This window comes from Scyliorhinus canicula, chromosome 2, assembly GCF_902713615.1.
Source record: "Scyliorhinus canicula chromosome 2, sScyCan1.1, whole genome shotgun sequence".
In the NCBI taxonomy this organism is placed as follows: domain Eukaryota; kingdom Metazoa; phylum Chordata; class Chondrichthyes; order Carcharhiniformes; family Scyliorhinidae; genus Scyliorhinus; species Scyliorhinus canicula.
Window position 1 is genome coordinate 51,442,381 of NC_052147.1, and position 239,897 is coordinate 51,682,277.

Below are 239,897 nucleotides of genomic sequence, written 5' to 3' on the forward strand. Positions count from 1 at the left end.
GTTTGGCATACTGTGAGAAAAGATATGCAAACCAATAGTCCAGTCATTTTGTGATTAATTTAAAAAGAATATTTGTTAACTTATAAAAGAAAAAACACATGACGAGAAGGACTATAATACACAATAATAGTAGTTAACTGCACTGATGGCTGTGCATTACATGAAGTTACCCCTTTGTTCCCAACTACCTATGTTTCCTGAACTCTGAGGCACCCCTTGTTGCCAAACAACATCCAATATTAGATAACTCTACGATCTAAATTCAGCAGAAAATCACCACAACGAGGTTATTTGTACACGTTCGGTTTCAACTAAGGTGTAATATTCTTGGTTCAAGCTTTGGATTTTAACCAGCCATCCTTTTAGCAATGGGAGACTGTTTTCTGCAGCTGGGTATGACAGTTATTGTGCTCTGGATATATCCCCGATTTTTAGCATGTAAGTTCCAATCCCCTTATCTCTCCACTTTGAAGTCACCTCTTCTACTCATTGTTCTCCACTAGTCAAATAAGTCAACACTTGCTTTTCTCAATGGTATTCTAATTCACATATCAAAACCCCCTTCAGGCAGCTGCCCTTATTACTTCCCCTCTTGTTTTACCCTAATTTGATTTTTAATCTTAATTTTCCCCAATTCTTTACACAAATGTAGGCGTGGAGGTTGGTGTACACATCGCACAGCCTGCATAATTCCTCCAACTATCCAAATGAAAATTGTTACAATCCCAGCTCCTGTGGATCAGTCGAATTCCAGAGTGAAACCAAGCTTGATTTTTTCCTTTTAAGAAACCATGAAGGAAAATTACTGAACAAATTTACAGGAGTCGGCTAATGATGAACCTTTAACACAAAGAATATAGGGCGTGATTTTCCGTTTCTGAGACTAAGTGTTGAAGCTAATGCAGAACCCGTTGACTTTCACAACAGCAAACCTGGCACCACACTTGGACAGATTCTGCAACTGTTAAGGGGCTAGCACTGGCACGGCGTGAAACACAATTGTTTCCAATGAAAAACTGTGCTGGATTTGCTGGGTCCCAACTGACACTCGGGAGGCTGACAAGCTGCAGCCGCACTGTATACAGACTCACCCCAGCCAACAACATGTCACTGGTTGTGCTGGAGTGTGCCCATACAGCTGATGAGTCGGCTAGGGCCAGAGGGCACCCAGAGGGGGTGGCGGGGAACACCTACACAACCTATAGCACTAAATTCACAGTGGGAAGTCAGCAGCATGCGCAGCTGCATGGCTGCCTTGCAGACTGCGGCAATGTTGCTCCATGTCCGTCCACCCTGACCCCACATTCCATCTCTTGGCCACCCCCGCTACTCCCCCCAGCCCTGGCAGAAGGCTCCCCCCGCCAGCGAGCAGCACAACTGTCAGCAAACTATGGCGATGTTGGACACATTCCATACTCCCTCTCTCTCCCTCAGCAGGCTGATTTCACGATTTTTAAAAGCACACATGAACCCGTTCCTTCGGGAACTCGGCCCATCGGAGGAGGAGAATTGCAAAGTCCCCGGAGAATACCAGGTCGTGCCCGCTCATGAAATGCAAACAGTGTTTGCTATACGTGCGTTCCGGAACGCATTGGCACCGCTGTTAAGGTGACGGAGCATCTGGATTTTCCGCCAAATCGCCGCCCGCCACGATTTCGGCATGAGAACTGATTCTCCCCCAATCGCGAAATGCATTGGCCAAAGGAGAATACCGCCCATAATATTTATTTTTCTTAAAACTAAAGAGAACCACATCAAACAAAAGTTTATAAAAAATCTTAACACAAACACAAGAGGACGATTCAAATTTCCACTATTCCTTTATACAAGCAATTTATTTTTTTACAGCCACATAACCCAGTAAAGAGTTATCACTAGCTTTACACAAAGACTTTTCTCACTATATCAAATATGTAGTGGACAACTTAGGGGTTAACAGACTGAGAGTAAATCTGCTTGCATTGAGTTGGAGGTAGGTGCCCACATGTGGCCTAAGTTACATTGTCCCATTCAGACTGAAACTCGTTAATGGGAATAAACACGATACCCGTGTTAAGCTGGGGTAAATGCATTGCCCTGTGGGACACTGCTCTGGCAAGCCATTAGCCCATTACAGAGTCTGATGGTCTCTTTTGTCTGTAAATTGGAGATTAGTTGCATGTTCATGTTCAGTCCCTGTTCTTTTGTATAAACCGCAGTGGACAATCTAAAGCCCAGATAGTAATGATGAGTTCAACTCTGGAACAGAACCATTGTTTGAGGGGCTGGGTGGAGTTCAGAGAGAAAAAGAACCTTGTTCGATCAGGTGACGGCAGAAGGAATTGGAAAGCCACCAGAACAGGTCATGAAAAGCTGCCACGGAGGCAGGATTTTGGAAAGGAGTCGGAAGGAGCTGCAGTAACAGCAAGAATATGTTCTGTAAATGCAAGAATCATTTTTCCTACCTGCATAGGTGGAATTGAGAGCTGTATATTCATTTTACATGCCGTTTAATGGGAAATCATGTGATCAGGTTGAACGATACATGTCAGTTGTTCTTGTTAGGTTTGAAGTTTAACATTTTAAATATTGTTTTTCTTTTGTTTTAGTAAAGTTCTGTTTGTAAAAATAACCAAGCCCTATTTATCATGCAATTACTTCTGGAGTGAATCAATCTTTCTGCATTGTCTTAAAAATTTAAACAACGTTGCGTGCTGGTCCAGTATCTGAGCCACTGTTGGGATCTGACCCAGCATCCTTAACACTGAGCACATCCTCTCTCAACTCCTGTTTTTTCTATGTCTGTCTCACTGGGTCATTATTGCTAGGCAACAATATTTGTACTTTGTGTTTTTTCCAGAATCACTGAACTTTCAGTCCCTCTTAACCCATCTCTTGAATCTCAGGGATTGTAAGACCTCATTTTAAAAGTGTGTATATAAACAAAACCGAAAACCCTGAAATATTTCAGTCACAAGTCTACCCAGACCCCCAGATGTTCATCAACAAAACCTAAATGAAACTGCAACCATTTTTACCTTTCTTAACAAACATATATATATGTATATATATTCAACTTAAAATTATGCATTGTTCATAGCAAGATACAAAGTTGGAAATCCAATTGGGTTGTGAAATCATTCTGCCACTCACCCATGAATTCTTAATGCCCATTTCCATCATGAAGACATCTATGCCAGGAGCATTAAATCATAAAATTGAATGCACACGTAGGTGCAGAGAAGTGGAAGATAATTTTGATAATACAGTGGCTTGCATTTTGCAGTTAATGGCAAAAGAACATAGTCGCTATTCATTATGTTTACTCAGAACATACAGCTGTGGTTGCTAACGCGTTTTCACTGCTCTGGTAAGAAAATATCCAATTCAAGCCCAAACATTTTAGCGGATGATGGAGTTTGAGATTTGTTTTTATCATGTGGCATGTAACAAGTAGGAGAATAGCACCCAACGTCTCAATTGTTTTCTTTACTGTGGCTGTCCCAGTCAACCAACGACTTTTGGATGCATGTTCAGCCTGTGCAAAGCAGACCAACTGAGGTTGGCTCTCGTTCCAACGTCAAGCTCGCAGCGTACTAATGAGTTATTCAAGAACACTAACCTTTTTCCATCTGGTTTAGATGGCATCAGGTTTGTTTTTACTAATGTTGTTATTTTTTGAGATTATATCTTCATCTTTCTGGGTCAGACTCTTCTGGTCCTTGGTAGCAATGAGATCGATGAAGAATTGTTCATCCAGAGGCATCTGCACAACCACGTTGACTGATCTTATTTGGTCCACAGTAGGATTCGAAAACACTTGCGCAAAATGACCAACACAGCCAGACCTGGAACACACTTCTCCAAAGGCCGGATATTGCTGTGGGCCATGTCAGTTGCCACATTTCTGACACAAGCTGGCAGCTCCTGACGACCACTTAAAATGGCCGCCCGCACTGAGACCACATTTCTTATTGACCTGCGTCACAGTGCTAATGGCGCTGCCGTTTTCCTCCATGTTGGCGCCAAAATGATTCGAGCTGAGTGAGCTAATTTGTTTGCTAACTCACTTGCATTGCAAATCTTTATTGCTTGTTCCAATATCAAATCTTCTTCCTGCAGCAATGTTCCATGGTGCTTGTCACTTCATGGATTCGCGGATTATTGAAGATTTCAGACTACTGAAATTGCAGGATTGGGCCTTCAGCCACAAATCAGTGACAAAACTGTCGAACGATTTGCCTGAGGTTTGGGTACGCATAAGAAAAATGCATCTTTCAAATGTTAAAATTTTTTCCGGAGAGCAATGTCAATCAAAGTACCCAATGACTTCATTGTATCTCATGCTCTCCTCTTCGCAATCAACAGCAAAAGTATAGGGCGCGATTCTCCACTGCCCACGACGGGTTGGAGAATAGCGGGAGGGCATCCCCGACATTTTTCACGTCCTCCCGCTATTCTCCCCCCCTCCCCCACACGGCCGCCCCACAACACGAATCGCAGCTCGCCGTTTTTTACGGCGAACAGCGATTCTCCTCAGGCCGAGTTCCCAGGCCTTTATGGCCGTTTTTACGGCAGCAAACACACCTGCTTGCTGCCGTCTTAAAAACGGCCGCAACATGCCTGTTTTGGGCATCCAGGGCCCCGATTGGCACGGCAGTACCACGGCCATGCCAAGGGGGGCATGGGCCCGTGATCGGTGGGCACCGATCACGGGCAGTGCTTCTGTAACGGACGCACTCTTTCTCCCTCCGCCACCCCGCAGGATCAGTCCGCGGGGCGGCCGAGGGAGATGACAGCCCCGCGCATGTGCGGGTTGGCGCCATCTAATCCGCGCATGCACGGCTGACGTCATCGCGCGCATCAGCCGGCGTGACGCTTGGCACGTGGACTTAGCGACGGTCGCTAAGCCCACAATGCCGTGCTTCATGGGGCCACACTGCTAGCCCCGCCCGGGGGGGAGAATCGGGTCCCGGGAGGGGGCGCGGAGGCTGCCGTGAAACACGGCCAGTTTCACGGCAGCCTTTACGACTCGCCGCATTTGCAGAGAATCGCGCCCTATATGTTTCAATTGCTTGTGGATCTGCCACCGTGAGCAGCAACACAATTTGCCTTTCATCAGGCTGTGCTTGCAGGGAAAGGGCTGGGAAATAGAGTTTAAAGTGCTGTTTGAAAAAATCCTAGTTTTTGTCTCCGCTACCCGATACATGAAGCTGGTGGTGTGCCTTTAAACCTTCCATCTCGAACTTCAGTGTCTTTTATTGTGTTGAGTCACCAAAGGTCGTAGTTCACCAGGTCGGTCGAAGAATACTTTCTTTTTCTCACTCTTCGGCCGATTCAACTTTGACTTTTTTGTTGTTACTGTGAAATCTTCAGTACACCTGGTACCATGTTGTGTTATGTCTTGGCTATGCAATGAATCTACAGAACTTCTGATGACTTAACTAGAATGATGATTTATTGATGTACACATGGTAAAGTAACAATCAGAATGCTATACAGACCAAGGTACTAACTGAGTCTCCTAGACTCTTCTGGAACTACCCTTACGTACGACTGTCCTGACAACCATCTCCTGATAGCCGGATGTCACATGACTGATGTCTGATGCCACCTGCTGGTTGGAGGTTGCACTGCTGAGCACATGTAATATTATACACAGGCATATCACCACAGAAGTGGTTGAGGCCAATAGAATAGTTGCTTTAAAACAGAAGCTGGTTAATTACACGAGAGAACACGAAAACCCCAGGAAATGCTGAAAGGCTAAAATGAGGTTGATGGAAGGGGAGGAGGAAACTTGTGTGGAGTGCAGACACCAGAGACTAACTGGGTAGAACAGATTGTTTTTGTGCTGTATAGTCCACATAACTGAAGAAAGTGAAGCTGAATCTTGCTTTATTGGTAGGTTGATGGCGTCTGTCAGCACTGAAGTCAGGGATAATGAATGGACCTGAGCGCATGGATTGGGAGGAGTGGGGGTTGTGGCAGGAGAGGGGGTGGTGTTGGGGATGGGAATGGATCCCATCTTTAAGGCCAATAATTTGTCACTTTCCAAGAGATGTTGGCAAGCGTTCAACTTAGTGCTTTGTGCTTGGTTCCTGAACTTGGGTCTGTGCCTATTTCCATTTCTCTGTCTCACTGTTACAGGAAAATAGAAACATGCTAATTACTATGTAAAAAAACCCTCAGCTTTTAATTAAGCCTTTAAACATTTTTTATTAAAACAAATCAAATAAGGACAAATGCTCTCTGCTTGTGTCTGACAGTTTTGAGTGTTTAGAATGGTTAGGCATTATCAACAGGCAGCAATTAACAGCAATAAATCAAGGTTATTTAAATTCATTGTCAATTGTTGCATTATACAACAGGAGAAAACTCTGTGGTTGTGAAATTAATCCTCAGTGTGTTCACTAGCTGGAAAATAGGACAAAGTTAGTGCAGATGGTGTGAGCAAACACGGAATAATTATTAAGGTAATAACAGAAAATGCTGGGCTGAGTGAAGGTCTTCTGCAAATCGGTCTGCATTTAGTTTCCCAAATGTAGAGGAGATCCCATTGGGAACTGCAAACATAAAAGACCAAATTGAAGGAGGTGCAAGTGAAAAACTGCTCATGCTGAAAGTAGTGTTTGGGGCCTTGATTGGCGAGGAGGAGAGCAGTTCAGGGGGCAGGCATTGCACCTTCTGTGATTGCAAAGGAAGGTACTGTGGCAAGGGTTGAGGAGCTGGGAGTGATGGAAGATTGGAACAGGGTGTCACGGGGAGAGCAGCCCCTGCCAAATGCTAACAGAGGCGGTGAGGGAAGATGTGCTGGAGTGGGCAGAAGAACAAAAATAAGAAACAGGAGCAGAAGGGGGCCATTCGGCCGCTCGAGCCTGTTCCTCCATTCAACTAGATTATGGTTGATCTGTTGGCGTTGAGTTCTACATTCCCATCTACCCCCCAGAACCTTTGATTCTCTTGCCCAACAAAAATCTATCTAAAAGCATGATACTGTGGATGCTGAAATCTGAAGTAAAACCAGAAAATTCTGGAAAAGCTCAGCAGGTCTGGCAGCATCTATAGGGAGAGAAAACAGAGTCAACAGGCAGGATTCTCTGGGATCTCCGCGGCGTGTTTCTCGGTGGCGGGAGGCAGCCTGCCATTGGCCGATGGTGGTCCCATCGCTGTCAATGGGATTTCCCAATGATCCACCCCACGCCACCAGGAAACCCTGTGGTGGGGGTGCCCCATCGGCAGGACTGGAAGACCCACCCATGAATTAAAATAGACTCTATCAGTTCCCCCTTTGATTCTTCTAAACCGAATAGAATGAATCATAATTAAAGTAAAACAAAAGGAAAATAAAATAAATAAAGGCTAAGAGGAACACAACCCCCAAATGAATAAAACTAGACTCTATCACCACTATAGAGATGACCATATTGGGAGCAGCCAATACAACAGATCAAATTGAAGGAGGTACAAGTGGAACATTGTTTCACCTGAAAGGAGTGCTTGGGTCCTTGAATGGTGAGGGGGTAAGGGGGCACGTGTTGCATTTTCTGCGGTTGCAAAGGAAGATGTCGTGGGAAGGGGATGAGGTGTTGGGTGCAACGGAGGAGTGGACCAGGGTGTCACAGAGAGAACGGTCCCTGCGGAATGCGGGTGGGGAGGTTGTGAGGGGATGATGCGTTGCGTGGTAGCATTGTGCTGGAATTGGCAGAAAGGACGGATTATGATCCTTTGAATGTGGAAGCTAGTGGGGTGGATAGAGAGGACAAGGGGGGGCCTACCATGGTTCTGGGAGGCAGAGAAATGGGTGACAGCAGATATATGGGAAATGGGCCAAACCTGGTTGAGTGCACTGTCAACCTCAGATGGAGGAATCCCCAGTTAAGGAAAAGGGCAGACATGTCCAAAGCACAAATTTCAACGTTTGCATGGTTAGAATAGATGCGACGGAGGTGGATAAACTGGGAAGGGAGCAGGGTGTGTGTAGTTTTTTTTTTAAATTTAGAGTACCCAATTATTTTTCCAATTAAGGGACAATTTAGCGTGGCCAATCCGCCTAACCTACACATCTTTTGGGTTGTGGGGGTGAAACCCACGCAGACACGGGGAGAATGTGCAAACTCCACACGGACAGTGACCCAGAGTCGGGATCGAACCTGGGACCTCAGCGCCGTGAGGCAGCTGTGCTAACCACTAGGCCACCGTGCTGCCCTGGGTGTGTGTAGTTGAGGTGGCTATGGGAGTTGGTGGGCTTGGAATGAATACTGATCGTCAGTTTATCAACAGAAATAGAAACAGCGAGGTTAAGGAAGAGCAGTGTCAGGGATGGACCATCTGAAAGTGAGAGAGGGGTGGAAATTGGAAGCAAAATCAATAAATTTTTCCAGGTCCAGGCGAGAGCATGAAGAAGCACCACACAGTCATCAATTTAGCATCTATAATTATTAAGGTATTAGAAATGGTAAATCGATTCTCTTATAAATAGGGAACAGAGTGTGACCTAGTGAAATGAAAATAAAAATGAATGCAACGTTGAAAAACATAAATAAAAACAGTTATCTGAAAATGGATAATAGGTTTGTGTTTCAGGTACGATAATCAGAACAATCATGGTCACTTGCTTTCATGCTTGTTCAACAGCTCCCTCTCATGGTCTAGCTGTTTGCTTATATCAATTCAATTTACATTTTACATAGAATAAAATGACATAGATTTAGCAAAACACAAACTGGCCATTCAGCTCAAATGGTATTTATTTTCCACATAAGCATATATAGCAAAATTATGATCAGGACAACAAGTTTATGATGTTTAAATATATCAAATTCCATTTCTGCCACATGGGATTCCTGTGATTTTTACCAGTATATTTGGAATTCTCTATCAGACCATAAGACATAGGAACAGACGTAGGCCAAGTAGAAGTAGAACCAAGAAGTAGGCCATTCAGCTCATTGAGTCTGCTAGTTTATAATGACTAAAGTCAGTGATGAAGGAAATCAAGCAACTCCTGTGGTATTGTGTGAAGCAAATAATGGCATGATGGGAAAACTAGTCAAGTCTTCTTGGTACAATTGAATTTAACCTAAGACACAGATACAAAATACACAGAGACAGCATGTCCTGGGAACTGGGTGACTCTGAGAGTCTAGATAAGGCTTGAACCTAGAAGTAGAACGGGGCCTCACGGTAGCATGGTGGTTAGCATCAATGCTTCACAGCTCCAGTGGTCCCAGGTTCGATTCCCGGCTGGGTCACTGTCTGTGTGGAGTCTGCACGTCCTCCCCGTTTGTGCGTGGGTTTCCTCCGGGTGCTCCGGTTTCCTCCCACAGTCCAAAGATGTGCGGGTTAGGTGGATTGGCCATGATAAATTGCCCGTAGTGTAAGGTTAATGGGGGGATTGTTGGGTTACCGGGTATATGGGTTACGTGGGTTTAAGTAGGGTGATCATTGCTCGGCACAACATCGAGGGCCGAAGGGCCTGTTCTGTGCTGTACTGTTCTATGTTCTATGTTCTAGTCTTAATACATAACAAGCTGAACAACTGTCTCTTCCTGTATGTAAACAACTTCTTCCCTTTCTTAAAACAAAGACAAGATAATGATATGAAACTCAAGTCCCCTAAAGGTCAGCAAGGTGACGCCATTGTAACGATTATTACTTATGTTTTACTTTCAATCAAATTCCTGACCAAGCTGTATTCATGTTATCTTGATCCTATAATGTATAAGAATCGCCTTCTTTTCCTGTAATATCGCAGACTTGGGAAGGACTCAGCAGTTTGTAATTGACTGCTTTCCGACTCCAAGTATCAGCCATTTACTGCTAGCAGTCAGTTCTGATTCGGAAATAAAGTTCAGTTTTGCTTACCTAATGAATCATGTTTGTATTTCTCTATCACAGTCAAGACACGGGGAAAATATAAAATACAACACTCCTATGAACTGAAGTTCATCCAATACTCTTCTACTTGTGTCCTAACTTGCCCCATGTTCCACTAGCTCACCAAACCCATGCTCACTGATCTACATTGGTTCATGGTGCAACAAGACCTCCATTTTATAATTCCCATCCTTCTATTCATGGCCCTTCATGGCCTCATCTTTTCCTTACTCCGTAGTCTCCTCCAGCCATGCAACCCTTCAAGATCCTCCAATTCAAGGCCTCATTTACATTGCAATTTTCAGCAAGGAAGGGAATAATTATCGGTGAATGGACTCGCAACCGTGTTACCTGTGGCTCATCTCACCGCTGACTTATGTGATTCAAGATCCAAGCCCAAGGCTTGGAGTCCAAAATCAAGATTGGCACTCCAGTATAGTGCTGAGGGAGTACTGCACTGTCAGAGGTGCCGGGCGGAATTCTCCGCTCCCCACGTGGCGTGGGAGAATCGTGGGAGGGCCTCCCGACATTTTGAAATCGCTGCTCGCCATTTTTCACGTGTGTATCATCTACAAGATGCACTGCAGGAACTCGCCTAGGCTTGGGAAGGGTGCTCTTTCCAAGAGCCGGTGCAGACTCGATGGGCCGAATGGCCTCCTTCTGCACTGTAAAGTATATGAAATCTATGAAACTCGACCCGCAGGATGCAGAGGCGAAGGAAATTTTTTCCTACTGGCTGAGATGTTTTAAGGCCTACCTGGCAGAAGCCAGCACCGCTGGAACAACGGAGGAACAAAAACTCAGCCTACGGCACGCAAGGGTACGCCACAGAATCTCCACACAGCTAAATCCGGCCGGTTCTTACACCGCACGCTGGCGATATTGGACAAAATGTACGTTAGGCCCATTAACGAGGTTTATGCACGCCAAGTGTTTACGACTCGCCGTCAGCAGCCTACAGAAACGCTAGCCGAGTTTGTACGGGAACTGAACAATCTTTCTAATGACTGTAATTATCAAGCCGTTACCGCGGCTGAGCATAGGGAGCTTACTGTGCGGGACGTTTTCGTAGCGGGCTTTAGATCTAATTATGTGCACCAAAGACTGCTAGAAAAAGGGGCCCAGGACTTAGATACTACTGTGGAGGCTGCTACCACTATGGAAGTCTCCTTCCGCAGCCTCACGTTTCCCGCGGACCCCTCATCGTGGACCCCCGACCAACAATCCCTCCAGGCCTGTGCCGCACGGCCCCCCAGCTACCGAGCTGCCAAAGTCAGTTACTCTGCTGCCCCAGCCAGCTACTCAGCTGCCCCAGCCTGCAATTTCTGTGGCCAAAGCCAGCACCCGCGGCAGCACTGCCCAGCCCGATCCGCGACCTGCAGCAGCTGCGGGAAGAAAGGCCACTATGCCAGAGTGTGCCTCGCGAAAAGGGCCCCAGTTTTGTAACTCCCCAGTAGAGAGAACAAATCGCTCCCAACACCAGCGGGCCCGCGGGGCCCGAAACGCTGCGGCCTACGCCCCGACTCCGCCCCCTCCCGCCACGTGCGATCCATGGGGGCCACCATCTTGGCAAACCCCCACCATGCGGCCGGCCACGTGCGACTCATGGGGGCCGCCATCTTCCTCGCCGCTCACCACATGCGATCCACGGGCCCCATTTGCATCGGCATGCTCAGAAAGCTCATCTGAAGACTATGACTTCCCTGGGCACTCATCACGCGGCCCGCAACTCAGCGCAGCGATCCTGCATCAAGCTCGCCAGAATGTACCAGCATCTACTTGACCGGACGCCCACTCGGAAGACTACGACCTTCCCGGGCACTCATCACGCGGCCCGCAACTCAACGCGGTCACCCTAGATCAATCCCGCCCCAAGCACCTACGAAGTTCGATGGCGGAGGTCCAGATCAACGGGTACAGCACGCCATGCCTCTTTGACTCCGGCAGCACCGAGAGCTTTATACACCCAGAGCTGGTAAGACGCTGTTCGCTTCCTATTTTTCCTGTGAGCCAAACTATCGTCCTCGCTTCGGGCTCCCACTCAGTCCAAATCCAAGGACGCACCGTCACTACGCTCACAATTTGAGGCGCTAGTTATTCAAAATTTAAACTTTATGTCCTGCCTGACCTCTGTGCGCCCCTCTTATTAGGCCTGGATTTCCAGTGCAACCTCAAGAGCCTCACCCTCAGCTTCGGCGGGCCCCTGCCCCCACTCACTATCTGCAGCCTAGGCCACGCTGCGCATCTCCAACCCCCCCCCCCCCCCCCCCCCACTCCTCTCTTCGCCAATCTCACTCCAGATTGCAAACCAGTAGCTACTCACAGCAGGCGATACAGCCTACAGGATAGGGTCTTTATCCGATCGGAGGTCTGACGGCTGCTCAGTGAGGGGATCATAGAGGCCAGTAATAGTCCCTGGAGAGCTCAGGTGGTGGTCGTCAAGACCGGGAAAAAATTTTGCATGGTCGTCGACTATAGCCAGACCATAAATCGCTTTACGCTCCTAGACGTGTATCCCCTCCCCAGAATTGCAGACATGGTTAACCAGATCGTCCAATATCGGCTATTTTCCACGGTGGATCTGAAGTCTGTATACCACCAGCTCCCAATCCGCCCGGAGGACCGCCACTACACGGCGTTCGAGGCCAATGGCCGCCTCTTCCATTTCCTCCAGGTTCCCTTCAGCATCACTAACGGGGTTTCGGTGTTCCAACAAGCAATGGACCGAATGGTAGACCAGTACGGGCTGCGGGCCACGTTTCCGTACCTGGACAATGCTACCATCTGCGGCTATGACCAGCAGGACCACGACGCCAACCTCCACTGTTTTCTCCAGACGGCACAGAAATTAAACCTCACTTATAACAAGGAGAAATGCGTTTTCTGCACAAACAGACTGGCCATCCTCGGCTACGTCATGGAGAACGGAGTCCTGGGCCCAGACCTGGACCGCATGCGCCCCCTCTTAGAACTCCCCCTCCTTCATTGCCCCAAGGCCCTCAAATGGTGCTTGGGGTTCTTTTCATACTACGCCCAGTGGGTCCCTCAATACGCGGACAAAGCCCGCCCACTCTTTAAGGCCACACGATTTCCCCTGTCTGCTGAGGCGCGCCAGGCCTTCAGCTACATCAAGGAGGACATCGCCAAAGCAGCCATGTGGGCGGTGGATGAATCCACTCCCTTTCAGGTTGAGAGCGACGCCTCAGAGGTAGCTGTGGCAGCCACTTTAAATCAGGCAGGGAGACCCGTTGCATTTTTCTCCCGTACCCTATCCGCTTCAGAACTCCGACACTCCTCTGTCGAGAAGGAAGCACAAGCCATCGTGGAGGCTGTTCGTCACTGGAGGCACTACCTCGCAGGTAGGAGGTTCACCCTCATCACCGACCAATGATCGGTTGCCTTTATATTTGACAACTCGCAAAGGGGCAAAATAAAAAATGATAAAATCCTTTGGTGGAGGATCAAACTCTCCACCTATAGTTACGATATTAAATATCAACCGGGGAAGCTCAACGAACCCGCGGGACATGCGCCAGCGTGCAAATCAGCCGCCTGAAAGCCATCCACGTTGACCTCTGCCACCCAGGGGTCACCCGCCTCGCCAACTACATCAGAGCCCGAAACCTGCCTTTCTCCAACGAGGAGGTAAAAGCGGTCACCAGGGACTGCCCGATCTGTGCGGAGTGCAAACCGCACATCTATAGACCAGACAGGGCCCACCTGGTCAAGGCTTTTAGGCCCTTTGAACACCTTGCGATCGATTTCAAAGGGCCACTCCCCTCCACTAACAAGAACATTTATTTCCTCAAAATCATCGATGAGTTCTCCCGATTCCCTTTTGCCATTCCGTGCCCCGACATGACCTCCCACACATTCATTAGGGCACTGCATAGTGTCTTCACCCTGTTCGGTTTCCCCAGCTACGTGCACAACGACCGGGGTTCGTCCTTTATGAGCGACGAGCTGCATCAGTACCTGCTCGACAAGGGCATCGCCTCGAGCAGGACTACCAGCTACAACCCCAAGGGGAACGGGCTGGTGGGGAGGGAGAACGCAACGGTCTGGAAGACCGTCCTACTGACCCTCCGGTCTAGAAAACTCCAAGTCTCCCAATGGCAAGAAGTCCTCCCAGACGTGCTCCACGCAATTCGATCCCTTCTCTGTACAGCGACAAATCAAACCCCTCACAAGCGGCTCTTTATTTTTTCTAGGGGCACTACCACGGGGGTCTCACTTCCGGCATGGCTGAGGACACCAGGCCCGGTCCTCCTGAGGAAACACGTCAGGGGGCACAAAACTGACCCCCTTGTCGAAAAGGTGCGCCTCCTCCATGCCAACCTCCAGTACGCATTCGTGGAGTACCCGGACAGTCGCCAGGACACAGTATCCCTTCAGGACCTGGCACCCGCTGGATCCAGCCCCACCCCCACTGAGGAACCCCTTACCCCGTTCCCTATGCTGCCGCCCCCTTGCGCCCCCGATTCCGCAAGCTCGCCCCACCTGCTCCACGCGCCAGCACCAGCCCGCCCCCAGCGCCCCCAGTCTCCGGTCGAGCCAGAGGTGTATGAAGTTTGGACAAGACCCGCCCCGGAGTCTGCCATCGTACCCCAGCTCTCAACACCCACCCAGCCACTGCAAGAGGCTGCAACCCCGGTGCTCCGCAGATCGAAACGAACAATTCGTCCACCAGACAGACTAACTCTGTGAGCCACCACCCCCGCCGGACTTGATTTTTTTCACAGGGGGTGAATATGGTGAATGAGATTCACACGGCATTATAGTTACCAATGTCACTCTGTTCCAAGTATATACATGTATCAATATTGTAAGTGCAGTTGCACTACCTGACCACCAGGGGGAGTAGCTCTGGGAGTACTCGAGAGTTTGTACTGGGCTCCCCCTTGGCTCCGACCAGAACTCCTCCCCCTGGAGCTGCTGTATAAAGATCCATGCCACAGAGACAGCCAACGAGTTCACCGAAAGTTCAACGGCTAACAGGCTGGCTCTGTTGTAAGTATATTAAAACCGCTATTCTAATCCTACAAGCACGTATCCGTAGAATTAATGGTTCCATCAGAAGTGTTCAGGAGTGAGGGGACCACTGAAAATATCCCCTGGATATAAAATGAGGAACGTCCCAGAAATGCACTGTTGGCTTCCAATGGAATCCCATTGGGTGGTCAAAGATTTTGACTGTCTTTGTTTCCAGTGAGGGACTGACTTCAGGTGGGCACTGGAACCGGTGGTGCTGAGGTTAGTGAATGAATGCGGAGAATAAACGTGAGCATTTACTGTATCAGGGTCATGGTGCCAAAGAGTGTGGTTACGATGTTGTTTTTAAATTGCCTGTGGCGTAGCACCAGAGGATGTGATACTGTTGGGAGTGGGGCGGGCAAACTACATGAATAAATGTGACAATCACATGCCAAGATCTGTATCAAAACTGCTGAGGAAGATGACGGCTTCACTCTTTCCTGTGGCTATAATGAGCAACGTGTTGTAATTCCACCATCTAGGAAAAAAATAAGGGTAATAGATTGCACAGCAATCATGTTTTAAATGACATTCTCAATCAACTAAATAACCTCAGCACCACCAGTTGCAAAGCAATCTATTTGAAGAAATGCTGTTTTGAATAAAAAGGAAGTGTAAACTTCAGGCTGCTCAGAGAATTACTGTTGCTTGGTAAGTGAGTTCTACTTTGAATACTACATTAATTTTAAAAATTCATTTGCCTCATGGTTCAGTGTCAATTCTTGCACTAAGTTTAGGATTAGTGTTGTGCTTAACAGTAAGTATAACTTTACAACCAAGTTATTTTCATTCTGGACAATGTTGTTGGATCTGATTACAGTGCAATTTTAATGGCCAGGATACAATTGTTCGGAATAGATAATATTTAGTACTCTACAGTTTTGCTGTGGCACATCATTTGATTCAGTCTAGATTCGTTATTCAATTATTAAAAATCAGTCGTGGAAAAAGTAACCTCTGTAATATTCAAAGCAAATTGAAATATTTCCACTGAGCGATTTCAAACCAACGGCAGCAATCTGAACAGTTAATCCAGCACTAGTGTCAGCTACTCCACATATTTTCCATGTAAATATCAACCTAGCTCCATCAGTAAGACACTTAGCTCAGGGAGCTGTGAATACCAGCTTGAGGATATCATCCTCCACTTTTTGGAGGCAATAATCTCGGGCGACACATCAGTGCAGCATTGGAGTGCTGAACTGTCAGAGGCACAATCTTTTGAGTGGCATGCTAGAACCAAGTCTCAGCTTACTCAGCAGAAAATAAAATAAAAATCTCATGACACTATTTGAACAGTAACCATCCTGTTGTCTTGCTCAAAATTCCTGTCTCAATGAATTACTTTCACCTCACCACCCCCCCCCCCCCCCCCCCTCCTCCCCTGTCGCTACCCTAACACATAACAATTAACTAAATAATTTTGCTTGCTGTTTGTGAAAATTGCCTGACACATTTGCGAGCACAACAGCAGTAACATTTCAAAAGTAGTTTGTTTCCTGGGAAATGGTTTGATATCCTGGGAAGTGGCATCAAGGGCTATAAAGATCTAATTTCATCAACATTGAAGCCTGTTTATTCTACTGATAAATCTCACAATCCTAACCACTGAACATGAAATGGATATATTTACTTGTTAATTTTCATCAAATAAGTTTAATCCTACGTGCCACAAATCTGTTTTATAAACTAATGGGAAACGGCACTAAACGTGCTTCTTGCTTGAAAAGTTTCATCCGTTATCACATTCAATGATAAGACAAGAATAACTTTGAGTCTGCAACCTCTGAATCCTGAGTACAATTCATACACCATAGCAGGCAACTAATGCAATCCAAATATTATTTATGATACAGAATTTATCTTCTTTTGACCGGAAACCCTGATACAAAGAATCCGCAAAAGACTGGGGGTGAAATTCTCCCATCCCTCCCACCGTAGGTTTGGTAGCGGGTGGGAGCTAAGAAAGCAGGAGCCAAAAAGTCATAAACACGCCGACGTCAAATCATGTTGCAATTCTCCCCATGGCAAGTTAAGGGTGGGTCAGTTTTCCCGCTGGCTGGTGCCGTCAACGCCATTTCCATTCAGTTGCATCTCATGAATGCTCATTAAAACAGCTGCCCACCGGCATCCCATCAGGCTTTCACCCTTGAGTCACGTCAGCAGGAAATCACGTTGGTGTCAAACCCGATACCTGAAGAGTGGTGTGCAGACAGCAGTCCTCAATTCACCAGAGACTTTGAGGTGAATAACCTTTTTGCCATGGTGCTGCGATGCTGCAGATGCTCTGTTCACCACACTGCCAGGACAGGTCGGTAGCTGCCTCCATCTCTATGCTGAGATATCTTCATGGACAACACTGTGCTGCTAGACCCATTGACCCTCCTGCATCACCGAGTCAGTGCAGTGCCTGGGGTTGGGAAGTGCAGGGGTCCCCTTCTCCCCCCCCCCCCCCCCCCCCCCCCCGTGCCACAACCAGTGTCTCTGACCAGCCCTGTCCTATGGGGCTCATGCAGCCACCTCAACAAAGGCTGGAAGGTCATCCAATGGCGGGGAATGACCTGATGGAAACAGAGACGGGCAATGTGGCAGGAGGGCCGTACGAGGAGGAGGGTGGGGGAAGGGGGCGGGCTAATGATGGCAGGCAGTGGTGTAAGGAGGTGGCTGAAGAAGATAAACAATGGAAGGTAGAGGGAAGATAGAGGGGTAGGAAGCTGGACTTCTACAAGGCTGCATGGAAAGTTCAAACGAGGGGGGGTCAAAAAGATACCACATCATTTACTGGAATGGGTAGAGGTCCAAGTGGGTCATGGGCGTCTCAGAGGTGATGGGCTCAGGGGAAGGGTGGTTGAATCAAGGAGCAGGCCTTCTTCTTGAGGCTGCTAGCCTTTTCCCTCTGGGTTGATGACATTTTGTATGGTCTAGTGAAGACTGAGGAGCTGGAGAGAGTGATATGGGTGTGCTGGAGAGAGTGATATGGGTGTGCTGGAGAGAGTGATATGGGTGTGCTGGAGAGAGTGATATGGGTGTGCTGGAGAGAGTGATATGGGTGTGCTGGACTGGTGTTTAAGGAACCCGCTGGGACCTTCCAACCCATCGGCTGAGAGTTGACGGACAGATTAGCTGCTGACACACCAGGAAAGTCACCTGTGCATAATTGATGAGCTGCCAAGTGCAGAATCGGGCAGGGGATCCCGGTACTCCGGTGGGCGGGACAGCCTCCGCCAGAGTCACCCACCGCCGCACTTAGACTCAAAATGGGAGAATTCTGCCTTACATCTCAGCCTGAAATTCCTCAGGATGCAATTCTGGTGGCTGCAGCAGAACCAATGCTGACTCTGTTAGTATTTGCTGGGTCGGCAGAACGGTATAGAATCAGCATGGGTACAAGTGCGAGTGTTGAATTTCCATGAAAACATTGGCATTTTCCGACCAAGCATGGGGGAATGAAAGGGTGCCAGTCCAAAAACCAGCCCTGGTCAGCATTTCCCCCAGGTCAAAAGAGCTGATCTGCAAAAAGTAAATCATCTCTTTAGGGTCCAGACTACTTGCCTAGCTTTGACTCCAGCAATGGGCCCACATGTATGCTTTCCAGCAGACACTTGGTGCACGCCTTCTAGTCTTACACAATGGCCACGATTCAGCAGACTGAGTTAAAGCCTGCTGAACGGTGCATTTAGCGGGGCATTTCTCAGCTGCTGCAGCGCTGTGAAACATTCTGCTACCCAACAGCACTTTGCCATTTTATTGGGTCTCAGGGAGTTACTCCCCGCCAAGGTCACAGATCAGAATGCCATATTGTCTGGCAGCCCCGATCTCTTCCCCCCTTTCAGGACTGCCTGGTGTTTCTGAGCCCCTTCCCCCCTCACCCCCCCCCCCCCAACCTTTGGCAGGCCCCCCAGATTCCCCCCTCAAACCCCCCCCCCCCCCTCCTTTTACCCGGCAGGATCCCCTGGGCCCGACCTCTGGCAATGCCAAACTGGCACCCAGGCAGCCTGCCACTTTCCATCTGGCACCCTGGGAATGTACCTGGCACATTGGGAGTCCAGTTGGCCCTTCCAGGGTGCCAGGTTGATCGTGCCAAGCTGCTCAGGTGCTAGGGGAGTGCCAGGGTGTCACCCTGCCCTGACCCCGACCACCCTGGTACCATTGGCCTGGGAGACCACCCCAGGTACCATTGGCCTAGGAGACCACCCCAGGTACCATTGGCCTAGGAGACCACCCCAGGTACCATTGGCCTGGGAGACCACCCCAGGTACCATTGGCCTGGGAGACCACCCCAGGTACCATTGGCCTAGGAGACCACCCCAGGTACCATTGGCCTAGGAGACCACCCCAGGTACCATTGGCCTAGGAGACCACCCCAGGTACCATTGGCCTAGGAGACCACCCCAGGTACCATTGGCCTAGGAGACCACCCCAGGTACCATTGGCCTAGGAGACCACCCCAGGTACCATTGGCCTAGGAGACCACCCCAGGTACCATTGGCCTGGGAGACCACCCCAGGTACCATTGGCCTGGGAGACCACCCCAGGTGCCATTGGCCTGGGAGACCACCCCAGGTGCCATTGGTCTGGGAGACCACCCCAGGTACCATTGCGACTGGTCCACATTTGTGTGAACCAGTACTAAACGGGACGCTGGCGGGGTCTGCCAGGTGCAGCCGATGAGTCCCGGGCACCGACTGAATCCAGCATCCGGGTATGAGATTATGCTCATTCAAAGATCCATATCTCACTAGGCAGAGCAAGTCGGGTGACCAGCGTGAGGTTTCACACCCAGTGAGGGGGGTCTGATTTTGAGCTTGCGCGCGTTTCACCCGTTGGGCACGGAACCTCGCGGTGGTGCAATGGGGTCGCTGAATTGCTCCCAATGTTGCTGTTTAGCTCGAGGAGGAGGAAATCTTTGCTCAGAGCTCCATTTCCTGGGTCTCTCTTCCCAATACCACCTGGAAACTCCTTGAGATGCAGGGCAACTGAATGTGATCTCACCAGCATTACCTGGACAGCAAATCCCCAAACAGATGTTGGTTTGAATTGAATTGAATTGAAATTTTATTTCAAAATGTATAAACTGAGACAACCAAATACTTCACAGAACACAGTGATTTTAAGGTTGATAGGGGGACGCTGCAGGAGTTGACAAAGTTAATAAGCGAGCACCTTATTGCATGCAGACTATGGAAAACTGCCCCTCCTCTGACTTAAACTTGGGCACCCATCTACCCCATACCACTGAGACATTTGGTGCCCAGCTGCGACTGGGGGGTTGAAGTCCAAACCTCCCCGCCTGCAGTCCTTCATTTAAGAAAAATCCTCAACACATTCAGGATACCGTCTAATTGTCCAACCCAAACCACCGAGGCAGGTGATCCATTTGATTCCCTTTTGAAGGGTAGGGAGCTGCGGAGTTACACTGGCCCCTTTATCCGCTGGGGAAGCAGCAGCTCACAGGGTAGGGAATCCTCACCCCCCCGGCCCGACCCCATCCTAGAAGCAGTGTAAGGAGCAGCTGGGTTTCCAAACCATTGGGCTGAGCAGGAGTTCCTAATTAAAGTTGGGAGCTGGTGTATCTGGGTCCTGGTCTATTTCAGAGTCGGCCGAGTGGGAGTGTTGTTGAATAACCCGCGTAATGAAGCTCCTCCTGTACATCCGTGTTGCTCTATTCGTCCCTGCTTCTGGAGAGTCCCTTCCATTAATCAAATTGAAACAGACATCAGAGGACTCAGATAACAGTGGCAGGAAACCAGCAAAATCCCCAAAGAATTTAGGGCCAGTTTCATGAGGTGCTTTTAGTTATCAAAAATAAAAGTAAGAATCAGCGCTAACACATGCTGCCACCCAGTGGTGAAAAACTCTTCTGGCTCTCCGGGCGGGATTCTCCCAGCCCACGCCGGTTCGGAGAATCGTCGGGCTGGGCACGATTCGCGTGACTTCGCCCCGACGCCGGTCTGCCGATTCTCCAGTGACCGGAGGATCGACGCCACTGCCGCCGGCACGGTCGGCATGGCGCCCGTCGGGGACCACTCTACAAGGGCCCCCCCTCCGCCAATTCTCCGCCCGGGAAAAGACCGAGTCCCGCCGGCGCCGTTCACATCTGGTCTTACCCGGTGGGATCTCGGCATCCGTCCTGTCGAGGCGGCCTGGTGGGTGGCGGGGAGGGGGGCTCCGACCCTGGCGGAGGCCTCCACCATGGCCTGGCCCGCGATCAGGGCCTACCGATTGGCGGGCCAGCCTCTTGTGGTGGGGGTCTCTTTTGTGCCGTGCCGGCCCCTGTAGCCCTACGCCATGTTGCGTCGGGTCCGGCACGGAGAAAGAAGCTACCGCGCATGCGCGCATTCATGCCGGACGCAGCACACATGCGCAGACCCGCGGCGCCCATTTGACACCGGTATCGGCAGCTGGAGCGTCGTGGGTCGCTCCAGTGCCGTGCTGGCCCCCTGTAGGGCAGAGGATCGCTACACTTAGCGGTCCGATGACACTATCGTTAAACACTCCAGTTTTTACGACGGGGTCAGCACACTGCCGTCAGATGGGAGAATCCTACCCCCCACCTTTCAACAAATTGAGATAGTTTTAGCTTAGATTTGAGCTCAGAACGATTACAAAGTTGGCAGTGCATCCATAGTGTCCACCAGTGGCCACTGTTAAGTCATGGGTTAAGAGACATTCCAATTAGTTGTCTCATTTAAGTTAAGTATCCAATAATTGACACTGATTATGTAAAGGGGCTTCAGGTGGCCTTTGTGTCAGGTGATGTGATGTCAGAGTTTTGCGCAGAGTCCGTTGAAGTAAATTAAAGGTGTTTGTGGAAAAGGAGCAGAACCTTTGACTCTTTATACAACAGCAGCTAAACGGCCACGGTAGAGAAGTCAAAATCATTTTCTGGTCCATGGTTAATTTAATCGATCTGCAAATGAGTGAAGTCGATGACGATATCTCACTGACAACAGCGATCATGTGTAAGATTCTGAAGAGAGAGAGAGGATGGAATACACTGTCTGGAATTTTCCAGCCCCCCCTCCCCGCCATGGGTTTTCCCGCTGCAAGGCCATAGGAACATAGGAATTAGGAGCAGAAGTAACCCTTTGCCCTTGCCTTTCAATCAGATCATTGATGATCTCTTCCTGGACTCAAATCCATTTCCCTACCCTTTTAACCCATAGCCATTTAACCCATTTTTTAATGTAGAAAAATATCCATCTCTTTCTTGAAACCATTTAATGACTCAGATTCCACCACACTATGGGACAGGCGAGTTCCACAAATTCGCCACCCTTCGCGAGAAGTAGTTCCTTCTCATCTCAGTTTTAAATCTACCACCTCTCAACCTATATACATGACTTCTCGTTCTAGATTGCCCCATAAAGGGGAACATTTGGTCTACATTTACTTTATCAGTCCCTTTTAGTATCTTATATAATAATCTTTATTGTCACAAGTAGGCTTACATTAACACTGCAATGAAGTTACTATGAAAAACCCCTAGTCGCCACATGCCAGTGCCTGTTCAGGTACACAGGGAGAATTCTGAATTCTCAGCTGGTACGGGAATTGAACCCATGCTGCTGGCCTTGTTCTGCATCACAAACCAGCTGTCCAACCCACTGAGCTAAACCAGCCCCTCAATCAGAGAACGTGCAGACTCCGTGCAGACAGTGAACAGCCGGGAATTGAACTTGGGACCCTGAAGCTGTGAAGCAACAGTGCTAACCGCTGTGCAACCATGCCACCCTTCAGGATGCCAGTTTAATTGTCTGACCCAAACCACCGAGACAGGTGATTCACTTGATTCCCTTTTGGAGGACAGGCAGCTGCCATGTTACACTGGTTTAGCTCACTGGGCTAAATCGCTGGCTTTTAAAGCAGACCAAGCAGGCCAGCAGCACGGTTCGATTCCCGTACCAGCCTCCCCGGACAGGCGCCGGAATGTGGCGACTAGGCGCATTTCACAGTAACTTCATTGAAGCCTACTCGTGACAATAAGCGATTTTCGTTTCATTTTCATTTCATTTATCAGCTGGGGAAGCAGCACCTCACAGGGTAGGGAGTCCTCAGCCCTGACCCGACCCCATCCTAGCAGCCGTGTAAGGAGCAGCTGGGTTTCCACTCCATTGGGCTGAGCAGAAGTTCCGAATTAAAGTTGGGAGCTGGTGTCTCTGGGTCCTAGTCTATTTCAGAGTTGGTCTAATGGGAGTGTTATAGAATAACCTGAAATTAAGCTCCCCCTGTACATCCATGTTGCTCTATACACCCCTGCTTCTGGAGAGTCTCTTTCATTAATAAAATTGCAACGGACATCAGAATAACACTGGCAGGAAACCAGCAAAATCCCCAAAGAATTTCAGGGCCAGTTTCATGAGGTGACTTTAGTTATCAAAAATAAAAATAAGAATCAGCACTAACACATGCTGCCACCCAGTGGTGAGAAATAGAATTCCCCCTCTTCGCCAAAATCCTTCACAAAGCAGATGAACCCTCCACGTTTCTCAGCAGCTTTCCTTTGTGGTCGTCGGTCGTTCATAAAGACCCACTTAATGAATAAAAAGCAAGCAACTTTACGAGCTATTTTGGAACTAAATAAAGAATATCAGCAAAGGGGAACAGGGTTGCAGTTTTATCCTCATCTCTGCTGTCTGAATTTTCACAAATTGTAAATAATAGCAAAATATTCACAGCAGCCCTGAAGTTGATTTTTCCGTTGATGTGTAATTTTAATGGGGAGCCATACTCAGCAATTTAGGAAAGATGGATAAAATTAATCACATATAAATAAACATTGGTTTTCTCAAGTTTAATCATTTAACAGAAATGTTATAAGTACATTGCAGTCTTGATTTGTATCTTAATCATTCCCATACAATAGCCTTTTGTAACTTCAAACTTGGACTTTTCAAATGCCTCTGATCTCCCCCTTACACAAATTCCAAATTTATTCTGCACTGCTTCCTGTATCCTGAGCGACATGGTCACTGTTTCCACCCTCGTCAAACTCTACTGGCTCCCCATCTTTCACCAAATTCAGATCATTTTCTATTTGAACCCAGAATGATTACAAAGTTGGCAATGCCCCCATAGTGTCCACCAGTGGCCACTGTAGAGAAGCCAAAATCATTTTCAGATCCAGGGTTAATTTAATCGATGTGCTAAATCGATGACGATGACTCATTGACAACAGCGATGATGTGTTATATTCTGAAGAGAGAGAGAGGATGTAACACACGGTCTGGAAGCAAGTACGAGGAAGATAAGGAAGATAGGTGATGCGTACTCTCCAACGCAAACCACACACAGGCTGATCAGCCTGTGGTGATGTTACACAGACCCTGGGAGTGTGGAGTAGGGTACTCGTGGGAGGGGTCGAGGAACGGGGGAATGAGCGGAATGGGGGAAGGTCGGGAAATGGGGGTGGTCGAGGGTGAGCAGATGGACAAAGTCTCGTCCGATGAAAAGCGATGAGAGCTTCCTTGGTCCTCCAGGCATGCCTGTCCTCCATCTTACTGCTCCTCCCACGACCCTCCTCAGGCTCATTCACCATCTCCTCCTGTTCTGGCTCCTTCTCGGACAAAGCTGCTTAGCCCTCCCCCTCCTCCTCCAGCATGTTACCCTGCTCCAGTGCCAGATTGTGGTGGGTACAGCAGACCACTACAAAGCAGGAGGCCCTTCAAGGGGTGTACAGTAGTGCATCACCAGAGTAGTCCAGCCATCGGAACAGAGCGATGCACCGCTCAATGACAGTATGGGTGGCAACATGGGCCTAGTCACATCGGGTCTCCGCCTCATTCTGCTGCCTTGCACTGGTGTCATCAGTCAGGATTTCAATAGGTACCCCCTTATTCCCTAAAAGCCAACCCGTCATCCTGGGGTGGTCGGCAAAGTTGCCAGGGAACTCCGAATGTCTTAAGCATAGCTGTCATGCACACTATGTGTGCATGATGGTCACACACAGGTTGAACATTCAGAAGTTGGAACCCCTTCCTGTTAATGAAGGGCACTCCCTGATGCCCCGGTGTGTGCAAGGTGACATGCGTGCCATCAATTACTCCCGGATCGGAGCCATCACGGGGATGACAGAGGATCCTGCTGCCCGGGAATCATGGTGTACTAGGTCCAGCTCAAAGTAAATATAGTCTGCTGCCCACCATACAGGACATTCATGACCTCATGGATGCACTTGTGGGCTGTAGCTTGGGAAATGCCGTACAAGTCCCCGCTTGAGCCCTGGAATTATCCGCTTGCATAAAGGTTCTGGGCTGTGGTCACCTTCACAGCCACCAGGAGCGGGTATCCTCCTCCTCCAGGGGGTTCCAAGTCCACGAGGACATGGCACACGTGCCGCAGTGTCTTTTTGTTGAGTCGGAGCTGCCTGCAGCACACGCTGTCCGTCATCTCCTCAAAAGACCAACGACGCCTGTATACATTGTGCCATCCCTGGCGACTCCCCTGCGTTCCTAGTTGGCCTGATGGGTGGCCGGGTCTTCAGGCTGTGCTGGAGCCCCCTGCACGTGGAGTGCCGCCCCCAGCCTGCGTCGATGCTGCTGCCTTCTTCGGCGTCTGGACACCTGGGCTGCCACTAGCACCGCAACGACATACTCTGCATTACCAACACCACCATCCATTTTGGTATCTGTAAGGAATTGGGGAAGCGGATAGACCGACAATCAGTTAGGACTTCCACCCCAGGACCCTCAAATCTCCCAAGCCTCCCGCACACTTACTTGTCCCGCCTTCTTTCAGATTGCCATCCACTGAGCCAGTTGTGCTGGAGAACCTCGCTCTGCACACTCACCGCCAGCCACAGCAAGAGTCCCTGGACCCCAGACCTCCATCAGGAACATTAGGGAGACCATGCTCAGGGGCCCTCCCCTGATTCACGCACTTACACTTTGGTCACAAGGATATTCCCAGTGCTGAAGCCCAGCTGCTGCCTCTATAGTGCTGATGCTCCTAGGGTACATGTAAATTGAAATGCGATGCAATAATCATCGTCTGAGACAGAGTACATGAACCCACGAGAAAGCACTTGAGATATTCTGAAGTCCATCCAATTAAACAAAAGTAACCAAATTAAGGGACAAATCAAAAGGGGCCGTTCCTGATAGAGCCTCTTCTTAAACTAAAACAAAGATCAACTGAAACTTACAAAAACTCAAACTAAAATGTGATCAAACGGGCGGGTCTATAAAGCACCCCAGACCCTGCAGTGCCGGTGGGCATGAAAGGCTGTAATGGTGTCAGTGGAACATCATATGCCCCCTCTCCAGGGATACCAGACCGTGAATGAAGCCACTGTGGTAGTATGACTAGAGGTACTACGGTACCTGGGAGTGTGAGCTACCATTGGTGGAGAAGGCTCGCTGCTCATTGGCCCAAGTGTTGGCATTTCATTGGTCGGAACGTGAGGTAGCTCTGCCCAGTGAGGCGGAGTATAAGAACCCGTGTCTTCCAGCAGCCAGCCTTCTTTCTGTACTTGAGCTTCTGGGGAAACATCTTGTTGATTAAAGCCTTCAATTTGGACTACATCCTCGTTTCAGTAGTTATTGATCGCGCATCAATTTAATCAACAAGATTTTAAAGGATGGAGCCCCACATCAAGCCGGAGTGTCTAACACAGCAGCTACATGCAAGCACTGGCTAGCTTGTTTTAATAGCTACCTCAGCACGGCAGAAAACGTACCGACGAAGGAGCAGAAGCTGCACATCCTCCACTCGTGCATCGGCACAGCCATCTACACGTTCATCAAGGACACATCCAACTACGACTCTGCCATGGAACTGCTCAATGAACACTTCATCCGGCCGGTAAATCAAGTTTACACTCGGCACTTGCTGGCTACGAGGCAGCAGATCCCTGGTGAGTCGTTAGACGATTTTTACCGTGCACTCCACGTACTGGGGAGGAACTGCGAAGGAAAGCCGTCATGTGGCTTGATGCCGAAATGCGGGATTGAACCAGGGACCTATGTCTCTCCCAAATGAGCTATTTCCACTGACATTAAACGCACCAGACCTATCAATGGAGCTAGTCCAAACTGTGAAGTGCTCTCACAACTAACAAGGCCAATTCCTTACATTTGCACATTGGGGAATTTTTGTATAGAAATCTGAACTCCACTTCAGTGACACTGGGATTATACCCTTTAGCACTGACGCTGCAGGAGTTGACAAAGTTACTGAGCAAGCACCTTATTTACATACGGCTTATGGACAACCATCGCACCTCTGACTCAAACTTGGGCACCCATCTACACCATACCACTGAGGAATTTGGTGAAGGCGCCCAGCCAAACCCCCCCCCCCCCCCCCCCCCCCCACTGCAGTCCTTCCTCCTCAGCCTCTGCTGTAATGAGGTCAAAGCATCTTTAAAAAATCCTCAACACCTTCAGGATACCAGTCTAATTGTCCAACCCAAACTGCCGAGACAGGTGATCCACTTGATTCCCTTTTGGAGGACTGTGAGCTGCCATGTTACACAGGTCCCTTTATCCACTGGGGAAGCAGCACCTCACAGGGTAGGGAATGCTCACCCCTGGCCCGACCCCATCCTAGCAGCCGTGTAAGAAGCGGGTGGGAGGTTCCACACCATTGGGCTGAGCAGAAGTTCCGAATTAAAGTGATTCTGCGTCCTGGTCTATTTCAGAGTTGGTCCAGTGGAGTTCTAGTGGGAGCGTTGTAGAATAACCCGAATAATGAAACTCCATCTGTACATCCGTGTTGCTCTATACGTCCCTGCTTCTGGAGAGTCCCTTCCATTAATCAAATTGAAACAGACATCAGAAGACTCAGATAACAGTGGCAGGAAACCAACAAAATCCCCAAAGAATTTCAGGGCCACTTTCTTTTTTTATAAATGTTTTTTATTCAGTTTTCATGTTTTATATTGAACAAATTACAAATTGTTAGAGAGAGAGAAAAAAAAAGAACACGCAAAAATTAACATATATATTTACAGGTAAGCATCTTCGTAATAATAACTGTGGCCTCCCCCCTTTAGCCGGCATACATATTTTACATTCCCCAATATGGCCGAGGCACATGTTTATTGGCATTTATTTAGTTTGGTTTTGGGCCTTAGCTAGCCATCAAACCCCCATAACGAACCCGTAGCCCCCCCCCCCCCGGCTCAGGGCCACTTTCTTGAAATAAAAATAAAAGTAAGAATCAACACTAACACCTGCTGCCACCCAGTGGTGAGAAATAGAATTCCCTCTCTTCGCCAAAATCCTTCGCAAAGCAGATGAACCCTCCACGTTTCTCAGCAGCTTTCCTTTGTGGTCGTCGGTCATTCACAAAGACCCACTTAATTCATAAAATGCAATCAATTTTTTTAACTGTCTTGGAACGAAATGAAGAATATTGGCAAAGGGGAACAAGGTTGCAGTGTTATCCCCATCTCTGCTGTCTGAATTTTCACAAATTGTAAATAACAGCAAAATATCCACAGCAGCACTGAAGTTGATTTTTCCACTGATGTGTAATTTTAATGAGGAGCCATACTCAACATTTTAGGAAATGAAGGCTATTGCAACACTTGCTCTTGGAAAGGTGGATAAAATTAATCACATACAAATTAACAGAGGGGACGGGATTCTCCATTGCTCGACGGCGATGTCGTAATCGGTGATCGGGCGGTGAATTCCTTTTTTCGGATGCTCCGCCCCCTACAAAACAGCGTCATCAAGGAATGCCCCGCACGACGTTGTGACGGCCTCAGGCCATCACCTGAAGGCCCTCCCCAGATGCTCCAGTCCCAATGGGCCGAGTTCACGATGGCGCGGATCACTTGTGCTCTCAGTCTTCGTCAACCTCGCGTGGTGGTCAGGCGAGCTGCGACCGACTGTCTACCAGGAAGCTGGTGCGCCAACTGAGACGAGCAAGGGGTGCAGTTTATGAACATGGAGATAAAGCGGGGCATATGTTAGCAGGTCAGCTCCGGAGGGAGGCAGCAGCAAGGAAAATTCCTCAGGTGAGGGATAGGGCAGGGAAGTTAGTGGTGGCTCCAGAGCTGATTAACAAGATTTCTGAGGAGTTTTGTGAGAGGTTGTACAGGTCAGAGCCACCCGGGGGAGACCGTGGGATGCAGGAATTTCTAGATGGGTTGGAGTACCCAAGGTTAGGGGAGGGGGACAGGGCTACATTAGAAGGAGCAATAGTGGAGCAGGAGATAAAGGATGCGATTGGGAGGATGCAGTCGGGGAAGGTGGCAGGGCCGGATGGGTTTCCGGTAGAATATTATAAAAGATTTAAGGATAAGCTGGCACCCCTGATGGTGGGGATGTTTGAAGAGGCGATAGGGAAGGGGGTGTTGCCACAAACCTTGGGGCAGGCATCGATTTACCTGTTGCTAAAAAAAGATAAGGATCCGACGGAGTGTGGGTCGTATAGGCCCAAATCATTTCTGAATGTGGGCGCAAAAGTGTTGGCAAAGGTATTGGCAGGTAGGCTGGAGGAGTGCCTCCCGAAGGTGATAGGTGAGGATCAGACCGGGTTCATGAGAGGGAGGCAGCTTTTTTCGAACATTAGGAGGGTTTTGAACGTCGTTATGGCACTGGCGGAAGGGAAGGAAACAGAGGTGGTTGTTGTATTGGACGCCGAGAAGGTGTTTGACTGGGTAGAATGGGGGCACTTGATGGCAGTTCTGGAGCGGTTTGGGATTGGACCAAGATTTGTGAACTGGGTAAAGCTATTATATAAGGAGCCGAAGGCGAGTGTCCGCACAAACAATATCAGCTCGAGATACTTTTCTCTCCACCGTGGGACGAGGCAGGGATGTCCTATGTCCCCCCTGCTGTTTGCACTTCGACTGAGCCGTTGGCCATCACATTAAGTAGTTCGGGAGCATGGAAAGGAATAGTGCGGGGGGGGGGATAGAGCATAGAGTGTCCTTGTATGCCGACGACTTGCTGTTACATGTGTCGGAACCAAGTGTGTCGATAGGGGGAATATTGGAGCTACTGCGAGTATTTGGGTCTTTCTCGGGGTACAAGCTGAACCAAGACAAGAGTATTTTGTGGTGTCTCGGTCGGGGTGGGGGCAGTGGTGTGGGGGGCTGCCATTCCATAGGGCAGGGACTCACTTTAGGTATCTGGGGGTGCAGGTTGCCTGGGGATGGGGGGGCGCCGTAGATACAACATTTCTAGTTTGGTGGGGAGAGTGAAAGCTGATCTGGCAAGGTGGGATGGTCTCCCTCTGTCACTGGCGTGTCGGGTACAGGCGGTTAAAATGAATGTGTTGCCGCAATTTGTTTATTTTTCAATGCCTACCGATTTTCCTCCCAAAGGCTTTTTTCAGAGAGATTGAGGGAAGGATTACCTCGTTCATATGAGGAGGGAAGGTGGCCAGAGTGAGAAAGGTGCTGCTACAGAGGGTAAGGTTTGGGTCTCCTGAACCTGATGTAGTCCTCTAGCTTTGGACAGGACCAAAATTTATGAACGTGATTAGCGGGGCCAGAGTTGACTGGGCGGCGAATGTGGAGAAGGTGTGGAGCTGGGTCAGAGGGGTTGATTCCCAGTGAGTCAGAATGGAGGAGAGTCTGTGCAGGGGGCTGGGACTGAGAGCACTAGCAACAGCGCCTCTCCTGGTAACTCCGGGGAAATAATCAGGGAGTCCGGTAATAATAGCTTCATTGAAAATCTGGAGGCAGTTTCGCCAACATTTCGGGTTGGGGGCAGGGTCAAGGGAAATGCCGATTCGGGGGAACCACAGATTTGAGCCAGGGAGGTGGGATGGAAATTTCTGGAAATGGGAAGAGAAGGGGATTAAGACGCTAAAAGATTTGTTTCTTAGGGGTCGATTTGCAGGATTGAAGGAGCTGGAAGCGAAGTATGGGCTGGAGCAGGGAGAAATGTTTAGATACATGCAGGTTCGAGATTATTTACTAGAAAGGAGATACAGAGCTTCCCGGTGGAGCCGGCCTCCACATTGCTGGAGGAGGTGCTGACGACAAGGGGACTGGAGAAGGGGGTAGTGTCAGCGGTGTATGGAGCTATTTTGGAAGAGGAGAAGGCACCGCTGGAAGGGGTCAAAGCAAAGTGGGAGGAAGAGTTGGGAGAGGTTATAGAGGAGGGAGTCTGGTGTTAGGTACTCCGGAGAATAAATGCCTCCACCTCGTGCGCGAGGTTGGGGCTGATACAGCTGAAGGTGGTGTACAGAGCACACCTCATGAGGGCGAGGATCAGCCGATTCTTTGAAGGAGTAGAAGATGTGTGTGAGCATTGTGGGGGTGGGGCCCCACTAATTACGTTTATATGATTTGGTCCTGTCCAAAGCTAGAGGATTACTGGAAGGTTTTTAACCTCCAAGGTGGTGCACATGGAACTGGTCCGGGGTCCCAGGGAGGCCATATTCAGGGTGTCGGACCAGCCAGGGCTGGAAACGGGTGCGAAGGCAGATATCATAGCCATCGCCTCGTTGATCGCCCGAAGGCGGATCCTGTTGGGATGGAGAGCGGCCTCTCCACCCTGTACCCTGGCGTGGCGGGGGGACCTTTTGGAACTCTTGACTCTTGAGAAGGTTACGTTTGAACTGAGGGGAAGGACGGAGGGGGTTCTACAAGTCATGGGCATTATTCACTATGCACTTTCAAGAACTGGATAACATCGAACATTAGTTGAGGGGATGGGTGGGAGGGTTGGGGGGAGCGATGCTGTGTGTCTTAAGGATGACTATGGGTAATCCCTGATTCCTTTTGTCATTTGTTTGTGTAAACATGCGTGCCAATGTTTGGGGGTTGGTGCAGAAGGAGGCCATTCGGCCCATCGAGTCTGCACCGGCTCTTGGAAAGAGCACCCTACCCAAGGTCCACACCTCCACCATAACCCAGTAACCCCACCCAACACTAAGGGAAATTTTGGACACTACGGGCAATTTAGCATGGCCAATCCACCTGAGCTGCACATCTTTGGACTGTGGGAGGAAACCGGAGAACCCGGAGGAAACCCACGCACACACGGGGAGGATGTGCAGACTCCGCACAGACAGTGACCCAAGCTGGAATCGAACCTGGGACCCTGGAGCTGTGAAGCGATTGTGCTATCCACAATGCTACCGTGCTGGATGGGATTCTTGTTATTGATATGGGGATTGACATATTTGTTGCTGATTATTGTTTTTGGTTGGTGGGTGTAAATTTGGAAGAAAATGTGAAAAAGGAGAATAAAAATATATATTTTTTAAAAACCTCACGTGGCGGCTGCAGACTATGTCCAGCCCCGCCACAGTCCGGGGGGGGGGGTGCCTTGCCGCTGGCTGGGGGTCTTCAGTGAGAGCTGGGGGAACTGTTGGGGGGTGGTCCGGGAGTGGCGACATGGCAGGTGGTTTCCCCGCCATGGGTTTCCCCGCGGCAGGGCCAGCATGCCATTGAAATCTCCATTCACGTTGGCGGGACTGGTAGACCCCACCCGTCGTGTAGGGTTGGAACATTTTGGCCAATGTACTCAGGAGAAACATATCTACTCTGTAACCAGTTTATATATAGTGTTAGTAAACCAGTTTAAAACAAGTACCAGTGGACGACTACAGTATGCCGAAGGAACATTAGACCACACATGCCCTTCACCAAGAACCATGCCAAGACTGCACAGAACATGGTGACAATAGGAAGCATGGCAGAGATTGGCAGAGTGCCATCAACGTAACCACAGCAAGAGAGTGATGAAGAATTTGGTTGCAGCCTGTACTCTCTGGGAAGAGGGTCAAACTGGAGAGAGGTAATGGTGTCCGTACCCAGTGAGCAGTCCATGCTCCTACCCCGCTCGTTTCAATGTCTAGACAGCTCTCAGAGAGGCCAACAGTGGGAGTTATGGAAGAGGCACTTCCTCCCATGGGCAGCACGGTAACTCATCCGCGACTGCATAGTGGTGGCCATCCATGATAAAAAGCTCTGTAAATGTCTGCGGATCAAAGACAACCTCGGTTTAGATCAAGTGTTCAATGCACATGGCAGACCGAACACAGACAAATAAACTGGGCTATCATGCGTTACAATTCCAAGGCCCTTGATGACTCCATTAACAAGTCAGTGGTCCACCAAAATGGGCAAAAGGATGAGAAACTCTGCAACCGAGGATCACACTGCCAAAGAGTCAGTAGCACGTATTTCTAGGGGTGAAAGTTAATTGATGGCCATACTTCAGATTGAGCTGAATATCCTCTTCACACTCGAGGTGTTCTTCAGAACAGAAGCTTAGGGACAATCTTCAGAGCTTCTAAACCTGCAGAAAACTGAGAAGAATACCCGTCTAGAAGAAAGCTGTTTCCAGTATTGTTGCCTATAGGACACTTGTCTACAACAAATTTGTCTTCATATCGTCTGATAGAAATTCAACCCATTGTAGAAAATGGTGTTGCCTTATATTCACACCCTAACAGATTCTTCTCATTGTCCCTGGTGGAGCAGCCTGACACCGAGAAAACTAAGCAATCTTCCCACTGCCTGTTCTTCAGAAAAATAACATTATTTCCGAAATACCATTGGGAAAGCATCTCTCTGTTTCCTGAAAGGCCGACAGAAATTTTGTTGTTTTGTTTTTCTCTTCATCATCCAGATTTGATAGAATCTCAGATCTTCAATACCTTTTTCATCCTCGATGCAGCAGTGAACGATGCGGCTGTGAGAGTCTTCGCTGGAGTTCAAGACCATTTGTCTTCTCAGATGTTTCCCCAGTGTACATTGAGGCAACAGAAGATTTCTCAGAGAGTCCTAATGTCTTCTCTTCTAGTTCGAGAGAGTCCAAATGCTAGTGCCCTTCAGTCTTCTCTCTCTTGTCAGTCTTTCATTGCAAATAACCCACTGTCCTTACAAGTCAGCAGTCCTGACCTCGACACACTGATTGCCAGCATACTGCAAAGTTGCTGTCCCACTTTCCTCACGATGATGTCCTCCGAAATGTCTCCAAGACATTGTCTCTAAGGGTCGAGAACACTGTGGGAGAATGAATCCCTCATAACACTGGCTTGGGAGGGGGAAAGAGTAGGAGTTGGGTTGAATCTGTAGCGAAAGGAGGTTACAGAATTGCAATGTAAATGTGTTGTTAAGAAGCTGGTGCAATACTTGGGGGAGGTGTGGTGCAATGGATTAAGAGAATAAATGTGCTAATGAATAAATGATGATGTCAAGCCTAAATCAGCAGTGATGTGCTGGACTGGGCGGAGGACAGAACTCACTGTGCCCAGGAGGAACAACCTGTTTAGATATAGTGGTAATAAACCAATTTAAAGCAAGCACCAGAGTAAGACTACAATGTGTCTTAGGAAGATAGGTCACACTTACCCGTAACCAAGAACCATGCCAAGAGTACACAGGACATGGTGGCAATACAAAGCACAGGGCTCATTTGAAAGGAAGTGGTGCTGCAATTTTCACTGAAGACTGAGGGGAAGAGCCAACCCTGACAGAAGGTAGGTGTTGGGGTGGTGGTTGCAGTGGGTGGGAGGTGAGAATGGAACGATGGACCATTTCAGTTCTCTGGGTGCTGAAAAAGCACTTCTGCTCCTTCAGGACCAACAGAATTCCCACTTAAAATTCCCAGGCTTTTTTTAGAATGGACTCCAGTGATGAGGCCCTCCAATGTGTGATGCAACTGGGCATAGTGTGTACAGTGTCTTGCCGTTCGAACATTGAGAATTACAACCCACAATTTGAAATGAGCATTGGTTGGCTGTCTTTGCTCCTTGTATTTTTAGTACAGCAACAATTTTACCCCAGCGTGTCTTTGCGAAAATAAATATTCCTCATATTTTTTTTAATTTAAAGTACCCAATTCTGTTTTTTTCCAATTAAGGGGCAATTTAGCGTGGCCAATCCACCTACCCTGCACATTTTTGGGTTGTGGGGGTGAGATCCACGCAAACACGGGGAGAATTTGCAAAATCCACGCGGACAGCACCCCAGAGCCGTACTGAACCCGGGTTCCGACATCGTGAGGCAGCAGAGCTAACCACCGCGCCACCGTGTCGAATTTATATTCCACAATTATAACTTGTTTTCTCAAGACTTTACATGCATTCCTCTCAATCCAAACAGCTATATCGATCTCAAATAATCTATCCAACTGGACTGAATCAGTCAGGGCACGATTCAGCAGACATATATCAAAGTCTACTTTCGGGCCTGTTTGACAGTGTGTTTCTCAGTGGCTACAGCGCCAAGGTTCACCCCCTGGCACTTTGTCAGGTTTTTTGGGCCTCCGGGTGTTCCTCCCCGTCGAGGACACACTTTAGTAGATTTCCTGCACTGGCCAGCGGGGCCAGCTTCTCGCAGGTTGGGGCGCCATTTCAACCAGCTGTCCTTACCTCTACACCCTCCCCTTTCGGACCTCCCATGCTTTCAGGAGCCCCCTTCACCCCTTCAGCTTATTGTTGCCCCTGGAACCCCCCCTCATCCACCCTCTAATGAGGAAGCCCCTCCCCAAGCCCAACTCCTGGCAGTGCCAACCTTGCATCCGTACACCTTTGCACCACCAGCCTGGCACCCTGGCAGTGCCACCTGAGCACCCTGGCAGTGCCACCTGAGCACCCTGGCAGTGCCAGGCTGGTACTGTCAGGGTGCCAGGCTGGCAGTGCTAAGACACCAGGAGACCAGGGGAGTTCCCAAGGTACTACCCTGTCCTGACCCCGAACACCTGGCAGTATCTAATGGTCTCTGGGACCGCCTGAGATGCCATCAAGCCTGGTCGTTCGTGGAAACCAGTGCGAAGCGGCGCCATAGCTGGTGACTCCCGGGCGCTGGGTGAAAGTGGCGTGCTGATATTTAAATGAGCCTGATGCTGAGCATTCTCCAGATCGCACCGGGCGGAGCGAGTCAGGTGACTCGCGACGGGCCCGGCGCCAAACCCAATTTGGGGTTCTCGCTGGATTCACCCATTGTACCCGGCTCTGCGCCGAGCCCGACACAGTGGCTCAATCGGGCCCTTAATCGATTTAAAAGCCTTTTCTCCAAGTCCCAATTCCTGAAGCCTATTTTTATAATGAGGATCCCTAAGACAGCGTGTGCTTGGCCATCGACCTCCGTATCTTCTACAGACTTCGAAACTCTCAGCCATATTTGAGCATCAAATCGAAATCAACTATAACTGTATCAAATACATATATTAATGGGCCATAACTTCCTCAAGGTGGCAATCAGCAGTGAAATGCCACTCCTTACCCACTTACCTGCACTAAATTTCTACTGTGCCAGTCTCATCTGACCTTCCTGCCTCAGACCGGGTGAGCTTTAGACTGCGCAGTGGGTGACAATGGAGGAGGAAGCACCCTCGTTGTCCGGCACTAGCTGCTGTAAAATAGGGGAGTTTAAAGGTTCCATTGAAAATAACAGGACAGGAAGAAAGTAAGTGTCTAAGATAAGTGAATGCGATATGGAGGTTGGAGATGTCGGGCATGGGGGGGGGGGTGTGGGTCAGACATCGGTAGCGGTGGGGGGGGGGGGGGGAATACTATGGGGGCAATTAATAGGGAAAGGAGATGAGAGAGTGCCCTGTGGGATTTGGAGTGTGGTGGAGCACCCCCCAAAATCTGACGCTGGGGAGCCAGGAACTTTCAATGTGTTTTTGTCTTCAAATCAATTGTTTCTAACAACACATTTTAAGACTCTATTAGCTATCACGGTCGGACTGTTTGTGATCCTCTAATGATCAATGATAATCCCAGATGTAATTTTGAATGATATGGATTGTTACAAACTCCGTGTCTGTGTGGAGTTTGCACATTCTCCCTGCGTCAGTGTGGGTCTCACCCCCACAACCCAAAAAGAAGTGCAGAGTAGGTGAATTGGCCACACTAAGTTGCCCCTTAATTGGAAAAAAAAAGAATTGGGTACTCTAAATTTATTTATTTTAAAAAACAGAGATGAACTGAAAGATAAGGGGGGCGGTTGTCCGAGTCCCGTGCCGGGCCGGAGAATCGCCGCAACCGCGCCACAACGCCGGCGCGCGATTCTCCGAGGTGCAGAGAATCAGCGCCATTTGCGCTGGCACGTTTGGCGCGGCGCCGGCCGTGGGCCGCTGGAATCGGATTCTCCGGCCCGGATGGGCCGAGCGGCCACGCTGTTACGACAGAGTCCCCCCGCCGCCGTTCATCCCTGGTCGCTGCCGGCGGGAACTCTGCAGGAATGGTCGGGGGGCGGCCTGTGGGGGAGGTGAGGGGGGCTCCTTCACTGAGGAGGGCCTCCGATGGGGTCTGGCCCGTGATCGGGGCCCACTGATCGGCTGGGCCAGCCTCCCCCCCCCCACCCCTCCCCCCCCCGGGGCCTACTTTCTGGCGCGGCCAGCCCCTGAACACCGACACCATCTTGAGTCGGTGCGCTAAAGAAGTCCCCCGCGCATGCGCAGGATGGCGCGACCTAACTGCGCATGCGCAGGTGGAGCTGGCCCAACTGCGCATGTGCGGGTTGGCGCCGCAAAAGGAGGCTGGAGCGGCGTGAACCACTCCAGCGCCGTGCTGGCCCCTGTGGGGCCAGAATCGTACGTAACCGGGCCCGGTTTGCGCCATCGTGAAACGCGACGGCGTTTACAACGGCGCAAACTCTTTGGCCCAATATTGGAGAATCGCCCCCAAGATTTCACATTTCATGACATTTACTCTGACAAGCGAACTAAAATCGACGTATATCAAGTATTATTTAACAGGAAGCAAAAACCTGAAACTAAAGTAAAAGTACTTCCACACTAACCAGCTAGTGCAATCAAAATAAGTCTTATAACACCTTCTGTTGTGCGCCGCACTTGCTGCACATACACAGCATTACAGGAACAGTTGCTCCATAAATACTCCAGTACCTTCATAAAGATTATAAACAGCATCTACTTTTATGGTTGGTGGGTGGGCTAATTGGCCTTCATGTTTCAGCTGCAACCTTGATCCAGGGCCGGTGAAATACCAGGTCTGAAATAGTTTAAAAGATGTCCGGGGATTGAGAAACAAAGGTGTGAATTTTGGGGCGCTCGGGCATGTGCACTTGGTGAGATTTTGCATCCGTAGTGGATGCAAAATTGCTGCAATCGGCCCAGGAACGTAATTTCATGCTGGCTGGTCAATTAACGGAAGCCAGTGTGAAACATGCTCAGACAAATGCACAGCGCTCCCAATAGGGGTGGAAAGAGGGTGGGCATCTAAGTATAGGATGGTGTGGGCTGGCGCTTCTAATGGGCTACCTCAAGGTGGGCAGCTGCTGTGGAGCTGTCTCCGGTAACTTTAGGTCTCTACAAGTGAAATGTGATGGAAAAATGCAACAAACTGTGTCTAGAAAGCACATTTACATGCCTGACAGAGGAATTCAGAAAACCTCAGTTGCCAAACATCTTTTAAAATGTTATGTCAGCCTTGACATGTCATCCCACCCTGGATCGAGATTGTAACTGAAACATGAAGACCATCTTCCAATTTGCCCACCTGCCAAATATAAAATTAGGTGGGCCACGCTTTTAATTGACTCTTTCATGGGGCTAATTGCTTGCTTAATTGTTAGCGGCAATGTTCCGACACCCATGTGGGCCCGCCGACTGAATTATCACACGGGTGCATAATAATAATCTTTAATAGTGTCACAAGTAGGCTTACATTAACACTGCAATGAAGTTACTGTGAAAAGCCCTAGCTGCCACACTCCGGCGCCTGTTCGGGTACACTTGAGGAAGAATTCAGAATGTCCAATTCACCCAACAAGCACATCTTTCAGGACTTGTGGGAGGAAACCGGAGCACCCGGGGGGAAACCCACACAGACACGGAGAGAACATGCAGACTTCGCACAGACAGTGACCCAAGCCAGGCATCGAACCCTGGTCTCTGGCGCTGTGAAGCAATAGTGTTAACCACTGTGCTACCTTGGTATCAGGATGCACACCCGATGTCTTCCCACATGATTTCACGTGCTCCTGGGTTGGGCATATGCCTGTCTAAATAATGTAAAATTTTACAAAGTCTTGTGAGTTCTTCCACTTCTTTTCAAATGGAAAACAAACTCTCACAAGCATCCTGCTTGGCTGTTAACTCAAAACAGTTCTTCTGCTTATTCAAAGCAGTAGGTATTTTGTCTCTCTTTCTCTCTCTCTCTGTCTCAAACAGTCCCTTTTCTGAGAGTTTCTGTATGAAGATGTGAAAACTGTCACTTGATGTTTCAAACGTTTTCTCCCCCATGGCTACCAGATTACTGAGGCATGTCTCCGAAACTGACGTGCTTTTAGAATTTTCAATTTTACCTTAAACTTAGGAGACATTTTAAAACATAACCATTTTGTAAAGTCCAGCATTGGTTTATATTGAGTTGCCAAAACTTAAATATTTAACACTGCATTTATTTACATTGATGGGGAGGGAATCAGCCAACACACACATCCAGCCCCTAAGCTCACCAAAATGGACTCAACCTATTGATTTGGTGTGAATTTCAACATGTTTGTACTGGCTCTTTTTAGTCTAAACCTATGAATAGTTTCACTAAAGTCTTCCATCAAATCATTAAGGGAGATGGTCAACAATAATTTTCCCAATGTGTTTTCTTCTTGTCCAGCCCACATACAGATTCATTGGCAACATCTGCTGCCTATGAAATCACAATCAGTTCCTCATCCAGTATAACATCCGACCATGAGCCACGTAAACGTAACGCAATGCTATATCGCAATACATTAATGATTATACATGTTTCTATTTGTTCCCACAGAAAACTATGGCTGGTAAAACTGCTGCACAGCAGAGATGGACTTTGCTGAAGGAAGCACTTCTTAAAGGGAAGGGAGAAGCAGACAACTTTGAATATGACAATCCCAAATTGTACATCCTCTTGCTAAAGAACCCCACTCTTAGAAATTACTCTGATCTGAAAAAGTACCTGATAAACAGCAGTAACACGTGGATGGTGACATTTCTGGAGCTGAGTGGCCTCGACATGATGCTGGAAGCCTTAGATAGGTTGTCGAGCCGAGGGGTGCCTAACATTTATGATGCCCTTCTACAACTCACTTGCATCAACTGTGTAAGAGCTGTGATGAATTCCCAAAATGGAATTGAACATATTGCGAATGATGAAAAACAGATTGGAAAACTACTACAGGGTACAGACAGCGAATGCAATTTGGGATTCATTTGATTATGCTGCACTCCCAGTGAGGAGTCTCGGTCAATAGTCACGCATGCTGGAGAATCAAGCGTGAAGCTCAGGCTGCCCATTTACAGCACTGCCGATATTTAAATTGACTGCATTCAGTCACTATTAAATCATGGATGTGTGGTGCTAGTGTGTTACAGTTCACTCAGGGAGTACGGGTTGCTGTGACAACATGCACTTTTACATGCATGTTGCAGTTTGGGCTATGGATAATGATAGTAGAGGGCGCGATTCTCCCAAAAGGGAACAAAATCCCCGAGACAGCATGTTTAGCCACGTGTTTCCTGGCGCGTGTGCTGTCGGGAAACACATGGCTATTCAACATGGCTCGCGTTGTATAAGGGACCTGAACGGGGAACACGTGGCTGAGGCCACATATAGCTCCGTTTTGTACAGTGGGGCGCTCCGCTCGCCGGAACTCCCCAGTGTCGCGGGAAACCGGGACGTCATTTTTAAATCATGCCCCGATCTCCGAGGCCCCAGAAATGATACCCGACCAACCCCCAGGCCAAACGCACTGTGTGAGGATCCCCGCCCCCCAACACTCACACCAGGCACCTCAGCCCGGTCACATACTCGCAAAAACTGCCAGCCTGACACCTTGGCAGTACCACCTGGTGCTGCCAGGGTGCCCAGGTGGCAACAGCAGTGCCAGAGTACCACCCTGCCCAAAGCGCATGCATCTGAGGGCCTCCTATCCCTTGGGAGACCCCCATGAGTGCGGTTCTATCTGGTCCCCGTTTGTGGGGACCGGTGCTGAATGGCGCTCACTCGAGGACTCCGAGGCGAAGGGGATGAATCCCAAAGCCGAGGTACCTTGGGAATCTGCACATTAGAGTGGGGCTAACTGTCTCGCGCTAATATGCAGATTTGCAAAAAAGTGATCCTGCCCACAATGGGTGGGATTTACATCACAACGTCTCGCGTGATCGCGTTGGATCTCACGTTGCAATCTGAGTAGGTCCTGGGAGCGGGATCTCCCGGCTTTCATCGGCCACGCTGTGCCACGGCGAACTGCTTTTCCAGCGCAATGTGGCTGTTGGATCGCGCCCAGAGGCTCTAATGTTCTTTCCATCACATGACTGACCCAAAATCTCACCTGCTCTTATCATAGGGGCTGGTTTAGCTCACTGGGCTAATTCGCTGGCTTTTAAAGCAGACCAAGCAGGCCAGCAGCTCGGTTTGATTCTCGTACCAGCCTCCCCGAACAGGCGCCGGAATGTGGCGACTAGGGGCTTTTCACAGTAATTTCATTGAAGCCTACTCGTGACAATAAGCTATTTTCATTTCATTTCATTTCATTTCATTGGTGTATGTCGGAAGATTTGCCAGTTGGCTGCATTTTCCTTAGCTCGGAGATCCCTGGGTGGGATTGAACTCAGAGCTTCTGGTTTAGAGGCAGGGATACTACCCACTGCACCAAAGGATCCCCTCCATGGATGTGTAGAAATGTATAACCATTCTGGGATTTGCTAGATTACCTGTAGGGATCACTGGGCGATTGCAGAATTGTCCCTCAAGAGATTAAATAGCTGTGCGGGACGATGCACAATGGTCCAGATTTTGCAATAAGAATGACAATGAAGCAGCTCATGTCACTATTAAAGAAGATGACAGCAATCTCCATCACATGTGCTGTTGAACAGAAATCAGGCTGTCCAATATACCCTCCTCCTTCACGGGTGCCATTACACCAGCATCTAGCTGAGAAAATGAGCACTCAAATAACATGCAGGGTGCAAAGGTACGACATTACCTACTAAACATGCCATAACAGGTTAGATAATGAATGAATTCAAGTATAAATTAATTTTTAATGGTGGATTAAAAAGGAAAAACATGGTAAAACTCAGTGAGTCTGGGAGCAACTGTGGCGAGAAAATGACTGCTGGAGATTCGAATGACTCTTCTTCGGAGTCAAAGAAGGAACCACGGTCACTTCCATTCGTGCCTGCTTGCTTTGAGAAATTGTCCTTTCCTCCCATCCTTGGCTGCACTTGCAGCCTCTCAGACCCCACCGCAGAATAGAACCATAGAATTCCTAAAGTGCAGAAAGAGGCCAGTGACCCAAGGCCGGAATTGAACCTGGATCCCTGGCACTGTGAGGCATCAGCACGAACCACTGTGCCACCTTGCCGCCCCAATCTCCAGGGAGCAGTGCTCCCAGACCTCCTCTCCATTCCTGTGGTTTCTGCTGACTCATTCAACGCAATGGTCCCTTTAACTCAAAATCCTTGATTTGACAGAATGGATGTATCATCCCACCCACATTCCCTGTTTAGCCAGGGAACCTGGAGGTGGGATGCTAATGTCATGGCTCAGTTAAAGAAAGGCAATAAAGCATTTTCAGCTGAGCCATAGGTTCCCAGCTGCCAAATATTCTCACCGTTTGATCAGACACATCTGACTAAAAAATCCAGGATCGTCTGTGAAGTGGACTTGATGGGACAAATAGCTTTTTCTAATCCATGCTTTCTCATATTCCTGATTTTGATTTGAAGGCACTTACCTGTACAGAGATCAACGGAAATGTAAGTATTGTATTTGGAATGCGCGTTCACAGGTTTGCACAGATTAACACAGCTAGATTTATACTGTGTCAAGTACAGAATTTACTAGAAAATGTTTTTTTAGACAGTAGAATATAGTTTATCTTTTCAAATAAGTACAACAAGTGGAAGTTCTGACTCTAACCGTTCGATAAATTCCGCTTCCTTACAGCACTGAACTCATCTGTGACTCTGGTAAAGAAGCAAGTGTTTGACTTGCTGGCAGCACTTTGCATGTACTCAGCAGAAGGGCACATTCGGGTTTTACAAGCGCTGCGACACTACAGGGTAAGTATATCCTGAAATTACCACAGGAAACGGAACATCAGTTGAAAGAAATGGAGAAAATTTCCAGGAGTCTGCACTCAGACGCAGTGGAATAAACAGAAGGAAAATCAGACTCCGATACATCTGATTTTCTAATATCTGCTGCGTCAAGCGACCCAGTAAACATTCCCCTTATGCGTAGAACGTGCCTGCTGCTCTTACTATTCAGCACATTGTGTTAGGACATTTGAGAAACAACTTTTGCAACATTAAATCCACTGAAGTAAATTGATATAGATACCTAAATTACATAGATTCCTAGAATCGCACCATCCAGTGTTGCTCTGTGCAAATGTCTGCATCATCAGTATTGGCTATTGTGGAGTAATTGCGATGGTAAACACTTTGTGAAATAAATCATTCTTTCCTAAAAATGCAGTTTCTGACTTTGTGATGACAAAAAGAACCAGCAGAGTTTAACATGGGATCAGAGATTCCATATCGTTTTCAATATAATTTCAGTGTGCTATCAGGGCAAGTAACTAGTTAGGCAGCAAAACTGGACAGACGTAGGGGCATCACGGTGGCGCAGTGGTCAGCACTGCTGCCTCATGGCGCCGAGAACCCGGGATCGATCCTGGTCCTGGGTGACTGCCCGTGTGGAGTTAGCACAATTTTGCTGTATCTGTGTGGGTCTTGTTGTGTTCTGTGATACGGATATTGTGATGATGAGTTTCAACAGCAACATCTGCAGCTGGAAACCGGGGGGCGGGATTCTCTCAGCCCACGCCGGGCCAGAAAATCGCCGTCGTAAACGCCATCGCGTTTCACGACAGTGTCAAGAGGCCCTCAGGAGCAGCGATTCCGAGCCCCTCAGTAGGCCAGCATGGCACTGGAGCGAACCAAGCCGCTCTAGCTGCCGATGCCAGCATCAGATGGGCGGTGCGGGTCTGCGCATGCGCACTGCAATCGGAGCCAATGCGCGCATGCACAGTGCGACCGGCATGGTTGCATGCATACGTGGTGGCTCCCTTCTCCGCCCCGGCCCCGATGCAACATGGCGTAGAGCTACAGAGGCTGGCAGGGAGCAAAAGAGGCCCCCAGCCCGAGAGGCCGGCCCGCCGATCGATAGGCCTCGATCGCAGGCCAGACCACAGTGGAGGCACCCCCCACCCCCCCCCGCCGGAGTCAGAACCCCCACTCCCCCCCCCCCCCACCAGGCCGCCCCCGGATGGATGCCCCGGCAATTCTCAGCCCAGGATGGGCCGAGCGGTCACAAAAAAAACCCGAGTCCCGCCGGCGCCGTCCACGTGTGGTCTTACCCGGCAAGACTTTGGCGTGCATCCTTCTGGGGGCGGCCTGGTGGGGGGGGGGGGGGTCCGACTCCGCGGGGAAGGGGGCCTCCCCTGTGGCCTGGCCTGCGATCGAGGCCTATCGATTGGCGGGCTGGGAGCCTCTTTTGCTCCACGCCGGCCCCTGTAGCTCTAAGCCATGTTGCATCGGGACCGGGCGGAGAAGAGAGCCACCATGCATGCACACAACCACACCGGTCGCACTGCGCATGCGTGCATTGGCGCCGGCCGCAGTGCGCATGCGCAGCCCCGCGGCGCCCATTTGAAAGTTGAAATGAAATGAAAATCGCTTATTGTCATGAGTAGGCTTCAATGAAGTCACTGTGAAAAGCCCCTAGTCGCCACATTCCGGCGCCTGTTCGGGGAGGCTGGTGCGGGAATTGAACCGCGCTGCTGGCCTGCCTTGGTCTGCTTTAAAAGCTAGCGATTTAGCCCAGTGTGCTAAACCAGCCCCGGCATCGGCAGCTGGAGCGGCTTGGGTCACTCCAGTGCCATGCTGGCCTACTGAGGGGCATGGAATCGCTGCTCCTGAGGGCCTGTTGACACCGTTGTGAAACACGACGGCATTTACGACAGCGTCAACACTTAGCCTCAGGATCATGTTTTATAGCATGTTCTCTGCCATTCTCTCAACACAGGCTTGATCTTGAGAAGCCTTTCAACCTCCCCAGCCCACCCATAGTGATGGTTTTCTAAAGAACAGGTATGACATTGCTTATGGGCAAATACCTTTTCATCATTGTGGAGTGGCAATGCAGGGTGGAGCAAAGGAAAATTAGTCAACATTTAAGGAGGATGAACCCCACCAAATATTCTTTATTGTTTATGAAGGTAGCACCCTGTCACAAGAAGACCTTCACGAAGAAATGTGCAGAAGCATGCCATAACATAGGTGGAACAATAAGGAAATAAGAATCTTACAAATGGATATAGATAGGTCAGGTGAGTGGGCCTAAAAGTGGCAGATGGAGTTTAACGTGGCAAAATGTGAGGTCATGCATTTTGGTCGGAAAAATGGGAAGGCAATTTATTATCTAAATGGGAGATACTTCGGGGTGCTCCATTGCAGAGGGATCCGGGGGTTCTCATTCATAAGTCACAGAAAACTTGCATGCAGATAGAGCAGATAATAAAGTAAGCGAATGGTGTGTTAGCATTTATAGCTAAAGAAATAGAATATAAAGGTAAGGAAGTGTTGTTGCAACTATACAAGGCATTGGTAAGACCCCACCTGGAGTATTGTGCACAGTTTTGGTCCTCTTATTTGAAGAAAGATGTAGTGACATTGGAGGCAGTTCAGAGGAGGTTCACTAGGTTGATTCCAGAGATGAGGAGTTTGCCATATGAGGAGAGATTGAACAGTTTCAACCTATACTCTCTAGAGTTTTGAAGAATGAGGGGAGATCAAATTGAGATGTGCAAGGTGATAAAAGGTAGGGATACAGTAGATGTAGAGCGGATATGTCCTCTTATTGGGCATTCTAGAATGAGAGGTCATAGTCTTAGAATAAGAGGTTGAAAATTTAAAACAGAGTTGAGGAGAAACTACTTCTCCCAAAGGGTTGTGAATCTGTGGAATTTGCTACCCCAGAGTGTGATGGATTCTGGGATAGTGAGCAAATTTAAGGAGGAGTTAGACAAGTGTTTAATTGGTAATGGGTTAAAGGGTTATGGAGAATGGGCAGAACGGTGGAGTTTTTAAAAATAAATTTACGTACCAATTTCTTTTTCTTTCCCATTAAGGGGCAATTTAGCTTGGCCATTCCGCCTACCCTGCACATCTTTGGGGTTGTGCGAGTGAGACCCATGGGGACATGGGGTCGAGGCCTGGATGAGATCAGCCATGATCGTATTGAACGATGGAGCGGGCTCGAGAGGCTAAATTGCCTACTTCAGCTCCTGGTTTATGAGTTCTAAGAAAGAACTACTCTGGCTGATTTCACCATCCAGCTCTTCGTCTGTAGCGCTGTAGGTAACAGCACCCCAAACAATGGTGTTCATAATCAATAAGGGGATTTCTTGATTAATATGAAGATCAGGGGTTACGGGGAGAAGGCAGGAGAATGGGGATGAGAATCATGGCAGCCATGATCAAATGGCGGAGCAGACTCAATTGGCCAAATGGCCGAATTCTGCTCCTATATCTTATGAACTTATCAAAGAGGCAAGAGGGGTGTCCTACCATCTGCAGTATGAGGACCTTTAGACAGCACTATGTGTCTGCACTGTTCTCTCTATGGTTATGAAGGTGACAACTATATTCAATATTGTGGTTAGTTCATGCAACCATAGGGGGTCCATGTAATTTTTCAACTGACTGAAGTAATTTAGAAGCAAGTTGGGGAACGTATCACAATTTGGCATCACAGCAAGACAGCTGCTGTCCAACTTTATGGATTTACTCACTTTCACGAGGTTTGGGATGCAATGGATTGTTTCATGAGTTCCGACAAAAAAAAGCTTTTAATTTTCACAATCGGGAGGGCTTCCACACCCTGAATGGAGTTACAGTGGGACTCTGGCTGAATGGCCAAAGGCAGTCAGCCATCGTGACTAGAGGGCTGGCAACCTCAGTAAAACAACATCTCACATCAAGAGGAGTGAGACAGGATGTGGAGGGCAAATGGTTCTGCTGTGTTTATCCAGCATTTTTTGTTTTTATTCTGGATGGTAAACATTTTGTCGACTTTATTTTTTGAAAGTAAGGTATATCCAGATCTTTCACATTTTTAACCCTAAATGCTTCATAGATATATCAGTCCTCCATCACTACCTGATGAAGCTGGTAATTTAAGAAAATGGAAATTGTCTTATGGACCTTGCGAAGTCCATTACAGTGGTGCTGCAACTTCTCTGGCGCCTAAAGACAGCAACAGGCACATCCATAATTGTTTTAGTTTTCTAAAATCTGTCACTGTACATTCAGGAAGCCAGACAAATCATAGAAAATCGAAGTACTCTCACTTAAAAATTTAACACTTCACTCTAGCACAGGTGGTACAGTAGCACAGTAGTTAGCACTGTTGCTTCGCAGCGCCAGAGACCCGGGTTCAATTCCCGTCTTGGGCCACTGTCTGTGTGGAGTCTGCATGTTCTCCCCGTGTCTGCGTGAGTTTCCTCCGGGTGCTCCGCTTTCCTCCCGAAAGACGTGCTTGTCAGGTGAATTGGACATTCTGAATTCTCCCTCGGTGTATCCGAATAGACGCCATAGTGTGGCGACTCAGGGGACTTTCACAGTAACTTCATTGCAGTGTTAATGTATGCCTACATGTGACACTAATAAAGATTATCATTTTTATATTAAAAGTATAAAACACTTGTAAAATGTGTTTTTCCCACTTAAATGTGTTCCAGATGGCAGACAAACGACCACAGTGTGAATATAATACAGCAGACAATAAATTAAGCATGCATAAAGCAGAGTTGAAACTTCAGTACCTGGTTTATCAGAAGTTAGGACTCAGGCTGAACTGTTCTTTCCAGAACAGTTTAAAATTCTTGCCACTGAATGCCATTTGCAAAAGTGCACTATCATAGGAAATATAAACTATGACAGCGTTCTGCCAAATAATTGTAACCATTATAACAAGGCAACAATTCTTATATATTTTGCTGATAATCAGGAAATAATCATTGAGCAAATAGGCTGTTTGGAGTCTATTCTGATTCATAAAATCGTAGAATCCCAACAGTGCAGAAGGAGGCCATTCGGCCCATCACGTTTTCACCGACCCTCCGAGAGGAGCACCTTACTTAGGCCCACGACCCCGCCCTATCCCTGTACCCAGTAACCCCACCTCTCCCTTTGGACACTAAGGGACATTGTAGCACGGCTAATCCACCCACCCTGTACATTTGGACTGTGGGAGGAAACTGGGGCACCCGGAGGAAACCAACGCAGACACAGGGAGAAAGTGCAAACTCCACACACAGTCACTTAAGGTCGGAATTAAATCCGGATCCCTGGTGCTGTGAGGCAGCAGTGCTAAACACTGTGCCACCGTGCCGCCCGTGGTTATGGCAAAATCCATACTTGAAAATCCCATCTGGAAACTGTGCTCCCCATCTATCACCTAATCAATCACCTAAGGGTCCCAGGTTCGATTCCCCGCTGGGTCACTGTTGGTGCGGAGTCTGCACGTTCTCCCCATGTCTGCGTGGGCTTCCTCGGGTGCTCCGGTTTCCTCCCACAGTCCAAAGATGTGCAGGTTAGGTGGATTGGCTATGCTAAATTACCCATAGTTTCCAAAAAGGTTAGGAGGGGTTCTTGGGTTACGGGGATAGGGTGGAAGCGGGGCTTCAGTGGGTCGGTACAGACTCGATGGACCAAATGGCCTCATTCTGCACTGTATGTTCAATGTTCTATGTATGTTCTATGATACTTCAATCAGTGCCTGTTCTGAATAATATCTCTACAAATTAGATAAGGCTTTTTGCCACATTAGGTGCGGAACATTACCATTAGTGGCTTCATTAGGCTGTCAGATCAAAAGCTTTTTTATTTTTAGTCCTTTAATCTGCCATACAAAAAAAAGCATTTTAGATTATTTAATTTCCCTTTGGCACATTTCAGCCAACAGAGTCAACAAAGAACCTGAATATTTGCTTGCCTAGTGAGCTACATACCCCGAGCCCGAAATCTTGCCATGATCGAACCTATCGCAAACAGAAAATTGTTACCTGGTTCCTTTTATCGGGAGGATGTGCAGACTCCGCACAGACAGTGACCCAAGCCAGAATCGAACCTGGGACCCTGGAGCTGTGAAGCAATTGTGCTATCCACAATGCTACCGTGCTGCCCATATGGAACAACATTTCCTGTAATTCTGACTACTTCCTCCAATTCAAATTGTTTTCTCACTTTCCCAGTATCTACAGCATTTTGCTTTTGCATTGTGCCTATTTCAGTGGCTTCTCTTCTTTTAATCAACAGTGTAGCCTGTGGTGAATCACAATCTATTAATTCACACTGTGTTATATTGTATGTGTTGTGTTATTGTAAGCTTGGTATACGAGCAGTTGCACGGCTCTGCCCAAAGGGGGAGATGAGAAATTTGTACTGGGCTCCACCCTTGGCTCCGCCCATGGCTCCTCCCACTAACCAGAAGTATAAAGCTTTGCAGTCGTGAGCCTGCCTGCCAGTTCATCTCATCGCAGGCAGGCTTTGTTGAAAGACTATTAAAACCACTGTTCACTTCCAACCACGTGTCTTGTGAATTGATGGTCACATCGTAGCCCAGGAGTCTATCCTTGGACCCCCTCCTCTTTATTATCCATATGCTGCCCCTTATCAAGATCATTCAGAAACAGTGGGGCCAACTTTGAAATGTATGCTGATGTCCACTCAAGTTTTACCTCTTTTAATGCCAAGCCTTTCGCTTTACCCTCCCACTGCCTATCACAAACTTTTGGATTAATTAAAATTTCTCCATACTGAATCATCCATTTTAGCTTCCTTCAGTTGCCCATATGCCTTTCATTTTTGTGAATCAGTCCCCCGGAATGCCATCTCGAGCTAAGTCTGGTAGCCTGGAACTATGACGGATTACTTGATTGGGAGAGAGCATCTTCGGGTTCATCATCAAAACTGTCTTTTCTCTGCTTTGAAACATTGCCCCGACTCTAGCTCACAAATGCAAGCCTCTAACCCAAGCTTCCATGTCCATATGAATTGACTTTTCTAACGTTCTTCAAGGCAGTCTCCAACTTCCATAAATTGTAATTCATTCAGAATGTCACTGTTTGCATCTTTATCCATTCAATGGCCCATTTACCCATTTACCCATCAGCCCTGTATTTGCTCTCTGTGCTCTCACATCTCAATTTAACGATCCTTATCTTCAACTTCAAATGCCTCCACAGGCATAATACCCTATCTCAGTGATTTAATTGAGCTTCAAATCCCTCATGTTACACTTTACGCTTCTCTGATACTAGCCTGCTTCTCGTTCCTCATGATATCAGTGGTGACCATTTTAACTACCCCACCCTCTCCTCTGGAATTCACCCAACTGCTTCAATTTCATGCTTTAAACTTTGAACTTTTGTCACTCCTTGGCCCCATCCAATAATTCCGTCTACCTCTGTTCTTCTCCCATTCAATGCCCTTTCTTTGTTCTCTGACAAAGTGTAAATTAAGGGCATGGAGATGTAATGCCAATAGTACAATCCCTAATGGCTGGCTCACTGATCAAATATTTTAGTCCTCATTAAATTACAGCATAAAATTCAAAACATGTTTACAATATTCTTGGTTAAATAACAAAATTAATTACCTTTCACTTTTAAAATATTTTTATGCTAAAATACTTCAGAGATGAGAAACAAATTGTATTTCATCCGTTCTACAAGTAGCAGTGAGGTCGACATTGGGACATTCGTGAATTAGAATTATTGTTCTTAAAGTATTACTTAAATCTATTTAATTCTTAATTGTATATAAATAAGAGAAACAGATTATTGTTTCAAATCTCTTTTTTTGACAGAATGTGGAGAAGTATCAATATGGATTTAATTTCATTATGCATGAACTCCAGTCAGATAATGTCCCTTACCTGGCGACACTACTCAGTGCTATCAATGCTGTTATTCTGGGAACTGAAAATTTGCACTCACGGGCACGTCTCAGGAATGAATTCATTGGTAATATTTTTTTTACATATTGTGCCGTTTGTATTATATTGGCTGCTTATCTATTTTAAAATAATAACTGTGTTAGTTTCAGATTGTTATGGCATCTTCCTTTATTCATTGTTGCAATACAATCGAAAACTGCTCCGGCAATGACCATAATGGGTTGAATTTAATGTAGGTGGTGGTGTCTTGCCTGCCAGCTAGAAGGCTGGCGAGAGCCCTGAGTCACCTACTTTCAGGAAGGCCTACGGAATTAATCGCCACAGTGGCTAGCACTGCTGCCTCACAGCTCAAGGGACCCGAGTTCAAATCTGACCTTGAGTGATTGTCTGTGAGGAATTTGCACTTTCTCCCTTGTCTGCGTGGGTCTCCTCCGGGTGCTCCTGTTTCCTCTCACAGTTCAATGGGGCTGGTTTAGCACAGTGGGCTAAATAGCTGGCTTGCAATGCAGAACAATGCCAGCAGCGTGGGTTCAATTCCCGTACTGGCCTCCCCGAACAGGCACCAGAATGTGGCGACCAGAGGCTTTTCACAGTAATTTCATTGAAGCCTACTTGTGACAATAAGTGATTATTTTTATTATTATTAAGATGTGCAGGGTAGGTGGATTGGCCATGCTAAAATTGCCCCTTAGTGTCCAAATGGTTAGGTGGGATTACTGGGTTACAGGGATCGGGTGGAGGCATGCGCTCAATTAGGGTGTTCTTTCCAAGGGTTGATACAGACCCGATGTGCCGAAAGGCCTCCTTCTGCACTGTAGGGATTCTATGATTCTACCAGGCACTTAACTAGGCAATGGCGGTTCTTCCCTAGGATCCAGAAACCCAGGGGCAGAGATCCGCCTACCACGAGCTGCCAGCCAATTAGAAGCTGGCAGCTCTTCATTGCTCGGCAGAGTTGTAAAGTGTGGGCATAATTCGGTAGATTTATTGAGGCATTCTTAGTCTTAGGTTGTTCAACAATAAGTATTTTGTAACTATGAGAACCTGGGGCAGCACGGTGGTGCCGAGGTCCCAACTCTGGGTCACTGTCCGTGTGGAGTTTGCACATTCTCCCCGTGTCTGCGTGGGTCTCGCCCCCACAACCCAAAGATGTGCAGGGTAGGCGGATTGGCCACGTTAAATTGCCCCTTAATTGGAAAAAATGAATTGGGTACTCTAAATTTTAGAAAAAATATGAGAACCTATATACATAGGTACAGTAAAGACCGAGCTAGGAGCTGTCTACATGTTTGTTTCTACGCACAGCTCTGTCCAACGCTACACTAGACACCTAGGTGTAGGTCATGGCCAGGATTCTCCATTCCCGCGGCCAGGTTCTGACACCGGTGTCAAAAGCGGCGGGAGCGACTCCGATGTCAAAGGGCCTTCAGGTCCAGGCATTCACCCCTTCCTAGGGGGTTAGTACGGCATCAGAGTGGTGTGCACTGCTCTGGCGCTCGAAAGCCGGTGCGCCACAGGGCAATATTGCGGAGCCAATAGGTAGGCCCCGATCACGCACCTGGCCACCGTGGAGGCCCCCCCGGGTTCGGATTCCCCTGCCCCTCCCACCAGGATGACATCCGCAGCCAGAACTCCGAGGTCCCACTGGGTAGGACCATACATAACCCACACCGGCGGGACTCGGCCGAACTCCGCGGGCACTCGGCCCGTCGAGGCGCAGAGAATCGCCGGGGTAGCCACTTTCAACGGCCCTGACCGTGCTCGCGCCATTGGCGAAGAATTGGCGGCCGGGCATCGGAGCAGCCCGGCACGATTCTTGCGTGTCCCCCCCCCCCCCTCCCCCGCCACCGATTCTCCAACCCGGCGTGGGATCGGAGAACCCCGGCCCATATGTCCTCTTACATCACAATGTGGGTGTTACTAAATGTTAACCATTTATGTGCCAGACCCTTATACCACAGGCAGCACTACCTGGAGGCGGTGACTGCTGCTGTTATGCACCCACCTCATGCCCAGGGTCACTAAAGGACAAGTGTCAGGTAAGTGATGGCAGGAGAGGGATCATGGGGTGGGACACTGGTAGCAGGTGGGGTAGGGGGAGCATCAGCAAGAAGAGGGGGATGACTCTCAGAGTGGGCACCTCCCCACCTCCCCCCCTCACGACTCCCCCCCCACTCATCCACCCCCCTCCCACCCCGCTTCCAAAGTTCCCTCAATCAGGCGTTGAGTGTCTTTGAACAGGGATTCCTGGAAGTCTGCCAGCAACTCTGACAAGGTTTGCCTTCTGGGCTTCCTGCATGACAAGGCCCCCACCTGTTGTTCAATGAACACCAGGGGATGGAATAAAGCCCGTAAGCGAGCATAATTACCCAACTAAGGACCATTTGTAAAGTCTTCAACCTGAATTTTCCCTTCACTGGTGCTATTTGAACATGTTTATATGTTAATGTTTACCAGGCAACTTAGAAGACGGCTGTGCCTCTTATCTACAAACACAATAATTAAAGGACTAATATGACATTCTCAAAATTGAGATTGATAGATTTTTATTAGATAAGGATATCAAACAGTTTGGAGAAAGGGGAGTCAATAGAGTTAAGGTACAAGTCAGCCATGATCCAGTTGAATTGCAAATGAGGTTCATGGGTCTGAATGATTTACTCCTGTTCCTATATACGTATGATCCTAGTTGTGTGCAAACCATGGAGCCTTAGCATTTTTATTACCAATGACGAGATCACAGCAATTGTTCGAACAGAAAAATAACAATTAGGCCCAATAAGCCTCCCTATCTTTCCTCTCAGCATATTCCATAATTCATTTCCCCTCTACAAATATAGCTTCTGGGCTCTTGACGCTATTAACCCTGGACAGATCTATGATCCTCTCAAGTGACGCAATACGTCTTTTGCTGGAAAAAACTATTCCATCAGACTTCCCTTATTATCTTAACTTCCTAACCTTTTGTTCCGACATCTGATATACAACGGGCACTTCTACAAATCTGATGGTCCAACAATAAAACAGAATGATCAAAAACTGATGGGCAGTGCACATCTAAATGTCGGAAATGGGACACTAACCAGGCATCCTTTCACCCGCACAGACTCAAAAAAGATCACCGCTATCACATCCCAAAGCAAATAAAAATATTTGTTCTGTGAAAATATCACACGAGATAAGTTGAAAACAGTAGATAAAAGCAAATTATTGCAGAGGCTGGAATCTGAAACGAAAACATAAAATCCTGGACACTCTAGGCAAGCCTGACAGCATCTGTGGAACGAAAACGGAGCGAACGTCTCAGGTCTGGATGACTCTTTGCCGAAGCTTTGACAGAGTGTCACCCAGACCCGAGATGTTCGTCCCCTTCTCTCTCCGCAGATGCTGTCAGACCTGCTGAGATTGTCCAGTATTTTCTGTTTTAGTTGTAATTTAATAACAGCAATTGGCCAACTAAATTGGCTATGACCACAAAAGATGCAAATGTGTTATGTTATTTGTGTTTCAAATAACTTTACAAGAATTATTCCTTTTTCTTGTAGGCCTTCACTTGCTGGATGTGCTGCCATTACTAAAGTAAGTACTATTCTCTGAAGGGTGGTGTGGTAATACCACTGTATATATATGTGTGTGCCTCTATTAGGGATGTACAATAGTACCGGCTATTACAGGTTTGTCGGTAAGCCCCTGCATAGTTTGTCAGTAAGCCCCTGCCGGCTAGCTCCGCCCACAGGAGCAGTATAAATATCCATGAGGTCTCCTGTGCTGCCATTTTACAGCTCCACTTGAGGTAATAACATCTCACGGTAATAAAGCCTCTTTTGTACCGTTTTGTGTTTCTGTGTGCAATTGTTAGCGCAACAGGTGGGTCAGTAAATTTACTGATGACACCAAGATTGGTGGAGTAGTGGATGAGGTGGAGGGCTGCTGCAGGCTGCAAAGAGACATTGATAGGATGCAGAGCTGGGCCAAAAAATGGCAGTTGGAGTTTAACCCTGATAAGTGCGAGGTGATTCATTCTGGTAGAAAAAATTTGAATGCGGATTACAGGGTCAACGGCAGGGGTCTGAGGAATATGGAGGAACAGAGAGATCTTGGGGTTCATGTCCACAGATCTCTGAAGGTTGCCACTCAAGTGAATAGAGCCGTGAAGAAGGCCTAAAGTGTGTTAGCGTTTATTAACAGGGGGCTTGATTTTAAGAGCCGCAGGGTTATGCTGCAACTGTACATGACCCTGGTTAGACCACATTTGGAGTATTGTGTGCAGTTCTGGTCACCTCACTACAGGAAGGATGTGGAAGCATTGGAAAGGGTGCAAAGGAGATTTACCAGGATGCTGCCTGATTTACAGGATAGGTCTTATGAGGAAAGGTTGAGGGAGCTAGGGTTTTTCTCTTTGGAGCGGAGGAGGATGAGAGGCGACTTAATAGAAGTTTATAAGATGATGAGGGGGATAGATAGAGTGGACGGTCAGAGACTATTTCCTCGGGTGGATGTAGCTGTTACAAGGGGGCATAACTATAAGGTTCAGGGTGGGAGATATAGGAGAGATATCCGAGGTAGGTTCTTTACTCAGAGAGTGGTTAGGGTGTGGAATGGACTGCCTGCTGTGATAGTGGAGTCGGACACTTTAGGAACTTTCAAGCGGTTATTGGATAGGCACATGGAGCACACCAGAATGACAGGGAGTGGGATAGCTTGATCTTGGTTTCGGACAATGTTCGGCACAACATCGAGGGCCGAAGGGACTGTTCTGTGCTGTACTGTTCTATGTTCTATGTTCTACTAAAAGACACTGCTTGCAAAATTCAATCCAGTGTATGCCTTTAACCAGTAAATTAGCTGCGTGCACAGCATTCACTACAAGTATCAGACAGAAATAAATGTTTTGCACTTGTGCATAAATTGTACCTTGAGATTCACAGGCTGGAAAATGTTGAATAATAAGTTATAATTGAAGCTAGTTTATTTTTCCAGTGACTTTAAAATTGTTTTCATTTGGTTTAATCCTATTTGGAATGCAACATCATTTCACCATCAAAATTATAAATAGAAGCCTGCAATTATTTATTCTGATTTCTACATCAATGTTTTGTTTTCTGGAGGTGTTGACTTCTCTAATTCAGAAAATTCTCACGAGGAATCCATTGTGAGTAGAAGGGAACGTAGAAAATCATATCAAACCAGGCAGAGTCAACATAGTTTTGTGAAAGGAAAATTGTGTTTGACAAACTTCTTAGAGTTCCTTGAGGATGTAACAAGAAGGTTGGATAAAGGGGAAGCAGTAGCAGCTGTGTATTTGGATTACAAAAAGGCATTTGATAAGGTGCCACTTAAAAAGTTACTGTTAAAAAAAGGTTACTCCTTTCCTTGGATTACCACCTCACCATGGTGGAGAACATTCCATTCATCCCAAGAACAATGCCGTTGGGAGTCTTAAGCTCCTTGCAGCATCACCTATGACGGTAAGGTGGGAGATGAGGAACCAGACAACGTGCAATCCAAAACAAGACCTCAATGGTGGATCAGGGAGATACTCGGATGATATCAAGGCCTGCTATGCTGGATGAAAGCATCAGCCGTTGGGAGATGCCCAGTCATTGATGCTCCCTTGCCACTGGAACTGGACCGACACTCTGTCAAAGACCATGTGTCTGCTGATGTACAATGACATATCCACGTTAAAAGATGTTCCACACCAAGAGGAAACCAGCACACCCCCACAAAGACAAGCCCTGCATCAATTGACAAGGGGTGACGTGGCAGGATCACCAGATCAGGAAGTCTCTAGCTTCGGACCAGCACATAGGCATTGGAGTTTGATTCAGTTGTCTTGCTCTTGGAATAGGAACAGGAGAGCGTTTCGGCAGCTTTCTTCACAACTGAAAAGTCCTCTTCAGGATCTATTCTGCTCATCCCACATGGGGAAAGGGCTATAAAAGTGCCCTTATTTTTTCCGTCCGCAACCTCCTAAAGAACAACACCCCCTCCACGATAGTCCTCAAAACCGGGTCCCCACAAGGCTGCGTACTTAGCCCCCTACTGTACTCCCTATACACACACGACTGTATGGCAACATTTGCCTCCAACTCTATCTACATGTTTGCTGATGACATGACCATAGTGGGTCAGATCTCAAACAACGGTGAGTCACAATACAGGAGGGAGATAGAGAACCTAGTGGAGTGGTGTAACGACAATAATCTCTCCCTCATGTCAGCAAAACTGACGAGCTGGTCATTGACTTCAGGAAGCAAAGTATCGTACACACCCCTGTCTGCATCAATGGTGCCGAGGTTGAGATGGTTTGAAGTTTCAAATTCCTAGGTGTGCACATCACCAACAATCTGTCCTGGTCCACCCACGTTGATGCTACGAAACAAGAAAGCACAACAGCGCCTATACTTTCTCAGGAAACTGAGGAAATTTGGCATGTCCACATTGATTCTTACCAACTTTTACAGATGCACCCTATCCGGCTGCATCCTATCTAGCTGCATCACAGCCTGGTATGGCACCTGCTCAGCCCAATGCTGTAAGAAATTACAGGGAGTTGTGAACACCGCCCAGTCCATCACACAAACCCGCCTCCCATACATTGACTCTGTCTACATCTCCCCTTGCCTTGGGAAAGTGGGCAGCATAATCAAAGACCCCTCCTACCCTGCTTATTCACTCTTCCAAATTCTTCCATCAGGCAGGAGATACAAAAGTCTGAGAATATGCACTAACAGGTTCAAAAACAGCTTCTTCCCTGCTGTTGCCAGACTCCTAAACCACCCCCTTATGGATTGATCTGATCTCTTCACACATCTTCTCAACTGAGTAGTACTGAACTCCTGCCTGCTTCATCCAATGCCTGTGTCTATGCATTTACATTGTGTATTGTTTGTTTGCCCTATTATGCATTTTTTTACAGAATTATCTGTCTGAACTGCACGCAGAAAAATACTTTTCACTGTACCTCGGTGCATGTGACAATAAACAAATCCAATCCAATCCAACCTAACTGGAAAACCTAATCCAGCAGGCTCATCTATCTGCAGTCAGAAAATCTAATTGAAGCTGGAATGTACAAGCCCTCATGGATAATGAGCAAAACAATCAACCAGATCTGAGAATTGCCCTTGCTGCTTGTGAACTAAGGTACTTCAACATTGACGTTGCTGCCCTGCAGGTGAAGGGCAGCTGTGGGAAGATGGCTTGCCATCACTAACACATTGTACAAGATTACCTGGAGGCCTCCATAATTAAAAGCACTGGCACATGATTGACTTCCTGATCGTCCAATCCCAACACCTAAACGATGCCTTCATCACTAAAGTGATGACCAGTGCAGATGACTGCTGGGCAGACCACCGGCTCATCCGCTTCTCTATGTCCTTCAAACTCCACCAGAAGCAGCGGAAGATAAACAAAAAACTTAGAAAAAAGATCAATGTCGAGAGGCTTCAAGTGTCAAGCGTGCCAGTGAACGTCCAACAATTACTTCTCCAAAATCTCGGAAGTGTCCATTCTAATGGAGCGGAGGAAAACTGGAAAGAGCTAAAGACAGCCATCATCTCAAGCTGTGAACAAATCATTGGCAACAAGACCATCAAGGAACAACCAAGACCGGTTTGACAAGAATGACCACACCGTCCAAGACCTCATTGACAAGAAGAGGAAAGCTCTCCGTGCCTGGCAAAATGGCATAAGCAGCAAGGCAAAGAGGAGAGCTCATCAATCAGCCAAGGACGAGGTACAAAGAAGAACTGGGGAAATCAAGAACCAATGGTGGATCGAGAAAGCTAAGGAGCGGTGGTAACTCCTCACTGACAAGCTTGACACCTGGGGCTTCTTCAGTGCCACCAAGATAATATACGGACCCAACACCCACGGTCTCAAACTGGTGGTGAGGAAGGACAGAACAGACACTGAGTGTCTTTAAGACAGAGATGATAGGTTCATGATTACTAAGAGGATCAGGGGTTATGGGGAGAATGCAGGAGATTGGGGATGAGAAAATATCAGCCATGATTGAATGGTGGAACAGCCCTGATGGGCCGAGTGGCCTCATTCTGCTCCTATGTCTTATGGTCTAACCCTCTTGAGAAACAGAGACAACATCAGCGTTCGATGGAGAGAACACTTCAAAGAACTCCTAAACTGGCTACAAACGTAAACGAGGATGTGTTTGAAGAAAACCCCAACACCCCAAAGGTTATCTTGTCCTCCCACCAAGTGTGTATGAAGTTGAAGCTGCTATTGAACACATGAAGAATGAAAAAGCCGCTGGAGTGGTTGGTGTTCCAGCAGAGTTTTTAAACTTGGAGGAGAAGGCATCATCCGTCATCTCCATCAGCTGCTACTGAAAATCTGGGACAAAGAAGAAATTCCTGCCGCCAACCTCAGGGATGCTGTTATCGTCACCATCTTCAAGAAAGGAGACAAAGCAGACAGACAGGACTACCGAGGAACCTCCCTACCCTCCATCGGCAGGATTATCATCGCCCGAATCCTCGCTAGCAGCCTTCTCCCAGTCGCCGAAGAAATTCTTCCGGAAAGCCAGTGTGTCTTCTGACCAAACCGTGGAACAGCGGACATGGGTCGGGATTATCTGAGCCCACAACGGGTCGGAGAATCGGCGGGGAGGCACGAGAATCCCACCACGCCACTCCGACGCCAGGACGCGATTCTCCGCGGACCAGAGAATCGCCCGCCAGCCACCAGCCGTCCACGCGGCGCCGTTCGGGGGCCGCTGAAAAGACCCCCAGTGGCGATTTTCCGGTGCTCGATGGGCCAAACACTGACGAGTCCTGCCGGCCTGGTTCTAATCTGATACCACCTGGTGGGAGCTCGGACTCGCGGCCACGGTGACGGTCCTGGGGGGGGGGGAACGGACTCTGGGGGGCGGGCCTCAGCAGTGGGCAGGCCCACGATCAGGGGCCACCAATCGGCGGGCCGATCACGATCAGAGGAGGACCTACCTTCCTCCGCGCAGCCCACCATCTCCACCAACCATGTCAACGTCACCCGCGCCGAAGTGGGAAGCCACGCGCATGCGTAGACTCGCTTGCGGAAGCCACACGCATGCGCAGACCCGCTTGCTGAAGCCGCGCGCATGCGCAGCCTGGGCAGCAGGCCCCACCAGCAGCCATAGCTGCGGGCTGCACGCCAGGGCTGTGCTAGCCCCATAGAGAACTGAGAATAACCCAGGACTTTCTCGGAAAAAGCCCGGAGTGATTCTAGCCTGTTTTCCGGATGGTGTGGGGACTCCCAAAAGTGAGAATCCCGCCCATGATTTTCACTGTTCAGCAACTTCAAGAGAAATGCCAGCAGCAACATCAACCATTCTATGTGGCCTTCATCGATCTGACCAAAGCTTTTGACTCAGTCAGTCAGGAAGTGCTGTGGAAAACCCTGTCAAAGGCTGACTATCCAGAGAAATTCATCAACATCCTCTGATGCCTCCATGACAGACTGTCAGTGAAAATTCTCACCGATGGAAATGAGTCATAAACCTTCGAGGTCAAGACTGGATTCAAGCAGGGATGTGTCATCGCCCCCACCTTTTTCTCCATCTTCATAGCCTGGTTAAGAGGAAGCTTCCCATTGCCTACAGGATAGATGAAATCATTTCAACCTCGACCACTTGAAATCCAAGAAGAGAGCGACATTGACATCGCTCGTGGAACTTCAGTATGCGGATGATATCTCCTTATCCACTCTCTCAGAAGAAAATCTCCAAGTCATGCTTGATAGCTTCGCAGAAGCATTCTAAAGAATCGGTCTCAGCCTCTACAAGACTTCAGTGTTTTACCAACCCACCCAGGGCAAGATCCGGTCTCTCCCTCCATCAAGACCATGAGAGAAACCCTACCAAATCTTTCTCCTTCATGGGCAGCCATCTCTCCTGTAAGGCTGACGTTGATGCGGAAATCCAACATCACATCAGATCTGCAAGATTAAGGACACCTAAGGACGAGAGTTTTGATGACCATGACACCAAGATCCTCTTGTACAAGGCAGTTGGCCTCCCACCACTTCTATACGGCTCAGATACTTGGATTACATGCAGACATCATCTTAAGGCCCTGTACCATCACCGCTGTCTGAGACACATTCTCTGCATCAGCTGGGAGAACAGGCATACTAACATCAATGTCCTTGAAGGAGCCAAATAAACCAACATCAAGGCTGTGATCATCCGAAACAAACTTCACTGTCCTTAGGATGTCAGATTCCCGAGTGCGAATCTTTTTTGCCCAGCTCAAGAAAGGCTTCGGAACAAGAGGAGGACAAAGGCGGCATTTCAAAGACACCCTGAAGGCTTACCTCAAGAAATGCAATATAGATGATAATGCCTGGGAGACCCTTGCACAGGAGACTTACATGGGGGAACCTCCTGATTGAAGGGACACAATTCTTCAAGGACAAGCAACGGCAAGAGGAGGCCTGGAAAAGAGGCCTAAGAAAGAACTACCAGCGATCTAGAGTCCAAGGATCAATCACACCTTCCGTAAACACCTGCCAAGTGTGCGGTCAAAGATGTGGCATTAGGATTGGGCTCATCAGCCATGCAAGGACCCACAGAGCCCATGACCAGCAACACAGAGTTTCTTAGGTGGACAATCATACTAGTTAGCGAGTGATCGCCGAAGAAGAAATGATTACTGCAGAAAATAAGAGCTCCTGTTGTAGTGGATAACATTTAAGCATGGATGGAAGACTGGTTCACCAACAGGAAACAGGCAGTCAGGATAAATGGGTCTTTTCAGGTTGGCAACTTGATAAGCCAAGTACCTCAGGGATCACCTGGGACCTCAACTACTTATAATTTATATTAGTGATTTGGATGAAAGGACCAAATATATTATAGGGAAATTTTCTGACACAAAGATAGGTAGGAAAGCAAGTTGTGAGGAGGACTCAAAGAGTCTGCAAAAGAATATAGATAGGTTAAGTGAGTGGGTAGAAATTTGGCAGATGGTGCATAATGTGGGAAAATATGAGGTGGTCCACTTTGGTAAGAAGAATAGAAAAGCAGAATATTGTTCAATAGGAGAGAGACTGCAGAATACTGCAACACATAGATATGCAGATGGCATATCATACATGAATCACAGGAAGCTAACATGCAGGGACAGCAAGCAATTATAAAGACAAATTGAATGTCGACCTCCATTGCAAGGACGATGAAATATAAAAACAAGAAAATCTTGCTACAAAAACTGGATTGGGGGAGATTTACTGCCTTGGCCACAGTATTGTCCATAGTTCAATAAATCCTTGTTCCACTACCATTGGCTTCCCCAAATGATTAAAGACCCAGGGTGGGATTCTCCGACCCCCCCCCCCAACCAACCGAGTCGGAGAATCGCCGGAGGGTGGCATGAATCCCGCCCTCCGAATTCTCCGGCGCCGGGGATTTGGCAGGGGCGGGAATCACACCACACCGGTAGGCGGCCTCTGGCAGTGGCCTCCCCGACGATTCTCCGGCCCGCGATGGGCTGAGTGGCTGCCCATTTTCGGGCGGTCCCGCCGGCGTATGTTACGACAGGTAGTTACCGGCAGGACCTGGCACCGCGGGCAGCCTCCGCGGTCCTCCGGGGGCGCGGGGGGATCTGGCCCATGGGGATGCCCCCATGGTGGCCTGGCCCACGATCGGAGCCCATCGATCCGCGGGCGGGCCTGTGCCGTGGGGCATTCTATTCCTCCGCGCCAGCCGCTGTAACAGTCCGCAATGGCCAGCGCGGAGATGAACCCGCCCTGCGCATGCGCTGGGATAATGCCAGCACGTGCTGGCGTTCCCACGCATGCGCCAACTCACGCCAGCCGGTGAGGGCCCTTTGCCACTGGTTGGCGTGGTGCCAAGCCCCTTCTGCGCCGACTGGCGCGGCGCAAACCACTCCGGCGCCGGCCTAGCCCCTGAAGGTGTGGAGGATTCCGCACCTTCGGGGCGGCCCGACACCGGAGTGGGCCACGCCACTCCTTCACACCAGAGTTGTCCGCCCCGCCGGTTTCTGAAGAATCCCGCCCCTTATGATTATACTTGATATTAAGGCTCATGCAAATATTAGGTGAGTTACATACAATTAATGTGCATATCGCAGCAAGGAGAGGTGTGGTGAGAAAATAGTCACGGTAAATCATAAAAGCTAATTATGTACATTTCCAAGAATGTACAATTTTTAATTCCATTCATCAATATGTATGCTGACCAGAGGCTCAATTGTTAAATGTATTGACCTACGTGAGGTCAACGATATAGACTAGGACAGTTATTTTCAAAATCAGGGTCGCGACCCGTGGGTGGGTCATGGCGGGTGTTGGGAGGGTTGAGGGGCCACTGGTTGCAGTGTTCCCAATCACGGGAAGAAGTGCCCAATTGCCACCACCAGCTTTAGAAATGCCGACGGCCACATCCAGCTTTCGGAATGCCAGCCATCCCGTGTATGTGTGCCCCCTCAGCAGTGAACAGCCCAGAGCGCAGCGAAGCAGACCACCCCTCCTGACATCAGCGAGCTGACACAGGAGCAGATTCTTTAAAAAAATCAATGGAGTCTTCTCTCCAGGAACGCAGGCAGAGAGTACATCACGCGCCCCATACCGTGTTCTGGGCGCGAGAGAGATTGCTCCATTTTGTAGCTTCCAGCAGTGCTGGTATGAACTCCAGGGCCTCTGGTGAACAACCCATGAAGAAGGTGAAAAACAGGAACAAAGCAGCATTAAGATGACTTCTTCAGGTATAAGTTTATTAATTGTGCCAATACAAATCAGGATGCAAAGTTCATGCGTGTAATATGTAAGGCAGTGCTGGCAAATGAATGATCAAAATCCTCAAAACTTCAAAGGCATTTGAAGACTAAGTATGGTAAGTTTGAGGACAAACCCCTTCATTTTTTTCAACGATGCAGTGAGATCTTAAATCATCAGCTGAAGTCCTTAGCAGAAATGGAACATTGAATGACAAAGCAAGTGAGATCGTAAGGACCAAGCAGGCTCACCTGTCACAGTAAAGGGAAGCGGAAATTTTAGATCTTGAAGTTTGGGCGGTTTGGGTTGCAAAGTTCGGACACTTGGAACGCGAAAGTCGGCCGACTTGGGTTGCGAAAGTCGGATGACATGGGTCACGAAATTCGGCCGACTTGTGTCCCGAAAGATGGCCAGCTGGTAAAAATGGGTCCCAGGCAAAAAAAGTTTGAAAAACACTGGACTAGGCGTCCCTCGTGCCCATTCTATGCTACTTAGCAGATCTCAGCACTGAAGCAGTAGAGATGCAATATTGATATCAGAATCAATGGGCCCAGGAGGGGGTCAAATGTTGGAAAGTGTCCATATGTGAGGGCGAGGGCAAACCTGCCTCAGCAGCGATGTGCCTCCACTGGTTGAACCACATGCTCACATTCATTGCCTATACTAACACACTAAGCATTCTCACTTAGTAAGATACCAGAGAGTTGTCGGAGTACATAGAGCCACACCTCTTCATGAATCAGCACCTTCATGAGAAAAGGATTTTTTTTTTCAAATGTGTTTAACAAGGTTGGGTGCCTTGCCCACCAGAAGCAACTATCAGGGATTGAGTTCATGTCTCATATTGACCATTAAACTTAACCTTCAGAAAATCATCTACAGCACTTACCCAGTCTCCAGCATATACCACTGCTGTGTTCGATTTCCCACTACTAGGGGTATAAAATTGGAAAATTAACCTTGTAATTTTAAAACATCATTATATTATTTGTTACTATTTATTTTCAGGGAAAAGGACGATGCAGATCTATTAATTCAGTGTTCAAAGTTTGAGGAAGCCAAGGCAGAAGATGATGAAGAGTTGACAGAAATCGATGATATGAATTGCCATGAAGAGGTTTTTGCTGCGTTGTTTAATAAAGTAAGATCATAATCTGTTGTATTACAACAGAAGCTTTACGCAAAATGTAATTGTGAACATGTGAACAGAACCGTCATTTGTTCGTGATATTATAATCGCAGCTAAATATGTGAGTTCTTAAATTATCCCGGGCTATAATTTGCAGTCAAAAAGAACTGTGAGGCTAATGATGCTGGCTTTGACAAAGAGTCACCCACACTCAAAACATTGGCTCCCTTCTCTCTCCACAGATGCTGTCAGACCTGCTGCGATTGTCCAGTATTTTCTGTTTTTGTTGTGTAATGATGCTCGCTGTAATTTATGCTCAAATGCTTTGGCAACTTCAGACAAAGGCGAATGTCCAGTTAAACTCAGAAATATGAACATACAAATTAGGATCTGAAGTAGGCTATTCAGCCTGCTGTGCCATTCAATAGGATTATCTGAGGGACCACGTGCTGTGGGTGCAGGAATAGCAGCTTTTCAGCAGGCTCTGACGCCATTCACTTTATAGTTCGTCTTTTATCCTGTTTACCCGGTACGTGCTCGCCTAATCCGAGAGTTAATAGTTGGTAGTATGTCCCCGGAGGACTTTTGGATGAGTATTGGAGAGAAAGTTCTGAAAACACGAAGAAATCCAGCGATAGAAAGGTGCAGGCAGATTTGGCAGGGGTGGAGCTGCCTTTTCAATATGGCGACTTGATCCTTGAGCAGCCTCTTGACCTGGTGCTCTCTGACGCGCTGAAAACAATGACGGAAAACATTGTCTGACTTATAGGCCAGAGACTCGGTTTGTTGATGCTCAATTTGAATGCTCATGAGGTCAGCCTGTAGGATACTTAAAAAAAAGTTTGATGGACAGCAAAAATTTTCTTTCCTCAGCTGAAGTTTGTTTGGAATCCTTGGGAAACCAGCTGTGTGGTATGTCAGAAATCCTGGAAGATTTAGAGAACCAAGAGTGGAGAACAAATGTCCAGATTGTCGCCCTGCCAGAAGGAGTGGAGGCCAAGATTCCTGTTAATTTCTTTGAGAGCTGGCTACCACGCTTTCTTAAGATGGATGTGAAGGCTGGCCATTTCAAACTAGAAATGGGCGCAACGTATCCTGCCTTTGAGGCTGAGGGACAACCAACGTCCCAGGCCTGTGATCATTCACTTCCACAATTTTAAAGATTGTCAGAGGGTCCGGGAGACAGCAAGACATGGTGATTCCTGGGACCGTGAAAGGGCAAAGATCTCCTTTTTCCAAGGCTCCTCAGCGATGACGTAGCTGAAGCGTCGAGGCTCTAATGAAGTTTGAAGGCAACTCAAGGCAGCTGGAATGAATTATGTTATGCATTACCCTGCGACCCTGAAAGTGATATCCGACAACTCCGTTCAGTCTTTTGATGATTGGACTATTGCCTTGGCCTTCGTTAGGGCAAGGGTGTGGACTGGTAATCGGCATCTCAGAAAATTTGAAATGCGGAATTTCTCCCTGTCATGGTTTGTTTGTCTGATTTGATTGTCAGATGTCTGGCTTAGTGAGAGGTATTAACATTCGAGCACTGCCTTCTTCTTGTTTTTAAATGTTCCGGGGACTTTTGTTATTCAGTGTAGCTGTGCTGTGCACTAAATAGCCGAATCTTTTTCATATTATGTCCTCTTTTTAATCATGACAGAACCAAGTGCCGCCAATGCTGGGAGGTGGGTGGAGGGTGGGTGCAGGTCTTCATGGGTGGGTTCAAAATGTGGGAGGGGCATTTGGCTCCCATTCCCTTGTTGCCATTTGTCTTCTCCGCCTTGATGAGAAGATTGTCTCCTGATGGTAATGACAGTATGACAGAATTAAGGCAGGAATGGTAGGGCAAGTCCTTTTTGCTTCTTTCTCAGTGAGCAGCAGGTGTCTTACAGTTTTGGTCAACAAGAATGTCCCCTTTATGGTGAATGTATTCACCATAATGCATGCATGATACCATAACCTGTGACCTATGACCTGGAAGTGGTGACATGAACTGCTTCCAGGTACTGTACTGTAACCCCGGTATGGCTCCGCCTCTGGCTCCGCCCACACCGGGGCCATATATAGGCCGGCCTCAGGCAATGGTGGATACTCAGCACGGTGTACTCCACGTGTACGCCAAATTTGGGGGGGTGGAGAATTGCAAAACTGGCGCCAGTCCCGATTTTGTGCGGCAACACGTATCTCCACCCCATCGACGAATGCGATTTTGGCGTCGGGGGACAGAGAATGGAGAATCCAGCCGAGGGATTTTTCTTTTTTCTCAGCCCCACATCAATGTCACACTAGAATTGACAATTTCTTTGTGACTAGGATTATCCTACATCTAGTGTCCTCTTGCTATATGGGTAGCATTGTAATTTCTGACCATGCTCCCGCCATCCTGGAATTTTTGCTTGCGGGCTCTTCCCCAGGTCTAGGCCATGGCCGTTTGACATCTCCCTGCTTAGGAATAATCCTTTATTCCATATTTTAAGAAGGATTTGGAGTTTTTACTCGGTCAGTCACTGAAGGGGATTAACGTAGCTCTGGACCGTACGGTAAATGGGCAGCATGGTAGGACTGTGGTTAGCACTGTTGCTTCACAGTGCCAGGGTCCCAGGTTCAATTTCCAGCTTAGGCAATGCGCCACCATGCTACCCCCTCCCTTCTGTATGTTGATTTAAAGTTGTTGCCTAAGGTATTGATGAGGCAATTAATAATAATATTAGGCGGTATCCTTCCGATTATTGTTTGGGTGGATCAGACTGCATTCATAAAGGGTAGGTTTTCCAGTAATAGTGTTATACGGTTATTGAATGTGATCCAGGCTTTCCAGAGCGGGTGCTCGACAGGTTGGTGATTTCCTTGGATGCGGAGAAAGCCTTTGATTGGGTGGAGTAAAATTATTGGTGTACACGCTGCGTAGATTTGGGCTGGGTGAGGAATGTGGTAAGTGGGTTAAGGTGCTGTATCATGGGCCCAGGGCGGCAATACCCATGAATGGTTTTAGGTCAGAGGACTGTGATTTGCAGAGAGGGACTAGACAGGGTTGCCCCCTGTCACCTTTGCTGTTTGCCTTGGCCTTAAAGCCCCTGCAGAGGCAATTAGGCAGGACACCATGATCTCAGGGCTGGGTTGTGGGGACGAGCAGCCTAAGATCATGCTTTCTGCGGATGATGTGCTGCTGTTTGTGCCGAAGTCGGTTGTCTCGGTTCCCACTATTATTCATGTAGTGGATAGGTTTAGCGCCTTCTCCGGTTATAAGATCAATTTTATAAAATCGGAGAGTTGAGGAGCAAACCTTCCCTCCTTGCCAATTTCCCTTTTAGGTGGTTCTCGTTAGGCTTTAAGTACCTGGGAGTTACAATTACCCCATCTTTTCGGAAGTTATATTGGGCTAACATTCTTTAGTTGATTGCTTCTATTAGGTGGAATTTGACTCGTAGGTCTTCCTTGCCGGTCTCAAGGCTGGGAAAGATTGTCTTGATTAGAAGGCACAATGGTTAGCACTGCTGCCTCACAGCGCCACAGACCTGGGTTCAATTCTGGCCATGGGTGACTGTCTGTGTGGAGTTTGCGCCTTCTCCCTGTGTCTGCGTGGGTTTCCTCCCACAGTCCAAAGATGTGCAGGTTAGCTGGGTTGGCCATGCTAACATTTCTCCTTAGTGTCTAAAAATGTGCAGGTTAGGCAGGGTTACAGTGTTATGGGGATAGGGCAGAGGACGGGCCTAGGTAGGGTTCTCTTTCAGAGGGGTTATGCAGACTCGATGGGCGAATGGTCTCCTTCTACACTGTAGGGGTTCTATGGAAAATTAATGTGTTGCCTAGATTACTATAAGAAGTCTTACACACCAGGTTAAAGTCCAACAGGTTTATTTGGAATCATTAGTTTTCGGAGCTGTCAAGTGCTAGTAAATAAGGCTTTCTGTCTGTCTAACACACCACTAACTTTATTAATTTTCATGCATATGAACCCTACTTCATTTAATCAAGTTGTCCTATCTGTTTCCTGGACATATCGATTTAGCAATTACATACCTGGAGCATAACCCATTCAATCCACGTATTTATCTCTTTAGCCCACACAATAAATTGGATTGTAATGTATCCTTGCAGCAGCTGTTAATTACTTCAATTTGTTGTGTGTACTGCTTGAGGAACCTCTTCTTTCATCAAAAAGCTCTCTTTTCCAAAATTGGTTGCTGCTTTGTGTTTGTGTAAACAGCATCATAGGTGGAAAGGCTCAACAAATAAAGAGGGAGAAAAATAATTTGAACTGAAAAGGGAAATGCTCTTTTACACTCTTTACAGGTCTTCAGGCATCCAGTAAATTCATGTTGACCTTGTCTTCAATTCTAGGTGAGCACCACAGCAGCCTCTACCCAGCTGTTGTCAATTCTCCAGGGTCTCCTGCAGCTGGAGCCATCCAACAGTGGCAGTGCGCTGCTCTGGGAAGTTCTGGAAATATTGGTGAACAGAGCCATTCTAATTGTTGACGACAGTAAGGAAAGATTATTTGATAAAATAGTTACAATTAAAACGTTGTTTCTATATATATATAATTGAATGTAAATAATTGCTTTTAGTCTTCTGGGAAAAATCAGAATGTTCCAGGGGGCTGTTTAGCACAGGGCTAAATCGCTGGCCTTGAAAGCAGACCGAGGCAGGCCAGCAGCACGGTTCGATTCCCGTATCAGCCTCCCCGAACAGGCGCTGGAATGTGGAGACTAGGGGCTTTTCACAGTAACTTCATTTGAAGCCTACTTGTGACAATAAGCGATTTTCATTTCAGTTCATTTTTTCATACTCATTGAGCAATTTCACTAGTTTACTTTCATATTTTGAAAATCATTGTAAGCTTTAACAATTATATCAGCGGATGTCTTAAATTAGTTGGATGCATGAAATTTAGGTCGAAAATGTATTTCTTCTTCCATTCAAATTAAGTTTTTACAAATTTAAAACATGTTGAACTATTAATACTTCCAATTCCTTTCTTTGCACAGGTCCAGAGAGTGATGTTGATACAATCATGAAAAGGCTCTTATCAGCTAAGCTCAAAATAAGAAGTCAGACACTGAAGGAAAAGCTGATTGTTACTCAACCTGAGGATCGTGATTGGATTGGACCTAAGTCTTCAACTGAAGAAGGTCTGAAGTGTGCTTACTCTACCAGTCCCCCTTTTGGACAACCTTCTCCACCATCTTTTCCTCCCCCTCCTCCTCCTCCTCCCCTTCCTCCACCACCTCCTCCACCTGCACCATCTGTATCCCTTCCTACAATTTCCGACAAGACCGGTACACCACCACCATCCATGCGGATGAAAAAGCTGAGTTGGCAAAAACTCCCAAAAGCAACTTCAGGTACGTATGTGATATGTCCCTTTTCAATGTGATTGTGCCTGTTGTGATTTTGATGGGGACCATTCACATTTAAAATCGAAATCCAAACAACCAGCAATTAACCCACAAAGCAATGCCACAGGGTTTCATGTTTTGAACCAAAAACAAACATCATTGTCTATCAAAATGAATTGAATGAAGTATTCATTATTAACTTTACACTGCAGCCTACAAAGACTTGCTCTATAAACTGAGTTAAACTTCCTATATCCACCACCCACAAGAGTCGCTTTATCTTACAATATCTTTTTTTTTTTAAATTTAGATTACCCAATTATTTTTTCCAATTAAGGGGCAATTTAGCATGGCCAATCCACCTACTCTGCACATTTTTGGGTTGTGGGGGCGAAACCCACGCAGACACGGGGAGAATGTGCAAACTCCACACGGACAGTGACCCAGAGCCGGGATCGAACCTGGGACCTCAGCGCCGTGAGGCGGTTGTGCTAACCACTAGGCCACCGTGCTGCCCATCATACAATATCTTTAAGGTTCCGTCACGTTTCCTGGGACCAATTCAAAATCTATATCACCATCTCCGGAATTCACTCTGATTTCTCTTCAATGTTGCAGTTATTCCCAAAGGTACAAGACTTCATGGGGGCCCTTCCATTAGCTTTTGGCTAAGTGACTCTCCATTTTCTTTACCATTCTCACAACTCTGGATTCCACAGCTCAAGCTCAGGACCCCTTGTACCTCCTGCACAGTGGCTTAAAACATTTGAAAACACCCTTGGTTTCCAATGGCCCGCTGCTATGGTTTCAAACTTCAGCTTTCCAGAACTCCAACTGCAACAAGGCTAACTGTCTTTCATTTCGGATTACTGTCGATTTCTTCCCTTAGCTGCCAGCTAAACAAATTTTCCAGGTGTCTTTCCCTTTTCCAACCTAGTCTTATACAGACTATCAGTGCCCAATCACAAGCTGCATCATGGGCAATCACTTCAGCAGTATGTCTGACTTTATCACTTGATTTCCAAGGTGCTACAAGCTACATAAGACCCGAAGCTGACAGTCTCCTTGCTGCTTTCTGTCATAATATCCACTCATGTATATCATGAGACGCAAACAGGCAGTGATTGACACACAGGATAACCAATGAACACATACGACACAGAACAACCAATCACCAGACAGGACACCACCACTATAAAGCCCACAGGGCATTAAGGCTCTCTCTCTCTCACAGGACACGGCTAGGGAGATAGTCGCAGTGCACAGGCCAATGAACATCATCACCATGTGATAGAGAGCTAGTCTGGTCAAGCCAGTATGAGGTTATCAGTTAGGTTAATAGAGTGTCAACCCACAGCAGATTATGTACAGCAATCAACAGGTTCAATAAAACAGTGTTGGACCATCTCCTGTGTCGGAAGCCTGTTTCTCGTTTTACTGCATCCAGTTACAGTCGATGTTAGACCAACACAGATAACACATCAATACCTTAACCAATCTTATCTCTTGGCTACGCCCCAAATAAATTCACAGACATAAACTCACAAAACAAAGAATCTCGCTAAGCTCCATTCCTCTCCACGGCAATGTGACACATACCCTGGCAAAAATGCAAACTAACTACCTTTTAATTCCAAAGCTTTCTTTAATTCTGGGAACCCACATGAATAACTGTAGATGTCATGGGCGGAATTCTCTGATAATGGAGCTGTGTCCCCACGCCCGCGAGAAAACAGGTGCGAATCACTCTCGACTTTCCTGGAGAAAGTGCAGAGTAAATCTCTGTTTTGCAGGGGGATTGCAGGGCCCCGGAGTAGTCCACGCAGCTCCGGCTGCCGATACAGGGCCCTGCACTTTCGGCCTCAGGTCTGCACATCTGCGCAGCCCCGATAATATAGGCCCCCCCCACACCCCCCCTGATCGCGTGCGTCCGCCGATCGGTGGCTCCCAATCGTGAGCCTGGTCATCCTGGAGGCTACCCCAGTGACGGATCCCCCGCCCACCCCAGGGGGCCGTGGACTGTGTCCACAGCCGCCACTCCGAGTGCCCGCCGGCTGGAACCATGAGTGAACCACAGTGGCGGGAAATCGGCCAGCTGCCAGCGGAGAATCGCTGCGGGAGCCTCTTTCTATGGCCCCCGACCAGCACAGTATTGACAACACGCGCATGATTGGCGGCGATTCATCGGTCCTCGGGAAGGCACCGGACGCGATCGCGATTTGGCGCCCCATTCCCCGCCTCCACGCCGAGCGCGATTGCGGCGCTGAAGCTCGGAGAATCTCGGCCCTTGGCCAGGATTTTCCAATAATGGGACTATGTCCCGAGGCCCACCAAAAACGGGCGCGAATCACTCCGTACTTTTTTCAAAAATGTCCGGAGTGATTCACCGGTTTTAAGAGGGATAGCAGGGCCCTGGCGTGCTCCTCACAGCTCTTACTGTTGAAAGAGGGTCCTGCACATCCAGCCATGGGTCTGCGCAAGCCTGCGGCGGCTGTTTTCGCGACGGCCCCCCGCACAACATGGCGGAGCCCTACAGCGACCCAGCACGGAAGAAGAGAGGCACCTCCGGAATGCGCATGCCCGCCGATCAGTTGCCCCGATCGTGGGCCTGGCCATCGTGGAGGCCCCCCCCCTTCCCCCACTAGGACTGCCACGACCAGCTGCCACCATGAGCTCCCGCTGGGTGGAACCAGATGTAAACCAGGCCGGCGGGAACGTGGCGCGAACTTGGATAGTCTCCTCGAAGAATCGGCGCAGGTGCCTCTTTCAACAGCCCCAGAACGCCGCTGCATCAACCGCGCGAGACTGGCGTGACCGTGGAGAATCGCGGAAGCGGAGTCGCACCGGATTTCCACCGTCATCGGCTATTCTCCAGCGTCGTTTCTTGGGCATGGGCGGGATTCATGCCACGCCGTTCCTGTTGCGGCCCCCAGGCAATTCTCCGGGCTCCGATGGGCTATGCAGCCGTCCGTTTTTGGCCAGTCCCGCCGTCGTGGGTTACACATGGTCCCACACAGTGGGACCTGGCAGGTAAGTCGGCGGGGGTGGTCCTCAGGGGGCACGGGGGGATCCGACCCCAGGGGGAGCCCCCATGGTGGCCTGGACCTTGATCAGATCCCACCGATCTGCAGGTGGGCCTATTCCGTGGGGGCACTTCTTCCTTCCGCGTCGGCCCCTGTAGGGCTCCGCCATGGCCGGAGCAGAGAATAGAACTCCCCGCGCATGCGCCAAAATACTCCGGCGGTTCTGCGCATGCACAAGATCACGCTGGCCCTTCGGCGCCGGCTGGAGCAGCGCCAACCCATCCGGCATCCACCTAGCCCCCGAAAGTGCGGAATTCTGTCGACGCCAGAGTGGTTGGCGCCGGTTCTCCCGCCAGTGTGGGGATTTAGTCCCCAGAAGGGAGAATCCAGCTGGCAAAGTACACAAGAGCACAATCAATAGGAGTAAAGGAGTAAAATATTCGCTCCTCAAACTTGTCCCTTCATCCTACAAGATAATGGCAGGAATTCTCTGACCGTTGGCTGGCAGTGGGATTCTCTGATTCCGCTGGAAGTGCTCCCCCGCCTGCGGTTTCCCAGCAGCATTGGGTGGTTTCAATGGGAAATCCCATTGACATGCAGCGGGAATAGAGAATCCCGCTGCCAGCGAACGGTGCGCTGCCTCCTACTGCTGGGAAACATGGGGCTGGAGGACTGGAGAATCCATTTTCATAGCTGACCACTTCCATAGCTGACCACTTCCATAGCTGACCACTTCCATAGCTTTTCTCAACCCCACCTTCTTGAATTCCCCCCAGAACCCCTGAGTCTCTTGTCAATCAAGAACCAATCTAAATCCGCCTTGAATATCTTCAATGACCCACCCACCACTGCTCTCTGGGGAAGAGTATTCTACATACTAACAATCCTCTGAAACAAAAGAAATATCCTTATCGCAGCCTTAAATGGGAGATCCTAATTTTTAAACTGTGTCCCCTAATGCCAGACTCCCCTACAAGCTGAAACATCCTCTCAGCATCCACCCGATGAAGCCTTCTCAGAATCTAATGAGCTGGATTCTCTGAGCCTCCGTGCCAAAATCACGACCAGCACGAGGGCAGAGAACGGGCATTTACGCTGAAATCTGGTCCGACGCGCTCCCGCGATTCTCTGGTCCCTGGTGAATCACCGCGAATCGCACACGTGCTGTCCACTGACAGAGGCCCCCGCCCTCGCGATTCACCAAGGGCAACCGCCCGAGTTCCCGACGGCGTGGTTCTAACCACGTTTTGCCTGTCGGGAAGGGCCGGTCGCAGCTGCCGACTCAGTCCATGGCCGCCCTGGTGGGAAGCGGGGGGGGGGGATCCTTCACCGGGGGTGGGGAGGCCTCACGGACAGCCAGGCAAGCGATCAGGTTGCACCGATCCGCGGACGCGCGCGATCTCGTGGGGAGCTACAGGATCCGCGGTGCGAGTCCACTATGTCGCACGGGGCGTCCACCGCAGGCCGCCGCCGTGTGCGTGTGCAAGTGCATGCGTATACGAGAACTCCCAACCGGAAGTACAGGGCCCCGTATCCGCAGCCAGAGCTACGAAAAGCACTCCGGGGCTCTGCAAGCGCTCTGCAGGTAGGAGAATCACTAAGGAAAGTTCAGAGTGAAACACCTGCGTTGTGACGCTGGCGTGGGGACTTAGCCCCATTATTGGAGAATCCCGCCCAATATGTTTCAATAAGATTACCTCTCATTTGTCTAAACTCCAGTGGGTACAGGCCAAACCTGTTTAACCTTCCGTCATAAGCTAACGCATTTATCCCAAGAATCAGGGGCGGGATTCTGCGGGAATCGGCGGGGCGGGTAACTCCGGCGCGAAGGAGTGGCGTGAACCACTCCGGCGTCGGGCCGGCCCAAAGGTTCGGAATCCTCTGCACCTTCAGGGGCTAGGCCGGCGCCGGAGTGGTTCCGGCCGGCGGGGAAGGGGCTTGGCGCCACGCCAACTAGCGCCAAAGGACCTCCACTGGCCAGCGCATGCGCGAGAGCGCCAGTGTCTGCTGCCGTTATCCCAGCGCATGCGCAGGGGGGTTCATCTCCGCGCCAGCCATCGCGGAGGACCACAGCAGTCAACGCGGAGGAATAGAGTGCCCGTACGGCACAGGCCCGCCGGGGATCGGTGGGCCCCGATCGCGGGCCAGGCCACCATGGGGGCAACTCCCGGGGCCAGATCCCCCCCCCCCCCCCCCCCCCCCCCGAGGACCCCGGAGGCCGCCCACGCAGCCAGGTCCCACCGACAAATACCTGCTGTAATATACGCCGGCAGCATCAGCTGAAAACGGGCGGCCACTCAGCCCATCGCGGTCCGGAGGATCGCCGGGGGGGCCGCTGCCAGTGGCCACCGACCGGCACGATTCCCACCACCACCAAATCCCCGGTGCCGGAGAATACGGCAGCCGGCGGGGGCGGGATTCACAACGCCCCCCCCCCGGCGATTCTCCGACCCGGCTTCCAATGCAATGATATATTTTCTTAAGTAAGGAGGCCAAAACTGTACAGAGTCCTCCAGATCTGCGACGGGATTCTCCGATCTCATCCATTGCCGTCCCGCTGCAAGTGAGAATGGAGAATTCCGGACACAATTCCATTCACTTTCAGCGGGACCAGAGAATCCCAGGCGTGATCAAGATCGGAAAATCTTGGCCATGGTCTCACTAAGACCCTGTACGTCTGTCACAACATTCTCTTATTTTTATACTCGATTCCCTTTACAACAAATGCTAACATTCCATTTGCCTTCCTAAAAATTAGATATATTTGCGTACTTTCTGTAATTTATATACCAGGACAGCCAGATCCCTCTGTACAACTGAGTTCTGCGCAACATTCCCATTTAAATAATATACAGCTTTTCTATTGGGTAGCGCGGTAGCACAGTGGTTAGCACTGTGGTTTCACGGCGCCAGATTCAATTCCCCGCTGGGTCACTGTCTGTGCCGAGTCTGCACGTTCTCCCGTGTCTGCGTGGGTTTCCTCCGGGTGCTCCGGTTTCCTCCCACAGTCCAAAGATGTGCAGGTTAGGTGGATTGGCCAAGATAAATTGCCCATAGTGGCCAAAAAGGTTAGGAGGGGTTATTGGGTTACGGGGATAGGGTGGAAGTAAGGGTTTAAGTGGGTCAGTGCAGACTCAATGGGCCGAATGGCCTCCTTCTGCACCGTATATTCTATGTTCTATTCTTTCTGCCAAAATGGACAAGCTCACATTTTCCCACAATATACTCCATCTGCCAATTTCTTACCCACTCATTTAACCTATCTAAATTTGAATGCATCATAATATGCTTAGTGGGTTTAACATTACTTCTTCCGCCCTCAACAAATCTTCCCACCCGCGAGACGTGACGTTACGACAGCACAAACTACCACCGCTCCTTAAAAACGGGAACTATACGCCGCAAATTCCGAGAGGGAGGAAGGAGGTGAGCACCACTGTCTTCTCCGAGCACCAGGGAGGGACAGAAGCCACTGTCTCCTCCGAGCTCCAGGGAGGGGACAGAAGCCACTGTCTGCTCCGAGCACCAGGGAGAGACAGAAGCCACTGTCTCCTCCGAGCACCAGGGAGGGGACAGAAGCCACTGTCTCCTCCGAGCACCAGGGAGGGGACAGAAGCCTCTGTCTCCTCCCAGCACCAGGGAGGGGACAGAAGCCATTGTCTCCTCCCAGCACCAGGGAGGGGACAGAAGCCTCAGTCTCCTCCCAGCACCAGGGAGGGGACAGAAGCCATTGTCTCCTCCCAGCACCAGGGAGGGGACAGAAGCCATTGTCTCCTCCCAGCACCAGGGAGGGGACAGAAGCCACTGCCTCCTCTGAGCACCAGGGAGGGACAGAAGCCATTGTCTCCTCCCAGCACCAGGGAGGGGACAGAAGCCATTGTCTCCTCCCAGCACCAGGGAGAGACAGAAGCCACTGTCTGCTCCGAGCACCAGGGAGAGACAGAAGCCACTGTCTCCTCCGAGCACCAGGGAGGGACAGAAGCCACTGTCTCCTCCCAGCACCACGAAGGGACAGAAGCCACTGTCTCCTCCCAGCACCAGGGAGGGACAGAAGCCACTGTCTCCTCCGAGCACCAGGGAGGGACAGAAGCCACTGTCTCCTCCGAGCACCAGGAAGGGACAGAAGCCACTGTCTCCTCCGAGCACCAGGGAGGGGTCAGAAGCCACTGTCTCCTCCGAGCACCAGGGAGGGGACAAAAGCCACTGTCTCCTCCGAGCACCAGGGAGAGACAGAAGCCACTGTCTCCTCCGAGCACCAGGTAGGGGACAGAAGCCACTGTCTCCTCCCAGCACCAGGGAGGGGACAGAAGCCACTGTCTCCTCCGAGCACCAGGGAGGGGACAGAAGCCACTGTCTGCTCCCAGTACCAGGGAGGGACAGAAGCCACTGTCTGCTCCGAGCACCAGGAAGGGGACAGAAGCTACTGTCCCCACCGAGCACCAGGGAGAGACAGAAGCCACTGTCTCCTCGGAGCACCAGGGAGGGGACAGAAGCCACTGTCTCCTCCGAGCACCAGGGAGGGGACAGAAGCCACTGTCTCCTCCCAGTACCAGGGAGGGGACAGAAGCCACTGTCTCCTCTGAGCACCAGGGAGGGACAGAAGCCACTGTCTCCTCCCAGCACCAGGGAGGGACAGAAGCCACTGTCTGCTCCAAGCACCAGGGAGGGACAGAAGCCACTGTCTCCTCCGAGCACCAGGGAGGGACAGAAGCCACTGTCTCCTCCGAGCTCCAGGGAGGGGACAGAAGCCACTGTCTCCTCTGAGCACTAGGGAGGGGACAGAAGCCACTGTCTCCTCCGAGCACCAGGGAGGGGCAGAAGCCACTGTCTCCTCCGAGCACCATGGAGGGACAGAAGCCACTGTCTCCTCCGAGCACCAGGGAGGGGACAGAAGCCACTGTCTCCTCTGAGCACCAGGGAGGGGACAGAAGCCACTGTCTCCTCTGAGCACCAGGGAGGGACAGAAGCCACTGTCTCCTCCGAGCACCAGGGAGGGACAGAAGCCACTGTCTCCTCCGAGCACCAGGGAGGGACTGAAGCCACTGTCTCCTCTGAGCACCAGGGAGGGACAGAAGCCACTGTCTGCTCCGAGCACCAGGGAGAGACAGAAGCCACTGTCTCCTCCGAGCACCAGGGAGAGACAGAAGCCACTGTCTCCTCTGAGCACCAGGGAGGGACAGAAGCCACTGTCTCCTCCGAGCACCAGGGAGGGACAGAAGCCACTGTCTCCTCCGAGCACCAGGGAGGGACAGAAGCCACTGTCTCCTCCGAGCACCAGGGAGGGGACAGAAGCCACTGTCTCCTCCGAGCACCAGGGAGGGACAGAAGCCACTGTCTCCTCCGAGCACCAGGGAGGGGACAGAAGCCACTGTCTCCTCCGAGCACCAGGGAGGGGACAGAAGCCACTGTCTCCTCCGAGCACCAGGGAGAGACAGAAGCCACTGTCTCCTCCGAGCACCAGGGAGGGACAGAAGCCACTGTCTCCTCCGAGCACCAGGGAGGGGACAGAAGCCATTGTCTCCTCCCAGCACCAGGGAGGGACAGAAGCCACTGTCTCCTCCGAGCACCAGGGAGAGAAAGAAGCCACTGCCTCCTCCGAGCACCAGGGAGAGACAGAAGCCACTGTCTCCTCCCAGCACCAGGGAGGGGACAGAAGCCATTGTCTCCTCCCAGCACCAGGGAGAGACAGAAGCCACTGTCTCCTCCCAGCACCAGGGAGGGACAGAAGCCACTGTCTGCTCCGAGCACCAGGGAGGGGACAGAAGCCACTGTCTGCTCCCAGCACCAGGGAGGGACAGAAGCCACTGTCTCCTCCCAGCACCAGGGAGGGGACAGAAGCCATTGTCTCCTCCCAGCACCAGGGAGAGACAGAAGCCACTGTCTCCTCCCAGCACCAGGGAGGGACAGAAGCCACTGTCTGCTCCGAGCACCAGGGAGGGGACAGAAGCCACTGTCTCCTCCGAGCACCAGGGAGTGACAGAAGCCACTGTCTCCTCCGAGCACCAGGGAGGGGACAGAAGCCACTGTCTCCTCCGAGCACCAGGGAGGGGACAGAAGCCACTGTCTCCTCCGAGCACCAGGGAGAGACAGAAGCCACTGTCTCCTCCGAGCACCAGGGAGGGACAGAAGCCACTGTCTCCTCCGAGCACCAGGGAGAGACAGAAGCCACTGTCTCCTCCGAGCACCAGGGAGGGACAGAAGCCACTGTCTCCTCCGAGCACCAGGGAGGGGACAGAAGCCATTGTCTCCTCCCAGCACCAGGGAGGGACAGAAGCCACTGTCTCCTCCGAGCACCAGGGAGAGAAAGAAGCCACTGCCTCCTCCGAGCACCAGGGAGGGACAGAAGCCACTGTCTCCTCCCAGCACCAGGGAGGGGACAGAAGCCACTGTCTCCTCCGAGCACCAGGGAGGGGACAGAAGCCACTGTCTGCTCCCAGTACCAGGGAGGGACAGAAGCCACTGTCTGCTCCGAGCACCAGGAAGGGGACAGAAGCTACTGTCCCCACCGAGCACCAGGGAGAGACAGAAGCCACTGTCTCCTCGGAGCACCAGGGAGGGGACAGAAGCCACTGTCTCCTCCGAGCACCAGGGAGGGGACAGAAGCCACTGTCTCCTCCCAGTACCAGGGAGGGGACAGAAGCCACTGTCTCCTCTGAGCACCAGGGAGGGACAGAAGCCACTGTCTCCTCCGAGCACCAGGGAGGGACAGAAGCCACTGTCTCCTCCGAGCACCAGGGAGGGGACAGAAGCCACTGTCTCCTCCCAGCACCAGGGAGGGACAGAAGCCACTGTCTGCTCCGAGCACCAGGGAGAGACAGAAGCCACTGTCTCCTCCGAGCACCAGGGAGGGACAGAAGCCACTGTCTCCTCCGAGCTCCAGGGAGGGGACAGAAGCCACTGTCTCCTCCGAGCACCAGGGAGGGACAGAAGCCACTGTCTCCTCCGAGCACCAGGGAGGGACAGAAGCCACTGTCTCCTCCGAGCACCAGGGAGGGGCAGAAGCCACTGTCTCCTCCGAGCACCATGGAGGGGACAGAAGCCACTGTCTCCTCCGAGCACCAGGGAGGGGACAGAAGCCACTGTCTCCTCTGAGCACCAGGGAGGGGACAGAAGCCACTGTCTCCTCTGAGCACCAGGGAGGGACAGAAGCCACTGTCTCCTCCGAGCACCAGGGAGGGACAGAAGCCACTGTCTCCTCCGAGCACCAGGGAGGGACAGAAGCCACTGTCTCCTCTGAGCACCAGGGAGGGACAGAAGCCACTGTCTGCTCCGAGCACCAGGGAGAGACAGAAGCCACTGTCTCCTCCGAGCACCAGGGAGAGACAGAAGCCACTGTCTCCTCTGAGCACCAGGGAGGGACAGAAGCCACTGTCTCCTCCGAGCACCAGGGAGGGACAGAAGCCACTGTCTCCTCCGAGCACCAGAGAGGGACAGAAGCCACTGTCTCCTCCGAGCACCAGGGAGGGACAGAAGCCACTGTCTCCTCCGAGCACCAGGGAGGGACAGAAGCCACTGTCTCCTCTGAGCACCAGGGAGGGACAGAAGCCACTGTCTGCTCCGAGCACCAGGGAGAGACAGAAGCCACTGTCTCCTCTGAGCACCAGGGAGGGACAGAAGCCACTGTCTCCTCCCAGCACCAGGGAGGGACAGAAGCCACTGTCTGCTCCAAGCACCAGGGAGGGACAGAAGCCACTGTCTCCTCCGAGCACCAGGGAGGGACAGAAGCCACTGTCTCCTCCGAGCTCCAGGGAGGGGGCAGAAGCCACTGTCTCCTCTGAGCACCAGGGAGGGGACAGAAGCCACTGTCTCCTCCGAGCACCAGGGAGGGGCAGAAGCCACTGTCTCCTCCGAGCTCCAGGGAGGGGACAGAAGCCACTGTCTCCTCTGAGCACCAGGGAGGGGACAGAAGCCACTGTCTCCTCCGAGCACCAGGGAGGGGCAGAAGCCACTGTCTCCTCCGAGCACCATGGAGGGACAGAAGCCACTGTCTCCTCCGAGCACCAGGGAGGGGACAGAAGCCACTGTCTCCTCTGAGCACCAGGGAGGGGACAGAAGCCACTGTCTCCTCTGAGCACCAGGGAGGGACAGAAGCCACTGTCTCCTCCGAGCACCAGGGAGGGACAGAAGCCACTGTCTCCTCCGAGCACCAGGGAGGGACAGAAGCCACTGTCTCCTCTGAGCACCAGGGAGGGGACAGAAGCCACTGTCTGCTCCGAGCACCAGGGAGAGACAGAAGCCACTGTCTCCTCCGAGCACCAGGGAGAGACAGAAGCCACTGTCTCCTCTGAGCACCAGGGAGGGACAGAAGCCACTGTCTCCTCCGAGCACCAGGGAGGGACAGAAGCCACTGTCTCCTCCGAGCACCAAGGAGGGGACAGAAGCCATTGTCTCCTCCCAGCACCAGGGAGGGACAGAAGCCACTGTCTCCTCCGAGCACCAGGGAGAGAAAGAAGCCACTGCCTCCTCCGAGCACCAGGGAGGGACAGAAGCCACTGTCTCCTCCCAGCACCAGGGAGGGGACAGAAGCCATTGTCTCCTCCCAGCACCAGGGAGAGACAGAAGCCACTGTCTCCTCCCAGCACCAGGGAGGGACAGAAGCCACTGTCTGCTCCGAGCACCAGGGAGGGGACAGAAGCCACTGTCTGCTCCCAGCACCAGGGAGGGACAGAAGCCACTGTCTCCTCCCAGCACCAGGGAGGGGACAGAAGCCATTGTCTCCTCCCAGCACCAGGGAGAGACAAAAGCCACTGTCTCCTCCCAGCACCAGGGAGGGACAGAAGCCACTGTCTGCTCCGAGCACCAGGGAGGGGACAGAAGCCACTGTCTCCTCCGAGCACCAGGGAGTGACAGAAGCCACTGTCTCCTCCGAGCACCAGGGAGGGGACAGAAGCCACTGTCTCCTCCGAGCACCAGGGAGGGGACAGAAGCCACTGTCTCCTCCGAGCACCAGGGAGAGACAGAAGCCACTGTCTCCTCCGAGCACCAGGGAGGGACAGAAGCCACTGTCTCCTCCGAGCACCAGGGAGAGACAGAAGCCACTGTCTCCTCCGAGCACCAGGGAGGGACAGAAGCCACTGTCTCCTCCGAGCACCAGGGAGGGGACAGAAGCCATTGTCTCCTCCCAGCACCAGGGAGGGACAGAAGCCACTGTCTCCTCCGAGCACCAGGGAGAGAAAGAAGCCACTGCCTCCTCCGAGCACCAGGGAGGGACAGAAGCCACTGTCTCCTCCCAGCACCAGGGAGGGGACAGAAGCCACTGTCTCCTCCGAGCACCAGGGAGGGGACAGAAGCCACTGTCTCCTCCCAGTACCAGGGAGGGACAGAAGCCACTGTCTGCTCCGAGCACCAGGAAGGGGACAGAAGCTACTGTCCCCACCGAGCACCAGGGAGAGACAGAAGCCACTGTCTCCTCGGAGCACCAGGGAGGGGACAGAAGCCACTGTCTCCTCCGAGCACCAGGGAGGGGACAGAAGCCACTGTCTCCTCCCAGTACCAGGGAGGGGACAGAAGCCACTGTCTCCTCTGAGCACCAGGGAGGGACAGAAGCCACTGTCTCCTCCCAGCACCAGGGAGGGACAGAAGCCACTGTCTGCTCCGAGCAACAGGGAGAGACAGAAGCCACTGTCTCCTCCGAGCACCAGGGAGGGACAGAAGCCACTGTCTCCTCCGAGCTCCAGGGAGGGGACAGAAGCCACTGTCTCCTCCGAGCACCAGGGAGGGACAGAAGCCACTGTCTCCTCCGAGCACCAGGGAGGGACAGAAGCCACTGTCTCCTCCGAGCACCAGGGAGGGGCAGAAGCCACTGTCTCCTCCGAGCACCATGGAGGGGACAGAAGCCACTGTCTCCTCCGAGCACCAGGGAGGGGACAGAAGCCACTGTCTCCTCTGAGCACCAGGGAGGGGACAGAAGCCACTGTCTCCTCTGAGCACCAGGGAGGGACAGAAGCCACTGTCTCCTCCGAGCACCAGGGAGGGACAGAAGCCACTGTCTCCTCCGAGCACCAGTGAGGGACAGAAGCCACTGTCTCCTCTGAGCACCAGGGAGGGACAGAAGCCACTGTCTGCTCCGAGCACCAGGGAGAGACAGAAGCCACTGTCTCCTCCGAGCACCAGGGAGAGACAGAAGCCACTGTCTCCTCTGAGCACCAGGGAGGGACAGAAGCCACTGTCTCCTCCGAGCACCAGGGAGGGACAGAAGCCACTGTCTCCTCCGAGCACCAGGGAGGGACAGAAGCCACTGTCTCCTCCGAGCACCAGGGAGGGACAGAAGCCACTGTCTCCTCCGAGCACCAGGGAGGGACAGAAGCCACTGTCTCCTCTGAGCACCAGGGAGGGACAGAAGCCACTGTCTGCTCCGAGCACCAGGGAGAGACAGAAGCCACTGTCTCCTCCGAGCACCAGGGAGAGACAGAAGCCACTGTCTCCTCTGAGCACCAGGGAGGGACAGAAGCCACTGTCTCCTCCGAGCACCAGGGAGGGACAGAAGCCACTGTCTCCTCCGAGCACCAGGGAGGGACAGAAGCCACTGTCTCCTCCGAGCACCAGGGAGGGGACAGAAGCCACTGTCCCCTCCGAGCACCAGGGAGGGACAGAAGCCACTGTCTGCTCCGAGCACCAGGAAGGGACAGAAGCCACTGTCTCCTCCGAGCACCAGGGAGGGGACAGAAGCCACTGTCTCCTCCGAGCACCAGGGAGGGGACAGAAGCCACTGTCTCCTCCGAGCACCAGGGAGAGACAGAAGCCACTGTCTCCTCCGAGCACCAGGGAGGGACAGAAGCCACTGTCTCCTCCGAGCACCAGGGAGGGGACAGAAGCCACTGTCTGCTCCGAGCACCAGGGAGGGGACAGAAGCCACTGTCTCTTCCGAGCACCAGGACGGGGACAGAAGCCACTGTCTCCTCCGAGCACCAGGGAGGGACAGAAGCCACTGTCTCCTCCGAGCACCAGGAAGGGACAGAAGCCACTGTCTGCTCCAAGCACCAGGAAGGGACAGAAGCCACTGTCTCCTCCGAGCACCAGGACGGGGACAGAAGCCACTGTCTCCTCCCAGCACCAGGGAGAGACAGAAGCCACTGTCTCCTCCGAGCTCCAGGGAGGGACAGAAGCGACTGTCTCCTCCGAGCACCAGGGAGGGACAGAAGCCATTGTCTCCTCCGAGCACCAGGGAGGGACAGAAGCCACTGTCTGCTCCGAGCACCAGGGAGACACAGAAGCCACTGTCTGCTCCGAGCAACAGGGAGAGACAGAAGCCATTGTCTCCTCCGAGCACCAGGGAGGGGACAGAAGCCACTGTCTCCTCCGAGCACCAGGGAGGGACAGAAGCCACTGTCTGCTCCGAGCACCAGGGAGGGACAGAAGCCACTGTCTTCTCCGAGCACCAGGGAGGGGACAGAAGCCACTGTCTCCTCCGAGCACCAGGGAGGGGACAGAAGCCACTGTCTGCTCCGAGCACCAGGGAGGGGACAGAAGCCACTGTCTCCTCCGAGCACCAGGGAGGGGACAGAAGCCACTGTCTCCTCCGAGCACCAGGGAGAGACAGAAGCCACTGTCTCCTCCGAGCACCAGGGAGGGACAGAAGCCACTGTCTCCTCCGAGCACCAGGGAGGGGACAGAAGCCACTGTCTCCTCCGAGCACCAGGGAGGGGACAGAAGCCACTGTCTCCTCCGAGCACCAGGGAGGGACAGAAGCCACTGTCTCCTCGGAGCACCATGGAGGGGACAGAAGCCACTGTCTCCTCCGAGCACCAGGGAGGGGATAGAAGCCACTGTCAACCTGGGGATTAGCAATCCAGCAGGCCTAAATATGGAGGGATGACATTGATTAGCTCTCTGCATTGCCCACCCCTACTAAGCTTGGTGCCTGAAGGAGAGACCAATTGTGCCCAGTTAGAATCCCGAGCTTCATGCAGGTGAGAATAGTTGGCTCTCAAGAGTTAACCCTAAACTCCATTAGCTCCCCACAGTTCAAAGGCAGGTTGGGCACAGCTTTAGGTGCCAGGGTTGTCAGCTTGGTGGCTCGGGAACAAGTGGCAAGGGGGACACATAGAACATAGAACATTACAGCGCAGTACAGGCCCTTCGGCTCTCGATGTTGCGCCGTCCTGTGAAACCCCTCTAAAGTCCCTCTACACTATTCCCTTATCGTCCATATGCCTCTCCTGGCTCCCCAGTGCCTGCAAGTCAGTTGTTCATCCCTCAGCTGCTGAGATGCAGAGACGGGAATACCAGGAAGGAGTATCAGCAACACTCCTGCGACTGCAAGACCGATTGGATGAGTCCCAAGTCTTCTCTAGCAGAGGATTGTGCCGGCGATGGGAGGCACCCAGAGTAATACTGCCAGCGTGGCAGTCACAGTGCCTTGTGCCTGAAATCAGATGCATGGCTGGAGATGTCCGAAATGTGTCTCAGTCCCTGAGCACCATGGCTGAGGGCTTGAACTGCATAGTGCAGACACTGGTGGGCATCCACGAGTGCCTGTGCCAGAGGACGGCGGTGCTTTTGGATCTCTCTCTAGCTGCCCCTCTGTCCCATGGAGTGATCCAGGGAGCCACAAGCACCTGGAGGGAGAGGATTCGCTGGAGCACAGCCTGACACCTTCCATGCAGCAGACCCTGGACTGACCAGGCAAACTGACTCCCCTACCCAGAGACCAGAGTAACTCAGGCACAGCAGACAGGACAGGGTGACACAACAACACTAGTGTCACCCGGACGTAGACCTCCAGGTCTCGGCGCTCCAGAGGACGCCCGCTAAGAGCATCTCAGTCATCAGTGCGCGGAAGACGGCAACTGTCTCTGCCTTAAATGTGCATTTTTGGGGACACTGCTAAACATAGTGGGAGGGTAGAAAAGGTTAAGAAATACTAGGTTCACAAGGTGGGCACGGGTGACGTTAGATTCTATTAGCTCAGAGACTCTGTCATCTGTGAAATTCTGAGATGTCACTGTTTTAAATATTATAACTCCCCGCGCCGCTTTAACGCCTCAGAAGCTAATGTTTCTTCCTAATGGCATGGAGCATCTCAGCATCGGGCCACAGTTGTTCTCAATGGGCCTCCATGTCCTCATGGGGCGTGTGGTGGGGGGGGGGTTGCATGGATGGCAGTATGCCAGCGAGGTTTGACGGGGCAGAGTGGGCGGCAGGGTGAGCCCCAGGACGCTCCATGATGGGATCTGGGGGCGTTACTATGCAGCGCTGATCGGGGCGCACTTTAAAGGTGGCATCGCGATCTCTGTGCAGCCAGTGGCCGGCTCTTTGAGACACGGCCCCGTCAGAGTGATGGCGTGAACCACATCCGCTCATTTTCTTCTATCTAATAGGCTCAATATTAGGAGAGAAAACTGGTCTGTGAAAATGGAGAGTTACACACCAGTTTTTAGTCTGAGCCTGATAGTGGCTAAATTTCTCTTGGGATTTACAATTCTTTCATAAGTTCTATCAAAGGCTTACTTTCTTCATTCGTACCATTGTGCAATGACATCAGTACTTTCTTTCAGTCACATCACAGCCCCGTATAATCACCTTGTTGCCTGTGGTGGGAATCACTCAGTGAACAAAAGTCAGTTTAAATGACAGTAAAAGCCACAATCCTTCTTGACTCTGCTGCTACTGGATTGACCTCCCCCAGCTCCTGTTCAGTAGCATCTTGTACTGTATAGTGACTCATGCATGAATTCCAATCTTTGTTTATTATTCCAGAAAGGAATTCTATATGGTCACTGAGCCAGAATAATTCGATAAATCCTGATTATGACACCATTGGACAGCTTTTCTGCGTCTCATCAAAAGCAAAAGAAAAAGATCAAGCCCTCTTCAAAAAGGAGTCAAAGGAGGTAACAACAGAGTAATGTATTATTTTAAGAGAAGCGTATTATAATAGTTCAATGATGATGTTACAGGTGCTGTAAGAAAGTCCCATAGCTTGTGGTGGTAAGAATGCATTGCCCACCTCAGCCCATTATATTCTGCCCTTTAAGTATCAACCTTGGCTCAGTGGCGGCAGCCCCATCTCCTGAATGTAGGTTGAAACTTTACGCTGGAGACAAACACATAATCCAGGCTGCTACTTTCGTACTCCAGGAGTGTAACATCATCAAAGGCATTGGGCGCGATTCAGCGGACAAATGTTAAAGTCTGCTTTTGAGCGGGTTTAGCGGGGTGTTTTCGGCAGCTGTAGCACCGGGAATCACCCAGCTATTCATCGGCACTTTGCCGTTTTGTTTGGCCTTGGGGAGTTTCTCCCTTCCGAGGCCACATTTAGAGGGATTTCTTGCTGGCGAGCTGACCTCGCAGATCGCGGCACCATTATGAACGGGCAACCCTGATCTCCCTCCCCCCCCCTCCTTTCAGGTCCCCCTACTTTATCAACTCCCCCCCCCCCACCCTTTTACCCCAAAAATGCTGCAGAGGCCCCTGAGAACCCCCCCTCAGCCGCCCTCTAATTGGTAAGGGCCCCTCCCAAGCCTGACCCCTGGCAGTGCCAACCTGGCACCTGGGAACTCTGGCATCCAGGCGGTGATCCTGGCACACTGGAAGTACCTCCCGGACACCCTAACAATGTCAAGGTGACACTGCCAGGGTGCCCGGGTAGCAGTGCGCCAGGCTGGCATTGCCAATGTGCTCAAGTACTAGGGGGAGTGCCAGGGCCATCCTGCCCTGTCCCCAACCACCAGTGGGTCTATAATGGCCTGTGAGACCCCCCCCCCCCCACCCCCCACCCACCAAGGCACCGTTACACCTGGTCCACATTTGTGTGGACCAGTATTAAACGGCATCCTAGCGAGGTCTCAGAGGCACGGCTGTTGAGTCCTGGGCACCATTTTGCACATTTAAATATGCAAATCTGGATCTTGACCAACGAGGTTGAATCCAGATCGCGGCAGGGGTAGCGAGTTGATGCCTCACGATTGGCCCGGCGCGGAGCCCCAGCTGGGGCTCTTGCGTGATTCAACGGTTGCGCCTGGGTCCACGCCAGGTGCAACGTGTCCCATTGTCTTTTAAACTGAGGGTGAAACCTTCCATTCTGGAGACTAAGTAGAGCGGGGAGGTTAGCATGATTCCGGTTGGGCAGCGAGTCAGATTTATCCACACAATATTCCACATTTCAGCTAATTAATTTTTCTTGCAGACCGATTGCTAAGCTGTTATCCACAATAAATGAACAGCATGTTACATATCAGGTTAAATTATAAACCGTTACTAAATCAAAGAAAATAAATACTCTGGAAAGAATTTTGGGATCCCCACATTCCCGTAAAATACGTTCTTGCTCTTTTTTTTCAGGTCACGTTTCTCGATCCTAGGAAAAGCCTGAATTTGAACATTTTTTTAAAACAGTTCAGATGGTGAGTCATGCTGCATAATTGTTTTGTTTTAGATTGTGGTGGCATTCACAAAATAGTTGCCAACTTTGCTTTCCTGCTTCCTCCATCCTTTTGGCTTGTTGGTTCCTGTGACATAATGGCCCAGATTTTCAACTCCATAAACATTCGCAAATCAAGGTTTATGGGGTGCAAATCTATGTTGGAATTTTGGATCTCCAGTTGAAACATGGTGGTATGTACGGCCAACACACAAAGTTCCCCCTGAAATGGGAGGAACTTTAGTTGAATGTTACAATTGGGTCGATGAGATGTCTATATTAATTTCAACTTGAAACCTGAGGGGGTAAAATTAGATATATTAATTATAGAGGCATGCAGCCCAGCGCTAAACACACAGTTCAGTGGCTGTACACCTCAGCAGGGAATCCAACTAACACCATTTAAAACTGACCTGCACTATTTAAAACCAGCCTGCACTTCTTCAAGATGAAGCTGCAGAAGTAGCTGCAATCTTAGCCAAGCCGATTCCAAAGGTGAGGTGAGAATGACAGCCCAAGACATTCGGCAGAATTTGACAGAATGTGGCATCCAGTCACCCCAACAATGGGAATCAGGGAGAAAAGGTTTCCACTGGGGGGAGCCAAAGCTAGCACAAAGGAAGGTGGCTGCGGCTGTGGTTGTGGATGTGTTGATATGTATGTGAATAAGATTGTATGTAGTTAGTAATGTGACCTCCAACCTGCTGGTAGCGTCAGACCTTGATCACACATTGTGGCAGACTTACCAATTGGTAATAAGGCGTACACACAAGGGCAGTCAAACATCGGGTAGTTCCAGAGCAACCTAGTCTAGCACAGAGTAAGGTGGTTGTGGTTGTTGATGTGCTGATATGGCTGTGAATAAGATTGCATGCAGTTAGTAATGCGACCTCCAACCAGCTGGTGGCGCCAGACCTTGATCACGTGATGTGACTTACCAGTTGGTAATAAGGCGTACACAAGGACAATCGAACATTGGGTAGTTCCAGAGTGGGAGCACTGTTGCTTCACAGCTCCAGGATCCCAAGTTTGATTTCCGGCTTAGGTTACTGTCTGTGTGGAGTCTGCACGTTCTCCCAGTGTCTGCGTGGGGTTTCCTCCGGGTGCTCTAGTTTCCTCCTACAAGTCCCGAAAGACGTGCTGTTAGGTGAATTGGCATTCTGAATTCTCCCTCTGTGTATCCGAACAGATGGCGGAATGTGGCGACTAGGGAATTTTTACAGTAACTTCATTGCAGTGGTAATGTGACAAGAAAGATCATTATTATAGCCTTCTAGGGCAGCACGGTGGCCTAGTGGTTAGCACAGCTGCCTCACGGCGCTGAGGTCCCAGGTTCGATCCCGGCTCTGGGTCACTGTCCGTGTGGAGTTTGCACATTCAACCCGTGTCTGCGTGGGTTTCGCCCCCACAACCCAAAGATGTGCAGAGTAGGTGGATTGGCCACACTAAATTGCCCCTTAATTGGAAAAAATAATTGGGTAATCTAAATTTTTAAAAAAAAATTATTATAGTCTTCTGTATGCTATCTTCCAAGTGTTAACTAACAAATCATTATTCTAAGCAAGTCATCAGCAGTTCTGTATGAATCATTGCGAAGACAAGACAACAGAACTCAACATTTGAGAGGAAAATCACCTCACCTGAAGGAGAGTTTTTCAGGGCAGTGTCTGAGACACAGCCATCTTTGATTGCCCCATCAATGACTTGCCTTCCATCCATAAGGTCAGAAAGGGGAATGTTTGCTGGTGGATGCAGTGTTCTGTTCCCCAGATAATGAAGCATGCAGCAAGATCTGGGTAACATGTTCGCTTCTGTGTTGCCTCTGCTCCATCCCTCAAGTTCAGCATTACTTTTATGGAAAAAAAACAAGGGATCATTCTCCCAGCAGAAGGGTGGGTTGTGGCTGACCATGAGAGTTTGGGAGGGGTGGAGGGGAGGGGGGAGAAGAGTCTGGGGAAGGAGAGAGCAAAAAGAGAGGGTGGTAAGCTATAGGAGAGAGGGACACAGGACACAGTAGAAGACAAGTGGCAGGCATGTATTTAGAAATATCATTAATAATATCCAGGACGAGTGACGCAGTGAGTAGCACTGTTGCCTCACGGCGCCAAGGTCCCAGGTTCGATCCCGGCTCTGGGTCACTTTGCACATTCTCCCCGTGTTTGCGTGGGTTTCGCCCCCACAACCCAAAGATGTGCAGGGTAGGCGGATTGACCACCCTAATGTGCCCCTTAATTGGAAAAAATGAATTGGGTCCACTAAATTTAAAAAAAAATAATTTCCAGGGCAAACTGCTTCATTAAGAAAAGCCATCAGAGATCTGTTATCACAGCCTTTTCTTGGGCCTTGAATTTATGGGAAGCAAGCCCTGTCTCCTGCAACACGGCTACAGGGATTCATTGGAGCCATCCTCAAAGTTCTGTACATATACGGCATCTCCTGTTTTAAATGTTCTCTCAGGTCCCCTGGCATTGTAATTCCTCTCTTGGCTCTCCTGCTTGGACTCCACCTTCCCATCAAATTGAGAAGTAGCAGTCTCAGCCTGGTGCGCAGTCAGCGTCCCATCAATAGTTCAACTGGGGCAGGGCAGCACGGCGGCCTAGTGGTTAGCACAACCGCCTCACAGCGCTGAGGTCCCAGGTTCGATCCTGGCTCTGGGTCACTGTCCGTGTGGAGTTTGCACATTCTCCCCGTGTCTGCGTGGGTTTCGCCCCCACAACCCAAAAATGTGCGGTGTAGGTGGATTGGCCATGCTAAATTGCCCCTTAATTGGAAAAAATAATTGGGTAATCTAAATTTTTTTTAAAAAATAGTTCAACTAGGGCGACTCCCGTCATGTGTGAGATGTGGCTCGGTAGACAAACTGGAATCAAGCCACACTTGTGTCCATGGAACCTGCTGGCTGTTTTTTCATTCTATTTGTGAATGTCTGTACCGCCCGCTCTGCCAGACCATTGGATGATGGGTGGTATGGCGCTGTCCGGATGTGCTTGGTGGCCAATTGACTTCAAGGATGTCTGGAACTCTCCATTGGTAAAAGCGGTACCATTTTTGGATATGACGACCTCTGGTACGCCATAGGTGCAAACACTTTGCCAGAGTCTTTATATTGTTGGGTGAGACGTTGTGGAGGCCACCCGATGCACCTCCAGCTATTTAGAATGGGCGTCAATGAGAAACAGTGATCCGAAGAATGGATCAGAAGTCTATGTACACCTGTACTCATGGTCTTCCTGGCCATGGATATAAAAAGACGTATGCCTCCAGACTTTTTCCTTCCCAAGGGTATAAAGAGGCCAAAGGTGGGAGCCCCTAGTTCTCCTGCACAAGGAGCATTGCTTCACCAAGTCCTCAATATCTGTTTCGAGCCTGGGCCACCAAACATAGCTCCTCACGAGCATCGTTATCTTGGATACCACAGGGTGACTGTTGTGTAACTCCATCAGAATTGGGTGCCGACCTGGGTAGGGGTCACTTAGTTTGTGTCTTTTTGTGAGGAAGGGCTTCACTTCATCCGTTGGGTGAGCTCAGATCAATCCATTGAGGATCCTATGAATTGGCTACGACAATGTGGGGTTCTTCTGAGTTCAGGCTCTGATCTGGTTTGCAGATACAGGCAAGGTATCTAAAAAGTTTAAAGCCATGACCGCTTCTTTCAGCGCCAGAAAAGGGGCAAAGCTCGTGGGTAGTGGGAGGTGGCTCAGGGAGTCCGCGTTGGCAATATACGCTTCAGGGAAGTGCCTGAGGGAGAATTCATAGGCCGTCAATATCTGGGCTCAAAGTTGGATCTGATACAAGGCGATGGGGAAAATTACTTCATGTTCTTTGAAGAGATCCAGCAAAGGTTTGTGGTCTGTTATGATTGCAAAATGTCAACCGTAGACATACTGGTTGTTGTGTTGACTTGTGTAGGCTTGAGAAATGAACAGACACATCCAACACAGCTGAAGGTTCAACTCAATTTTATTAACTACTTCTAACTAACACACGATGACTGTGGGTCTAAATAATGCTAACTTGAACTAGAGACCTAAGCCTTGTCCAAACCAGTTGATTCTCTCAGCACGTGTTGTGAGTCCGTGCTGGGCTGAATAAGTTCTTGTTACACTCAGAGGCAGCACCCAGAATGAGCGGGAACCGTGGTGCCCTCTGCCTTTATAGTGTATGTATTCTAACTGGTGATTGGCTGCGGTGTTTGTACATGTTGATTGGTGCCTGTGTGTGTCAATTAATGTGTGTCTGCACCATGATATACTGGTGTATATTATGACATCCCTCCTTTTATAAAAAAATTGTTGATATAGGCATATGATAATAAATAGTGTGGGTGTGTGGAGGATGTACCTAGCTACGTGTGAGGTGCGAAGACCTATGTACAAGGCTATATACAGGGAATAAGACTATTTACAGAGGAAGGTGCTGGTGCAGATGACTACCATGAACTGGAACAACCAACAAATCTATTTACAAATCACTGGATAACGAATGCAACACCAAAGAATATGGGGGAAAAAAAACATTTTAAAAAGTCCACGTGTGCAGAGTTCATAAGTTCAGTCTCTGAGGTGGGCGACGGACTCTGGTTGACCGTAAGGGTGGCACACCACTCATCATCCTGGCTGACGCTGTGGACGTGGACAGGTTTAGTGCCACAGTTGGGGGACATCCTGTTCGTAGTAACGACGCCGATTTGGAACGGGATCTGTGGGTCACTGCAGGCATAGTCAGAATCAAGGTGTAGAGTAGGTTCATTGATGGCAGGCTGGATAGCCCTGACATCTCTATGGGGCTGGGTGGACCTTCGAAAAACAGCAGGCATGGAAGATCTGCACATTGCAGCGTAATGGCCTCGTTTCCCACACTGCAGGCAGCGTCGGGACTTCGCGGGATATTGCCGCTTTAAGTGGTGGAGCCGCAGTTTCGGCACGCCGGAGCGTCTGGACGTTCATTGCACCACCGCCCATGCGCGGGGCGGTCCAATGTAACACGCACCTGCGCGAAGCTGGCCGTGACGTCAGCGCGCTCGCTGCGTGTGGGTGCGGGACTCCGTGAAAAACGCGCGAAATGGCCGCCATCATTCAGGTCCAGAGCCTGAATGGATTTTATCATCTGGTCACGGAGCATGGAGTAGGAGGTGGACCCGTAGTTGCAGGACTGCGCGAGGACGTGGAGGTGGGTAATAAAGGACTGGAAAGGCTCGTCCTTACCCTGAATTCGCTGCTGAAACATGTATCTCTCGAAGCTCTCGTTGACCTCGACCGCACAGTGGCTGTTGAACTTCAGAATTATGGTCTTGAACTTCGATTTGTCCTCCCCCTCATCAAAGGTGAGCAAGTTGTAAATGTGCAGAGCATGGTCACCGGCTGCGAAGAGGAAGAGAGCAAAATTACGTTCGTCCGAGGCAGCTTCCAGGTCCCTGGCTTTGAGGTACAGCTGGAAGCGCTGTTTGAAAAGTTTCCAGTGGGAGCCCAGATTCCCTGCAATGTGGAGAGGCGGCGGCGGACGAACGGAGTCCATTCTGTAGGATGGCTGTTGGATGGCTGGAGACTGGTGGAAGGCAGATCACTGAAGGGTAGGTCTCAGAAGTGCGAGCATTCCTCAACTCCTGGTATCATGTTGTGTTGGCTTGTGTAAGCTTGAGAGATGAACAGACACTTCCAACACAGATGAAGGTTCAACTCAATTTTATTAACTACTTCTAACTAACTAACACACAATGACTGTGGGTCTAAATAATGCTAACTTGAACTAGAGACCTAAGCCTTGTCCGAACCAGTTGATTCTCTCAGCACGTGTTGTGAGTCTGTGCTGGGCTGAATAAATTCCTGTTACACTCAGAGGCAGCACCCAGAATAAACGGGAACCATGGTGCCCTCTGCCTTTATAGTGTGTGTATTCTAACTGGCTGCGGTGTTTGTACATGTTGATTGGTCCCTGTGTGTGTTCATCAATGTGTGTCTGCACTATGATATATTGGTATATTTTATTACACTGGTGGAAGTTTTTCAAACCAAGTGTCAGCCAAACCCTCCTTTTCGAGCTGCAAATAACGCCACTCCGCATCCATCAGGATTCTGGACGAGTATCGATAGGAGAGGACTTCACCCACTCCATATGGCGAGGCATCACTCATCAGTTATTAGTTATTTTCTGGAATCATAATGGGCCAGCATATTCGAGGATAGCAGTTGCTGTTTTACATTTGCGAAGGCTTCAATCTGCGGTGCCTCCCATGACCACCTTTGATGTTTTTCAGTAACATGTGCAGGAGTGAATTTCCCACAGTAATTTATCAGACCTAAAAAAAGATTTCAACTCGGTTGTATTTCATGTGGTCGGCACCTCATTGATGGCCTTGACTTTATCCTGCACGGAATGTAGGCCTCTCTTATCTAACCAGTACCCATGGTAGATCACTTCAGCTGCCTGGAATACGCATTTCTCGCTCTTGAGACTACGCCTCAAGAACTCTTCCAAATTTGCTGGGTACTCTTGTTCAGTGGCTCCAGTGGTTAATACATCATTGAAATACACTGCCACCCTAGGCAGCCCTTGGAGAATATTTTCCATGACACTCTGAAAATGGAGCGTGCCAGCAAGTCTCCAAAGGGCAGGCGTGTATATTCTTACAGACTCATATAGATGTTAATTGTGATGTATATTCTGGATATTTCATCAAGTTCGAGCTGGAGAAAAGCATGGCTCATATCCAGTTTCATGAAGGTTTGACCAGCTGCCAATTTGGCATACAAATCCTCTATAAGTGGCATGGGTAACAGGTCTAGTTATGAGGCGCTGTTGACTATAAGTATGTAATCTCTGCAAAAGTGGACTGACGGGTTGGGCTTGAGGATGGGGACCACTGGCACAGCCCACTCTACAGACTGTACCTGGGCGTATCACCCAGAGGCTTTCCAATCACTCAATTTGCGTCTCTACCTTGGCAAGCAAAGAAGGGCGCGATTCTCCGCAAATGCGGCGAGTCGTAAAGGCTGTCGTGAAACTAGCCGTGTTTCACAGCAGCCTCCGCACCCCCTCCCAGGACCCGATTCTCCCCCCCCCCGGGCGGGGCTAACAGCGGGGCCCCGTGAAGCACGGCATCGCGGGCTTAGCGACCGTCGCTAAGTCCGCGCGCCAAGCGTCACACCGGCTGACGCGCATGATGACGTCAGCCGCGCATGCGCGGGTTGGACGGCTCCAACCCGCACATGCATGGATGACGTCATCACGCAGACGCGTCAAACACGCGCATGCGCGGGCCGTCATGCCCCTCAGCCGCCCCGCGGACTGATCCTGCGGGACAGCGGAGGAACAAATAGTGCGCGGGTATCGGACCCGCTGCCCGCGATCAGTGCCCACCGATCGCAGGCCTATGCCACCCTTGGCACGGCCCTGGTGCAGCAGTGCCAATCGGTGCCATAGTTGTCCGGGACGAGCACTTTGCGGCTGTTTTCACGAACGGTGAGAGCAGGTGTGATCGCGTTCGTGAAAACAGCCGTAAAGGCCTGGGAACTCGGCCCATCGGCCTGGGGAGAATCGCTGTTCGGCGTAAAAAACGGCGAGCAGCGATTCGTGCCTTGGGGCGGCCGTGGGGGGGGGGGGGGGGGGGGGGGGGGGAGAATAGCGGGAGGGCGGGAAAAATTGTCGTGAAGGCCCTCCCGCTATTCTCCGACCCATCGTGGGCAGCGGAGAATCGCGCCCTATGGAACTGGCTGAGCGCTGAATTATTTTGGTAAGGCATCAGGGTCCATATAAAACTTGGCCCTCCCTCCTTTTATTTTACTCAGGCCCTCTTTGGAATACTTCAGGGTATTAACATTTTCCAGTCAGTCCAGTCAGATCTTCTGGAGCTAATCCCTGCCCATGAGACTAGGTCCTGATTCTCACATGATTATGAGTGGGAATCATGCTGACTGCTGTCCATAAACTACCGGGTACGTGGCGGTGCCCATGTACATGGCTAGTCTGGTCCTGGTATCCCTTAGGTTTAAGGGCAGAATACCCATTTGGAGATGCTGGAATGTCTGTTCCCCAATGATGGAGACAGCACCTCCCGAATCTACCTCCATCTCTAAGGAATGACCATTAACAAGCAGCCTTATCCTTATCAGGGCGACCTTGGTAGTGACAACGCAGTCTAACTGCACCGTTTTGACACCTGAGGGCTGGTATGCTTGCAAAGTCCAGGCCTGAGGTGGCTTTGGCCTCCGGCCTGGGTACCAGGCATACCATTAATTCTGGTAGCTTTGCCTGGGTTGTACCCTTCAACAGCACCTCCAGCAGCTCTACGGCAGACATGTGTGATCTTCCGGGAAGGTTTCCCGGGTACTTCTGGGGTTATCTGGCCCTTTTTTTAAATGTCAGGATGCCCTTTTGGAATGTTGGGTTAATGGTGGACTCGGCAGCTGGGTGCCTTCCCCAGATATGCTGGCTTCTCTTTGCAAGGACCATCTCTCCAACCGGAGGACACTACTGTCAGACATCCCTTGAAGTTCCTGTGCTCCTTTCTTGGTATTCTGGAGGGACAAAGTCAATTCTGTAGCATTTGTGAGGTCTAGGTTGGGCTCTGCCAGTAACATTTTCTGGGTTGTAACATTGCTAATCCCACACACTAGCCTATCGTGTAGCATCTCAGTTAGGGATGGGCCAAATTTGCCTCACAAAGAACAAAGAACAAAGAATAATTACAGCACTGGAACAGGCCCTTTGGCCCTCCCAGCCTGTGCCGATCCAGATCCTCTATCTAAAACTGTTGCCTATTTTCTAAGGATCTGTATCCCTCTGCTCCCTGCCCATTCATGTATCTGTCTAGATACATCCTTTTTTTAATAAACAATTTTATTGAGGTAGCTTCTGGCTTTATAAACAGTTACAGACATCATCAGAAATAAAGCAAAAAAGGCAAAAATGTGCAAACATCCATTACTTTCAATACTTCAATCATAACATATTGCACAAGCCCGCTCCTCTCCCACCGGTACTACCCGCAATATTTTCCCTCCTACTCTACTCTACCCCCCCCCCCCCCCCCCCCCCCCCCCCCACCCCCTGCTGACGCTCACTCTCCCGCAAAGAGGTCAATAAATGGTTGCCACCTCCGGGCGAACCCCTGCACAGATCCCCTCAAGGCGAACTTAATTTTCTCCATACCCAGGAAACTCGACATGTCCGCAAGCCACAACTCCGTCTTCGGGGGCTTTGAGTCCCTCCACGCCAATAGTATTCGTCGCCGGGCTATCAGGGAAGCAAAGGCCAAAACATCGGCCTCTTTCTCCCCCTGGACCCCCGGGTCCTCCGGAACCCCAAACATTGCCACCCCTGGACTCATCACCACCCTTGTTTTTAGCACCTGGGACATGACCCCCGCAAATCCCTCCCAGTACCCCCTCAGCTCAGGGCATGCCCAAAACATGTGCACATGGTTCGCTGGTCCTCCCACGCACCTAGCGCATTTGTCCTCTATCCCGAAGAATTTGCTCATCCGAGCCACCGTCATATGGGCCTGGTGAATGACCTTAAATTGAATCAGCCCGAGCCTAGCACATGTCGCGGTCGAATTTACCCTACTCAGGGCCTCTGCCCACAGCCTATCCTCTGTCTAGATACATCTTAAATGATGCTATCGTGCCCACTTCTACCACCTCCGCCAGCAATGCGTTCCAGGCACCCACCACCCTCTGCATAAAGAACTTTCCACGCATATCTCCCTTAAACTTTTCCCCTCTCACCTTGAACTCGTGATCCCTAGTAATTGAGACCCCACTCTGGGAAAAAGCTTCTTGCTATCCACCCTGTCTATACCTCTCATGATTTTGTAGACCTCAATGAGGTCCCCCCTCAACCGCCGTCTTTCTAATGAAAATAATCCTAATCTACTCAACCTCTCTTCATAGCTAGCACCCTCCATACCAGGCAACATCCTGGTGAACCTCCTCTGCACCTTCTCCAAAGCATCCACATCCTTTTGGTAATGTGGTGACCAGAACTGCACGCAGTATTCCAAATGTGACCTAACCAAAGTCCTATACAACTGTGACATGACCTGTCAACTCTTGTACTCAATACCCCTTCCAATGAAGGAAAGCATGCCGTATGCCTTCTTGACCACTCTATCGACCTGCGCAGCCACCTTCAGTGTACAATGGACCTGAACACCCAGATCTCTCTGTACATCAATTTTCCCAGGGCTTTTTCATTTATCGTATAGTTTTTTCTTGAATTGGATCTTCCAAAATGCATCACCTCGCATTTGCCCGGATTGAACTCCATCTGCCATTTCTCCGCCCAACTCCCCAGTCTATCTATATTCTGCTGTATCACTCCGCCAACTTCCGCAATCTAGCATGAAATTCCGTAACGGGTCCCCCTGGGTCCACCCAGCTGTGTTAAAATGTAGTGTTGGAGGATTATGAACGGCTTTGAGTTATAATGGTTTCTCACCAGGTCCATGAACTCATTAAACGTCTTAATGTCGAGGGCCACTGGTTAGGTTTATCTTTGATCATGCTAAACATCGAGGCCCATATGCGTTTTGGAGGATTACCTTTTGTCTCCCATCTCCTTCAATGCCATTGGTGTGAATGAAATAGCGCATGCGTTCAGCATACTGGCCTCAGTCCTCCACATTTACACCATCCGGCTCAAATCTTACAAAGAAAGACATTTCCAGATTTTTATGTCTTCTGGACTAACTTTTAACTTCGAGCGACCATCTCCAGGCACTTTCCTCAGTACTTAGAGTGTTTCATAAATTCACCATAAGCAGTAATGCCTGCTCTGGTGGTTCTGCTACCCTCTGGCCATGCCTGGAATCTTTAAATGGCTGCAGGTTGTGTTTCTCTTTGGCTAGAGATCATCTCCCTCCTGTATCTGGCAGTGGTAGCTCACAAAGTCAAGCAGCCTTTTCTCCATGTTGACCTCTGCTGTCTTTCTTTGGTATTAATTGATTTGTAGGGCAGTTTGTAACCTGATCAAGGGGCCTCCTTTGACTCTTCCACAAAGCAATATGGAACACATTGTGCCTTGCATTCAAGTAAAAAATACTAATTAGCATTTGCTCCAAATTCCTATTCATCTTAGAAATAAATGGGCTGTTTAAAACACAATTGTTTACAATTCAATGCAAACCACACCTTTCTGGGACTTTGGGAGACTCAAACTCTACTCACTGCAACCCCAGAAACTGCTGCATTGTCTCCAAGCATAAATACCTTGCACCTTCTTCTCAGTAAAACAATCTAAGCCTTCCTTTGATCTCTGGCAATCAAACCACCTTACTGCCAGGCAGACTGCAGTACAGGTACCCTAAATTTAAAACTACATTCCAAAAATATAACAGTCTTATAAACCTCATAATTGTGGCAACTGCCTGAAAATGTTTGTTGAATTGAGGAGTTAGAGAGGGAACTGTGTCACTATCTGAATAGGATTAATGTGCTGTACTATGTGGAGAAGGTGAGGGAATAGTACTGGGTGAATTGCTGCTTCAAAGAGCTGGCGTCGAGCGGCACGGTGGTGCAATGGTTAGCACTGCTGCCAACAGCGCTGAGGACCGGGGCTTGATCCCAGCCCTGGGCCACTGTCCGTGTAGAGTTTGCACATTCTCCCTGTGTCTGCGTGAGTCTCACCCCCACAACCCAAAGATGTGCAGGTTAGGTGGGAAAATTAATTAATTGGAAAAAAATAATTGGGTACTCAAATTTTGTTTTTGAAAGAGCTGACATCAACAGAATGGGCCAAATGGCCTCCTTCTGTCTGTGACACTGATTCTCGGTGACAATGGGGGTGTGGGGAATCGCGTTGTTTGTGGTGCTTCAGGGGGGGCAGCAGATTTAATTCTGTTCAAAATCAATCCCGAATGACATTGTATCTCTGTGGCGATTTGAAATGATGCCTTTGCCACCACTTGGGCATATCGCCTTTAGACTACTGTTCAATTTGTGAGACACAGGGAAGGGATCAAAGCCCCTCAGTTGGTCTGAGCATTCTCTACTACTCCTCCTCTCCCATTTCCTTTTTGGATCTTCTCCCAGATGGAGTGAAGGATAGCATCTATAATGCACATGTTAATCCTTATTCACACATTCCTCCAGACAGTTTAAAGTGATTGCGTACCACAGACGTGTCTGTCTCTACAATACACTCTTGCAGCAGCAGTCTACAGATATCACCTCAGTATAAATCAGTAGAGGCCAAACCCTCCAGCATTTCTCTCCATTAACCCAAACCACACCCCTCCCATAATTTCCCACCCACACACACTTTGCTCATTGAAATCTGGACAGTTACAGCAACAACAAAAAATAGCTTTCGGAGCACTGCTCCTTCCTCAAGTGAAGGAGCAGTGCTCCGAAAGCTAGTGTTTGAAACAAACTTTAACCTGGTGTTGTAAGACTTCTTACTGTGCTCACCCCAGTCCAACGCCGGCATCTCCACATCATAGCAAAAAAAATGGTTTGTGGTGCTGAGCCCGCCTGCAGAATCTGGCTGACAACAATTCCACAGTACGAGAGATGTTTTGCCATTTACAGTCACTATTTCAGAGGGTGTGTTTGTTATAACATGTTGCATTATAACTTCAGCCATTTAGCTACAGCAGCCTTCCTTTTGAGCTTGGATTCCAAGTTGCAAACTGGCTGACTGCCAGTTCAGCTGCTCTCTGGGGCTTCCACTGCCACCTTGTGGCTGGCTGTGGGAACACAGCGTAACCCTGCAAAATACCCAAGACACACAGGGAGCTGCAAAATAAGACAGGCGCCCAATTTTGCATCTGCAGGACATATACCATCCTGTAAAGAAAATATATGGGATGCACAAATGGGACAATCCCATAAAAAAAATGCGATGGTTGGTCATCTTGTCCACGATGCAGACCAGGTACTTCATTACATTTGACTGGGAGCAACTGATCTGTCAAGACCCCTTGGAATCAGAACCAATTCTTCATCATGTGCAGCATCATCCCTGTTGAATTTTGCCCACTTTAAAAGGCAGTAGAAAACTCATGGCACTTCTACAAACTCAAGATAGAGCCAGTTGAAATCAATTAGCAGCTAACTTTAAATAGTGCTGGGGTGGGGTGGGAAGTGAGGTGGTCCTTCCTGCTGCTGCGCACATACTCAGCTGTGCACGTTTCAGGGAGGACATTAGCGTAGTCACAAATGCCAACCTGGCCTGTTGTCGGACAGAATTCATAACCGACCACATGACTCTCTTTACCTTAAATTTTAAAAACGGTTAAAAATGTAACAATCATATAAACTTTGCCTTCATAACAGGAGGCATTGCTGGATTTGGTGCTGAGAATGAACTGGGCCAAGTGGACCCAATGTCTCTGGGGGAACATTTCCGTAAGGTCGTCATATCGTGAGTTTTAGGTCAGGAAGAGAGATGAGCAAGGAACAATCTAAAGTCGAACTTCTGTTGAAAAATCATTGATCTGAAACATTAACTCTGGCCCTGATTGTCACCATGACGGAGAGGCCCTCCTTCATGGCACAAGTCCCAGAAATGGATGTAAATTCCCAGTAGAGCCCCTGAACTTTGCATTTCTCATCCTTTCGGGAGGGGGGCTGGATTTGGGCCAGTGTTCACACATGCACAATTCGTGGAAGCAGCTGGCCAGTTAAATAATCAGCCTCCTTCCGTGGGATTTTAGAAGAACAGAAGTGTGGAAATTGGAATAGAACAGGTAAAAGGAGGACTGAACTTGTTGGATATATTTGGATGACCAGGGTATTCCTTTGGAGAAGTAAGGTACTTCTTTGGATAGGGTCCCGGGATACATTTGGGAGATATAAGACACCCTTTGGTATTGTTAAACGCGAACATGCTTATGCTGCCAAAGAGCTGTCCAATTGTCAAAGGCCTGTCCAGCTGTCGAGGAAGGTTTAAAGAGTTGTCCAGTTGTCAAGGAACTGTCCAGCTTTCAAGAAGGTATTACAGGCCTATCTAACCATAAAGGAAGTGTTAAAGAGCTGGCCATGTTTCAAAGCTGGCCAGAAAGTGTCAAAGTTGTCAAGTAACCTTTCAAGGATGCTAGGCGGGTTGGCATAAAGTGGGTAAGGGAAAGGATGATGGGTGGGCGGTATGGGTTGATATTAGTTGACACTAAATTGGCGTGTTGTATGGGGCAATGGAGGTGGGTTTACATGCACGAGGTTGGTATAGGGTGTGAGGAATCATGGGGGCTGGGTGGGGGCATGGATTGAAATAGGTTGGTATGGGGGCATGGAAATGTGTAGGGGTGAGGAATGAGGGCTCAAGGGATTTTTTTAGTTTTAGTCATTCAAACACCATACCAGAACACAGAGGCGGGTCTTGCACCGAACTCGCTTCCACATGTGGCAACCTCTGCATTCATTCCAGAGTTGTCTGCCACACCTTGTCAGGAAATCTCCTGATTCACCGAACCCAACCAGCAATGAAAACCTGGGCCTCTGTGTCTCTCACTCTCCACAGATCCTGCCTTAGCTACTGAGTGTTTCCAGCATTGTCTGTTTTTATTTCAGATTTCCAGCATTCACAGCATTTTGCTTTTATATGATTATATTTGGTAACTAACTGATGTATGGGTTATCATAATTAGTTATTGCATCTCCTTCCTTTGACTAATAACTAAAGCTGTATAATGTCTGCTGCTTTTCTACAAGGCTGGGGTATCTTACAGGATCTTTCTCCTCTTCCGGTCCCTCTTCCATTATACCTGTGCTAGCTCCTCAAGCAAAGTGGTTGAGGAGCTGGAACTAGAAGTGAGCATCTCAAGAATATTGGTTTGGCCATTTAGAACTCAAATAAAGAGAAACATCTTCACTCGAATGGCTGTGAATGTTTGGAATTCACTAACACAGGGAGCTGTAGATGTTCAGAGTATTCAAGGCGGAGATCGACTGTATTTTGGATGCTAAGAGCATCAAGGTAGTGTGGTATTGTCTTTAACTGAGATAAAAGATTACCCAATGCCACCCATGATATTTCAGAATGGAAGGAGCAGACACAAAGCGAATTGCCCACTCCTGCTCCTATTTCTTATGCTCTTATGATAATGACATCCTACCGCTGATCTCAGTGATGGATTCAAAGTGTTGTGAGTGACTGTCCTCTCTTATCCAATGCACTGAAAGGCTGCTCGCTCAGACCTACCTGTGATATAAATATGGCAAATGTTCCGTGACTAATTCTAAGAAGGATTGTGCATTTACATACTCCCTTTTATAATTGCAGGGCGTCCCAATATAAATGATTGCTGATCAAGTACTTAAAATGCACAGGTATTGTTGTAATGTAGACAGACCTAAATTGTATGCAGCAAAGTTTCAGTAACAGTGACCGGATGGTGTAGGTTGAAGGATATATGTTAACCGTGAAATTAGAATTCCCCGCTTTTCTTCAGATGCCAGGATTTCAGCAGTTCTCACAGTGCATTTCCTGCCTGCCCAATCCTCTGAAGTCAGAACAGGCCCATAGCATTCAGACTCAGTGAGCCACATTTGCAATAGAATATGTCACAGGACCATCGATATTTTTGCACATGTGTGCATGTCAGAGTGTTGTGTAAATGGAAAGGGGGTTAAGGTGGGTAGTACTCTGTCATAGAATAGGGGTGATCTGTCACTTCACCTTATTTTTAGGGTGCGGGAAAAGAATGCCACGGGTCTGCCAGCCTGGTTTAGAGTGGTGGCAAGGGCGACATCTGAAGCGTCGCTCTCTACTTGGAAGGGCAGTGTCTCGTCTACTGCGTGCATCCCGGCCTTGGCTATGTCTGAGCGAATACGGGCGAAGGCCTGTTGTGCCTCAGCCGTGAGGGGAAATTGTGTGGACTGGATCAGTGGGCGGGCCTTGTCCGCGTATTGTGGGATCCATTGGGCGTAGTAAGAAAAGAACCCCAGGCATCGTTTGAGAGCCTTGGAGCAGCGGGAGAGGGGGAGCTCCATGAGGGGACGCATGCGGTCAGGATCGGGCCCCAGTAGTCCGTTTTGGACTACGTAGCCGAGGATGGCTAAGCGGTCTGTGCTTAACACACACTTCTCCTTGTTATAAGTGAGGTTGAGGAGAGATGCGATGTGGAGAAATTTTGCAAGGTTGGCGTCATGGTCCTGCTGGTCGTGGCCGCAGATGGTGACAATGTCTAAGTACGGAAACGTGGCCAGCAGTCCGTACCGGTCAACCATTCGGTCCATTTCTCGCTGAAATACCAAGACCCCGTTAGTGACGCCGAAGGGAACCCGAAGAAATTGATACAGTCGACCGTCCGTCTCGAAGGCAGTATAGGGACGGTCCGATTTACGGATGGGGAGCTGGTGGTAGATGGATTTCAGGTCAATTGTTGAGAAGACCCGGTACTGAGCAATCTGATTGACCATATCAGATATGCGAGGGAGGGGGCACGCGTCGAGCTACGTGTACCGGTTGATGGTCCATCCTGTGTTTCTCCCCAGTTTTAACCACCACCACTTGGGCTCTCCAGGGGCTGTTGCTGGCCTCGATAATACCCTCCCGAAGCAGCCGCTGGACTTCGGACCTGATGAAGGTCTTGTCCTGGGTGCTGTACCGTCTGCTCCTGGTGGCAACGGGCTTGCAATCTGCAGTCAGATTGGCAAAGAGGGTGGGAGGGTCAACCTTGAGGGTCATGAGGCCGCAAACGGTGAGGGGAGGTAGGGGTCCGCCGAATTTGAGGGTGAGGCTCTGGAGGTTACATTGGAAGTCCAGACCCAGTAAAAGTGTCGCACAGAGGTTGGGGAGAACATACAGGCGGAAACGGTTGAATTCAACACCCTGTACGGTGAGTTTGACGACACAGAAACCCCGGATCAGAACAGAGTGGGATCCGGAGGCCAGGGAGAGCCGCTGGTTGGCGGGATGGACCATGAGGGAGCAGCACCTTACCGTGTCTGGATGGATGAAACTGTCCGTGCTCCCGGAGTCAATGAGGCAGGAGGTCGCGTGGCCATTGATAAGCACCATCGTAGAAGCGGTGGCCAGGTTGCGAGGACGGGATTGGTCGAGCGTCATGGAGGCGAGTAGCGGGCGATCGACCGAAGAGTCCTACGAGTCCGATGAGTAGCGGCAGCGACCCGGGTCCCGTGGTCCCGTTCCGAGGGGAGGACAACAAAATGGCGGCATCTGGAGTACCTGCGGGGAAGAAGATGGCGGCGCCCATGCAGCGTACGTTGCGGGGGTGGGGCAAGATGGCGGCAACCATGGAGCGCACGTTGTGGGGGCGGGGCAAGATGGCGGCAACCATGGAATGCACATGGAGTCGGTGGATGAAGATGGCGGCGCCCATGGTGCGCACATGGCGGGGCGGCGAAAGATGGCGGTGCCCACTGATCGCACATGGAGTCGGGGAAGGAAGGTGGCGGCGCCCACTGATCGTACGTGGCCTCGGGAGCAGTGGATGGCAGGGCCCATTACGCGATCAACTGAGGCGAGGAGGAGAGTTCGGGCGCGATAGTGGCAACTGCGCGGGCCTGACACACGGCTGCAAAGTGGCCTTTCTTGCAGGTCGCGGTGCGGGCCGGGCAGTGCTGGCGGGGGTGCTCCTGTTGACCGCAGGAGTAGCAGCGGGGACCCCCAGGGTGCGCGGTGCGGTGAGCAGCGCAGGCATACTGCGCGGGAGCGGCCCTAGTCGGGGGGTTCGGTTGCGGGGTCCACGAGGGGTAGGATGGGTGGGCCGCGCGGTGGGCAGGTTGGGATTGCACATTACGGGAATCGGCCATCATTGAGAGCGCTAAAGTCTTTGTTGCCGCAAGATCGAGCGCAGCCCCTTCCAGCAGTCGTTGCCGGATGGGGTCCGATGCAATACCCGTAACAAAGGCATCCCGCATGAGGAGATTCGAATGTCCCGTGGCCGAGACGGCCTGGCAGTCGCAGTCCCATACTAGAGGGATAAGGGCTCGCCAGAAGTCCTCAATCGACTCACCCGGTTGCTGAACGGGAATGGCGAGTACATGCCCCGCAAACAGAGTGTTCGTCGACTGGGCGTAATTCTCTTTGAGAAGTTCCATGGCCCGGGCGTAGTTAGGCGCGTCCTGAATCAGCCGGAACACTCTGGAGCTCAACCTTGAGTATAGGAGTTGTACCTTCTGTGCCTCCGATGGTGTAGGGTCCGCTGAGGTGATGTAGGCCTCGAAAACAGCAGCCAGTGGTTAAAGTCTTTCCTGGCGTGCAGCGGCTGCGGATCCAGCTGCAGGCGATCGGGCTGAATTCTGATGTCCATGATGTTGGAAAATCTCACTGTAATAAATTGTGGCGCTAACAATTGCACACAAAGACTCGAATCGGTACAAGGGAGGCTTTATTACAGTGAGATGCTATTCCTTCGGCTGCAGCTGTAGAATGGCATCTCAGGGAAACTTATGAATATTTATACTGCTCCCTGTGGGCGGAGCTAGCCGGCAGGGGCTTACCGGAAAACCTGTAATACAGGTACTGTCGTACATTCCCTAATGCAAGCACACACATATATTCAGTGGCAGATCACCACACAGGACCATCGATATTCATGCTGCCTCACGTTAGGTCCCATCTTGTTTTGTAACTCAAGACAAACTGTAAGTTGAAAGAGTACACAAGCATAACATGTGCCAAAGCTGTAGCCCAATCAGAGTCTCAGTGATTGACAGTTCATCGTGCAGTGGAAGTTGCGTCAAAATATTTTTAAGTGCGTTACAGTAGCTGTAATATGTGCCATTTGGGTTTGTATGGTCAGCGATCAATAAGTTGTGAGATGGGTGAGCAATCAACGTTTAACAAAGTGGCATTATGTGGCCCTATTTTTATTAAACAGAACTACTGCATTTAACTTATCTTGACACCTTCTTTGATGTGATCTCTTCTTTTGTACCTTGTCCCAGATTTTGCAAGTGAACCCAGCATTGATCGCCACATAAATAATACCATGTTTTCAATTAATACATTTACAGTTCTAATGAAGAACTGGCAGACATGGTCCAAAAGGGCATCAGATCTAACTTTGATGTGGAAGTTTTGAAACAACTTAAGAAGCTACTGCCAGAGGAACATGAAGTAAGCAGGTTTGAGCTCAGACTTGATACCTTATTTTCCTCTTTATACATTTATTATCGTAACATTTTAATTTACCATGTACAGAGAGAAAATATAATACCTTACAAAGAAGAAAAAGAAAAATTGGAGAAAGGAGATAATTTCTACCTTTGTCTTCTCAATGTGCCATGGTATGTATGTTACATTATAAATCCCAGTGATAAAACATAGAAAAACTGAAAATGAGATTACATCCCCCACTCTGTCTGTTTGTCATTTGCTTTCCTCTTTAGATTTGAAGAGAGGTACCACCAGCAACCAAAGAGGAGATTTCTGTTAGGACTGTGATCTAGAGCTAGCAATAAGCAATGCAGGGACATATTTAAAGTGACTTGCCCTCTCAATCAGGGACGGCTCAAGGCACCGGCAACTCGGGCAGTCGCCCGGGGCGCCATGTGCTCGGGGGCGCCAGAGACTCGGGTCCCGCGCATGCGCAGTTGGGCCGGTGCCAACCAGCGCATGCGCGGTGGCCGCCCGCCCCCAAGGCGGCCGCCCGGCTCGGTCCGCCCCTCCGCTCATTCCCCCCCGCCCCCCCCCTCAGGTCCGCCCCCCCTTCGGGTCCGCCCCCCGCGTCCGCCCCCCCCGCGTGTCCGCCCCCCCTCGGGTCCGCCCCCCCGCCCCCCCTCGGGTCCGCCCCCCCCCCCGCCCCCCCCCCCTCGGGTCCGCCCCCCCGCCCCCCCTCGGGTCCGCCCCCCCCCCGCGGGTCCGCCCCCCCCTCGGGTCCGCCCCCCCGCCCCTCCTCGGCCTCGCCCCCCTTCGCCCCTCCTCGGCCTCGCCCCCCCTCGGCCTCGCCCCCCCTCGGCCTCGCCCCCCCCTCCCTCGGCCCCGCCCCCCCCCCCCAAGGGCGCCGAAGTTCAGCTTGCCTGGGGCGCCAGCAACCCTAGAGCCGGTGCAGCTCTCAATTTCCCTCTTTGCCTGGTCTCTGCTCATTGCATTCTGTCTGATTCAACGGTCCGAAATTCACCATGTGCAGATTTACAAGCCCAACTTCACAGCCGCTATCTTTCTGGGGAATGATGTAATAATGCTCATGTGCTTTATAGGTCCAGACTAATTGTGGGCAGCACGGTAGCATAGGGTTAACACTGTGGCTTCACAGTGCCAGGGTCCCAGGTTCGATTCCCTACTGGGTCATTGTCTGTGCGGAGTCTGCATGTTCTCGCCGTATCTTCATGGGTTTCCTCCAGGTGCTCCGGTTTCCTCCCACAGTCCAAAGACATGCAGGTTAGGTGGACTGGCCATGATAAATTGCCCTTAGTGTCCAAAAAAGGTTAGGAGGGGTTATTGGGTTATGGGGATAGGGTGGAAGTGAGGGCTTAAATGGGTCCGTGCAGAATTGATGGGCCGAATGGCCTCCTTCTGCACTGTATGTTCTATGTTTTAAACAGTGTGTTAAAATGCATGAATTCTTCATTTAAGTATACAAAATCCATGCTTTTTAATCCCAATTTTTGTTTGTTTGCCACGCACCATTCCCGAGGTGACAGAGCAGAGGGGCAATCTGTTTCTCAGAGCTCAGCCTTTTTTTGTGTTGGTCATCAAACCCGTGGAGATGCACTTGATTTCTCTCGGTGCTTCCCTCTGCTGGCACAAGGTGTGGACTCAAACCCACGTTCTGTCAGACGATCACAGCATGCATCAGAGCATCAAAGGAGCTGCAACCTCCTCCCTTCCAAACCTGCTCACACCCTCTTTCCCAGCGACTGTGAGTGTTGTCTGATTTCTGAATGGTGAAAACGTGCCCACACATCAGCTGTCGTTACATATTCAATCTTACCAAGGAAACAGTAAATGAAGACAATTAAGAAGTATGTCATACAGTTGATTTGTTATCATTCCAACAGCTATGAGCTACGAATTGACTGCTTGCTGGCATGTGAAGACATAATAGTTTTACAAACCTTTCACTGGCCAAATGCAGGACTGATTAAAACGGCATGTGAACGTGAGTATTATATATTCGACTTCAACCAAGTAAACATTTAAATTTTTCTCCAAATATTTGTTCCTGGTGTTAGGCCCCTTCCTGTTGATTCCCTTTTTCCCTCATTCTTTATTTTTGCTGTTTATCGGTTTGATCCATGGATGCTTAATGGACATACACCTTTAAGATGAGCAGGGGAAGTGAGGAACTCAAAAGCGAACACCAAGGCCAGCCTTTGGACAACAGAACACAGACCTTTCGGCACCCAAATGTTCAGTTGAACTCCGTTCAATTGGTTGGCTGATGGCCAATGGATGGGCTTAAAGGCTGTATTTCGCCTGGTAACAGGAGGTGATTGATCCTGCCCGAGAGGGCTGATTTTTTTCAGAGAACCAGGGAAGGACAGTCTGGTCCCTGGAAAGAAGAGGAAAGAAGTTGCTCTCTCTCTTTCACTCTTGTTTTTCTCCAGGAAAGCTGCACGGCTGCTGTATTTCTGTAACTGCAGAGACCTGAATGAATCTACAATGAAGGTCATTGCAGACAGAAAGCAGAAACCTCAAACTGAAAGCTTAAATTGAAGGAAGGTGTGCTAGAAGACCACCATCTGAAACAATCTTATCCTTTTGCTCACTATTTTAACACCCCTCTTTTCCCCTCTGAGTATGTCTGTCTTGTGTGTGTAGAGGGTGGGGTAAGTTTAAGTGGGTGGGGTTAGGAATTATATAATAGTTAACCTGTTGTATTTGGTGCATATTTAATCATAGCTATTATTAATTAAATTGATTGTGTTTAAATTTTCAAACCTGGTGACTGTAATTATTGGGCAGCCAAGGACCAAAGACTTTGGGCATTTTTCTAAGAATCATTTTTAATTTCAATTGTGTTGCGACTCGGGTCATTGTGGCTGGAATTGACCGTGATATAGCCCAGGAGGCTGTAACACTGGTTTACTAGCACATCACAAAATATGATTTGATAATAGTTAAAATTATGTATATATGTTGCATGTCAGGGTTGTTCAAAGTGCGGATCTAGACCCACCCGGAGCTAAGGGTCATAGGGCGGGATTCTCCCCTACCTGGCGGGGTGGGCCATACCGATGCCGAGGAATGGCGTGAACCACTCCGGCATTGGGCTGCCCGGAAGGTGCGGAATCCTCACGGCGGGTTTGGCGCAGCGTCAGCCGGAGTCAAAGGGCCTCCGCCGGCCGACGTGAGTTGGCGCATGCGCGGGAGCGCCAGCGTGTGCTGGCATTATCCCAGCACATGCGCAGGATGGTTCTTCTCCGTGCCGGCCATGGCAGACCGAGGGAAAGAGTGCCCCCACGGCATAGGCCTGCCCAGGGATCGGTAGGCCCAGATCACGGGCCAGGCCACCGTGGAGGCCCCCCCAAGTTCAGAGCTCCCCACGCCTCCCCCAAAGACTCCGCAGACCGCCCGCAGAGCCAGGTCCCGCCGGTACGGACCTGATGTATTTTCTGCCGGCGGGACACGCCGAAAGCGGGTTACCACTCAGCCCATCGCGGGCCGGTGAATCGCCGGGGGGTGGACGCTGCCAACGCCCCCCGACTGGCGTAGGGCAATTCCTGCCCCCGCTGAAAAACTGGCGCCAGAGAATCGGGAGGCCGGCATCAGGGTAGTGGGGCGAGATTCACACCGTCCCCAGCGATTCTCCGGCCCGGCGGGGTGTCGGACAATCCCGCCCATAGTGTTCTGAATCCATCCGCTAATGCAGAGTCTCCCAATGTCAGAATTTGGAAGCTTGCAGGGAAAACCCTGCCTAAAATGTCAATTCAGTCCTCTAGAGGGAGCAATTATTTGACTTATTTCCTGTAAGCCTTGCAGTTCCCCCTTAACTTACAATTACCAACTCCTGATGGCGGGTCCACTTTGAAAATCATGTGCCCCGAAATGTTTGGTGTATTCCTCAACCTCTTCAAGCCAACATTGCGGCCCAAACGTTCACCGAGATGCAGTCCATCTGTACTTCCATCCTCCTCGACCTGGAGCCCATGTGTTCTGCCCTGATCCAGAACAGTGGTCCGGTAGACGATATCAAGGGGACCATAATCCCCCTCCAGGAGACCCAGCTTGCAGCAAAAAGCGACTGTCATGAAAAGAAGGACACCATCAGAGAATCATTGCCAACTCAGCAAGTGTCAGAGTATCTCAGAGTCCTCAGTATATGAGCACAAATTTGGGCAGGGATTACCTGTGCATAAGTGTGCAATGTATCCATGCTGTCAAATAGCTTGGGCTGGATTCTCCGCCCCGCCACGCCACATTTCTGCCCCGGCCCGCCGGCGGGATTCTCCGTAATGCTGGCCGGTCAATGGGGTGTCCCATTGTGGGGCAGCCCCACGCCGTCGGGAAACCCCCGGGAGCCGGCAAAACGGAGAATCTCGCCACTTGAAAATATTCTGCAGATCTTCTTGCAGTGTAGTCATTGCTGAGGGGCCAGAAGTGTGTGTGTCAGCGACGGCATGGAGGCACATACAGTGGGAGAAATTGGCTTCCATATTGGAGACAACAGTCTCCACAAAGGACTGTAATGGTTATGTCTTCTGGTTAAGGAAACGTGAGCACATCACAATGTCACAACTGACTGTCTGAGAAAATAATGAATATTTGAGAAAACTTCTTTCAATGTCCATTTTGTCTGATTCATGACAACCAGAACAGTTAGTTTGTCAGTTGTCCGTGGGTCAGTTTTAGTGTTGTCAGTATTTATCAATATTGGCAAACTTGGTTCTAATGGGTTTTTTACTCGTTCACGGGATGTGGGTGTCGCTGGCCGGGCCAGTATTTGTTGCCCATCTCTAATTGCCCTTGAACGGAATGGTTTGCTAGGCCATTTCAGAGGGCATTTAAGAGTCAACCACATTGCTGTGCATCTGGAGTCACATGTAGACTTTTTTTAAAAATTTAGAGTACCCAATTATTTTTTCCAATTAAGGGGCAATTTAGTGTGGCCAATCTACCTACCCTGCACATCTTTGGGTTGTGGGGGTGAAACCCACGCAGACATGGGGAGAATGTGCAAACTCCACACGGGCAGTGATCCAAGGCCGGGATTCGAACCCGGGTCCTCAGCGCTGTAGGCAGCAATGCTAACCACTGTGCCACCTCAGTCTTCTTCCTTCATTTCTTTGTTTCCCCGAGGCATGAATGTCCTAGTCACATGTAGACTAGACCAGGTGACAGATTTTCTTTCCTAAATGACATTAGTCAACCAGATGGGTGTTTACACCAATCGACAATGGTTTCACTATCATCATTGGACGTTTTATTCCAGGTATGTATTGAATTCAGAATTTACCAACGGCTGTGGTCGGATTCGAACCCTGGACCTCTGGATTACTCGTCCGGTGACAATATCAGTACGCCATCGACTCCCCACTTTGAAGTTGAATAAACTTGCATCAAATAATTGAATTGTATTTAAGCTAATTTGAAGTCAAGATTTTAACATCACTACCTTCAGATTGATGTCTGCTTCATTTCCAAGAACCAATTATGGCTCTCTCACACTGATATCAGGGGTGGAATTCTCTGAGCCTCCGCTCTAAAATTGCGCTTGGCGGAGGGGCGGAGAATGGGCGTCAGACCTGGGATCGGGTCCAACGCTGCTCCTGTGATTCTCTGGTCCCCGGAGAATCGCCACCAATCGGGTGTGTGCAGTCAACACGGCGCCGGTCGGGGGCCATTGAACGAGGGCCCCGCGGTGATTCTCCAAGTGCAGCTGGCCAAGTTCCCGCCGGCCTGGTTCTCTCATGGTTCCACCTGGCGGGCACTCGGCATGGCAGCTGCAGACTCAGTCCGCGGCCGCCCTGTTGGGGGGCGGGGGGATCATTCACCGGGGGGCCTCCAGTACGGCCAGGCTATTGATCAGGGGCCACCGATTCGCGGGCACGCGCGATCTGGGGGGGGGCTATCTTCTTGGTGCTGGTCCACGGTGTGGGTTGGCCATGTCTCGCAGGGCGGCCGACACAGGCCACTGCCATGCGCATATGCGGACCCCGACCGGAAGTGCAGGGCCGGAGCTGCGAGCCGCACTCCCCGGTCGGGGCCATGCTAGCCCCCTGCAAATCAGAGAATCACCGTGAACTTACTCCAGGTACGTCCAGAGTGATTCCGCGCGTGCCTTTTCGCGGGCATGGGGACATAGCCCCATGATTGGAGATTCTCGCACCTGTTTTTTGTTCTCCTCACCTCAGTCTTCTTCCTTCACTTCTTTGTTTCCTCGAGGCATGAATGTCCTTGTCCCTAATGAATGCAGGTTCACAATTGTTGGTGTCTCTCCAGTATCTCTCATTAGTAACTATCCTTCACGTGTGACCCTGGACAGTGAACCTTTACAGATGGGAAGACATCATAGGCATAAAGAACAGATATCAGTGGAGGTGATTAGAGCATCCCATGCGTAACGGCCCTGACGCACACATTGTCCAGGCCCCATGTCCTGCCTATTCTCGCCCTCCCCCGCATCCTCCTCGTCAGACATAGCGTGGCATTCATTCTCCTCCTCCAGTACGTCGCCCCTCTGCTGCGTGATGTTGTGGAGAATGCAGCAGGCCACCACAATGCGGGCCATACTGTAGGGGCCCCCCAAAGCAGTCCAGGCACCTGAACCGCATCTTCAAGATGCTGAAGCACCGCTCAATCACACCCTAGTTGCTGCATGATCTCCGCATCAGTCAATGGATTCTGGATAGGCATCATCAGCCGCAACCACAGTGGATAACCCCTGTCACCCAGGAGACAACCCGCCAGCTGGGGGTATGTGTCAAAGAGACCGGAAGCCGTTGAGTGCGGCAGATGAAGGCACACTGCCCAGGTATTGGACGTAAATGTGCATGATGCGCATCTGATGGTCACACACCAGCTGCATGTTCATCAGGTGCATCCCATCGATCACCCCATGGACCCGGGGCATCTCGGCGATGGTGGTGAACCCAACTGCCCGGTTGTCCTGGTGGGCTCAGTCCATATTGAAATGGATGTATTGTGCCGACTGGGCATATAGGACCTCAGTGATAATGCGGATGCACCTGTGCACCGAGCTCTGTGAGACTCCGGACAAGTCCCCACTTGACGCCTGGAAAGACCCCGTGGCGTAGAAGTTCAGGGTGACCATCACCATGACAGCCACCGGGAACGGGTGTCCTTCCTCATTCCCCCGCAATGCAGGTGCATCATATCTGGCAGATATGTTGCACTGTCCCCCTGCTCAGCCGGAGTCTTTGATGGCATTCCTGGGCCGGCAGGTCCTCGAATGACAGGCGCTCGTACAACCGCAGTGCATCCCCCAGGGCTGCAGCGAATCGGAGGGAGGCCACCATTGCTGATTGTATTCCAATTTGCATTGTCTGCAGGGGGTGAAAGGCCGACATGTTAGCATGGTGCATACATAGTGGCACAGACCCTGAAGGTGGTGGCACAGTCATGGGTGATGTGGCGCAGTGTCAGATGAAGCTGGTCAACTTACTGTGCTCCATGGTGCGAGCATGCCTACCCTGGTTGAGACAGCAGTGTGTCTCGAGGACTGGCAGCAGCAGGTGTCGGGGGAGCCTCAGGGACAGCTCCGCTCACACCCCTATCATTATGGAGTAGCCCCGGGGGCTCATTGGGCAGCCTGAGGGCTGAAGATGTGATGGGGTCCGTGTCAGTAACCCCCACAGGGGACACTCCCAAAGTGCCAGGGGAAATTCCCAGGCATGTCCTTACCACCCAAGAGCTATACTTTCCTATGTGCCCCTGGCATGGTCATGGCTGGGTGGGAAGATACAGTAAGGCCATTAGTGTCATGACACCAGCTAATGAGAAGGTGATGCAAGCAAATGAGGCTTGCACCCCACCTGAGCATGAACCTGATCACGTCGGGAGGGAGGCTTGGAGGTTCACAAACTGAAATCTCATTGGCAAAAATGCTGTTTTTGGCCTCTCATGAGGTTTAACAGCCATTGCATAATTTATAGCCATTGTCAACAGGGCTGTTAGATCGAGCCCAAGATGTGTCGACAGGGGGAAAGAATGGAAAAAATGATAAACAGCTGACACCTAAAAATAAAATGGAGGAAGAAAACAACGAAAATAGAAAAGGAAAACAAAATGGGACCAAGATTAAGGTCTGATATTGTTGAACTCAACATTGAGTTTGGAAGGCTTGTGTTCCCATATCCTTTCTTCTTTCACTTGCTTCATTATCACTCCCTTTTATCTTGCACCATATTTAATCACTCCTGTCTTCAAACCTATTGTAGGCTTTCCTTTGAGTTCTTCCCCCTCATCCCCTTCCTCCACTTTCACTTACTTAAAGCCTATTAATAGTTACTTAGTAGTACAGAACTGGAGTATTGCGAAAAGAAAATGCTCTCAAAGCATTGAAGCATGCAGTATAAATTGTTGTTCCCTTCGAAATGTTGTGTTCTTGTACCTGACCTGCTGAGTGCAAGACCAAAAGCTTTGACAGTACGTTTATTTTTTAAGCAATAAAACCTCTAACTTTTCCAACGTTTCCCAGTTCTTATGAAAGTCAACTCTATATCTCTTTCCACAGATGCCATCTGCCCTGCTGAGTATTTATACCATTTTATTATAGCAAAACTGCTCCTTTCACACCACTGTGGCACTCTCTATCTGGTAAAAGCATGTGCATTCTCAATTGCCTGACAGTCACACCTTATCACTTACAAGTCATCTGTTCGCTTAACTGTCTTCTTTGAAGAGCTCAGGACAGAATTACTGAGAAGAAAGGCATCCAGGCAGTTTCCAGCAAATCTGACATTGATGTGAAGGATTCTTTGCACCTGCTCACATACAGTCTGGACATTCTGTTACGGAAGTTGAGGGAATTACCTGTAGATGCACACAATGTTATGAACTTGCCACTTATTGGCAAGCCCTGAGTTTATCATGCTTACAGCCATTGAGTGTCTTTCTGCGGTGAAATCACAGCCTGTGGATAATGCTGCAGGGGTTTAAGGTCAGAGTTATCACATGTCATGCTCTGCATACCAGTTTTGAAAACTTTCATTCTAGTTAGAGAAACACAAAAGTCTTCCTTTACAGCACTTAGCAGCTCCACCACTTCCTCATCATCAAAGAAAAGTGCACTCATGCCACCGGCCCTCCATTTTGACATGATGACGATTTAATTCAACCATTAATCCTTCATGACACTTAAAATCAAAAATGAGGTCTGCTGGCAATACAAACTGCTCTCTTGGGCTTCGCACAGCAAGTTTCAGGATTCATTTTGCTTCCGTTAACAATGCTTCTTCTACAACCTTTCCCAAAACCTCGGAAATGTAAGTCCGTTTAGATGGCCATAAGGATTTATGCCCAGCAGCAGTGCTGTGATTTCTTCTGCCTTCAACACTGCAGCCAATTAGAGGCCTCAACATTTGCCAACAGAAGTTTCCCTTCATGGGCATCTCTGACGAGGCCAGCATTTATTGCCCTTGAGAAGGTAATGGTGAGCCATCTGTTTGCACGTCACGGTCTACCTGCTCTAGGTCCATCAACCACCCCCGCTGCTGACAGGATGGGAGTTCCAGAATTCTGAACCAGCGACAATAAAGGAACAGAGATTAAATCCCAAATCAGGATAGTGTGTGACTCAGAGAGGAACGTGAAATTGGTGGCCATGAGTTCTTCTGCTCTTGTCCTTCTAACTGGTAAAGGTCACAGGTTTGGAAGATGCTGTCGAAGGAACTTTGACAAGTAGCTACAGTGCATCTTGTAGATCACAGGATAGTTATAGCACAGGAAGAGCCCATTCAGCTCACAGTGTCAAGTTTAACATGACCTCCATGCTGGTGTCTCTATGCCCCTATTAGTAAAGTTTAGTATGCTGTATACTTTACCAACCATGTTCTCAACCTGTTCTGCTGCCTTCAATGACTTATACACATAGACACCCAGGTCCCTCTGCTCCTGTATCGCTTTAGAATTGTATCCTTTATTTCATATCATCTCTCCACATTCATTCCACCAAATAATTCACTTCACACTTTTCTGCATTAAACTTCATCTGCCATTTGCCTGTCCATCCACCAACCTGTCTATGTCCTTTTGAATTTCTATTATATCCTCCTCAGCATTCACAATCCTTACAAGTTTCGCATCACCTTAAAATGTTGAATATTTACCCTGTACACCAACATTCTAGGTCATTAATATACATCAGGAAGATCAAGGGTCCTAACACTGAACCCTGGGGAGCCCCACTACAGACCTTGCTCCAGTCCAAAATAAACCATTAACCATTACTCTCTGTTGCCTATCACTCAGTCAATTTCACATCCATGCCCCCATTGAAACTTTTATTCCATGAGTTACAACGCTACTCACAAGTATGGTGCGTGACACTTTATCAAATGTACTTTGGAAGTCCACATGCACCACATCAACAGCACTGCCTTTATCAACCCTCTCCATTACCTCATTAAAACATTCCAGCAAGGTGATACACACTGCAGCCATTGTGTATCAGTGGTGGAAGGAGTGGATGTTTAAGGCGATGGATGGGGTGCCAATCGAGCGGGCTGCTTTGTCCTGGATGGTGTCCAGTTTCTTGAGTGTTTTTGGAGCTGCACTCAAGCAAGCAAATGGGAAATATTCCATCATACACCCAATTGTTCCGTATAGATGGTGGGCCGGCTTTGGAGAGTCAGAGGTGAGTTACTCACCATGGAATTCCGAGCCTCTGACCTTCTGTTGTAGCCACAGTATTTCTAATCAATAGTAATGCCCCTTTCCACTGAATGTTGACATTGGGGATTCTGTGAAGGTAACGCCAAGGAGGTGATGGCTAGATTCTCTCCTGTCATCGCCTGGCACTTGTGTGGCACAAATGTTCTCTGCCACTTGTCAGCCCAGGCATGAATGTTGTTCAGGCTCTGACGCATCAATGCCTCCAAACATTGAAGGACGTGCCAGGAGCTACCCTGTCATCACAAAGTCTCAGGTTTCCATTTCCAGATGATTCAGCACGCCTGGGTTCAATCCCAGTAAAATGCCCCCTGATGATTCTCTTTCGTGTTTGCTTGATTGTTTTTCGATATTATTTTAAGAGCCAGAGGAAGAATTTAAATGCATCATTCAAGTAAAAGGTAAATTGACTGATTAGTACCAGCCTCTGCAATGTTCCAAGGTCAAAGGTGTGGAAACATCCAGAATATAAAGTCCCCACTTCTGTAATGTTGTGTTCCTGAGCCCGATGAAGGGTATGCACATCTTACACGCCCTACATTTTATTTAGTCCAATTGTAAATATCCAAGATACATTTCCCAACAGATTATTGCTACGTTACCTCTCATCTGTGTACTTAAGCTGACCTACTGGGCTGAGAATTATCATTCTAGGCTCCAGCCAGGAAAAACCTGTTTGAATGTCTTTGCTCCTTGACCAACTAATGTTTTCGCTATCCTGTTCAGGGAAGAGTTTTGCATCTGTTCTGGTAGATGCATATACAGAGCTGTCTCTCAGGAGTTAGGGCGTTCAATGTTTTGACCACCTGAGCTCTTTGCAAACCTGCTTCACCAAACAGCGGCATAATGACCCCACGGTCATGGAGCAAGAATATCACCTCCAGCTGGTCTCAATCTGCTTCACTCCAAAATCAGATCAATGCCTGACTTCTGATTTTACACAGCCTGTTTCGTTTTCAGTTTGAAAATGAAGTAGCTCCATAACAGCATAACGCGTGCACTCTAAGGTTTCTTGGAGCCAATGGATCTATTAAAAAGAACTCTCCTGAATTAGAATTATGGTGTATAGTTGCATGAAATATGATTTTCCACACGTTCTGATTTTATGCAGATCTTCTATCTTCTTCAAGACTGCCCCAATTCTGTCAACTGATTCTGAAAATTGGAAACTTCCTCAACTACGTACGTATAAAACGTGAATGTTACAAGATTCATTCATTTTCGCAGTACCTTTCAAGACACGTTTTCACAGCGAGTAATCACATTTATTAACTACTCAGGAAATATACACCGAACATTCACGTTTGGATTTTCCAATTATTGACAAAGAAAAAGCCAATCAACTTCCCGTTTTCAAAATTCCTGATCAATCAGTTTTAAATAACACACTGACGCCGAAGTTCCCAACTTCCTCACTGCCATACAAGTGTGCGGTGAGTGAAGAGGAAGCAAGCAACCTGGGGCGAGTGAGCATTTAGACACACCGTCCCAGATTTCCCACGGACCCAAACTGGAACTTTATTCAAACTTGATGAAACCTGAAATAAGCATTTGTCCCACATGTACAGGCACTTTATGTGAGCACATCCCCTTTATTTGGACCTCTAGGCTATAAATTCCCGTGATCCAATTTGACTTTCTTCCTGTTCTGCGGCAAAGTTGCATTTGCAGCGAGGTGTAATTATTCAAATAAGCCCGAGTGGTAATTTGGGATCAATGCACCACTCCAGAGGGGCTACACTTGCACAGGTAACAGAACTTGTGATGCAATGTTGCAAAAAGATACTTTACACAAGAGTGTGCCCGAATGTGGCAAAGACTGAGGATGTAATTTTCTGCAAAAAAATGAAATGTTTGGTGCGAAAATAAGTTTGATTCCCGCTGGGCCCAACGGCATGATCTGGACCGCAATTTTCAGACACTTTGAGAAAAAAGTTTCCCCGCATGAAAAACGCCATGCCCGATTTGCCCACCTCGGGGTCAGCTGGGCACTGCATTGAAGGGGGAGCTGCATTTAAACAGCCCCACAGCACTTGCTGTCATTCAAGCCACGAGGATGGTAGCGAGGAAACCAGCTCCTCGATTCAAGGAGGGGCCCTCACCTGTATGCTGGAGGAGAGGTGGGCAACAATATACCCTCAGTCTGGCAAGGTTATGAATTACACCTGGGAGACGGTTGGCTACTGGTCAATGCCAGTGCCCTGACCAAGAGGATGGGGGCCAAAAAAAGATGAACGACCTGTTCCAATCCGCCAGGTTAAGTGCTCCCTATCTCCTCTTTGCCCTTCTGTCACCCCCTGGAATGTCAACTAGATTCCACATGCTGTCACCTTGAAGGGTCCCAGCACCCCACCTCCCATCAGCTTCCTCACATACCCCAGCACTCCTCAACAGAACCCCACCCTATCCAACATTGCAGAGACCGGCACCTTGTTGAGAAAACTTAGCAGGCAAGCTTCTGAGTCACTGTTTGGTGATCATCACGCAGCTTCTGATGCACATCAGGTGGATTCAGAGATGTCCCAGGATCGGACAGTCAAAGGTCTTCTGAATCCTAAGACTCAGCTGTGCCCCAGCCAGGTGCTGTGCCTCTGAACACCTTCATCCCTCTTGAGATGCAAAGGCAGAACTGGACATACCAGGAGAGGCTGTCAGTAACACTCCTGCGACTGCAAGGCTGAATGGAGGCGTCCCAAAGCCTTCTGGGGCAGGAAATGTTGCTGGGGATCTGTGGCAACCTGACCAACAACACAAGGGTGGCATCCACAATGGAAAGCCTGGGCCAAGGGATCAAATCCCTGATAGGCGAAATCCGGAGAATAGCTCAGTCACGAAGGACCATGGCTGAGGCCATCAACTGTATGGTTCAGACAATGACGACCCTCCTGGTCTGGAAGCACCAAATGATGATGAGACTTCTGGAACTCAGTCCAGCTGCCCTTCCATCCCGTGGAATAACCCAGTGGCCCACGAGCACTCGGAGGGAGACGGACCCGCTGGAGCACATCCCAGGGCCTTCCATCCAGGAGACCCTGGGAGTGACCAGGCCTTCTGAATTCCCCCTTCCTGAGATTGGTGAAACTCAGGCGCAGCGGGCAGAACAGGCTAAACACCAGTGCCACCCAAATGTAGGGTGGGACCTTCTAAGTCCCAGCCCTTCAGGTGACACCAGTCAAGGACATCGCTGGCAACAGGACATGGAAGGCAGCAGGCTGCCTCCACCCGTGAAATGCATTCTGGGAGCACACCTAGATGTAGTGTGAGGGAACGCAAGGTTAACAAATTGTAGGGGTACAGCATGAGCACAGGTGAAGTTAGGCGCAGGTAGTTGGGAGGCATTGTCACTTGTTAAATTTGGAAATGTCACTGAATTAAATATTATTGTTCTTCACCGCCTTGGCGCCTCACAATCTGTAACCCACCTCCCAGCGGCATAGCGTTTCTCCACTGTTCTCATTGGACCTCCATGCCCGCCAGACGATTAGGCCTTCTCAGAGTGAATGTTTCATTCGCAGTGATAGGGCTCAGGTATGGTTCAGTAAACCCTTGCTGCTAATCTCCCTCTAGAATCAAGGGACAAAGGAATGTAGGGCAGAACCTCATTCAGACATGAGGCAGGGAGTCAGCGTGCTGGCAGCGGACAGACAGGAGTCAGACACAAGCACCAGCTGAGAAACATCATGCACCATTCCTCACTGTGAGTTGTCATCATCCTCCTGCATTGACTGGGCAGCAAGCACTCAATGACTCCTCTGCCACAGCACCCTAGTTATTGAGATGGTTATGGGGCAGCACGGTAGCATGGTGGTTAGCATAAATGCTTCACAGCTCCAGGGTCCCAGGTTCGATTCCCGGCTGGGTCACTGTCTGTGCGGAGTCTGCACGTCCTCCCCGTGTATGCGTGGGTTTCCTCCGGGTGCTCCGGTTTCCTCCCACAGTCCAAAGATGTGCGGGTTAGGTGGATTGGCCATGCTAAATTGCCCGTAGTGTCCTAAAAAGTAAGGTTAAGGGGGGGTTGTTGGGTTACGGGTATAGGGTGGATACGTGGGTTTGAGTAGGGTGATCATTGCTCGGCACAACATCGAGGGCCGAAGGGCCTGTTCTGTGCTGTACTGTTCTATGTTCTATGTTCTAGATCTCAGCCACCTTCACCCCAAGGTCGCAGAGGGGTCATAATGTCCTGGGGGTGGGGTCACATTGTTTACAATGAACTAGTCCTCCTCCATCAAGTGGGAGTTGTGGAGAGCATCTTGAGCTCTCCTGCCCATGTACACCCTCGACTCCGCCTGACCTCCATCTTCTGGATCCTCAGCAGGCTCTTCCTCGACAACCTCCTGCACATCCTCCTCATCCAAGGGCACGTGCTGCTCCTCATGGTCATCTTCAGGAAGGTCTTCGCCCGCTGCAGAGCCAGGTTGTCTAGGGCATAGCAGACCACAACAATGCAGGAGACCCTCTTGGGGCTCTTTTGGAGGCCCACTGGACTTATCGAGGCAGCGAAAACAAATCTTTAGCATGCGGATGCACTGCTCGATTACAGATCAAATCGCACTATGAGCATCATTGTACCTGACCACCGCACTGGCATCATCAGCCATGACCTGAGGGGAGATCCCTTGTCCCCACCGAGCCAGCCCTGCAGCCTGGCGTGTTCCTTGAAGATTCCAGGGATCTGCGACTGGGTGAGAATGTAGTTCCCATGCACTATTCGTGGAAAATGGGCACACTTGTGCATGAAGCATGTCTGATGGTCACACACCAGCTGCACATTGAGGGAGTGGAACCCTTTCCTGTTTATGAAGGGGAATTCTTGGTGCCACGATGCATGGAGAACGACATGGGTGCAGTCAATCGTCCTCTGCAGACCTGCTATATTTCCAAAGCCCATAATCCTCTCATCCTGTTGGACCTGGTCTAAGTCAAAATGTACGAAGTCCAGGGGCCTGGTGAAGGTGTATTTATGGACAAGTGCCTGTGGTATTCCACACAGGTCGTCTGTGGAGCCATGGAAGCATTAGAGGTTTAGAGCTGCCATGACCTTCACAATCACATCCTCTGCCGCCTAGTTCACCAGGATGTGGCACAGGTACCACACAGTTTCCCTTGTGAGGTCCTACGGTACATGTTGTACCACAGCACCACGAATCCTTGATCTCCTTTGGCGCCTTCCTGCCCCCTGCACGGCTGGTGCAGCCTTCAGCCCCAGTGGCTCCCCTCTGGCCCCCTGGCCTCCTTCTGCCTTGTTTTCCCTTGGTGCTGCTGCACCTTGCTGCTGCAGTCTGTGCTTCTCCAGCGCAGTTATCAGTAAAATGGCCAGCTCCACTGGCTCCAACACAATATCGCTCGGAGTTCAAGTGAAGATTGAGAAAGAGAGAGAGTAAGGTTGGTGTCACAGCTGCCTACCATTGTCATAATATCCACTCAAGTATATCATGAGATGCAGACAGGCAGTGATTGACACACAGGATAACCAATGAACACACACGACACAGAACAACCAATCACCAGACAGGACACCATCGCTATAAAGCCCACAGGGCATTAAGACTCTCCCTCTCTCACAGGACACGGCTAGGGAGATAGTCACAGTGCACAGGCCAATGAACATCATCACCATGTGGTAGAGAGCTAGTCTGGTCAAGTCAGTAGGAGGATATCAGTTAGGTTAATAGAGTGTCAACCCACAGCAGATTATGTACAGCAATCAACAGGTTCAGTAAAACAGTGTAGGACCATCTCCTTTGTCGGAAGCCTGTTTCTCGTTTTACTGCATCCAATTGCAGTCGATGGTAAACCAGCACAGATAACACATCAATCATCAATACCTCCCCTGACCCATTGTCCTTCCGGATCTGGAAGCAGCCGATGTCAGACCTACATGGCGACAACCGCTCACTCGCAGTTCAGGTGTCCACCCATCTCCAGAACAGAACTGGCCCCAGCCTATGCCCTTGTCCACTTAAGGTTCACATCTGGCCTCCCATCTGGTTCTCCCTTCATTATGTTCTCTACCACTGGGAGTCCTGACAGGAGGATTATATGCTTACTCATCCTGAATGGCCAGGGTCAACTGGACGGTGATGTCCGCCTTGGGGGCTAATAGATCCTGATTGGTAGGCATCGATGTCCAGCAGAGAAGCAGGTCCAGTGCCTCCTGATGCCCTGCCAGCAAGTACTGAGCCCTCAAACCTGAGCATTCATCCCATTGCTTGATTTTGAACTATTTTAAGGTTCTAACAAATTAAACTAAATCAACAAACTGAGGGACAAATTGAAAGTGGCCGCTCCTTAAAGAATAGGGCCCTAAACAAGAAGTAAATTAAACTTAAAAACATCAAACCAAAAGGTGATTAAATGGGTCAGTAATGCACCCCAGACCATGCGGTGCCCACCAGGCTCGGAAGGCCTCGATAGTGCCCGTGGACACCGCATGCTCCCTGTCCAGGGACACCTGGCCGCAAATGAACGGAAGAGGGGCAGACAGTCAGGCTGGATGGCCACCTCAGTCGCCCACTGCCTGGACCTGTTCATGGCAAGGTTCGTCAAGACCAGGAGCAGGTCCACGAGGAGGTCCTCATCGATCTCCGCCCCACTCTGCACCGGGTGTCCCTTGGCAACCTGACATTGTTAAGGTTTAACTCCTGATGGCCAATTAGTTTGATGAGCATGAGTCTCAGAACATATAATAAAAAGTGAATGTAAAAACACAACATTGTATTTTCCACAATAAAGAAATGTCCCTGGAGAATGGGGTGGTGGGGCTTACGGAGCACGTGAGGTGGGGGGTGGGGTGAGATGAGAGTCAAGGAGCCGGGCCTAATGGGTTGGGTGGATGAGACCCAAAAGAGAAGGCAACACGGTAGCCACCCTGGGGGTGGGACGGTGAGAGAGATGGGGGGAGCTTAGTTGTCCATGAGGCCTAAGTATTGAGGCATGACTCACACAGCTCCAAAAGCTCATTTAACCAACACTGACAGGAGACTTACACAGCACTAAAAGCTCACTTAAACAACACAGCCAGCAGACCTCAGGACCACACACACCAACCACGACCCACAACGTGCGAGTGTAGCCTTATGCCCCCTGATAGCTGCCCTCCCCTTTCTCTCACTTCCGACTGCCCCTGCCCTCCAAGCTCCCAATCCCTCCCTCCCACAAAACCCCTAAGCCCCACCAGATATCCCGGACCACCCCCCTGTCTCCAGAGATAGCCAATGGTCTCTGTCCCCTTGGACTCCCTGGTGCGACGTGGAGACAGTGGGCGAGTTGCTCCATCCCGCCTCAGATTTCTGGTGCGGCACGCCATCAGGATTCTCCATTTCGCCAACTGGTCAATGGGGTTTCCCATTGTGGGGCAGCCCCACGCTGTCTGGAAACCCCCAAGCTGCCGACAAAATGGAAATTCCCGACGGCGGAGAATTCAGCCCAGTGATGCTCACCTCCTTCCTGGATGTAGGCGAGCATGACACCTGGTTCCCATTTTAAAAAGCGGTAGTAATATGTGTCAGTGTAACACCACGCCTAGTCAGTGGGAAGATTCAACGAGGGCTGGAGATGTGGCGTTAACCCCGCTAAGTATACAATAATAGTTTGAATTCATGCAAATCAGGTTCACACCCTTCCTGGGCATGAACGCTGATCGCTTCATCGGGGAAGGCCTGGGAAGATCGTGATCACAAATCGCGCCAGTGCAAATTCCGTTTTTGGCGTCTCGCAAGATTTAGCAGCCATGACGGGATTTGCACCTGCGGCTAACGCGACCACTAAATCCCACCTTAATTTTCCCTAAAACATAGTGGGTTTACAGAAACATGAAAGTAAGAATGGAGCAAAAGAAAAGACTGACATTTATATCACATCTTTCACAACCTCAGGAAATCCCAAAGTGTTTTACAGGCAATGAAGTAATTTTGAATTGTAGTCAATGTTGTAATATAGGAAACGTAAAGTTGCTTTCTTTTGTCGTGGAATGCATTGTCAATTGAGTTCACCACATTTTTTTTCTGGTATCAGGGGAGTGCCACAGGAAATGCAGATGGGTTCAAAATAAACCTTCTGGTTAAACTGAAAGAGACTAAAGCAAACCAGCCACAAGTCACACTGCTGCATTATGCTGTGGAGGTACAGTAGCATTCCATGTTGTGAATCAGATATGTGAGATGATTTGTAGAACAAGTGTTATATTGCCATTCTCACTTGATTCCTTACAACAGGAGGTTGAAAAATCTTATCCAGACCTTCTGAATCTACCTGATGACCTCAAATCAGTATCAGAAGCAGAAAGGTAAGAATTCTAGGTTGTAACCAATAACCACAATCAATACACTGGACTTTGCTTGAACTGCGCAGAGTATGCATTTGAGATCCAGCCAGAAGAGTCTTAAGAGACCTCTGCCCCTCACGTCTGATATCTGCTGACTCCATCCACCAATATGCAACTCTCCCCCCCCCCACCCCCCACCTCAATGTCTGACTACCACCCCACCCCCATGATGTCTGACTTCTCCCCCCCCCCCCACATCCCATTCACTTACCTTGGACACATCACATCAACAATCAGCCGCCTACCAGGAGATGTACAAAAGTAGCTCAGGGTAATTTTCCATCCCTCCCTTTGAAGAAATGCCTGGCTTCCAATCTGTGCTGCTCATAATGTTAAATAATTAACCAGGGGGAAATCATGGGTGTAGATCTGTGTCCTATTCTCTCTTGGGACAAAGCACTGCAACTTTGTCGTCAACAAAATGTTAATTTTCAAATTTAAATTTCATCTGTAAATATTTCACATTACATTGGGTTCACTTTATTCATGTGCGCATTATTGTCATGAGGCACTAAATATACAGGCACGCCTCATGGTTGACAGGAACTGATGGTTACGGGGAGTTAGGGAAGTTTCTTTATTGTCGTATTTTTACATTAACTCTTTATTTAAAGTTCATATTAATGTCCAGTGTTATACTTGCCACTCTATGGGACACGGCTGAACTTGCAGGTTCAGCTGGCCCTCCCTTCTCTACATTGCAAAGGACATTGTCCGGGATACTTCAGAGGGAATAACTGAAATGCTGTAGGTGAACTCAAAGCTATCAACCAACAGCCTGAGATGGATCCACACATAGACAGCCCTGACACTGCCCCTTTGATCATTTACTTTCTTACCTTGACTGCCTGTTCTCACCACTCACCACCATGCCAAGGATGCCAGGCCCTTCCCATTCCTCCATGCCACCATCATCACCCTCTTCCACCCCCCCCAAATGGATCTTTCTTCCATTCCCCCAGACCCCGAATCCCTTCCACACCACCGACTCGCCCTTGTCAATCTGAGCCCGTGTGCAAGCTGCCGTTCTCCCGCAGCCCTCCGCCGACCTCAGACACAACAGTATAAAGCCCACTGTGGCATGTTACCTTTAAACAAACATGAAGCAGGTGCCATGAGATTTTCATGCCCTGCTGACGTTATCATGAAGATAGATGATTACAACAATGTTTGTTTAAAAAAAACATTTTTTTTAATGTTTCCAATCAAGGGGCAATTTAGGGTGGCCAATCCACCTATCCTGCACATCTTTGGGTTGTGGGGATGGGACTCACGCAGACACAGGGAGAATGTGCAAACTCTACACGGACAGTGACCCAGGGCCGGGATCGAACCCGGGTCCTCAGTTGCATGAGGCAGCAGTGCTAACCACTGTGCCACCGTGCTGCACCTCGACAATATTTCAATATAATGCCTATTCATAGCATGTAAATGTGTTACAAGTAGGAACCTCCACGGGGCAGCATGAGGCCCAACCCATCACTAAAGTGCCGCTGAGTTAATCTCTAAATTTGAACCCACCAAGGGGAAAGTGAAATTTCAGCTCCTACCTAATTAAGAGTGCCTGCAACATTTCCCACATTCCCTGCCCACTTAGCAGGAAAAAGATGTGGCTTGCACAGCACAGACAGATCTTTGTAACATCTGACTGGTTTCTCTGCAGTATTAAACTTGCCTCAATCCAGTCTGAAGCAAGCAGCCTTTCACAGCGCTTGAAGAGAATCAGCGAGGATATTGAGTCATCTGCAGATGATGTGAAATTACAATTCAGAAATTCAATTCTGGTAAGCGATTATCTTGCACGAAGTTATCTTTCTCAAAGTCACATTTGTAATGCTCCACTATTAACAAGAGTTAATTGGCAGCAAGGTCTTACCAAATCTGAGGAGCTGAAGGATCTTCTGAAGGCTGTAGAGTGCAAAAGAAACCAGGTGGCTGAATATTTCTGTGAAAATCAACATGCGTTTTCACTGGATGAATTTTTCGTCACAATGAAAACATTCCGAGAACTCTTCGTGCAAGCAAGAAAGGTAATATGTTATCAAAATTGTAATACAATCTAAATATAATCACAAAACGTGACCAATGGCTTATTTTCCTTAGAACAATTCATTTGCCACACTTAAGTAACTCTTTGCAATTCTAAATATAGGATAATAAAGAAAGAAAAAAACAAACAGAAAAAGTGAAGAGAAGAGAACAACAACTTGCAATGCAAGAAGCAAACAGGAAAAATGAACCAAATGATTACATCAGTAAGTTTAGAGACAGGCGTCCAGCTTAGTATTAGCAAGTCTATTCATGGAGCATAACATGTAGTCATGTTTTATTCTGAAAAAACATAAAACTTTTAGGCCCGCGGTTAGCAACTTTTAACCTCACTGCTTTTTAAGGATGTCAAAATAAGGAAGAAAAAAATGTGTGCCCGTCTCTGCGAGTCCATATCTGGATCCAGGGGCTGGATTCTCCGACTTTGAGACTATGTCCCAGGTCGGCGTGGGAACGGTGGCGTTTTACGACAGAAAAAATGGCGTAAAACGGCCACCAACCCTCCATTTGGCTGGGGGCTAGCATCAAGGCAGCGTAGAGCACCCGGCTCTCGCTGCCAAGACGGCCCGGAGAATTGCCAAGCCCATGGCCATGCATGCGCGCAGCGGCAGCCTGCAGCCACCATGCCATGCAACATGGCGCCGGCCCCTCGCGGACCCAACCTGCAAAATAATGCCCCCCCCCCTTTGGGCAGCCCGGATCACACCCCAGCAGTGCCCCCTGTCCATGGCAAAGCCCCTCTGCCCCCCTGCCCAGATCGGCCCTCCCCCGACTGTGGCAGCGCTGGACTGAGTCCGCTGTCGCCACGCCAAGCTCCCGACGGATGAGACCACACGGGACCGATGTCATCGGGAACTCGGCCGGTCGGGCCGGAGCATTGGGGTGGGCCACCGGCAATGTCCGAGTACGCCGCTTTGGAGGGGGCGGGGCATCACGAAAGCGGCGCCATCCAAGATTCGGTCATGAAAGGGGATTCTCCGGCCGATTGCCGAACTCGGCAAACGGAGAATCCCGCCTCTGAGCTGTGATTTTAGCATTTTAATGTGAGAAAGTGTCCCTGTTTTACTGATGGACTGCAACATTTGTTGACAATAAATATCAGCATTGGCATTTGGGCAGACACAGTTTAAATGAAGACGGAAGAAAAGACAGAGACGTTGGACATGCCAGTTAGTTCAGGAATGCAGAGATTGGATTGTACAGATGAAATGGTCATCAGTGCGGGAAAGGAGCACAGCTAGGTAAAAAGTCGGTCCCAACCTGACCAACTTTAAATAAGGCTGCCCCTCAACACAACCGTAATGAGCAGAGAGTGGGACATCTACCCATCAGTCGGAGGCAGTCCCGCCCTCAATAGCTGCCAGCCAGTCAGATTGGCCAGCGCCTCTTGCAGTTCCGGCAACACCAGAAGTCAGGAATGGGAATTTCAGGATGGTCAGGAGGCCCTAGGAAGATGATCGTGGAAGACAGAGGCAGATAGGTCCCAGGCTTATAGGGCAAGGACAGATCAACCATCCTTTGGAAGAGGGCGAGGGTGGCACCACTTTCCCACCATTTCACCAATATGGGTGAAAAAACTGCCTTCTCACTCTCACCCATCTTCCACTGTCCAATCTATTACATGGGCGTTAATTGATTACTTCAGGGCCTCAACTAAGGGTTGGTGGGCACCCCTTATCAACCCCATATTATGAGGATTGGATCAGGAGTTGATGGGAAGACTGTGGGCCAGCCACCAACTAAAATGCCCCTGCAGGAAGGTGGGGGTGGGAACATAAAAAAAACAACCCTATATTACACTATGCCACCAGATATGTGTAGGCAGACAAATTATTATTTAAGGCACAATTAAATCTCTAGTTGGCCAATAGATCTAAAAGTAACATAGCTTCATGCCCAGCTTGCGGGGGATAGCCCTTGGCCCTAAGCAAACAATACCTCACTTGCTGTAAAACTAATGGCCAGAATTCTCCAGCCGCAACCCACCCCCACCCATGCGTTTCACAGCATAGTGTAGAGTGGCCTCAATGGGAATTCCCATTGACAAGCGGCAGGAACAGAGAATCCCGCCGCCAGCGAATGTGGTGCTGTCGGGAAACATACTGTTGGGGACGGGAGAATGCAGCCATATATAGCCAACTCCATTCTTTCAATCAGAAAACCTTTATCGATGTTATATTTCATGGCAGTAATTCTGTCACAATAGTTTGCCTCATGCTTATCGAAAAACACAAACATTTGGATAAGTCTTTTTTCAGGATAATGTAATTAAATTTTGGATGGCATTTCTTGACTTACATAGAACATAGAACATACAGTGCAGAAAGAGGCCCCCATCGAGTCTGCACCAACCCACTTAAGTCCTCACTTCCTCCCTATCCACATAACCCAATAACCTTCCTACCATTTTGGACACTAAGGGCAATTTAGCACGGCCAATCCACCTAACCTGCAAAACTTTGGACTGAAACCGACTTTGGAGGAAACCGGAGCACCCAGAGGAAACCCACGCAGACACAGGGAGAAAGTGCAGACTCCGCACAGACAGTGACCCAGCAGAAAATCGAACCTGGGACTATGGGACCCTGGCTCTGTGAAGCCACAATGCTAGCCAGTTGTGCTACCGTGCTTATTCTTGCTTTTTACAACATTTAAGCTGGAAGCCTAAGCCATAGATGATATAAAGCCTGAAATTAAGGATACAAGTTTGACATTCTTGTGTAATAATTTGCACTTCCTTTGCTTTTCGATTCATAAAATCATTTGCAGAACAAGAGACGAACAATATTGTTGAGGAACTTCTAATTGATATAAAGAAAGGTTTTCACCTGAAAAGGGACTCGATAACCAGATGCAAAACAGAACTTGCTCCAAAATCTCCTGCTAAGGAAAGATTCAAAGATCAAGGAGAACATGGTAAGACGGACTCTGTTTTTATGTCACACATCATTGCAGAAAACTGCAAAGTACATCCATATGGAATCTTTTTCAATCTTATATGTAATTAAACCAAATAGTTTCACTTTGTATATTGGATAATATACCAAAATATACATGTGCATACCTAGAAAAGGAAAGTACAGAATTCTTGCTTCTTATTTTGTACTCCTTTGATAATGTTATCATGTTCAGGGAATTACTAGCTGGCTGTTTCTGCAGATGATCCCTTCCTGTGGTCCTCAGCCACATTGGGCTAAATTTAATTACCATGGTGATGGCTCCATCCATCAGCCAGAGAGCAGGTGATAACCATACTGCAGGTATTCCAGGTTATATCCCAATGAGGCACCCTCCTGCTTGCCGCTGGGGTTCCCTGGCCTTTGGAGGTGAAGGTTCCCCTTCCAAGAGCTGCTGGCCAATCAGGGAGTCGCCAGCTCTTCAATACCACCAGGCAGTGCCAACAGGAGCAATGGCCGCTGCTGGGATAGTGGGCGTGGGATGAGGGGAAGTGTTGGGAGGCCTAAAGGAGAGGAATGTGGGGCAGCTTCATCAGGACATGTCAGGCAGCCCCAGTGAGGTGGGAGGGGGGCCTGGGGAATAGGGGTCGATGTGGAGGGTGCCTTACAAGGGACAGAGGATACACAATCAGGGGGACACTTCTGAGCGGGCAGGCAGGTTGTCAGGTCAAATACGAGCGGCTGCGGGATGAAGTCCATAAGCAGCTCTTAATTGGCCACCAATGGCCTCAGTTGACCTAGGTCAGGCCCCTGCTGATATAATACAGCAGAGTCAGGAAGGCGATAGGTTCTCCATCCTGTGCCTTTCCACCCAATTAAACAGCACTTCCCACACCACCTCCCAGTCTGATCCCGATGGAAGGCACTAAATTCCTCCCGATGTGTATTCAGACTCCCCTGTTCTTTATTGACCTGTGACTGGCTATCCTGATGCATCGGGGTCTGTTGGGATAAAATGCTGCACATAATTTCTCGAGCCTCTGTTCTTTCCTTGCCCAGAATCATAGGCTGCATCCTACTAGGCCCTCATCTTTTCTTTGCCTTCAACTTAATTAGTTTCTTAAAATGTTCCTTCTTTGCAAGGGCACATGAGTTAGCTCACAATCAGAATTCACATTCTTTTTGATAATCTTCTCTTTAGCAAAACTCAATGTAAAATTAATATGTTCCTCCTCTTTGGTCATCATCTAAAAGTTGGCAGTTCTCTCTTCTAACACACTTAGATTTTAATACTTATTCTTCAATGGTTTACTTGTAAAATACCTCACTGTTTCTTTTGATGCCCTTTTGAACTACCTCTTAGATTTCTTTACCCAGACATACTGGTTATAGACACAACACCCTCTGACCAAGTCTCAGAGCACCATTGCACAAGCGGATCCACACATGCAATTCATGAGATAGCAACATCAACTTTCTTCTGCTTTTCTCCCACATAAAGGGGCAAAAACAGATGCAATGCAGAATAATGACTACTGGACCTTTGCTCCTGCTTGCTTCTGATAAGTAGTGTGCCCAAACGTCCTTAATACTTTCACGTAACAATACCTGATTTTACCTGAGGAAGACACAGCAATGAAACTTCCGTGCAAATAAGTACTTTATGCACAGATTTTCTTTTATACCACTGGATGCAGTACAATGTCAAAATGTGGGACGACTGCTTCCTGAGCAATTGCACAGCTGCTTTCTCTATTATAGAACAAATTGGTATTGTTATGAGGACTGCGCCCATTCCATATGAAGAGGCTTCAACTTCATTATTAGTCCTATTCTGGGGTCATAATGGACCAGTATATTTGAGGACAGCAGTTGCTGTTTTACATTTGCAAAGGCTTCAACCTGCGGTGCCAGCCATGACCACCTTTGATGTTTTTCAGTAACATGTGCAAGATTGACAACAAGGTGGCCACATTTGGAATGAATTTCCCATTGTAATTTATCAGGCCTAAACATGATTTTGGACATGATTCTCCAATTGGCCAGCCGCATGTTTCTCGGCTGCGGGACGTTCACTGGCGGCCGGAGTTTATCTTCCCACCTCTTGTCAATGGGATTGCCCGTTGTGGCCACCCCACACCACCGTGAAACCCGTTGGCAGGGGCGCGCTGCCAGCAGGTAAATGGAATTGTAACGGCCGGAGAATTCCAACGTTCAACTTGAGTTGTATTTCATGGGGTTGGCACTCCCTTGATGGCCTTGACTTCATCCTCAATGGGGTGCAGGTCTTGCTTATCTACCGGGTACCCTGTACCCTAGGTAGATCACTTCATCAGCTGGAATACACATTTCTCTCTCTTGAGACGTATGCCTGTGTTGGAAAATTGCCTCAAGGCCTCCTCCATGTTTGTCGGCTGCTCTTGTTCATACGTCGTTTAGATATACTGCCACCCTAGGCAACCCTTAGAGAATATTTTCCATGTGTTGTGGGTCCAAGAATGAGAACCCCAATTTTTTATGATATTTCGGACGAGGACCCAACTTTTTACTTTCGGAAACTGTGAGGAAATGTTACTGCACCACAGGAGTGAAATCACTGACCAGCAGGAATATTTTCTGGTGAAAGAAACTTTAAATTAAGCACAGAATTGAACACATCAGCAACAAAGAAATAGGTTATATTTAACAGTTATATCATCTTACTTACTTTCGAACCTTGCCTCTATTTCCATACATATACCTTTTCCAAATAAACAAACCAACTTACCTTGAATGTCACTCATGGATAAAGTTAATCAATCAAGGCTTTTCTTGCTTATATTGGTGCAGAGTCTTTTTAGCGAGAGGTTCATTTAGCACCAAACTGAATCATATCCAGTTTGGTGTACCAGAAGCCTCTCCCATTAACTATGCCACGAGAAATCCAAAAGCACACCACATTCTTGTGCCTCGTTACAATAGGTTACATTACCCCGGCAAAAATCAATGATTCTCTCCCCACGTAATCAGAGCAAAAATACTAAATGCAAACTTTAAAATATGAAACTTTCTCACATTTGTCATGCATGACAGGCAGAAAGATGGCACATGCCAACAAGACTCCGAAGGGCAGGCATGTACATTCATATAGTTCCTTATGGGTGTTAATTGTGAAGCACTTTCTGGATGTTTCATTTAGAATCATAGAATCCCTTTTGTGCAGAAAGTGGCTATTCAGCCCATGGAGTCTACACCAACACTTTGAAAGACCACCCTACAGAGGTCCAATCCCCTGCATTGTAACCCCACCCTTAGGGGCAATTTGGCATGGCCAATCCAACTAGCCTGTACATCTTTGGACTGTGGGAGGAAAGTGGAGCACCTGGAGGACACCCATGCAAACACGGGGAGAATGTGCAAATTCCACACAGTTACCCGAGGTCGGAATTAAACCCTGGTCCCTGGTGCTGTGAGACAGCAGCGCTAACCGCTGTGCCATCATGCTGCCCTGGAGGTGGGCATGGCTCTATCCAGTTTCGTGAAAGTTTGACTATCTGCAAATTTGGCAAACAAATCTTCTATACCCAGCATGGGGTATAATAATCATAATCTTTATTCTTGTCAGGAACCACATAGATCTTGTCGCTCTCTTCTTTTATTTTACTAAGGCCCTCTTGAAACACTTTGGGTTATTTGTTAATAACCTCATACAGTCCATTGATTCCTAACTGCAATGAAGTTGCTGTGAAAATCCCCTAGTCACCACATTCCGGCGCCTGTTCGGGTACACAGAGGGAGAATTCAGAATGTTCACTTCACCTAACAAGCACGTTTTTCGGGATTTGTGGGAGTAAACCGGAGCACCCGGAGAAAACCCATGCACACAAAGGGAGAACGTGCAGACTTTGCACAGTGACCCAAGCCGAGAATCGAACCTGGGTTCCTGATGCAGTGAAGCAATAGTGCTAACCACTGTGCTACCGTACCACACTTAATGAACCAGTCGTGGGGTGTTGTTGACTGTAAGTTTGTAATCTCCACAAAGGCGGACTGACTTGTTGAGCTTGAGGATGGGGACCACTGGTGCAGTGCACTCCGCGAACTGTATTGCATGTATTATTGCAAGGCTATTCAACCGTTCGATTTCCATCCCTACCTTCGCAAACGAAGAGAATGAGAATGGCCGAGCCCTGAAATAGTTTGGTAAGGCATCAGGAACCACATAGAGTTTGGTCCTCGCTCCTTTTATTTTACCATGGCCCTCTTGAAACACTTTGGGGTATTTGTTAATAACCTCATACAATCCATTGATTCCTAATTTAAACATTCCCAGCTAATCCAGTTGTCTCTTCCGGAGCCAATCCCTGCTCATGAGGCTAGGTCCTGATCCTCGCATGATTATGAATGGAAGACATGCTGATTGCTGTTCATAAGGTACCAAGTTCCTGGTGGTCCCCATAATCTTCAAAGGTTCTCCCATGTACATGGCTAGTTTGGTTCTGGTGTCCCTTAGGTTTAAGGGCAGAATACCTATTTTGAGACACTGGAATGTCTGTTCCCCAATGACGAAGACAGGAGCTCCTGAATACACTTCCATCTCTAAGGAATGATCATTAACAAGCAGCCTTATCCTTATCGGGGCAATCTTGGTAGTGACGATGCAGTTTAACCAATGCTGTTTTGCCCTCTGAGGGCTGCTATGCTTGCAAAGCCCGGGCCTGACATGGCTTTGGCTTCTGGCCTGGGCAGCAGGCATTCTGCTGATTCTGGCAGCCTCTCCTGGGTTGTGCCCTTCAACAGCAGCTCCAGCAGCTCTGCGGCAGACACGTGTGATATTCCAGGGAGGTTTCTCAGGTGCTTCTGGGGTTATCCGGCCCTTTTTTTAAATGTCAGGATGCCCTTTGGAATATTGGGCTGATGGTGGACGAGGCATCTGGGTGCCTTCCCCGGATACGCTGGCTTCTCTATGCGAGGACCATTTCCCAACCTGAGGACGGTACTATCCGATATCCCTTGACGTCCTTGTGCCCCTTTCACAGCATTCTCCATGGACAAAGCTATTTCTATAGCATTTTTGAGGTCTAGGTTGGGCTCCGCCAATAATTTGTTCTGAGTTGTAATATTGTTAAGCCCACACACTCGCCTATCGTGCAGCATCTCAGTTAGGGGCGGCCCAAATTCACAGTACTCCACCAACTTCTGCAATCTAGCATAAATTCTGGAATAGGTTCGCCAGGGGTCCTACCGAGCTGTGTTAAAACGGTAGCATTGAAGTATTATGGACCGTTTTGGGTCGTAATGCTTTTTCAACAGGTCCATGAGCTCATCGAATGTCTTCGTGTCAGGGGCCGCTGGATAGGTTAAGCTTTGACAATGGTAAACATCAGGGCCCTGCATGCTGTTAGAAGGGTTATCTTTTGTCTCCCACCCCCATCAATGCCATTGGCATGAAAAAAGTAACGCATGCATTTGGCATACTGGCTCCGGTCCTATACATTTGCATCATACGGTTAAAGTCTTCCAAAGAAAGACATTTCAAGGTTTGTTTTGTTTTACTGGAGTTTGTTCTGAAGTTTAAAAAAAGCTGCTCAGAATCCCATGCTTGATCCTCATCGCCAATATAATAATTCCAGTAGACACAGGCTAAAAGGCAAAGCAGATTTATTTTCCAACACAAATAAAGCCACAGCCTTGGCGTACAAAACATTTGTCCCAACCGGGGACTATCAGGAACTGCCGATTTGAGTCTAGGAGTCGACAAGCTGGTTTAGCTCAATGGGCTAGATAGCTGGTTTGTGATGCAGAACAAGGCCAGCAGCGCGGGTTCAATTCCAATAACAGCTTACCCAAACTGGCGCCAGAATGTCGCGACTAGGAGTTTTCAACAGTAACTTCATACTTGTGAGAATAAAAAGTTATTATTATTATTATATTTAAGGACCTGCTGGTTACACCCTATTGGGCAGGCCTACACCTGCTCAACACGGGAACTCATATTCTGTAAAGCCGATGAGGATATCAATCTGTGATCCCTTGTGGTCTCCGTGAGGGTTATAATAAGAAGACTGCATCAAAAGTGATGGACAGTCGTAATTCATCATCAATGCAAAAGGGCTATTGGCAAGTACCTCTGACTGAAAGGGCAAAGGAGATTATTGTTCGTGTGACACGCCTCAGACTTTATCAATTCATAGTTAAGCAAGAACGCCTGTGCAACTGTTCAAAGGCTCATGAACAGAGGGCTTTGAGGATTGAGTCACTGGACCATACACATTAATTACTTAGTGGTGTTTAGCCAGCGTTGGGAAGAGCATCTACACCAGGGGTGGGCAAACTTTTCCGTGCAAGGGCCACATTCAGAAATTCACAATTCACAAAGGGCCGCATAGTATATTAAGTAAAATAATTACTTCACCCGGTTATGATTCTGGGCGCCTCATATAGAACATAGAACAGTACAGCACAGAACAGGCCCTTCGGCCCTCGACGTTGTGCCGAGCAATGATCACCCTACTCAAGTCAACTTATCCACCCTATACCAGTAAGTAACCCAACAGCCCCCCTATTAACCTTTAAAAAATTTAAAAAAAAAAAAAAAAATTTTTTTAAATAAATTTTTTTTTTTTTAATGACTTGGTGGGCCGCAGAAATACCTTTGGCGGGCCGCATGCGGCCCGCGGGCCGTAGTTTGCCCACCCCTGATCTACACCATCCAGAGGAATGGTTTAACTACTTAGAAAAAGCTGACCTTGTGATGAACCAAGTAAAACTTGCTAAGGTTCAAAGTGTCATACCTGGGGCACCTAGAGGCATTGGTAAATAGTCAAGTGTCAACCCGGGTTGGAAAAATACGAGCCATTTGGGACTTCTCAGAACCCACCACAAGAAAAGAGACTTTAAATCTGGCAGTGGTATTACAACGTTTTGAGATTTATGTTGCCAGTAACCCAGTAGAGACAATCTTATTCTATCTGCGAGGGTATCCCAATGTGGAACACTGGTTCATGGCGGTGTATATTTTGTTTTGGTGTGAGGAGCCAAGTGACCATAATATGGTAGAATTCTTCATCAGGGTGAATACTGTAGTGAGGTAGTTGATTCTCAGACCAGGGTCCTGAACCTCAATAAAGGTAACTATGATGGTATGAGGCATGGGCTGGCTATGCCGGACTGGGGAACATTACTGAAAGGAAGGACAACGGGCAGGCAACGACAGGAACAAATAGGTGAACTCCAAACATTGTTTGTTCCAATTTGGCGCAGGGATGGCAAGGTAACTGTGGCCAAACCCTGGAAAATTAGGGGTAGTATTAGATTCAAAGAAGAGGGATACAGATTAGCTAGAAAATGTAATAGACCTGAGGATTGGGAACAGTTTAAAATTCAGCAAAGGCAGATCAAGGGATTGATCAAGATGGTGAAAATATAGGGCAGCACGGTGGCCTAGTGGTTAGCAATGCTGCCTCACGGCACTGAGGTCCCAGGTTTGATCCCGGCTCTGGGTTACTGTCCATGTGGAGTTTGCACATTCTCCCCGTGTCTGCGTGGGTTTCGCCCCCACAACCCAAAAATGTGCAGAGTAGGTGGATTGGCCACGCTAAATTGCCCCTTAATTTGAAAAAAATAATTGGGTAATCTAAATTTATACCAAAAAAAAAGATGGGGAAAATATAATTTGAAAGTAAACTAGCAGGAAACATAAAAACGGACTGTAAAAGTTTCTATAGGTATTTAAAGAGAAAATGGTTGGTAATAAACTAATGTAGGCCCCTTACGGTCAGAAATGGGAGAATTCAGAGAAGGGAACAAAGAGATGGCTGAGGAACTAAATTCATACTTTGCTACTTTGCTTCTGTCTTCACAAAGGAAGGCATGAATAATGTACCGGAAGTTCTGAGAAACACAAGTTTTAGTGAGAAGCTGTGGAAATTAGTATTGGTAAAGAAATGGTTTTGTGGGCAGCACGGTGGCCTAGTGGTTAGCACAACCGCCTCACGGCGCTGAGGTCCCAGGTTCGATCCCGGCTCTGGGTCACTGTCCGTGTGGAGTTTGCACATTCTCCCCGTGTCTGCGTGGGTTTCGCCCCACAACCCAAAAATGTGCAGAGTAGGTGGATTGGCCACGCTAAATTGCCCCTTAATTGGAAAAAATAATTGGGTAATCTAAATTTATTTAAAAAAATAAAAAAATAAAAAAATGGTTTTGTGGAAATTAATGGGATTGAAGGTGGATAATTATTTCTAAACAATTTGAACTCTGCATTTTATTTTTCTGTATGTAACAATTTTTCTCATTTTAAAACAGATGAATGCTCTGGAACTTTGAGAAATTAGTATCTAAAAAGTGCTCTAGGTAGGTGTAAAAGTGCTGCAACGGTCAACTCCTCTTAATTGTGCACCTACTTCAAATGATCAAATTAGAAAGGCAAATGGAATATAGGCCTTTATTGCAAGGGAGTATAAAAGGAGGGAAGTTTTGCTGAAATAGTGAGGAGGGGTGAGGAAGATCATACCTGGAGTACTGTGTATAGTTTTTGCCTCCTCATTTAAGGCAAGATATACCTGTATTGGATGCAGTTCAGAGCTGGTTCACAATATTGATTCTGAGGATAAAACGATTGTCTAATGAGGAAAAGTTGTGTAGGCAGCACAGTGGTTATCACTGCCGCCTCACAACGCCAGGTTTGATTCCAGCACTGGGTGACTGTGTAATTTGTACATTTTCCCCGTGTCTGCATGGGTTTCCTCTGGGTGATCCGGTTTCCTCCCACTGTCCAAAGATGTGCAGGTGTTTGGTGGATTGGCCGTGTTAAATTGCCCCTTAATGTCCAGGGATGTGCAGGTTAAGTTACGGGAGAGGGTGGGGTGGACAGGGGAGTGTAAATGGGTTGAGTCCTCATTCGAAGGGTTGGTGCAGACTTGATGGGCTGAATGGTTTCCTTCTGCACTGCAGGAATTCTATACTTATTGGAGTTCAGAGGAAAGAAAGGTGGGGCGAAATTCTCCGACCCCCAGCAGGGTCGGAGAATCGCCTGGGGCCGCCGAAAATCCCGCCCCTGCCGTGGCAAAGATTCTCCACCACCCGGGAAGTGGCGGTGGCGGGAATCTTGCCACTCCGATCGGAGAGGCCCCTGTGGTGATTCTCCAGCCCGGATGGGCCGAAGTCCCGCCGCTGGGAGGCCTCTCCCGCCGCCGAGGTTTGAACCACCTCTGGAACGGCGGGATCAGCGGCGCGAGCGGGCCCCGGGGTCCTGGGGAGGGCGGGGGGCGATCGAACTCCGGGGGGTGCCCCCACGGTGGCCTTGCCCGGGATCGTGGCCCCCCCGCTCAGACTCCGGGCCAGTGCCCTGGGTGCACTATTTCTCCTCCGCGGCCACCACGGCCTCCGCCATGGCGGAAGCGGAAGAGAACCCCACGTCGCGCATGCGCCGGCAGTGACGTCAGCGGCCAGCTGGCCGCTGACGTCACTGCCGGCGCATGCGCCGACCGGCGAAAGCCTTTCGGCCAGCCCCGCTACCGGGGGCGTTGGTTTTTTGCGCCGGTCTTTTGGTGTCAACCGCTCCGGCGCGGGGCTGGCCCCCAAAGGTGGGGAGAATTCCCCACCTTTGGGGAGGCCCGATCCCTGAGTGGTTGGCGCCACTCCCCTACGCCGGGACCCTCCGTCACGCCGGGTAGGGGAGAATCCCGCCCCTGATCTTTTCTGAGGAGACTTGCCAGGGTAGAGGCTAAATTATTAGTAGCAAAACGCTCAAAGTTCTGATATGCCTCACTGCCATTGGCATGGATATTTAAATGTACAACTTCATTGTCTGTGTTTCGAGTGCAATCATGGGGCAGCACGGTGTCGCAGTGGTTAGCACTGCTGCCTTACATCACCAAGGACCCGGGTTTGATCCCGGCCCGAGTCACTGTCCATGTGGAGTTTGCACATTCTCCCCGTGTCTGCGTGGGTTTCACCCCCACAAAACAAAGATGTGCAACGCTAAATTGACTCTTAATTGGAAAACATTTTTTTTTAACTAAAAAAGAATTCTGTGCAATCACAGCCAGGGGAGTGTTACTGAGTTGTTTTACATTATGGAACAAAATAAAATAATTATAAAAGAATCGTTTGAAGTTTGTCTTCATGTCTGAAAAATGTAATTTTTGTTTTTATTTGACAGTTGTTGAAGAAGCCTGGAGCAATAGGAAAGATGACCCTCTCAAATTAGTGAACTTCTGTATTGTTATCCACACTCAAGTCCATTTGTAGAATTTGCTGTATATTTAACTATAAAGCTTTGTAGTGAATGGATTTAACAATATTTAACAATAATTCAGGTGTTTTGTACTCAATCTTCAAGATTTTCGAACATAGATCACGCTGGGTTGTTGATTCTTAAATGCAAGATAGATAATAATAAAATGTGACTAATATGTACCAGAATAATATTGTCCTTCTCCTTCACCTGAAGAAGGAGCAGTGCTCCGAAAGCTAGTGATTTGACTTTAACCTGGTATTATAAGACTTCTTACTGTGCTCACCCAGTCCAACGCCGGCATCTCCACATCAGAATAATATACTAATTGAGTTAACAATTGCTTTAAAAAAATTCCTTTACATGTGTTCCAATTGTTTATGCAAGAACATTACCTCAGCATTACTGCCTGTTGTCATAAAGTACTTACAGCTTTAGGTCTCACCACAATTGTTTCTTGACAATGATAACCTGGCCCCTTCCCAAGAGGAGAAGCTGGAGATTTACAAACATTAATACATAAATCTACCTCAAACATGTAGTCTGTAACGCACCTCACAGTTTGCCTATTTAGATCACTTGTCTTAAATCACTGGACTCGATTCTAATCCCTTGTTGTGCCCGGTGCACACCACTGCTATTCCCAGGGAATAACAGGAGAGCCTCTGTGATGATATGATCTGCATACTCGTCTGCCATTGGGCCAGAACGTCGGCTTACCATTGGCCCTGGTCGGTCATGTGCTTCTCGACCGATTGGCCGAGAGGCTGAGTTAACCACGCCTCTATCAACGAGGTATAAATGCTCAGAAGCCTGACGATCGTCCCTTTCCACTGTAGACGATCGCCAGGCTGTGTTCTAGTTAATTAAAGCCTGACATTGGTAAATCACTCGCCTCGCGTGCAATCGATGGTATATCAGCCTCTAAACAGGGTTTGTGTCGGTCACCAAACGGAGTGCGATGCTCCCGGCCAGCGGCACCCGACACGATCTGGCTCACGCCCTTTTTGCACATGAACCCGAATCTCCGATTTTAATTAATCTTTGAACTCATTTAAATATGCTCAGCCTGTTTGAGGCCGGAGTTTCCCGGCTTCTGGGATTCACCACCCTTGGAGGCGCAGCCTAAAGCCGGCGCGTTTCAGTACTGGTTTCCAAAAATGGAAAACCTAAAGATAAAAGCCAAGGCCATGGAGCTGTGTTGGGCTCAGAGTGGCATCAACGGTGCAGATTCCACTAGTGTCCCAGCTGTCTTAGTTCATCGAGGCCTGTTGATTGTTTTAAAATCAATAATTTTAGTGTGACTTGAACATTTTGTAGTCTGATGCAATACATTTTTTAATATTGTAAACTAACATGGTCAAGAAGCCATTTTAAATTAATCCAGGACACATTTTAAAAACTAACCAGTTACTGCACGAATGGAAAGCAGCCAGAGGTGAGTGAACAAGTAGTGAGCCTCAATTGTGGGACTGTTGAAGAATAGGCAATTAATCAATAGATGTAATGGTAACGGCTGGACTTATAATCGGTAACAGAAGGTCTGTAATGTTTTATGTTTTATAACAGTTAATTAACACTTTTAATTTTAAATATATAAAATATACATTATGTGATGTCTATATATACATTGTACAATGATGGCTCTCCAGCCAGTCTGAAATAAAAAGGTGTGCGAAGCCGAAACCTTCATGATCTTGGGGAGTTACACAAAGATCGGTAAAGAATTAGATATTATTCAAGTGTTGTACGAAGATCAGATATGGAAACATACTGAGTGGCCCCATTGTATTGCTGTATGAGAAAATTCTCACGTATGTTAGGAGCAAATTATAAATCAGCAAGCCGTTAACTTAACCAATTATTGTTCGATGGTTATGTTAATTTGAGATTAGAAAATATGAGTTGAAAATAAAGTGAAGGTTTCGGGAAGCTATCTTTATTGGGGATGGGACGTTTCGGCGTGGCTGATTCGGCGTGGCTGGTTCGGCGTGGCCAGTTCGGCGTAGCCGATTCGACGGAGGAATTTTTCGGCGGAGGGACGTTTTGGCGTCAGATATCGTGTTTGTGCACCAAACCGGGTCTCTTAAAGAGAGGCGCCAACATTAAACCAGTTCGCCAGTGATCTACACTGCTGTCTGACTTTACTGAGCCGATGTTACTGAAAGTATTGAAGCAGCTGCCCAGTGATCTACACTGCTGTCTGACTTTACACAGCCGGTGTTACTGAAGGTATACATAATAAATCTTTTAGACAAGTATAGTGCTTAAATAGAAATTAAATATAAATTAAATAGAATAAAGTGTGGGGGCCGCTCACTGTCTGCACGGATTTTGGCCGAGCGTGGGGGCGGCTCACTGTCTGCACGGATCCCGGCCAAGTGTGGGGGCGGCTCACTGTCTGCACGGATTCCGGCCGAGTGTGGAGGAGGCTCACTGTCTGCACGGATTCTGGCCGAGCGTGGGGGCGGCTCACTGTCTGCACGGATCCCGGCCGAGTGTGGGGGCGGCTCACTGTCTGCACGGATTCCGGCCGAGTGTGGAGGAGGCTCACTGTCTGCACGGATCCCGGCCGAATGTGGGGGCGGCTCACTGTCTGTCTCTATCCCGGCCGAGTGTGGGGGCTGTGTAAAGTCAGACAGCAGTGTAGATCACTGGGCAGCTGCTTTAATGCCGAGGTAATTTCATTTTGTACAAAACAATTCGGAACTTCAACAATGAACATTCCTGCAACGTAAGAGATTTTCATTTTACAAATGGCAATTTCAGGGCGTAAAATTGCTGTCATATTGTGTTGAGGATAGGTGAATGAGGGTGAATGAGCTGGGGGCTCTTCCATTCGCCTCCACCACCCCCACCTCCTCCTCTTCCTCTCCATCGATCCTGTCCTGATTCTCCACATTGATCAGCTTTCTGTAACACCGCAGTCAGACAGCAGTGTGGATCACTGGGCAGCTGCTTCAATTATGGATGTCGAAATGTCCTGGCGCCGAAACGGCTGTGCCGAATAGTCCAATTATTTCCCTGACGCCGAATCGGCCACGCCGAATCAGCTACGCCAAATGGGCTACGCCGAAACGTACCAAACCCATCTTTATTAGCATGCTATCTACGTTCTGAGAGACCTACAGGCCAGAGGGTTATCATTACTTCACAACTTCCGCCTGATCACCCGAGGAAATCATGAGAACTCTGTTTAGTTGTTAAGTTAAACTTTGTCCTTATACTGTTAATCAAAACTTTGTCTTCAACTTTTTAATTTGTTACCTTTCTACTTTTTAATTGTCAATAAATCTTTTGAATTTACCACTTGAAGTGTTCAGTCTTGCCTGATGATTTAGTCTGGTGTGAACCAATTGACTTATTAGATAATTCACATATGGGGATTTATTGCAAATGTGTTGTTCCCCATTAATGATCAGCAACAGATCAGCTTCCTTGCCTTGCCGCATACTTGATGGGGAGTGGGCAGCACGGTAGCACAACTGAATAGCACTGTGGCTTCACAGCGCCAGTGTCCCAGGATTGATTCCTTGCTGGGTCACTGTCTGTGCGGAGTCTGCACATTCTCCCTGTGTCTGCGTGGGTTTCCTCCGGGTGCTCCAGTTTCCTCCCACAGTCCAAAGATGTACAGGCTAGGTGGATTGGCCATGCTAAATTGCCCTTAGTGACCAAAAAAAGTTAGATTGGTTATTGGGTTACTGGTATAGGGTGGAAGTGAGGGGTTAAGTGGGTCGGTGCAGATTCGATGGGCCGGATGGACTCCTTCTGCACTGTATGTTCTATGTTCTATGGTCTCCCACAAGTTTTATATAAACAAATGTCTGTCTCTAATGGAGAGAGATACCTATGGTCATTGTGGACAATGGTTAATTACCTTATTTTGTTACCTCATGGAACCATTTGGGTAACGATAAGCAGGGTCTGATAGAAAAAGGCAAGCAGGGCGGAAGGGGTGGGATTCTCCGCTAGCCAATGGCGGGAATTGTGATGGCCCGGTGAATCAGGCATGAAGTCAAATGCTTTGAGAGTCTCCTAGTCCAACACCGCTGACCTGCAACTAGTCTTTCTAAGGAGCTCTTCAGAACAAAGAGTCAGCATCTTTTAAAAAAATTGTTGTTCGAAATAACAGCTGCTCAAAAGAGGAAGCCCCTCAGTGTTAATGGACCTCCTGTGGAGCTATATAACTAAACAGCGGTAATCCTTCTTTTGAAATTGCCTGGACCTGTCAATCAAGGGGCTTTAAAAAGGCAATTGTCTCTGAAATTGAATGTAAACAAGGCAGTACAAAGCTTTTAGGCTTCTGAGCTTGCAAAGGCTTCAGAAGGTTAAAGAGCAATGACATTAACTAAAGAAAATGCACATGAAGGGCGGTATTCACCCCCCCCCCCCTCGCCAGGTGAGAGAATCGCCGGGACGCCGTGCGAATCGCGGCACGCCGTCCCGACTCCCGCACGTGATTCTCCCACCCCTCTGAAACCAGCGGCGCGCGAATCACGGCGGGCCGCTCGGAGAATCGCCGCAAACAGCGAACGGCGATTCTCCAGCCCGGATGAGCCAAACGGCCGCTCCGACACGACAGGGTCCCGCTGGCGCCGTCCACCCCTGGTCACTGCCGGCGGGAACTCTGCGGGAACGCTCAGGGGGAGGCCTGTGGGGGGGAGAGGGGGGCTCCTTCACCAAAGGGGGGTTCCGAAGGGGTCTGGCCCGCGATCGGGGCCCACCGATCGGCGGTCCGGCCTCTTCCCCCTCGGGCCTACATTCCGCCGCAGCCGGCCCCTGAACACCCATGCCATATTGCGTCGGAGCCAGCGCGCGTAAGAAGTTCCCCACGCATGCGCAGGATGGCGCGGCCCAACTGCGCATGCACAGGATTGAGCTGCCCCAACTGTGCATGCGCGGGTTGGCGCGGCGACGCTGGAGTGGCGTGAACCCTGTGGGGGCCAGAATAGGTCGTGCCCGGGCCCTGTTCGTGCCGTGGTGAAATGCAACGGCATTCACGGCAGTGCAGGCGCTTGGTCCGCGGAGCGGAGAATCGCCCCCCAAAGGTTTCCAAGACATTAAAGGAAAGACTTTTACCTTCATCTCACAGATCTTTCATATTGACATGTTGGGAGTCAGTTTAAAGCATTTAAGGCTACAGAGAGCAGGCTTTCACTTTCTTCTCGCAGATCAGAGGTTGTTCATGAAGGTCCAGGTTCTCAACCTTGCCCCTCACCCGAAGTATAGTGATCCTCAGGTTAATTCACCACCAGTCAGCTCTCCCCCTCAAAGGGGAAAGCAGCCTATGGAATTCCGGAACTTTGTCGATTTTACCTTTATAGGTCTTTGATCTTGAAATGCTGAAGGACAATTTAAAAGGTTTAGGGACAGATTACTTTCACTTTCTGCTCACAGACCTTTGATCTTGACATTCTGACAGTTTAAAGGTTTTAAAGTCTACAGGTGGGAAGACAAGCCGAACAACCTCCATCCCAGGAAATACCCCTGACCTGAGCCCCTCCAGCCCAGTATTAACTCTTCGACCCCACCTCTCGGTACCCTGGAGAAAATATGGGGAGGGTTTTCACCCCCTTGCCCCTTGGAGTGCAAGGTGCCAGGTTGGCACTGCCAAGGGGTGGGGCCTGATGGGAGGATTAAAGGGGGGGCTGAAGTGGAAGACTGAGTGGGGGCTAAAGGGTAGGGCTGAGGGGGCTGCAGGGGGGGACTGAGGGAGGGGCCCTTGCCAGCAATTGGTGGGGGGGCCTTGCCTGCGATCCATGGGGAACTGCAATAGTATTGATCTCTGAGGTGCTGATCCTGTCAGCATGATTAGGTCCCTTCCCTTTCAAATCCAGCAAAAGCCCCGACCCTCACTAAAAAAAATTTACATGTGCCATCGAATGGTACGTCAGCTTCGCTCCTAGCGCCAATGGGAATTGGTTCCAATTCTCCGCAGGCGGGAGCACTTAGGATGCTGCGGAACGGAGAACCCACCCGTTATCTGCAAATGGAAGAATTGTGACCATTGATGCTAATAATGCATCAGTGAATAAAATCAAATTGGTTAAAATTAAAGTAACTTTAGTTGAATGCACAAAACATAATGACATGATACCATAAAGGATGACAGAGATACATAGAGTAGTGGAATAGTTACTGCACAGAAGGTCAATTGTCTGTTGTGTCCATGCTGCTTCTCTGTAAGAGATACTCAGCTGGTCCCATTGCCCTGTCTTTTCCTCATACAGCCCTGCAATTTCTTTTCAGATTATCCACTTCCCTTTTGAAAGCCATGATTGAATTTGGCTCCACCACATTTTCAGATTCTAAACACTCGCTGTGAAAAAGGTTTTTTCCTCATGTCACCACAGCTTCTTTCATCAATCATCTTCAATCAGTGTCCTCGGGTTCTCAATTTTTCTGCTAATGGGAACACTCTCTTCATATCTACTTTGGCTGGGCCCCTCATAATTTTAAACATCTCAATTAAATTACCTCTCATTCACCTCTACCCTAAAGAGAGCAGCCCCAGCTTCGCTAATCTATTCTCATGACATAGGATTACATAAAATATTTAACACAGAAACAGGCCATTCAGACCAACCAGACCACTCTGCATTTGTGCTCCACTCAAGCCTCCTCCTGTCTTTTTTTTAATAGAATTTACAGTGCAGAAGGAGGCCATTCGGCCCATCGAGTCTGCACTGGCTCCTGGAAAGAGCACCCTACCCAAAGTTAACACCTCCACCCTACCCCCACAACCCAGTAACCCCACCCAACACTAAGGGCAATTTTGGACACTAAGGGCAATTTATCATGGCCAATCCACCTAACCTGCACATCTTTGGACTGTGGGAGGAAACCGGAGCACCCGCAGGAAACCCACGAACACACGGGGAGGGTGTGCAGACTCCGCACAGACAGTGACCCAAGCCGGGAATCGAACCTGGGACCCTGGAGCTGTGAAGCGATTGTGCTATCCACAATGCTACCGTGCCTGTCCTCATCTAAACCAATCTCTGTGGCCCTCTATTCCTTTTTCCCTCAAAACCTTGTCTAGCTTCCTCTTAAAGGCATATATCTTACTGCTACAATCCCTGAAGAGGCTGACAATTTTTGAAATTATATTTGAAGTTCCAATGACTGACTAAAAGGATCATACGATAAGATTTCAAATTGTATGACTTTTACTGTAACAAACTAACAGAACATCAACCAAACACTATTCAGTCGCCTATTATTGCTCTAAACTACAGAAAATAAATTCTCCAATATGGAGCCCAAGTGTTTGCGCAAGTCGTGAACGCCGTAGCGTTTCACGACGGCGCAAACCGGGCCCAGGTACGACTGATTCTGGCCCCCACATGGGGCCAGCACGGCGCTGGAGTGGTTCACACTGCTCGAGCCTCCTTTCACGGCACCAAATGGGTGCCGCGCCAACCCGCACATTCGCAGCTGGGCCGCGCCAACCTGCGCATGCGCAAGGGACTTCTTTAGCATGCCGGCCCTTACTCAACATGGAGTCGGTGTTCAGGGGCCGGCTGCGCCAGAAAGTATGCCCGGGGGGGTGGGGGGGAGAGGCCGGCCCGCCGATCGGTGTGCCCTGATCGTGGGCCAGGTCCCAACCGGTGAAGGAGCCCCCCTCACCCCCCCCCCACCACCCACCACCCACAGGCCACCCCCCCCCCGACTATTCGCGCAGAGTTCCCGCCGGCAGCGACCGGGGTGAACGGCGCCGGCGGGACTCTGTCGTATTGACGCAGGCGCTTGGCCCATTCAGGCCGGAGAATTGGCAGCCCCGCCGATTCCAGTGGCCCGCGGCCGGCGCCGCACCAAATGGCGCCGATTATCCGCACCTCGGCACGGGGCTCGGAGAATCCCCCCCAGCATTTTCTCTTCTTCAGGTCCAAGTCTGCTTCGATCTCCTGTTCACTGTCTCTCAAAGGTTCGCAGACTGGCATGTGTCTGTGAGGATCAGTGATATCTTAGAAAATCCACAACCCGATACCACAATAGTTTTCTATTGACTTTTCCTTTCTCAAAACCCATCCCCATAGCAACATGAATTACATGAATATTATATCCAAGTAGAAATGCTAACTAGCTTTTCTTCAACTCCATTCTATTTTGAAATTAAACAGTTTAAAGTAAACCTGGTTATAAAGCCTAACATTCCTCTCACCTCCCTGTGAGGCTTGGAGACTAACAGCCTATTCACAATTAGCTCAACTGCTCTTGTCATTGTCTACAAGTGTGAACATCTTGCACCCTCTACCCAGTAAGCCAACTTTTCCCCCCTGCCCCCTTAGCAACCACCAAGACTTATTGTTAGGCGGAATTCAGAACAGACCACATGGCCTCCTTCATTCTTTCATTTTACCTTAATTTAAAGAGGCACTCCAAAAATATAATAATCTTATAAACTTCATATTTTTAAAACCATTTGTTTCAACCACCTCCTTTGCAGCTCGTTCCACATTCTCACCACTCCTCGGGTAAAGAAGTCAAAGAGGCAACTGAAGTCTCTCATCCCCTTTTCTTCACCCTCTCCAGTAAGGAGAGTGGTGAGGAAGGATCCTGGTTTGGAAGTTCTGGAACCAAAAACAGAATTGGGGGGGGGATAAGAAATAACAATGGTCAGAAATACTTATCGATTTATTTTTCAGGCCACTAATAGTAGTTCTCTTGTTGGACAGAGTCTTAATCAAGAAATAAGAGCAGCTTGTGACAAAGGTGAGGTGTTAATCATGGGAGATTTTAAACTTCATATAGACTGGACAAATCAAATTGGCAAAAATAATTTGGAGGGCAACGTCATAGAATATCGTTGAGGCAAAATTCCTTGGGCAATTGATTAAGAGACCCAACAAGAGAAAAAGTTATTTTAGACCTGTCTTGTGTAAAGAGACAAGACTAACTAGTAATATCAGAGTGAAGGATCCTCTGCAGGACCGTGATCATAATATGGTGGAATTTCACACTGAATTTGAGAGTGAGCTACAATAAGTGTGAAATTACATAGGTATGAGTGGATGAGTTGCCTAAATGAGATTGGGAAATCAATTAAAAGGTATAATGGTTGATAAGCAGTTATGAACATTTAAAGAACTATAATTGTCAATGGATAGAACATCCATTTAGAAATATTGGAGCTGGCACAATAGAAGCCAAAGGCCCTCAAGATGATGCTACAGTGCTTTCAGCATGGCACCCCTTGCTGGGAAGGGAGCAAGTGCTGCAGTACCATGCACGAGAAGCTTTCACGGTGAAAAGATCAAGTTGCAGAGAGTGTCTTGGGCTTCTTGACGTACATAACGCAAACTTGGACCATACAGCCCAGTGAACATCCTGTGCATTCAGCTGCACAAGGAACCAACCCTCTTGCACTGACACTATTTAATGTGCCAGTCATTCAATTTTCAGCGAAGGTACATGCTGCTCCGCCAACATTTGTGGAAGTACTGCAGTATATTTTGGAGGCGGTCTGGTGGCTTGCTGGATTTGGAAGGAAGTGTTGTTGCAGCGTGGCAGGAAGGAACTTATTGATCTGTCCACAAAAGCCTGCAAGTGTCGGATTGGATTGGGGGTGGGTGGGGGATTGGGGGAGGGGGAGGGCCTGTTCTGAGGAACTATTTTGCAGAATTTCAGGGAAATGAAGCTGAGGCTGCAGAGAGGGGGAACTGTTCACAGAGGAAGAAGGAGGAAGATTCTGGATAGAAGGCTTTACCCACCAAGGGTTTTCCGGGAGCATTTCTCCTACGTGTACACCAGCCAGGAACAATACCTGAGCTTCACTAAAGTGGTGGTCACAGAGCTGTGCCACCTCCTTAAACAAAACCTGCAGCCTTACAGGAGGATGAGATTAATGCTGCCAGTGGCCATCAAGGTCATTGTCAGCCTCAATGTTTATGCAACGTTATCCTTCCAGGTAGAAGCAGGTGATATTACAAACATATTCTGGTTGTCCTTAAATAGAAGGTGAAAGATGCCTGTACATGAGGCAAATGGAGTTTATTGTTTTGTTTCTATTCGGAGAGAAGCAGGACAAGTGGGCATTAGCTTTGTTAGGGTAGCGGGATTCCAATGATGCAGGGAACCATCAACTGCACAACTGGCATTGCAGGCCCAACATGTCAATGGGATGAGGTACAGGGACCAGAAAGGATTCCACTCCATAACATGTGGACTGTACATGACTATGCCCAAACCATCATGTCAATGATTGCTCACTATTATGGCAGCGATCATAACACTTTCACTATGAGGCAGTCTGTATTCATGATATCTATCAAGTTTTTTAAAGACAAGGGAAAATCCCTGTCAACATGATGATGACTCTCCTGAGCTACCAACCATGCTAAGAAAACAGATCTGCATGAGAGCCATGGAACAGCATGGAGCAGACCATCAGCCTTCTGAAGTAGCAGTTCAAAAACCTGGATCGCTCGGGGGTGAGGGGACCCTCAATACTCATTGGAGTATGTTTCCAAGTTCATGGTGGTCTGATGAGTCCTCAACAACCTCTTTATTATGAGGGCACATCATTACCACCAGGTTTACAAAGCACACCTCTGGTGGAGGAGGAAGAAGGAAAGACAGGAAGGAGGCATCTTGACGTCTTTGCTCTAGATGGGATGTCCGTGAGTGCCTACTGAGACTCTGGTTTCATGCAGACATCATCGCTTCCCCATCATTGCTCCACAATACCCATGTATCTATGAGTTACCATTACAGGGTCCTTTCCCTCAAAATCCTTCAAGAAAAGCCACAGGCCAAAACCTTCCCAAAACAATGTTTTCCAACAAACCATTCAATAATACAAGGAAACCAAAACTATTCGCCCTTGTGTATCCCCTCAGGGCCTGTCTTGCAGCTGTATTTGCCTGGCCATGTGCTCCTATGCAGCACTACCTCTGTAATTGCAGCAACTCTGCTGACTTTCACTAGAGGAAATTGCAGTCGGACTTTTAGGATGCCAACAGGTAGCTCTTGGCCATGAGAATCCAGTTTTGAACGACACCACCATGGCATGGGTTGTAGCAGTCTGGGTTGGAAACATAGAAATTAAGAGCTGGATTAGGTCATTTGGCCCTTTGATACCACTCTGCCATTCAATTTGACCATGGCTGACCCTCGGTCGCAACACCATACTCCAGCGCTCCACCCACATCCCTGGACACCTTTAGAGTCTAGAAATCTATCTACTTCCTTATCAAATATAATCAGTAGCTGGAATTCTCCAGTCGTTGCAATTCAATTTTCCCGCGGGCAGCACAGACCAATAGCAGGTTTTACGGTGGCGTGGGGTAGTTTCAATAGGAAAACCCATTGACAAGTGGCAGGAAGGTGGAGATCCCACTGCCAGCAAACGGAGCGCCGCTGAGAAACATGTGGTTGGGGGACCGGAGAATCTCGCCCAGAGACTTAGCCTCCACAGCCTTCTGTGGCAGGGAATTCTACAGATTCACCCACTGAGTGAAGAGGTTTTTCCTTGTCTCAGTCGTAAATGGCCTACCCATATCCTGAGACTGTTACCTCTTGTTCTAGACCTCCCAGCCAGAAGAAGCAACATTCCTGCATCCGGTCTAATCAGCCCTGTCAGAATTTTACACATTTCAATTAGATCCTGCTTATTCTTCTAAATTCCAGTGAATGCAGGCCTAGTCAACCCAATCTCTCCTCATGGGTCAATGCTGCCACCCTATTAATCAATCTGGTGAACACTCGCTGCACTCCCGCTATGGCAAGTAGATCCACGCTCAGGGCAGCACGGTAGCACAAGTGAATTGCACTGTGGCTTCACAGTACCAGGGCGCAGGTTCGCTTCCCCATTGGGACACTGTCTGAGTGGAGTCTGGATGTTCTCCCCGTGTCTGCGTGGATTTCCTCGGGGTGCTCCAGTCTCCTCCACAGATAAAGATGTGCAGGTTAGGTGGATTGGCCATGTTAAATTGCCCTTAGTGCCTAAAAGAAAAGGTTAGGAGGGGTTACTGGGTTACAGGGATAGGGAGGAAGTCAGAGCTTAAGTGCAGACTCGATGGGCCGAATGGACTCCTTCTGCACTGTATGTTCTATTGTTGATCCTTTCTTAGATAAGGGGACCAACACTACATAATGCTCCAGGTGTGGTCTCACCAAGACCCTGTACAGCTGCAGTAAGACATCCTTGCTCCAATTCCTCTTGCAAAGAAGGCCTTTTACCTTCTTTTAATTATTTTAAAAAAATTAACTCTGTCGTTTTGCACAAAAATACAGACAACAGTAACCGTAAACTACAAAGAACAGTAAACTAATCTACGCAACCCTCTCTCAAAAAGAACACCCCCCTCCCATGTACTCCCTTCCTCCCCTCCACCCCCTCTAGCAGCTAACAGTGACCAATTCCTTGAAATGCAGTAGAAACTCTCTGGTAGAACCCTTCAATTGACCCCTTCACGGTGTATTTGACCCTCTTCAGGTGCAAAATCTCCATTAAGTCCGAAGTGAATAACTCCACATTTATCCACGTTACACTGCAGCTGCCCACTCACTCAACTGGTTTAAATCACCTTGAATCGCCTTAACATCCTCCTTGCCATTCTCATTCCCATCAAGTTTTGTGTCATCAGCAAACCTGGAAATTGGCTCCCTCAGCCAAATCATTGAAGTATATTGTGAATAGCTGGGGCCCAAGCAGTGATCCCTGCGGGACCCCACTGCCCGCCATTTTGAAAAAGACCCATTTATTCCTACTCTCCTGTTGGAAGCCTTCATCCATTCACGCTGATGGGATTCTCCGGTCTTGTTGCAGTGATTGGAGTTTTGGCTGAGTGCCAAATGCTCCGTTCTCGCTGACAGTGGTGGCAGGGCAAACCTGGATGGAAATCCCGACCTCTATTTCCTGTCTGCTAATCGATTCTCAACCAATGCCAATATATTATACCCAATCCCATGTGCGCTAATTTTGCACACTAACCTCTTATGTGGGCCTTTAGCCAAAGCTTTCTGAAAATCCATATGCACCACATTCACTGATTCTCTCTTATCGATTCTGCTGGTTAACTTCCAAAAAAACTTCAATTAGTTTGCAAAACATGATTTTCTTTTCATAAATCCATGTTGATTTTGTCTAATCCTGCTGGTATTTCCTAAGTATCCTGTTGTCACATCCTTCCTTAATGACTCTAGCAGTTTCCCTATTATTCATGTTAGGCTAACTGGTCTGTAATTCCTAGTTTTCTCCCTCCCCCCTTTTTTAAATAGTGGGGTTACGTTTGCCACCCTCCAATTGGCCAGGACTGTTCCAGAATCTACAGAATTTTGGAAGGTGACAATCAACGGATCCATTATTTCCAGGGACACCTCCTTTAACACATTGGGATGTCGATTACCAGGCTCTGGGGATTTATCACCGTCGGTCCCTTCAATTTTTCCAGCATTTGCCGGGATTCTCTGTTTGGGAGACTTCATGAATAATCTCACTCTGCACGGGAATTGAACCTGCCCTGGTGTCCTCGCTCTGCATCGTGCACCAGCTACCTGAGCTAAACCGGCCCTCCAATTAAAGAGACCCCTTAAATAAAGAAACCCCCACCAGAGACCGCTCTTTTGGAAGACCCCCAGAAACCAGACCCCTGTCTGGAAGCTAGAGAGCAATCATTACAGGGGCAGTGAAAACAATCACTGCTTTAAAATTCACCTGCACAATACACCTACTGGATCAGGAAGAGGAAGCAGCCCCTGCCAATTCCTGGAAAGAGAAAAACAGTCAACCCGTCAGACCTTTGATCTACAAGCCTTTCTTCATATATCTGTGAAATTCCTTTCACTAGGCTGTGATTGACAACTTCCACACACCCAGCTTTCTACACTGTTTCATTTATTTCCCTTAAGGCTTGAGGGGCTTTGAAGTACCCAGCTATGAAATTAACCAGTTAAGTGCTGAAAGTGCTCTCACTTCTCTTCATAAACCACTTAGCTGTCTTTGATGTAGTCCAGGAGCTGTAAATCATCGCATGGGCTTTTAAGTACCCAGCTGTGAAACTGACCGCAATGTTTATAAACATCTGGCAAGTAGATGGTACACACTGCTGGCTACTGTACATTGGTGATGAAGGCAGAGAATGTTTGTGGATGGGGTGCCAATTAGGCGGGCTGTTCTGTCCTATCTGGTGCCAAGCTTCATGAGTGTTGTTGGAGATGCACGCATTCAGGCAAGGGGAGAGTTTTCCATTGCACTCCTGACTTATGCTTTGTAAACAGGCTTTGGAGAGTCAGGAGGTGAGTTGCACGCCGCAGGATTCCTAATCTCTGACCTGCTGTTGTAGCCACGGTATTCATATCACTGGTTCAGTTTCTGGTCAATGGTAACTCCCAAGATATTGACAGTGGGGGACTCAGTGATGGCAAAGCCATTGAATGTCAAGGAATGATGGTTAGGTCCTCTCTTGCTGTGTTGGACATTTGTATAGGGTGTTGGTGAGACCACATCTGAAGTATTGTGTCCAGTTTTGGTTTACTTATTTGACGAAGGATTTGGTGGCATTGGCGTCAGTTCGGAGGTTCACCAGATTGATTCCGGGGATGAAAGGGTTGACGTATGAGGAGAGGTTGAACAGTTTAGACTTACACCCGCTGCAGCTTAGAAGAATAAGAGGGAATCTGATTGAGGTATATAAAATACTAAGAGAGATTGATAAAGTAAACATAGACCAAATGTTCCCTCTTGTGGGGCAATCTGGAACGAGAGGTCACAGATATAGGTTGAGAGGCAATAGATTTAAAACTGATATGAGAAGAAGCTACTTCTCACAGAGGGTGGTGAATTTGTGGAACCCGCTGACCCATAGTTGGGTCTGAATCATTAAATGATTTCAAGAAGAAGATAGACATTTTATGATTTAAAAAGTGGGTTAAAGGGATGTGGGGAACAGGCAAGGAGGTGGATTTGAGACCAGGAATAGATCAACCATGATCTGCTTGATTGGCAGAGCAGGCTCGTCGGGCTGAATTGCCTACTTCTGCTCCTAATGTCTATGTACTATGTCATTGCCTGACACTTGTGTGACATGAATGTTACTTGCCACTTTTCAGCCCAAACCTGCATATTGTCCAGGTCTTGTTGCATTTGGACACGGACTGCTTCATTATCTGAGGAGTCACAAATGGTGCAATCACCAATGAACATCCCCCACTTCTGACCTTATGATGAAAGGATTGTCATTGATGAAGCAGCTGAAGATGGTTGGGCTAGGACACTACCCTGAGGCACTCCTGCAGTGATGATCTGGAACTGAGATGACTGACCGCCAACAACCACAACTATTGCGTTTTGTGCCAGGTAAAACTCGAACCAGCAGATTCCCTCCTGATTTCCATTGATGCCAGTTTTGCTAGGGATCCTTGATGCAATACTCAGTCAAATGTGTCCTTGATGGTCAGGCCAGTCAATCTCACCGCCCCTCTGAAGTTCAGCTCTTTTGTCCATGTTTAAACCAAGGCTGTAATGAGGTCAGGAGCTGAGTGGCCCTGGAGGAATCAAACTGAGTGTCAGTGAGTAGGTTATAATCAAGCAGGTGCTGATTGATACCACTGTTGATTACCTCTTCCATCACTTATAATAATAATATTTTATTGTCACAACTAGTCATACATTAATATTGCAATGAAGTTATTGTGTAAAGTCCATAGTCGCCACATTCCAGCGCCTGTTCGGGAACACAGAGGGAGAATTCAGAATGTCCAAATTACCTTACAGCATGTCTTTCTGAACTTGTGGGAGGAAACCAGAGCACTCGGAGGAAACCCACGCAGACACGGGGAGAACGTGCAGACTCCGCACAGTCAGTGACCCAAGCCGGGAATTGAACCTGGGACCCTGTCGCTGTGAAGCCACGGTGCTAACCACTGTGCTACCATGCTTCCCACGATGATGATTGAGAGTAGACTGATAGGGCAGTAATTGACTGGATTGGATTTGTCCTGCATTTTATGGACAAGACATAGCTGGGCAATTTTCCACATTGCTGTGTAGATGCCAGTGTTGTAGCTGTACTGAAACAGCTTAACTAGGAGCACGGCAAGTTCTAGAGCATAAGTCTCCTGCCCTATTGCCGGAATAATGTCATAGCCCATAACCTTTAATGTATCCAGTGCCTTCAGCTGTGCCTTGATATCGAATTGGCTGAAGATTGACATCTGTGATGCTGGAGACTTCTGGAGGAGACCGAGATGGATCAGATATTTGTGGAGCCTCATCCTCCAGAGACTTGTTTAATTGTCCACCACCATTCATGGCATGACTGCCATATGCAGTTTTAAAGAAACTCCTTCTTTCTGCAGGCCAATAAAAGTGTCAATCATGCAGACCATTTAAAGTATAAATAGAAACAAAAAGATATTGAAGGAGGCTTGCACCGTATCCCGGCCCAAACACTGCTCTTGCGTACTCATTTATTTCCACACATGTCCCTCCATCAGAGCAGCCAATCTCTCATGTTTGGGTCTCAAGTGGTTGAGTCCCCAAGACAACATGGAGCTCATTCATGATGGTGATGGCCTCCTACTGCCTCAGGAAAATCCGCCGGATGTCCAGACCACTGCCTGGCCACCATTAGACAAATACTGTGCCCTAAAGAGTAAACATTCCTGCCCACTGATGATCGACGTGACTTTCCTCCCTCCTCCAAGGGGCATTGTCCAAAGATGTCTCTGACGCCTCTGGTGCCAAGTGTCCTTCATCCTGTGCCAGGTCAGGGGTGGCACAACTGGCTTGCAACTGAACCAGCCCCGTGCTCTTAAGGGCACTCCTGAAAATCAGAAAACCTAGGAATGGGATCCGGAATCCTGCAAGCAGGACCTGCCCACCATTTGAAAAACAGGAGGCCTCTCCCAGGTGGACAGGGCAAAAAAAAGTCAAGCCTGTTAGCTCTGAGTTCTGTTTCCCTCTTTCCAGAGATGCTGCTCAGCCAGCTCACTGAGTGTTTGCAGCATTATGATTTCGGGATTGGCAGCACCCGCTGCATCTTTCGCTCCAAATCTAAACCAACCCATTGTTGATTCAGAGTGGACCCATGTTGCCCATAAAGTGCCCAAGGACCAGACCTGGAACCACCGCCCTCCCCAGCGTGGGGGGTGGCCTGCGCATGCGCGGTCACGCGCACCCCCCGGCCGTTGTGCTGGCGCGCGCTTCGCGGGGAGGCGGGGACGCACGGGCGGGGACGGGCACGGGCAGTGGGGACGGGCACGGGCAGCTCTTGCTGGTGACGGGGAGAAGCCGCAGCAGAAGCGGCAGCAGCAGAGATGAGCGAGTCCAGCCGGCGGGGCAATGATCACAGAAATTACACCGGCTGCAAGCGGCCACGGAACGGGGGCAACAAAGTGACGGTGGTCCTCGGTGCCCAGTGGGGGGATGAGGGCAAGGGGAAGGTGGTCGACCTCCTGGCTACCGATGCTGACATTGTGTGCAGGTGTCAGGTAAGGAAGGACAGGTGTCAGTCAGTCAGACAAGGGGACAGGTCCCAATGCAACAGGTCAACTCGCGGGTGTGTAACTCAGTGAAAACCAGGCTGTGGGGTCGCAACACAGACGCTGGGACAGAACCTATTCACCGAACTTTTTTATTTGAAAAAAGTTTACAAGCAGTTTCTATTTTCTTCCGGTATTTCAGATAGTTTGCAGTTTGTGCTTATAGCCGCGATGGTTGGTTGGTTGGTTGGTTTGGGGGGGGGGGGGGGGATCTTGTCTGATTTTTATCCTGACTGGCATTGACACCAGTCTGCCTCGAGAGTAGGTCAGTTATCCAGACCGTGGAATGAAATGCCACTTTTAAAAAAATCATAACTAAAAATAGACCTGTATTTTGTTTAGTTAAAAACCAGCCTCTAATTCAAGCAAGGTCGACCATCCTCTGACGCAGTTGTAACTGATAGTTAAGGCAGGAGTTTTAGCAGTTCTGTCAGCCAGCACATGATGCACTGGAATAAACATCAGGCTGAGTCAAGCATAATTTTGTTTTTAAATGTTGAGAAAATTAAATTTTGATATATGGATATGGACTTGGTGAAGTTGTAACTAAAGTGTATTTCACTAAGATGAATGAACATTTTGTTTATTCCAAGTGTGGAGTCATTGAAAGATACAGTCGGGTTGAAGGAGATAATTTAGCCCAAATTAATTCACCCATACAGAAAAGAATTTCGTCACCCCGTCTATCTCTTAAACGATTGCAAGAATGTTATCCTACCCAGAAACGGATGTCAGGTTTTTCACATTGCTTGGAAAATTTCCTGAAGTCAGCCCTCAATTATCCTTTTGTCTATTTGAACATGATTCCTCTTTCCATTGGAATGGATTTTTGTCAACACAAAGCCTTAGCTGCTGCGAACAGATGGTATCACCATCTGTACTTCACTGTGAACAGAAATCACTAGTTCTTAGTGCAAGTTTGGATTTTTTTTGTCAAATATTGATGCGGGTGTGTCAGCGAGCATGAGCTGATAAATCCTGAAATGCCTTCAACATTTACAAAATCATCTTTTCCTTGTTTCAATAAAGGAAGCATTACTTTAAATGGAAATGTTTTGACTAAAAATATTTAGCATTTTATGTTTTGTTCAAATTGTTGCCTGTAGAGAATCCTTAACTTAAAATCTATGTTTGCAGGGTTGAACTCAATGGAGATGAGCAGCAAGTACTTTCAGAAAGTGCACTTGTATGAACAGTGGAGCTCAATATCAGTTAATCTATTCATTAGTGGAACAACCAACACTCAATCTGTCCCTTTGTTCATGGGTCTGGCATGAGAACTACCATTTGAAAATGCCCGAATGGACATGCAGCTAAAAACTATACCAATCTCTCTTTCTCGGGTTCCTGCCTCTAACTTCAATGCAGAACAGTCTAAAGTTGTATTCGTGAGAGCCTTTATTCCTTGGCCTGATTGTGAATATCTTCATATTTTCATATATTACTTGGGCTAAGTGTGATGTGTCTAATAGATCATGGAAAAGTGAACCTCCAGGTTAGAGAGCTCTGTCCTGCATTTTATTAACAGAATAATTCAAAAAGAAGCAATGATGAAAGTAGAAATTTCCAACCACATAGAACATACAGTGCAGACGGAGGCCATTCGGCCCATCGAGCCTGCACCGACCCATTCAAGCCCTCACTTCCACGCTATCTCCGTAACCCAGTAACCCCTCCTAACCTCTTTGGACACTAAGTGCAATTTAGCATGGCCAGTCCACCTAACTTGCACATCTTTGGACTGTGGGAGGAAACCAGAGCAGCCGAAGGAAACCCACACAGACAGGGGGAGAATGTGAAGACTCCGCACAGACGGTGACCCAGCGGGGAATCAAACCTGAGACCCTGGTGCTGTGAAGCCACAGTGCTAGTCGCTGTGCTACCATGCTGCCCAATAGATTGGAGCCACCATAGATTTAGATTTATTGTCACGTGTCCTGAGGTACAGTGAAAAGTATTGTTCTGCATACAGTCCAGGCAGATCGTTCCATACATGAAAAACATAGGGCATACAATAAATACACAATGTAGACACATAGACATCGGGTGGGCATACGGAGTGTAGTTCTACTCAGTAGAGAAGATGCATGGAGAGATCAGTTCAGCCCTTAAGAGAACCAGAACCATTCAGGAGTCTGGTAACAGCGGGGAAGAAGCCGAAGTTGAATCTTTTAGCGAGTGATCTCAGACTTTTGTATCTTCTGCTCGATGGAAGAGGTTGGAAGAGAGAGTAACCCAGGTGGGAGGGATCTTTGATTATGCTGCCCGCTTTCCCAAGGCAGCAGGAGGTGTAGACAGAGTCAATGGATGGGAGGCGGGTTCACATGATGGACTGGGCTGTGTTCATGACTCTAGTTTCTTATGGCCTTGGACCGAGAAGTTGCCATACCAAGCAGATAGGATGCTTTTTATGGTGCATCTGTAGAAACTGGTAAGAGTCAATGTGAACATGTCAAATTTCCTTACTTTCCTGAAGAAGTATAGGCAGTGTTGTGCTTTCTTCGTTGTAGCGTTGACATGGGTGGACCAGGACAGATTTTTGGTGATGTGCACACCTAGGAATTTGAAGCTGTCAACCATCTCCAACTTGGTACCATTGATGCAGACAGGGGTGTGTACAACACTTCGCTTCCTGAAGTCAATGATCAGCTCCTTAGTTTTTCTAACACTGAGGGAGAGATTGTTGTCATTACATCACTCCACTGGGTTCTCTATCTCCTTCATGTATTCTGACACATAGCAACCAGCTGCCTGTGACACCAGTTACAAGCTAATCAGCTTTCCTGAGAATCCAGCTTTCTGTGAATAAAGATTAGAGTCCAAAAAAGCAATCAGACACTAGACTAAGGAAAAGATTGGCAAGCAGTACACTTTAGGGATGTAGATTATCTAATTTCATCAAGAAAGTAAAATCTCAAAGCAATACAGTAATGGATGATCTTAAAGGGAAACCATAATCTCTGATCAAGGCAACTGGCCATATTCTTAACAAATAGCACACACACAAATGTAAAAAAGCATTTATTTTAAAAGTGAAGAATTAATTAGTTTTCCATGGAATGTTTTTCTACTTGTTTTTATTGGTCAACCAGCATTGTCTCTGGGAAAAGAGTATTTTTCAGCAAAAGTCAGATGTCATAGCCAACTGTATTTTCATTTGATTTCTGATCCCGGGTGGGGTCTCCGGTCCCCCAGCCGTGCGTTTCTCTGCACACTGTTCGCTTGCAGTGGGATCCTACCTTCCTGCCGCTTGTCAGTGGCATTTCCCATTGAAACCACCCCACGCACCACAAAACCCACTGGCGGGGATGCACTGCCAGCGAGAAAAGTGAATCCCGACGACCAGAGAATTCTGGCCCCTACCTGCAATGTCAGAACTTTAGCTTCAAATTCTTCTTGAACTTTACCTTAAATCTTCTATGTTGTTCAAAGCACTGTTTGCACTCTTTATAAAGTGGAAGATTAGCAGTTCATTAAACATGCAAAACAGTTCAACCTATTATTACATTTTTTTGATAATTATACGGCATTAGATCCTGAATAAGTGCCCCCATTAAATTTCTCTCTGAATAATTTCAGCATTATGGAAAGAACAGTCACAGGAAGATTTTGAGCTGGCAGAATTATTCAGAGCCCAAAATTGTGCGGATAAGCTTGACAATTGGTCCGTTTCAACATTTGGAGGTCTACCACTGTGCGGCTAAAGCACCTACCTAAAATTAAAAGCAAAATATTATCGATACTGGAAATCTGAAATAAAATCAGAAAATGTTGGAAAAACTCAGCAACCCTAGCAGCTTCTGTGGCGAGAGAAACCGAGTTAACATTTTGAGTCCGTGTGTGTGACTTCAAAAGAAGAGTCTGAGGATGAGTCACATAGACTCACAATGTTAACCCTGTTTCTCTCTCCACAGATGCTGCTAGACATCCTTTATTCAGCATTTTCTGTTTTTATAACTAAAATAGTTGTTGGATTGCTTTCATGTGCCATAATCTAGCTCATACCCTGACTGCAATTTTAAGGGACTCTTGTGATACATGTGCCCCACATGTGTACTGGCAACTCTTTGGCCTCTGGTCAGATGTCTTGATTGTCTCTACATGGAGTCTTCGCTGCTGGTGTGTCTTGTGTGCCTACCTTTGCACACGAGCATTGGGAGAGACCATATCCGGAGAGAGGCACAGAGAGAGGGAGCTTTAAACTTGAGAGTCTGAAGCAGATTGGGAATTTGGTGCAGAGTGGGAAGAGGTGCTCTTTGCTTTTTCTCCTTGCTGTGGAACTTTTAAATCTTCAGTGAGGGATCTTGACCTGCTGCAGCTGAGGCTACAAGGGAGAGAGCTGATTGGTAAGTAGCTGGTAAGGTTGGTAAGTTTTCACAACATTTATCACTTATCGATTGAAAATACGTTTCGTGGTTTATAATCTGAAAGGACTACTGGTTATAAAATGCTTTCAGACAGAGGTAATAAGGAGAGATATGAAAAAAAGTTACAAAACAAAATTAAAAACTAATTAAATAAAATAGAGATGGAGGGTTAAGTGATGTGTTGTTTGATGTGTGAGCTGGTGGAACCTTTGTAGTTCCTAGTCACCGCATCTGTAGTAAGTGTTGATTGCTCGAGGAACACCAGCTCAGATTTGATGAGCTGGATTCTGAGCTTCGGATGCTGCAACACATCAGGAAGGGGGAGAGGTACTTGGACACTGTTCCAGGAAGCAGTCACACCCCTTAGATTAACTAACTTAAATTTGGCCAGTGGTCAGGAATCAGGAGAGTGTGGCTGCAAGTGAGGCAGGTAGAGGGATCCAGGAGGTAGGATTGCAGGAGCCTCAGCCCTGGCCCATCGGTTGGATGGATTGGGGAGGGAGAGGAGGGGGGGAGAGAAAATGTAGTCCGAATAGGGGATAGTATAGTTGGGGACTTTGGCACGATTCTCTATGACCAGGATCGAGAATCCTGAAGGTTCTGTTGTCTGCCTGATGCTCGGGTTCGGGATATCTCATCTGGGCTGCAGTGGGAGGGTAAAGATCCAGTTGCCGTGATCCACGTAGGTACCAACGATATAGGTAGAACAAGGACAAAGATTCTGCTAAGAGTGTATGAACAGCAAGGAGCTAAATTAAAAAGCAGAACCCAAAAGGTAATAATCTCTGGATTACTACCAGAAGCTAATTGGCACAAGATCAATAAGATTAAGGAGGTAAATGCGTGGCTCAAAGATTGGTGTGGGCGAAATGGGTTTGAATTCATGGGACATTGGCACCAGTACTGGGGAAAAGGGGACCTGTTCCGATGGGACAGTCTTCATCTGAATCATGCTGGGACCAGAGTCTTGGCGAATCACATAACTGGGGCTGTAGATAGGGATTTAAACTAAATAGTGGGGGGAGGGGGTTCAGTTGTACGGGGAATTAGAAAATCAAAGTTAAAGGAAAAGGTAGAAGTGCAGGTTAATGACGAGGACTTTAAACTAGTTAAAGGGACCGAGGGCTCAGGAGAGGTTAGTAAAGTTTCCAGAACACGTAATAGACTATCGGGTACAGAAGGTGGCAGGAATCAAACTTCAGCTGGAGCAAAAAAGGGGGCTGTCATGCAGGACTAAGGATGTTGTATTTAAATGCACACAGTATATGAAACAAGGTGAATGAGCTGGTTGCGCACATTGACATTGGCCAGTACGATTTTGTGGGCATCACAGACGTGGCTGCAAGGGGATCAGGGCTGGGATCTGAATATCCAAGGATATGTGTCCTATCGAAAGGAGAGGCAAATGGGCAGAGGGGGAGGGGGTTGCATTGTTAGTAAGGATTGAAATTATATCGATAGCAAGAAGCAATATAGGGTCAGAAGGCGTAGAATCTGTGTGGGTAGAGTGAGGAATCGCAAAGGAACAAAGACCCTGATGGGAGTTATGTACAGGCCTCCTAGCAGTAGTTAGGGTGTGGCATAGAAATTAAATCAGAAGACAGAAAAGGCATATAAGAAAGGAAATATTGCAATAATCATGGGGGACACCAATATGCAGGTGGATTGGTAAAATCAGATTGGTAGCGGATCCCAAGAAAAGGAATTTGTGGAATGTCTATGAGATGGTTTTCTGGAGCAGCTTGTGGTAGAGCCCATGAGGGAGCAAGCAATTATGGATTTGGTGATGTGAATTAAGGCAGACCTGATTAGGGAACTTGGGTGAAGGAACCCTAAAGGGACAGTGATCACAATATGATAGAATTCATCCTGCAGTTTGAGAGGGAGAATCTGGAATCCGATGTAACGGTATTGCAATTGAATAAAGGTAACTACAAAGACATGAGGGAGTAGCTGGCCAGAGTTGATTGGAAGGGGAGCCTAGCAGGGCAGACAGTGGAACAGCAATGGCAGGAGGTTTTGGAGGTTATTCAGGAGGCACAATAGAAATTCATCCTAAGGAGGAGGAAACATACTAAGGGAAGGACAAGGCATCCATGCAAAAGAAAAAGCATAGAAGGTGGCGAGGATTGGTGGGAAGCCTTTAAAAACAAGCAGAGAACAACAAAAAAAGCAATAAGGGGGGAGAAGATGCAATATCAGTGTAAGCTAGCTAGTAATATAAAAGAAGATTGTAAAGATTTTTTTAAAGATATAAAAGGTAAGAGAGAGGCAATAGGTATTGGACCACTGGAAAATGAGGCTGGATAAGTAATAATCAGAAACAAAGAAATGGCAGGTGAACTGAAGAGTTACTTTGCATCAGTTTTCATGGTGGAAGATACTAGTGGGATACCAGAACTTCAGGAGTATCGGGGGCAGAGGTGAGTAGTGGCCATCACTAAGGAGAAGGTTCTGGGGAGACTGAAAGGTTTTAAGGTGGATAAGTCACCTGGACCAGATGGACTACACCCCAGGGTGCTAAACGAGATAGCTGGGGAGATTGTGGAGGTTTTGGTAGTGATCTGTCAGGAATCACTGGTGGCAGGTAGGGTCCCAGAGGACTGGAAAGTGGCTAATGTAACAGCCCTGTTAAAGGGAGGGAGGCAGAAGACAGGAAATTGTAGGCCCATTAGCCTGACTTCGGTTATTAGTAAGACTTTAGAGTCCATTATTAAAGATAAGATTGCGGAGTACCTGGAAGTGCAGGATAAAATAGGACTTTGTCAGCACGGCTTCGTCAAGGGGAGGTCATTTCTGACATATCTGTTAGAATTCTTTGAGAATGTAATAAGGATGTTAGACAAAGGAGAACCAGTGCTCGTGATCTATTTAAATTTCCAGAAGGCCTTTGACAAGGTGCCGCATAGGAGACTGTTAAATAAGTTAGCCCATGGTGTTAAGGGTAAGATATTGGCATTGATAGAGGATTGGCTGACTGGCAGAAGGCAGAGAGTGGGGATAAAGAGGTATTTTTTCAGGATGACAGCTGGTGACTAGTGGTGTGCCTCAGGGGGCATTGTTGGGACCACAACTTTTCACTATATACATTAATGAACTGGAAGAAGGAACTGAGGGCAATAAGTTTGCAGATGATAGAAAGATATGGAGAGGGACAGGTAGTATTGAGGAAGCAGGGGCTTCAGAAGTACTTGGACAGGCTAGGAGAGTAGTGGGCAAAGAAGTGGCAGATGGAATACAATGTGGAAAAGTGTGAGGTTATGCACTTTGGTAGGAAGAATGGAAAATGGGAAAAGGCTTAGGAAATCAGAAGTACAAAGCAACTTCAGAGTCCTAGTGCAAGGTTCTCTTCAGGTTAATGTGCATGTTCAGTCGGCAGCTAGGAAGGCAAATGCAATGTTAGCATTCATGCCAAGAGGGCTAGAATACAAGAGAAGGGATGTACTTCTGAGGCTGTATAAGGCTCTGGTCAGACCCCATTTGGAGTATTGTGAGCAGTTTTGGGCCCCATATCTAAGGAAGGATGTTCTGGCCTTGGAAAGGGTCCAGGGGAGGTTCACAAGAATGATCCTCGGAATGAAGAGCTTGTCATTTGAGGAGCGGTTGAGGACACTGGGTCTGTACTCGTTGGAGTTTAGAAGGATGAGGGGGGGTCTTATTGGAACTTACAGGATACTGAGAGGCCGAGATAGAGCGGACGTGGAGAGGATGTTTCCACTTGTAGGGAGAACTAGAACCCCAGGCCACAGCCTCAGACTGAAGGGACAAGCCTTAGAACTGAGATGAGGAGGATTTTTTTTCAGCCGGAGGATGGTGAATCTGTGGAACTCGTAGCCGCAGAAGGCTGTGGAAGCCAAATTATTGAGTGTCTTTAAGACAGAATTAAATAGGTTCTTGATTAATAAGGGGACTAGGGGTTATGGGGAGAAGGCGGGAGAATGGCGATCAGAAACCTATCAGCCATGATTGAATGATGGGCCGAATGGCTTAATTCTGCTCCTATGTCTTATGGTCTTTATCCCCCTCCCTCCTTGCCATTCCAGAAACGTCTCAGGCGGGGGTCCCAACACCCAATGGATTTCTTGATATCCGCTTGACAGGAAACCGGGCCCTGATCCCAGGTGTCAATCTCCGATGGTGTTACTTGCGCTTGACCTGCTGCCATATACGGTGACGGCAGGAACTATGGATGCCTGAGAGTCTGGGTCAGTCTGGAAAATTTAAAACAAATCGATGCATAACAAAGAAATCAATGGTCGCCTGATGGGCCATTGACGGGCAGGTCCAGACATGTTCTGCCAGTTTTTCTGTGAGTTGTGTATTTAGCGAAGTGTGAATTCATAGAATCATAGAATTTACAGTGCAGAAGGAGGCCATCCGGCCCATCAAGTCTGCGCCAGCTCTTGGAAAGAGCACCCTACTCAAGGTCAACACCTCCACCCTATCCCCATAACCCAGTAACCCCACCCAACACTAAGGGCAATTTTGGACACTAAGGGCAATTTATCATGGCCAATCCACCTAACCTGCACATCTTTGGACTGTGGGAGGAAACCGGAGCACCCGGAGGAAACCCACGCACACGGGGAGGATGTGCAGACTCTGCACAGACAGTGACCCAAGCCGGGAATTGAACCTGGGACCCTGGAGCTGTGAAGCAATTGTGCTATCCGCAATGCTACCGTGCTGCCCCATCAGTCTGCCTGAAGTTTGGACTGCAGTTTAATTTAAAGTGCTCAGTTCTTTGATTTAAGATACCCATTTTAATCAGTCTTAAAACTAGGCCCTTTCAGGTTACCACAAAGGACTGGGGAAGGAGGGATGGGACGGTGGGGGGGTGGGTGGGATGGGGCGGTGGGGGGGGGTGGGTGGGATGGGTGGGATGGGGCGGTGGGGGGGGTAGGAGGGATGGGACGGTGGGGGGGTGGGTGGGATGGGGCGGTGGGGGGGGGTGGGTGGGATGGGTGGGATGGGGCGGTGGGGGGGGTGGGTGGGATGGGGCGGTGGGGGGGTGGGTGGGATGGGGCGGTGGGGGGGTGGGTGGGATGGGGCGGTGGGGGGGTGGGTGGGATGGGGCGGTGGGGGGGTGGGTGGGATGAGCGGGGGAAGGAAGGATGGGGAGGGAGGGGATGAACAGACAGATAAAGCCTCATCCTATACGAATCGGGTGAGGTTGAGGGTCTCCCTGGTCCTCCGGGCATGCCTGCTCCTTGCTGCTGCCCCATCTTCTAGCATCTCCTGCTTCTTCCCGGTTTTGTCCTCTAGCACCTCCTGGTCTGGCTCTTCCTCCTCAGATGAGACCGCATGTCCCACCTCCCTTCTACAGAATGTCGCTCAAATACTGTGCCAGATTGTGGAGGACACAGCAGACCACCGCAAAGTAGGAGTCCCTCTTGGGGGTCTACTGCAGTGCAACCCAGGCATCAGAACCATATTTTGAGCAGTCTGATGCACCACTCAATGACAGTATGGGTGGCAACATGAACCTTGTTATAATCGGGTTTCCGCCTTGGTCTCTGGCCCCCACACTGGCGTCAATGAGGGCTGGTTTAGCTCAGTGGGCTAGACAGCTGGTTTGAGATGCAGAACAAGGCCAGCAGTACAGGTTCAATTCCCGGACCAGCTGAGAATTCTGAATTCCCCTCTGTATCCAAACAGGCGCCGGAATGTGGCGACTGGGGGCTTTTCACAGTAACTTCATTGCAGTGTTAATGTAAGCCTACTTGTGACAATAAAGATTATTTATTTATTTTATTAGCCAGGACTTCAGTGCGGATCACTTATCCCCCAAGAACCAACCTGTCATCCTGGGGTGGTCCTCGAAGATGCCGGAGATCTTTGTATTTCCCAGGGTGTAACTGTCATGCATGCTCCCTGAGAAGGGTGTACACACGTGCATGATCTGGAGGCAGTGTTGCACATAAATTGAACATTCCGGGAGTGGAATCCCTTCCTGTAATGAAGGGCACTCCCTGATGTCCCGGTGCACGCAAGTTGACATGTGTGCCATCAATTACCCCCTGGACCTGGGGCATCCCGGCGATGGCAGTGAATCTTGTAGCCCGGGCATCTTGGTCGACCTGGTCAAGATCAAAGTTGATAGAGTTTGATGCTCAAGCATACAGGGCATCCGTGACCTCATGGATGCACTATAACTGGGAAATGCTGCATAAGTCCACACTCGAGCCCTGGAATGAACTGGTCGTATAGACGTTCAGGGCTGCGGGGATCTTCACAGCCACCAGGAGCCGGTGCTCTCCTCCTGCAGGGGTGCCAAGCCCACAAGGACATGGCACAGCTGCCGTAATATCTCTTTGTTGAGATAGAGTCTACTGCGGCACATGATATCCATCATCTCCTTGAAAGAACAACGATGCTTGTACACCTTGTGTCGTCGCAGGTGTCCCCCTCTGAGTTCCTCCCTGGTCTTCAGGGTGTGTGAACATGAGGTGCTGCCTCCAGCCGGCATCGATGCTACTGCTGCCTTCTCCGGCACCTGACCGCTTGTGTTCCACCGGCACCACGAGGACAACCTCTGCGGGGCTGACATAACCAGCCATATTTTGTATATCTGTAAGTAATTGGAGAAGTAGAGAGACTGACATTCAGTTAGGGCTTTCACCCGGGACCCTCAAATCCTCCCAATCCTCCCGCACCCTTACCTTCTCTCAGAGTGCCACCTTCGGCCCGCTCGTAGGCCCATCAAAATCCCCCCTCGCCGCACTCCAGATAGAAGGGACCGAAAGGCAACCACCTTTTTTCCTTCCTTTCATCCAGAAGCAACAAGTAAGCCCAAGGGGAAGAGGCAGCAGGAAGGCAGAAAAATGCAGCAGTAAACAGCAAACAAACTCTCCAGCCACAGCAGCCTCCAGGCATTTGCAAGTCACCAATAGGAGCAAGCAGCAAACACAACCTGCAGCTGGGAAGTGCTCTCACAACAAGGCCAATTTTCCATTAACAATAGCCCGTAGATGTGAAGATAGAGGCCGCACACAGTTAATGGGAGTGAAAATGACCTTCAGTATAAAAGCAAGAGCAGGGCTCTGTCCTGCAGGTGTCTGGTAGGACAGGCAGCAGCTGTAGTTGCCGTTGTTATGGGATCCACAATATTTGAAGATTCTATGCCTTGAAGGCCTCAGCCAAAAAGCCTCTGACCCACGGGTGACCCTGACCTGGAATGCTTCAGCCCCCCCAGACCAAGCCCAACTCCCCCGTGACTACAGTCTTGCTAATGAGATGCAAATGAGGGTTAACTATGTGCTCGCCATATTTGGCCGTGATCCAGAACTCTCCATCGGGGTGGGCCGCTTAGATAGCAAATAGCACAAATCTCGATTTTGGCCTTTTCTGCTAATTGATTGGGGCACCTAGATCCACAATGGATGCAGTTGGGTTGTTAAATCGTGCTCCTTGTTTCCAGGTATAATGGGGTAATTTTTAGAAGCTATTGAAGAATCCTGAACGGAACCGGTCGAACAGCTGCCTTGCTCATTGAAAACTTAATTTAAACAACAACAATAATAAAATATCTCAAGGTGCTTCAAAGGAACGTTGAAAGCAAAATTTGACAATGAGCAATTGAGGTGATAGTTTGATTGGTGGCCAAAATATTTGGTCAAAGTAGTATACTGTAAGGGACATGAAGGAGGATAGAAAGGAGAGGGACGGAATTGTAGACGTTAGGACCGAGGCAGCAATACTGGAGTGATTAAAATCAGGGATGCTCAGGCCTGAATTGGATGAGTGCAGAGATGTCTCTGAGAGTGTGAAATAAGCTGAAGGAGATTACAGGAATTGAGAGAGGAAAATCCATGGTGGGATTTGAAAGCAAGGATGAGAACAGGATTAGTGCAGTTGCAGTGGACCGCTCCCATTCCGTGCGTGCCCTGGCATGCCAATGCTGCCCCCTCCCCAATCCCCTCCCCGAGGTATTGGCACTGAGGTCAAGCCTGCTAGATGTAGCAACCGCAGTGGAGAGCCTGGAGCACGACCTCAGCAGCATTAGTGGAGGTGTCCATGGTTGCGGCGCAGTCGGTGACGGCCATGGCTGAGTGCCTGTGTACACTGTTCGACTTGATGGGCGACGAGACCCAGTATCAGGCTGGCCTAGATGAGATGCTGCAGGACATGTCCCGTCCTCAGATGGGCATGGCCAAGGCGCTGTGGAGCTTGTCCCAGTCACAGGCGGGCATTGCCATGGGACTGCAGAGCGTGGCCCAATCACTGAGGAACATCGCTGGGAGCGTCAACATGATGATGCAGACCATGGGGAACTTCCAGGGCTGGCAGAGCCAGATGTCGCAGTGGCAGCCCAGGCTCAAACCAGTTGCCCCTCTGTCCCCAAGTGACCCACAGGATATTGTGGGCACTGACCACGAGAAGGGGGCACTGGGTACCAACCCAGGCCCGTTCCATGGAGAGGGGATGGTGGCCACCTGCACACCCCAAGTTTCACCGGTCTGACGACACCGCTTCTCGTAGTCAGCACCCGGAACAGGGCGGCATGGCTGTGCATGGTCAAGTGTGCCAGGGCCCTTAGCCCCAAACCCCCCCCCCCCCAGAGGACACCTGCCAGGGGCATCAAAGGCCACAGGACGTGGTAAGCAGCTGGCTGCCTCCACCTCTTTTTAAAAAAATTTAGAGTTACCAATTTATTTTTTCTAATTACGGGGCAATTTGGCGTGGCCAATCCCCCTACCCTGCGCATCTTTGGGTTGTGGGGGTGAAATCCATGCAAACACGTGGAGAATGTGCAAACTCCAAACTCCACAGGGACAGTGACCCAGGGCTGGGATAGAACCTGGGACCTCGGCGCCATGAGGCAGCAGTGCTAACCACTGTGCCACCGTGTTGCCCCTGCTGCCTCCACCTCTGACGTGCATCCTGGGGGGACACACAGAATCAGCAGTAGAGCAAGGAAGGCACGTTGAGGATCACTTGAGGGTGCGGGGGGGGGGGGGGGGGGGGGGCAGTGGAAAGAGTGGGGTGGTACCATCGGGAGAGTGACAGTGTTGGACACTCGTGAAACATTAAAAATGCTTTGCCACAACCAGTATGATGCCTCTATGACTTTCTTCTGCTATTGCTGACCTCTGAACCTTGGCCCATCTCTCCAGGTATGCCACCCCTTCCCGGGCACACCGAGTGCAGATGGTGGGTGTGAACGAGCACTCAGCAGACAGGCAGGGGTCAGACTATGGCATTGATTGAGGAGCACCAGCGCTCTGTTCTCTGCGGGTTATCATCACCCCCCTGCCCTTGACAGTGACCCGCTGACAGTGACGACACAGTACCAGCACCCTGGAGTGATGTCACAGACCCTGACGGGTCGGAGATTGTAGGGGTGGGGTGGCTGGTTGGTAGTGTTAACGAACCAGGCCATGTCCTGTGTGAAGCGGGAGTTCTGAGCTTGCTGACCCTCCGCTTCCGGCTGCCCTGGAGCCTCCGGCTAGTCCTCCAATTCCTCCCCGCGATCGTCCTCCAGCCTCTGCTGATCCAGCGCCTCCTCATCATCCTCGTTCTCCTTGGAGTTGGCCACATGTTCCTCATTTTCCAACTGTAGCTCGTTGCCTCGCTGCTGCGCCAGGTTGTGGAGGACACAGCAGACCACCACAAAGCAGGTGACCCCCTGGGGGGTGTACAGCAGTGCAACACCAGAGCGATCAGGGCATCGGAACCACATTTTGAGCAGCCCGATGCACTGCTCAATGACAGCCCGGGTGGCCACGTTGAATCCCTACAGTGCAGAAGGAGGCCATTCGGCCCATCGAGTCTGCATCGACCCTTCGAAAGACCACCCTACCTCGGCCCACTCCTCCACCTTATCCCTGTAACCCCACCGAATTGTGGGTTTTAAAAGTGTTTTGGGCTCACTATTAAAAGTGTTTGTCAACCTTTCATTTGGAAGAGGAAACAGCTGTTAAATTTGCCACGATAACGTGACTAAATTATGTGCTTATTGTTCATGATCTCATTTGAACCAATCGTTTAAATTTGCATTTGGAAGCCTAAGCACAGAGTGCCCCTTTAATCATAAAGAAATATTTGCTCACCAGTCACCAGCTAGTCAATGACCTTCAAGTTGATAAATTAATCTATAACCACCTGAACTGGAGTTAAGGTGACTAGTCTCTATAACTTGCTTGTGTTTTAGACAAATTTCTCACTGAATTGACCTATTGCCCTTTACGGAAGAAAACCTACTATCTGTACCCGGTCTGGCCTGTATGTAAATCCAGGGTCCTCTGGTTGGCTCTTAGTTACCCTTTGAAGTGTCTGGATATCCATTGAGTTGTATCAAACCTCTTTCTCTGGTTTAAGAAGGCAGCCCTCTGCCACCTTCTGAGGGCAGTTGGAGTTGGGGAATAAATGTCAACCTTGTCAGTGCCACCCACATTCGGATAATGAAAGCAATTTTGTATTTTACACCATTCATCTGTTTTATTACAATCCTCCTATCCCATTTTAATGATGGCTCTTCTGCATCTTTCACATTGCTTTGTTTAGGTATATACATTGTTTTGTTTAGATATATACATATTTATGTCACTTAGGTCAGAAATATACTCCAGACCTTAAAGTTAGTTCAATCAGGTTTGTTGAACTAATAGCACAGTTCTCTGAGTTCGACCCTCTGCTAACTTAAGTGTGGTTGCTCTGTCTGACTGAAGCAGACTAGCTCTTAGCCACGTGGTGGAGGTGTGAGATTGTAACAACACCCTTGACTGACTCTCTAGACGTTCATCAGTGGAAAGAGGCGCATTGTGAGTGCCTCGTGTCTTTTATATTCAGATCCGACCCCTAAGTGTCCTGCCTGCTTATTGGTCATGTCCTGTTCTCTGTGTCCATTAGCTGCTTGTCTGTATATCATTATGTGTGTGTCTGCATATCATGGCAGCCCCCTCTCCTGATTCCCAGGAGAACATCTTGGAGGAGGAGAGCGCCGAGAATGTAACCGTTATAGTTGTGGCACAGCTGTCATCCCCACCCTCCAGCAGCGCAGATACACACACCTCGGTGGGAAATGTTAGTGGACAGGCTTCTGGGGCACAATCTGGTGAGCACCACACAGCTGCTGATGCACATCTGGTGGAGGCAGGAACCCCCAGATGAGACAGCAGTCAGAGGGCTGCAGTATCCCAGGATACAGCTGGGTCCCAGCCTGATGCTGAGCCTGTGGTACAGAGTTACCCGGAGCTGATTGAGATGATAGGGAGCAGCCGGGACATTCAGAGGGAGATGTCAGCATCAATCCAGCAAATCCATAGCCACTTGAATCCATGTCACTTCCTTCTTGGATGTTGCTGCCAAGGATTTGTGGGTGGTTTTAGAATGATCGATTACTGCACTCCCACATTTAAACCATTTGCAAAGCTGCATAAGCGGCCCCAAAAATCCTAATTGACAAATATTTATTGGGCTTTTGCTTCCTTGGATGACTAAATTTTCCTGACATCAATGTTGAGTCCTGTACAATTCCAGGGTACGTAACCCCTAATATGAAATTTACGGGTTTTATGTCTGAAAACGAAGGGCCCAAGTGTTGAAATTCTTGACAAAATGGCTATATATGTGTTTGGTTATGGTTTTGGGAGCAGTTTGTTTGTTTCTCGTTTTACTCATTGCTGGTTCCTCTGATAGTCCTTGTGTGAAAATTCAAGATTGGCACGATTCAACTAAAAGGGAACAAAGTCCCATTGCGAGCACGTTCAGCCGCATTTTACAGGGAAACACATGAAGTGCCCAGAAACACATGGCAATACAACGCCTCAGCAGGGAACGAGTGTCGAAGCCGCACATAGCCACGTTTTCTACACCGAGAAGCTCCACTCGCTGGAACCCCTCAGTGTAGCGAGAGATTAAGACGCCACTTTTAAATGGCATCCAGATCTCTGAGGCCCCCGACATGACCCCCGATCGTGTTCGATCTCATGAGGCGTTGTGAGCTGGGTAGCTCCCAGGAATGGGGTTTCCCAGCTTTTATTGGCCACACTGCACTGCTGTGCGCAGCTTTTCGGGTGCAGTGTGGCCATTGGATCGTGCCTGTAGTTTGTACACATAAGCAGCACTATATTCCTATTTATTAGTCATGTATCCATCCCAATTCTTCCCTATGGAATAGCTAAAGGTCAGATTGGAGTCTCAAGAAAGAACATGAGAAGGTCAGTTAAATGTTTCAGTTGTTGGCAGTCATACAAGAATTAATGTCATGTCACCAATCACCTTGGTGCTTTCAAGATTCCTTTGCATGTTGAAAGTGCTTTCAAAACTCATTGTGAATTAATAAATATGTGCATTCTATAAAAGTGTCAATAGCTGTTTTTTTACGGCCGGCAGCGATTCGGGTCGGGACTTCGGCGGGGGGGTGGGAGAATAGCGGGAGGGCGGGAAAAATGTCGGGAAGGCCCTCCCGCTATTCTCCCACCCGTCGTGGGGGGCGGAGAATTTCGCCCCATATTTCTAAGCCAGTTTGTGTTCCCTGGAATTAATTAACAAGATGTATTGAATGTGAATCAATTGAGTACATCTCGCTAAGCCTGCAATAAATTAGTATATTTAGGGGCTGGTTTAGCTCACAAGGCTAAATCGCTGGCTTTCCAATCAGGCCAGCAGCACGGTTCGATTCCCGTACCAGCCTCCCCGGACAGGCGCCGGAATGTGGCGACTAGGGGCTTTTCACAGTAACTTCATTGAAGCCTACTCGTGACAATAAGCGATTTTCATATATGTGCGTCTTAGAATTCTTGGCATTGCCATACTGCACAGATTTTAATGCTGAAGCCTGTCTCTTCAGCCAGGTAGCAGTAGTTTTTGCTGCTCTATGGTATCACAGCAATGGTATAACTATTGTTGCAGTCACGTGTATGATGTACATATAACAAATAATTTGGCACATATTACACAGAGTGAACAAAGAAACCAAAGAGCTATTCAAGCACAATTCCGTATTCATGATACCTTAGAAACCTGGGGGTGGTTTCTTTTAACCCAAATGGAGAATTAAACCCCTGGATTTTATTGAATAACACTTTCACAGTTACCTCCTCAAAAAAGAATGACAGTGTTTTTAGTACAGACTAGACGGTTTAAGTGGTAATAAAACAACATGCAGGGTTGAGCTTAACCAGGAGAGAAAAAGACTTGCAATTATGTGGCACTTTTCAAGACCACCAGATGTACCAAAGTGCTTTACAGCCAATGAAGTACTTAACAAATGTTGGGAGATTTAACGGGGGAAAAAGAGTCCAGTTTTGGGCGTGTTTAGCGGGGTGCTTCTCAGAGCTTTCAGCGGTGAGAACCACACGCTATCAAATGGGACTCTGTTTTACCTTGGCGAGGAATGCCCCGCCTAGTCTTCACTTACCTTCATTTCCTGCACTTACGGGTTCAGCTCAGGCGTCAAGTTGGCAGTGCCAATGTGCCCAGGTGGCAGCATGAGGACCAGGGTGCTGCCCTGCCCAGAGCCCAACCACCCGGAGGCCTCCGATGGCCTGGGAGACCCCCCCCCCCTCCCCCCACCCAAGCGCCCTTCTGCCTAGTCCATGTTTGTGTGGAACAGTGCTAAACTGCACCATGGCGAGTTCTCCCAGGTACGGGCATTCGATCCTGGGAGAATCCAGCGGCAACATACTTAAGTGAGCAATCTGGATCCCATCCAGTTAGGATGAGATCCAGATTGTGATGTCTCGTTAGATCTCACGAGGCATCCTGAACGTCGCCAATCCTGCGAGAGTCCTCTCTCAAGATTGAATAGCCCCATCGTGTCCTGAGTAAGACACAACGAGGCCATTCAATTGGGCCCCTTGTCACTGTTGTTATGCAGGAATCACAGAAGCCAAATTGCACTTAGCAAACTACCACAAATAGCACTGTGATAATGACCAGATTGTTTTTGTAACATTGATTAAGTGATAAATATTAGCTCGGATACCAGGGATAGCTCCCCTGCTCTTCTTCAAAATAGTGCTATGGGATCTTTTACACCCAGCAGAGCAGGCAGATGGGACCTCAGTTTAACATTTCATCTGAAAAATATAGAAACTAGGAGCAGGAGTAGGTCATTTGGCCCTTCCAGCCTGCTCTTCCATTCAATATGGCTGATCCTCTTTTCAATCCATATTCCTGCTTTCTCCCCATACCCCTTGCCATTAAAACTAAACATTTGTCTATCTCTTTCTTGAATGAATTCAGTGGCTTGGCCTCCACAACCTTCTGTGGTAGAGAATTCCATAGGTTCATTACCCTTTCAGTGAAGATATTTTTCCTAATCTCAGTCCTAAATGGTCTACCCCATACCCTGAGACTGTGTCCCCAGGTTCTAGATTCCCCAACCAGGGAAAATATCCTTCCTGCATCTTCCAGCCCTGTTAAAATTTCATATGATTCAATCCAATCTCCTCTCATCCTTCTAAATTCCAGTGAATACAGGTTCAATCGAACCAATTTCTCCTGATAGAATAGTCCCGCCAACCTTGGTATCAACCTACTGACCTCTGCTGCCTTCTCTCCGTGGCACTTACATTCCTTTCCTAGGTAAGGAAAACAAAACTGCACGCAATACTCTAGGTATGGTCTCACCAAGGCCCTGGATAACTGCAGTAAGACATCCCTACTCTAAACTCAAATCCTCTTGCATTGAAGGTCAACATACCATTTGTCTTCCTAATTGCTTACTGCACCTTCCTCTCCACTTTCATTGACTGGTATACAAGGACACCCATATCCCTTTGTACATCCACACTTCCCAATATATCATCATTTATATAATACTCTTCCTTTCTGTTTTTCACATCAAAGTGTATATCTTCACATTTAGCCAATTTGTACTGCATCTGCCATGTGTTTTCCCATTCATTCAACTTATCTAAATCACCTTGGAGTCTCTTAACGTCCTCCTCACAACTCATAATTCTGCCCAGTTTTGTGTCATCAGCAAACTTGGAAATCTTACAATTTGGTTCCCTCATTCAGGTAATTTATATATGTCATGAATATCTGGGGCCCAAGTAATGTTGCCTGCCGTACCCCACTAGTCACTACCCGCCACTCGCAAAATGATCAGTTTATCCCCACTCTGTTTCCTTTCTGTTAACCAATTCTCGATCCATGCTAAACCAATTCTCGATCCATGCTAAACCAATTCTCGATCCATGCTAATACCCCCTATCCCGTGTGTTTTAATTTTGTGCACTAACCTCTTATGAAGGATCTTATAAAAAACTTTCTGAAAGTTCAGATACACCACATCCACTGGTTCTTCCTTATCTATTCCACTGGTTTCATCTTCAAAAAACTTCAGTAGATTTTTAGAACATAGAACATAGAACAGTACAGCACAGAACAGGCCCTTCGGCCCTCGATGTTGTGCCGAGCAATGACCACCCTACTTAAACCCACGTAACCCGTATACCCGTAACCCAACAATCCCCCCATTAACCTTACACTACGGGCAATTTAGCATGGCCAATCCACCTAACCCGCACATCTTTGGACTGTGGGAGGAAACCGGAGCACCCGGAGGAAACCCACGCACACACGGGGAGGACGTGCAGACTCCACACAGACAGTGACCCAGCCGGGAATCGAACCTGGGACCCTGGAGCTGTGAAGCATTGATGCTTTGTTCAGCATGATTTGCCTTTCATAAACCCATTCTGGCTTTGCCCAATCCCGTTAATGCTTTCCAAGTATTCTGTTATGTATTTTATAATAGGTTCTAGCTTCTTACTCACTGCTGATGTCAGACTAATTCGTCCATAATTCTACATTTCTTCTCCCCTTTTTTAAATAGTGGGGTTATGTTTCCCACCCTCCAATCTGTAAGAACTGTTCCAAAGTCTATTGGATTTTGGAAGACAACCACCAATGCATCCAATATTTCCAGGGCCATTTCCTTTAACACTCTGTGATGTAGATTATCAGGTCCTGGTGATTTGTTGGCCTTTAACCCCATTCACCCAGCCTTTCACCCAGCATCATTTTCTTACTAATATTGATTTCCTTCGATTCCTCCCTAGACCCTTGGTTCCCTAACATTTCTGTGAGGTTTTATGTTCCTTCTGTTATGAAGACAACCAAAGTATGTGTTCAACTCTTCTCCCACTTCTTTATTTCCCATTACAATTTCCCCAGGTTTTGAATGTAAGGGACCTACATTTATCTTTACTAATCTTTTTTTCTCCACATATTTACAGAAGCTTACACAGTCAGTTTCTATGTTCCCTGCAATTTTACTCTGACACACTATTTTCCCACTCTTGATCAAATTTTTTGTTCTCGTTTGCTGAATTCTGAAATGCTCCCAATCCTCAGGTTTGCTGCTTTTTCTGGCAATTTTATATGTCCAATCTTTGGATGTAATATGATTCCTAATTTATATTGCAAACCACAGTTGAGCTACCTATCCACTTTTATTTTTGCGTCACAGAAATGAATAATTGTTGCAATTCATGGACACGTTCTTTAAATATCAACCATTGCCGATCCATCCTCAAGCCCTTTAGCAAGGTTCCCCAATCTATCCTTGCCAATTCATGCCTCATACCCTCATAGCTCCCTTTGTGCTGGCTCACCACTCCAGTGTCCCGGGTTCAATTCCAGCCTTAGGTGACTGCGTGGAATTTGCACGTTCTACCCGAGTCCATGTCTGCGTGGGTTTCCTCCGGCTGCTCCGGTTTCCTCCCACAACCTAAAAGATGTGCAGGGTAGGTGGATTGGCCACGTTCGATTGCTCCTTAGTGTCCAAAAGGTTAGGTGGGGTTACTGGGTTATGGGGATAGGGTGGAATCGTGTGATTAAGTAGGGTGCTCTTTCCAAGGGCCGGTGCAAACTTGATGGACCAAATGGCCTCCTTCTGCACTTTTAAATTCTATTTGTCTGCTCCCGAAAACTGTCGGGGTTAACATCAGGGCAGGAAAGAAAATAAGGTAAGGATACCAGGGATTTGAGGGACCAATGCCAGCATAAAGTAAGTGCTGGGGAGGAGATTTGGTACATGCACATCTGCTGTGAGGGTATGCAGAGTTTAGTTACCACAGAGGAGTCCACAATGAGTAGTGTAAAGAAACTTGTTATGAAAAATAAAGAACTATTTACACAATACTCTTCAGGTCCCAGCCAGGACTACTCTGCTCGGGTCCCATTTGAGTCGAGCGTTTATTGCCAGAGTCCACCACTCTGCTCATTGCCCCTGCCCCTCAACGGGGAAGCTCATATGCCACAAGGGTTACGGGGAGGCTAATTGGTCCATTTCCATAGGTCTCATACGGGTTATAACACACAACTGAGGACTCCTTGAGGAAATTTGGAGAAGCACTCCTTCTCCTGGTTCACAAGAATATTTTCAATTTTTAAAAACCTATTTGGCTTCTTTTGGCCACTTAGCAATCCCTTGCCTTGCCCCCACAAATAGCTAGGCTATCTGAGCCTCCCAAATACAGGTTAAAATTCTACAGCGGTGTTGATCGCGTCCCTAGGATGTGAATCTACAATACAAAGTAGACCCTGGGCTTGATTCTCCATTTCAGTGGCTAAGTGCCAGCAGAAACTGAGAATTTGCGGGCGTTTTACGACACCAAAATCAGCGCTGAACACTCACCGATTCCGGTACTGGTGAGGGGTAGCAGCGGCAGCAGCTGAAACTTCCGGAACCTGCGGCAAAAATGGCCGGGTCCCTGGCTGCGCATGGCGTGGCTGTGCGCGGACCCAACCCACCAAATGCGACCCCACAGGCCACCCCCTGTCTACATCCACCAGATCCCCAGCCCTCACGGAACCCCCACCCAGTCAACAGCATGGATCCCGACCATGTGTGCTAGCGCTGCACAGTCCGCAGCTACCAAGCCGGGTTCCCAAACACACAGACCACACGTCAACCACGTGGTCGGGAACTCAGCCCATCGGGGGCGGAGCATAATGGGAGGGCCTTCCAATGAAGAGCCAACGCTGTTTCAACGACTTGGGGCGTGTGACGCCCTTTCGGAGGGGGCGGAGAATCCCAAACCATTGCCGCCCCTGATTTAGCTGCCGGAAGGGATTCTTTGCCCGATCGCCGTTTACGATATCGGCGTCGAGCAACAGAGAATCGCGCCTCCTGACTTTCAGGCATGGGTGGCACCTTGCCTGTTCTCAGGCAAGTGACAAGGGCGATGAGAACACTACTATGCACTACCATCCCCACCTATGAATTGTTTAGTTCTGTCTCCAAATTCTTTGTATCTGTAAGTGAATGTTGGATGTTACATCCTCACCCTTATCACGCCGTTTGGTGGTTTGCACAGTGGGAGCCCCAAGAGTGTTTGTGTTTATGAACCCCAGTTAAATTCCCAAGCTCAGCTGTGCGACTGTAGGGAGTTGTGAATTGAGGACCTGTCAGTTCCCTAAGGGCAGGACTGGGGAGGACTGGATATTAAGTACACTGGATTTCAGGCTTATCTCACAAACCTGTCACAGGCTGGCTTTAGATCAGTGATGGCAGATGCGTGGAGGCAGGTGTCCCTCTCGTCCTTTTAACTGCAGCAAGCATAAAAGAAAAAGAAAGCAAAAATGGTAAACGTACAAAGAAATAAAACAGTCTAGAGTTAATTAAACGGGAACAGTTTAGAAGAACAACTCGTTAACACGATAATGTGCGGTGAATATAATAAATTAATTTTGATTACCTTTATATTTGGAATGCACTAAAGTAAACCTTGGCATTTAAAATTTTAAAGACCATAAGAATTAAAAGGAGAATTACAGATGCAGTACATATGATTTACTGAGTAAATATTACCAGGAATAAAGTAACGGTCTCATTTAATTTAATTGAAAGGCTACTTGAATGGAATTATGCTATGCTGATCACATTAATCATGGCAAATTGTATGATGGCTTTCTTTTTAAAATTTCTGTAAGTTAATTTGAAAATATTGTAATGAATGGAGACATTTACAAATATGCAATACTTGTCAAAAGTGTACAGGGCGGCATGGTGGCTCAGTGGTTAGCACTGCTGCCTCACAGTGCCGAGGACCCAGGCTTGATCCCTACCTCGGGTCACTGTCCGTGTGGAGTTTGCACATTCTCCCCGCGTCTGCGTGGGTCTCACCCCCACAGCCCAAAAATATGCAAGGTAGGTGGATTGGCCATGCTAAATTGCCTCTTAAGCAGGGAAAAAAATAATTGGATACTCTAAATTTATTTTCAAAAAAACTTCTGTAAATCATCAGAAAGATGCTTTCAAAATACCCTGGGGAAAATCTTCTGTATATAGCCTGAATACTCCCAAAATTCCCAGCAGGGCTCTGAACCATTCTCGACCCATCTTCCACACTTCTGCTCTCACCCCTTCCCCTCCCTCTCAGAACCAGGAAAGGGTTGCCCTTGTCCTCACTTTTCACCCCATCAGGCTCTGCATTCAAAGAATCATCCTCTGCCAGTTCCGCCAACTCCAGCATGATGCCACCACCAAACACATCTTCCCCTCACTCTCCCTGTTAGCATTCTGCAGGGAATGTTCAGGATACCCTGGTCCACTCCTCCGGGCATCAGGCCCAACATCTCATCCTCTTCCCACAGCACCTTCCCATGCAATCGCGGAAGGTGTAACACCTGCCCCTTTACCTCTTCCCTGTTCACCATCCAATGTGAGGCAGCACTTCATCTGCACCTCCTTCAATCTGGTCTATTGCATTTGCTGATCCCAATGCAGTCTACTCGACATTGGAGAGACTAAACGCAGACTGGGTAACCACTTTTCAGAAGCAGGACCCTGACTTTCCTGTTGCTTGCATTTTCAACTCATAATCCTGCTCTGATATCCACATGTCCGTCCTTGGCCTGCTGCAATGTTCCAGTGAAGCCTGATACAAACTGGAGGAACAAACCTCATCTTCCAATTAGGCGCATTACAACCTTCTGGGCTAACATTGAGTTCAACAATTTCAGACTGCGACTCTCTCCTCCACCTTCACCCCATTTTTTATTTCTTTTCATTTATTTTATTTCTTCCATCAATCCGTTTTTCTCTCACCATTGCCCCACCCCCACCCCCACCCCATCCCACGTGAGCGATCTATTCCCTGTTCCGAGTTGTCCTTTAAGAAGTCTCACAATACCAGGTTAAAGTCCAACAGATTTATTTGAAATCACAACCTTTCACCTGATGAGGGAGCAGCGCTCTGAGAGCATGTGATTTCAAATAAACCTGTTGGACTTTAACCTTGTGTTGTGAGACCTCTTACTGTGCCCACCCCAGTCCTGTGCCAGCATCTCCACATCATAGTTGTCCTTTGACACACTGCTTACCGTTATTCTGCCATTAACACTTTCTGATCTCTTAATGTGTCACTATCAGCCCCCTTTTTAGCCTTGATCACCATAATTTACATTCCCTTTGTCTTTTTGTCCAATCTCCACCTATCACCGGCCCTCTATCCAGCCCCACTGCTTCACGTCCCCTCACACAACAGTATAAATCTGATCCTATTTCCCGTTCTCTTTAGCTTTGACAAATGGTCATCCAGACTCGAAGCATGAGCTCCGCACTCTCTCTCCATAGACACCGTCAGACCGAATGTCCAATATTTTCTGTTTTTGTTCCCAATTTAAAAGTTGCCCACTCAATATGGAGTTTAGCAGTGAATTAAATATTGCTGATTTAATAGAAATAGGACAGGTTCGAGTTGGATACCCGGTTTACACTCTGCCCAATTTTGCTATCCATTGTCATAGTTGCTTCAGCTCTGGAATGCTGCTAATCATGCATATAGGGCGCGATTCCCCCGGAAAGTGGAAGTGTGGTAGTGACCAGGAACTGCCACCAGCTTTCCGACGCTTGGCCCAGCCAAGCCAGCAACGCTAGTCAACGTTATTCATCCACTTAGCGAGGCCCCAAGGGCTTCTCGCCACAAATGAAGGCTCGCCAGCCGATTCACCGGGACCACGCTCGCCAGCCCCCCACTAACAAGATCAAGCAGCACTTGCTCAGCCAATCTCAGCCAGCTCGAAACAATGGCCTCCAGGAGACTGGCCCCAAGATTCAGGGACGCAGACCTGGGGAGACTGCTCGAAGCAGTGGAGGCCAGGAGAGATGTCCTGTTCCCCCGAGGGTCCGGAGGGTGAGCCACAGGGCAACCAGGGCTGCCTGGAAAGAGGTGGTAGTTAGCAGCTGTAAGGTCCTGGAGTGTGACCAGGAGGACTGGCCTCTAGTACCCCACACTGGGCAGCAGAAGTGAGTAGACACCAAAGCTCCCCCTCCCACGCGTGCATCCACATCCCCTCACTCTCCATTAGGCACACAACCCTTCCTTCACACCCCTCGCCACTGTGAAGCATGCGTGTGGCTAATGATGTCCTCTCTGCGACTCCTCAGGAAAGCTCTCCCACAACCGTCAGGAGAGGGCCCTGAATGGCGGAGGCATGCGGACTTAAGAATCTTCACCTCCTTCGAGGAGCGGGCCCTGGAGGTGACTGGGGTGGCCAAGGACAGAGCAGTCACCCATGTGGGGGTTGGTGGAAGCTGCAGAGGTGAGGAATCATCAGGCTGCACCAGGAGAACCTGTCAAATGTGAGTTGTTATTGCCTTACTGACTGACCCCAGGTCTATCCTCCCACATGTCCTTCAACCGATGACGCAGGCCCATTCCTGGTGGCCCCCTCTCCAGCTTCCCAGGAGACCACCTCGGAGGGCAACTCCGAGGAAGACACGATCAAGGCATCACAGCTGTCATCTCCACCCTCCACCAGTGCAGATACACACACCTCGGTGGGAAACGTTAGTGGTCAGGCTTCTGGGGCATAATCTGGTGAGCACAGCACTGCTGCCAACGCACATCAGGTGGGGGTAGTAACCCCCAGGCGAGGCAGCAGTCAGAGATTTGCTGGTTCTCAGGACCCAGCTGGGTCCCGGCCTGATAGTGAGCCTCAGGTACAGGGATACCCAGAGCTGATGGAGACTTTAGGGTGTGGTCAAGCCACCAGCAGGTCCATAGCCATTTGGAGAAGTCGCCAGCAATGTGTGGCACCGAGGCCAACACTGTCAATTGTGAGAGAGCCTGGTGCACGAAGTTAACACCATTAGTGGAGATGTACAAGGCATCGCTCAGTTGGTGACGGCCATGGCTGAGGGTCTAGGCAGAATGTCTGGGGGATGTCACCCAGTACCAGGCTGACCTTGGTGAGGTTTTGCGGGGCATGTCCCGCTTTCAGATGCGAATGGATGAGGTGCTGCGGAGCTTGTCCCAGTTGCAGGTGGGCATCGCCAAGGCGCAGCAGAGTATGGCCCAATCACTGAGGATCATCGTTGATGGTGCAGGCATCAGGGAGCTGTCAGGGCTGGCAGACCCAGATAATGCAGGGGCAGCCGGGGCTCGAACCTGCTGCCCCTCTGTCCGAACGTGAACTCCAGGGCCCTGTTGTCACCGATCGGGAGAAGGGGGTGCTGAGTTCCAACCCAGACCCATCCCATGGAGTGGCGACAGTGACCACAGTTCTCCAGAGTTCCACCCCTCTGATGAGGCCGCATCTTGCAATCAGCACATGGGGCATAGTGGCACGGCTATGTATATGCCATTGGCAAGTGGCAGGGGCCCTCGGCCCCCAGAGGACACCCGCCAGGCGCATCATAGAACAGTACAGCACAGAACAGGCCCTTCGGCCCTCGATGTTGTGCCGAGCCATGATCACCCTACTTAAACCCACGTAACCCGTATACCCGTAACCCAACAATCCCCCCATTAACCTTACACTACGGGCAATTTAGCATGGCCAATCCACCTAACCCGCACATCTTTGGACTGTGGGAGGAAACCGGAGCACCCGGAGGAAACCCACGCACACACGGGGAGGACGTGCAGACTCCACACAGACAGTGACCCAACCGGGAATCGAACCTGGGACCCTGGAGCTGTGAAGCATTGATGCTAACCACCATGCTACCGTGAGGCCCCAAAGGCATCGAAGGCCACGAGGTAAACAGCTGGCTGCCTGCACCTCTGATGTGCATCCTAGGGTGGCACCTAGACGTAGTGGTAGAGCTAGGAACGTCAGGCACATCGAGGATCACTGAGGGCACCATGGGAGGGAGGGCAGGTCAGGGGTGAGGGGAGCAGCACCATTAGGAGAATGGGGAATTATACAACACAGTAAACACCCTTGAGCACAACCAGTATGACGCTTCTGTCACTTTCTTCCGCAATGTGGGCATTGAAGCCTACTTGTGACAATAAGCAATTATTATTATTATTATTACCTCTGAACCCTTGGGCCCATCTCTCCAGGCATCTCCCCTCCGTCCGCCCGCCCCGGGCACACGGTATGCAGGTGATGGAGGTGAGCGAACACTCAGCAGACGGGAAAAGGTCAGGCTATGGCATAGATTGAGGAGCACTGGCACTCAGCTCTCTGCAGGATATCATCAACCCCCGGCCCTCGACAGTGACCCGCTGACAGTGCCAACATGGTCCCAGCACCCTGGAGTGATGTGACACATACCCTGAGATGTTGGCTGCTGCAGGATTCAGGTACACTGACCATGCATCAAGGTGTGATTGGGATGCTAGGCAATGACTCCCACATGGCCCACCCTCCCACAGGAATCCACTTAGGATATGTCAAGTGCTTACTTAACCACAATTTCCAATTTTAGCAATAGCCTTCAGCCGCACAACTAGAGGCCTAGGCAGTCAGTGGGGCTATGGGTGATCGGTGGAACAGACGGGCAAGGACAAGGAACAGATACACACGATTCAGGGGTTGGCATGCTGGTGCCACATGCAGTTGTCCGCCTCCCTTCCATAGCGGCCCACCTCTGTGGAGAATCCCCTACTCCCGGAAGAGGGTCCCCCACCCCACCGAGCACTGGAGCAGCAAGCTCCGCGCCCCCAGGCTCTTTGCCTGTGAGCAAAGATTGCTCCTCCCCACAGAGGCCCTTCCGCCAGGTTCATGATTTTAAAAAGGAGTACTAATCGGCACAAGTGTGACCAGTTGATGGGGTGGCCGATGAATCACGGGTGGCTGTTGGATACGAGGTGACTCGTTAATTGTATGGAAATAGAGCTTACGTGGTGATAATATGTTTCTCGCCATGCTACGGTGAGATTCCGATTTCGCCTATGGGAGCGGGCAGGTTGCATTCCAAACTGTTCGGCGCCTGGTGCAGTTCTCGTTTTCAGCCTCTCCCGCTATTCACTGGCCTCATTTCACTCGAACGAGAGCGCAGCGAGGCTGGAGAATTGCGTCCATAGGCTCCGAACTGCCACCTGGCTGTAAAGTTACCAACATTAGGCAGTCAATCTATCTAAGGATTAACCCCTGGCTAAAATGGCCAAGGAGGAAGGGAGCACCCATGCGGTGCTGTGGGAGGAAGGGGTAGGTGCCCAATGTAGAAATGGAGCCTTTGTGGGAGGTGCCACCCCTTAAATTTGAGTGGCCATTAATTGGGGCGAAGGAAAGCAGGCAACCCTAGTCCTTGCCTTCTCCCATTAAAAGTATCGACAGGTTGGCGGTGGGCAGGTGGGTGTTGGGAAGGCCATCTGGGGAATTTTATTCAACCCCTGCCTGCAAACCGGCCAGTGGAAGATAGTAAAATTCTATCCATTGAATGTCCGGTGCATCCTCTGCTTTTCATTTTGTTAAGTATCTTTGTTCTTCTGCAAATTGTTATTCAAGCTACTGGGTAACCCTAACTGCACACCCGACATCTGTTAAGGACTTGCAGATACAACATTTAATTTCATGGTTTTATAGACAAAGTTCTTTGTGCATGACCCCATTGTTGACTCCCGCCTTGATGTTTGGTAAGAAAGGGTTAATTTACTTTTTCAATGGGCTGTATCAAGGGCTGGTGAAGTGAAGTTAAATTAAATGCAAACTGGTTAATGTTAGCTGGCTGTTTGGTGAAGAAACTTGTGCGCCATTCAGCCCAAGACAAAAACTGAACAGTAATATGCCAGACCATTGTTGGCGAGAATCTAAATAAGGTTATTAAAGGCGAGCACATACCTATTAGGATAACAAAACCAGTACCGAGCAGTCCTGGGCGCTGCATCTTAGGAAGGACTTATCAACCCAGGAGGGAGTGCCGCATAGGTTTACCAGAATGATACCTGATCTCCAAGAGTTATAATGAGAAGGAATTAAATACATTAGGGCTGTATTCTCTTGAATTTAAAAACCGAAGGGGTGATCAGATCAAAGTTTCCAAGTTATTAAGGCGATAGAAAGAAAGAGGCTATTCCGCTGGTTGGGGAGAGTAGGACTCGGGGGCATCATCTAATAGTTAGAGACAGACCTTCAGGAGTGAAATTAAGGAATACTTCATCACACAAAGGTGGCAGAAGTTTGGAACTATTTTGCATGCAACTATTGATGCTAGATCAAATGTTAATGTTAAAACCGATGTTGATAAGAGTTTTGTTAACCTAAGATACAAAGGAATACAGGAAAGATGGGTATGTGGAATTAGTTTGCAGATCAGCCATGATCTGGTGAATTGTGGAACAAGTTCAAGGCACACAGGGGCCTACTTTTGTTCCTATGTTCGTTACTCTATATTTATGTATGTTCTCCTCATTCTCTCCATATCCATTGATCTCTTCCTGAGGAAGGTCTCTTGTTGAAAAATCTATTAACGGTGGAGCATTTGAGATTGGGATCTCTTTTTGCAAGAACTGTAGACACAAAGCTCGTTCAGACTATTCAATGACGATGTCTTCTTCACTAACAACTGCTTTCAAAATGACAGTTTTCTGGATAAAATAATTGGGCTGGATTCTCTGGTCCCCCAGCCAAGTGTTTCTCGGCGTCGTGCCTCCGCTGGTGGTGGGATTCTATCCTCCCACCGCTTATCAATGGGATTTCCCATTGAAACCATCCTGCGCTGCCAGGAAACCCGCTGGCAGGGAAAAGTGAGTCCCAATGGCCAGAGAATTCCAGCCATTTTATCTTTTTATTCACATTATCCAAAAATGTATTATTTTCAGGTTGCAAATCTACTAATATTTTCCATTTGCTTTTAAATGTTTTGCTACAAACACTAATTTGCAATTCCACATCTCTTGGTAGGGTGGAAACAATGCTGGCCACACAGTTGTTGCAGATGGAAAAGAATATGATTTTCACCTTCTTCCAAGTGGCATTATTAACCCTAAAGCCATTTCTTTTATTGGTAAGTAAACTAAAACTTGGATGAACAGCAAATATTTGAGAAAAGCAATGGGGCGGGATCCTCTGTCCCACGGGCCCCCGGGATTCTTCGTCTCGCCAGCTGGCCAATGGGATTTCCCATTGTGGGCAGCCCCACGCCATCGGGATATCCCCGGGCTGCCAGCGCAATGGAGAATCCCAACAGCGGATGGATGATGGATAAATGTGTCCCGGAGATCAGGTCAAAAAGATATGGTATACCCTTGTTCTATATAGTTAGCTTATTTGCTGTAGTGGTGCAATTTGCATCAGCATTCTTAGGCTGAGAGGGAAAAAATCAGCTAAGGTTCCCATTCTTGTGTTTACCCAATAATTTCTAATGAAAACGGTGAATCAAGAAAATATGGTCAGGCTTGTTTATGATATCTTCTATAATGGAATAGGCAAAAATAGTTGCTCTGCATGTCAAGTATGAAGAATGACCACCAGCATAAGAAACACAAAGGGAACCTATCATCTGTGGTGCAATATTTGCATATTTATCACTAAATACTGGAGATAAAAGATCAGTGGAATTGGAGAAAGGAGTAAAAGAAAAACATCTGTGTACCTAAACTATAAAGATGCAACTTAACATTGGTGAAAAATCACCTGTTAGCCATTGATGAGAGCCACTTAACTAGAAATAGCTGCACCCAAGAGGGCCCGAATGACAATGATGAAGATAATTGGTTGCAATATAATCTGAGTGCCAGTTTTCAGCACTATTGGGGTCCTGCCATTAAGGACATTAATGCTACACAGTTTTAGTGCAGATCAGTGCGCTGTGTTGTTTAATTCATTGCTGCAATCAATCAAACTGGAAGGAGCCTGTAAAACTGTTGGATGTTATAAGCAGAGTGGGTGAAATTTATTTTCTTCAAAACGCCTGAGACCTTAACAGCCAGCAAATTTTACAAGAAAACTTGGCATGTTCATTCTGTAGTAACCCTGTAGGCAAGGTTGGTGTTGGGGGATTGTTGCTCACCTGAACTTTGATTTTTTTTAAAGAATTTTTAAATTATTGCTAATTATCATATCTTAATCTATACCGTTTTCTACTTTAGGAAATGGTGTTGTAATACATTTGCCTGGCTTGTTTGAAGAAGCTGAGAAAAATGAAAAGAAAGGTATACTGGTTCAGTTTTTGAATACTTTATATGACATTTTCATTGAAAGTAGTACATCCCATTCCAAATTTTGTAATGTTTCTGCCAGAATCATATCCATTTGTATGTTTCCTCTTCTTCCCCATACATCTTGTCCTTCTGATTGTTACTTTCACTTGTATCTCCCAAGCCAAAAAAAACAGTTAGAGAATCTATCCCCAGGTAAATGGCTTGATTGTTCTCCTATCTGTCAATATAGGATTTTGTCAGAGAAGTCTGAGGTAGCAGGAATGATATAGCAGAGAAGGAAGCTTATGCCTGCAACATATTTTGGGAGAGCAGTTAGAAAAACACCCCGCTCTTTCCCATTCCCCTTCAAAACTTTCAAGCATTTATCCAAGTTTCTTTTTTTTTATAAATGTTTTTATTCAGTTTTCATATTTTATATTGAACAAATTACAAATTGTTAGGAGAGAAAAAAAAAACAAACACGCAAAAATTAACATACATATTTACAGGTAAGCATCTTCGTAGTAGTAACTGCGCCCCCCCCCCCCCCCCCCCCCCCCCCAACATGTTTATTTAGTTTGGTTTTGGGCCTTAGCTAGCCATCGAACCCCCGTACCGAACCTGTAGCCCCCCCCCCCCCCCCCGCTACCTTCCCCCGACTATTCTTCCTCTTGTACATTGGCCACAAATAGGTCCCGGAACAGTTGCATGAATGGCTCCCACGTTCTGTGGAAGCCGTCGTCCGACCCTCGGATGGCAAATTTGATTTTCTCCATTTGGAGAGATTCCGAGAGGTCGGACAGCCAGTCCGCAGCTCTGGGCGGTGCTGCTGACCGCCAGCCAAACAGGATTCTACGGCGGGCGATCAGGGAGGCAAAGGCAAGGGCGTCCGCCCTCCTCCCCAGGAATAGATCTGGCTGTTCTGAAACCCCGAAGACCGCCACTATCGGGCATGGCTCCACCCTCACTCCCACCACTTTGGACATAACCTCGAAGAAGGCTGTCCAGTACTCCACGAGTCTGGGGCAAGACCAGAACATGTGGGCGTGGTTGGCCGGGCCTCTTTGGCACCGTTCACATCTGTCTTCCACCTCCGGGAAGAACCTACTCATACGGGTTCTTGTTAAGTGGGCTCTATGTACCACTTTTAGTTGCGTCAGGCTGAGCCTTGCGCACGTGGAGGTGGAGTTGACCCTATGCAGTGCTTCGCTCCAGAGTCCCCACCCTATCTCCATCCCCAGGTTGTCCTCCCATTTCCTTCTTGTTGCGTCCAGTACGGTGTCGTCCCTATCTACCAGTCGGTCATACATGTCACTACAGTTCCCTTTCTCTAGGATACTTGCGTCCAGTAGGTCTTCCAGTAGTGTCTGTCGTGGCGGTTGTGGGTACGTCCTTGTCTCCTTTCGTAGGAAGTTTTTGAGCTGCAGGTACCGTAGCTCGTTCCCCCCAGCTAGCTGAAATTTCTCTGTCAGTTCGTCCAGTGTTGCGATCCTGTCGTCCGTGTATAGGTCCCTGACTGTCAGTGTCCCCCCGTCCTGCCTCCACCTTTTGAAGGTGGCGTCGGTCAGTGCTGGTTTGAACCTATGGTTGTTGCAGATGGGAGCCCTGTTCGACATTTTGGTCAGGCCAAGTTGCTGCCGCAGTTGGTTCCAGGATTGGAGGGTGGCTGTCACCACTGGGCTGCTGGAGTGTTTTTTGGGTGGGGATGGGAGTGCTGCCGTGGCGAGGGCCCGGAGGGAGGTTCCCATGCAGGAGGCCTCCTCCGCACGCACCCACTCAGCTTCTGGCTCCTGGATCCATCCCCTTACTCGCTCGGCTGTTGCTGCCCAGTGGTAGAATTGTAGATTCGGGAGGGCTAGCCCTCCCCTGGTTTTTGTTTTTTGTAAGACCTTCTTTGGGATCCTAGCATTTTTACCCCCCCATACGAACGCCATGATGAGTTTGTCCAGCGCTTTGAAAAAGGCCTTGGGGATGTAGATCGGAATGGATCTAAACAGGAAGAGGAACCTGGGCAGTACGTTCATTTTGATCGTCTGAACTCTCCCCGCGAGGGAGAGCGGGAGTGTGTTCCATCTTTGCAGGTCCTTTTTAACTTCCTCCGTCAGGCTGGTGAGGTTCCATTTGTGGATCCCTTTCCAGTCATGGGCTATTTGGATCCCCAGGTAGCGGAATTTATGTCGGGCTTGATTGAACGGCAGCCCCTTTAGTGCTGCCCCCCCCCCCCTTGCGGGTGTACTGGGAAGATCTCACTTTTGCTCATGTTGAGTTTGTAGCCCGAGAAGGCTCCAAACTCTTTCAGGAGCGCGATGATTCCGTCCATGCTGCTTTGTGGGTCCGAGATATAGAGGAGCAGATCATCCACATAGAGTGAGACTCTGTGCTCTCTACCTCCCCTTCGGATCCCCCTCCAATTTTTTGCTGCCCTGAGCGCGATTGCTAGCGGTTCAATTGCTAGTGCGAACAGCAGCGGGGACAGTGGGCATCCTTGTCTGGTGCCCCTGTGCAGCTGGAAGTATTGGGAGTTGGTATTGTTGGTCTGTACACTCGCCATGGGAGCGTTGTACAGGAGCTTTACCCAAGCGGTGAACCCTGTTCCAAGCCCGAACCGCTCCAGTACCTCTATGAGGTATTTCCACTCGACTCTGTCGAAGGCCTTTTCTGCGTCCAGGGAGACGATCACCTCTTGTGTTCTCTCCCCGGAGGGGGTCATTATCACGTTCAGCAGGCGCCTGATGTTCGCGGTAAGCTGTCTACCTTTGACAAAGCCCGTCTGGTCCTCTGTGACCACCTCAGGTACACAGTCTTCTAGCCTCTTGGCTAGGATTTTGGCCAGTATTTTGGCGTCTGCATTCAGCAGAGATATGGGTCTGTATGACCCACATTCCGTTGGGTCTTTGTCTTTCTTAGGTATCAGCGAGATTGAGGCCTGTGCTAACGTGGGTGGCAACGTGCCCCTAGCTAGCGAGTCTGTGAACATCTCCCGCAGGTGCGGGGCCAGCGCTGTCGCAAATTTTTTGTAGAAGTCCGCCGGGAATCCGTCCGGTCCCGGCGCCTTCCCCGCCTGCATGGAGCTAATGCTGTCCATGATCTCTCCCAGTGCTAGTGGTGCTTCCAGATCCCGTTTTCTGCCCTCTCCCACAACTGGTATGTCCAGTCCGTCAAGAAACCGGTTCATCCCAGCCTTCCCCATTGGGGGCTCTGAGGTGTACAGCTCTTGGTAGAAGGCCTTGAAGGTTTTGTTAATCCTCTCTGGTTCTGTTTCCAACGTGCCTCTGGTATCTCTGATTTGCGCAATTTCTCTGCTGGCTGCCTGCTTTCTCAGCTGGTGGGCCAACAGGCGGCTGGCTTTGTCTCCGTGTTCGTATAGGGCCCCGCGTGCCTGGCGGAGTTGGTGTACTGCTTTCCTGGTGGAGAGCAGGTCAAAGTTCCTTTGTAATTCTTTCCTCTCCGCCAGGAGTTCTACGGTCGGGGCCTCGGAGTATTTATGGTCTACCTCCAGTATGGAGTCGACCAGCTTCTGCCTAGCCACCCTTTCCTCCCTATCTCTTTGCGCTTTGTAGGCTATGATTTCCCCTCTTAGTACGGCCTTAAGCGCTTCCCAGAACGTGGAGGGTGAGACCTCCCCGTTTTGGTTGATCTCAGTGTACTCCGCTATGGCCTGCGCTATCCTTTCGCTGAAGGCCTTGTCAGCTAGTAAGGCACCGTCCAACCTCCATTTGGGGCGCTGGGCCCTTCCCGTCTCTAGCCGCACATCCATGTAGTGTGGAGCGTGGTCTGATATCACAATTGCGGCGTATTCCACCTTGTCTATCTCTGGAAGCACCGTTTTCCCCACCACAAAGAAGTCAATTCTGGTGTACACGTTGTGTACTGGGGAGAAGAAAGAGAATTCTTTCTCCCCCGGGTGGGCGAATCTCCAGGGGTCTACTGCTCCCATCTGCTCCATATAGTGACTGAGTTCCCTTGCCATGTTTGAGGTTTTCCCCGTTCTGGGGTTTGATCTGTCCGTCGTTGGGTCCTGTACACAGTTGAAGTCCCCCCCCATGATTAGTCGGTGCGTCGCTATGTCCGGGATTTCTGCCATGGTCTTTTGGATGAAGCTCGTGTCGTCCCAGTTGGGCGCGTACACGTTAACTAGAACTACCGGCGCCCCATCCAGGGCCCCGCTGACCATGACATACCGTCCCCCTGGGTCCGTAACCGTCTTTGTCGCCCTAAACATTGTCCTCTTGCCAATCAGGATCGCCACCCCCCTGGCCCTTGCCCCATAACAGGAATGATAGGTTTGTCCCACCCAGCCCTTTCTTACCCGCAGTTGGTCCTGCTCCCTCAAGTGCGTCTCTTGGAGGAAGACTATGTCGGCCCTCATGTTTCTAAGGTGGGTGAGGACTCTAGATCTCTTCACTGGGCCGTTAAGTCCCCTTACGTTCCAGGTGACTATTCTGGTGGGGGGCTTCTGCCCCCTTGCTCCTGTGGGGTTAACCATATTTGTCCGGTGGACGCGCCCCTGCCCTCTGGGGTTTCCCTTTGTTAGGGGGCCGTCCAGGATGTCCACTATCACTGCTCTCCCCATGCGGTCGGGTCCCTGCACTCCGGGGTTCCCCCTTGTCCCGGGGACACCCGCCATGGCCGTCCACTGTGTGTCCGCCACGCGGGTAGTCCCCTGCACTCCGGGGGGCCCCTTCACCCACAGACCGTACTGGGTGGGTGCTTGCAGCAGTTCCCTGTTTCGAGCCCTTGTCTGTGGCACTTTGTGGCCCTATTCCCTTTCTGGCCTCTTTTGTCCCTTCGTCCCTGCATTTCCCCTCCCTGGTCTCTCGCCCCCCGAGTGCCCCCCCCCCCCGCTCTATCCCTTTCGGGGATACCCCTGTATACCCCTCCATTGCCCCTCTCTCCCCCATTCCTGTCCCCATTTGCTCTCCCACCTTTTCCAAGTTCCTTTTGATGGTTGCTATTGAATCTGTTTCCGCCATCTTTTCAGGCATTGCATTCCCGATCATAACTACTTGCTGCATAAAGACAACCGTCTTATTCAGTTTGTCAAAAACGGTTCACGATTCCTGTAAAGTCGCTCAACAATACAAGTTTTCGGTTTTCCCACAGAATTAAAGGCATTCATCCCTGGAACCATTCCAGTAAATCTTTTCTGTACTGCCCCCAAGACCTCAATAACTTTGGTATCCAGAATTGGACGCAGTACTCCAACTGCGGCCACACCATTTTACAAATCAGTTTCAAGGGGTGAGCAAAACTCCTTACCTTTAATGACCCCATTTATAAGAACTGATTTGCTTTATTAAAGCAATCTTCTCGACTTTTCCTGCTGTCTTCAAAGATGTGTGTCCATATGCGACTAGGTTTCCCTGGCCCTGTACCCTCTTCAAAATTACACCATTTAGTCTATATTGCGTCAAGAATGCCAAATTTCAAACAATCACAACAGGATTTTGTCAGGTGACTGGAATGATATAGCATAGAAGCAAACTTGTGCCAGTGTCATATTTTTGGAAGAGCACACCTCTGGTCTTTCCCATTTCCCTGCAAAACTTTCAAGTATTTAGCCAAATCCCTTCTGAAGCACAAAAGAAAAGGAGTACTGATTGATTGGCAAGTCAACTTTGATTGGCCGATGTGTTACCTTGGAGAAAAGCAACGGGAAACAATTAAACAACCTTATTGAGATAATTAGTCAAGTTTGTAATGAGGCTAATTTACACTCTCTAGAAGCAACGTACATTCATACACAGGGACCCGATCTCTGCTAATGAAAAGGAATATGTTCATGCCTCGTGCCTTTTTTTTGAATAACCCCAAAGCATGATTAGCCTTTGATTCCCTCTTGCTTTCTCCATGGCACCACCTCGGGCACCAACTTGCCAGCCAGTCAACACCAGTTTTCTTCTGTGGTATTAATTGTGATCGTTTGAATTTTAGCATTCCTGCGTTTTACCTGGTTGAGTGCAACAACACCAGAAACATATCTCTCTTTTCAGCAATATTCAAGTTTTGTACTACAAAGTGACCATTTACTTTAAAGTGCCGTTCCTCATTCTTCTTACCATAAGGTATCACTCCACACTGCAAATTTTGAAATTTGATATTATAATCTGTAAATCCAAGTCTAGGTCATTAATATATATCAAGAAGAGCTGTCACTATAATACCGATCCCTGAGGAACATTACTGTATACCTCCATTCAGACTGAAAAACAACTGCTGTTTACCATTGCTCTCTGCTTTCTGTCTCTTAGCTAGTTTTGTATCCATACTGCCCTTTAATCACACGGCGTTGATTTGGTCCACTCAAGTGCATATATCTGCATTGCATTCCTGATGACGATATAACCATTCTGAGATTTTTGAGGAACCATTCCGATACATGCTTCTCAAGATCAGGCCAATGGTTGGCCCCTGTTCTGAGAGCGGATTTCAGGACCGATTTTTTTTTTTCCATTCTTAATCAAATTATTTTGCCGCAGCACAGTTATTTGATGAGTTAGCAGTGTTTACGACTTGTAGCTCAAAAGCAGCTTCGTATTTCATTCCTGATTCTGGAGGTCCTGTTTCTATTTGTGACTCACTGTACTATGTTCAGTCTGCTCTGTGTGGGCATGTCTTAAACTCCCATGCATCTTTGCAACACTGCCCATACCCAGGCAGCGCAGCTTTCATTGGGGTCCAACGTCAAAGTCCAGCAGATTTGGAGGGAAGGAAGACCTGCTCCCTTTTTACTGCACTAGCTGCTGTAAAGTAGGCCAATTTAAAGTGACAAGTTAGGGAGAAGATAAGTATCTAAAGTAAACAGATAGATTGAGGGGGATCAGCAGTCAGTGGTGTTTGGGAGTGGGGTTGGAGTTCAGCCTGGTCACAGAGTGGGTGGGCAGGCCTATTATTTAGAAAGATTTTGTCCATTGACATTAAACTGACTGGCCTGTAGGTGCTGCCCTCCCCTTTTAATAAGGCTTCACTGTTTGCAGTCCTACACTCCTCTGGCATCACTTCCACATTTAGTGAGGAAAAGAGCATGGTGGCTAAAATTTCCTCACTTTTCACTCTTATTTCCCTCAGTAATCTGGGACACATCCCATCTGGATGAGGTCATTTTTTTTCTACTTCGAGGACTGCCAACCTTTATGTCCCTTCCCTTTATCTATTTTATTCCATCCAATATCTCTATTACCTCTTCCATTATGGTCACATTGATAGGAGCGTCTTCCCTCGTGATAATAGATGTAGACATACCCTCTCCCCCCACAAGATGACATTTTTTTAACAATCAATAATTGGCCTTACCCTTCATATGACCACCCTTTCAGTATTTATGAAGTACTTTCAGGTTCTCTTTTATGTTGGTCACTAATCTCTTCTCATACTTCCCTACACCTCCTTATTTCCTTTTGCAATTCACCTCTGTACTTTTTATATTGTCTTGGTTTGCTACTTCTTGGTTCTCCAGCGTCGCTTTTGGGGGGGTACCCCAATGATGCACTGGGGAATCCCTCTGGGAAGTTCCCACCATAAGGGTTTAATTGTCCAGAAGGGCTAACCTCCCCTGGACAATTGCCCTGGGCTGGGAACAATCAGACAAACCAATTTAAATCGCTAACTTTGGAACTTTCAGCCTGATGGTTATTCTGAAAGATTTAGAAGGAGAAAAATCAATTTTCTCCAACAACTTAAATAGACTATTTCTGCTCACATGGTTGAATGCCTTGGCGAGATTGATGAAAGCAGTATGTAGTCATCTCCTTTGTTCAAGGGGTTTTTCTTCCTGCTTCTGGACTCTATTGTTCTAGCAATTTACCTGCGCGTTTTCTCCTCTAACTGTTTCGCACTATTTTGTGGTCTATAATATATGCCCAGTAGGAAAATAGCTCCTCCATTGTTCCTTAATTCTAACCAAATAGATTTCTATTTTTGACACTCGCCTCTCCCTCCCTAACCATCCTATTCCACTTTCCAAGGGTCTGTGGAACATCACCCAGGGTGATGGGCCTGTGCTGGCCCTATCAGCGGGTCAATGTAAAAGGCAGAAGAGTGATGATAACTTGCTGTGGGGAAAGCTCTGGTGCTCTGCAGTTTATGTCAAAGGTGGCTCCTGTCATCTGCTGACAGCGCGCACACACCCGTCCTCTGAACGCGGTCTGCGTCGGGGGCATTTCGTCTTGGGCTACTGTGCCCAGGAGGCAGATGTTGGGAGGAAGCAGAAGGCAACAGGGGGTGGGGGTGCAGGCAGGCACTTTGTGAAGATCAACGTGACAGAGGTTGCACATGGACAGGTGGAACATATTTTAATAGTGAACATAGAACATAGAACAGTACAGCACAAAACAGGCCCTTCGGCCCTCGATGTTGTGCCGAGCAATGATCACCCTACTCAAACCCACGTATCCACCCTGTACCCGTAACCCAACAACTCCCCCCCCCCCCCCCTTAACCTTACTATTAGGACACTACGGGCAATTTAGCATGGCCAATCCACCTAACCCGCACATCTTTGGACTGTGGGAGGAAACCGGAGCACCCGGAGGAAACCCACGCACATACGGGGAGGACGTGCAGACTCCACACAGATAGTGACCCAGCCGGGAATCGAACCTGGGACCCTGGAGCTGTGAAGTATTTATGCTAACCACCATCCTACCGTGCTGCCCCATTATGAACATGCTACCGTGCTGCCCCAATGATGAACATTAGACATTTTCATTCCCCCTAGCAACAGATAGTGACTCCCCCCGTCCCAGTGCCAATTCAGTGTCTCTCTCTCTCTTGATCTTTCGTGGTCAGTGTTATGTCTGGGTATATCCCCCGGATGCACATCAGGGGTGGAGGCCCCCAAAAGTGACGCTCGGGAACCAAGCCTGCTGCTTTTCGCGCCCTGTGACCTTTGATGCCCTTGGCAGACATCCTCTGGAGGGCCTGGAGCCTGAAGGATCCGGCCGACTTACCGGTGTCACAGACATCAAAGTAGGCCATTCAGATCTTTGAGCCACTCCACCATGAAATTAGATCAAGGCTGGTTTTCTACTTCAACACCATTTTCCTGCACTATCCCCATATCCCTGGATAATTTTAATATATGAAAAGCTATTAATCTCAGTCTTGATAACACTCAATGAGCCCCCATAGCCCTCTGGGACAGAGAATTCCTCATCTCCGTTCAAAGTGACCTGCCCCTTATTCTGTGACTGTGTCTCCTGTTCTGCACACTCCCAACCAGGGGAAATCATCTTCTTGCATCTACATTGTCAAACCCTGTAGGAACTGTGTAGGAATGAAATCACCCCATTCTTAAACTCCGGAGAATAAAGGCAAAGTCTGGTGAATCATTCTTCGTAGGACTTTCCCTTCATCTCAGGAATTAATTTAGTGAACCTTTGTTGCACTCCTTCTGTAGAAAGTATGGGTGCAGTTTTCTGGCCACGTTGCACCCGACGCCAATGCCGCTGTTCCTGGTAAATAGCGGGAGAGCCCAAAAACGGGTTTGCGCGGGCGCCAAACTGATCTTGATGCTCCCAACCTGTGATGCCCAACTAAATCTGGATCATGTCCAGCGAGGACATGATCCAGATTAGCATATTTGAATGAGTCACAAATCTCATTTAAATATGCGTAGCCTGTTCCGTAGCCAAAGTCTCCTGGCTCCTGGGATTCACTGCCCCAGCGACGCAGCGTGATGCTGCCGTCAATTAATAATGGTTTCCAAAAACAGAAACAAGACGTGATGGTCATGCCGGGTGGCTCAAAGGCCATTGGAGCCCTGCTTGGTTCGCACTGTAGTGGTGCCAGGGATAGTGTTCAAATGCCACGAGTAGTGCCTGGTTGCCAGGGATAATGCCTGGGTGCCTAAGGGCACTTCCAAGGGGGCGGAACCTGATGGGGGCCATGTCTATGAAAGGGGAGGTACATAAAGGGGAGCCCTGAATGGGGGTGTGTGGGGGTGTATGAAATGGGGGGGTCACCCTTGTGCCTGCGATTGGTTGGGGGTGAGGGGGGGGGAGTGACACAGACATTTAGCGATTGGTGGTTAGCCATTTTGACCGGGCAGCTGATGGTGAAGTCCCACGGCCGGCCCCCTGCCTCCCCCTTCCACGTGCCGCACCGCAAACCCCCCATAGAGACCCCCAACCTAGAGTGATCCTCCACAGGGACCCCTAAGTAAAGGGACACATCTAAATAGAGGGGGCCCCTGCAGAGACCACCTAACTAGCATTGTGATAACACAACTGCTTCACAGCTCCAGGGTCCCTGGTTCGATTCCAGCTTGGGTCACTGTCTGTGCGGAGTCTGCACATCCTCCCCGTGTGTGCGTAGATTTCCTCCTGCTTCTCCGGTTTCCTCCCACAGTCCAAAGATGTGCAGGTTAGGTGGATTGGCCATGATAAATTGCCCTTCGTGTCCAAAATTGCCTTTTGTGTTGGGTGGGGTTACTGAGTTATGGGGATAGGGTGGAGGTGTTGACCTTGGGAAGGGTGTTCTTTCCAAGAGCCGGTGCAGACTCAATGGGCCGAATGGCCTCCTTCTGCACTGTAAATTCTATGAAACTAGAGGGACCACCCCCACAGACCCCATCCCCCCCCCCCCCCCCCCCAGAAAAAAGACCTCTGTCTGGAAGCTAGAGAACAGTCCAGACAGGGGCAGTGACCAAAATTACAGTTGTAACACTTAACGGGTCCATTCCTGGAAAGAGAACAGTGGTGACCTGTGTTTAAACCCCTCAGATCCATTAGCTGCAAGCCATTCATTCATTTCTAGTAGTGGGCTGTGATTGACAGCTTCCACAAAACAGCTGTAGCCTTGATTGATTCATCGCCCTTCATGGGTGAGTCACTCTTAAGTGCTGAAACCCCACAAAGGGCGGGAACCTCATTTCCATAAATTTCCATTCATTTTAATATTAAGTGGCTCCCCTGTCAAATGATCCCATCTCACGACATCTTCAAACTTCGCCCTGCATTTACAACAAGTTGGGCCTGACATGAGACAGTCAAGGAGATACCTCCGCGGTTCAAAGATAAGTATAGACACCGGGGGGAGAGGGTACAGGGACATGCATGGGCAGTGCCCTGGCAGCGGTTGGTACTGCAGGTTGGCTGCTCTTTCTCAGCAGCTCTGGAGAATTTACTAAACTATAATCTTATGAATACATCTCATTCTCCAATTTTGTTTTGATCTCTTTTGATAATATATATTTTCCTTAGGATTAAAAGAGTGGGAGAAGAGGCTGATCATTTCAGACAGAGCACACTTGGGTAAGTAAGTAATGGCAAAGCTGTTTGGCAACATTTGAAAATCATCTGGCTGGTTGAAAGCGTCAGACTTTGAATACCTTGCCAACAATTGGTGCATTTTTGGTAACATTTTCTCTCAGTAAACTTAAGAAACATAGAAGATACAGTGTGGTATATATTTTGAACTTGATTTTCTTCTATTTAATTTCAGTGTTTGATTTTCATCAAACTGTTGATGGACTTCAAGAAATCCAGCGCCAAGAGCAAGAGGGGAAAAAGTAAATATGGCTTGAGAGTGTTAAATGTGTGCTGCAAAAGCATTTTAGAAGTTAGAACAACTTGAGTATGGCACTAATAGTCTTGCTTTTGCGTTATTTACGTTATAGAATTGTTGCTGACAGTAACAGCATGATCAGAGTCAACCTGGCGATATGAAGATAACATCTGTGATTTTAGGCCTGATGTGACCCTTCTGTGCAGGCTAGCAAGCAACATTGTGTTTTTGCACAGGTTTTCTTGAGTTCAGGAAAGATTTGTGTCCTGATTAGAAAAGTTGGAATATATCCTTAAATTAACCAAATGTACGCAGGATTAGACTGCGCAAATGGAACAGCAGGGGAACTGCATCACACTGCAGAATACCTTCCCATGTGAGGTATCCAATTGATTTCACTTGGAAAAAGTACAAATGTGCATTTACATTTGCTGCATTTATCTTTGGGGGGTTTCTTTGCAAAATTTTCCTTGTCAAGTTATTTTTAGAGCAACAAGAGAGTATAGCTGTATTTTTGTTTTAAGAAGAGTAAAGACTGGGTTTCTTTCTTCACGGGACATTAAAGAGGCACTTGTTGTTTTCTCTAGTATTGGCACAACAAAGAAAGGGATAGGACCAACATACTCCTCCAAAGCAGCAAGGACCGGTCTCCGCGTCTGTGACCTGTTGGCTGACTTCAGTGACTTTAGTTCCAGGTAATAATACAAAAACTGTGTGATGCACCATCAATTGGACTCGAGTCGTGAAGTAGTTCCAAACAACAGGCTTTAATACACTAGATGTGTGCCCGGCAGTAGACGTACAGAGAAAGGCCGACTACCAGCCGGTACGGATTCTTATACCCCGCTTCGTAGGCGGAGCTACCAACCTCTCAGCCAATCGGCGGGGAGTCACATGACTAGCCTCAGCCAATTGGCAGAGAGGCACATGACTTGCCTGGGCCAATGGGCAGTGAGTCTTCTGCACCGATGGCAGCTTGGTTCTAGGGTACCGTAATCTCCCTAGTCATACTACCACATTCATCCCTTGTTGAGAAAGAAGCGGGGGTGGTGGGAGGAGAGGCGGAAGAGAGGGGGGGGGGTGTTCTCCATAAGACTGGTAGTATGACTAGAGATAATTCAAGCTGTACCGAGGTATCTATGGCTGCCCACTGGCCCGCGACGAACGTGCAAGAAAGCAACATCACTGCATACAGTGTACAAGAGAACAACTAAAATAAATGGAAAAAAGAAACAGGCAAGGAACATGTGCAAGAACACAAGAGTCCATAAAGTCCATCAGTACATCGAATTGACTCGATCAGCCGGATGGGTGCCTTCGATGTCCTGCTGGACCTGCGCAGCGGTGCCGGTGATATTGGAGCGGTGTTCGTCCGGGAGCGGCGGTCGTGGTCCTGTGTCCGTACCCCTGGTCGGAGCAAGCGGTGGCCGGGCCGGGGGAGAGGATTCCTGTGCACTGGGTTGCGGGGGCGCTGGGGGCGGTTGGGACTGGAGGGGGGGTGCTGGTGCTGGGGGGTGCGGCCGCACTCCGGCGGGTGCCAGGTCCCGAAGGGAGACCGTGTCCTGTCGTCCGTCAGGATACTCCACGTACGCATACTGCGGGTTCGCGTGGAGTAACTGGACTCTTTCAACCAACGGGTCGGACTTGTGCACCGGCACGTGCTTCCGGAGCAGGATGGGCCTGGGGGTGGCCAGCCAGGTCGGGAGCGGGGTCCCTAGGAAGACTTCCTGGAGAAAACAAGAAGACGTTCGTGAGGTGTTTGATTTGTGGCGGTACATAGGAGAGACCGAATAGAGTGGACGGCGTCTAGGAGGACCTCTTGCCAGTGGGAGACCGGGAGACACCTGGACCACAGGGCCAGCAGGACGGTCTTCCAGACCGTACCATTCTCCCTCTCGACCTGACCGTTACCCCGGGGGTTGTAACTGGTCGTCCTGCTAGAGGCGATGCCCCTGCTAAGCAGGAATTGACGCAGCTCGTCGCTCATAAAGGAGGACCCCCGGTCGCTATGGATGTACGCGGGGTAACCGAACAGGGAGAAAATGGAGTGGAGGGCTTTGATGATGGTTGTCATGGTCATGTCGGGGCAGGGGATGGCGTACGGGAAGCGGGAGTACTCATCAATCACGTTTAGGAAATACGTATTCCGGTTGTTGGAGGGGAGGGGACCCTTGAAGTCCATGCTTAGATGTTCAAAGGGGCGGGAAGCCTTTATCAGATGCGCTTGCTCGATGTGGTAAAAGTGCGGCTTGCACTCCGCGCAAATGTGGCATTCCCTGGTCACAGTCCTGACCTCCTCGATGGAGTAGGGCCAGTTGCGGGTCTTAATGAAATGAAAGAAGCGGGTGACCCCTGGATGGCAGAGGTCTGCGTGGAGGGTGCCGAGGCGGTCCACCTGTGCGGACGCAGGTACCGCGGGGCAGGGCATCAGGAGGCTCGTTGAGCTTCCCAGGACGATACAAGATATCGTAGTTGTACGTGGACAACTTGATCCTCCACCGCAAGATCTTGTCGTTCTTGATCTTGCCCCTCTGTGCATTATCTTTTTTTTAAAATAATTTTTATTAAGATTTTCACAAAATATAAACAACAAAACAATATTAACAGAACAACCATGGTAAAAACCCAAGAACAAAACCCACCCAACTACAAAAGCAACCCCCCCACCCCCTCCGGGTTGCTGCTGCTGCCGGCCTATTTCCCTACTGTTCCGCCAGGAAGTCCAGGAAAGGCTGCCACCGCCTAAAGAACCCCTGTATTGATCCCCTCAGGGCAAATTTCACCTTCTCCAATTTGATGAACCCCGCCATATCATTGATCCAGGCCTCCACTCTTGGGGGCCTCGCATCCTTCCATTGAAGAAGAATCCTCCGCCGGGCTACTAGGGACGCAAAGGCCAGGACACCGGCCTCTTTCGCCTCCTGCACTCCCGGCTCCACTGCAACCCCAAAAATTGCGAGTCCCCAGCCTGGCTTGACCCTGGATCCCACCACCCTCGACACCGTCCTTGCTACCCCCTTCCAAAACTCCCCCAGCGCTGGGCACGCCCAAAACATATGGGCGTGGTTCGCTGGGCTCCCCGAGCACCTAGCACACCTGTCTTCGCCCCTACTCATCCTCGTCCCAGTCATGTGGGCTCTATGCAGCACCTTGAACTGTATGAGGCTAAGCCTCGCACAGGAAGAGGAGGAATTCACTCCAGGGCATCCGCCCACGTCCCCTCCTCAATCTCCTCACCCAGCTCCTCTTCCCATTTACCCATCAGTTCCTCCACCGAGGCCTCGTCTACCTCCTGCATTACCCGGTATATGTCCGAAATCTTCCCTCCTCCAACCCACACCCCCGAGAGCACCCTGTCCCGTACCCCACGTGGGGGCAACAAGGGGAACCCCTCCACCTTCCGCCTGGCAAACGCCCTAACCTGCATGTACCGAAACATGTTCCCCGGGGGGAGCCCAAACTTCCCCTCTAACTCCCCCAAGCTCGCAAACCTCCCCTCCACAAACAGGTCCCTCAACCTCCTAACCCCTACCCTGTGTCAGCCCAGAAATCCGCCATCCATGCTCCCTGGAACAAACCGATGGTTCCCACGTATCGGGGCCTCCATCGAGCCCCCCACTTCTCCCCTATGTCGTCTCCATTGCCCCCAAATTTTGAGGGTAGCCGCCACCACCGGGCTCGTGGTATACCTCGTTGGAGGGAGCGGCAACGCCGCCGTTACCAGCGCCTCCAGGCTCGTGCCCACACAGGACGCCATCTCCATCCTCTTCCATGCTGCCCCTTCCCCGTCCATTACCCACTTACGCAGCCCAATAGTACCCACAGAGGTTGGGCAGCGCCAGCACCCCCCCCCCCCCCCCCCCCCGCCCATCCCTGCCCCGTTCCAAGAACACCCTTCTCACCCTCGGAGTCCCATGCACCCACACAAATCCCGTAATACTCCTGTTAACTCTCCGAAAAAAGGCCTTCGGGATAAGGATTGGAAGGCACTGGAACAGAAACAAAAACCTCGGGAGCACCGTCATCTTAACGGACTGCTCCCTCACCGCCAGTGACAGCGGTAACATATCCCACCTTTTGAACTCCTCCTCCATCTGCTCCACCAACCTTGTGAGGTTGAGCTTGTGCAGGGCCTGCCAGCCATCTGGACTCCTAGGTACCTGAAGCTCTTCCCCACCTGCTTCAGTGGGAGCCTACCAATCCCCTCCTCCTGATCCCCCGGGTGCACCACGAACAACTCGCTCTTGCCCAGGTTCAGCTTATACCCAGAGAAGCCCCCAAATTCGCTGAGAATCCTCATCACCTACGGCATCCCCCCCACCGGGTCCGCCACATACAGCAACAGGTCGTCCGCATAAAGCGACACTCGATGCTCCTCCCCACCCCGCACCAGGCCCCTCCAGTTCCCTGACTCCCTCAACGCCATGGCCATGGGCTCAATTGCCAACGCAAAGAGCAAGGGGGACAGGGGACACCCCTGTTTCAACCCCGGTACAGCCAAAAGTACTCCGACCTCCTCCTATTCGTGGCTACACGCGCCATCGGGGCCGCATAGAACAACCTCACCCAACGGACAAACCCCTCCCCAAACCCAAACCTTTCCAACACCTCCCTCAGATACCTCCACTCAACCTTATCGAAGGCCTTCTCCGCATCTAATGCCACCACTATCTCCGCCTCCCCTTCCACAGCCGGCATCATAATAACGTTGAGGAGCCTTCGTACGTTGGTATTCAACTGCCTTCCCTTCACAAACCCAGTCTGGTCCTCGTGAATGACCCCCGGCACACAATCCTCTATTCTTGTGGCTAAGATCTTTGCCAGCAGCTTGGCGTCTACATTTAGCAGCGAGATCGGCCTATGTGACCCACACTGCAGATGGTCCTTGTCCCGCTTCAGGATCAAGGAAATCAGCGCCCGTGACATAGTTGGGGGCAAAGCCCCCGTCTCCCTTGCCTCGTTAAAGGTCCGAACCAACAGGGGGCCCAACAGGTCCGCATACCTTTTATGAAATTCGGCCGGAAACCCATCTGGCCCCGGCGCCTTCCCCGACTGCATGCTCCCTATCCCTGTAACCAGCTCCTCCAGCTCAATCGGCGCCCCCAGTCCCTCCACCTGCCCCTCCTCCACCCTCGGAAATCGCAGCTTGTCCAAGAAGCGCCCCATTCCCCCCCCCCCCTCCACCGGGGATTCAGACCGGTACAGTTCCCCATAAAAGTCCCTAAAGATCCCATTAACGTCTACCCCCCTCTGCACCACCTTCCCAACTCTATCCGTCACTCCCCAATCTCCCTGGCCGCGTCCCGCTTTCGGAGCTGGTGGGCCAGCATCCTGCTCGCCTTCTCCCTATATTCATACACCGCCCCCTGTGCTTTCCTCCACTGAGCTTCCGCTTTTCTGGTATTCAATAGGTCGAACCTGGCCTGAAGGCTATGCCTCTCCCCCAGCAATGCCTCCTCCGGAGCCTCCGCATATCCCTATCCACCCTCACCATCTCCCCTATCAATCTCTCCCTCTGCTCCCCCCTCTCCCTATGGGTTCGGATGGAAATCAACTCCCCCCTAACCACCGCCTTCAATGCCTCCCAGACCGTCCCCACTCGGACCTCCCCGTCATCGTTGGCCTCAAGGTACCTCTCAATACACCCCCGAACCCACCCGGTCACCTCCTCATCTGTCAGCAGCCCCACCTCCAAGCCCCAGAGCGGACGTTGGTCCCTCTCCTCCCCCAGCCCGAGGTCCACCCAGTGCGGGACATGAACCAAAATGGCAATGGCAGAGTATTCAACATCCTCCACCCTCGAAACCAGCCCCCTGCTCAGGACAAAAAAATCAATCCTCGAATAGGCCTTATGCACGCGGGAGAAAAACGAGAACTCCCTGGCCCTTGGCCTCGCAAACCTCCAGGGATCCACCCCTCCCATCTGATCCATAAATCCCCTCAACACCTTAGCCGCCGCTGGCCTCCTACCCGTCTGGGATTTGGATCGATCCAATGGGGGATCCAGCACCGTGTTGAAGTCCCCCCCCATGATCAGGCCCCCCACCTCCAGGTCCGGAATGCGGCCCAACATGCGCCGCATAAAGCCCGCATCGTCCCAATTTGGGGCGTAAACATTCACCAACACCACCCGCTCCCCCTGCAGCTTACCACTCACCATCACATACCTCCCGCCACTGTCAGCCACCACCCTCAACGCCTCAAACGACATCCTCTTTCCCACCAGGATCACCACCCCCCGATTCTTCTCATCCAGCCCTGAATGAAATACTTGGCCCACCCATCCCTTCCTCAGCCGAACCTGGTCCACCACTCTCAGGTGTGTCTCCTGGAGCATGGCCACATCCGCCTTCAGCCCCTTCAAGTGCGCAAACACCCGGGCCCGTTTGACCGGCCCATTCAGCCCCCTCACATTCCAGGTTATCAGCCGGATCAGAGGGCTCCCTGCCCCCCTCCCCTGCTGATTAGCCATAACCCATCCCCTGCCCACCACTGGCCATCGTCCCCCGCTCGGCCTGTTCCCCACGGCGGCAACTCTCCCCCCCCCCCCCCCCCCAAAAGGCTAGGACCCCTTCTAGCCGCGCTCCTCCCTCCATAGCACTCCCGTGAGGCAGCTAACTTCTGCTGACCCCAGCGACTCCCGTCATAGCTCCAACTCCTCCCCACGTGGGACTACGCCTCCTCCTTCGTGCCCCTCAGCAGGCCCCCCCCTCCTCTCTTGAGCGGGAAAATAACAGCCAGCAACGGCCCGCGCCTCTCAGCCCCGTCCCTGCCCCCATCATCCCACAGCGCGGGAAACCAGAGAAAAGCCCGCGCTTTCGCCCTGCCGAACCCCGCCTCCTCTAGGGCAACTCCCATTGCCGGTCCCCACCTCCAGCTCCCCGCACTCCCCATTTACCTCCCTGCCCGAACCCGTCCACCAGATCCATACAAAAAGACATAACGACATCGCCCCACCCACCCTAAAGCCAACACACATCCTGCATTAAACTGAGAACCCCCCCCCCCTCCAGAGCAAAAATTAAACACAATTACATTATCATACAAAATCCACCATCTTTGACCCTCAGTTTGAGTCCAGTTTCTCGGCCTGCACAAAGGCCCACGCCTCCTCCGGGGACTCAAAATAATGGTGCCGGTCCTTGTAGGTGACCCACAGACGCGCCGGCTGCAACATGTCAAACCACGCTCCGTCTGTGGAGCACCGCCTTCATCCGGTTGAACCCGGCCCTTCGCTTAGCCACCTCAGCACTCCAGTCCTAGAAGATCCGCACCTCCGTGTTCTCCCACTTGCTGCTCCGCTCCTTCTTGGCCCACTGGAGCACGCACTCACGATCAACGAACCGGTGAAACCCCACCAACACCGCCCGCGGTGGCTCGTTCGGCTTGGGCCTCCTGGCCAGAATTCTGTGGGCCCCCTCCAACTCCAAAGGCCCCTGGAAGGACCCATCTCCCATCAACGAGTTCAGCATAACGACCACATAGGCCGCCAGGTCCGACCCCTCCAGCCCCTCCGTGAGGCCCAGGATCCGCAAATTCTTCTGCCTCGACCAGTTGTCCAGCTCCTCAAACCGCTCCTGCCACTTTTTATGGAGCACCTCATGCATCTCCTCCTTCCCCGCAACGGCCACGGCCTCATCCTCCCTTGCGGAGACCTGCTGCTGCAGCTCCCGGATCGCGGCCCCCTGGGCTGTCTGAGTCTCCATCAGCTCTCTGGTGGTAGCCTTCAGCAACTCCACCTTAAGCTCCTGGAAGCAGCGCAGCAGAGTCTCCTGCTGCTCCTGCGCCCACTGCCTCAGCTCCTCGAGGGCTCCGCTGGCCGCCATTTTGTTTCTCTTCCCCCGCTTTTCCAGGAGCGCTTCCACTGTTTTTCCTCTCACCCCACTCCTGGTCCAGACCATCGGACCTTAGGGATCTACTCCAGACCCCTTCCCACATCGGGATTCGTCGACGAAGAGTCGTTGGGGGCCCAGAAAAGAGCCCCAAAGTCCGTTTTTAGCGGGAGCTGCCGAACGTGCGGCTTAGCTCCGCATTGCCGCCACCGGAAGTCGGCCTCTCTGTGCATTATCAAACATGAAGGCCACTGACCGTTGGTCTGTGAGGAGGGTAAACCTCCTGCCAGCCAGATAGTGCCTCCAATGTCGCACAGCTTCGACTATGGCCTGTGCCTCCTTTTCCACCGAGGAGTGGCAGAATTCGGAAGCGTGGAGGGTCCGGGAGAAGAAGGCCATGGGTCTGCCCGCTTGGTTGAGGGTGGCCGCCAGAGCTACATCAGACACGTCGTTCTCGACCTGGAATGGGAGGGACCCGTCGATAGCTCGCATCGTGGCCTTTGCAATAACCGCTTTGATGTGGCTAAAGACCTGGCGGGCCTCCATCGACAGGGGGAACGTGTTGGACTGGATGAGAGGGCAGGCTTTGTCGGCGTAGTTAGAGACCCTCTGGTAAAATAGGAAAAGAAGCCCAGACAGCGTTTGAGGGCTTTGAGGGAGAGGGAGTTCCATTAGGGGGTGCATGCGTTCAGGGTCGGGGCCTATCACTCCGTTACGCACTACGTAGCCGAGGATAGCTAGACGGTCGGTGCTGAACACACACTTATCCTTATTGTATGTGAGGTTAAGGAGTTTTGCGGTACGGAGGAATTTGCGGCGGTTGATGTCGTGGTCCTGCTGGTCATGGCCGCAGATGGTGACATTGTCGCGATACGGGAAGGTTGCCCATAAACTGTATTGGTCAACTATTCGGTCCATCTCCCTTTGGAAGACCGAGACCCCATTTGTGACACCGAATGGAACCCTTAAAAAGTGGTAGAGTCGCCCATCCGCTTCAAATGCAGTGTACTTTCAGTCACTCGCGCGGATGGGTAGCTGGTGGTAGGCGGACTTAAGGTCCACCGTGGAAAAGACTTTGTACTGCGCGATCCTGTTAACCAGGTCAGAGTTACAGGGGAGAGGATACGCGTCCAGCTGCGTAAACCTGTTGATGGTCTGACTGTAGTCAATGACTATCTGGTTTTTCTCCCCAGTCCTAACCACCAGCACTTGTGCTCGCCAGGGACTGTTGGTAGCCTCTATGACCCCTTTCTTCAGAAGCCTTTGGACCTCGGACCTGATGAAGGTCCGGTCCTGGGCACTGTACCGTCTGCTCCTGGTGGCGACGGGTTTGCAATCCAGGGTGAGGTTTGCAAACAAGGAAGGGGGTCGACCTTGAGGGACGCGAGGTTGCAGATCGTACGGGGGGGAATAGGGCCGCCGAATTTGAAAGTTAGGCTCTGCAGGTTGCACTGAAAATCCAGTCCTAGGAGTGCTGGTGCGCAGAGGCGGGGAAGGACGAGGAGTTTATAGTTTTTAAATCCCTCACCTGGACCGTGAGGTCCGCTACGCAGCATCCGGTGATTTCGACTGAGTGCAAACCAGAGGCCAGAGCGATTTTGTGTTTCACTGGGTGGACGGGAAGCGCGCAGCGTCTTACCGTGTCGGGGTGGACGAAACTCTCTGTGCTCCCGGAGTCCAGTAGGCAGCTCGTCTCATGACCATTGAGGAGGATCTGTGTGGTCGCCGTGGAAAGCGTGCGGGGCCGTGATTGATCCAGCGTCACAGAGGCGAGTCGTGGCAGGAACTCAGAGTCGTCATCCATCATTGAGTAGTCACTTGCGGGGTCCTCCGTGCCGATCCAAGATGGCGGTACCCGTCAGCCGCATGTGGTGGGAGATGAACAAGATGGCAGCGCCCGGGGGTCGCACGTGGAGTCGGGGGCCAAAATGGCGGCGCCCGGGGATCGCACGTGGCGTCAGTGGCCCAAAATGGCGGCGTCCGGGGATCACCCAGGGCGGTGGAGGCAGCGAGGTCCGCTGGCCGCACGGGGCCCTAGAGGAGCGCAGGGGGGGGGAACCCACGGTCGCTGTTCGGGACGGCAGCGACCGATTTGGATTGGCAGACGGCTGCAAAGTGGCCCTTCTTGCCGCAGCTTTTACAGGTGTTGCGGTGCCTGGGCCGCACGTTCCCCGTTCAGGCCCCTTAATCAACGCAAGCCATGTTGAGTGGCCAACAAAACAGTCAGCCAAATTACCACCTTCTGTGCCACAAACTTCTATGATTCTTTTTTAGATTAGAAATAAATCCCATTATTAGGAACAAAGGCTAATAAAGACTTTTTTGTATTATTCTTCAATCCTTCACAGATTTAAACTTCTGGCTCAACAATATCAGTCCATGTTTCCTGGTCTGAAAATAGACATTGAAGGACAACTTAAAAAATTAAAGGTAAACAAACAAAATATCAAAAAGAAAACAAGCGTGTTTCTGGCATGTCATTAAAATTGCATGTGCGAATATATTGGAATTAAGTCATGATCAATTTATCCTTAATATTAATTCACCTACTCGTACAGTAAGTCCAACTGAATTTTTCACTAAAGTTATTACAGTGCAAATAATAGTCCATCATGCTTCCTATTAATTTCTATGAAGTTTTATGGTTATCCAAAAGGAATGTAAAAAAGTTTGCAATGAGCAGTGAGAGGATAATGTAAAATATGAAGATCCACACAATACTTTCCCTCAAAATAAATTGTTAGGGCCTGGAATTATAAAGTATTGGTGTGCAATTCTATGGAATGATAAAGTCCAGGTTACTCTTGCACCTCACCATACTGAGTTTAGGATATCATTCTGTAGTGGAGGAATTACTCTGAAAGCCAATCCCTGGCTACCTTTGAATATTTTCTGGTGAATGGTTCATGGAAGAGAGGGCAGAAGTCTAAGAATAGATTATTTTTTTCTCTTCTCCAACCATTAAATTATATATCATGAAAGGACCTGAGAGAACTGGAAAATTAATGCACAATGTAGAAGAAATATTGGGCTGAATTGTTTTGGCCGTGCCCGCCGCAAGATTGCCACGGACGGTACAGGGACCGTATAAAGGTCCATCGACCTCGGGCGGGAATTTCCGGGCGCCGGGATGGCGCGGCCAAAATTCCCGACCATTTTCTTTTAACTGAAAGTGGAGATGTTTACTTTGGTGAACAGAAGTTATTTATCATATTGGTAGTGTGAGCCTTTAGTTTACTGGTGCCATTCTCTAGAGGTGCATGATTTAAATCCCATTCCAGAAAGTTCTGGTGAGAAAAGACTGATATTCAGGCTCCGAATATTGGGCTGTTATCCAGCAGGATATTCCAGTTTAATTGGTATGGGTGCCTTCCAGATCATCATGAGGGTTGTGGGAGTGCATAAAATACCCCCTGAATGCTCATATAAACATCATGCATAGACATTCTTCTCTCCACCATGTCAGTGAGCTCAAACAAAAATCCACTTGGAGCTGAGAGACTGCCGTTCAAGCAAGCCCAGACCAAATTCTGTTACCTGGGGATCCAAATTGCACACGGGCAGGGATTCACAAATTAAACCTGATTAGTCTGGTGGAGAAAGTCAAAAGGGACCTGCAAAGATGGAACACATCTGGCAGAAGCAACTCGTCATGGCAAGGGGGAGGACTGAGGGATTTGAGGGTCCTGGGATGAAAGCTCTAACTGATTGCCAGGTCTCTGTCCTTCTCCAATTCCTTCCAGAAACAAAGATATTTGCTGGTGTAGATCCCACAGAGGGAGTCCTCACTGTACTTGCAGCAGCTGAGGAGGGCATACGCTGAAGACGCAGCAATGCCGATTCAGGTTGGAGGCGGCACTATGTTACAGCTGCCCATCAGGCTGATGAGGGGGCCAAAAGGGGAAGCCAGCATCAGGCCAAGGTGTACAGGAGTTGCAGATCCTTCCATGAGCTGACGGACATCATAGAAGGCTCTACCTCAACAGAGTCACTGTGGCATCTGTGCCAGATCCTCACGGAGGAGGAGAAACACGCTCCCAGAGCCCATGAAGGCACTAAACCTTATGTCACCAGGCAATTCCAGTGCTCGAGCAGGAACCTGTGTGGCATATCGCAATCTTCAGCCCACAGCAGCATTTGGGAGATGAAAGGTGCGCTGTATGCCTGGGCAGCTGACTGTATCATCGTCGATCTAGAGCAGGCCCACCAAGATGCCTGGGCTGCTGGATTTGCCATCATCATCAGGATGCCCCAAGTCCAGGGGGCAATCATAGAATCCCTACAGTGCAGAAGGAGGCCATTCGGCCCATTGTGTCTGCACCCACCTTCTGAAAGAGCACCCTACCTAGGCCCAATTCCCCACCCTATCCCCATAACCCCACCTCAGGGCAATTTAGCATGACCAATTCACCTAACCTACACATCTTTGGACTGTGGGAGGAAACCGCAGCAGCCAGAGGAAACCCACACCGACTTGGGAAGAATGTGCAAACTCCACAGTGTCACCCAAGGTCGGAATCAAACCCGGGTCCCTGGTGATGTGAGGGGCAGTGCTGCTGCCTAATCGATGGCACCAGTGTCACCCAAGGTCGGAATCAAACCCGGGTCCCTGGTGATGTGAGGGGCAGTGCTGCTGCCTAATCGATGGCACCAGTGTCACCCTGCAAGACTGGGGCATCAGAGTGCCTATATTAACAAGGAAGAGGTTCCACTCCCTGAATGTTCCGATCGTGTGCGACTGCTGCCTCGGGATGATGCATGTATGTGCCCATTACCCTGGGAGGGTGCATGACAGCTACGACCTGGGGCACACTGAGATCCTTGGTGTCTTTGAGGACCACTTCAAGATGGGTTGGCTCATGCAGGACCGTTAAGGTCATGGCTGATCATGGAATCATAGAATTTACAGTGCAGGAGGCCATTTGGCCCATCAAATCTACACCGGCCCTTACTATCTACCCTATCCCCGTAACCCAGTAACCCCCACTTAACTTGTTTTGGACACTAAGGGCAATTTAATATGGCCAATCCACCTAACCCTGCACACCTTTGGACTGTGGGAGGAAACCGGAGCACCCGGAGGCAACCCACGCAGACACGGAGAGAACGTGCAGACTTCGCACAGACAGTGACCCAGCCAGGAATCTAACCTGGGACCCTGGAGCTGTAAAGCAACTGCGTTAACCACTATGCCACCCTGCTGCCGTGATGGCCCGAGGGCCACTGCCAGCTGGCAAGCACACGGCCAGTGGGCCAGACTGGTGGTGCCAGGCTGCCATTTTTTCCATGCTGCGGATCGGGCCCGGGGGTACCATGTCTGGGAGTGTGTGTGGGGGGGGGGGGGGGGGCCTGAAAACCTCCTTATCGGTGAGTTGGAGCTTGGGAGAGGGATTTGGGGGTTGGGCCAGGGGGAGTCGAGCGATCATGTTGCACTGAGGAGTTTCAGCGAGCGGAGCTGCTCAGTGCAGAAATGAGACTCAGTGCGGTCTCGGCTGCGCCTTCCCCACTGAGGCCCCAATCTACCTGAGTGGCCGTTCGATAGCGTGTTTTTTTTCTGCGCTTGGAGCACCGAGAAACACCCGGCTAATCGCTTGTGCTATGGGACTATGTTCCCATTTGGGTAGATCACGCCCATAGAAAGGAATAAGAGAATTTCTGGTGGTTCAGGGAACTTGCTGTTAACTGAAACTTGCTCTTAATGAGAAATCCCTATATTTCCAAATTATTTGCGTTCTTTAGCAAATGTATACTGAAAAATGTAACTCTCATTTGTTAGGAATATGCTGAACGTATAAGGCCAATGGTGCGGGATGGTATTTACTTTATGCACGAAGCTCTTCATGGTCCAGTAAAAAAATTCTTGTGGAAGGTGCCAATGCAGCTCTACTCGACATCGATTTTGGTAAGTTTTTGAAACCGTGCATTTGATCAATTAAGTAAGTGTGTGCATGGTCACTGTCCATGTGGAGTTTGCACATCCTCCCCTTGTCTACGTGGGTCTCACGCCCACAACCCAAAGATGTGCAAGGTAGGTGGTTCGGCCAATCTAACGTCCCTTAATTGGAAAAAAAAGAATTGTGTACTTTAAATTTATTTTTTAAAAGAATTTTAAAAAACTAAGTGTGTACATAGCACATTCAAGAACTGAATCTGTAAAATTACTGAAAAGCCAGCTGCGAGAAACATGTATTCGAATGTATTATTTTAAAGCATGCTCCTATGAGCAAACATTTATCTCCTTTCCATCATGTTACTGCATGCAAATGAGTTAAGATCAATACTTGGCACAAACTAAATGTTCCCAGGACATATGAACACCTTTGTTGATCACTAACTTAGTAATTTCAGTGAAGCAAGAAACATCCGTGCTCCATCGCCACATTCCAGACTAGCATCTGAGGACATCTGCTTTGGTTGTGGAGATTCAGCTAAAAAACCAATGAGCCCAACCCAATTTCCTTTCGGGAGCAGGATGATCCCCAGGCCCAGTCATGTGGAAAATGGTAGCACAAAGAATCAGTCAGAAGTTCGTGGCACAAGTGTATTCTTGATGAGATTAATTGTTGCTGAGGTTCAACAGGACAGGACACCTGTTAGGCTGCTTACAATGCAGGTGCGCTCCTCGTTTGAGGTGATTAGGAATGGCGTGCAGGTAAAACAAGCAGATACCAAAACAGGATTTGTGTCGTTAAAAGCTTAAAACAAAAGATTTATGTGATGTCTTTTGTTCCTAAAACAATTCAAAATTTGTGTTGAGTACAAGAATTCCTCAGCTGCGGAGCAACCCTGACAGTATAACGAAAAACATTCTGCTGCTGAAAAGGCCTCTAAATTTCTAACCCCTCCAAGCCACCTGCTTTTTATTATTTTTATATATTTTAATACTTAGTCACTCAGGAGAATCCAGAGCATAAAAAGGCAGTGTATAATTATTCCATCATCAAACCATCTGTTCATGCCAAGTTTATGGAGAAACAATTTCCTTCTCCAAACTTCCTTTTTTTTAAAAAAAATCAAGCGGTGTTAAATATGACCATTGACGTTGATCACATCTCTCGAGGGATGTGGATGTAGCTCCTTCTTTATCAGGGTGCCTTTTTTTAAATTCGTTTATGGGATAGAATTTACAGTGCAGAAGGAGGCCATTTGGCCCATCGAGTCTGCACCGGCCCTTGGAAAGAGCACCCTACTCGAGCCCACACCCCCACCCTATCCCAGTAACCCCACTTAACCTTTTTGGACACCAAGGGCAGTTTAGCATGGCCAATCCACCTAACCCGTACATCTTTGGACTGTGGGAGGAAACCGGAGCATCCGGAAGAAACCCACAGACACGGGGAGAACGTGCAGACTCCGCATAGTCAGTGACCCAACCGGGAATCGAATCTGGGACCCTGGAGTTGTGAAGCAACTGTGCTAACCACTGTGCTACCGTGCTGGGATGTGAGGCATCGCTGGCTGAGCCTTCATTTATTGCCCATCCCTGATGGCATTTAAGAGTCAACCACATTGCTGTGGGTCTTAGGGACAGATTTATTTTCTAAAGGGCATGAACCAGATGGACTTTTAAGGACAATTAGCAATGCTTTCTTAATTCCAGATTTTTTAAAATATTGAATTCAAATTTTGCCATCTGCCATAGCGGGATTCGTCCCCAGAGCATGACTCTGGGACTCTGGATTACTAGTCAAGCGACAGTACCACTTGCCGCTGCCTCCTGACTTTGAGTCAACTACTCACCATCGGAGATTTTCCACAAATCTGTTTCCTGTGGGGGAGATACCCTCTATCTTGAGGCTTGTGAATTATGTGCTTGTGTCCTTGGTCCAATATTTATTATCCAAAACCTTTAAATTCTTTGACCCCTGATACCCTTTCTTCCCCCAAGATTTTAGTGACAATATCGGAGCCAGTGATTGTTTAAAGTGAGATATGCTTTTAGGTATAGCTCTGCTTTATCCTGCTGAATTATGCAGTTATTTTTGCAAGCTGATGTCTTTTTACTGTTTCCTTCACAATTAAGTTAGTTGATGGGAAAAAAAGAGAATAACCATTTTAATATCTATTCAAATAAAATGAAATGAAATGAAAATCGCTTATCGTCACAAGTAGGCTTCAAATGAAGTTACCGTGAAAAGCCCCTAGTCCCCACATTCCGGCGCCTGTTCGGGGAGGCTGGTACGGGAAATAGTTATTCAAGCAGTAGATACAAAATACCTGGGAGTGGCAGGTAGATATTTCCAGCAATCAAGTAGTGCTCTTGTGGTAAACCACGCTATTGTGTTAGTGTATTATATTCACTGTGCTGTATTGTACATGCCTTTGGCTCCTCCCCTCAGGCCTTCTGTATAAAAGTGGCAAGTCTCCGCCTCCGGACCCAGTTCGGGTCCAGAGGCTGCAGGTTTGCTGTTTAGTGTATTAAAGCCTCAGTTACGTCTATCACTCGTCGTCTATTATTGATGGTGTATCAGCTCTTAACTGTGGAGTTTCACTGTTGGTTTAAAAAAATAATCAATAAAGTAAATATTTAAGAAACAATTTTGCCACTCAATGCAGGGCTTGAAACCATAATCCTGGGATCAGATCTCATAAGTGAGTTAGCCAGGCCATTAAGGACCTGCCTATACAAAGACTTTCTAATTTGAAAAAGGGATTAAAAATATCATCTAGTGGTTGAAGTTGGAGTGTGAAGCAGGTCTGAGAGTGAAACAGCAGGTAAATCTATGCATTCACCATTAACTGAAAGCAGGCAGAGTGTGCATTCAGAGCTGTTCCTGACACTTTTCCAGCCAGTGGCAGGAGTTCCAGAATGGTTTTAATTGTTTGAACCTTTCTTCATTCACTCTGTTTTCGACCAAATAGCGTCAGTGCCTAATTAAGGTCAAACATGCAATTCCGCATTGATAGTATTTTGACAGTATAAATAAGTAACCTAGGCCCATTATGTTTATCTTTAGTACAATTTATTGGAAAATGTTCAATTGTTTAAAAGGCTGATTCCAGCAACTGCAATTTATTTATTTCTATTTAAAGGAACTTATCCATTTGTAACATCATCCAATTGCACTGCTGGAAGTGTATGTACAGGATTGGGTATCCCTCCATCAAACATTGGAGCAGTATATGGTGTCTTCAAAGCCTATACTACCAGAGTGGGTATTGGAGCATTTCCAACTGAACTAACGAACGTAAGTCTGGACTTTTCACATGAACAATAATAAGAGTTGGAGCATTGAGCATTTGAAGCACAATTAAAATTGCATCATAAACACACTTTACTCCCATCCATTTGAGTGACACCAATGCAAATCTTCAGATAATTGCCCAGAATCAATTTTCCACTCTGTCGTTCAATCTCTTATGTGTTCTCCCTCTCTCTGTTAAATTACTAAACCCCTGCTTGTACTATTCCAGTGGAGTCAAAATCTGAAATTCACTGAATAAGAAAAATCACAAGTGGAAGTCCAGGCCTGCTCCTGCCCCCATATTCCATTTTGGAATACCAACTCTGAACCAGTTTGGATCCACTGAATGAATAAATCTCGACCCTCACCACAACCCAACTCTTGTGCCTTTCCTCGTTCAAATAATCCAAGAACTTCAATCTGGTCAGGCAATGGTGGAAGAACAGGAAGGCAGTGATGATGATGAAGAAATACTATCATCTGAGCCCCTGGGAGACCCCCTATGAGTGCCATTCTGCCTGGTCCCCATCTCTCACCAGCTCTGATCCTGACAATAGGTGTACCAAGTAACATTGTGGACCCCCGGGGTTCGCTGGCTGGCGCGTGGCGCAGGCATATTGGCTGGGTAAGGCCCCCGCTGGGGCGGCCGTTTGTGGGGTCCATGATGCGGAGGAGGGGTGGGCCGCACGGCTGGGGGTGTAGGCCTGAATGTTGCGCGAGGCGACCGTCATAGATAGCGCAAGCTTCTTTGTCACTGCGAGATCGAGCGTGGCCCTTCTAACAGTCGCTGGAGTATGAGGTCCAACCCAATCTCCGTAACAAAAGCGTCCCGCATAAGGAGGTTTGAATGTTCCGTGGCCATAACGGCCTGACAGTCACAGTCCCAAACGAGTGGGATTAGGGCCCGCCAGAAGTATTCTATGGACTCACTAGAGCGTTGAGAACGAGTGGCGAGTAATTGCCTGGCGAAGAGCGTGTTCGTCTTCTGAGCGTAATTTTCTTTGAGAAGCGTCATGGCTTCGGCGTACTTTGGCGTGTCCTGGATTAGCAGAAAGACCTGTATTTTCTGAGCCACCGAGACAGGGCTTGGTGCCGAGTTGATGTACGCCTTAAAACAAGCTAGCCAATGCTGAAAGTCCCTTTTGGTGTCGCTTGATTGCGGATCCAGCTGCAGACGATCTGGCTTGACACGGAGGTCCACCTTTTGTATATCTTAGAGCAATAAATTGATGCACGATCAATTGCACAAAGACGAGAGTTGGATACAACTGAGGCTTTATTGCTCTAAGATGTGTGGCCTCCCACAGCAGCTGGCGAAATGGCTGCAGCATGGAGGACACACAGATTTATACTCTGCCTACTGGGCGGAGCCAGCAGGCAGGGACTACCGACGTACCTGTAGTACAGGTCCTACCATACATCATCTAATATAGGTGCAACAGTGGTTTACCACAGACCGCTACATCTAGTTCTCTGTGTACCGGGCCAGCCAGGATGTCCGGACAGCGGGCTTCGCTGTGGCAGCCGGAATGCCCACGGTCCAGGGCGGGATCGATGGGATGCACGTCGCCGTGCGGCCACCTGCGGATAACAGGGCTGTGTTCACAAATAGGAAGGGGTCCTATTCCATGAACATGCAGGTGGTCTGCGACCACCGCATGATGGTCCTGCAGGTCTGCGCCTGGTACCCGGGCAGTGTACATGACTCATTCGTATTGGCACAATCTTTCATCCCCACCATGTTCGAGGGACGCCCCCCCCCCCCCCCCCCTCCAGCTGAGGGTCTGGTTGTTGGGCGACAGGGGTTACCCGTTGCGGTCGTGGCTGATGACGCCTATACGGAGCCACAGACTGACGCGGAGAACCGCTACAATGAGGCCATGCAGCAACCAAGGGTGTGATAGAGAGGTATTTTGGGCTGCTGAAAATGCATTTCAGGTGCCTGGTCCGCTCTGGAGGGGTCCTCCAGTACCTGCCAGATGGGGTCGGCCACATCGTTGTGGTCTGCTGTGTGCGGCAAAACATAGCCCAGCAGAGGGGCGATGGGCTGGAGGCAGAGGAGGGGGAAGGGGAGGAGCAGCAAGACGAGTCGCAGACCTCCCCAGATGAGGAGGATGGGGTCAGTGGGCAGGACAGACGGGCTGGACATGGCCGGGAGGCTGCCCACCGTTACCGGCTGGGCCACTGGGCATGGGACAGGCTGATAGCCGCCCGTAAAACTGACTTGGGGGGCCGTGGGAATCAGCGAGCATGGGCACATACTGTACACCAAGGCACCAGCCGACCACCCACCCACTACCAACCACCCTCACCCCACCCGCATGCACCCCACCCCTCCATTGCACATCCACCTGCGGTACAATGGGCCGGGCTCACACAGTCGCCGGTGGAGGCATGTCTGGTGCAGGCCATGGAGGATGATAACAACCCGCTCTGCGATGAACTCTGGGCTCTACATCGTTGGATAATAGCTGACCCATACGGTGTCGAGGGTGGTGGGATCCAGGGTCGAGCCAGGCTGGGGACCCCCAATTTTTGGGGTTGCAGTGGAGCCGGGAGAGCAGGAGGCGATAGAGGCCGGTGCTCTGGCCTTTGCGTCCCGAGTAGCCCGGCGGAGGATCTTGCTCCAATGGAAGGATGCGAGGCCTGGATCTCTGATGTGGCGGGGTTCATTAAATTGGAGAGGGTGAAATTTGCCCTGAGGGCATCAGTACAAGAGTTTTTCAGGTGGTGGCAGCCTTTTCTGGACTTTCTGGCGGAACGGTAGGGAAATAGGCCGACAGCAGCAGCAACCCGGGAGGGGGGGGGGGTAAGGATTAGGGGGAGGGAGAACTGTGCACATGGGTTTGTGGAGGGTGCTATCTCTTTCCCTTTCGTTGTCTGGGTGCTCTTTTGTTTTTTTTTGTTTTTTGTTTTTGTTCTTTCCTTTTGTTTGAAGTTGCTCTTGAAGCTGGGGGGTATTGTTCATGGGGTGTTACCGCGGTGGTTTGTTAATAGAGTTAAGATGTTTATATTTTGTATTTTGTAAAAATTTCAATAAAAATTATTTAAAAAAAAAAAATAGCTGACCCATGGCCACAGGACTGCCCTCCACCTGGACCGTCCCTGCATGCGGCCTTGACACTGCAGAGCACGGTCCCCTCATTTGCCTGGGAGGATGGCGAGGTCGACCAGAAGGGAGGGGGGGGCACACTCACCTGAGGCCAACGTTCTATCACACCTCACACACACAATGGCGCTCACCTCACACCCCCGCACGCTTCGGACAGAGCACAAAGGCAGCTTCTGTAGGTGTGAAAGTGATTTTAATGACAAACAGTTCATACACGTGCCCTAGACCCTATAACTAATCTGTGCCCTAAACCCGTACTAACTTACTCAGTATCTAATTGTTTGGCTTTACGGGCACTTTGACTACGTCGAGGTTCTTCCCCAGACGGTACAGCAGAACTGGAGATGGACTGCTGTGATTCCTGCCCTGTGACTAGGGTCCCTTTGGTGGCCATTTCCTGGGGCGGCCCGGCCTAGATGGGCCAGGCTGTGGCTCGGGCGACTGGGATGGCGAGCTGCCAGCCTGTCCTGCCCGTTGCCCACCAGATGCACCTGGGACGGAAGGGGTGGGGGGGGCGGAGTCTGAGGTGTCACGGTGTTCCAGGATCTCCCCTACAGGGGGACCCAGAATGGGCCTCAGCACCTCCTCCTCCCTCGAGGTGCCCAATGGCCCCTAGCCCTCTACATGAGTCGAGGATGCGAACGGACCAACCATCCGACGCCCCCGACACCTGGCGCTACCAGTCCTGGAGGCCCGCCCAGGTATCAACAAGGGTCTGCAGTTTGCAGCCATGGAGCTCAGGGAGTTGGCCATCCCTGTCTGTGTCTGGGCCACGCCGGCCAGCACCTGGGAAATGGCGCCGATGCCCTCAGCGATGGCCTGCTGAGACTGGGCCACTGCCTGCAGAGACTGGGCCATTGCGTGCTGAGACTGGGCCACGGCATTGAGCGCCTCTGTGATCTGCCGCTAGCTCAGGCTCATGGCTTCCTCTGAGAGGGCAGCCATGTCCTGGGCCACAGATGTCGCCTGCACGGAAAGCCCCAGGCCTTGCATCCTGCTCCCCATGTCTGACACCGTCGCCCCCAATGCCTCCACCACAGATGCCATACTTGCGGTTTCGGCCTGGCTGGCACGCATGACCGGCACCACTCCCTGCTCCTCCACCTGCGTCTGCAGCTGCCGCAAACTGGCCGTCGCCGCCTTCGATCGTCCCTGGGTCCGTGACTGCATCGGGTCTATGGGTGGGTGTTGTAACTCCAGGATATGGGGGATATCAGGGATATGGGGGATATAAGGATGGGGGAAGGGGGATATGGGGGAGAGGAGATATGGGGAAAGGGGGACAGGCCGTGGGGGGTCTCACTTGTTGGTGTGCCCCCGACCTCTGCACATCAACCTCCCGGTCCTCGGGTCCGCCTGCGAGTTGCAGGCCCCTCTCTTCATGCATGCTGAGTGGCCGCACATCAGCTGGACCCCCTCTCACGCTCCCGGTTGTTGTGTGCGTGCTTCTGCTGTGGGGGCGGATGGGTGGCAGACATAAAGGGCAACAGTGTTAGGCAGAGATATACATGCAGGCCAGCGGTTGTGTGTATATTGGCAGAGGTTCACAACCCATCCTGCCACTGCATGGGTGGGTGCAGCCATGTCAATTGCACCTTGGGCTGTGCCGCACATCGGAGGTGGGGGGGGTACTCACCCTGGCTGCCGTGACAATGTCATTCACCTTCGTGTGGTACTGGGTGCCTGTCCTTGGTGTTACAGCCACGGCGCTGATGGCCTTTGCCACCTCCTTCCACAGTCGCCGGCTGAGGGGTGGAGCGACCCTGCGGTTGTGTCCGGGGTACATGGCCTCCCTCCTCTGCTCCATTGCGTCCAGGAGTGCCTCGATGTCGCGCTCCTGGAACCTCGGCGCTGCATGGCGGGTGGCCATCTTGACTGGTCTCCGGGGGGGGGGGGGGGGGGGGGGGGGGGGGGGGTCAGCATCTTTTGTGCTGTGACGCCGCACGTCCGTGATGTGCTCGCCCATTCCGGGCCGGAGAATTTGAGTCGTTTCGGAGGGCACACGCCGGAGTGATTTGCGCCGTTTTTGACACCGGGTTCCTGCCATTGCACCGATTATCAGAGAATCCCGCCCCAGAAGTAAATCTTCAGGATGCCAGTGGTTTGATCGATGACGGATTGTATCACCGTATGCACCACATTGCATTCCTCCTCTGAGGCTTGTTGAGGATGATGTATGGATATCGTGAGCAATGCTTGTCCCCAAGCAGACATCCTTGTCATCGCTGAGCCCTTCAAATATCTACTCAGGATGAATGAGTCATGGAAACTTCCAGAGTACCAGGCCAAGCATGTATGATGTGCTTCTGATGATCACATACCAGTTGAATTTTCAGGAAGTGGAACCCTTTCCTGTTGATGAATATCAGGTGCTGGTGCCATGGAGCTCTCAATGCCACATGTGTGCAATCGATTGCACCCCGCTCTCTACGGAAGCCTGAGATAGCAAAACAGCTCAGAGATCTAGCAGCCTGGCTAGCTACATCATGTGAACTTGACATACTGATGAGCCTCACTGTAGGGCGCATCTGTCATTTCCTTGATACATTTATATGTCGAGTACTGAGATGCCACATAGGTCCCCCTGGAACGACCCGCAGGCAAAATAATTGAGTGCAGTGGTGACATTCAGGGTCATTGCCAGCAGATGCCCTCCTGCAGAATATGGCAGATATGGTCCATCACCTTTCTTGACAAACGCAGAAATGCACAGCATTGTCTGTCATTCATCTCCAGGCAGGAAGGTTTTCTTTGGTAAACACTTGGTTGCGTGAATCACCTCCGAGGGATGGGACTAATTTGCTCACGGTCTGGGTGTTGCTAGGGTTCCCCTGGACCCACCGTTCAGGCCTTCTCTCGAAGCTGAGTTAGGTAGCACTGGGCCCATCTCCTCAATCAGATCACTGCCATCAAGAAGACTCCATTGAGCACCGGTTCGATTATTCAATCCTCCTTCTCCCAGTGGACTTATAGATGCAACAGGTTAATGAATACTGGGCTAATATAGACCTCTCACTTGCAAACAGAAAGACAATGTGACACTCTAGCGCTACTTGCTTTTCATTTATATAGCCGAATAGCTAAGGCACACATCAAGGTGACCATGGTGACATCTTGACATCTCAATCAAACTGAGGTTTAGATGCAATCTTGAAATGTGCCACCTTAACAAAGGCACACCTGCAATTTCTGATGTGGTATGTTCATCAAGCTCAACTTGCACTTCAGCAATGACTGGATGCCCTTTGGCCCATTATTGATGCCTTCAGAAGTTTTGGGTAACTTTGTGCAGTTTGCACCTTCTCACCGCGTCTGCGTGGGTTTCCTCCGGGGGCTCCGGTTTCCTCCCACAGTCCAAACATGTGCAGGTTAGGTGGATTGGCCATGATCAATGCGTGGGGTTATAGGGGATAGGGAGGGGGAGAGGCCCTAGGTAGAGTGTTCTTTTGGAGGGTCGGTGCAGGTGGTCTCCTGCACTGTCGGAATGCTTTGGAATTATTTGAAGGTATATATTCGTTCATGATGTTGCATTGCTATTGTATACCATGATTAAGATTGCTTCACATGTCAGTTGCTGAAGTTGAACTGGAACATTTCAGGAAATCGGTGAACTGCTACAATCTCGAGGCCGTGAAGTGGGAGTAACTACGGGCAGGAAGAGACGCTGTGGCTGGTTAGATCTAGTCATACTGAAATATGCAAATATGATCAATGGATTTACCGCGTGAGTACATTGGATCAGATTCTATTTCATGTCTTCACAGAAACAATTTTGATTTATTTAATGCCTTTATCTTTAAAACATAACACCACAGAGCAACTCGTAGCCAAAGAACCACTTCCCCCACAGTATTTAAATAATCATTCAGCATTTACTGTTATGGCTCATCCGGAAAATCACGCCCTCACGGAAGTCACTGACCGGGATAAAAGAGAAACCGGAGTGATAGTCAATGGAATAAAAATCAGGAAATTTGTAATATAGACTATTGATTTCTTATCACCCGTTTACACTTAATCTCACAATGTCACTCCACTATGATTTGGTTCAACGTTACCTCAAAAGTACTGTGCTGCCCTATGAGCTAATTTTAGTGCATTTACATTCCTTCTGAACTTGAGGACGCAGATAGCGTTTGTCAAAAGGCAAATATTTATTTTCTGCTCCTGACGTTTGTTGGGCATTCATAGCGCTCAGTAAAATCATGGTGAATAAGTTGATGTGGAGTGCAGGAACTACTGAGACTAAGTTACTGCCACAATAGCAGCACAGTTAAGAGACCAGTATGCCACCTAATTTTCTCAAACTCCGAACGGTGTGTGACTATTTCCTCTCCTTTAAAGGGGTAATGATCTTTAAAAGGAATATTGTACAGCTTCCTTCTCTCCAATAAAGTGTTCCTCAAAATGTTTGTTCGTCAAGTGAAGAGTAAAAGTCAAAAACACAAAACAATCTTCTCGAATATGCACCTGGAATTCTAATGTGGCAAAGAAAGATACAACAGAAGCCCATATAACCTGAAAAACTACAAAATATTACAAAACACTTCTGTGTGCTCTGAATAGAATAAATGAATTAAAACAGTGCGCTGTGGTGCATATCCACCTATCACAAATAATAAAAGTTGCTATGGAGACAGGATGTAGTTACTAAAGAGTCGGTTCCCTCATTCAATTTTAACAGAAATATTATTTCTAAACCATAGGTTGGCATTAACGAAGCTGGATATCCTGGAGGTCCTTGATGAGATTAAAATCGGTTTAGCTTACAAAATAAATGGAAAGAGAATTCCTTATTTTCCAGGTATGGTATGACAACACAACAAACAGCACGGTAGTACAGTGGTTAGCACAGTTGCTTCACAGTTCCAGCGTCCCAGGTTCAATTCCCCGGCTTGTGTCACTGATGTACGTAGTCTGCACGTTCTCCCCATGTGTGCATGAGCTTGCTCTGGTTTCCTCCCACAGTTCAAAGTTGTGCAGGTTAGCTGGATTGGCTATACTAAATCGCCCTTAGTGTCCAAAAAGGTTCGGTGGGGTTGCTGGGTTACGAAGGTTAGAAGTGTGGGCTTAGGTGGGGTTTTCTTTCCAGGCGATGGTGCATACTCGATGGGCCGAATGGCCTCCGTCTGCACTGTAAATTCTATGAAATTCAATCAACCAAATATCTCGACCTCATGATTAACAACCTTCTGACATTCTTCAAACAGGAAATGTGCATTTCCATCAAGAAAATGGGCACAGCTTGAAACACTACATCTTAACCTAACATATTGATGTGAAATTGCAGGGAACAAATGTCACAAGCGCCTTCAAATTATGATTCACTTTCTAATACAAAACAGGAAAAATTTGAACTGTCAAAGTACAAATTACTGAGCCAGTCAGCATTTGGAACATATGTTTGATCACTCAGGTTTTATTAAGAAGAAAACAAACCCAGTTTCACAGTAACTTCATTGAAGCCTACTCGTGACAATAAGCGATTATCATTTCAAGTAGTATATGTACATTTAAAATCATTTTTAATATCCCCTACAACTATTTTTTTAGGCCTATGATAGAATGCTTTATTCTACATATAAGCACTGTTTCTAGGACATGTTCCTGACTTCATGGGGGAGATTGCCAACCTCTCTAGAATGGACATGAGTTAGGTAATGTATCTTTGGCAACCAGCTGATTACATGGGCTAGAAATACAAACCAATTTTCATACAAGGAGTGAGCCGTGAGCACAACACACGCTGGTCAGTGGCAGTTCACACACAAAAGGGTATGAATTGAGGCAGGAATGTCACCATTTAAAGGTAACCTGCACCTCCTAAAGATTAAACACAGCTTACGAGCCCTCCCAATGCTGCCAGCCCAGTCAGAGGACCAGGAGAGATGGTCGTTGCTGATATCTGCAAGAGACAGGCAAGTAAGAAGGAAAATTTAAAAATGATCAGGCTGAGGTTGGGAGGGGAAACGTCTCTGGGTAGGTCCTCCGGGCCACAGGGGCTGCCCTCTCTGCCCACTGCCAGCTTTTTGGGCCATGGAACCTCGGGCTCCAATGGATCCAAGTTGCCACCTTCCTTAAGCTGGCGGCCTCCCCACATGTCTGGAGGGTGGCAAATTGCCAATAGCTCCATAAAACTGCCTTCCAATTCCATGAGCTTCAATTTTAGTTAACAATAAATCATGAGGTATTTATTGAATGGCTGCGGGAAGTCCATATAAATAATATGCACAGATGTTCGCCAATCCACAACTTCAGTCACATCTTCCAAAGATTCAATCAGGTTTATCAAGCTCGACCTACCCTTGACTAAATCATGTTGGCTCTCTCTGATCAGCTGGATATTTTTACCGTGCTCGATCATGCTATTGTCAATTATATTCTCCAGCAGATGTTAGGCTAACTAATCAACATCAGCAGACCTCTAATCCTCATTGGGTGCAGGATTGGAGGTCTGCTAATTCTGTATCCTTGTTTATTTATTTGTTTCTGTACCGGCTGATGTTATTCGTGAGGCCTGCCTTCTCAACCTTGCCCCTCACATGAGGTGTGGTGATCCTCAGGTTAAATAACCACCAGTGAGCTCGCCCCCTCAAGTGGAAAGCAGCCTACTTTATCTATTAAAATGTGAGCGAGCGATAGACTGAATAATTACAGTCGGACCTCAGTAGTGGGAAAATTACTGAAACCAAATTAAGGAATTGGCCTCACTAAATTGCCCCTTAATTGGAAAAAAAAAATTGGATACTCTAAATTTAAAAAAAAAAGCCCGTGGGCTGGATTTGTACCTGAGACTAAGTGTTGACGCTGGGGCAAGATTCGTGGAATTTCACGAATGCAAAACTGGCACCGAGCTTGGACCAATTCAGCAACTGTGGAGAGGCTAGCATGTGGAACACAAGCAATTCCATTGAAAAATGGTGCGGGATTCGCCGGTTCCGTGATTGACACTCAGGAAGCTGACAAGCATCAGCCACATTTATACATTACACAGTCATCCCAGCCAACAAGGTGGCACTGGTTGCACTGGAGCGCGCCCATCCCGGTAATGGGTCGCCTAGGGCTAAAGGGCATCTAGGGGAGTAATCTGGGGGTAACACCTGTATGACCCTAAATTCACAGTGGGCTGTCAGTGCCGGATGAGCTGCATGGCTACTTGCAGGCCGTGGCAATGGTGTTCCGTGCCCATTCACCATGTCTCCTAGCCCACCTTCTGACCAACCCCACTACTTCTCCAGGCCCTGACAAGCCCCCCAGCCAGTGGCACAACCGTCAGCAAACTATGATGTTGGGCACTTTCCATACTCTCTCCCTCAACACCAGTTTCACAAATTTTAAAAACATAAGTGAACTGCGCCGTTGGGTACTCAGCCCATTGGAGGCGGAGAATCGCAGAGGCCCTGGAGAATACCAGGTCAGGCCCGCGAATGATATGCAAATGGTGTTCACTGTATGTGCGTTCCGGACCGCATTGCCGCTGCTGTCAAGGTGACGGAGAATTGCGATTTGATGTCAAATCGGCACCTGCCGCTATTTTGGCATCCAAATCTATTCTCCGCTCAGCCCAATCGCGCTTCCCAATTTCGGCATCAGCCGACGGAGAATCCCGCCTCATATTCTTGCAAACTACTTTTGTTGTTTACAGGATAATCATGCACATAATAGGAGGGAGCAAATGTGTGCTGAAGAAGAGGAACCATCAGTTCAAGTGCTGACCCCAATGGTGGAAGCCTCCATTGATGGACTGGGCAAAAGGCAGGTCAGAAGGGTGCCCAGTACCAAGGCCAGAGGATATTTGATACATGATGTTCAGCCACCTTTTCTTCTATTCTTCTCACTGATCTATTTCCTCTCTCACTCAACAAACTATTGGTGGTTTGTGCTGCCATTCATCTGTTTCTGCTCACTGTAGCCACTATCAGCTATTCGTGTCCCTGTCTCCTCTTCCCAGGCCCATCTCAAGTCCAGGGCGCAGCTGTATCAGTAAAATAGGAGCACTGTCCTTTCAAACATGCATTGTCATTCAATCTTACCCTTTTTAAGCATTAAAGCTGAAATCAACATACTTTAGAACGCCAGTTAGAGGGATCTACAGTGGGAGATCACCGAGACAAGTATGGAGCAGCAAAGACAGAAGGAAAAGATATCCTAGGAATCAACGTATCACAGGGAAGACCCACACCCAGGCTTATTAAAGAGAGCATAAATGAAGAGCATTAGGGCCCAGCCTATAAAAGAACACTAATGACTATCCAGCATCAACTACTTGAACTGCCTGGAAGGTAACCTTTCACATTGTTGAATCGCCCTTGGAGTGGTCTCATTGCCCAAGGCATCAAACTAATACAATCAACCATGAAACATTTGATCACTGAGGTGCACAGCATGGTAATTAGTTACAGAAAGAAATCTTACAACACCAGGTTAAAGTCCAACATGTTTGTTTCAAACACTAGCTAACACTAGGTGATTCACCTGAGGAAGGAGCAGTGCTCCGAAAGCTAGTGTTTGAAACAAACATGTTGGACTTTAACCTGGTGTTGTAAGACTTCTTACTGTGCTCACCCCAGTCCAACGCCGGCATCTCCACATCATTAGTTACAGAGCCTCTGGTGATCGCTGTGATGGCTTTGATGGATATCCTTTCAGGCTCCAGTTACCAACATCTTCAACTTGCCGAAAATGAATGAAAGCACAAATGGGACACCAAACCATCACATCACTCCAACACTTGCTGAGGCACAGTCCTATGTAAGGCAAATATTGTCTTCTCAGGGTGACAGCACATCTGCTGCCCTGGCAGTTTCTCAGTGCCTGCATTGATGTCAGACAGACAGCTGGGCCAGATTGCCTAAGCTGCCGTTCAGATGCTGCAGTCTGCAGCTATGTCCCTTCGGGTTTGAACTTCGTGAGGTTGTCAATGAACAAATCTGGAATAAAAAGTTAATCTCAGTAATGGTGACTATGACATCTATCATCGATTGTTGTAAAAAAACAAAACATCTGCTTCACTAATTCCCTTTCGGAAGGGAAATCTGTTGTCTTTATCCAGTCTATCCTACATGTGATTCCAGACACACGGCAATGCGGTTGACTCCTTAAACTGCCCTCCAAAATGGCCCAACAAACCATTCTGTTTAAGGGCAATTAAGGATGGGCAATAATTGCTGACCTTGGTGAAAAATTGGTGCTGCAAATACTATAGATAGCAGCCAGCATTGTTAATACATGTAATTACTACAGTAATTTCCCAACTACAGTTGCTGACAGGGCCCTCAACAGTGTGCGGTCCATCACCTGCACCACTACCCTCGCCCCTTCCCCTCCCTCCCAGAACAAGGCTAGAGACCCCTCGTTCTCACATTTCAGCCCACCAGCCTCCGTATGCAAAGCATAATCCTCCACCATTTTCACTAACTCCAGCATGATGCCACCACCAAACATATCTTCCCTTCACTCCCTCTGTCAGCATTCCACAGAGACCATTCTCTCTGAGATAATCTAGTTCACTCCTCCACCATACCCTTTACCTCTTCCATGCTTAACATCCCAGGCCCAAAACACTCATTCCAGATTAGTTTCACTTTAACCTCTTTCATTTTGGTCTGTTGCATTCGCTGCTCCCAATGTGGGGGGAAATTCTCCGCACCCCACGGTGCCTAGGAGAATAGCGGGAGGGCCTCCCGACATTTTTTACGACCCCCCCCCCCCCCCAGTTATTGTACACACCCCCCCCCCCCCACGCTTGCCCCGCTCCCTGAATCGCCGGTCGCCGTTTTTTTTTTTCACGGCAATTCTCCGAGGCCGATGGGCCGAGTGGCCGGCCGTTTACGACCTTTTCACGACGGCGGCAACCACACCTAGTCGCCACCGTCATGAAACGGGCGCCAGAAGCCCATTTGGGGCTTCTACGCGCCCAATTGGCGCGGGAGCACCAGGGCCGTGCTCCGGAGGGCAAAGGCCCACGATCGGTGCCCGCCGATCATCGAGCCTGCGTCCGTAACGGACGCACTATTTTCCCTCCGCCGCCCCGCAAGATCAAGCATACGCGGTTCAGAGCCGTCTGCGTGATGACGTCATCCGCGCATGCGCGGGTTGGAGCTGTCCAACTACTAAAAAAGCCATAAAGAAGAGTAAGATAGAGTATGAGAGTAAACTTGCTCAGAATATAAAAACAGACAGTAAACGTTTTTACAAATATATAAGACAAAAAAGAGTGGCTAAGGTAAATATTGGTCCTTTAGAGGATGAGAAGGGAGTTTTAATAATGGGAAATGAGGAAATGGCTGAGGAACTGAACAGGTTTTTTGGGTCGGTCTTCACAGTGGAAGACACAAATAACATGCCAGCGACTGATAGAAATGAGGCTATGACAGGTGAGGACCTTGAGAGGATTGTTATCACTAAGGAGGGAGTGATGGGCAAGCTAATGGGGCTAAAGGTAGACAAGTCTCCTGGCCCTGATGGAATGCATCCCAGAGTGCTAAAAGAGATGGCTAAGGAAATTGCAGATGCACTAGTGATAATTTACCGAAATTCACTAGACTCTGGGGTGGTCCCGGTGGATTGGAAATTAGCAAACGTGACGCCACTGTTTAAAAAAGGAGGTAGGCAGAAAGCAGGAAATTATAGGCCAGTGAGCTTAACTTTGGTAGTAGGGAAGATGCTGGAATCTATCATCAAGGAAGAAATTGCGAGGCATCTGGACAGAAATTGTCCCATTGGGCAGACGCAGCATGGGTTCGTAAAGGGCAGGTTATGCCTAACTAATTTAGTGGAATTTTTTGAGGACATTACCAGTGCAGTAGATAACGGGGAGCCGATGGATGTGGTATATCTGGATTTCCAGAAAGCCTTTGACAAGGTGCCACACAAAAGGTTGCTGCATAAGATAAAGATGCATGGCATTAAGGGTAAAGTAGTAGCATGGATAGAGGATTGGTTAATTAATAGAAAGCAAAGAGTTGGGATAAATGGGTGTTTCTCTGGTTGGCAATCAGTAGCTAGTGGTGTCCCTCAGGGATCCGTGTTGGACCCACAATTGTTCACAATTTACATAGATGATTTGGAGTTGGGGACCAAGGGCAATGTGTCCAAGTTTGCAGATGACACTAAGATGAGTGGTAAAGCGAAAAGTGCAGAGGATACTGGAAGTCTGCAGAGGGATTTGGATAGGTTAAGTGAATGGGCTAGGGTCTGGCAGATGGAATACAATGTTGACAAATGTGAGGTTATCCATTTTGGTAGGAATAACAGCAAACGGGATTATTATTTAAACGATAAAATATTAAAGCATGCCGCTGTTCAAAGAGACTTGGGTGGGCTAGTGCATGAGTCACAGAAGGTTGGTTTACAAGTGCAACAGGTGATTAAGAAGGCAAATGGAATTTTGTCCTTCATTGCTAGAGGAATGGAGTTTAAGACTAGGGAGGTTGTGTTGCAATTGTATAAGGTGTTAGTGCGGCCACACCTGGAGTATTGTGTTCAGTTTTGGTCTCCTTACTTGAGAAAGGACGTACTGGCGCTGGAGGGTGCGCAGAGGAGATTCACTAGGTTAATCCCAGAGCTGAAGGGGTTGGATTATGAGGAGAGGTTGAGTAGACTGGGACTGTACTCGTTGGAATTTAGAAGGATGAGGGGGGATCTTATAGAAACATTTAAAATTATGAAGGGAATAGATAGGATAGATGCGGGCAGGTTATTTCCACTGGCGGGTGACAGCAGAACTAGGGGACATAGCCTCAAAATAAGAGCTAGTCTGGTCAAGCCAGTAGGAGGTTATCCGTTAGGTTACTAGAGTGTCAACCCACAGCAGATAATGTACAGCAATCAACAGGTTCAATAAAACAGTGTTGGACCATCTCCTGTGTCGGAAGCCTGTTTCTCGTTTTGCTGCATCCAGTTGCAGTCGATGTTAGACCAACACAGATAACACATCAACAACATTCCGGCACCTGTTCGGGTACACAGAGGGAGAATTCAGAATATCCAATTTACCTAACAGCACATTCTTTTCGGGACTTGTGGGAGGAAACCGGAACACCCGGAGAAAACCCACGCAGACACAGGGAGAACATGCAGACTCCACACAGACAGTGACTCAAGCCAGGAATCAATCCTGGGACCTTGGAGCTGTGAAGCTGTTTAACTTGTATCTAAAGATGTGAAAGTTAGGTGGATTGACCAAGCTAAATTGCTCCTTTGTGTCCAGAAGATTAGGTGGGGTTACTGGGATAGAGTGGAGGCATGGCCTTAAGTTGGGTGCCTTTTCCAAGGTCTGGTGCAGACTCAATGGGCCAAATGGCCTCCTTCTGCACTGTAGGGATTCTTTGATTCTATGAAAATGAAATACCATCCCAGATCATGATTGGGTTTTTAGTCTCACATGTGAGACAATGGATGCAAGATAAAGTTGAAATAAAAGGGGCGAGAAAAAGACATGGAAATGCACATCAATGAGGAATAGCCAACATTAAAGGATGTTGTCTTTCTTTATATATATTTCACCCCCCCATCTTATCCACCTTTCCTTACCCTTTCTCCCCCTTGCTTCCCCCTTCCCCTCCCCCCACATCTACATCTGTCACAGTTTACCCTCTGATGTTAGTTTCTCAGTTGTTTGGCCTTTCACATCTTTTGTTCTCTCTGGGGACTGCCATTAGCACTCTTTCCTTGTGGTTTCTGTGGCTCCCAATGTGGTCTCCTCTATATCGGGGAGACCAAACGCAGATTGGGTGATCGCTTTGCTGAGCACCTTTGGTCTGTGCACATTCAGGACCCTGACCTTCCTGTTGCTTGCTATTTTAACACAAGAACCTGTTCCCATGCCTGTCCTTGGCCTGCTGCAATGTTCCAGTGAAGCTCAACACAAACTGGAGGAACAACACCTCATCGTACGGTGAGGCACGCGACAGCCTTCTGGTGTCAACACTGAATCCAATTTCAGATGATTAGCTCTACCCCATCTCGACCCATTGTTTTCATTCCATTTAATTTTAACTGTCTCTTACCATTTCTTTCTCTCTTGACTTTCTTTATATATATTTCATTCCCCCCCCCCCCCCCCCCCCCATCTTATCCACCTTTCCTTACCCTTACCTAGGGTGTGCAGAGGAGATTCACTAGGTTAATCCCAGAGCTGAAGGGGTTGGATTATGAGGAGAGGTTGAGTAGACTGGGACTGTACTCGTTGGAATTTAGAAGGATGAGGGGGGATCTTATAGAAACATTTAAAATTATGAAGGGAATAGATAGGATAGATGCGGGCAGGTTGTTTCCACTGGCGGGTGACAGCAGAACTAGGGGACATAGCCTCAAAATAAGGGGAAGTAGATTTAGGACTGAGTTTAGGAGGAACTTCTTCACCCAAAGGGTTGTGAATCTATGGAATTCCTTGCCCAGTGAAGCAGTTGAGGCTCCTTCATTACATGTTTTTAAGGTAAAGATAGATAGTTTTTTGAAGAATAAAGGGATTAAGGGTTATGGTGTTCGGGCCGGAAAGTGGAGCTGAGTCCACAAAAGATCAACCATGATCTAATTGAATGGCGGAGCAGGCTCGAGGGGCCAGATGGCCTACTCCTGCTCCTAGTTCTTATGTTCTTATGTTCCCTTGGTTTCTGTAGCTATGACTCGTCTTTCATTCTCTCACTCCACAGTATAAATATTTTCCACTTTCTCTGTCTTTTAGCTTTGACAAAGGGTCATCTGGACTTGAAATGTTAGCTTTTTTCTCTCCCTAAAGATGCTGCCAGACCTGCTGAGATTTTCCAGCATTTTCTCTTTGGTTATTACTACATGCCCTTGTCCACTTTATTCAACTTGACCATGGTTAGTATGGTATTTTCACACCAGTTAACTTGGACCATATGGCCAGAGAAGAAGTGTGATGGGACTCAGCACAGACTCTTAACTCCATTTTAGAATTATAGAATCCCTACAGTGAAGAAGGAGGCCATTTGGCCCATTGAGTCTGCACCAACCCTCTGAAAGAGCACTCTACCTAGGTCCACCCTATCCCTGTAACCACCATAACCCCACCTAACCTTTGGACACCAGGGGGCAATTTAGCATAGCCAATCCACCGAATCTGCACATTTTTGGACTGTGGGTGGAATAGTACATAAATAGTATATAAGTATTAAATGCTATGCACAGAGTATAAAAATATCCGAATAACACGGCTCAATTTATTTTGGAAGTCGGAGAACAATCAGTCAGATGACACGTTGCTGAAACTCTGCAGTGGCTACATCATTGTGTAAAATATTACTTGAACTACAATACTGAAATCAGTTTTACTACATAAATCAGGTAGCTGTTAACCCACTAATGTCATTATTGTTCAAAGTGACAGTGAGGAGAACTCATGTGTTAATTCAGAATATTTGAGATCACGGTGGTTTTTAATGGAGGAGGCAGTATATGATCATTAACTTCTTCACTGTCCAGAAAATTTGGCTGAAATTTACACCGATGTTCCTTTGGTGCAATTTCTGGAGTATCCCAGTGGCTTACCACAGGGTATAAAGAAACGGTTTTGACCTAAGGAAAACCAGCATAAGCAATCGAAGCCCAAAGAAAGTGGGAAACCAACATCATATTCCTCTTTAACTTACTTTATGCAGCAAAGAATGAAACTATTTAATTACTATTTATGAAATTAAGGTGCAGCCAGTTTGAGGAAATGCAATGGAAATGTTTTAAAGAAGATTTAGAAAATAAATTTCCGAAAAAAAAGACTTCCTGAAATGAGAAAAAGCAAAACAAAATAGCTTAAATAATACTTTAACTGCAAATCTACAGTGTATTGAGAACTAACAATGATATTCAGAAACCTGTGAGCATCTTGAAAGATGCTCTCCATGAGCAGCAGAGGACTTTGGCAAAGGTATCACGGAATCAGCTTAATAGGGTGAAGTAGTTCGGTGACAAGCCTTTTAGCCGGAAATCAGTATCATGCCCTTGTTTCAGAAAAAGTTTTCAAGCTTTTACTGTTCTCTATTATTAAACTTTATTTCAAGTGTAAGACTGTTCTGCATTTTGGGCCCCATCCCACAGCACTTTGTGTTTCATAGTAAATCTGTCGCTGAGGGACAGGCACTATACATCGTTGTAGGTTCAGCATTGATTTTTGTCCATTCCAGATTATAACCACAAGCTCCCATTTTTCTGGACTAAGGCAGCTGGCACTGATGTTGTCTTTTACAGTTCCTCTTGACCTATCTATTGTTTCTTTACTTGTCCCATTACCGCCCCCTTTTGCCTTGCGACATCTCTTTTGCCATTCAATCACTTCTGCTCTATCCCCTTTGTTCTTTTCCCATCTCCTCCTCTACTGCCTCTTCCTGTTTCAAAACCTGTCACAACTGCAAGCTTTGCCAGTTATGCCGTAAGGTCAACAGCCTGAAAATGTCAACAACTGTTTCTTTCTCCAGACTTGCTGAACTTCTCTAACGTTTTCAGGTTTCCCGCAGCCACAGTATTCTATTTTTGTTTGATCTGAAACCGATTGACCTCACAAAATGTAGTATCAGATGTATATGTAATATCCTTTTACTCCTCTTGAAGTAACAGGTGGACAGTTGAAATCATAAAGCACTAATAATTGCATTATCATTTGTGACTGTTCTCAGGTATTCTGACTTCCAGCTTAATAGTTATTTCAGTTATAGTGTATAATTTGTTATACCTCATACCCTTGTACCAGAATGAGTATTATTTATTGTTTCACTCCTTCAGCAAACCAGGAAATCCTGAACCAAGTAGAGGTTGAGTATGAAACACTTCCAGGCTGGAGGAGCAGCATTATCAATGCTCGGACATGGGATGATCTGCCACCAAAGGCTCAAAACTACATTCGATTCATTGAAAACCATGTGGCAGTCCCAAGTGAGTTTTCAGGAATAGCAATGCAGGGAAGTTACTTGATAAGATTTTATAAGCAATTAAATATCAGATACATTTAAACAATATATTCATCAATATCTGCTTTTCAGTACATTTCCTTTTACAAATATTTACAAAGTCTTCTAATAGTGAGGAAGCAGCATTGACTTGTTTTGTTACACAATCGTTGACAGTGACTGAAATATGTGTTTGTTTTCTTTCAGTTAAATGGATTGGTGTTGGAAAATCAAGGGAGTCAATGATCCAACTTTTCTAGACATTGGAACAGGATAGGATTTGAATAATTTGAACAAATAACCCTGACCCTATTTCTCTACATAAATTCAAGACCAATGTTTGTACATTATGGTTAAAATATTCCTGATATTGTAATAAGCATAATTAATTTACAATTTAAGATCTACATATAAACAATAATGAAGGTCATTGTTAGCTGGGGGCATAGAATACTTGAGCACCGCCATATCCTTCCTGTCCATTATTGACATTGCTAAAACATGGAAAATTACACATTAAATATTGAATGAGAGTGATCTAAAATTGTGAATGGGTACTGCTTTGACTGGACAAATGTTTACAGTAAGATCACCGAAACCACTCCACAATTTATGCTTTTACTAGACTTTGTGTTTAAAGATTATATTTTCATCTAATTTTTATTTTAATTAACAAACATAGTACAAACAAATGAATGAGAATCTGCAATGTTGGATCTATGCCCTGTTTGTATTATTTGCCATGATTTATTCAGAAAACCCTCGCGTTGCAGCTCCACTTAGTCAAGGAATGCAAATCATATCCCGCAGCTCCGTATGCTTTCAAAAGAATACATATATACAATAGGCATTTGTTTTGTAGTGTATTTCACTCCAAAAAGGAAGTGCTTTTATTTTTAATAGCTTCAGAATTGTTTTGCAATAGATAAACTTGTAGGAAAATCCAAATGTAAACTATTTATCGAATGAAAAATAACAATGTATAGGGTTAAGTGTGAATTCTGTATTTATTAGACATTAACAATAGACAAAAAATGTTTCTCCAAATGCCTTTTCAAACCTGTTGAATTTTGCAAAGTAGAGACAGCGCTCTTATTTCCAAGTGCCCTGTAAAATGTATTCAGCATAGTCAGTAATGCATGCCTTGGGATTATATAACAACTCAATGAGTCGAGTTTCACTTGTCTGTTAATTATAACTTACATCAGGGTTCATGTTATATGATGAATCATATTCTGTCTTCCAGCGATAAGTGTCCGGTAGCCCGTATACATCTTTAAATATTTTTTTAGTTGTCGCTCCTGCTTGCACATTATTGTCCGGGTCAAGTTGACACTTTATTTCTTCAGCCATTCTTGCATACTCATGACTATAATATTTATTTAAATAGTCAATTATTAATAAACACATTTAAGCATTTGCAATCTTTCATTTCCAAGTTTTATTCTTTATTTACAATTAGAGGCCAGTTAATCGGACGTCAGTAGTAGTATAATAGAGAACAAGGAAATGGCAGGACAATTAACCAACTACTTTAGTTCTGTCTTCATGGAGGAAGACATAAATATCTTTCCAGAAATGCGAAGACATCAAGGGCCTAGTGAGAAGGAGGAATTAAAGGAAATTAGCATTGGGGCAGCACGGTGTCACAGAGGTTAGCATTGCTGCCTCACGGTGCCGCGGACCCAGGTTCGAAGCTGGCCCGGGTCATTGTCCGT

General features: G+C 48.9%; 2 protein-coding genes across 2 annotated transcripts; both read left to right on the forward strand.

Moving 5' to 3' along the window:
- The first annotated feature begins 18,149 nt into the window (after positions 1-18,149).
- Positions 18,150-141,623, forward strand: LOC119962247 (inverted formin-2-like). Its single transcript, XM_038790236.1, has 22 exons — positions 18,150-18,276; positions 33,438-33,502; positions 39,553-39,943; positions 42,718-42,833; positions 50,650-50,806; positions 54,285-54,318; positions 64,489-64,621; positions 68,942-69,083; positions 69,589-69,945; positions 86,661-86,794; positions 88,245-88,306; positions 107,244-107,346; positions 107,431-107,516; positions 109,230-109,330; positions 119,135-119,205; positions 126,037-126,144; positions 126,237-126,307; positions 128,010-128,130; positions 128,212-128,376; positions 128,499-128,601; positions 131,165-131,311; positions 141,434-141,623. The coding sequence occupies exons 1-22, from the start codon at positions 18,150-18,152 to the stop codon at positions 141,520-141,522; spliced, it is 2,883 nt and encodes a 960-aa protein (XP_038646164.1). The 3' UTR covers positions 141,523-141,623.
- A 17,065-nt stretch (positions 141,624-158,688) lies between these two features.
- adss1 (adenylosuccinate synthase 1) lies at positions 158,689-239,603 on the forward strand. The gene is given in 14 exon segments (XM_038778062.1): positions 158,689-158,944; positions 189,406-189,508; positions 190,593-190,655; positions 201,845-201,895; positions 202,086-202,152; positions 202,736-202,843; positions 212,329-212,410; positions 215,757-215,826; positions 215,829-215,882; positions 219,014-219,168; positions 225,877-226,001; positions 226,984-227,081; positions 238,016-238,165; positions 238,387-239,603. Coding segments are annotated over 14 exon segments (1,353 nt in total). The 5' UTR covers positions 158,689-158,770; the 3' UTR covers positions 238,440-239,603.
- The last annotated feature ends 294 nt before the right edge of the window (positions 239,604-239,897 follow it).

Excerpts from the sequence above, each read along its gene's own strand:
- LOC119962247 (XM_038790236.1), top strand. The coding sequence starts at position 18,150 with ATGGGAGAATTCTGCCTTACATCTCAGCCTGAAATTCCTCAGGATGCA. Across the intron at positions 42,834-50,649 it reads AAGCGCTGCGACACTACAGG|AATGTGGAGAAGTATCAATA; the intron begins GTAAGTATATCC and ends TTTTTTTGACAG. Across the intron at positions 128,131-128,211 it reads AATTCAGAAATTCAATTCTG|CAAGGTCTTACCAAATCTGA; the intron begins GTAAGCGATTAT and ends GTTAATTGGCAG.